The sequence below is a fragment of the Pinus tabuliformis genome, chromosome 4_2 (genome assembly GCF_031772625.1).
Source record: "Pinus tabuliformis cultivar Carrire ecotype Pingquan chromosome 4_2, CPIR1, whole genome shotgun sequence".
Classification (NCBI taxonomy): Eukaryota; Viridiplantae; Streptophyta; class Pinopsida; order Pinales; family Pinaceae; genus Pinus; species Pinus tabuliformis.
The window spans coordinates 634,029,031-634,317,388 of record NC_142304.1 but is presented as its reverse complement, the minus strand read 5'-3'; the positions used below and the strand labels follow the sequence as shown (position 1 = coordinate 634,317,388).

The window sequence follows — 288,358 nt, the reverse complement described above, 5'->3', positions numbered from 1 at the left end:
TTGGCAACATCTCAGTGACTCCACAATTAGCATATTAGTAGAGAACAAAACAAGGAAGCAGATAGACTATCCAAAAAGGGATTGCAGGGTTTGAATGGCAAATGGTACTTGGAGATTACATGGGAACATAATATTTTTGATATGGGGGATTTTCCATTTCCAGGATAATACTCTCTCTTCTCTGTTTTCTTTTTTGTAATTTTTGTGTTAATGCTTTTTTGCTTTAGCTCTTCAGATGGCCGACTATGTGATGGGAAGATACTGGTTAGATATTACTTGATATGAAAGTATGTTTTACATCCAAAACCATGTTTTGATATTTATCTTTGCATTTAGATATTTTGATCATTGGTTCTAGGCACTTGGCCTGTGCATTTTATATAGTTTTATATGACCTATTTTATGGGATTGGGATGCATTTATGCTCTCATATATTCCTGGAATGATGATATGATGTGAACAATTTCATGTATAAGATAATATCCTGCTTTTTTCTTCATGAAAAATAAAAACAATAGTTCAATGCTAGAGAGCTCTTTCAATTGAATAATTTTAAGAAATTATTTTAAGTAAAGGATTTAGTGATGAGTTTATACAATTATCTGCAACTGTAATTAGGGTAATATGGGAGAAACAACAGAACCAATGCATGAGAACATGGAATAGTTGAAGGTTGGAGCAGGAAAACTCTTTGATCTCGTGGCTCAAGAAAATCTCGTCGTCATCGTCGACATTGTACTCATGCAGGTTGATTCACAGCGGGGGCTTGATCAGCGTCGATGACTACGCCCTCGAGCTCCTTGAAGAGACATAGCATGCATGAGAGAACTAAGGGTAAGTAGTTGAGGGCAAAGAAGGGGATTTAGAGTGATAAATTTGTTTGAGTTGCACGGGTTTGTCCTATGGAGTCGTAGTCCTGTTATTGTCTAGAAATTACGAAGGTCGAAAATGGATCTATTAAAATGGGGTCAAGTATGATGGTTTTGTTGCTCATGTTCTCCAAGACGAAGTAAAATCGATGAATGGGCCTAGGTACAATGGTTTTGTCTCTTACGATGTCAACGATCAAGGGAAATCATCAAAGGTAAATGCATCATAGCATTCGTTAATCAAGCGCTTGGCTAATTACCCAAGCTTAGCAGTGTTGACAAAACCCCTTTCCACATGTTGATTTTTTACTTGACTGAAGGATGAAAATGATGCTTGGTATTGGTTGGGATGAACAGTGTTTGCCCAACCAACTCCATAAAGGGAACACCTTCGATGTAATTAGACCTAATATATGGTTTTTAATAATTTATTTTTCTTTGAATTCAATGTAATAAATAATGGAGTTGTATTTGAGTGACATTTTTTGGAGTTTTTTGTGGGTGAAAAAATTTGTGGTCAAATCTTGATTTATGTTATTTAAACTAGTTTTTTGACTAGATATATGTATTAGCACACTGAAAAGCCATTGAGGAATTTCGATTATGTAGAGTTCACCTATCAAACTTATGGTTCCAATGAATGTTTGTTAGATTCTAGACAAATTAGATTGGAAAATAAACCAAAAAACTTTTCAAAAAGTCTCACATATAAACAATAACATAAATAATTCACCTTTCATTTTCAAAGTTTCCATGGCTCATAAACCTCCGAAATCGTTGTAACATTTTAGGAAAAAGGATTGAATAATTTTTATCTAACCCTAAGAATATTCCCCACAACGTGAGCGGGGGAAGAAGGACGAACAACAAGGAAATATCCATCAACTTATCTTTGAAAACATATGTTTCGTCGATGGTTTTTTGTTCGTGTTGTCTAGAGGTTTTGTTTAGTTACACCTAGGGATTTTTGTTTCAAGGCATGTACGGTCTGAATCTCTAGAACTTTTTGATTTCAAGGATTTGAAGCCATTTTTAAAGGCCATTTGTTATATGAGTTGATGTGATAATTTTGGTTACATTTATATATGATTTAATAGTTTAAGAATTAGAAAATTTTGAGAAGGTGAAAGCATGTTTTTTTTTTTTGCTTATTATTAATTACATATGCTCTCCCATCGAGTATAGTAGGGATGTGGTAATGTAATGTAATGTCGTGTAAACATTTTTTACTAGATCAAAATAAAAATATAATATAATATAACATAATATATATTAATAATTATATTTTTAATTGTAATTCCAGCCTAAATCCATCTTAATTCGAATTGTATCTAAGTGTGACTTTTTGAAAAAAAGTATGGTTTATTTTCTGATTTATTTGTCCAGAATCCGAGAGTGATTCATTGAAATCACAAGTTTCACTAGTGAACTCTGCACAATCAAAGTTACCCAAGGGTTTTTCGGGGTGTTGAATTGATATATGCAGTCAAAAAATCAGTTTAAACAACACAAATCAAGATTTCACCACAATTGTTCTCATCGTATTCTAACCAAAAATTCATCAAAAACTCCCATCTTAATTCTTGATCTATCAAGCATCCAGAGGGATCAAATATCTTTTCACTTTAAAAGAAGTTTGTATCTCAAGGGATTTGATCCCTCTCAACCCATGGATCTAAGCTGCTAGATACTTGTATGTGGTTTGTTTTCCTTAAATAACATTGATGAGTTAGTCGCTAATATTAACATTCATGGATAACATTTGGTAATGTCTATCTCTATTTCTAATTTGATGATAAATTTTCTAACTATTTAAGGTATATATTAATTGGTATAACATTGAATATATTATTTAAATATATAATATATATCTTATCTTGTATAACATTGAATAAATTACTAAAATATATAATTTTTAGTATTTATTAAAGATATAATTGTTAGTATTTATTGCCAATTTACTATCTTATTTAAGGCTAGGACTACATTTCTCATCAATTATCTATTTTTTTACAACTTTTCTAGATAACAACTAGCAATTACTATCTCATAACTAAATTATAATAAAAAATTCCCACTATTTAATATATAAAATATATATGACAACTTATAGAACATTCAATACTTTATTAGTTTTTTTGTTAGCAAAAAACACTAAATACATTATTGAAATATACATATTATTACCAGTGTTCCACGGGTATGCGTCCCCCAGGGTGGGGTGCACACTCCTCACGCTTCCCACACACCCGGGACGCGGAGTCCTCGAAAACACTTCCCTTAATTCCCCCTTTTGGGGAGAGGTGGGGAGACACAGGGGGAAACATTTCTCCAGTGTGGGGGATGCCTCTTCCAAAAAGGGGCGCTTCTAGCTGAACACCCTCAAAAGGGGATGCCTAGAAGCAACCCATTTTAATGGGGGACACCTAGAAGCACCCCTTTTGAATTTCCAGAACTTTTATGTGGGGAAGCTTAATATTCAAGCCTGTGGCCGTAGTATTGTTATGCATTTGATGGTAATGTTAAATTCTTAAAGTAAAAATTACCTTATCCTTTATCTTTCATTTTTATCCTTTTACTTAAATTTTTAACATTACCATAACATGACTTAGATTTTCAAGAGTGGTTACAATATCATTGGATCTCATATGGATAAAGTAGAATTTTAGATCTCACTTAGAATCCAAGAGACTTAATAATTTTTCAATATTTCAGGATTGGGGGATTGCAAGATCTGCATCAAATTTTGTCATGTACTAGGGTATGGAACTAGTATTTAATCAAGAGAAACAAGCCCTCTATGTACCTCGATGTTAGTGGCATTGGTTGTCAAATTACTCTATCATAACTCTACTAAAAATGTACCCATCGCTCAAATAAAATCTTGACTTGACATGTTATGTTTTTTCTATCTTATTTTAACACTCGATCCTAATGTATGTAATGGTTTTGATGATATGTAGGTATTTGTTGTAGCATGATTTTTTTGGATGCTAGAGATCATCCAGAGCATATATTTTGATGTATTTCCAATTCAGAGATGGATAGCACTTGGTACTATTTTGGTTATGTGGATCCTACATGCTATATAAATGAGAAGATTTTCTTATTTGTATATAAATGGTTTGAATTCATATGGATGCACATGAATACATATGTTTTCCTTTGAGATTTGAATATTTTAGGCATTTTTGGTTTATTTGGATTTTTGTTTGTTTTTTTTCTATGGATTTCCAATAGTTCTTGGTTCAGAGTGTTTTTCGGTTCTATCACTAGTTCGATTATTTACTATACTCTATTCTTCTTAGTACTAATTAGATTCTAGAATGATAAATGCTAAATTTTAATTTTAAATCAATTTACATTCTATAATGATGAATGCTAAATTTCTTTTTAAATCAATGTATATTCTAGAATGATGGATCAATGTATTTTATTATTGAATCTCATGGTGTATGGACGAATCATGAGTACGAATCATGTATGTACCGGTATAAATGATGGATATGGACAAGTGCATTTCATTATTTAATTCAATTATGTATAGAGAAATATATTCATGCTTTCATTATTCAATTTTAATTTGATTTATATCTATATATATATATATATATATATATATATATATATATATATATATATATATATATATATATATATATATATATATATATATATAGATACCTACCCAAAGTCTCGCAATCCCCCCCTAAATTTCCTTAAAATTTGAGGATACACCCACACTTTTGTCCTTCTCCCAATACCTACTTCACGTACTAAAATCTTGGTGTAACATTGAGCATGATCAATTCTTTGGTGCCACCTTATTTAACATTAATACAAAAGCATTCTCTCATTGATTTACTAGTTGTTTCTTTGTATCAACGAAACCTGCTATCATATTGCGTCTCACTTTGTCTAGTAGGGACGGCTTCTATTACGGCACTGAGGGTGGTGTTCGTGGATGATTTATATTAGTTCGAAATATATGGTATCATTGACAACACAAGTTACCAGATTCCTCATACCTCACGTCCCATGGGAAGAGGGTAGGTTCGATTAGTATGGTGGTGCTCATCACTCACTGCCCATGGGAAGAGGGTGGGCGCGATTGGTATGGTGTTGCTCATGAATCATGGCTCATGGTCCATACTAATACATGCAGTGATTATGAACTGCCCAACAAATCCATTTGCTTCCCTCGATGTTTGACTCGACAATGTGATAGCAGTGGGATTGTCCTAGCTTGAGTTTGTGGGTCAAGACTCCTATTTCAGTGCAAGCCGCAGTGCTTCAATATGAGGCTAGGGTTGTGTATGCCTTCCATACTGTCCAAATATACCTTTCCCAGCTATCTTCATATGACTTCGTTCGTTGTTGATTGAATGATATAACTAACACACATAGCATAACACTTTATTAAAGATTTGAATTTATTAATACATAACGCAGATACTGATCTACATGCAGATTTGAAAAGATTCAGAAAAGGAGAGAATAACACAGATGTTCTGGAAAACAATACCATCATATTATTATGAGGAAGAGATAAGAATTCTATAAACAATGCAAACATTCTCCTTATGCATTTTTACTTACAAAATATATGAGATAAAAATCAATTACATTATTAGATAAAACAATATATAGATGTTTTCATCTTTACTAGTTTTTTGATGTTTCCTTCTTTTTGAGTTTTAGATGTTTCCAAGAAATAAATTTTCTTTTTCCTTGTTTTTCAATCAGTTAGATGTTTCTAATTGGTGAGCATTTCTTGGTTTCCCAATTCCTCCCTATTTAGAGGGAAGCATATCAACTTTCTCCACCAAAGGAGGGACACTATACTTCAATGTTTCTATTGTCAGACATTGGGTATGAACTGGTGTGTGTCCCCTCTGACCAACAATATATGATAAGTTAGGAGCCACATTGGCACCCCTAACCAGTGTCATTCTTCTTAGTGAGAGTTTCCCTTTTGAAACAACAAAACTTGTTGCAGGCTTGCCCATCATAAGCGGTGAGTTGTTGAAATTATTCCTGCATCGAAAGTAGCATGAATTCGAGAACAAGAAAAAAGTTTCTTATCTACCACGAAATCTTCCATAGCGTGGACCTTCAAAATTTTGACAGCAAGGACCTTCATTTCCTACCATTCTTTAGTTGTTTTCCTGTTGTTGAATACAATATCCACACTCTGCCCAAACGTTGTTGACAATGGCTTTGCCCCAACTTGTGTGGTACTCTTGCGACTAGAATTTGAACTTGAGCTTTCATCCATTGCTACCATTGATGGATTTCTTTGAACCCCATTATTACCACCATTGGATGTTTCATATCTCTTTACAACCTGCATATTTTTGTGTCTAATCTAACCTTTGACAACAACATGTTTCTTTGATGAATCATGTCCAATATATGGTTTTCCAACAAGGAAAAAGGATGGGGCATTGGATAAAGAAGCACCAAGAATAATATTGATTTGGTGTTCAATAGAGAATTGGGGATGTGTTGAAGCCTCGAAAATAATTGTGACAACATGGGGGGAAACCACTAGATCCAGACGTTGAAAGCAACTCCTTTTCCTTTTGGTATAGTGTCTCTGACTGGGGATAATGGAACCAATTTCCTAGAAAATATTTGATAGTGATGGTGGGATGATATATGATGTAACAAGAAATGATTAAGCTAAGTGTAATCTAATCTAACTTCTAAACACATGCATATATTCTATTTTAACACTATTTAACTATAAGTATACCTTGGAATCAAATATGATATGTGATAGACAATGATGTTTTACAACAATTGGTAATAAAGATCATTCAACTGCAACAAGAAATTAAATTGTTTTGGATAAATAGTTATACAAAATGATTGAGAAAAATATATTGCATATAAAATTGTTCATGTATTCACAACAGAATCAGAGCTAACATTATACAAAAGTGAAATAATGCTAGAATTATAATTCAAACTTTCATACATAAAGCAATTGAAAAAATAAGTATTGCCGGATACATAAATAAAACATGATCATGAGATAAAAGTACCATATATGATAAGTCCCGCTCATGTGCTTCAGCAATATTGACCTAATTTCAATCAATCCAACACATTCTAAGAGTACAAAAGTGCATTTCAGTAGAGCATGCTAGATATTTTAAAGAAAATCAATCATATTCCATTCATTTCATCAAAACCTCCTAAAAAGTATAGAAGTGGAATGTTTTGAAAAGTGTTTTTGATAATATTTCTGGACACCTCTCTAAATTAATGAGAGGGGTTTAAATACTAAACTATATGTCTTAAAATAGATTATTACAAAAAATAGCTAAGGAGGTTCAAACAACTTTCCATAGAATATGAAAAAATAAAACTAAAAGAAATATAAATAAATTACTAACTCCTTTGAAATTGATCTCTAAGATCGCAAATATCAGCCATTGGCTTAAGCTGAGGTGGTTGGACAATTGCAGATTTTAACTGCCTAGAAAATAAGCCATCTATTAGTGATCGCACCATCTTTTGTGTAGATGTTGTTTAACATCTCATAGTCATCCATTGGCTGTACGATTTCTCTAAAAACTGCAAGTATGCCTTCCAATTCAGCCTGTTTAATTGTTTAATTGCCTCCTCCTTTTGTTGCGTTGCCTATTTCCACTACTGCTCTAGTTTTCTGGCATTAGGAAGAAATCCTAGTACACATTCCTTGACCAAATTGGCCCCATGAAGATTTTCATTAATGGATTCTATTATACTCTTTCCTGTTGTAATTGATATCGTTGTTTCCCTTTCCGCCTGCTTCAACTAAGAATCTCAATATGCAGTATTGGTAATGTCAGTTTATTACTTTCCTATGATTATGGTAAGTTGGCTCTTGATGAGATCTCTTATCCTTTAAGTTTAAGTATATTTTAGAATTACACTCTAAAAAGAGAAAAATTTACCAGATGGGAAGAATCATTGACTCCTTAAGAGTTTCTGGATGAAAATTATAGAGCGAAGGATGTTTTTCTATAGAGAGTCTTTGCTTTGTCATAGATACTTTTCTTGACCGATGGTAGAACAAAGGTTTCTTTATAAAGTTGAGGGTTTGCAAAGAACAAGCAATTTTGGTGGAAAACAAGTAGATTTTAGAGTAATAGAATTTAGCTTATGTTTCAAATGTGAAAAGTATCTTCTCAATAGTCTCTATTTATACAAGCGATAAGTCAAAATATAAAATAGATTTTGTAAAGGCCAAAATTAAATGCTATTTAACTTTTATTTTCCTAAAAAATAAAGGCAATAATGTACAAGGGATAGAACAGGTTAGCTTCTATGAAAAATATTTCTTCAGAATATGCCCATAAATAGGTAGATAATCTCTCTTGCTTGATAAATCTTGTAGTAAAAAGGTGGATGGGTTGATTTGTTCCGCAATCTGAAATGGGCCAAGCCACATTCTTTGGAATTTGATAAGCTTACCTTTTTCCTCGTGTGCTTTACCCCACTTCAATGCAAGGTCTCTGAGCTGAAAGGATTTATGACTTCTAGAATTTGCATAAAATGAATATTTAACTAATTGTTGATGATGTGCATGTGTGATTTTGGATTTATCTGTTTCCTCTTCGAGCTTGAAGATTTGCAATTGCCTTAATTGCATGGAAGAGGAAGTATTTTCTTCAATAAATTGAACTAAGGCTAGAGAGGGAATAGCTATATTTGTAGTGAGAACAACTTCTTTCCCATAGACTAAATTAAAAGGAGAAGGGCCTATTGAGGCCTTCTTTGTTATTTGATCTACCCATAGAGAAAATTTCAAAGATTTATGCAAATTTCTTTTTCGACTTTGATCAATGGTTCGCTTGATGATTCTTATGAGGTTTTTGTTTGTAGATTCGGCTAAACCATTTCCCTGAGGATAATAGTTAGCAAAATATTTAAGTTTAAAACCTCTTTTAAGAGAAAACTTTGTCATAGCATTGCCTCTGAAATAAGATTCATTGTCAGACACGAGGGCAGCTAGTAGACCAAATTTGGTAATAATAAATTGATCAGTAAATTCAATGATGTTTTCATAATTGGATACCTTAAGTGGAATCACTTCCACCCATTGTATGAAGTAATCAGTTGTTGTGAGGATATATCTATGATGCTTTGAAGAGTGAGGAATGATTTCACCTATTATGGCCAGTCCCCATTGTTCAAATGGTTGTTCAATGTTGACTGGTTGCAATGGTAATGCGGGTTTCCTATGTCTTCCAGTAGCTGTTTGATAAATTCTACACTTCCTTACATATTCGTGTGCATATTTGAATAAGGTTGGCCAATAATAGCCAACATGTAGGATTTTATGTGCTGTTGTGTCTCCTCTAAAATGTCCAACAGCTGGTCCATCATGGAGTTCCTATAAAACCTTTTCTACCTCAGATTTTTCAAGGCATATAAGAAAAATAGAATCATAATTTTTCCTAAACAACACCTCATTGATGATTGCATATTGCTTATCTTTTATCCTGAAAGCCCTTTTTGTTTTATAACTAAGTTGCATAGGGGTATATCCATTTTTCAAGTAAAAGATAATATCAACATATTTAGATTCAGTATTGTTGAAGCTTACCTCAAATATTGGTATATCGTCACCTGAATCTTGTAGTGCTGGTAAACTAGATGTTCCTGCTAACATTCTGAAAAAACCTTGACCTTTAAAATTTTTAGCTAGTCTGATCTAAATTTTATATTCTTGCAGTGGTGTTACCCAATTTTCTCTTTTCTCACCCACCTCTCTTTGCATCAGTGAATTTCTCACTACTTGGAATGGGACTATTACCTTAGTGTGAGTCTTGAGAAGGAAGGGCCTGAAATACTTTATTGATTTTAAAACAACAAAAACTTGCTTTTCAACATTTGAATAGTTTAATTCAGCCTCCTACAAATTGGAGCTAAAAAAAGAAATTGGTGCTCCGATTTTGTCATCATTGACCTATGTCAGTATAACTGCATATGATGTCTTGGAAGCAAAAATATAAAAATGAAATGATTAGAAAAATTTGGGGTTGTTAAAGAGGGATCATTTATGATTGCTTTTTTAATCATATTAAAAGCTTCATGCTTGGCATGTCCCCATTTAAAAACTGAATTTTTCTTAATCATAGATTGGTGAGGCAAATCAATTCGTGAAAATTCAGGGACAAATCTTTTGAAAAAATTTATCTGACCTAAGAAAGATTGCATGAATTTTTTGTTATGAGGCCAAGGGATTTAAAAAATTTCTCTTATCCTATCAGGATCGATAAGAATTTCTTCTTTGAATATGATAAATCCAAGGAGCCTTCCTTCACTCAAAGAAAAGAAATATTTCTTAGGATTGAGAGAAATTCCATACCTCTGACAATGCTCAAATATTTGTTTTAAATCCTTTAAATGATTACTGCGCTTTTTGGAATACACAATTATGTGATCTAAATAAATTACCACTGATTTTTTCACCAAACCTTTGAAAGCTATATCCATTGCTCTCTGAGATGTTGCACCAGCATTGATTAATCCAAATGACATCTTTCGATAGGCACTGCTGCCCCATTTGGTTCGAAATGTAGTGTTTATCCGATCATTTGGATGTACTAAAAACTAATTATAACTTGAAAATCCATCCAGAAAAGACATTAATTTTGAGCCTGCAACTGATTGTAGTGTCTGTTCCATAGCGAGCAATGGAAAGTTGTCCTTCTGACAAGATTTGTTAAGATTGAGAAATTCTATACATATTCGAATATCACCATTCTTTTTGCTGATTGGGACAAGGTTAGAAACCCACCTTGAATGTCTTATAGGAAAAATTATTTTGGCTTTTACAAGCTTATTGAACTCAAATTGGATCTGATTTTCTAAATTCGGATGAATCTTTCTCAACTTCTGTTGCATAGGTTTTTCATCAGATATCATGGGAATGGTATGTTGAATGATGGAAGTATCATATGTCTTGAGATCTTCATAATTCCAAGCAAAAATATTTTTGTATTTCTTTAACAACTGAACAAAGGCTGACCTTTCATCTACCGTGTTAGCCTCCTATACCAATAGGTTTTCATTTCTCATGATTGATAGTGGAAGTGCCAAAAATGGTCATCCTCCGTGGCACTAAGATTCCATTTTTGTGAAAGAAACAGACAGTTAAAAAATGTAAAGAGGGTATGCCTTAAAAGAATAATCAAAAGGCAAGAAAATGAATTGGTCAAAGAAAAAATAAAGGAGATGAACCCCAAATAAGGACCATGAAAGTGGCTAATCGAAAATGCCACTGCTACTTTGATGGGTGGTCCAACAGCTCAAGCTGGGCCTCACCATGTTTTAAATTGCATGTTGCAGACTAGAAAGGAAGTACCTGCTCAAACAGTTCAAGCTTGACAGATGACTAGGTGGATAGAGAAAGGAAGGAGCCCAACTACTTAATCTGGGCCCTTGGAAGCTATAAGGGCAGACTTAGATAGGAGGACTGCAAAAAGAAAAGAGAATTATCAGGGTTTGCAAGGCTAAGTGCACCCATCCAAAGGAAGAAAGAATGTTAGGCATATTAGGCAGGGTAGGCAGTTGAAGGTTGCAGAATACAAGATCTAAGCATATGACATGAGAAAAATCACATATGATGTCACCAGCAGGAGAAAGGCAAGAGCAATGGCCTATTTGGCAAGCTACCATACCATCACTAACTTCCCTCATCCCCTTCAAAAAGTTTATTACTAACATCCCCTTGAGGACTGTAGGATCTGCCTAAACAGTCCTCCTTACATTTCTCATTTGTAAATTTCATGTCAAGTGGTGGCATCTCCCTCCGAAAAGAAGCCACATTTCCTGTGTAAAATCATTCTTCATTCCTATCTGATTTTGAAACTAAGTTTACTCATTAAACTTAGCTCTTTGCCCCTCTCTCACATCCCCAATTCATATTAATTTCTAATTTTACTATATAAATCCCTAAGTGCTACCCCTCCCCCTACTATTATAGCATTCTGTGCAAAAAACCCAAAAAATATATAAGTATCCCACCCCCTTAAGCATTATAGCTAATTAGCACTTATATGGGAGACATTAGTCCATCAGAGACTATAGTCAACCCTTACTTGGGAATTACTCTAACCCCTGGTTAGAATAATAGCCTACACTAAATCCTCTCCTACCCTTTTTTCCGAAAATACCTATGAAAACCCCTTCCCCCCCGCTCAAACCTAATGATAAATATTTGGTTGAACCCCGACATATTGACCCATATGTGTTCAAAACCCATTAAAACCCTCTAACCAAAGTTTTTGACACAACCATATTAAATATTATTTAATTGTCTGGCGGTCCCCACCCAAACTTGCACGTTGGGTCGGGGTGCCCGCCAGCCGCCGATCTGCTGCTGGCCCCGATCCAAAGGTGGGTGGTCATTCTACCCTGTGGACCTGCCGCGCTTTAGCGTCCAGGGAGCGGGTGGTTTTGCTCCCGTACGCTGGACGCGTGGCAGCCACCGGGGTTGTTCGGAGCCCCTCTCCCCATTACCGCCTTTCCCCAATAGTGGTGCGGGGAGACCAGAAACCGCTCTCCTGAAAACTGCCTCCCCTGTCGTGTCACTCCCGCGTCATGATGACGTCAGGCCCAAGGCCCCTGCCACCTCGCCACGTCACCCTCCACGCCATCTTGTTGCCCCCGCGCCCCTCCACCGTGTCCCGCCACGCTGGCCTCCGACTCAGCACCCACGTCATCATCCCTACCCGGGCCCCGCCAATGACGTCATGCTGACGTCATCGGCGGAAAAGCGCCAAAAGCCCAAATATGCCAAATTTGCCGTTATAAACGCAAAAAATCAATTGTTTTTGTCATTTTCGCTGGAAAGAAAGAGAGCCGTTTGACTCGTTCACTCCAAAAAATTGCCTCCACGCTGCGAATTTGAAGCTTGAGATGCCATCACTCACCAATTCAACTGCATTCTTCATCCATTGCTCAACCCGGCAGTTCTCGGCGTTAATTATCCAGGTATTTGCCGAAATTTATCCATTTGCCCGTGTTCTTGCCATTTTTCCTCAAAATTCTCCACTAAATACCTCGTAAATCCTAAATTAAACTCTGTCATTCAGTAAATCCTGGCCCAAAGCAATCCACATTGTCACCTTGTTCCAAAATTCACTGTTGAACAATCATTTTCGACCTTAATTTGCAATCTACTCTCCAACTGCCCGGCATTGTTCCCTTTTGCCGAATTCATAATTGAAAAACTGCATTTTACCAGCTTATAGTCCTGCCCTCCCTCTGCAGTTCATCCTCACTGTTCACAATCCTTGTGAATTTACCAGAGCAGAACAGAGGCAAGTCTGCTTAATCCACCTACTCCTCTTTGAAGATATATCTGGCACCACTTGCATTCAATCTGCCACCTGACCTCTAAAAAGATTTACAAGCTATTACACTCACATTGTTACATTTAGAAACTGTATTCTAAAGACAACACCCAAAAGATATACAATGGCTGCACCCACAGCTCTTAGTGTTGCCCCCATGAATCCACCCAACAAAGAGCTTGAGGCCCTGCCTCTTGCTGACAGAGATTACCTCATCCAAGACCTTGTGGGCGACAGGAACCATTTACAGATCTTCCGGGAATTGAGGGATAACTATTTGAGCAACAATGACACATATGGGATATGGGAATCCAATCTGCCTCATTACTTTCTCCCATGTGTTAACATTTTTCCAGAAATCATCTGCTTATGTGCTGAGAATTATGATCCAAATCACAGAGCTGTCAAGTCTCCATCTGGGAGCATACTCTTCCACATCAATGCTGAATCCATCAACCAGATTCTCAACTTCAAACAAACTCAGCTGCTGTATCCCTTCTCCATGAACTATCTACTGGATACAGGTGCCAAGCTTTCCACTGCTGACATTCAGAAGATCACCAAGACATTTATGAGAGCTGACCGCCAGCACACAGGGCCACCTCCTTATGTGCTGGGATATAAAACCAGTGAGCACGTTGATGAGACAGTGCTGGTGTTATTAGCTGCTTACAGCCCAGGCCAACCTCCTGCTTACAAGTATAACTTTGCTAAATTCATAGCCAACAAGATACATGACCAACTCTTCAAAGTGGACAGGGAGGGTATATTCAAATATTCATCATATATCTACCACTTGTTCATGTATTATCAGTCAGAGGCTTTTCAATGCCCTATCAAGAAGCTGGATTCTAAGGGGGAAAGAAGGTCTGTCATCTTCTGGTCATCAGTTTTCCACCAAGTCCAAGATTCACCATATTCATATTGTGAATTTATTGATCAATTTGTCTACCCGGTCTCTTGCCTATTGATGAGATCCCCTCCTCCTAGAGTGTCATTGGAAATCCAGAAAACTCTGCAGCTGTCCAAAAATTATAAAATAGGTGATTGGTACCTATACCAAAATCATACAGTCATCAGAATTTATGGCTGCGAGCTCTGTCCATACAGGCTCCCAAGATATGTACCAATGAGACTATTCGCCTTGGAGTACTATAGGGAGCTTATTAACTCTGACCTCACCCACTTTCATAGTGCCAAGAAGAAAGCTCACCTCAAATTCAAACACTACCTGGGCCCCTTTATCATGAACAAAAAAGAGGGATGGAAAGAGGCTGAGCAAATCCTCAGAGATAAATATAAGCTATCAAGAAGCTTCTAGTGGGTCCCTTATGACCCTGAAGGCTTCATCAGTGCTAGGAGAGTCAAGTATAGGCTACTAGGCTATGAGCACTGTAAAATTCCACAATTTGAGCAGTATGCTAATCAGCAAGAATGGCTGCAAGACACATTAGTTGAGGAACTAACTCAAGAAGAAATAATGCAAAGAAATGTCAAGGATTTGGAAAAAACTCTTGACTTAGATTCTGTGCAGCAGGTAATTTTCAAGCAGCAGCATCCAATTGGAGAAGCAACCTCAACTACTGCAACTTCACCAGCCACCCAGGCGCCATCTACAGCAGCATCGGGCATAGACAAGGGCAAGGGAATAATGGGTGCTGAAGAAGAGATAGTAAAAGAAAAGCCTGCCTCCTCAATTGGGCAACAACAAGAGCAAACCCCTCCACCACAAACAGAACCACCAACGGTGTCTGCATTGCAGACCCCTGCACATGAGGAAAGGGGCAAGAAACGAGACAGAGAAGAGTCCACTCCTGCTAGTGGATCCTCCCAGCTACCAGAAGCCAAGAGGCAAAAGGTTGACTCCCCAGTTATAGAAGAAATAAGCGAGGAAGTCCTTGAAAGTCCAAGGAAAGAAGGAGGAGACAGTCAGCAAACGGCTACAAGCTCTTTTCAACAAGAGCAGGGATTACAGCTTGGCATGGAGGTATCCTCCTCCACTCAGCAGAGCAAGAAGCCTTCAAGCACCAAGGCTTCCTTCAAAGAGATAAAGGCACAAAATGAGCTGTTGAGAATAGAGGTGTACAAGCAATTCCTCAAAGCAACACCAGCTAAGCAAGAGAGGTTGATGTCAGTGTATGATATACAAGAGGAAAAGATAATCCTCAGTCACTTCAAACCCAAGGTACCGCAGCCTCACTCAGCTACAGATTTTGTAAAAACAAAGCTGGAAGTCATGGCAAAGGACATTCACCCCATGGACCAGATAGAGCTGCACAAGCAAACGGGGGAAATGGTCTATGCCACCTTGGTAGACAGGGCCACAATGGCCCATGAATTGAAAGAATCACTGAAGAACACCAACATTCAGTTGGATTTTGAGAGAATGTCCTCCACGGCCAAGGACAACAGGATTAAGACACTGGAGGACATCATCGTGGACCTAGGACATGATCCTAAGGACCCAAAGGGTGTGAGGGCCCTCATGAAAAAGAAGGAAGATGATATTGCTGCATTGAAGAAAAGGCTGAAACTGCTTCCCACTGAGCACCCCCAAACAGCAGAATTGCAAAAGGAAAAAGAGTCTGAAGATCAGCTCGATCTAATAATGCAGCTGAATCAAAAGGTTATTGACCTAGAAAAGGAGCTAGAAGAGGCACTGCAAGACAAACAGGGAGAATCAACCTCCCAACCTCCTCAAACTACCTCAACCACTGCCACCACTACAGAGGCAACAATAGCCCCTACAACAACTACAACAACAACAGAAGCAGCAGCAACAACAACAGTTCCTGAATCCATATTAAACATGGATGAATTGACAAAGGCTATCAAAGAGCTGGAACTTCAGGCAACCGAGATCAAGCAGGCCAAGGAAAAATTGGCGGAGCTGGAGGCCAAATATGACAAATCAAAGATGACTGTAGCAGAGCAGACTAGAGAAATTAAGGCCCTCAAAGAAAAAATAAAGGCCTTAGAGAAAGAGCTCAAACTTGAAAATACTCTGGCAGAAATAAAGAGGATTTTGTGGGCCCGGATTGACCTCTCCCTTACTAGACAATGGAAGTCAATCAAGACAGTGCATGAACAAATGGAATTGATTGGCCAAGCACAAATTGAGATCCAGAAAGCCAGAACAGTACTAGGGAACAGACCTGAGTAGGCCAATAGAATGATAAATTTTCTCAACAATCAGACTAAGGAGGAGCTGGCAGCCCTGAACATCATTAACAGAACAGATGCTATCCTTACAGCTAAAAAAGTTCTCACCCTAAGAAATTTTTCACAAACGCTAGAAAGAAAATGTCATGAAATGCAGGCTGAGGTGGATGAGTACAAGCTCAAAATGGGAGCACTGCAAGAAAAGGGATTGCCCAGCCTATTAACCAGCACAGGAAGACTGCTCCCCCGTGAGCAATATGCTACCAGGATGACAAATTTTATTGAAAATGAAATCTCTCCATCTGCCAGTACTTCTGAGGAAACAGGGCCTCCAACAGGGCAGGGCCTCTATGACAAGCTTGAAAATCTATTTTTTATTGAACATGAGATCAATCACCTATTTGAGGTTCCTCCAAATTTTTATAGATATACAGAGGCAGATAAAACCTTGGTAAAAATTCGGAGACACCAACTGCCCAAAGAGGATTGGTGGCAGGCAATGCTGCAAATTTTGTCTCAGTAATCTCAATTGATCAATCCTAGTCAGCTTCCACTCAGCCAAAAGCAAAAAACAGAATCTGGACAGCATACAAGGCAGCCGAAAAGGGTGACTCAGCATGAAGACAACGACAACAGGCCAAAACATCGGAAATACGCAAATTTTGGGCAGCACGACTTCAGCCGACTCCATCTGTCACAAAGTCAACATTCTCTGACCATTTTTGGACAGCTAATAGACTAAGAAGTTACTACAGAATTTATTTTCTCATCTGCAATGCTCCAGGAGTTGGCACAATATTAATGAGCCATTAACTCACCAGCTAGATATTTTCTGATGTAAATTTTCTATATATACCTCCCCTGGTAGCGTATTTAGGGTTGGTGATTTTCACTCTAAGGCAAATGTATTGTATATTTTCAGATAATCTAATGCAAAAAGCTGGAAAAGCTCAGTGTTTCTTGGATGTTTGATGTCTCAATGATGCTCTGCTTGCTGTTGCAGAATTCCTGTGCTGTCTAATGGAACAATAAGTCTTCTTAGTCTATGTTTTATATTCCTATGTTTGTTTGAATCATATGCGTGTTTCACCAATCTAATAATAGAGAAAAAGAATAGTACAGGATATGTTTGTATACACCCTGTATTCAATCTCTGTTGTTGAAATATTTTCTTCAGAATTAATCATGAACATGAATTCTTAATTGCTCATGTTTGTATCAATTCTATATATATGAATGTTATGCAGGAATTCTTCAGTTCTCCTAAGTAATATTCCCACTGTTCTCCATATCAGCTTACTGAAATATCCTTAGCTGTCTTTCACACCCTGATTCCATCACATCCATTTACAGATTTAAAAAATTGTTCCTTGGACACTTATCTGGCTCTGTAGCATCACTGTTGTATCAACACAGACATATCAAGCAATTAAACATCACTGACTCCATGCCCAATGGCCTAGATCACCCTATAAACATACATCTGTTTTGATTGAAATCATCATCCAGTAAAATTCAAAACAAAACCTTGAGCATCATAACTAGCCTAAGATATTATACAAACAAAGTTAAATCATAAAGAGAGAGCCCTCTCTAGTCATAGGTAGGCTAGAACCTATGACCCAAAGATTTGTTGGTGGTTACCTCGGCTGTATTCCCTTGGGAGTCAAAGGGAACAACCTGATTGTTAACATAAATGGTGACTTGACTGGGGACCAGAGCGTATTTTGCAACAGCTGTGTGTCTTTAGACAGTGGTTGCAAAAACTTGAACGGTCCCTTAAAAAACAGTTCTGAAAATATTCTAAAAAATACCAAAAACAGGTTCAAAAGCTGGCTCCTAAAAAGAGAACTAGGCACACCAGGTCAAATCCTGACCCTAATCCCCCACCTGTTTTCGATAATCCAAATTTGATCCATAAAACTCTTAGGAACCAGAAGGAACCTGAACAATCTCCTGAATCTAGCCCTGAGGCAGTTCAGCAAAGTTTTATTCCAACCCCTGCTAAACCATCAGTCCACCTTCATACAACTCATTCTTTCCCCTCTTCATCATCCACTTCACAAAACATATTGTCTACACCCAACATAAAAACTGCTGTTGTTGTCCCTGTTGTTCCAGTTGTTCTCTTCTTGCTAGTTGCTCCCCTTCAGTTACCTGGTAATCCTGGGGCCATGCCTCAGGACTACCAAAGTAAGATTACTTACTTTGATGGAACCAATACATACACTGCCTTACAGCATACCAAGAAAATGCAAGATTACTTTGAAAATTATGAGATAGATGATGATGATGTTAGAATGAATATTTTCATGCAAAGTCTGACAGGTGAAGTAAGAACTTGGTTCAGGGCACTGGCTGCGAATTCTATAGCTGATTCGGGTGCCCTTTATCAATCCTTCCTGAACAGATGGGAAAAGAAAAAGGACCCTCTACACATTTTATCTGAGTATGACACCATAAGGAGAGGACCACAAGAAACTGTCTTGGACTATTGCACTAGGTTCAACACTATCTATAATGCCATTCCTCAAAATCTTAGGCCTCCACCTGATTTAGCATTGATTAAGTTCCCTGATGGGTTTGATGCTGATATGGCATATCAACTAAGAGAAAGAGCCCCTGTGACCCTAGCAGACATGCAAAACATAGCTGTAAGTGTAGAGGCAAATTTGATTGCTAAGAGAAACCGGGCAAGGACTGAAAGAAGAACTACTTTCAAAGAAGAACCCTCATCATTTGAGCAAAAGCTAGATGCAATCATCAAAGGGATGGACAGACTTGGAGACAGGGTGGAAACCATAGAAATAAAATCATCATGGGAAGGTCAAACAAGCAATATTAGAAACCCAAACTTTAGAAAGAATCAAAATCCCAATGTTGGAAGGACTGATCCTGACCAGCATGTTAGACCTCCTTTCCAAGAAAACTATGCTGAGGCTTCCACATCTAGTGAACCTAATGAGGATCCTCACATCAACCTAATGGGTTTGGACAGTGAACATCAAGTCTTCTTAACACAAGAAGATCAAGAAATTTACAATGACAATCAATGCCACCCTAAGTCAGGAGAATCATTTGATTTCAAAGAGGGTTATGATGCAGCTGTGTATGAGGTACACAAACAATACAAACTAAGGACTAGAATGATAGATGTACCTGCATCCCTCAAACCAAAGGACAATAAGCAGTCAAAAAAGATCAATGATAATACCACTTTCCCACAATCAGTGGGCAGCTTAAACCCACCTGCCACAGAAGTCACTGTGGAGGACATTTCGGAACAACAACCCTTTAAAAACCAGCCAGCTCCACTCCATCCATCAAAGACAAGGGCAGATCCCCCCCCAGGAAACAAACATGGTGTCAGTTTCACTCAAAATCAAGCCAACTATGAGCAAAAGACCACTGACAACCCAGCTGAAAGGGAAAAATCTGTTGCACTAAATGCCAAAATTCAAATGGAAAAACCTTTTAACTTGGAAACAGAAATAAGTAAGCTAAAGATATCAGTTCCTCTCTCGGAATTAGCCAAACATGAAATATACAGACAGCAGATCAACAAGTCACTCCAGGTTTCGGACAACAAAGATGCCGTGAATGTCCTAGATGACCAACCTGAGTTGCTATTCAGACCTGAGGTTAATGGAAAAACAGAAAATGGAGGGGTTCCACCCTTTTATGTCAGTCTAAACATTCATGAAAAGGTCCCACATAACGCAATGTTCGATTTTGGGGCCTCACACAACTTAATGCCCAAATCTGTAATGGAAAAACTCGACCTAGACATCACAAGACCTTATAAAGATCTATTCTCATTTGATTCAAGCCAGGTCAGGTGCTTAGGATTGATTAAAGACTTATGTGTTTCTCTGGTTCAATACCCAACCAAAACTATCTTGATGGATGTAGTAGTAGCTGACATACCCCCTAAGGATGGCATGCTCTTGTCCAGATCCTGGGGGGCCAAACTCCAAGGATCTTTGCAATTGGATATGTCCTATGCGACTATCTCAGTCTTTGGGCAGCCAAAGAGATTATACCGTGAAACTTTGATGAAATATGTGGTAAGCAGTCAAGAGAAGCCCCAAAACTTCCCAATCTATTCAATACACTCTGACATGGATTCATTTATTCTCTACAATGCCGACATCTGCAACAAGGCTTATTCTGAACTATTAATGACAGTAGAGACAGAGGAGTTAGATGAGCAATGCGCTTTCAAAGACCAAGGGATTGTGGCTATAGCTGATAAGACAAAGGAACATGATGCATCAAGTAACTTGCAAGAAACCAACCTACCCATGATCCAACTTTCCAGTGATCTCAATCCAAATCTTGATCATGAAACCCTATGGTATTTAGAATTTGATGGTTCTGTAAACAGGTTAGGAGCTGGGGCAGGAGTCTGGATACATAATATGCACAATGACCAAGCTGAGGGCCATGCATATAGACTAAACTTTCGATGCACAAACAACATGGCTGAATATGAAGCCCTTCTGTTAGGTTTGAAACTCATAAAAACTCTAGGTGCAACCAAAGTTTCGATCTTAGGAGATTCAGATCTGATCATACAACAGATGAAAGGAAACTTTACCACAAACGATCTGAGGTTGAGAGCATACAAGGGAGCAGCTATTCAAGTACTTGAGAGCTTCTCACAAACACAGTTGACTAAAATTTCCAGAGAACTCAATCTAGATGCTCACAGCTTGGCAAATTTTGCCAGCACTTGTAAATTGCGTTTCAAAACCAATCATACATTTACTGCTGAAATCAAACACAGACCTTCAGTTCCGGATAACATCAAGAATTGGCAAGTCTTCGAGAGTAACACTCAGATAAATAACTTCCTCACTTTAAAGGAAGAATTTTCCGGCATGAACATTGACACTAGCACTAAAGATGATCAACCACAGGCATGCACAATTACACAGGAAATATCAGCTGAAACAGCTGATCTAGTTTTACATCCTACCACTTTTGACAAGGAAACTATACGGGAGTTAAAACAACCAGATGGAGAGGAAATGGCTGAAACAGAAGCAGAGGTAATTGAGCTAAAGGATAATTTTCTGCCCACAGGTTTAACCCCTTTGGAGGATCTGTTTGATTCGAATGATATCTCAAGAAAACCAAAAATGCAACCACTGAATGCTGAAATAGAAGATTGTAACATTGGGACTCCTGAAAATCCCAAAATGGTTAAGTTGTCCAAGGCATTACCACCTGAGCAGAAACTGAAATACATTGAGTTATTCAAAGAGTTTCAAGATGTCTTTGCCTGGAGCTATGAGGACCTTAAATCTTATGATACATCAGTTATCCAGCACACTATACCCTTAAAAGAAAATCAAAAGCCTTTCAAACAAAAACTCAGAAGAGTGAACCCTGTGCTCCTCCCCCTCATTGAAAAAGAGGTTAAACGTATGTATGAAGCAGGGATCATTGCCCCAATCAGATTCTCAGAGTGGATTTCAAACCTAGTGCCTACTAGGAAAAAGACAGGGGAAATCAGATTGTGTGTTGACCTAAGAAATTTGAACAAAGTCTCTCTCAAGGACCATTACCCCTTACCAAAAATGGATCATATCTTGCAAAGGGTAGTGGGGGCCGCTAGGATCTCTTTACTAGATGGTTTCTCAGGATTCAATCAGATTCTAATGCACCCGGATGATCAAGACAAAACTGCCTTCACAACACCTTGGGGAACATTCAAGTATGTCAAAATGCCTTTTGGGCTTAAAAATGCAGGGGCTACTTTCCAAAGAGCAATGGATATTGCCTTCGCCAAAGAAATTCATGATTTCCTAGTTGTCTATCTTGATGATCTTACCGCCTTTTCAGAATCAGATCAAGAACACTTAGAACACTTGAGGCAGGTTTTCACAATTTGTAGAAAATATGGCATATCTTTGAACCCAAAGAAGTCACTGTTTGGGCTGGAAGAAGGTAAACTCCTGGGGCATATAATCTCAAAAGATGGTATTAGGATTGATCCTGATAGAATTCAAGCTATCCTACAAGTACCACATCCAAGAAACATCAAATAACTACAAAGCTTTCTAGGAAAAATTAACTTCTTGAGGAGGTTCATTCCCAATTTGGCTGAACTCGTAAGACTGTTAAACAATATGCTGAAAAAGGATTCCAAGGTCAAATGGACCATGGAAGCTAGACAAGCCTTTGAGGATATCAAAAGGGCATTGACAAACACACCAGTCCTAACAAGCCCTAGATTTGATCAAGATTTTATCATTTTTTCTTTTGCATCTAAACATACAATTGCTGCTGTTCTGCTACAAAAAGATGACCAGGGCTGTGAAAAACCCATTGCATTTTTTAGCCGAGCCCTTAGGGATGCTCCCTTGAAGTATCAGATCATGGAAAAACAAGCCTATGCATTGGTAAAAGCCATCAAGGACTTCAGAATCTATATCTTGTACTCTCATATAATTGCCTATGTTCCTAATGCAGTAGTCAAAGACATTCTAACCCAAGAAGGAATTGAAGGCAAGAGGGGCAAGTGGATTGCCAATATCTTAGAATATGACATTGAGATTAAACCTACCAAACTGATAAAAGGACAAGGCCTAGCCAAACTAATGACTGAAACCAATTTTCAAGCCCTTGACATTAATGAACTGGATGACGAACAGGAGATGGCGACTCCACAGATCAATCAAGCCTTTATGCAATCTCCATGGTATGCTGATATATGTTTTGTATTATTAAACCTGCAAGCTCCTCCAGGGTTGTCCAGAACCAAGAAAAGATGCTTGAAAATGAAAGCATCAAAGTTTTTTATTATTGACAGTGTTTTGTTTTGGAGAAATCATGAAGGGATCTTACTCAATTGCTTAACATTAGAAGAAACTGACAATGTCCTCAAAGAATTTCATGCAGGTGACTGTGGAGGACACTTATACTGGAAGTCCACAGCTGATAAAATCCTAAGGGTTGGATTTTATTGGCCCTCCTTGTTTGCTGATATAAAGAAATTTGTAATGTCTTGTCACAAATGCCAAATTTTTGAGGGCAAAAGAAAGCTACTGCCTTTACCACTCAAACTAATTTCAACTGAGAGACCATTCCAGCAATGGGGTTTAGACTTCATTGGTGAAATTCACCCTCCATCTTCTGGCCAGCATAGGTGGATTCTCACTGCCACAGACTATTTTACCAAATGGATAGAAGCCATCCCTTGTAGGCAAGCCAATGACTCCATTATTATACAATTCCTAGAAACCAACATCTTGTCCAGGTTTGGCTGTCCAGATAAAATTATTACAGACAATGCTGCTGCTTTCAAATCCAAAAAAATGATCAACTTTTGTCACAAGTATCACATGACCCTAGGTCATTCCACTACCTACTATCCTCAAGGTAATGGCCTAGCTGAGTCTTCCAATAAAAGTCTCATCAATATCATTAAGAAAGTTTTGGAAGAAAACAAAAAGAATTGGCATAAGAAGTTGGTCAATGCACTATGGGCAGACAGACTAACCACCAAGAGATCAATTGGCATAAGTCCATATGAACTGGTCTATGGGCTAGAAGCAAAGTTTCCTTCATCTTTAGGAATTCTTGTGATCAAGTTGCTGCAAGAAATACAAGCTGAGCCCAATGATATTCAAAGAAGAATCAATCAGACAATTCACCTGTAGCAAACGAGAGAGGAAGTCTATCAAAGAACCCAAGTACTGCAAGAAAAGCTCAAAAGAATATTTGACAAAAGAACCAAAGCTGAAGATTTCTTTATAGGAAACAAAGTGCTAAGATGGGATTCCAGGAGGGAGGACAAAGGCAAACATGGTAAGTTTGATTTCTTATGGAAGGGACCTTATGTCATTTATGCTATACAAGGTAACAACACCTATTTTCTAAGGAGTTTGGATGGCTCAAACACTGAGGAAGGCCCAGTCAATGGGAGAATGCTCAAGCATTATTTTGACCCCGTTTGATCAAACACTGAACAGTCATATATTGTACATAAATATTTGTATTTTCAAGTATTTTCATTTACAACAGATAAATAAAGCACCAAGTGGAGCATATTTTGAGAAAGACCAGGGTGCTGTACTATTTTCTTTTTTTTGGAATATGTTTTGATTCTAGCATTTGGAAAGCAAGGAAAAACACAGAGGAACTATCAAGGTGATGAGAAAAAATTTCAGAAACAGGTTAAAAACAGATCTGCAACTTCACAGCAAATCAGCTCAGTGGGTACTGCCTGTAAGTATCTAAGATCCTCGTCAGTAGTCTCCAACAACAGAAAAATTCAGACTGCAGCAGGAAGGGAGAAATTAGGCAATCTGACCTGCTGTTCTTGGCTTCTCATCTGGAAAAGCCATCCCCAAGTGGAGCCACTGTTAGCCTCCTATACCAATAGGTTTTCATTTCTCATGATTGATAGTGGAAGTGCCAAAAATGGTCATCCTCCGTGGCACTAAGATTCCATTTTTGTGAAAGAAACAGACAGTTAAAAAATGTAAAGAGGGTATGCCTTAAAAGAATAATCAAAAGGCAAGAAAATGAATTGGTCAAAGAAAAAATAAAGGAGATGAACCCCAAATAAAGAGAATGAAAGTGGCTAATCCAAAATGCCACTCCTACTTTGATGGGTGCTCCAACAGCTCAAGCTGGGCCTCACCATGTTTTAAATTGCATGTTGTAGACTAGAAAGGAAGTACCTGCTCAAACAGTTCAAGCTTGACAGATGACTAGGTGGATAGAGAAAGGAAGGAGCCCAACTGCTTAATCTGGGCCCTTGGAAGCTATAAGGGCAGACTTAGATAGGAGGACTGCAAAAAGAAAAGAGAATTATCAGGGTTTGCAAGGCTAAGTGCACCCATCCAAAGGAAGAAAGAATGTTAGGCATATTAGACAGGGTAGGCAGTTGAAGGTTGCAAAATACAAGATCTAAGCATATGACATGAGAAAAATCACATATGATGTCACCAGTAGGAGAAAGGCAAGAGCAATGGCCTATTTGGCAAGCTACCATACCATCACTAACTTCCCTCATCCCCTTCAAAATTTTCTTACTAACATCCCCTTGAGGACTGTAGGATCTGCCTAAACAGTCCTCCTTACATTTCTCATTTGTAAATTTCATGTCAAGTGGTGGCATCTCCCTCCGAAAAGAAGCCACATTTCCTGTGTAAAATCATTCTTCATTCCTATCTGCTTCTGAAACTAAGTTTACTCATTAAACTTAGCTCTTTACCCCTCTCTCACATCCCCAATTCATATTAATTTCTAATTTTACTATATAAATCCCTAAGTGCTACCCCTCCCCCTACTATTATAGCATTCTATGCAAAAAACCCAGAAAATATATAAGTATCCCACCCCCTTTAGCATTATAGCTAATTAGCACTTATATGGGAGACATTAGTCCATCAGGGACTATAGTCAACCCTTACTTGGGAATTACTCTAACCCCTGGTTAGAATAATAGCCTACACTAAACCCTCTCCTACCCTTTTTTCCGAAAATACCTATGAAAACCCCTTCCCCCCGCTCAAACCTAATGATAAATATTTGGTTGAACCCCAACATATTGACCCATATGTGTTCAAAACCCATTAAAACCCTCTAACCAAAGTTTTTGACCCCGCCATATTAAATATTATTTAATTGTCTGGCGGTCCCCACCCAAACTTGCACGTTGGGTCGGGGCGCCCGCCAGCCGCCGATCTGCTGCTGCCCCCGATCCAAAGGTGGGCGGTCATTCTACCCTGTGGACCTGCCGCGCTTTAGCGTCCGGGGAGCGGGTGGTTTTGCTCCCATACGCTGGACGCGTGGCGGCCACCGGGGTTGTTCGGAGCCCCTCTCCCCATTACCGCCTTTCCCCAATAGCGGTGCGGGGAGACCAGAAACCGCTCTCCTGAAAACCGCCTCCCCTGTCGTGTCACTCCCGCGTCATGATGACGTCAGGCCCAAGGCCCCCGCCACCTCGCCACGTCACCCTCCACGCCATCTTGTCGCCCCCGCGCCCCTCCACCGTGTCCCGCCACGCTGGCCTCCGACTCAGCACCCACGTCATCATCCGTACCCGGGCCCCGCCACGCTGGCCTCCGACTCAACACCCACGTCATCATCCGTACCCGGGCCCCGCCAATGACGTCATGCTGACGTCATCGGCGGAAAAGCGCCAAAAACCCATATTTGCCAAATTTGCCGTTATAAACGCAAAAATCAACTGTTTTTGTCATTTTCGCTGGAAAGAAAGAGAGCCGTTTGACTCGTTCGCTCCAAAAAATTGCCTCCACGCTGCGAATTCGAAGCTTGAGACGCCGCCACTCACCAATTCAGCTGCATTCTTCATCCATTGCTCAACCCGGCAGTTCTCGGCGTTAATTATCCAGGTATTTGCCGAAATTTATCCATTTGCCCGTGTTCTTGCCATTTTTCTTCAAAATTCTCCACTAAATACCTGGTAAATCCTAAATTAAACTCTATCATTCAGTAAATCCTGGCCCAAAGCAATCCACATTGTCACCTTGTTCCAAAATTCACTATTGAACAATCTTTTTCGACCTTAATTTGAAATCTACCCTCCAACTGCCCGGCATTGTTCCCTTTTGCCGAATCCATAATTGAAAAACTGCATTTTACCAGCTTATAGTCCTGCCCTCCCTCTGTAGTTCATCCTCACTGTTCACAATCCTTGTGAATTTACCAGAGCAGAACAGAGGCAAGTCTGCTTAATCCACCTACCCCTCTTTGAAGAGATATCTGGCACCACTTGCATTCAATCTGCCACCTGACCTCTAAAAAGATTTACAAGCTATTACACTCACATTGTTACATTCAGAAACTGTATTCTAAAGACAGCACCCAAAAGCTATACAATGGTTGCACCCACAGCTCTCAGTGTTGCCCCCATGAATCCACCCAACAAAGAGCTTGAGGCCCTCCCTCTTGCTGACAGAGATTACCTCATCCAAGACCTTGTGGGTGACAGGAACCATTTACAGACCTTCCGGGAATTAAGGGATAACTATTTGAGCAACAATGACACATATGGGATATGGGAATCCAATCTGCCTCATTACTTTCTCCCATGTGTTAACATTTTTCCAGAAATCATCCGCTTATGTGCTGAGAATTATGATCCAAATCACAGAGCTGTCAAGTCTCCATATGGGAGCATATTCTTCCACATCAATGCTGAATCCATCAACCAGATGCTCAACTTCAAACAAACTCAGCTGTTGTATCCCTTCTCCATGAACTATCTACTGGATACAGGTGCTAAGCTTTCCACTGCTGACATTTAAAAGATCACCAAGACATTTATGAGAGCTGACCGCCAACCCACAGGGCCACCTCCTTTCTTGCATGTCTATTTTACTGATGTGGGCCAACTTCTAGTTGACATGATTTCTTATGTGCTGGGCTATAAAACCAGTGAGCACGTTGATGAGACAGTGCTGGTGTTATTAGCTGCTTACAGCCTAGGCCAACCTCCTGCTTACAAGTATAACTTTGCTAAATTCATAGCCAACAAGATACATGACCAACTCTTCAAAGTGGACAGGGAGGGTATATTCAAATATTCATCATATATCTACCACTTGTTCATGTATTATCAGTCAGAGGCCTTTCAATGCCCTATCAAGAAGCTGGATTCTAGGGGAGAAAGAAGGTCTGTCATCTTCTGGTCATCAGTTTTCCACCAAGTCCAAGATTCACCATATTCATATTGTGAATTTATTGATCAATTTGTCTACCCGGTCTCTTGCCTATTGATGAGATCCCCTCCTCCTAGAGTGTCATTGGAAATCCAGAAAACTCTGCAGTTGTCCAAAAATTATAAAATAGGTGATTGGTACCTATACCAAAATCATACAGTCATCAGAATTTATGGCTGCGAGCTCTGTCCATACAGGCTCCCAAGATATGTACCAATGAGACTGTTCGCCTTGGAGTACTATAGGCAGCTTATTAACTCTGACCTCACCCACTTTCATAGTGCCAAGAAGAAAGCTCACCTCAAATTCAAACACCACCTGGGCCCCTTTATCATGAACAAAAAAGAGGGATGGCAAGAGGCTGAGCAAATCCTCAGAGATAAATATAAGCTATCAAGAAGCTTCTGGTGGGTCCCTTATGAGCCTGAAGGCTTCATCAGTGCTAGGAGAGTCAGGTACAGGCTACTAGTCTATGAGCACTGCAAAATTCCACAATTTGAGCAGTATGCTAATCAGCAAGAATGGCTGCAAGACACATTAGTTGAGGAACTAACTCAAGAAGAAATAATGCAAAGAAATGTCAAGGATTTGGAAAAAACTCTTGACTTAGATTTTGTGCAGCAGGTAATTTTCAAGCAGCCGCATCCAGTTGGAGAAGGAACCTCAACTACTGCAACTACACCAGCCACCCAGGCGCCATCTACAGCAGCATCAGGCACAGACAAGGGCAAGGGAATAATGGGTGCTGAAGAAGAGATAGTAAAAGAAAAGCCTGCCTCCTCAATTGGGCAGCAACAAGAGCAAACCCCTCCACCACAAACAGAACCACCAGCGGTGTCTACATTGCAGACCCTTGCACATGAGGAAAGGGGTAAGAAACGAGACAGAGAAGAGTCCACTCCTGCTAGTGGATCCTCCCAGCTACTAGAAGCCAAGAGGCAAAAGGTTGACTCCCTAGTTATAGAAGAAATAAGCGAGGAAGTCCTTGAAAGTCCAAGGAAAGAAGGAGGAGACAGTCAGCAAACGGCTACAAGCTCTTTTCAACAAGAGCAGGGATTACAGCTTGGCATGGAGGTATCCTCCTCCACTCAACAGAGCAAGAAGTCTTCAAGCACCAAGGCTTCCTTCAAAGAGATAAAGGCACAAAATGAGCTGTTGAGAATAGAGGTGTACAAGCAATTCCTCAAAGGAACACCAACTAAGCAATAGAGGTTGATGTCAGTGTATGATATACAAGAGGAAAAGATAATCCTCAGTCACTTCAAACCCAAGGTACCGCAGCCTCACTCAGCTGTAAATTTTGTAAAAACAAAGCTGGAAGTCATGGCAAATGACATTCACCCCATGGACCAGATAGAGCTGCACAAGCAAACGGGGGAAATTGTCTATGCCACCTTGGTAGACAGGGCCACAATGGCCCATGAATTGAAAGAATCGTTGAAGAACACCAACATTCAGTTGGATTTTGAGAGAATGTCCTCCACGGCCAAGGACAACAGGATTAAGACACTGGAGGACATCATCGTGGACCTAGGACATGATCCTAAGGACCCAAAGGGTGTGAGGGCCCTCATGAAAAAGAAGGAAGATGATATTGCTGCATTAAAGAAAAGGCTGAAACTGCTTCCCACTGAGCACACCCAAACAACAGAATTGCAAAAGGAAAAAGAGTCTGAAGATCATCTCGATCTAATAATGCAGCTGAATCAAAAGGTTATTGACCTAGAAAAGGAGCTAGAAGAGGCATTGCAAGACAAACATGGAAAATCAACCTCCCAACCTCCTCAAATTACCTCAACCATTGCCACCACTACAGAGGCAACAGTAGCCCCTGCAACAACTACAACAACAACAGAAGCAGGAGCAACAACAACAGTTCCTGAATCCAGCTTAAACATGGATGAATTGACAAAGGCTATCAAAGAGCTGGAACTTTAGGCAACCGAGATCAAGCAGGCCAAGGAAAAATTGGCGAAGCTCGAGGCCAAATATGACAAATCAAAGATGAATTTAGCAGAGAAGACTAGAGAAATTAAGGCCCTCAAAGACAAAATAAAGGCCTTAGAGAAAGAGCTAAAACTTGAAAATACTCTGGCAGAAATAAAGAGGATTTTGTGGGCCCGGATTGACCTCTCCCTTACTAGACAGTGCATGAACAAATGGAATTGATTGGCCAAGCACAAATTGAGATCCAGAAAGCCAGAACAGTACTAGGGAACAGACCTGAGCAGGCCAATAGAATGATAAATTTTCTCAACAATCAGACTAAGGAGGAGCTGGCAGCCCTGAACATCATTAACATAACATATGTTGTCCTTACAGCTAAAAAAGTGCTCACCCTCAGAAATTTTGCACAAACGGTAGAAAGAAAATGTCATGAAATGCAGGCTGAGGTGGATGAGTACAAGCTCAAAATGGGAGCACCGCAAGAAAAGGGATTGCCCAGCCTATTAACCAGCACAGGAAGACTGCTCCCTCCTGAGCAATATGCTACCAGGATGAAAATTTTTATTGAAAATGAAATCACTGCATACGCCAGTACTTCTGAGGAAACAGGGCCTCCAACAGGGCAGGGCCTCTATGACAAGCTTGAAAATCTATTTTTTATTGAACATGAGATCAATCACCTATTTGAGGTTCCTCCAAATTTTTATAGATATACAGAGGCAGATAAAACCATGGTAAAAATTCGGAGACACCAACTACCCAAAGAGGATTGGTGGCAGGCAATGCTGCAAATTTTGCCTCAGTAATCTCAGTTGATCAATCCTAGTCAGCTTCCACTCAGCCAAAAGCAAAAAACAGAATCTGGATAGCATACAAGGCAGCCGAAAAGGGTGACTCAGCATGAAGACAGCGACAACAGGCCAAAACATAGGAAATGCGCAAATTTTGGGCAGCACGGCTTCAGCCGACTCCATTGGTCACAAAGTCAACATTCTCTGACCATTTTGGACAGCTAATAGACTAAGAAGTTACTACAGCATTTATTTTCTCATCTGCAATGCTCCAGGAGTTGGCACAATATTAATGAGCCATTAACTCACCAGCTAGATATTTTCTGATGTAAATTTTGTATATATACCTCCCCTGGCAGCGTATTTGGGGTTGGTGATTTTCACTCTAAGGCAAATGTATTGTATATTTTCAGATAATCTAATGCAAAAAGCTGGAAAAGCTCAGTGTTTCTTGGATGTTTGATGTCTCAATGATGCTCTGCGTGCTGTTGCAGAATTCCTGTGCTGTCTAATGGAACAATAAGTCTTCTTAATCTATGTTTTATATTCCTATGTTTGTTTGAATCATATGCATGTTTCACCAATCTAATAATAGAGAAAAAGAATAGTACAGGATATGTTTGTATACACCCTGTATTCAATCTCTGTTGTTGAAATGTTTTCTTCAGAATTAATCATGAACATGAATTCTTAATTGCTCATGTTTGTATCAATTCTATATATATGAATGTTATGCAGGAATTCTTCAGTGCTCCTAAGTAATATTCCCACTGTTCTCCATATCAGCTTACTGAAAGATCCTTAGCTGCCTTTCACGCCCTGATTCCATCACATCCATTTACAGATTTAAAAAATTGTTCCTTGGACACTTATCTGGCTCTGTAGCATCACTGTTGTATCAACACAGACATATCAAGCAATTAAACATCACTGACTCCATGCCCAATGGCCTAGATCACCCTGTAAACATACATCTGTTTTGACTGAAATCATCATCCAGCAAAATTCAAAACAAAACCTTGAGCATCATAACTAGCCTAAGATATTATACAAACAAAGTTAAATCATAAAGAGAGAGCCCTCTCTGGTCATAGGTAGGCTAGAACCTGTGACCCAAAGATTGGTTGGTGGTTACCTCGGCCGTATTCCCTTGGGAGTCAAAGGGAACAACCTGAGTGTTAACATACCGCAAGACCAAGTCCTAGATTGATATTTTGAGGTTTAAGGTCAGTTCCAAGATTAACAGATTCAAATCTAAAAGTTGTACTTTGGATCTTTGAGTTAGTGGGTTTCTTGAACCTGTCCTTAAGATCATATAAGTCTTCCAGCTTAACCACAGATTTAGGCATGGAATTTGCAGTCATTTCTTACTTAAGCTGGCTGTCATGTTGATCTTCATCAATTATCTGGTTGCCATAAGAGTCTTCGGATTTTAGAAAACTTATGATATCTAGATCATTATTAAAGACTCGCCAATTGGTGATATTGTCGGGAATAGAAGGCCTAAAAATCAATTCAATAGAAAAGTGATCAGGGCTATAATATCCTGGTGGAATGAGCTTGGATGCAACATTAGCCATAAGATCGACACTTGCATTTTGGAGTCTTGGGATAGGGGAAATGTTAAATGTTGTAAAATGATAGGTGAGCTCTTGGACTAATGATTGATAATGTTGAAGATATTTGATATTAAGGTCGATATATTTATACAATCCTTGAACTAATGCTTGATATTCGGCAGTGTTATTTGTGCACTCAAATTCAAGTCTACATGCTAACATAGTTTTTTCCCCTTCTGGGCTAACTAATATGCATCCAGCTCCAGCTCCATCGCTAGATCTAGATCCATCAAAATATAATTTCAAAAATAGATTTCACTATAGGTTTATATACAAAATTTATACATTTAGAAGCATTTGTTTGAGAGCAATTTTCAACTTGTGATATAATATAATTTTCCAAGAAGGGTCAAATATTTGCATTAAAATTTCCTAGAAACGATTCAACTCAGTAATTTCCAATGATATTGCTGCTGTATGCAACTAGTTCATTTTCTCCCTCCAACTTTGTGATGATATAGTTTTGATGTTTCTCTTGGTCAACCCTTATTTGATTCGGCTTACCATTATAGGGAAGCCACCTGTGGGACCAGTCGGTCGTGAAATAGCCATTTTCTGTCCAGTCTCTGCTAAGGATTAAAATGTAGAATTCTGGGATATCAGCCACAAGGATGTCAATAACTTGACACACTTTTGAGTTTTCTGAGAGTTGAATAGTGACTTGATTGAGTTCCCCTATAACTTCGACTTGAGATCGATCTAACTGCATAATGCGAACAATAGAGTTTTGGAGCTCCACATTCAATTTCGCACAAATTGTTCTTGGTAGAATGTTGGATGAAGCTCCAGAATCAACTAAACAATTGTGTAGATTTCTATTGAAAACCTCAAAAGTCAAAAGACATGGAGGTGTATGTGATTTGGATCTTCCTCCTATTAGAGTGATATCAGTTGAACTGATTTTATCTAATGAGGTATTAGGAGGTCTTCCCATTTCTTGAGCAGCCTATGATATTACAGCAGCGGGCAAAGGAGAAGTAGGGACTACTTTTATTTCTTAGAGAAATATCTTCTGTTGATGTTTTAACTTGCTTAGCTCATGGAATGTAATATTTTCCTTGGTCTTTTTCATATATTCAACGATGTTGTATAACATTTCATCATAGACTAACAGGGTTTTAGCTGAAGGTGAAGAATTTGATTGAGGAGGAATGGTTTGAGTCAATTTGGGGGAAGATTTCTTACCTATTACTTTATCTTTAGGAGTCGAGTTGATGCTTTCTGTTTTGGATTTGTTTGTGGCAAATCAACAGTGCTTCTACTCCTGGTTGTGACATGTAATGCTTCTTATGCTTCTTCATTAGGAAGGATAAAATCCCACATTCCTTGTAATTCAACTACTTCTTCATTGTCATTTTGTTCTTCAACTGTTGAGATTTCCTCTTCCTCTACATTTGATTCAGCATTTGATATGGTACTTGGAGGCATGGGATCAAAGGAAGGGTTTCTTTTGTAAGCTCTATAAGCTTTCCTTGAGGAAGTCATTGCTACATGTTTTTTTATGTCAACCATTTTGTTGGACATGGTTTTTAGGACCTTTTGCAATCCTTCAAGATCAAAAGGATGGCTAGGTGAATTTTTCTTGGATTTGTCCCTAAAGGTTACCTTCCTTGATTTTCATTCGTATATTGCATTCTTTTTTTATAAAGCTAAAATGCGTTTTTATACAGTTATGGCTTCTTTCATGTTTTCTGCCAAGGTTGGTTTGGCAGTCCTATTGACAAAAATAGTTGCGTTTGAGGGAAGAGCAGAAATGTACCATTTATTTTAGACTTCATCACTGGGCTTGGATGCCGTTGGGATTTTATTGAATAAATTATGAAATCGTGAATTGAAGTCCTTAATTGGTTCTCTAGGTTCAAGTTTCAAGTTATAGAGATCATTGAGAAGAGCAGTTGTCGTTTGGTCATCTCCAAACTTGGTTAAGAACTGCTCCTGGAAGGCATCCTAACTATTAATGGAACCAGATGGTAATGAAAAATACCATGATCTTGATGATCCTTGTAAAGTATAAGGGAATAATCTTACAACTGCATCTTCTTCTACCACTGCATTCATATTTATGGACAACGTAAAATTGTTTATGTGTTCTTTAGCAGGCGGACCATCATCAGGGTTAAATTTTGGCAACCATTTCATTGGGTGCGACGGTAATGGATGTAATGGTCCTTCCATTCAAACAGCTCCAGCATTTGTCCATGGTCTTTAAGCCATAATGGGTATCTGTGCAAAGGAAGATGTTCTAGTAGTTGAAGGTGATGGGGTAGAGGAGGTTTGTGCTCCAGTACCAGTTTAAACCACGATCTGGAGTTTTGAGGTGGATGATTGATTTTGTGATGAAGTGGATGGAATGAACGAAGGTGTTTCGGGTGATGATGAGAGAACCTCACTATGAGCTTCAGATTGCATTTTCTTATTTTTCCTTTGGTTTGGTAGAGGGAATTCAAATGGGGGGATCCCAAAATTTTCGCTCTATGATTTAGTTAACCTTTGAGAGGAAGGAAATTGAGAAGTAACACTAGCTTGAGATAACTCATATTCTTCTTGAGATATTGAAATCCCCTACAGTTAATGGATTAAAGACTGTACTTCAGGAGTTTCAATAGAAGAATATTGATCTGACTTCTTTGGGACCTCAGTAGTGGATTCTAAGGATTTCTTTACAACTTCTCGCCTAGGATTTACAACTCTCTCCTGAACAACATGGTTTTCTCCAGGACAAGATTATTCATGAAGTTGTTGTTAATGCACAGGAGGGCATGCACACGATCCATACCAAGCATTTAAATACAACAAGTTTACAAGTTGACCTTTAGAAGGCATATGATTGTCTGGATTGGGGTTTCCTCAAACTTGTCCTCATCAAAATTGGATTACGGCGCAGATGTGTTGATTGGATCATGGCCTATGTTGACAATGTCAACTATTCAGTTATCATTAATGGATATCCATCAAAGTTCTTCCACGCTGGCTGGGGTCTTCATCAGGGATGCTCCGTCTCCCCACTACTTTTCATCTTGGGGATGGAAGGATTGAGCTTGCACCTAAAAAAGGGGGTTTAGTTGGATCAATTCCAGCCACTGAGGATGGGAAACAACATCAACGTTTCTAATAATTTGTTCGTCGATGATATTCTCATCATGGGTATGCTATGTCGATTTGCTTGGCTATGTCTTTTTCACATTTTCAGAAGATTTACAAATTCTATTGGCCTACATATGAATGTTAATAAATATGTTTTATATCATGGAAAATGTGACATGGATTCTATTGCATATATCAAAGGAATATTTGGCATTGAGGCAATGTTGATACAAAACGGTATGAAATACCTCGGCTACCATATCAAACCTTGTTGCTACAGAATTTCTGATTGGCAATGGCTTGCTGATTGTTTTTTCAAAAAAATATCTAGGTGGGAATTTAGGTGCCTGTCTCTAGGGGGTCGGGTCATACTCACCCAAGCGGTCCTATCTCAAATGGGGGTTTACTAGGCACATATTTTTTATATCCCTGCCTCTATTATAAACTGTCTAAATCGCTTAATGGCTAACTTCATCTCAGGGGAGCCATGATAAAAAATAAAATCACTTGGTCAAATTATCCAACATCACTTTTCCAAAGGGTATGGGGGAATTGGGCATCATGGACCTCCGTCAGTTTGGGGGGTCACTGCTGATCAAATCGCTTTGGAGGGCTATATTTGGATCTAGCACATGGAGTAAGATCATCCAGCACAAATATCTTAAGGATAAAGACTTATTATTTTGGTACCAATAAGGAACCATCGACATCAAACAGGGATCGGCTATCTGGATTAGTTTTCTGAAAATTGAAAAAAAAATATTCATCATCTTGCATGGAAGTTACAATGAGGTGACCACATCCTTATTGGTATAAACCCAATTCTCGGTGCTGGAATAAAATGTAATTTTTCTCAGAGGCTTATCCATTTCCTTAATGGTCGTGGCATTTATTTCTAGGGACAAGTCATTGAATGTTGGCAGGGACCGTCCCCATATGGAAAAATGCATAGCAGATTGGGTTGTATGGACAAAAGGAAATGGAATGGAACCGGATAATTTCTGGTATGGAACAACTCAACATCTTCTATTTGGAAACTTAGGATAAAATGATATGGACAGGAAATACAATAGCTGATAATATCATTATGGCTGACACATATTCAACCATCTACAACTTGGATGCTAGACCAGGGGAGCATCAAGTCTTATATGCATTCTGGAAAACAAAAATTCCATATAAAATTATCATCTTCACATGGCTGGTCTACCACAACAGAAATCTTATTTGGGAGAATTTAAAAAAAAAGGCAATGGCATGGTCCTAACATGTGCTCCATACACAAAAGTGATTCCAAAAATAATAATCATATTTTTCTTCATTGTCAGCATACTGTACAGGTATGGAAAAAACTATCTACTCTCATTTGTTTTCCTTATATACAACATGATTGCATTGTGGACTCTCTAAAATGGTGGAGTACTCAAAAGACTACTTGGAGAGCCATCCCACTTTTCCTATTCTAGGCGATCTGGAATTGGAGAAATAGGTATATTTTTCGAAATTATCCTAATGATTTCTATATGGTTGTTGATAGAATCATCACAAATATTTCCATTTACACCACACAAACCCCATGCTCTAATATCAGACTTCACAAGTAAATCAATATGCAGTTAATATATCTTATGGGATTTTTTGATGGGGCAGCATAAAGGAATACCTGTGGTTGTGGATTTTGGATTGCTATGTCTACTAAATTGTAATACATGGTCTATTGGAATGGCGGCTATGGCATCAACACCAGGGCAGAAGCTATGGCCATATGGAGACTCTTATGGTTCAACAATTTCCTTGATAATCCCCACATACATCTATATGGATATTCAAAGGTCATCATTGACCAGGTCATGGGGAAAGCATTCATAAACAACCCCATGTTACAGGGCTGGCTGTAGATGATTTATCTACTTTGGAAACATCTCAATGACTCCACCAATTAGCATATTAGCAGAGAAAAAAACAAGGAAGCAGATAGACTATCTAAAAAGGGATTTGAGGGTTTGAACGACAAATGGTACTTGGAGATTACATGGGAACATAATATTTTTGATATGGGGGATTCTCCATTTCCAGGATAATACTCTCTCTTCTCTATTTTCTTTTTTATAATTTTTGTGTTAATGCTTTTTTGCTTTAGCTCTTCAGATGGTCGACTATGTGATGGGAAGATATTGGTTAGATATTACCTGATATGAAAGTATGTTTTACATCCGGAACCATGTTTTGATATTTATCTTTGCATTCAGATATTTTGATCATCGATTCTAGGCACTTGGCTTGTGAATTTTATATAGTTTTATATGACCTATTTTATGGGATTGGGATGCATTTATGCTCTCATATATTCTTGGAATGATGATATGATATGAGCAATTTGATTTATATTTTATATGTGTTAAGATAATATCCTGCTTTTTTCTTCCTGAAAAATAAAAACAATAGTTCAATGCTAGAGAGCTCTTTCAATTGAATAATTTTAAGAAATTATTTTAAGTAAAGGATTTAGTGATGAGTTTATACAATTATCTGCAACTGTAATTAGGGTAAGATGGGAGAAACAACAGAAACAATGCATGAGAACATGGAATAGTTGAAGGTTGGAGAAGAAAACTCTTTGATCTCGTGGCTCAAGAAGTTCTCGTCATCATCGTCGGCATTGTAGTCGTGCAGGTTGATTCACAACGGGGGCTTGATCAATGTCGATGACTACGCCCTTGAGCTCTTTGAAGACACTTAGCATGCATGAGAGAACTGAGGGTAAGTAGTTGAGGGAAAAGAAGGGGATTTAGAGCGATAACTTCGTTTGAGTTGTAGGGGTTTGTCCTATGGAGCCGTAGCCCTGTTATTGTCTAGAAATTATGAAGGTCGAAAATGGATCTATTAAAATGGGGTCAACTATGATGGTTTTGTTGCTCATGTTGTCCAAGATGAAGTAAAATCGATGAATGGGTCTAGGTACAATGGTTTTGTCTCTTACGATGTCAACGGTGAAGGGAAATCATTAAAGGTAAATGCATCATAACATTCATTAATCAAGCACTTCGCTAATTACCCAAGCTTAGCAGCACTGACAAAACCCCTTTCCACATGTTGATTTTTTACTTGACCGAAGGACGAAAATGATGCTTGGAATTGGTTGGGATGAACAGTATTTGCCCAGCCAACTCCATAAATGGAACACCTTCGGTGTAACTAGACCTAGTATATGGTTTTTAATAATTTATTTTTCTTTGAATTCAATGTAATAAGTAATGGAGTTGTATTTCAGTGATATTTTTTGGAGTTTTTGTGGGTGAAAAAATTTGTGGTCAAATCTTGATTTGTGTTATTTAAACTGGTTTTTTGACTAGATATATGTATTAGCACACTAAAAGGCCATTGAGGCATTTCGATTATACAGAGTTCACCAATCAAACTTATGGTTTCAATGAATGTTTGTTATATTCTAGAAAAATTAGATTGGAAAATAAACCAAAAAACTTTTCAAAAAGTCTCACATATAAACAATAACATAAATAATTCACCTGTCATTTTCAAAGTTTGCATGGCTCATAAACCTCCGAAATCATTGTAACATTTTAGAAAAAAAGAGGATTGAATAATTTTTATCTAACCCTAAGAATATTCCCCACAACATGAGCGGGGAAACAAGGACAAACAACAAGGAAATATCCATCAACTTATCTTTGAAAACATATGTTTTGTCAATGGTTTTTTGTTCATGTTGTCTGGAGGTTTTATTTAGTTAGGCCCTAGGGATTTTTGTTTCGAGGCATCTACAGTCTGAATCTCTAGAACTTGTTGATTTCAAGGATTTGAAGCCATTTTTTAAGGCCATTTGATCTATGAGTTGATGCGATAATTTTGGTTAAAAATCCCTAATGAGAAGTAATTTCGGTTAAAATTTTCTAATAGTTGGACAATGTCTATATGATATTATTTCAATAAACAATGACATGTTTAGTAGTGCATTATATATATATATATATATATATATATATATATATATATATATATATATATCTATATATATATATCTATATATATATATATATATATATATATATATATATATATATATATATATATATGATTTAATAGTTTAAGAATTAGAAGAATTTGAGAAGGTGAAAGCATGTTTTTTATTTGCTTATTATTAATTACATGTGCTCTCCCATCGAGTATAGTAGGGATGTTGTAATGTAATGTAATGTCATGAAAACATTTTTTACTAGGTCAAAATAAAATAAAATATAATATAACATAATATATAATTAGTAATTATATTTTTAATTGTAATTGTAATTAATGATTAAACCAACCTAAATCTATCTTAATTCGAATTGTATCTAAGTGTGACTTTTTGAAAAAAAGTATGGTTTATTTTCTGATCTAATTTGTCTAGAATCCGAGAGTGATTCATTGAAATCACAAGTTTCACGAGTGAACTCTGCACAATCAAAGTTCCCCAAGGTTTTTTTGGGGTGTTGAATCGATATATGCAGTGAAAAAATCAGTTTAAACAACACAAATCAAGATGTCACCACAATTGTTCTCATCCGATTCTAATCAAAAATTCATCAAAAACTCCCATCTTAATTCTTGATCTATCATGCATCCAAAGGGATCAAATATCTTTTCACTTTAAAAGAAGTTTGTATCTCAAGGGATTTGATCCCTCTCAACCCGTGGATCTAAGCTGCTAGATAATTGTATGTGGTTTGCTTTCCTTAAATAACATTGATGAGTTAGTCGCTAATAATAAGATTCATGGATAACATTTAGTAATGTCTATCTCTATTACTAATTTGATGATAAATTTTCCAACTATTTAAGATATATATTAACTGGTATAACATTGAATATATTATTTAAATATATAATATATATCTTATCTTGTATAACTTTGAATAAATTACTAAAAAATATAATTGTTAGTATTTATTGCCAATTTACTATCTTATTTAAGGCTAGGACTACATTTATTATAAATTACTATCTCATAACTAAATTATAATAAAAAATCCCCACTATTTAATATATAACATATATATGACAGCTTATAGAACATTCAATACTTTATCAGTTTTTTTGTTAGCAAAAAACACTAAATACATTATTGAAATATACATATTATTACCAGTGTTCCACGGGTATGTGTCCCCCAAGGTGGGGTGCACACTCCTCACGCTTCCCACACACCCAGGACATGGAGTCCTCGAAAACATTTCCCCTCATTCCCCCTTTTGCGGAGAGGTGGGGAGACACAGGGGGAACATTTCACCAGTGTGGGGGATGCCTCTTCCAAAAAGGGGCGCTTCTAGGCGAACACCCTAAAAGGGGATGCCGAGAAGCAACCCATTTTGATGGGGGACACCCAAAAGCACCCCTTTTGAATTTCCAGAACTTTTATGTGGGGAAGCTTAATATTCAAGCCTGTGGCCCTAGTATTGTTATGCATTTGATGGTAATGTTAAATTCTTAAAGTAAAAATTACCTTATCCTTTATCTTTCATTTTTATCCTTTTACTTAAATTTTTAACATTACCATAAAATGACTCAGATGTTCAAGAGTGGTTACAATATCATTGGATCTCATATGGAGAAAGTAGAATTTTAGATCTCACTCAGAATCCAAGAGACTTAATAATTTTTCAATATGTTAGGATCGGGGGATTGCAAGATTTGCATCGAATTTTGTCATGTACTAGGGTATGGAACTATTATTTAATCAAGAGCGCCAAGCCCTCTATGTACCTCAATGTTAGTGGTATTGGTTTTCAAATTACTCTATCATAACTCTACTAAAAATGTACCCATCACTCGAATAAAATCTTGACTTAACATGTTATGTTTTTTCTATCTTATTTTAACGCTCGATCCTAATATATGTAATGGTTTTGATGATATGTAGGTATTTGTTGTAGCATGATTTTTTTGGATGCTAGAGATCATGTAGAGAATATGTTTTGATATATTTCCAATTCAAAGATGGATTGCACTTGGTACTATTTTGGTTATGTGGACCCTTACATGCTATATAAATGAGAAGTTTTGCTAATTTGTATATAAATTGCTTGAATTCATATGGATGCACATGAATACATATGTTTTTATTTGAGATTTTAATATTTTAGGCATTTTTTATTTATTGGGATTTTTGTCTGTTTTTTTTATGGATTTCCAATAGTTCTTGGTTCAAAGTGTTTTTCGGTTCTATCACTAGTTCAGTTATCTACTATACTCTATTTTGTTTAGTACTAATTAGATTCTAGAATGATAAATGCTAAATTTAAATTTTAAATCAATTTACATATTATAATAATGAATGATAAATTTATTTTTTAAATCAATGTAGATTCTAGAATGATGAATAATGAATATGGATCAATGTATTTTATTATTGAATCTCATGGTGTATGGACGAATGATGAGTATTAATGATGCATGTACCAATATAAATGATGAATATGGATAAGTGAATTTCATTATTTAATTCAATTATTTATGGAGAAATATATTCATGCTTTCATTATTCAATTTTAATTTAATTTATATCTATATATATACCTACCCAAAGTCTCCCAATCCCCCCCTAAATTTCCTTAAAATTTGAGGATACACCCACACTTTCGTCCTTCTCCCAATACCCACTTCACGTACTAAAATCTTGGTGTAGCATTGAGCATGATCAATTGTTCGGTGACACCTTATTTAACACTAATACAAAAACATTCTCTCCCTGATTTAGCAGTTGTTTCTCTGTACCAACGGAATTTGCTATCAGATTGCATCTCACTTTGTCTTGTAGGGTCTGCTTCTATTACGACACCGAGGGTGGTGTTCGTGGATGATTTATATGAGTTCGAAACATATGGTATCATTGCCAACACAAGTTACCAGATTCCTCATACCTCACGCCCCATGGGAAGAGGGTAGGATCGATTAGTATGGTGGTGCTCATCAGTCACTGCCCATGGGAAGAGGGTGGGCACGATTGGTATGGTGGTCCTCATGAATCACGACACATGGTCCAAACTAATACATGCAATGATTATGAACTTCCCAACAAATCCATTTTCTTCCCTCAGTGTTTGACTCGACAATGTGACAGCAATGGGATTGTCCCAACTTGAGTTTGTGGGTCAAGACTCTAGTTTAAGTGCAAGCTGCAGTGCTTCAATATTTGGCTAGGGTTGTGTATGCCTTCCATACTGTCCAAATATACCTTTCCCACCTACCTTCATATGAATTCATTCGTTGTTGATTCAATGATATAACTAACACACATAGCATAACACTTTATTAAAAATTTGAATTTATTAACACATAACGCAGATACTGATCTACATGCAGATCTGAAGAGATTTAGAAAAGGAGAGATTAATACAAATGTTCTGGTAAACAATACCATCATATTATTATGAGGGAGAGATGAGCATTTTATAAACAATGGAAACATTCTCCCTATGAATTTTTACTTACAAAATATATAAGATAAAAATCAATTACATTATTAGATAAAACAATATATAGATGTTTTCATCTTTACTAGTTTTTTGATGTTTCCTTCTTTTTGAGTTTTAAATGTTTCCAAGAAATAACTTTGCTTTTTCCTTGTTTTTCAATCAGTTAGATGTTTCTGATTGGTGTGCCTTTCTTGGTTTCCGAATTCCTCCCTATTTAGAGTGGGAAGCATTCCGACTTTCTCCACCAAAGGAGGGACACTGTGCTTCAATGTTTCTATTGTCAGACAATGGGTACGAACTAGTGTGTGTCCCCTCCGACCAACAAGGTATGATAAGTCAGGAGCCACATTGGCACCCCTAATTGGTGTCATTCTTCTCAGTGAGAGTTTCCCTTGTGGAACAACAAAAGTTGTTACAAGCTTGCCCATCATAAGCGGTGAGTGGTGAGTTGTTGAAATTATTCCTGCATAGAAAGTAGCATGAATTTGAGAACAAGAAAAAAGTGTCTTATCTACCACGAAATCTTCCACAACATGGATCTTCAAAATTTTGACAACAAGGACCTTCATTTCCTACCATTCTTCAGTTGTTTTCCTGTTGTTGAATACAATATCCACACTCTGCCGAAACGTTGTTGACAATGGCTTTGCCCCAACTTGTGTGGCACTCTTGTGACTAGAATTTGAACTTTAGATTTCATCCATTGCTACCATTGATGGATTTCTTTGAAACCCATTATTACCATCATTAGATGTTGCATATATCTTTACAACCTGCATATTTTTGTGTCTAATCTAACATTTGACAACAACATGTTTCTTTGATGAATCATGTCCAATATATGGTTTTCCAATAAGGAAAAAGGATGGGGCATTGGATAATGAAGCACCAGGAGTAATATTGATTTGGTGTTCAATAGAGAATTGGGGATGTGTTGAAGACTTGAAAATCATTGTGACAACATGGGGAAAAACCACCCAGTCCGGACCTTGAAAGCAACTCCTTTTCTGTTTGATATAGCGGCTCTGACTGTGGATAATGGGACTAGTTTCCTAGAAAATATTTGATAGTGATGGTGGGATGATATATGATGTAACAGGAAATGATTAAGCTAAGTGTAATCTAATATAACTTCTAAACACATGCATATATTCTAATTTAAAACTATTTAACTATAAGTATACTTAGGAATCAAATACGATATGTGATCTACAATGATGTTTTATAGCAATTGGTGATAAAGATCATTCAACTGCAACAAGAAATTAAATTGTTTTGGATAAATCATTATACAAAATGATTGACAAAAATATATTGCATATAAAATTTTTCATGTATTCACAACAGAATCAGAGCTAACATCATACAAAAGTGAAAGAATGCTAGAACTATAATTTAGAGTTTCATACATAAAGCAATCGAAAAAATAAGTATTGCTTGATACATAAATAAAACATGATCATAAGATAAAAGTACCATATATGATAAGTCCCGCTCATGTGATTCAGCAATATTGACCCAATTTCAATCAATCCAACACATTCTAAGAGTACAAAAGTGCATTTCAGTAGAGAATGCTAGATATTTTAAAGAAAATTGATCATGTTCCATTCATTTCATCAAAACCTCCTCAAAGGTACAAAAGTGGAATGTTTTGAAAAGTGTTTTTGATAATATTTCTGGACACCTCTCTAAATTAATGAGAGGGGTTTAAATACTAAACTATATGTCTTAAAATAGATTATTAAAAAAATTAGCTAAGGAGGTTCAAACGACCTTCCATAGAATATGCAAAAATAAAACTAAAAGAAAAATAAATAAATGACTAACTCCTTTGAACTTGATCTCTAAGATCACAAATATCAACCATTGGCTTAAGCTGAGGTGGTTGGGCGATTGTAGATTTTAACTGCCCAACAAATAAAGCATCTATTAGTGCTCGCACCATCTTTTGTGTAGATGTTGTTTAAAATCTTAGATTCATCCATTGGGTGTGTGGTTTCTCTAAAAACTTCTAGTATGCCTTCGAATTCAGCCTATTTAACTATTTGATTGCCTCCTCCTTTTGTTGTGCTTCCTATTTCAACTACTGCTCTAGCTATCTGGCATTAGGAAGAAATCCTGGTACACATTCCTTGACCAAATTGGCCCCATGAAGATTTTCGTTAATGGATTCTATTATACTCTTTCCTGTTTTCATTGATATCGTTGTTTCCATTTTCACCTACTTCAACCGAGAATCTCAATATGCAGTATTGGTAATGTCAGTTTACTACTTTCCTATGATTATGGTAAGTTGGATTTTGATGAGATCTCTTATCCTTTATGTTTAATTATATTTTAGAATTACACTCTAAAAAGAGAAAAAATTACTAGATGGGAAGAATCATTGACTACTTAAGAGTTTCTGGATGGAAATTATAGAGCTAAGGATGTTTTTCTGCAGAGAGTCTTTGCTTTGTTATAGATACTTTTCCTGACCGATGATAGAACAAAGGTTTCTTTATAAAGATGAGGGTTTGCAAATGACAAGCAATTTTGGTGGAAAACAAGCAGATTTTAGAGTAATAGAAGTTAGCTTATGTGAAAATGTGAAAATTATCTTCTCAACAGTCTCTATTTATACAAGTGAAAAGTCAAAATATAAAATAGATTTTGTAAAGGCCAAAATTAAATGCTATTTAAATTTTATTTTCCTAAAAAATAAAGGCAATAATGTACAAGGGATAGAAGAGGTTATCTTCTATGAAAAATATTTCTTCAAAATCTGCCCATTAACAGGTAGATAATCTCTCTTGCCTGATAAATACTGTAGTAAAAAGTTGGTGGGCCGAATTGTTCCACAATCTGAAATGGGCCAAGCCACATTCTTTGGAATTTGATAAGCTTACCTTTTTCCTTGTGTGCTTTACCCCACTTCAATACACGGTCTTCGAGCTGAAAGGATTTAGGACTTATAGAATTTGCATCAAATGAAGATTTAACTAATTGTTGATGATGTGCATGTGCGATTTTGGATTTATCTCTTTCTTCTTCGAGCTTGAAGATTTGCGATTGCCTTAATTGCATAGAAGAGGAAGTATTTTCTTCAATAAATTGAAGTAGGGCTAGAGAGGGAATAGCTATATTTGTAGGGAGAACAACTTCTTTCCCATAGACCAAATTAAAAGGAGAAGTGCCTATCAAGGCCTTCTTTGTTATTCGATCTGCCCATAGAGAAAATTTCAAAGATTTATGCAAATTTCTTTTTTGACTTTGATCAACAGTTCATTTGATGATTCTTATGAGGTTTTTGTTTGTAGATTCGGCTAAACCATTTCCCTCAGGATAATAGTTACCAAAATATTTAAGTTTAAAACCTCTTTTAAGAGAAAACTCTGTCATAGCATTGCCTGTGAAATAAGATTCATTGTCAGACATGAGGGCAACTGGTAGACCAAATTTGGTAATAATAAATTGATCAGTAAATTCAATGATGTTTTCAGAATTGGCTACCTTAAGTGGAATCACTTCCACCCATTTTATGAAGTAATGAGTTGTTGTGGGGATATATCTATGTTTCTTTGAAGAGTGAGGAATGATCTCACCTATTATGTACAGTCCCCATTGTTCAAATGGTTGTTCAATGTTGACTAGTTGCAATGGTAATGCAGGTTTTGCTATGTCTTCTAGTAGCTGTTTGATAAATTTTACACTTCCTTACATATTCGTGTGCACATTTGAATAATGTTAGCCAATAATAGCTAGCATGCATGATTTTATGTGTTGTTGTGTCTCCTCCAAAATTTCCAACAGCTGGTCCATCATGAGGTTCCTGCAAAACCTTTTCTACCTCAGATTTTTCAAGGCATATAAGAAAAATAGAATCATAATTTTTCCTAAACAACACCTCATTGATGATTTCATATTGCTTAGCTTTTATCCTCAAAGACCTTTTTCTTTTATAATTAAGTTGCATAGGGGCATATCCATTTTTCAAGTAAAAGATGATATCAACATATTTAGATTTAGTATCGTTGAGGCTTACCTCAAATATTTGTATATCGTCACCTGAATCTTGTAGTGCTGGTAAATTGGATGCTCCTGCTAACATTCTGCAAAAACCTTGACCTTTAACAATTTTAGCTGGTCTGATCTCAATGTCATATTCTTGCAGTGTTGTTACCCAATTTTCTCTTTTCTCACCCACCTCTCTTTGCATCAGTAAATTTCTCACTACTGGGAATGGGACTATTACCTTAGTGTGAGTCTTGAGAAGGAAGGGTCTGAAATGCTTTATTGATTTGAAAACAACAAAAGCTTGTTTTTCAACATCTGAGTAGTTTAATTCAGCCCCCTGCAAATTGGAGCTAAAAAAAGAAATTGGTGCTTTGATTTTGTTATCATTGACCTATGTCAGTATAACTGCATATGATGTCTCGAAAGCAAAAATATATAAAATGAAATGATTAGAAAAATTTGGGGTTGCTAAAGAGGGATCATTTATGATTGCTTGTTTAATCATATTAAAATATTTATGCTCGTTATGTCCCCATTTAAAAACTGAATTTTTCTTAATCATAGATTGGTGAGGCAAATCAATTCGTGAAAATCCAGGGACAAATATTTTGACAAAATTTATTTGACCTAAGAAAGATTGCATGAATTTTTTGTTATGAGGCAGAGGGATTTCAGAAATTTATATTATCCTATCAAGATCGATAAGGATTTCTTCTTTGAATATGATAAATCCAAGGAGCTTTCCTTCACTTAAAGAAAAGAAATATTTCTTACGATTGAGAGAAATTCCATACCTATGAAAACGCTCAAATATTTGTTTTAAATCCTTTAAATGATTACTGCAATTTTTGGAATACACAATTATGTCATCTAAATAAATTACCACTAATTTTTTCACCAAACCTTTGAAAGCTATATCTATGGCTCTCTGAAATGTTGCACCAGCATTGATTAATCCAAACGACATCTTTTGATAGGCATAGCTGCCCCATTTGGTTCGAAATGTAGTCTTTAGCCGATCATCTGGATGTACTAAAATCTAATTATAACTTGAAAATCCATCCAGAAAAGACATTAATTGTAAGCCTGCAACTGATTGCAGTGTCTGTTCCATAAGGGACAATGGAATGTTGTCCTTCTAACAAGCTTTGTTAAGACTGTGAAATTCTATACATATTCGAATATCACCATTCTTTTTCCCGATTGGGATAAGGTTAGAAACCCACCTTGAATGTCTTATAGGAAAAATTATTTTGGCTTTTATAAGCTTATTCAATTCAGATTTGATCTGGTTTTCTAAATTCGGATGAATCTTTCTAAACTTCTATTGCACAGGGTTTTCGTCAGGTATCATGGGAATGGTATGATGAATGATGGAAGTATCATATGTCTTGAGATCTTCATAATTCCAAGCAAAAACATTTTTGTATTTATTTAACAACTGAACAAAGGCTGACCTTTCATCTACCGTAAGACCAAGTCCTAGATTGATATTTTGAGGTTTAAGGTTAGTTCCAAGATTAACAAATTCAAATCTAAAAGTTGTACTTTGAAGATTTGAGTTAGTGGGTTTCTTGAACCTGTCCTTAAGATCATATAAGTCTTCCAGCTTAACCACAGACTTAGGCATGGAATTTGCAGTCATTTCTTACTTAAGCTAGCTGTCATGTTGATCTTCATCAATTATCTGGTCGTCGTAAGAGCTTTTAGATGTTAGAAAACATGATATCTGGATCTTTATTAAAGACTTGCCAATTGGTGATATTGTTGGGAATAGAAGGCCTAAAAAATAATTCAATAGAAAAGTGATCGAGGCTATAATCTCCTGGTGGAATGAGCTTGGATGCAAGATTAGCCAAAAGATCGGCACTTGCATTTTGGAGTCTTGGGATAGGGGAAATGTTAAATGTTGTAAAATGAGAGGTGAGCTCTTGGACTAATGATTGATAATGTTGAAGATATTTGATATTAAGGTCGATATCTTATACAATCCTTGAACTAATGTTTCATATTCAGCAGTGTTATTTGTGCACTCAAATTCAAGTCTACATGCTAACATAGTTTTTTCCCCTTCTGGGCTAACTAATATGCATCCCGCTCCAGCTCCATCACTAGATCTAGATCCATCAAAATATAATTTCCAAAATAAAGACTTAACTACAGGTTTATATACAAAATTTATACATTTAGAAGCATTTGTTTGAGAGTAATTTTCAACTTGTGATATAACAGAATTTTCCAAGAAGGGTCAAATGTTTGCATTAAAATTTCCTAGAAACGATTCAACTCAGTAATTTCCAATGATATTGTTGCGGTATGCGACTGGATCATTTTCTCCCTCCAACTTTGTGATGATATAGTTTTGATGTTTCTCTTGGTCAACCCTTATTTGATTCGGCTTACCATTATAGGGAAGCCACATGTGGGACCAGTTGGTCATGAAATAGCCATGAAGGTTTTCTGACCAGTCTCTGCTAAGGATTAAAACGTAGAATTCTGGGATATCAGCCACAAGGATGTCAATAACTTGACACACTTTCGATTTTTCTGAGAGTTGAATAGTGACTCGATTGAGTTCCCTTATAACTTCGACTTGAGATCGATCTAACTGCATAATGTGAACAATAGATTTTTGGAGCTCCACATTCAATTTCGCACAAATTGTTCTTGGTAGAATGTTGGATGAAGCTCGAGAATCAACTAAACAATTTTGTAGATTTTTATTGAAAACCTCAAAAGTCAAAAGACATGGAGGTGTATGTGATTTGGATCTTCTTCCTATTAGAGCGATATCAGTTGAACTGATTTTATCTATTGAGGTATTAGGAGGTCTTCCCATTTCTTGAGAAACTTGTGATATTACAACAACGGGAAGAGGAGAAGTAGGGACTACTTTTATTTCTTAGAGAAATATCTTCTGTTGATTTTTTAACTTGCTTAGCTCATGGAATGTAATATTTTCCCTGGTCTTTTTCATATATTCAATGATGTTGTATTCCATTTCATCAGAGACTAACAGGGTTTTAGCTGAAGGTGAAGAATTTGATTGAGGAGGAATGGTTTGAGTCAATTTGGGGGAAGATTTCTTACCTATTACTTTATCCTTAGGAGTCAATTTGATGCTTTCTGTTTTGGATTTGTTTGTGGAAAATCAACAGTGCTTCTACTCCTGGTTGTGACATGTAATGCTTCTTGTGCTTCTTCATTTGGAAAGATAAAATCCCACATTCCTTGTAATTCAACTACTTCTTCATCGTCGTTTTGTTCTTCAGCTGTTGAGATTTTATCTTCCTCTACATCTGACTCATCATTTGATATGGTACTTGGAGGCTTGGGATCAAAGGAAGGGTTTCTTTTGTAAGCTCTATAATCTTTCCTTGAGGAAGTTGCTGCCTTTTTTTTGATGTCAACTATTTTTTTGGACATGGTTTTAGTACCTTTTGCAATCTTTCAATATCAAAAGGATGTTTAGGTGTTTTTTTCTTGGATTCGTCCCTAAAAGTTACCTTCTTGGATTTTTGTTCTTATAATGCAATTTTTTTTATAAAGCTAAAATGTGTTTTTATATAGTTATGGCTTCTTTCATGTTTTCTGCCAAGGTTGGTTTGGCAGTCCTATTGACAAAAATAGTTGCGTTTGAGGGAAGAGTAAAAATGTACCATTCATTTTAGACTTCATTACTGGGTTTGGATGCCATTGGGATTTTATTCAATAACTTATGAAATCATGAATTGAAGTCCTTAATTGGTTCTCTAGGTTCAGGTTTCAAGTTATAGAGATCATTGAGAAGAGTAGTTGTCGATCGGTCATCTCCAAACTTGGTTAAGAACTACTCCTGGAAGACATCTTAACTATTAATGGAACCAGATGGTAATGAAAAATACCATGATCTTGATGGTCCTTGTAAAGTATAAGGGAATAATCTTACAACTGCATCTTCTTCTACCACCGCATTCATGTTTATGGACAACATAAAATTGTTTATGTGTTCTTCAGCAGGCGGACCATCATCAGGGTTAAATTTTGGCAACCATTTCATTGGGTGCGCCAGTAATAGATGTAATGGTCCTGCCATTCGAATAGCTCCTGGATTTGTCCATGGTCTTTGAGCCATAATGGGTATCTGTGCAGAGGAAGATGTTCCAGTAGTTGAAGGTGATGGGGTAGAGGAGGTTTCTGCTAAGTTGGCTTGATGTTGTATTCTCATCTGCTCGAATTCCTTTTGGAACTGGGCTACTTTCAATTATGCTCGCTGATTAGATTTTTCTTGGGGTAATTGTTGTTCTAGTACCAAAATTCTCTATTCTTTCTCCTTAAGAAGAATTTGGACCTCTGTCACCTTGTCAATAGTTGTTGTGGCATAGGCTCCTGCGAATTGCGATAGTTTTGTGAGATTCTCAGATGGGTCGATAGGCAAGTCCTTCCATACGATGTCCATTGGTTCATTTTCTGGAGTCGTAATAGCCACAATGTCCCTCTTTCTCTTCTTCCTTTGCCTCTTGACTATAGATTTGTGGGTAGGGCTATAAAATACATCTAGAGGAGGTATTTCTTGAATTCTTAAAACAATTTCTGAAGTATGAGTAGCAAGAATTATCTCAACATCCTCAGTGCCTGTATTTCTTTCCTCTATTATTTCTGGATTAGGCTTATGCTGGGTTTTCCTAGGAGTTTGCATTCCAGATGTTTTCTTAGGGTTTGTATCCATTTGGAGCTTTTTTTTGAACTGTTCCCATTCTTTTTTGAGGTCAATGACTAGGGATTTACTTCACTGGGTTGAAGTAGAAACGACTTCGGCTTGTTTCTTTGTTTTGGCCTGCTTGGCCATCTCCTCTGTACTTTGAGCTGTGTCCTTTTCAGATTCTTTATTGGTGTTTCCTCCCCAATTTTGAGACTGATGCTCTAAGTTCTCTGACTCATGGATAGATCTCTCTTGGGTTTCTTCTTCAGAGTTTTCTTTGGATCTTCCCTCCAAGATTACACTGGGAGTTGGATCCTTTATTGGTTTAATCTATAGTAGGTCTAATGGGACCTTTAATAATCTCTTTTTCCTATACACATGGAAAGCCTCAACATCCTCCGAGGTCAAAAGTAGAGATGCCATATACAAAACTTGTGAAAATGTTCTTGCCTGTAGGAAGAGGTCATCGAAGGTGTCCTCTTCATGGGTGGACTATTTTACTTTTACCATCGAAGTAAAATCCTTAACAGTGCCATTTGGGTCATACTGCCTTCCCAGAAACGTAGCTAATTTCGGAGACTTAATAATCTCTACTTCTTTTGTGCATGTCCATAATCGTGTAGTGAAAAAGCACCACATTGTAATGGGAATGTAGGCCAAATGACCTTCTTATGTTCTTTCATCCCTCTACTTAATCTGCCTTTCCCTATTGTTTGGTATGCTAATACTCTGGCCATTAGTTTGTCGAGGACATAATATGGGTGGACATGCAGTGAAGGAATGCTTCCAAAGAATCTAATGTAGGTGAATGTTACTTCCCCAAACCATCTGCCTACTCGAAAGATATCTACATCAGCCTCTTTGAAAAACCTAGGGACAATTATGTCATAAACTTCATTATAAATGGGTAGTATAACCCCTTGACAGTTCTTATAAAAATGGGGGTGGAATTGAGATTCCCACAATATCTTATGGTATACATGGATGGGAAGTGGGTTCTGTGCAATCCACTTCCATCCCATATTGGGAAATTGAGAACAAAAACAGATTGCATCCATAAAAGGGCACTCATGAAAACTAGGGGATAAACCCTTAAAGAGGAACTTACTTTTCTTCTATATTCTATAATGGCCGTCGCCAAATTATCTGATAAAATTTGAGCCTAGTTCATTATTGTTGCATTCAGTACTGCATCTATCAATGGGAGCTAATCCATGGAAAACTTGGTGCTATCAGGTCTATTGAATAACCTACATATCATTTCTACTGCAAAAATATGTGGGGGAGAAATGGATGTCATGAAGTACATAGCAGTTTTATCTCGTTTGAGCTTGCCCTCGCTTGATTTCCAGGTATGCGTGACGTCTGACGGGTCAGATTATGGCATTATTTTTTGTCGTGCAGCTATGCGGTGTAGGAAAAAACATGTTGTTTCGAAATAGGAGGCATCAGATGACTCCTGAGCATCTGTTGTGGCCTTTGTTACCAGTGGCTTGGGCTGCTCTTCTTCTAACAAGCTGTACCTGGCCTCCCATGTCGTAGTTCCTCCGTCTCTGTTGCATGTAGTATTAGAGAAAAGCAACACCATTTCTGATTTCTCAAAAGCAGTTCCCTTCCATTTCTTCCCCTTTGTTTCTAATGGTGTTCTCTGCAAATTTTTCCTGAAATGGAGCAAAGCAGAAGTTATCAGATAAACACGAGTGAGAATGATAGTGAGAATAAATGATACAGTTAATCCTAAAAAGGTGACAAGATAGCAGCTATTATTCAGAACGTAGAAGAAAAGATATTATATCACGTCCAACCACTCCTTAACATAAATGTCATTAAACTCATTAAATAACCACTAAGGCTCCTTATCATTGATTTTATTACTTATTACATTATCGCATCTCAAACGGGAAGGAGAAACCTTTAAGGTGGCGGGTTTTAACTACGAGAATGCCGATTTTGCGATTGCGATGCAATATCGCAAATCACATATTTGATTGTGCACTTTCTCAAAGTTCTTTAGAATTATGCGGGATGTAAGATAAGTGGGGTATCCTTTACCGTTTAGAGCGTATTTTGCTTGAAGGAGTAATTACTTCTTAAAGTGGCTTTTCACTATGTAGCGGACTTAACTCTCAATTTATAACATTTACTTTTATTTGATTCGGGCTTTATCAAATTTCGGAAGCTCGAACATTTCATAAGATTGGCCTTTTTAAATAAATTGACACGATGCGATGAGGTTGAGTCGTTCTATCGCAATATCACATCTCGCATGTTACAACATGCTTTGTGAGTTGCGTCCTTTGTGTATCCCAATATGCGATTGCGATAAGAGCTTTAGCTATAGGAAATTCCTTAACTCTTATATTTTTAGTTAAAAGTTTAATGAAGTTTAAGTCTGATCCGATGATTCATTTTATTGCAATTCGCAGATTCCGTTTGTTAACTAACTCTTCAATGCACTTGGTCCAGAATTATGTGAATAGGCAGGAATTGCTAGTTTGAGGGTTTTGACTCGATATCCTGATTTATTCCTAAAAGTTCAAAGGAAAGCGCCTAAATGCTAATTTTTTCTTGGAGAGTTTCTATAAAGGGCCCCCATATAATAATTAACAAATTAACCATTAGACTAATAAATGGGGGTGTCGTTGAGCAGCACAACAGGATGCAACATCCTGTGTTTGGTGAAGATATTTGCAAATCCTGGATGTAGTGGAGCCATGGTAGGGGGTATTGGGTTGGTGTGGTTTTATGGCTTGATAGAGTGAACCAAACACAAAGGAATGTATTGGTTTATATTGACTTTCTTAATGAGAGTTTTTCCAGTAAGAAGTTGGGTTGATGTGAGGGATGAGGATGTGGGCACATAGGTGTGGCCCTCATGTTGCAAGTGGCATTTGTGATCTTTAGCATGATAAACAACATGTAGGGCTTGTTGGTATGGAATGCCTAGTAACGAATCGACGCAATTGAGAGGAGAAACATCACATACCACACTATCTCGAAAAGGACCAATAACAAAGGTGACGACACAACGTTTTGAGACAGTAAGACGAGGGCCTTCGTTTTGAACCCAACCTAGCTGATATGGGTTGGGGTGTGGAGTGGTGGGAAGGCTAAGGCGGTGAACGAAATCATGTTCCACAATATTCTTTTGACTCCCATTGTCAAGGATAAGAGTCACCAACTCATGTTTGATTTGAAAATTATGGGTAAATAAAGGTGCAGCATAGGTTCCAACTTCATTAGCAGTCATGAGGATGAGAGTGGGGCCTACTTCAGTAGGATTGTCAAGAGAAAAAACTATAAGTGAGGTAGAGGAATTTTATTTCTCTACCTTTGTAAAAAGTGTCTTTTTGGGGTGCATATTTTGAATTGCATGACAATCTGTTGAAGCATGTGAGTTGGTTTTATGAAATGTACACTAGGGGGATGAGGCATGGGCCACATTAGATGGACTAGCAGAAGATGGACCATTTTTGGTTTGAGGAGCCACTTTACGCTCTATAGCCAACGACCGAATAAAGTCCTTGTCTAAGGAAGTACTATCAAACAACTCAGCTTCTCGACAAAAAACCATTAGTAGACCAAAATTAAATATAATAATTAACATCTCTGTTAGATCTAAGACTTTTGTGATCTAGAATGTAGATAGAGGTCTTTCGGATTAATCACATAGTTAGGATTTCGTCGATGTTTCGAACCAACTAATTGAGGGTGAACCACATTAGTTGGTTCGAAATGTCGACCAACTCCTAACTATGTGATTAATCCGAAAGACTTCTATCTAAATTAATACCTCTTTTGGATTAGTGATATGGAGTTGAATGCACAATTTGCAAAAGACATTGATGTATGCTTGCACTGATTGATTCGGTAATTGTGGGAGTTGCAACCATTTGGCAAGGAGATTTTGGAGATATCCCGGGGGGTAAAAACATAATCTTAAAGCTTGGCATAGGTCATCCCAAGATGTGATATCTCTGGATCTGGTCTCGGCTTGGTCCCTAAGCTCAACAACCAAGGATATATTCTTGAGTTGATTATCCCACCATGTTTCCGCAAAGACCTCCAACTGTAGACTGACGATTTGAAGCTTCATGTCCTCTTCCATCATGGGACATGTTTTGAAATAGGTGGAGAGACTACAAAGCCAATAATTGACGACCTCTCCATTCATTTGGCCTGAGAATTTGGGCAATTGAAAGCATGTATCCAATTGCGTTTGTCCATGAGGGTGTCTCTATTGTTGCAACATAATTAGCTCTTAAATAGCCATGGCTAAATCATGGACTGGTGAGTCCTTAGTTGAGGGTTCTCGATGGGGCGACATGATTTTCATCCACTAAAGGAATTGAAACGTATGACCCCAAGCAATAATCTGTGATGCGAATTTGAAGCAAGGAGGGCGCACTAAGAAGGTTTTTGAATTGTTAAGCCAAAAATCCCAAAAACCAATTGATCTAGTCTGAAAAAGATTCAGAAAAGAAGAGAATAACACGGATGTTCTAGAAAACAATACCATCATCTTATTATGAGGTAGAGATGAGAACTTTATAAACAATGCAAATATTCTCCTTATGCATTTTTAATTACAAAATATATGAGATAAAAATCAATTATATTATTAAATAAAACAACTATATAAACGTTTCCATCTTTACTAATTTTTTTAAGTTTCTTTTTTTTTTAATTTTATTTGTTGTCAAAAATAAAGGGTGTTTTTTCATTGTTGTGCGATCACTTAAATGTTGATTGGTGAACCTTTCTTAGTTACCTGATACATAGAAAATAAAATCGAAATCGAAATCAACAAGTAAGTTGAAATAGAAACGTACATTAGATATAGAATGAAAAGGATTTTTTATTTTTTATTTAGTCGTTTGGATTCTTTTTGAAGGAAAAATAAAAACTGAACAAAATTCTATGACCAAAATTTCCACGTAATACTTTGTCCTTCATCAAATTTGAAGAATAATTATAACTTAAACCAATTTTCCATTTATCTGATATCAACAATTTGAAACCCTAGAATTTCACGTTCCGCATAATGTATTTCTGTTTTTAAAACTGCGAATAATAATTATCCAATAAGCGTATATATTTCAATCTTAGCAAATTTTGATCGCGGAAAACAACTCAAAACATGACAAAGTTCTTCGTTTATTAATTAAATTTTTTTATTTCCAAATCTTAATTATATTTATTTTTTTCATATTTTTCATTTTCAATAAAATTTCCCAAAATCTTATACTTAGAAAATATTAAATTAAATTGAAAATGTGTAATAAATCGCAACAAAATAGACTTCTTTCACTTAACCTTTTTTTGATCAAGTGACAGTAGGTCCTTCTATTAATCTATAAAAAAGTACATAATATACAAAAGGCAGCACAAGCTACAAAGGAGCTGTGGCCCACACTACCACTTATCCAAGCGAGCGGAGAAACAAAGGGACAAGCTGCCCTTAAGGCGCCAAGCGGGACAAGCGGTGAAATAGAAACTGCCTGTCGACACTATTGAGCCACAAAAAGCCTTTGATGATTGGGCCCACCATGCCAAAGGCCCACAAAACAATGCCAAGTAACCACTCTAAATCTCCGAAGAAAATGAAATACCGAAGACTGTGTGATCAGCCTTCAAAGATCCAACAACCAAGAGGCGATATCGGGTTGCCAACAAGCTAAACCTTTATCCATTCAAACGGACTCGAAAAGAAGAATTCGCCAACTCAGTGATCTATTTTAGGTCTGGATGGAGAGATAAACCATGAGCAATTTATCCGCCCGAAATCCACCGGATGCAAGAGATCCCAAAAGGACTTTGCAAATAGCCCGAACCTTAACTGCCCATACGGACCCGAAGCAAAAATAAGTCACCACCTAAATGAATTTCGAGTCCGATTGGAAAATTAACTATCTTGCAAGTTAACGCCCGAAATCCATGGGATGACTGTGATCCCGTCAACATGCCCACACATTAACTAAGCTAACGCCCAAAGAATTAATAGGCCACATTCAATGTAATTCGGGTCCAAATCTAGACTTAACTTGTATGTAGTTTCCCACCCGAAAACCCTAGGATTATAGAGATCCCACCGAAAACCCTAAGATTATGAAGATTCCCGCCCGAAAACCAAAGGCAAACTTTAGTCGGGCACCTGACATCCTGCTTGCACTTAACCATATGCTACTTCCCCGTGTAGACCGAAACTCCTCTATTCCTATCAGTCTTCACTCTGCTTATTTCTCATGCTCTGAAAGTACTCCATGTCTAATGTCACCTGTCTGTGACAATCTTCCCGCAATCATCCTTGGGGAGTCCCCATCCAGTCATATCTTTTATTGCTTTTGGAGCAGAGTACTCCTTCATTTGCTAAAATATCTGCTAACCTGTTGGCTGTTTGGCGCACATGAACAAAACTGAGGGTTCTCATGGTTCGTAGGTGGGATTGAATACGTTGATAGACCTGCAATAACCTCCAGTGTTTCGACACTTTCTTTGGTGCAAGCCATTGCATATTTTCTTGACCAAATTAATTATCAATTCAGAATCAGCATCTATGATGGTATTATGTAAATTTGATTCCATCAAGATTTCTAGGCATTGCTCAAGGTCCATGAGCTCTGCCATATTATTAGTGGCCCTCCCCAAATGACTAAGAAAGATGGCTTTTATGAAACTCGTTTTCATCTCTTATTACTCTGCCATATCCAACCATACGAGGGTTGCCTTTAGAGGCACCATCTATATTGAATTTCATGAAACCAAGAAGGGGAGCTTTCCAGAAGTCCTTTTCAATTGTTATATAACTTACAGTCTTGTTTTTTCCCTAGGGGAAAAGCCCCTGTATGCCCACATGAAGAAGAAACTTCTCATCCTGGTGTTGAGGTTGGTTCTCAGGGGGTTTCTTTAGACAGGTTCCTAAAGACTCTTTGAGCTGTCTTAGGATCTGAGCCATGATGATTTGGGATGAACCCATTCTGTTCTTGAAGATCATGTTGTTGTGTTCTTTCCAGACATTCCAGATTAGAAAGTCTAGAACCATAGCCCAAGCTTTGTTGATTATTTCATTTTTAGAGAAATTTCTCCTCCAATTCCTCAAAGTGTTGGTGATGCTGCAAATGTCCCTGTCTGTTTGTTTGAATATTGAAGCCACCCAATTCCACAAGGTGGAGGTGAATGGGCAGAGGTTGAGTAGGTGTTCCATTGTTTCTTCTTGTAATTCACATAGCTGGCATCTAGATGGACCGGCTACACCTCTTTTCTGAAGGTTTTCCCAAGTCAGATTTTTTTTATGTTGTACCAACCACATGAACAGTTTGATTTTCATCTAGTTTTGGTTCTATGATAGGTCCTTCCATACCTTATCAGGGTTTGGAAAGTCAAGCCCTAGGGCCATTCTTTTGGCTTCTCTGAGGTTAAAGTTGCCTTCATTGTTTTTTCCCCATCTCAGTTGGTCTGAAGATGTTGATGTCGAAATCTTTCTCTATTCCAAGACAACTGCTAGAGCTGCTGCATGGGGCTTCAAAGGGGAGTCATCACTGTACACCAGGTTCTTTCATATTCTCCATTTTCCATCGCTTCTATCCTGATCCCAGAAGTCCTTTACCCTGAGTAAGCCTTTATTGTCAGTATCATTCTTGAGATTGGAAAATTATTCTCTTAACAGGTTAGGTTCCTATTGCCAATTGTCCTCCCAGAACCAAGAAAGGTTTCCATCTCTAATTTCTCAAAAACCGTGTTTCTAAACAATGGCTTTATTCTCCCAAGCTTTGTTCCAAATGTGGGAACCTTTGATAAGCCTAGACATTCGAATGTGCTCCCTTTCTTGCCAATTATTTACATATTTCTGTTTCCATACCTTGGCCCAAGGGGTAGCCAATTCCTTTAGCCATCTCCACCATAGTTTTGCCCCTAAAACCTTGCTTAGGGTTTCAGGGTCATCAAGGTCCAAACCTCCATGTGTCTTAGGTTTACAGATATTTTCCCAAGCAACCAAAGCCCATTTATTTTTCTCATTCCCTTTGCCCCAAAGAAAATATCTTTGGATATTCTTGATGTGTTGCACAACTCCTTTAGGAGCTGGAAGGGATGAAAACATGAAGATGGGGACAGTTTATAGGACAACTTTTGTAAGCACTAGTCATTCTGCTAAATTCAAAGCCCTGTTTGTCCATTTCCGGATTTTGTAATGGAGTTTATTAATCACAGGCTCCCAAACTTCCTTACTTAGAGGTTTATCTGTTAGAGGTATTCCAAAATATTTGGAGGGTAGTTGATCTCTTTGAAAACCTAGAATTCTGGTGAGGTTTCTTTGAATAACAGTGTCAGTATTAAAAGAGAAAATCTTTGACTTGGAAAGGCTTACCTCTGTACCGGCAGCCATAGCAAATTCATTTAGGATTTGCTTGAAGGCAAGAGCTTCCTTGACTGTAGGTGTACCCTGCAGCATGGTGTTGTCGGCAAATTGTTGATGAGTCAAGGCATTCCCATTTAGGGTGAGTTTAAGACCCTGGATTTTTCCTTCTGCTTTGGCAGAATTGATCGCCTTGCCTAAACCTTCCATCATGAGAATAAAGAGGAAGGGTGAGAGTGGATCTCCTTGTTTGAGTCATCTCAAAGGCTTAAAGGTTTTGGTTGGTGAGCCATTTAGGAGGATTGAAAAACTTGAGGTGGTAACAAGGGCCCTTACCCATCTTATCCAGTTATGGGCAAAGCCATATGCTATTAGTACTTCCCTGATGTATGCCCAAATTATCTTATCATAAGCCTTCTCTAGGTAAAGTTGTATGATCATACCTACTTGCTTATTGCTCTTGAGTGAGTGAACCACTTCGTGAGATTGAATGATGTTATTTAGAATTTGTCTTCCTTCCACATATCTAGTTTGCTCCTCAGACACAAGAGTTGGAAGAAGGGGCTTGAGCCTGTTTGCAATTATTTTGGAAATAATTTTGTACACCACATTGCATAATGCTATGGGTCTAAATATATTTGGTGTCATAGCATTTTCCTACTTTGGAATCAAAGATATGAAATAGGTATTAAGCGCCTTCAAAACAATTTTGTTTTTCCTCGAGTCCTCCACCACATCGAGGATATCTTGCTTGACTATTTCTCAACATGCTTTGAAGAAGTCGATATTGAAACCATCCAGACCTGGAGCTTTCCCATTTTTCATCTCTTTGATGACTTCGCTGACCTCCTCTTTTGTCACTGGTCTGTTAAGATTATAATTGTCTTCTCTTGTCATAAGCTTAGGAATGTGCTTTGTGAAGTCATTGATGAATTGTGATCTGTCTCCTAGAGGCTCCTCTGCTATTCTTTCGAAATGTTGAACCAGAGCAGATTCTATTTCTTTGTGGGTGTTGAGCTAATTTCCTTGAGTATCTTTGAGTTTTGAAATCTTGTTATGAGACCTATGATCCATGGTAGACTTATGAAAAAACCTTGTATTTCTTTCTCCTTCTTTTATCCATTGTACCCTCGATTTCTGTCTCTAGAATATCTCCTCTTGCTTTCATAAGACTTCTGATCCCTATTGAAGAGATTCAGCTTGTATTTTACTTTCCTCAGTGAAGCCATCTGTGATGTGGACCTGGTTAATTCCCTGTAGTTTCCGTTCAACTACTTTTTTGGCTTCGAAGATATTGCCAAACTCATTTTTATTCCAATCTTTCAGCCTGAGTTTGATGTGTTTCAATCTCTAATGCAGAAGGAACATTTCAGTCCCTTGAACGTCCATATCTCCTATCCACCATTTTTCAATATTGTTGATGAAGTCATGATGAGTAAGCCAAATGTTTTCAAACTTGAACGGTATGTTTCTTGGAGTGCCTATAAAGGAAGCTTCTAGTTGAATAGGCCAGTGATCCGAGCCTCCAAAAGGGAGGATTATAGCTCACATGTCAAGGCCTGTGAGGATGAGGTCCTCAGAGATAATGAATCTATCTAGTTTAGAGGCAACTTGAGAAGCCCCTCCCCTCTTATTATTCCAGGTGAAGGTTCCATTTCTAGTCTCTGTATCCACTAGCCTCATGTTGTTTATGAAGTCCTGAAATGCTATGGAATCTCTGCCTAGTGATCTGGTCCCACATTTTTTTCTGATAGAGATCTGATCATATTAAAGTCCCCTCCCAAAATCCAAGGGATAACCGGATATCTTTCTCATAGCTCCTCCAATGAGGTCAGAAGCTTGAGTTTGTCTTCAAGATTTTGTGGACCATAGACATTTGTGATCAAATAAACTTCCTTATCACCCAAAGGTTGGATAACCACTGATAGGTAGTTCATGGATGCTGCAACATCTAGGATTCCAAGTTTCTTGGGGTTCCAAAGTGTGAGAATTCCTCCTGCTGTGTTATCTGCTTTCACTTTTAGATATTCATACTTAATAAGCCATTTGCTATGTATCTCTCTTATTTTATCTATTGGAAATTTTGTTTCCTGGATAAACACCATATCTAATTTTTCTTCTTTCATTCTATTGCTGAGATTTCTTTGTTTCCTTTTACTTCCTAGACCCTTAATAATCCATGTTGTAAGCTTCATTAAGAAATATTTGTAAATGAGTACCTGGTAAGGTCTTTCATCTTACCTGAGTTGATCATAATTTTTCCACACTCTATCAGCAGCTCATTCTGTCTTTTTCTTCCTCTTTTTCTACTTGGGTTCTTGGGACCTTGTCCCCTTGTTGCCTCCATCGTTTTTACCCCTCCGTTGTCCTAACTATCATGGCTTCTTTTGACCCCAGAACCCTTAGCCTGAGATATCTAGAGGAAGAGCTATTGTACTCTGTTAAACTCCTCTTGAGGTAGCAAATCCACCCCTTTCGTAGTTCCTTGCTCCAGGGACTTTTCTAGATCGAGATGCTCCCTTTCAAGAATTTCTTGCGGCTCATGATCCTCCATTCCCACTCTGCTTGGGGTCATCTCATGGTCCCTGTCAAGTTCCATAGTGCTTGGAAGATTCTCCTTTTGTTGGTTGTTTTCCAGTCTATCCTCCGTGCTGCCATCCTTTTCCTTCTCTGTAGGATTGTCCTCCAGTATTTGGTTCACTCCCTTGTTCCCCTCTTCCTCTTCTAATATCTTGGATATATTCTGACTAGGCAGCTTTTCCTTGTTGCTTTTCTTCTGGTAATTTCTCCATCCTTTCCCTCTGTCTCCCACTTTGGTAAAACCCTCAGTATCTTTCCCTGAGGTGGCTTTATTACTGCTCTCCATTTTGTTTAAAGGGTAGTCTCTGAAGAGGTGCCCGTATTCATGGCATTTGCGACATCTGAAAGGGACATGCTCGTAATCCACCGTCTGCACCCATTCTTCATCATAAAATTCTAGAATGATTTCATCTGGCAGAGCTCTAGAAAGGTCCATTTCTACGCATATTCGGGAAAAGGAGGTGTATTTTCCACGTAGTGTGGCATCTAATATTTTTAAGAAATGCCCTAGTTTATTGCCTATGGCTTTTAAGGATTTTTGCAGCCAATAATCTAAAGGTAGGGAGTAGAGTCTTATCCATAACGACACTGATGTGAATGTCTCTTTCTTTGGGACAAAATTCATCACCCAAGGCCTCATATAGAGGCCTGTCGCAGCATAGAAATAAGGTCCTCCTTCGAACACTCTGTCTTTATCTTCTAAGTTTGTGAACACTACAGTGAAGAAACCCTTGGATCCAAGGTGTAGAGTTATTTCTCCCTTAGGTTTCCAATGGTTCTTTATCCATGCATGCAAGGCCTTCTCTGTTGGCCATAACCCCATAAATTTACATATTACAGCATAAGCCGCCATGTGATCCCTATGTGCCTGTAGCGTTGGATCACTTAACACCACTCGAGGTGTGATGGCTGACCTAGGTTTACATGGTCCTGTCAGATTCCTTTTGTCAGTGTTCTGACTGCCTCCTCCTATGCTCTTCTCTCTTCTGTCTTCCCCCTGCTTTTCTGCCTGCCCCTGTGATCTACTGTTTCCCTGTTTTTCTCTATCTATACTCCTGATTTTTGCTTCCATTGGCTTCTTGAAGCAGTTTGAGACTGCATGACTATAGGAGGGAGTGGAACTCCCCCCCTCTCGCCCCTCCATGGTGCCCAACACTGATACCCTGCTTCAAACCCTAGTCTTGCGCATTTCATAGTCTTCGACGCCTCCAACTTTTTGACATTTTAACTTAAGTTAGATTTTCAATTTATGCAAAGAAGCAACTTCTTTCACTTAATCACTAATATGTTAAGAAGTATAAAAAAATTAACATTTTTTAATTTACATAACACTTAAAATGGTAAATATTAAAAACAAATAATCATTATCCAATTCTGACTGTCATAGTCAGAACAAATTGAAATTCAATATAAGATGCCATGTGCATTTCTGACGGTCTTGATAATTACACGCATGTTCCGGCTTGCCAATTAAATTAGGGCGACCCCACAAAAGTGTTAGGGTGGCATATTTCTTGTCATAATATGGTAAAAAAAATAAAAAATTAAAGATTCAACCTTATCAAAAATATTAAAGATTCAACTTTATAAAAAATTTCTGGCATCAGAAATTTGAAGTTTGACAGCCATATTTTGAAAAGAAATTGTGTTAGGGTGGTATATTTCTTGTCATAATCTGGTAAAAAAAAATAAAAATGAAAGATGCTAAGTGAACTATTCAAATCATGAGAAATTAGTCACTTACGACTACCTCTCATGGAAATGGTCATACGTGAATGACTTACTTAACCCAGTTGAATCCCAAAAATGATATCTAATATAATGCACTGCGTAAACCCCCTATACTTAAATTCAAAAAGAGTGAAGGGATCTCTACTTGAATGGTTCATGAGGCACAATACTTGCTAAGGTTTTGCAAATGGGGTAGCAAGCTAAGTGGGCTGGATTGTGGGGAAAGCTCCACAGTTAAGCGCGCTTGAGCCAGAGGAGATCTGGGATGGGTGACCTCCCAGGAAGTCCTGGTTACCGGGTGCAAGCCCCGGAAGTGATGATTGACGCTATGTGATTTATTTCACCAGTTTCAATCCCACTTATTCACCCCTGTGAATGAGTGCTAAGTGAACTATTCAAATTTGAAGTTTAACAGTTATATTTTGAAAAAATATTACTAGATTTTATTATAATCTCATCTAAATTTCAATTATTTCCATAATTTTCCAGACTAATTTATAAGTTTTTTAGAATACGCTTTAAATAAGGGTAAAATAACGGTCATAAAACTAGCACTGCACTGCCGACTACCGAAATGATGTAGAAATTAAATTGTTCCCTCTCCGGAAACGGATTAGTGGGAAAATTGATACCTTTGCCATGAAGAAAAGCTTTATGTGATAATTAAGGGGAAAGAGATGGCAGACAGGAGCCATGTCTGCAGTCTGCAATCTTCAACACTATAATTCAAACTCCCTTTCAATGCCAGCCTGTTCCTTCTGCTTCCAAATCTCCCATTATTTATATATAAGACTTAAGGGGTCTGACTTTTGAATCGTAATTTTATTAGAATAACAATATTAGGTATACTGGGGGCGGGCAATGGTACTAACATACATCAAAGTGGACGTCATGACTTTGTGGAGCTCTTTTGGTTAGCATCTTTTTTGTGCATTCCTGCCATCCACATATATGAGGATTTACAGTCTATTATCGATCATGTTCCAGACATTATCTGTACCACATATTCAAGGTTGGCTCAAACAAATCATGCTTTCTGGCTGTCTTTTAAGCATATATTCATTCAGCACATTGAAAGAGAATTCAACCAAAACACTGATAAAATTTCTAAAATAAACATACATGCTCAACAAGATGAGATGCATATTGAGAAATTGGAGAGAAGCACCACACTGAACGTTGGCTTTCTTCTTTTCTAAGATATATTTAATCGGATGAATAACTCTTTAGTATTATATTTTTCCCTGTTTTTACATTAGTTATTGTCTTTTTGCATATTCTGTAAACAATTTTGTTTTGCTCAAGATGTGTAGATAATCGAGGGTTTTTATATCTTAAATTTATTTCATGCTTCTGATTTTTTTGGGATTATATATGGTAATTAACTGGACTATAATATGTCTGATGAATACAGCATGCATCGGATGTGATGGTATATATAATGTAATACAAATCTCATGAATACAGCATGCATCGGATGTGATGGTATATATAATGTAATACAAATCTCAGTATCTTTTTCTTACTGAAAAAAGACTTCATATGCCTTGCGTTAATATATGTAGCCAATCCCGCTGACCGCAGCTTTCGTAATAGCTTTGTTAACCATTTCGACAGTAGCTGAACTATCATCGTCTTCCAATCTCATTCACAACCGTTGTGTTTTGTGTTGGACGCTATATCATGTCTGAAATGCTCAGAAAACACGGTCGTGAGGCGGAGGCTTTGCTGGACTCCGCTGAGGCGGGGGAGCCGAAACGCTTCCACGTTGATGAAACAGAAACAGACCCGTCTCTTCAGTTGTTGCAATTACATAAATCCTTATCAGACGATGGCGATGAAGAATACTCTCCCAATGAGGACATCGTAAACCGAGCCATGAGATTGCGACAAGATGATCCTCTTCTTCTCATCCCTTCAACATGGCCGACGATTCCGAATTAAAAGGATTATTTAAATATGTTTTTCTCTTAAAAACATTAAAAAATATAAAAAATATTCTATAATAATTTAAAGGAAAATTATAATATAAAAAATATTTTGAAACTTAAATTAAATATAAGAAATAAAATAAACGCTTTAAAAAGTTTTTTTCATTCTTATATATATAATTTTTAATATTTATTAAAATATTTTTGTGTAGAAAATAAATTATTTAATTGTATATTAGTTATATATTTATAAAAATTAATATTTTTTTATTAAGTTTGGTAGGACTTTTATTTATTTATTTATAAAACACAAGTTTACACCACATACATGAGATAGGTGGCCTCAACTTGCCCAGTGGGAAACCAAGTCTGTTGGCCACCTATCCTAGTTCTAAGCCATCCAAAAACAATATAGTATCAGTTGATGTAACTAAGCTATATACGTATCAGTGTCATGATAAGAGTCTATGTGTCTATCTATCATAAGCGTGCAACAATAAAACTAAATGCTACCCACAAGAAACAAAAAAACATCCAAGACACTCACTAATCATGTTGTTTTTCTGAGGCAGACTCCACTAGAGCCGGGTCTTTGGCTGAGTCGCAAGGCATATTAGAAAGCTCAATAATGCAAGGGATGTGCCTTTGGATTCGGTCAAGGCGAATGTCCTGCTTACACAGCTGAAATTGGATTGTCTACAAGTCTTTTTTGTAATTGGGCATGTCATGGAGGGTCATAGCCATCCCCACTGACATTTGCTCCATTGCCTTCCCCATAAGGCTCTTCATGAGCCAGTACAAATAGAGCATCTGTTTAAACTAGGTGAGTCTTCCCCTGGTATTCCCGGGATCCGAGATTACAACCCGCCAATTCTCCATCTCCTCTTCGAACTCATCCTCCTATTTTATCTTCTCCTCCCATTCGTCCAAAATCTTATGGATGCCTGCATCCGTTCCTTCCCTGTATGTTGCCACCACTTCACTAATGAGGCATTCTACAGGCTTCCTCCCATGCCTAGGTTCCGAAGTGGTTGGGTCTATGGCTTGAGTCTAATACCTCCCCCTTCTGCTACGTCCTCTTTCACGTGCACGTCGAGCCATCTCTTCTCTATTTCATGCATGTTCACACACGAAATGAATTAGCTCTCAAGACATGGTCTCATGCCTCTTTGGATTGATGCTGGTTCCCCTCCCATCATGCTTCCCATCGCAATTGCCTCTTCCCAAGTACCCCTCTGCCCCAAGATGCATTGCCTCTCTTTTTCCTGGTGTAGCTGCGTTGCTCTTCTGCCACTAACTTTTCTTTCTCACCTGCCTTGGGATAGCCTCATCACCCCCATGGTTTTGCCAATGCTCTCACTTGTTCACAAGGGTGGTGTCATGGTGCCAGACCTAATTTACGCTACCGGCTCTCATAGCAAGCCCATTGAGCGGGTTACCGTCACTCCCAATTACATTGCCTTCCCTTGCCCCTCTACCCAGTGCTGCTACCTCATACCTCTGCCCAAAAGAGCTGCCTCACTTCTCTGCTCCTCCCGTGGTGATTGCTCATGCTTAGCCTCAGTCTCCCCACTCTCATTGGTATACCAGCTATCTCACTCGCTCACAGGGGGTTCTCTAGATCCCAGCCCTAGTTTTCCCTCATGGCTCTCGCCTCAAGCCCAAATGTAATTACCATTCCCCCCAACTTACGTTGGTCTCCCCGACTATCCCCCCAGTTTCCCTCCCTTGTCATCTCCCGCACCCCTCAGCCATGAATTAACATAGTTACCATAGTAATGGGCTTGAAAGGCCAAGATACATACCCAAAGGCCAGGATACATACCCAAAAATGCTTCGCTGAGACCGTTGCTGGTAGCTTCGCAGACTTGTGCCCTCGCTCCTTCATCCTCCCGTAATCTCAACTATACTCCTCTCTCTTTCCTGAATTCTTTCATAATCCCATTCAACCTTGCTCTATCGCATCACCCATCCTGCCTTAGCCGCCTCACCTCCTTCTCCGTCCTGGCCATGCCTGCCACTTCTCCCATCTCTTTTGTCAGGTAGCATGCAGGAGGCCACCGCACCCATTGCCATGAGTGTGTGGGGGGTGGTGGGTGGTACCCTTCCCTTAAACGTCATAACTACCATGTCTGACCAGTGTCCTCTCCTACCTCGAGCATGCACCCTGATCGGGGGTATTGTTGTTTGGATTCTTAGTTTCTTGGCCGTTTTGGGAATCTTGCTGAAGGATGTCCTCCAGGGCTTTAAGTCTATCATCCCTGGGCTGAATTGGCCATAATATTTCCATTGGGCCATGTTGCTGATTACAGCCCCACTTTTCCAAGAAATCTACTGCTTTGCTCCCTTCCCTTCTTACATGTCTAATTATTAGATAATTGAACTTGTGTATGAGCTCCCCTATTTCCTGGATAAGGCAAGCTGTCTTCCAACTTTGCCTCAGTTTGTCCCATGACATGCCATTGTTAAGTTTCCTCACGGTGTTTATGACCAAGATGGAGTCTCCTTCAACCTCCATATTTATGTATCCCATTCTTACAGCTATTCGAAGCCCCTGTCCAGTTGCTGCGAATTTTGCTTCATTGTTACTTGTGATTTCACATGAGTCTGCATATATGAGCTACGTGTTTGCTTGGTTATCTCTGAATATTCCACCTAATCCTACTACTCTCAGGTTCCATTTTGAGGCCCCGTCAAAATTCATCTTGATGAGTCCTCCTGGTAAAGTGAAATGCATCGAGGAATCAATATTTATCCTTCTCACTTTCCAGGCATTAGGGGCTATCATTTCCATGGTTAAGTTAAGAGGGCGAAGTATTCTTGCTTCATGAAGAGGAACATGCCTGTATTCTGGACTCCATTGTTCTGTTAGAATCGTTTCCCTGATATTTTTTACTAATCCTTCCCACACCTGATCTTGTGTTGAGGTTTTGTTTTTGAAGATTCTGCGATTATGTTCTTTCCAGATGGCCCAAAGGTTGAATCCCAGGGCTGGTCCCCATGCTCAATTCAGGACAGGGCTTGAGAAGATGTTGTTGTGCCATGTCAGGATTATTTCCTTTATCCTTTGACAGTTCCTATCCATCCTTCCGAAGACTCCTTGTATTTGGCCCCACTTCTGGTTCGCAAACGGGCATGAGTTCATCATGTGCTCAATGTCCTCTTTGTCTTGCCGGCACATCCAACAGAAGGACGGGCCTTGCATTCCTTTCTTCTGTAACTGGTCCCATGTAAGGATTCTCCCTTTACAAACTAGCCAGAGGAAATGTGATACCTTAGGCCACCATCCTCCCTTCCAGATTTTTTTTCCAGATTAGTGCTTGGCCATCTTTTTCTTGTTCTGCTTTTAGCTTGTAAGATTCTTTGATGGTGAAGGTTCCTTTTGTTGAGTGTCCCCCTCTCAGGATATCCGGGCCTATTCTAATCATTATTTGTCTTGTTCTCATTTCTTTGTCGAACTCGTCCCTTTCACTATCTCTATACCTTGATCCCATTCTTCTATCTTTTTCCATTTTCTCTAGTTTCCTGTCCCTTGCCCCTTAGTCCAAAATTGTTCTACATATCGAATGTTTCTGTCATTGGTGAATCGATAAATATCTCTTAGATCTTGCGTGTCTATCAGTCTTCCTCTTTGTTGCCATGAATCCTGCCAGAATCTAGTAGCTTTGCCATTTCGAATTTCCCAAAAAGCATGTTGGGCAATGAGATAAGGGTTTTGTCTTGCTAAGTTCCATATATGCTGAGCCCTTGGGTGGATATCTGTACCAGAGGATTTCCTCCATTCTCTCTGGCATATTATACTTTCTTGTCCAAATTTGTTTCCATAAATCCCCTCCTCCCCCTAGCCATCTCCACCAAGTTTTTCTTCCATTACTTGATTTAAGGTATAGGGTTCTCGTAGGTTGAGCCCTACTTCCATCTTTTTCTTTGTCAATCCCTGCCAGGACATAAGAGCCCATTTTTTCTTCTGTTGTGCCCCTCCCCATAGAATTTTTTTAAATATATCCACCATTTTGGTACAAGCCCCCTTGGGGGTAGCTATACTTGATAGCTGGTAGCTAGGGATTGAAAACAATATTTCTTTTAGGAGGACTGTTATGCCTGCAAGATTTAGGGATCGAAAGGCCCAATTTCCAAACCTTCCCTAAATCTTTTGGATAGTTTGTTTCCATCCTGCCAATTTTAGGGGTTTTTTTGATAGGGGCATTCCCAAGTACTTCGTGGGGAGGTTACCTGTGCTGAATCCCATAATCTTGGACAAATAGGATTTTACGTTGCCTTGGGTATTGAAGAAGAAGGTACAAGATTTTTCCTTGTTGATTTGGGTTCCAGATGTTTGCATAAAGGTGATAAGGATTTCTTTCATTCTTCAGGCTTCTCTGAGAGAAACTTGGTAGAGGAGCATGATATCATCAATGAATTACTGGTGTGTTATTGCCAGGTCATTCCCCCATATCCTTAAGCCTTTTATTTTGGACTCCTGGACTTCCTCGAGCTTTGTTGCTCTCATCAAGGCTAGATTTTGCTCTTGAGTGACCTTCTAGGGAATGTTCTGGGAGATTCTTTGTGTTTCTTCCATTCTATATTCTTGAGGTTCTGTTAGGACATCTCTGAAGTGGTTTACGAGGATTCCCTCCATCTCCTCATGTTGTGTACTACAATTCCCCTCATCATCTTTGAGTGAGAATATTCTGTTGCTCTGACGATGTTGGATCATGGCCTTGTGGAAGAACTGGGTGTTCCTCTCCCCTTCTCTTAACCAATTCACTCTCGACTTTTGTTTCCAAAGAATCTCCTCTTGCTTGTGCCTTTCCTCCAGCTAGCTGATGGTTGGTCACTCTTCTACTATTGTCTCATCCAATATCCCTTATTGTATTTTTTTTGTTGCACCTCCATCATCTTTTGATTTAAATGTTGTTGATCCTTCATAATGTGTCCAAAGTCTTCTTTGTTCCATTTCCTTATTTTTTTTTTATTTCTTTGAGTTTTAGTTGGAACGTATGCATACAATTCCTCCCCTATTGTTCGCTTTTCATCCACCATAGCTCATTTCTTTTTATGAGGCCAGGGTCTCTAAGCTAAAAGTCTTCAAACTTGAAGGGATAGTTTTTCAGGCTAGCTTTCAATTCCACTTCCAGTAGGATCGGCTAGTGGTCTGAGCCCATTCCAAGAAGAATCAATGCTTTGACGAATATATCTTTGCTCATTACTTGTTCCGAGATCAGGAATCTATCTAATCTAGATGTAATTTGGTTGTTCCCTCCTCTTCTACTGTTCCAGGTGTGCACCCCATTTATAGTTTGGATGTCAACTAGTCTTTGATCTGATATAGTGTCCCCAAAGAGTTCTATATCCATGTTCATTCTCCTCATGCCAACTCTTTTTTCCGCCAGTGAGGTGATCATGTTAAAATCCCCTCCCACCACTGATAAGTCCTCTGGGTACAAGGTTCTTATTTTTACTAGGTTATGTAGAAAAGCCCTCCTTTCTCCTAGTATATGGGGACTGTATACTCCTCTGAATAACACCCAGACATTCAATCCAATGACACTAAATCTCCCATAGAGGATTCATGGATTGCTAACCCAGTCTTTGAACCATATTTCTCCTGGGTTCCAAATAATGGCCAATCCTCCCGTGCTTTCATTTGTGTCCTGTCCAATGATTTAGTACTGTGGTTTATGGTTTTTCATAATCTTTTTCAGCTTTTTTGCTAATTTTCATTTCCTATAGGATCATAAAACTAGGTTGATCCTTTTTTAATCTCTCTTTGAGGTATCTCTATTTTCCTCTACTATTGAGGCCTCTTATATTCCCAGTTCTAATAATCATTTCAACAATTTTGGGGTTGTTGGAATACCTCTGATAATGGCACCACTCTCCCCGATTTTACTAATAGTTCCCCCACCATCTATATGGACTCATTCATAGGTCTTCTTCCCCTTTTCCTTCCCCACTTTCCTAGTCCTCCTGGATCTTGCCCTTGTCCACCTTGGGATCCTAAGTGTTTTGGTTGGACTATTATACTCGATCCCTGTTTTATCTTGCATTACTGAAAGGTTTCCTTATAGAGTCTCTTTTGGTCCTCTGGGATGTAGCGTTTGTGCATGTGTCTCCATTCTTGTAGAAGTCGTTTCATCACTTTCTCCTCCACACTAAAGTCTTCTTTCTGGGAGTCAATTTCCATTGGATTTTTCTCCACCATTTGCATGCTATTCTTCTCTCTTTATTTTTCATTTACTTCTTGTCTCTTTGCTTTACTACCCTCATTTTATTTCTGCTGAGTATTTGTCGTCTCCTTAGTGGCTTCGTTGCTCATCTCCCCCATCTCATCCATTTTAAGGGTAGCAAATCTATTGAGGTTTCATTGCTCTACCTTGTTTTGGTGCGCCTTTTGTGTCCTTGCCGGTTTCTGATTTCTTCTCCTTCTGTGCAGTTCCTAGAAGCCATCTCCATCCTCTTTTCCTGTTGCCTCTCTTGTATTTTTTCCTTGCGTCTAGTTGTCCGGGTTGTTTAGTGGGCAAGCTCGGCATAGGTTCCTATATTCATGATGCCTCCTACATCTGAAGGGGATATGCTCGTAATCCAGGGTTTGCTGCCATACCTCATCATGGTATTCAAGTTCTATGCAATCTGGTAACGGCTCCGTGATATTCATGTAAATACAGATTCTTACATAGGAAGTATACCTATCTTTTCTCATCGTCTTTGCCACTTTGGCAAAAGTGCCGTTGGAGTTGCTTATTCCTTCTAGTATTTCTAGGTCGCAGAAGTCCATTGCGAGGCCAAAGAGTCAAACCCAGATGGGTGCTACCAACATCTTCTCCTGAATCGAGTTATAGCACTCCTCTCAGTGTCGCATGAACAGGCCTGCATTGTTGAAGAAATATGGTCCATCTTCAAATATCCTCTTCTTGTCTTCTAGTATAGAAAAAAATCGAGAAGAACCCTTTTGCCCCCAACTTGAGGTCGATATAGCCTTTTGGATTCCATCATTGCTAAATCCATTTTATCAGTTCCTTCTCAGTTGGCCATGCCCCTATAAATTTACAAATCAAGGCGTGGTCCTTCATATATCCTCTGTACTCCTCCACCTTGTTATAAGGTATTAAAAATCTAGGTTTCTTGGATGCTTTGGGGAAGCATTTTCCTCCCATCCCTGGCTTCCATTTCTCTCCCAGTACAGGTAGACCCTTTCCGCGATTCCTGTTTCCACCGGTTGATCCTTGGAGGCTTATCTGACTTGCGACGACACTTTGGTAGGAGGGGATCTCTACCCCCCTACCATCCCACTCATTCCTTTGTCAATCTGTTACTTTGTCATTTGCCTCTTTCCTTTTGCAGCCCGTGGAGGTGCAGAACTCTCAGTTGATACCTGCGAGCCTGAGCCCCGACCGTTCCTACTTCCAGGGTTCACAGGTCTGTTAGGTGCTGCCCGTGAGTGCAAACCCTAGATGTTCTCCATCCTTATGCTCTCTGCCATCCTCTAATATTTCCATCTAAGGAATTATTTTAGTTCTTTATAAAAAATAATATTAAATGTATCCATGTTTCTTTATAGCTGTAAGGTATATTTTTAGTGATCAAGGTATATGCATGATAAATATCTTTTTAGTCAAGAAAATTAGAGGTAATAATTTATAAAAATATTCAGCTCATTGGGTTAGGTTGAAAAGTAGACATTTTATATTGAAATGGATTTTTCAATCATATAGGGTCTTCATTCATTCAAAACTTGGTCCAGGTCTGCGTGTGTAACAAATCTTGTTAAATGTTACTCTAGACTCATGAATTTAGTGACAATCCCTAATTCAAAGTATTCTTAGTTTCCACTATAATCCTTTAGTTAGAAGTGCATATGGACGATAAATACTCTTTCAATTGAGAGTAGAGTAAGATAATAACTTACAAAATGATTTGTTGAAAATATTAGAATTTTTTTAAAAGTAAATTTATGTGTAAAGTTATGTTTTAATTTAAATAATTATAAATTCTATAAGTGTATTTTAGTAAATCAAATTTATAATGTAAATGTACATTTTTGTTATTCAACTACGAAGATGTTGAGCTTATCATTAACTTTGTTACATATATTAGTTATATAAACTCTTAATTATTTTATTCTTGATATTTGATATTCCTCACCATATATAATGTCTATGTGATTTGTTTATATTATTTAGGAGATGCCGGTGTCTAGTATGGAAGTGATAAGAGTTCAAGCCTTCATTTTCCTCGACATGTGCCTTCTCTTTTAGTTCTGGCATTTTATCATGGTGCACCACTAGCTCCTCTGAGTCTGACGATATAACCGAATAACCCATCTTAAGATTCAACCTGTCCACAACTACTTGCAATCTCTCCATCTTAGTTTCTAGGAAATTGAGCTTCTAAGAGATAAAACTTGGTTCCTTGAGATATCATACCAACCCATCGTCCTTTTATAACTCCACTAAGTTGCTTGCCTTGAATTGACATTCTCCAAAGTGCTCTCAATGTAGCATTTGCATTCATGCATACAATGGACATCAAGATCCTTTGCCCTCAAATTGGTTCTATAAGATAAGACCTATTCAATTATAACAATGGATTGCAAGCATGTTTGAAGGAATGTTAATTTTCAGCATCCTTCCAAATTTAATAACTAGAAAGATCGCCCTCCCCCTCTTCACGAACAACTCTGCCACTCTTGCAGAGCATGATTTAGCTAGGTGTGATTGCAATCACCAACCTCAACATATGTCAGAGGGTTCCATAACATATTGGATGATACGAGATTTTACGAATTCTCGTGATGGTTTTTGTCAGAGGGGCTCCAAACGTCCCATCTTTTTAATCCACTTATAATTCTTTTTTCATAATTTCGGAGTATGAGATACAATATAGTCTATCAGGAAGATGGTTTATTAAAAGGCCTACCATTGTCTACCGTCGTCATCCCTAGTTCCATACATACACCCTTTAAGGATTCCACCACCATGTTAAGATGACTTGTAACATGGCAAAAGTCATTTTTTTATTTTTTCCAGTTGAAAGCTTATTCCATAAGAGCTTGAATTGGATTAGAGGCTTCTTTGAGCTTACACAACTTTTGGATTACAACCATCGAATAGTGTAGATTGTGCCTTTCTAGTGTTGCTCACCTTGACCGTGATCTTGTGTTGTAAAAGGAAAAACCCTAGGACATGGCGCTAGATACATCATTAGAAATAATGGAGCCTCAAAGTTTGTTGCCTTCCTTCCCACCAAAGTAGGGTAGAATAGATTCAACCCAAAATCTATAAAATCCTAGATAGATACAAGTCTCATTCAATATTCTCTTTAAAAATTTATTGAGCATTTCCAATTGAGCCGTGATAGAGATGATAAGGGCGTAACCTACATCAGGAAATTCCCTTCTACTATGCCTTCTTTCAATGAAGGGGACGTATGATTACTGTTGGTCTAGTCATTCCCTGTGGAGGAAGAGGATGATGCTATGCTATTCTTGGAAAACCCATGCCTCGAGGAACAAAACTCACTAACCAAAATGTCTATCTTCACCCTTGATTGAACCAAAATCAACAGTTCAAAACCCATAAGATATATCTGAAAATCGAAATCAAATGTAAACAATGGAATCAGTCAATCATAAACAACATGAATTCGAATAACGCACTATCGTGGCATGATCATCATTTATGAAGGACTCAAGACAAATGTCACAAGAATCATCACAAGGGTCTTACACACCTCGTTCCACAAATGTTGTCATTGATGTCAAATGGGTATTTGTAACTTTGTCATTCTCCTACATTCCCAGAACCAAAACCCACACGAGAGGAAACCCAAAATACAGTCATAAGGGCCTTGTGCACCTCATTTCACAGAAGTTGCCGCCGATCACAAATGGGTCTCTATAATTTTTTCATTCTCCCCCATTCCCAACACCATAACCCAGACAAGAACAAACCCAAAGTCCAATCACAAGCATCCTACACACATCCTTCCACAAAATCTTATGCTAATGTTAAATAAATCTCTGTAACTTTGTCATTCTCGTCCACTCCCAATACCAAAACCCATAGAAGAACAGACCCAAAATATAGCGAGGGTTTGCAGAATACAACTAGGGTTTGCAATGATGTCGAAGGAATTGATGAGAGGTTTACCCAAAATATAGCCAAGGTTTGCATGGGTGTTGAAGAAGTTGATGAGGGTGATGGTTGTTCAATGTGCACCTCTAGGATGGGTTGTAAATTTCATATAACCTAAACCCTTTGTTTGATTAGAAAATGTTGCCCCGATTCTTATTTTATCTTAACTTAAGACATTAAGATGGTTGATTCTAATTTTGTCTTAACTTAAGGCATAGAAATAGTTTTAATTTTTAATTTAACATAATTAAAATAACAACTTAAATATTTAACACTAAACATTACTTCCCTCTTTAAAAAAAGTTTCCTCTTTAAAAAAAATGTGTTAAACTACCCAATTCTATAGTAGTGATTTTTTACCTCACTAAGACATGGGGTCATGGACCCCATAGTTCAGTGTAGAGCACCTATAGACTCTATTAAAAACTATATTAATTTTCAAATATTTTGATATGGAGTTTTATTTTCAACCATGGCTTAGCATTTTAGTTAAGTGGAAGAGATGATCTATATTGGAATTGGACTTGACCAATTTCAAAATATTAAATTATAAATGAACTAGATTTGATAATATGAAAATATTTTTCTTCTAAGAAATACATATAAATGTTATTCATATATTACTAACCTGTTAATAATAAATGATATAAAATTATGTTAATTAGCTTTATTTATAAAAGTTGATTAAATATAAATAATATAAAATAATACTTTTTATTTATATCAACCATATAATAATAAAAAATCTACCTCATATTAATTATTTTCTTCTCTACCTAATATCAATTATTTTACTAATGAAACTTGGGCTTATAAGATTTGTATTAAAAAAAAAAATTTAACGGTATAAGGCTGGTATGCAGATGATAAAAGAAAAAACTAAAGGCCCAGATGATTTGATCTTAACAATAAAATTAAATATTTTATTAATGAAACTTGGCTTATAAGATTCGTATTAAAACTATAAAAGGAAAAATTAAGGGTATAAGACTAGTATGCAGAAGATAAAAGAAAAAACTAAGGGCCCACATGATTTGATCTTAACAATAAAATTAAGTGTATAAGACTTGTATGTACATGATAAAAGAAAAACTAAGGGCCCAGATGATTTGATCTTTAACAATAAGCCAAAGCCAGTACATTAAAGCTATCGGTAGGTTGAGCCAAACAACGTCTATGCAATAATCATGGAGACGAACAAGAAAACCAGACCACGAAGATAAACTGCCTCTGGATAAAAAAAATACAATGTTGCGAGACTATATCTTTAAGTTCTTTCCACAATTTTTCCGAGGAAAATTTTACTCTGGTTAACTCTCTCGATATATATATATATATATGAATGTGGGGTTGATTAGGTTATAAACTGACAAAATCGAAAGTCCGTGGTTGCAGGAATCCCGTGAGTTGACAAACTGAAAATCTTTTAATTATCATATATAATTCAATATAAGTAAATCACTAACAACCAATCTTAATATTTATTTTAAATCGAGGGGATAAAATTGGAAAACATTTTAAATCTACAAAGGTGATGACTTGCTGAAACTTTCACTTTAAAAATTATAATGTTTCATTTAATTCGGTTATGGAAAAAGATTTATAAATGCAAAACAAAACATCGCATATTAATATATGTGAAACGTGGTTTTTTGTTATTAGAAAATGTCACAGAAATTTGGGTTCCCTATCAGTACAGTTCTACGAAATCATAAAATCAAAGTTTTATAATATTGTTAGTCAATGGCATAGGTGTTTGTGGATATGATTCTCATAAAATTGAAGTTTTGAAAGAAAGGTGCATGTCACCAAATTGAAAATTAATAGATAATATGAAATTGTGATTTGTTCCGTATGGGTAACTAATTAGATAATATGAACTTGTGATTTGTTCCGTATGGGTAACTAATTGAAATGGCATGTTAAAAATAAGTTGATTTAAATTATTCTGGAAACGGTCATATCAATGACCATGACTGCGATCATGGTTTGAAATTTCAAGCCATCAAGATGCCGTGCCGCTGGGATCCAAATTTGATTTGACATTATTTTGGTATTTGTCATTAGCTTGAAATTTAAATTTATGTGATTTGGTACTTAGTATTATCTTTAAATAATACATAACTTTTTTTAATTGCCCAATCATATCTTATACTTTTGAGGTGGGCTTCAATCAACATTTTATTAAGCTGTGATGATACATGGTATTTTCAATAGATTGTGTTTTTGTCTGAGTATTACCAATCATTTTCTTGAGAGTATTGAGTAAGAAATAAGGAAAACTAATCTCATTACCCTCAAGGAAATGCATTTTCAAAAGTATATGATAGAAAAACATACTACCGAATCTATCTTCACAAGTAATAATTTTTTGGATAATCAACAATAAATTTCTCCATTTTCTTTTAAGATTTGTGCTTGGGATGCCTTTCATAAACACTGAAGTATCCATACTTGGGTTTTTGAAAAATGTTCTCCATTCATTTCCTTAAATTCCTCTATTTTTGAACCATCTTTCAGCAACCCTAGGTAGCCTGGTTACTTCTGCTACGAAGGATTTTGTCACTACTATTTTCACAGCTCCAATTTCTGCCTCAACTCCATTAAATTCTTAGGTGAAGGACTTTGTCACTTCTCTATCATAGCCATTAATTTTTTCTACAAATTCCGACCATTGTGCTTGTTGTAGAACCTGTTTGACTTGTGAATATCCTTCCATGAATTAATTCCCATCCGGCTTTGTGCTCACAATAACCCCCATGTTGGCGAAGTCTCAACCTGCAATTGCTTCTTTTGAAAAGGCTATGGAACAAAAATGGCTTTGGAAATTTGAGAATGGATGAGAGTGAAATCGTTAATGGAAATGAGTGAAAAGGATTTCGGAAAAATAGTGGATGAATGAGGGCATAATTATCAATGAAATAGGGTTTATGGATTGGAGTATTTGTGCAATGATGAATGATGAATGGGCTTACAACCAACTTCGTTGACAGGACACAGTATTTATAGTTAAGTCTGAAGTTGGAATAGTAATGATTATTTTGAATGGCAATAGCAACATCTATTTTATTTCATAATCTAATGTTTCTTACCTTTATTATTTAAGCTAATATTTACATACCTTTTGATTTATGATTCTAATTTTTTGATTGACCTTTATAGATTGTCCTTATATGCCTTCAAATGCAAGCTTGATCATTTTCTTATGCCAAGATATTCAGTTGTGCCTGTTGATCCATGTCAATATCAGTTGCAAAATTTTGTTAAAGTTGCAGATTCTCAACAATTTTGTAACTGCTTATTTTGAAAAGAAAAAGAGAGTTTCAAAGAAAATAGGATTAGAACAAGGTTTAAAAAAGAAAATATAGGGTGCCAATAGTACTTGCTTTTCATCTTAATTTTTTTGTATAAACATGCGAATAGTGTTGGTTTTCATGTTTATACAATTTTATTTTTTCTATTATATATATATATATATATATATATATATATATATATATATATAGAAAACAATAGGCTTTTGCGAGTCAATGTGGAGAAGAAGGAGAATCCTTCCTAACCACCTTTAAATCAATATTGTCTTGCACACATTTAACATATTCCTCCTTTGTCAATGGTTTGTGATAAATTCTCAATCGATGACCATTTACAAGGAAGGTCACTTTTTCTTCATCAATGGTTTTGATCCTAATTGCACCATTATAAAAGATAGTTTCAATCTCATAAGGCCCAAGCCAATGAGTTTGAAATTTTCCTTGAAAATCTTTAAACTTTGAGTCAAAAAGTAATGCCCAATCTTCTGGTTGAAATTTTATTTCTTTTATGAATTTGTCATGCCATCTGGATCATTGTTGTTGAACTATGTTTGTCCTTTGAATAACACCCTCTATCATCTCATATAGTTCATTCAATTTCTCTATTCTTTGTTTTTGTGCTTTAGATAGATTAAGACCCAATTTGACTATTGCCTTGAAGGTCTTTATCTAGAACTCAATAAGAAATAATACTTTCGTCCCATAAACAACTTCATCGGGAGTATGTCCTGTAGTGTTTCTCCATGAGGTACGTTATGCCCATAAATCTTCTGGAAGATTTTCTGCCTATTCTCTTCTATGAAGATGCACAATATTGGTAAGAATTGCTTCAATTACTTTATTGGTGGATTCCATCTATCCATTTTCTTATGGATGATATCGAGTGCACTTTGGATGTTTCATTTTGTATTCCTCCATTTTCTTCTGTACCATCTTCAATGTAAATTGAGTACCTTGATCTGTCACAATTTCCCTTGGGACACCAAAATGGGTAAAAAAATTCTCAAAAAGAAATGAAACTACAACATCTTCAGTAGTAGAAGGAAGTGCTTTAGCTTCTACCCATTTTGTAACATAATCAGTGCAAACAAGAATGTACCTTCTTTTTCTTTATGGTGGATTAATTGGACCGACAAAATCTAGAGCCCATTTCTCAAAAGGTTCAATGAGTACCTGAGGTTGTACAGGCATTTCATCTGAAGGAACAAGTTTCCCCATTCTTTGAAAACTATCACATCCCTTAACATATTCTTTGGCATCCTTAGAAAGAGAAGGTCAATAATATCCTAAGAGAAGGACTATGCAAGCAATACTTTTATCAATGAAGTGTTCACCATATGGTTTATCTTAATAGCCTTTAGTATCTCAAGTACTTCATCTTCTTCGACACATCTCTAAATGATAAAGTCTGGCCCTGCCTTGTGTAATTATCCATTATCCACGAGTAAGATGCACTAATTTCAATTACCTTTATTTTCCCTCGAGGATACAAATATAGTGGTAACTTCTCAGTAGCTAAATAATAAGTAATATCTGCAAGCCAAGGAGATTTAATAGATACCGCAAAAACATATTCATCAGGAAACTTATCTTCTACGGGTACATCGTTATTGTAATTTTGAATCCTATATAGAAATTCAACAACTATATTTTGTTTTCCAGGTTGATCCAAAATAGTAATATTGAATTCTTGTAATGACAATAGCCATCTTGTAACTTTTCCATTAATGATTGGTTTATTCATCAAGTACCTAATTGCAAAATAATCTGTATGTACAAATGTTTCATAATTAGCGATGTAATGTTTGAATTTATTAATGGCATGGATAATAGCTAAAATGTCATTTTTTATTACAGTATAATTTAACTTTGCAGGAGTCAAACTTTTACTCGTGTAGTAAATGGCCTAAGGCGTTAAATCTTTTTGTCCTAATATATCTCCTAAAGATGTATATGAAGCATCAGTTGAAATGTGAAAAGGTAGTTTCCAATTTGGTCCTCTTAGAATGGGTGCTTCATAAATATTTTCTTTCAATGTTTCAAAAAACTTTTGGCAATCAGAATTCCAAATGAATTCACATTCTTTTGTAAGAAATTTGAAAAGTGGAGAAACAATTTTTGTAAAGTTTTCTATGAATCTTCTATAGTAACCAGTAAAGCCAACAAAACTTTTAACATCTCTTTGACAAGTTGGAATTGATAATTTAGAAATAACTTCTAGTTTAGATGTATCCACTCTAATTCCATTCCCAGAAATATGGTGTCCTAAAACAATCCCCACTGTAAACATCATAAAACATTTTTCATGGTTTAATGAAAGATTTTCTTATTTACATCTAATGAGAACTTTTTCCAAATTTTTAAGAGCTTTTTCAAAGTAATTTCCATAGACAGTGAAATCATCCATATAGACTTTAGCACAATCATGAATTAGATTAGAGAAAATGCCTAAAACTGCCCTTTGAAATGTTGCAGGTGCATTACATAACCCACAAGGAAGTACTCGGCAGGCATAGGTTCCCCACCGACAAGTAAAAGTGGTTTTATATTAATCTTCTATAGCTACTTGGATCTGGTTATATCCACTAAAACCATCCAAGAATGAGAAATATTTCTTTCCTACCAATGTATATAAAACTTGATCTATAAAAGGAAGTGGAAAATGATCTTTTAAAGTGGCTTTATTTAATTCCTTATAGTCAATGCATACTCTCTATTTTCCATTCTTTTTATGAACAATTACGAATGGCAAAACCCACTAGCTAACTGATATTGGATAAATGAAATTCACATCTAACAATTTTTGTAGTTCCTCTTTAACAATTTCCATTAAATTTGGATCCATTCTTCTTTTGGGTTGTCGGATTGGTTTGGAATTTTCTTTAATGTAGATATGATGTATACAAGTATTGATATCAATTCCTTTCAATTCAGTGTATTGCCATGCATAAGAAGACGAATGTTCTTGTAACATCTTTATTAAGTCTTTCTCTTGAAATTCTTCGAGATTATTACTGATTTTAAAGGTTTTTTCTTGAAGGATTTCTATTGAAGAATTGCTAAAAAAATTCATAGAATGTAAATATAATTGATGAGATGATAAATATTCAATATTGCGTTGTTCTTGAAAACTTTGAATAGATTCAAAATATGAGGAACACTCATTGTTTTCCACTAAATTCAAAATCTCATCTTCTTCATCTATTTGTGAAGTAACAAAGATTGGTCGTATATCAATATCATCATGTATTCATTGTGTTAAACACATACATGGTGGAGGAAATATGAAAGATAAACATTAGATTGCTTTTCTTATTCACAATGATACATATTTATAATATAGAGGAGTGACCCTTGGTTTCATATTCCAAGTGGTCCCTTGGACTCCTTTTGGTTGTTCAGCTTCCACACCAACCCTTAGAGGATTAGGTGTCCAACATTCCCCCCGTTAATCTAAAGGGTTACGTATGAGTCCAAGAAGAGAGCTGTAATACAAAATGGGCAAAAAATGCATGGCAGCATTAGGCTGAATGTGCTATATGAAATGTTGGTATAAGGGAGGTGGTTTAAGGATGACCATCAACACTGGAATGCTTAGTGCAGTTCCAAGAACTCTTCCAAGTCTGGCATGAATCTCAAGTCTTCTACTAGAGGAAGTTTTCCTCATGTTTTGAAGAGGGAAACCTTCAACCACGAAAGGGAGGTCCCACCCCACATAAAAGAGAGAACCTCAACCTGAAAAGGGAGGCCTTAATCTATGATGGTTTAGGGATTACCACCAACTCTGGAATGCTTAATGCAATTTCTGGAACTCTTCCAAAATTGGCAAGAATATGAAGTCTTCTGCTAGAGGAAGTGTCCCTGATTCTTTCAAGAGGCATCACCAACTGAAGGCATGCTCAGGGGCATCTTTGTCTCTGGTTACAACTTTGTTGTGGCCACAACCACCAGCTATCAAAATTTTCCTTGCAAACAATTTTGAATGGGTCCCCTAAAAGTTGGTCTTCTACCTCTCCAAATGATCTGTTTAGTCCCGGAGACTTTAACTTGCTGTCGAGACAAACTTTCAGTTCTTAATGGTTAATATCCCCTATTTAATCCCTACTACACGGTCTATTCATCACCCAGCCTAGCCCTAAAAGCCTTCTATCACATCATTATTCCCATCATAATTCCTTATAGCGGAAATACTTCACAAAACATGCATAAATCCCCTTTTTTTTGGGCCTATTGCAATTAACACAACGCATTCATGGCTTCCGAACCCAACATGTTTTATTAACCCAAATGCATATATTTCGGGTTTGGAGCCCCATCTCAAATCACTATTGGCCAAGCTCCAAAGCTACATATATAAAGGGCGTGTATGTCTTCCGGACTCGACGGTTATATTAACCACGATATACATTCTATCGGGTCCACCCTCCCAATCGCATATCGCAATCGGCAAGGTTCAGGGCCTATATAAAAGGCACATCGTTATACCCCTGACGTGCCGATGATTATAAACCAGAGCATATAACATTTCAAATCTGGCCTTATGGCCAGACACGGGGTTTTCCCATAACTTCTTGTGTTTTCGAAAAAAATGTTGAAGTCGATTTTCACAAAGGGAAATCATACACTGTGCACTCGCGAGGGCTATTAAATATAATATATATATATATCGGGTCTGGCATAATCGCACATTGCAATCGGTCGAGCCCTAGGCCTGCACATATTGCGATATGCGATATGATGGACCCGCTGATCCGATTAAACATAATAGATATGTTATCAGGTCCACCCCTCCCCATCAAAAAATCATTATAGGCAGGGTCTAGCGCTCATGCATAAGGCACAACACCATATGCCAGGCCCATCGATAATTTTAGACTCGGGCATACAAAATTTGAAGTTCGAGTATACGAATTGGACACAGGTTTTTCGCGTGTTTCTTATGTATTCGGTAAAGTGCTATGGTCGCAGTTTTTTTTATGGGAAATGCCATATGGCGGACCCGATAGGGTATAGGCTCCCGCCCATAGTATTTCAAGTCCGGGTTTTGGGTTCCGCTCTGTGTTTTGCAAGGATTTGCAATGTAAATTGGATTTACATTCACGAGACTTAATCAGTGCATAAATTAAAAAGAAAGGGGAATTCTTTCACATTTGATGTTATAAATGCAAGATTCATGTTTTGTAGGCCTGTTTGCCATATGTCTCACCATCATAGCTGATATGGATTATTTTGCAGGCAAATTCGAGCAGACCCGGTAACGGATGAAGGTGAGTTGTATCAGGATGACACCTCTGCCCTACCGGTGTCAGCATTGCGAAACACACTCTGTGAAAGGGAACACAGACCACCAAACTGCATAATGGAGGCACTCCTTCAGTTCAGTGGAAGCATTCATGACAACGCTAATCCATCAAGATGTCATCATTGCCAGATACATCACAAAGCATGCCAGATGTGGGGATGATGAGCGCAGCATCTTCAGTTTCCTTCAGGAAATGATAGAGAATGATAGCCACTCCACACAGGTGCTAAGAAATGATACGCAGTCCTCCTCTATTCCAAAGGCATCCATTCATTTCCCTAAGAAGGAGAACGCTCCACCAAGGGTGACCTCGGTGTGTTAGCAGTTTCATCGACTGTTCTCATCTACATATGCTGACCTGTGTAATGAAAGGGGCAGAATGAAAGGTCATGGAAGAGGGAGGGTCATGGAGGGGTTGCATAAGTATTACATCCTAATAAGGAAGGGGGGTTTTTTGTTTGTAAAAAATAGCTATGATTTATTGTGAATAAAGAGAGATTGCTTGGTTCAATGAGGAGCCTGTGTTTCAGATTGATTTTCCTCTTCTCTTATGTGTTTTGATCAGAATGTTGTCACTGGCATAAATGCAAATGTATATTTGTTTTTCTTGTGCATATTGATAACTTGCAGTTCATGGTTATGCCTGGTTATTTGAATATGATTCAACATCATGGTTAAATCATGAAAGGTTGCTGATTCAAAACTATGTTAGACATCAGTTGCAAGCTTTTCTTCCATAAAATGGAATGTGTATTCCTATATGAATGATTGGATTGCAATTAGGATTTAATACAACCTTGTTCTTAAGTGGACCGGTAATTGATTCATTTGGACTTAGGATTTATATATGATGCCTAACCTCCTTTGTTTTGCTCCTGTAGGATAGGTTAGGATAGTTAGGATATAAACTATAGTATTTAGAAATAACTTAGATAGGAGTTGATACATATAGGTTAGGTGTTTTAATTTTGTTGATTTAATTGAAGCCTAGAAGCAATCTTTCAACTCATTTAACAGTTTATGGGATCTCTTAAAACGCGTTCGAACTAGCCATTCCAAATGAAAGCAGGTCTAATTGGGGCTTGCGATTGGGTTAGTTCCCCTTGTTGGTATAGTGAAAATTCACCATGTCAACAAATTGGCGCTAGAAGGAGGACAGAAACCTCCATCCACAGCTTTTCAAGATTTCATCTGTAAGTGTCACACATGGATTCAAAAAGATCAACACACGGATTGTGAAGGTCAAAAAGACCCTTCCTCTCATTCGGAAAAGACTCATTTTGAAGAAGAGACACTATGGGAGTATCTTGTCACTCAGGAACAACCAGTCTAAAGACTTACTCGGGCTTATGCTCATTTCCTATGACAGCTCCCTATATTTCAATCTTTACCTCTGAAAACAAAAATAAAACCAAGGGTCTATCACATAATGAAGAGGCATTTGCAGCTCCTTCTCTTGAACATATTGTGCTTGATTCTTTACAGAGTATCAATTCTCCTTGGGAAGAAATGCTTGAGGATTCCCCGTCTGAAGGCAATCCCTGGCCTGATTCGGAAAATCCTAACGAATAAACCCTCAACCAGAACATCCCTATCCTCGATATGGCTAATATTCCTCAACCGGGTGGAAAGCAACTCCCACCTCCTCCGAGAGCATTGCCTCCCTGGCTCGCTCAGGATGCCATGTTGAAACTTGGGTAGCAAAATCCCTTAGCCAAGAGTGTAGAAAAGGTACTTCCTAAATTCGATCCTGAGTGGGGAGACACTTCTAAAAACCATATCAATTCATTCTTCCTGGTTGTGCGCATGTTGGGGGTAGCTAATGAAGATATAGTTTGTTGCCTATTCCCTTTTACCCTGATTGGTGCAGCTTCCACTTTAGCTTGAGAATAGGATCAATCAATTTGTGGGCTACCTTTCAATAGGCCTTTTTAGACAAGTATGGCGATGACAAAACCCCTATGGCCTTAGTTCTAGAACTATCCCATTTGAAAATGGAAACCAAAGAAAAGGTCAAGGATTTTAACATCTGGTTCAACGCCTTGTTCAACAGAATCCCAGCCACTACTAGACCTACTGAGGAGGCACTCATGGAATTCTACATCAGTTCTTTACCTATCCCTACTACGATGTGGGTCAAGAGGAGTAACACACAAACCTTACAAGGTGCTATCAATGAAACTGTTAGCATCGTATCTTCATCCCTCCATCAGTGATCAAATTCTCTCATTGCATTGCAAGTTAGGTGTCCCATCCGATCAGTTGCATTCCATTAGGGTCATGAATCATCTAATGGTAGTGGTATATTATACATTTTCCCTCATGATCTTTACCTCCTGGCCCATTTTCATACATTTAGGTTATTTGCAGTCATTTTTTCTTTTACATCTGCAAAAGTCATTTTTAGGGTTTTAGCTCTCATTAGGTCTAGGGTTTTGTCAATAAGGTCTTGAAAATGCTCAATAATGGTTAGCAGGCACATGAGGAGGTCAAATAAAGTCTCAACAACAAAAATTTCAATAATCACATGCTCAATGATTGATTTTTCCTCAAAACAGGGTTTTGAGGAAAAATAGAGTTTTTTTAATGTTTTATGTACAAAATCTGATGTAATTTCATTTTTCTATATGTAATAATTCTAATATGCAGCCCTGGTCACCTTGCCAAGCCTCTGCTCTCCAGTCCCTGCAAAAGAAACAAAATTTCAAAGCATTTAGTCCATCAAAGGAAAAAAGTAAGACAAACTGCCCAAAACAGAGTTCTAAAAAAGCAAGTGAAAGACAAACATTAGGAAAGTGGGTTTTCATAAGTGAAAAATAAAAATCATTGGTATATAAAGTGTTTTCATGTCAAAGGAAGCTCATTTGTATGCCAAAGGAGAAGAGAGCAAGTGCAAATCGTGTTTTCGAGCCAAAGGAGTGATTTTGCATTCAAACAGTGAAAATTTGCAGGCGCGGTGCACCTGGCCTACACGGTGCACACAGAGCGCAGTTTACATTGATATTTATAACTGGCATGATGCACCAGAGAGGCACGACGCACCTGTGAGTGGGTGCAACGCACCAGTCTTCAGGGCCCGAAAATCATCTAGATCTTCCTCCAAAGCTTCAAAATCGTAAATTCCTCATTTCGCAAGTAAGTTGATACCCCCATATGTCCAATGTATGAGTTTTCATCAGTTTCTATGGTGATTCAATAGGGAAAAAATTAAACCCTAGTTCCTTGCACAATTTTTTGAAAAAAGCTGCCTAGGGTTTGCAAATAACTGTTTTTCCTGTCTAAATCCCACCCTTACCATTTTCACTACCTCACTACATTTCATTCACCTTTTTTATCCTTCCATTTTCCACTTACACTTACCTATTCCTCCTATCCCTAAAAATAGTAACCCTAATACCCAATCCCACTACTCCCAAACCCTAATAGGCATCCCCAAACCCTACAAGCCCTACTCACATCACCAAACCCTACACACTTATCTTACTCACTCCCTAAACCCTACACACTTATCCTAATCATTCCCTAAACCCTACTCATATCCCTAAACCCTGTTCGTACATACATTTCCACACTCCCTTCCCCATACACTCTGCCCATTCCATTCCTCCATCCTATTCCACGCTATTATCCACAAACCATTCATATATAATCACATTTTTCAAAACCAAGGGAAAACAATGGAAAGAGACAGTGAATATGACTATGATAAGAAAAGCAAAGGAAAAGAGAAGATGCAAGAGGATGATATAGATGACAAACAAGAAAGAAAACAAACAGTTGGAGGATAAGCAAAGCATAATGGAGCTAGAAATGTTGAAACTGAAGAAGCAAAATGACAAAGAGGACCATGTCACTTTGACTTCCATTGAACAAGAGATAGAGAATGACAAGGAGTCTTGGTTGGAGAAGATGAACACGCACTTGGAGAGGTTGTTGGAGAACTCCAACAAAGAGAAAAAGATGTTGAGGCACATGGCCTATCACTATTTGGCAAGAAACAAAGTTTGCAAAACGAGAATTAGGACTTTGAAGGCCAAGTTGAGGGAAGCTTTGAGGAAGAGGAAAGAGCAAGACAAGCTCAAGATTTTGTTTGAGGCTTCCTTAGCCCAACATAGCACTTGATGTAGGACACTCAGCCAAAATTTGAAGAAATTTGGGATACTTTTGTCAATTTTGAATTTTTGGAGCAAAACACAGGTTTTTCTGCCTGGTGCGCCACGCCACCTGGCGTGTGCTTTTGCTAGGGACCTCCTTTGGAGGAAAACTCAGCATTTTTGAATTCCTCATGCAAAAATATGAATGCCCACAAATGTCCAAGAAATTTTGTCAAGTTTTGAGCTTCCAAAAGGGTCAAAAACACCTTAAAAATGCCCTTTCTGCCCCTTTTTGGACAGACAGGAAGTAGTGTTGGTAGAACTCACTTTTGGAGGGTAAAATGGACACCAAATTCAAAAATTCCACTTGTTATGGATAGTAGATAGATAGACCTTTCCAACAAGCCCACTTAGAGCAAATTTGGTACACGGGAAGGCCTCCAAAATCAGCTGAAACAAAGGCGTGATGCACAGGGATAGAGGTGCAGTGCACAGGATGGAAAATTGACATTTTTTGCCAAAAAACTCTGTTTTATCGCCTAATTTTTTCTCAGTTTGACTTTTCTCTCTCTCATAGTCAAACTCATGATGTAATTTGATGTAACTTGATGGATTTTGATGTAAATATGCTAACATTTCACTCATGGAGGTAGATACATCATGAAAAGGTAGTTTGCAACTAAATGAATAAGTGTCTTAGGTTTTAGAGGCAATTTGTTCCACTGCCTATTTTCAGCTCTTAGTTTAGATCTTATTGAAACAGCTCCTAAACTCATGAATTCGACCCCTAAAGCCTATCATGAGTTGTTTTTTGCCTATATCTAGTAGTTTTCAGCCATTGGTAAAGGTTGGACTCTTGTGAACGCTTTGAGAAATATTGTACATTCATCTCTGCAGTTTGGCAAAGGAATAGACTAGGATTTGCAACACTTTGTGGGATTCTTGTGGCAACTTCATTTGGTATTGTTTTTCCTTCGGTAATTGCAAGTTTACATGTTTTTATGTATGCCATCATCTCTTTCTATTCATCTTAACTAAATGAAACAAGGATAAAGGTATAATTGATTGATGTTGCAGTGCTCTACCTAGCGTTTGTTTAGTTATTTATGTTTTCAGCTATTTGAAGAGGATCCGTAAGACTTTCATGCCCTCTCCAACTCCTCACCGATATTAAAGCTCTCCATCTCACTTAATTTTAAGTACTAAACCATTTGCCTACCTCACCCCATAGAGATCTCTGCAAGACTGCGTCCATTCCTCGGACCCAAATATGCCTTTCACATTTGAGCTAGCAAACCAAAATTAAATTCGATCAAACTCCTCTGAGCATATACCTAACCTAAAATTAGTCTTTACATTAGTCATCTCAAACTTTATTGGCCATATTTTACTGATATTGACAAGGAGAGAGCCCTGTGCCGACCTGGTAGGGCTAGCTACCAAGTTAAGCATGGTTTGATGTTACCCTAGATCCTACCTTTCTCAGCCTGAGGTAGATTTAGGCCCTAAAAGAAGCACTAAAGGTCGAGAATGAAATGCTTAGTCTCACAGCATGCCACCTACAACCAAAGAAAATAAAGCCTCTTAGGCGTCCAAGAAGAATAATGGGAGTGATAACAAGGGGGATGAAACCAATGAAAAGGATACCACAGATGTAGAAGGTCTACATCGGATCATTAAGAAGTTGACAAATACATTCATCGATATGAAAAGGAATTCTGGAGAGAGTACAAGCGGGAGTGTAGGAGAGTATAACAACATAAAACATTTCAAACCTTTTTATCGTAAGAAGGCAGAAGGTGGTCATGGTCCACTTACATTTCTTTCTCCACCCAATGAAGGGAATTCAAATACAGAAGAGCTGGCTCTTATCGGATTGCTCCTTAACCAGCGTGAACCTATAGTAGAGCTAGAGCCAAAACAAGAAGATGAGGAAGAATACCAAGTAGAGGATCCCTTGGAGGAAGAATCTCAAATCAACGTACTGTGGGATTTCTATACAAACGTGAACGATGATGACCAAGGAGACACTATGGAAGAGATCCACACTAATGAAATCTACACACGAAGCAAGGGACCACTTATGGGTGTGATGAAGCCTGTAGATCAGACCAAGAAAGATGTCCACCCTGTGAAGGCACCCACTCCCAAAGTCCCTGTTGAGAAGGGTAAATCTAGTGGTCAGTCCAAGAATACCCCAGTAGCAAACCATCTAGAGAAAGAAAATGCATCTCCCACTGCAATAAAGGCGACTCAAAATGGTAAGCTCCCTCCTAAGAATGGAAAAACTGGTATGTTCACTCTACCCTATCCTATTTATAACATTGATTACAATATTGTGGATGATCTTAAGAAATCTAGGGCTAATATCACATACTTTGATTTGTTGAAATTAATGCAGCAAAGAGATTTTCTCTTGAAAGCTATGAATGAGCGGAACTGCAAAACTCCCACCACCCCGAGCAACCAAACCCAAAAGTCAGTCTCTAGACCTGTTAGTACTCCCAGCACAGCCCAAAAGCCAACAGCCATGGAAGCCACCTTATCAAAATTGAATTGAAACCCCCAAGATGTCAGTGTAGCCATGATAGGGAGGAAATCTAAATCCATGACTCCACCTTTCCTTATCACATTTGAAATCCTCAACATGAACGTACACAATTGCTTAGTAGATTTCGGTGCCTTGTCCACTCTGATGCCTTATGCTGTTGCCAAAAGACTGCATGCAATACGTGAGAAAAATGGGACTCGAATTATGCAATTAGATAGGACAAATGTGAAAGTAGTTGGAGAATTGAAAGATTTGTTGATTCGGATGGCTGCTAATCCAGAGTACACACAAGTCATTGATATAGTGGTAGTAGATATACCCGAGGCCTATGGAATGCTGCTTAGTAGGGATTGGTCAGCAAAACTCAATGGATATTTCTCAATTGATTTGTCCCATCTCTTACTGCCTGAGAAGGGAAAAGGTGATATGCTGAGAGTTGATCGAGAAAGATACATGAAGTATGTGGTAACAAAACTAAATGGTCCCAATGAACCTGTAATGTTTACCAACTCGATCCTTGGGAACTATAGTTTCAATTTTTATGCTACAGAAACTTGTTTTGGAGAATTCCATGCAGAAACAATTAAAGAAACTTTGACATACACACAGTTGGAATCTTCCTCCCATAATCCAACTGATGAACTATCCTGTATTATAGTAGATGATAAGACTAATTTCGTAGATAGCAGTTCAATTGATGTAACATTAGATTCTTTATTTTGGACACTCTATTTTGATGGCTCTAACTACCTTGAAGGTGCAGGTGCTGGGAGCATTCTTATTGACCCGCAAGGGAACCAACATTTGATGGCCAGCTGGTTGGAGTTTGCATGCACCAAAAACACAACAGAATATGAAGGCTTGTTGCAGGGCCTGAAGAAAGCCATTGATATGAAGGTGAAAAATCTTAAAGTCTTCGGTGACTCACAGATAATCGTGGATCAGGTAAGGAAGAGGATACACTACAATTCGCCACACCTAGTAAGGTACCAACATGAGGTATGGGGCTTAATTGACAATTTTGATTCTTTTACTATCACACACATACCTCGAGGGAAAAACCAAGATGCCAATATGATGGCTAGTATGGCTCCTAAAATTTTGCCTGATTTTAGATTAAAGAAAAATAAATGTTATGTTGAATTGATTTTGAGACCATCTATGACTGATAACATCTCAAACTGGCAGGTGTTCGAAGATGATGAGCAAATCCTTGAGTTCTTGCATTGCGAGAAGACTTTCAAGAATGTAGTCATCCACGAAGAAGAACATGACAGGCTTATGAATGAGAGGGAAGGTGAGGAAAAGGATCATTTCAATACAATATCCAAGTCAATTTTCAAGATGGAGGACTTGTATGACCTATATGATAAATTCAAGAAGCCAACTAATTACAAAATGCATAGCTCATCCATGAAGTACGAATCGATCAACCTTGGGATGAAATAAGACCAAAAAACTATTAATATGGGCTTGGGGTGCTCTCCACAAGAAAAGGTTGCATTTGTCAAGCTATTTAAAGAATACAATGACGTCTTTGCGTGGACATATGAAGACCTAAAGACATTTGATACCAGTGTTATGCAGCATGTAATCCCTTTGTAAAAGGAGGCCAGGCCCTGCCAACAAAAGTTGCGTAAGATGCATCCTAGCCTAGAACCATTGGTGAAGAAAGAATTAAACAAGATGTTGGATGCTAAAATCATCTTTCCTATTAGACACGCACGCTGGGTAGCTCATATCGTCCCAATGAGGAAGAAAAATGGAGATATCAGGCTCTGTATTGATTTTAGAAACCTAAACAACGCATCACAAAAGGATAACTATCCTATCCCCTCTATGGAACACATCCTTCAGTGCGTTTCTGGGCATGAAATGTTGTTGCTATTAGATGGGTTTTCAGGATATAATCAAGTATTGGTATCTCATGGGGATCAGCTGAAGACAAACTTCAACACTAAATGGGGCACCTACACATATCGGAAAATGCCTTTTGGACTTATTAACATGGACGCCACATTCCAGAGAGCTATGGACATAGCTTTCCCAGGGTTGATTAACAGATCAATAGTGGTTTACATGGATGACATCATTGTATTCATATAACAGAAGGGATAATATTTATCACTTGGGACATATTTTTGAATGATGCAGAAGGTATGGAATATCATTGAATCCCAAGAAGAGCGTCTTTGCAGTCACAGAAGGGAAATTACTGGGTCATATCCTCTCTAAAGAAGGGATTATTATTGATCTTGAAAGAATAGAGACCATCATAAGAATACAATCGCCTGTAAATAAGAAGGCATTGCAAACCTTCTTCGGGAAGATCAATTTCATTATAAAATTTGTCTCAGGTTTCACGGAAATAGTGCGCCCCATGCAGCTGATGACGAAGAAAGACGTTGTGTACAAATGGAGCGATGAAACTAAGAAAGTGTTTCGCTGAATCAATGATTTGGAATTTATCTAGGACAAAGAATTAAAGGTATTACAGACTCATGTGCATGGATGTGCCTATGTTACTTATGCAATGGATCGATAAGATTTCTAGAATACATAGACACTGAGGCAATCAGAGAAAACATAACAGTAAAACATGTAAACAAAACAATTTAATAAGGAGTTCACCCAATGCTCCTCGGCTACGTCTCCTACTCCAGCCTTTTAGTGGTGGCCTCTCTATTATGTTTTCAAGCAGAGTTTTTACAACAGTGAGTTTGATGCGAGACTCACTAAACAGAATGAAGTCAGTAGGAATGGAGTGCATAGACTCTCCTTACTGAAACTCGACCTCTGAGGGTCACATTAGTATGACAAGCCTATGCCGAGGAGTTTGCTTGAACCTCTCAAGCCTTCAATGGAGTACACAAACTCTCTGACTCTCTCTGGCTCTGCTTGGCTTGATGTTGCCTTCAGGTCAGCTCGACTTCTACTCTCTATTCTCTGCTACTAGCTTCTTGCATCTCTGCATGTGCCCGTTCTTTTCTTTTGTCAGTTCATGGCTTTAAGGCTAGTCTATTCTTTGACTACTCGTTTCTGCTTCCTGACCTTCTGGTTTCCTTTCCTCTGTCCGTTCGGATTCCTCTGCTTTGCATCATCATCACTGGGTAACACCTCGCAGGGAGGTGGCCACCTGTTTACTAATGAACTGGGTGTCAGATTCCCTGAATCATATTCGAATGGCCATTAAATCTATTTGCTTCAAGATCACCCATGAACACGAATGATTTGCCAACTCATCATCCACGTTGGACTTCAAATCCCCTGTCATCTTGCTTTTTGACCTGTCAAATCTAGTCAATCATTGGAATGTATCTCTACTATCGATCTGGGCCCCCCAGATCCTACGGTTGTCCTTCATATCATGTGGATAAGTTGCACGATGTTTACCCATCTGATGCGGGCGGTTTTCTCTCTCTTCCGCCAGACTCGTGTCGCTCGATGTGTGGCATTGGGCGGAACTTAGTCAAAACTACTTGTCGCCTTGAAGCCTTCTGATATCCTACCGGTTTTGGCGAATCACCCACTACGGAACCAAAACAATTACTTTTCCAAATTTTATAGCATTTTCGGGTCCGGGTGCTTTGGGCTTTTCCTCAATGAGGGGAATGCCCTGTGATATGCGATTAGCACTTAGCGCTAATTGCATATTAGAAACCACTTCTGTTTTTTTGAATTAGCCTCCAGTTTTGCTAGTTTTGTGCCTTGCGCTTTACGATGACCCAATGGTCTGCGTGCTCAATCGAGGGTCCTTGTTGCTCCACTGTGGCCACAACTGCAATTTTTATGTGGATTCCTTCTGATAGTTTCGATCTTTTCTAGGACTTTAATCTTTTAGCATAATTTGAAACAATCATGAAAACTTAGAGAGTTTTTAGGATCCAATTTGGATCACAGCCTTCCCACTGAAAAAGCTTTTGGACCACCATAAGTTGGTTTTCTTTCAAGCATCAATCAAGTGAGGGTATTACTTCCTCGCTTGCTCAATTTCTATCCATTTCGGACTGCTTGGATTTGAACCTTTGAGTCCGATCCTAAGGTACTCAACATCCCCTTTGCGTGTAGTTCTTACCTTCTTGCCCAAAACTGTATGTTCCTACAACTCATTAAGATATTTAGGTAATAGATCATCAATAGAAGTCAATTGACTATGCACTTTAGGATCTTCAATTAATGAAGGTTCAAATAGTCTCAAGTTGTCTACATTAACAACTGAGTAGATGTGCATGTAAGCTGGTAGATCAAGGCGAAAATCATTCTCACAAATTTTCTCAAGTATCTTGAAAGGTCCATACCTTATTGGCTTTAGCTTATTTCTTTCACCTTACATTCTGTCTTTGCTGATATACAACCAGACTTGGTCACCAACTTGGAAACTATGATCCATCTGATGCTTGTCATGCCTTGCCTTGTACTTGGCTTGGCTCTTTTCCAGTTGTTCCTGTACTGCCTGGTGAATCTCTTGGATTTGTTCAATGAACTTGGTTGCCTTGTCCACATCGCTGTGTCCATCAACTACTATGTGTTTAGCAAAGACAAAATCCAAGGGAGACCTTGTTGTGAAACCAAAATAGGTCTCAAAAGGAGATCTCTGTGTAGAAGAATGTTTAGCTCGGTTGTAAGCATGCTGCACATAACATAAATGTTCACCCAAAAGTTTGGGATGCTTGCTACAATAGCCTCTGCGCAACTGGGTCACTGTCCTATTGACCACTTCTATTTCACCATCTCTTTGCAAGTGAAAATTTGTGCTTTTCTTTAGCCTGGTGTCCATTAATTCCCATAAACTTGACCAAAATTTCCCAACAAATCAGGTATCTGGATTAGATATTATGGAAGTGGGTAATCCAAAATGAACCCACACATGATGAAAGAACAACTTTGCAGTTTTTTTAGCTGTAATTTGTTTGTTACAAGGTATTAAAATACACATTTTGCTGAACTTATCCACAACAACATATAAATAGTGATGACCTTTCCTAGATTTAGGCAGTCCTCCAACAAAGTCCATGGAAACACTTTCCCAATGATGAGACAAAATTGGTAGTGGAGTGTACAAGCCTAGTTTTCTATTGTTGGGCTTGCTTTTAGCACACATGGTACACCCTCTTACATATCTAGAAACCGTCTCATTCATTTTTGGCCAATAACAAAATCTTTGCAGCTGTGCAACCGTTTTACTTACACCAAAGTGACCTGATATTAGAGAAGTGTGTGCTTCTCGAATTATCTTTACTCTTTCAATTTGTGGAATGCATAGCTTCCCACAATGATACAAGAGTTGGTCCTTAATATGATAATCCAATTCTTCTACTTGTTTTCCTTGACCTAAAGTTACATATACATCTTTAAAATTTATATCTTGAGCATACTGTTCAATGTAGCTCTCATGCAATACTAAATTATGCTTAAGTATAGTAGATGGATTTATGATTGGTCTAGATAACATATATGTAACTGAAATGTGTATGCCCTTTTTATATCTGATGACTAAATGAAATTGTTGTAGAAAACCCATCCATCTATAGTGTCTTGATTGCTGCAACTTAGTTTGGGAGTGTAGATATTGAAGTGGTTGATGATCAGTATGTATAACTGTCTCTTTGGCCATTAAGCAATGTTTCCAATTCTTCACACTCTGTACTAATGCATACAATTTTTTATCATATGTGGGATAGTTAACTACTGCAGAATTAAATGTCTCAGAATGATAACATATGGGTTTACCACGCTACATCAACACTGCTCCCATGGCATAGTCACTGGCATCTGTTTCAATCTCAAATGGTCTTTGAATATCGGGCAATGCTAGTACTGGTGTTGTACTAATCTTTCCTTTCAAGATGTTGAAGGCTTTCTGCTATTTGCCTCCCCACTGAAACACCTTGTTCAATCTTGTTAAAGCATGTAAGGGAGTTGCAATTAAGGAAAAGTTAGAAATAAACTTTCTCCAATATTGTGCTGCTCCTAAGAAGCTTCTAACCTCTGTAGCAGATTTGTGTTTAGGCCAGTTTACAATGACTGCAACCTTACAGGGATCTATCTTCAATTCACCACCCCTACTATATGTCCCAAATAATTCAAAGATGTTTTGCCAAATTCACATTTTGAGAGTTTAACATAAAGTTTTTCTCTTTTCAAAACATCTAGTGTCTGCTTAACATGCTTTAAATGTTCTTCCCATGTTTTTCTAAATATAAGAATGTCATCTAGATATACAATAACAAATCATCAAGAAAAGGTCTGAGTACATCATTCAATACTCTCATGAAAGTAGCAGGAGCATTAGTTAAGCCAAAAGGCATAACCAGCCACTCATACAATCCCTCCTTTCTTTTGAAAGCAGTCTTCCATGCATCTTGCTCTGCAAATCTGACCTGATGATAGCCATTATGCAAGTCTAACTTGGAAAAATAAACAACTTCTTTCAACTAATCTAATAGATCATCTATGCAAGGAAGGGGATAACATTTTTGATCGTTATCTTATTCAGTGATCGGTAATCAATGCACATTCTCCACTAGCCATCTTTCTTTTTCACCAAAATAATTGGAGACCCACATTGTGATGTGCTAGGTCTGATGAACCCTTCTCAAGCAACTCCTATACCTGCTTCTTGATTTTTTCATTCTGTAAAGCGGACAACCTGTACATTCCGATGCTAGGCAATGGAGCATCTTGCTGCAAATTAATATCATGCACTATTTCCTTTTTGGGTGGTAGACCTTTAGGTTCTTGAAACAATACATCATATTCAGAAACAACTTTTTCTAAATCAACTTGCTGTTTAACATCATAGCCCTCAAATACATTGGTTTTATGAGGTTTCTCTTCCTTTACAACCATCAGTAAAAATTGTTTACATGAATTTACAATTCTTTTCATTTGCCCTGAGTTTATGAGAGTATAATTATTCTTGAGCTTATGAGCTCTTACAATATATTTGATTCCATCTTTAACGAGTAGATACTTGTTCTCAGCTCTATAGAAAATATCTTTTCTATCATACAAGTAAGGACTTTCTAAAACAATTCGACATATATCCAAAGGAACTATATCTAACTCAACCTCATCTACAAATGTTGACCCAAAAAAAAACTTAAGTTTACATTGTCTAGTCACTTTTAGCTTTGCTTTATCACATAGCCAACCTAATGGATATGGTTTCTTGTGAGGTGTGGTTAGTAATACGAACTTATTTATAATTGCTTCAGAAATTAAATTTCCTTGTGAGCCACTATCAAACAAAGTATCAACCTTTTGATGATTAAAAATAACTCGAATATGAAAAATCTCGCGTCTTTTTCTCTCATTTTCTCCATTATCAGTAGATTGTATAGAATTACTAGTAGATTCTTTAGAATTTTTACGTTTTATACCTATGGCTGCAATTGTTGCTTCATCTCCTAAGTCTGACCCCGAATCCTTTTGAATAGTTGCAGCAGTCTTCTTCTTCTTGCCCTCGAACTTCTTAGGTTTTAGCTCCGGATGCAGAATCCAACAATGTTCATCGTCATGCCCATCCTTCTTACAGTGAGTGCATGAGGACTTTCTCTTCTGTACAGTGTTTGTCTTCCTCTCTTTCCATTTCTGTTTTCTTTTCTCCTTATTTTTTCTTGCAGTGGGTTGGGATGATCCCCCAACTTCTGGGTTCCCATTCTTACCTCTAGCTTCTAGATGCGGAGCCTGAACGGATACCTTATCTATGCTAGTGGGATTAAACATTAGGATAGTGTGCCTCATGTAGTTGTGTAGACCACCTATATACTTCAACAGAGTCTCAGGTGAGTCTAAAGAAATTCCTAGAATGAAATCTCTTTTCCTAAATTCTTGAGTGTAACCTTGTACGCTTTTCCGTTTTAGTTGTCGAAGAGTTTGCCAGCTCATCATGGCTTGCTGCATGTAGGCTAGTGGATAGAATTTATTTTTAATTGCATAAACAAATTCACTCCAGACAAAAATAATCTTACCATGTTTCTTCGTAAGCTTGGGTCCTGCCTTCCCACCATACCAAGGCAGTGCCTCCAAGGCATAGGCTGGCCAGCTGAATCTTACTCTTGTCCGAGTCAATGCTCTGCACTCTGCAATAAACATCAATCTGTCTGATCCAATTATCCAACTTCTTTGCATTCAACTCTCCATCATATATTGGTAAATCAAATTTAACATCTAATTTAATTAAAGATGTCTTCTTTTTATTTTTAGGGCTATTAGGAGGTGTGAGGAATTTTTCTTCTTTCCCTTTGCATTTGGAGTGGTCATGGAGGAGAGATTCTTCTACTCCTTTGTCTTGTTTGGAGGTTGATCAATCTTCATCTCTATATTTCTTATAATCCCTATACATTTCCTCCACCATGGATTTCAAGGTCATAAAACTATCCATGAACTGGGGGTCTAATTCCAAGGGATTTTCTTCTGACATTTTCCTCTTAGAATAGAGTCTTCCAATTTTCGGGTTAGTTTCAACCAATTCTCCTTCTCCTAATTTAAGCTTTGATCTAGTTAGCATTCAACAAAAAAATCTAGCACAAGCTTGTCTAACCCTAGTAACCTAAAGCTTTGATACCAATTGATCTGGAAGTTATCAAGGACAAAGAATTAAAGGTATTACAGACTCATGTGGATGGATGTGCCTATACTACTTATGCAACGGATCGATAAGATTGTTAGAATACATAGACGCTAAGGAAATCAGAGAAAACATAACAGTCAAACATGTAAACAAAACAAGTTTAATAAGGAGGTCACTGAATGCTCCTGGGCTATGTCTCTTGGTCCAACCTTTCATTGGTGGCCTCTCTATTATTTTCTCAAGAAAAGTTTTTACAATAGTGAGCTCGTTTCAAGACTCATTAAACAGAATGAAGTCGGTAGGAATGGAGTGCATAGACTCTCGTTACTAAAGCTCGACCTCTGAGGGTCACAGTAGTACGACAGGCCTATGCTGAGGAGTTTGTTTGAACCTCTCAAGCCTTCAATGGAGTACACAAACTCTCTAACTCTCTTTGGTTCTTTTTGGCTCGATGATGCCTTCAGGTCAGCTCGACTTCTACTCTCTGTTCTCTGCTATTAGCTTCTTGCATCTCTATATGTGCCCATTCTCTCCTTCTGTCAGTTCATGGCCTTAAAGCCAATATGTTCTTTGACTACTCATTTCTGCTTCCCGGCCTTCTAGTTTCCTTTCCTCTATCTGTTAGGATTCCTCTGCTCTTTGTCATCATCACTGGGTAACGCTTCGCAGGGAGGTGACCACCTGTTTGGTAACAAACTGGGTGTCAGATTCCCTGAATCATATTCTAAAGATCGTTAAATCTGTTTGCTTCGAGATCGCTCGCGAACACGAATCATTTGCCAACTCATCATCCATGTCAGACTTCAAATCCCCTGTCATCTTGCTTTTTGACCTGTCAAATCCGGTCGATCATTAGGACGTATCTCTATCGTCGATCTGGGCCCCTTAGATCCTATGGTCATCCTTCATATCAGGTAGACAAGTGGCATGACGTTTATCCAACCGATGCGGGCGGTTTTCTCTCTCTTCTGCCGGACGCATGTCGCTCAATGTGTGTCATCAGGCAGGACTCAGTCGAAACTGGTTACCACCTCAAAGCCTTCTGATATCCTATTGGTTTTGGCGAATCCCTTGATACGGAACCGAACAGTTACTTTTCAGAATTTTATAGCATTTTTAGGTCCAGGTGCTTCAGGGATTTCCTTCACTGAGGGGGACACCCTGCGATACGTGATTAGTGCTAATCACGTATCAGGAACCACCTCTGTTTCCTAAATTAGCCTCCGGTTTTGCCAGTTTTGTACCTTTGCGCTTTACCATGGGCCAACAGTCTGCGCGCATGACCGAGGGTCCTTGTTGCTCCACTCTAGCCACAGCTACAATTGTTATGAGGATTCCTTTTGATAGCTTTGATCTTTTCTAGAACTTGAATCTCTTAGCATAATTTGAAATAGTCATGAAAACTTAGAGAGTTTTTAGGATCAAATTTGGATCAATCAAGGAAGCCATCACTGAAGCTCCTGCGTTGGTCAACCCCAGTTTTGGCAAGGAATTATTCTTGTACACTTTTTTTTCTGATGTTTGATATGCCGCAATACTCACTGAGAAAAATAACGAAGGCAACTAGGTCCTATTTCTTATATGAGCTCTAATCTCCAAGGGGCAAAACTCAACTACCCAGACGTGGAGAAATAGGGCTTTGCAATTTTCAAGGTCGTAAAACATTTCCGCCCTTATTTACTAAAGGCCAGGACCAAAGTAGTCATTCTTCATCCTGCTGTAAGAGCCCTCTTCGTGTAGAAGGAAATGGGTGAATGGAGAGGGAATTGGATAACCACCCTTCAAGAGTTGGACCTCGAGATTAAGCCAGCACAGGTAGCTCGAGGGCAAGGACTTTATAGGCTAGCAGCAAAAGCCTTGGTCGATAAAGAAGGAGCATCCAAAGAACTACAAATGCAGAGCATGCAATATGCACAAATGGAATTCAGGGAGGAGCTCCTGTGGATTAACGAAGCCCTGAAGTATGAGCGAGAAACTTTGTAAGCCCTTTTGGACCTTGAGTCATGGTACTACAGCATACGCTTCTATCTAATATAGGGATCATGTCCTAAACACATGGATGCATGATAAAGGAGAGCACTCAGATTGAAATCCAATCAATATCATTTGGCCAATAACATATTATACAGAAAAAATTATGACGGAATCTGGCTGAGATGTTTGGAAAAAGATGATGTCGACCATGTCTTGAAAGAAATGCATGATGGCCCAACAGGTGGTCACTATGGTGGAGAGACCACTGCTCACAAAATACTAAGAGCTGGATATTATTGGCCCACAGTGTCAGAGACTCACATGCCTATGCTCGCAAATCCAAGGTGTGTTAAACTGCCGCAGGACGAGAAAGAAAGCTTGTTGTTCCCCTTAGACCCATTATGATTTGTCACCCATTCCAACAATGGGGCATAGATGTCATAGGTGAAATCACTCCAAACTCTTCGTAGCAGCATAAGTACATACTCACAGTGATTGATTACTTCACCAGATGGACCGAAGCCATCCCGCTTCAGAAGGTTGGTGAATCTCTATTTTGGATTTCATATCTGAGTACCTCAGGAATTTTATGTTTGCTTGTAAATGATGGAATACGAGTTTGCGTAGGTGGTGTGGCACTACGAGGTCGTGGTGGTGTGAGTGATGATGTTGGAATTAAGATTTTATCTCTACCTAAAAATCTACCTCTAGAATCCCTTTCCATATGCATATCATTTTTGTGTTTTTTTAAGTAAAAAGAAAAGACTCCTATATAAACTTCCCCAACAACGACACCAAAATGTTTGACAATTTAAATGACCTTCAATTTTTTACATAAATTATCAACTAGGGCTAGTAAGATGATGAATTGTAAGTGCACTGTATGTCCTAGAAGCCTTTTATTCTAAATTAAATTGAGTTATTGAAATGAACATGTCTTCTATGGTTGAATTAGTTATTCCTGGAATATAATATTAACTCTAAAATGGTGATCACATGCTCCTGCTTTAAAACTACTTTTTCTTATAGAAATATCGCACTCTACTTTGAAATAAAAATCTCACACTTGATATAAATGAAAAATAATTCCACACTTTTCATAAGTAAAAATTATAAATACACACTCAATTGTAGAAGAAAAAACTACTATTTAATCTCATCACACATCTATCCAAACAACAATCATACTTGTAAGAAAACAAAAGGAAATAAACTCCTACTTAAAATATATTCACACTTGCTGGAATTATAAATCACTCGTGCTTAAAATTTAACATCGAATTATGAAAATAAATCCTCTGTCTATAAGAAAAATAAATCTTTGTCTAATTGATTAAATTATAAAATCATGTCACTATTGCTAATCTCTATCCATGTGCATGCAAAATCTATGAACAAAAGAAATGATTAGTAGAGTGAACTTAATTTAAATCTAGAAGAAACTAGAATGTAATTACTTAATCAAACAAACATAAAGCTTATGAGAATATAAATAAATCCTATCTACTGAAAATGAAACATGAATTATTACCTCTCGAGGGGGCCATCCATGATAAGTGGGAAATCATGTTATTGATCAAACACTTAACCACGCATGGAAATTAAATGATTATTTCATAAACAAGGTATTCAAAATCGAGCTCAAATCTTCATTCTCGCATCCTTACTTTATACGATTTTCATTTATGCTAGGAGGTCTATTTATAAATCTCATAGAAACTAACTATTGAGGGCTCTACACTATTCCCTATCAAGAGAAACTCTATCTAACTTGAAAATATAATGTAATATAATTTAATCATGACTTGCTATTATCAAAGAAAATCACGAGGCATAAATTTGGTTCTTGTTCGCTTGTTTACGACTACAGATGTTGACTTTATCTTTGACCACATTACCGAGACCTGCTTCCATCGGTCTGGTTCATGAAATTAGGAGGAAAGCGTTGAGTGCATCAATTTTCACCTAACCATATATTTCTCTTCCGAGTAGGCACCTTGGAACCTGTCAACCCATAGACTTGGCCGCAGAATCTTTGCAATTCAGTAGCTAATGAAAACATTAAAATAAATATAAATAACAGTATTATTTTATGAAATATAATACAATTGTATACCTTCCATGTCATAATTCCTATGATTTGATGCCCAATGTGTGATTATGAAGGTAAAGAAGAAATAGATAGATTGAAAAAGGGTGTCAAAAGGAAGCAATTGTGAGGCTCAACACTTATTAAGCTCAAGTCTTGATGTCTCTTCTTTGCAAATAAATAGAGATAAGAGGTTACCTAGCTCCCTTTCCATGACTATGAGGTGGTGTTATTTTTCAAGAAAATGGTTGAATAAAAAGATATTCTCTTTTACTTTCAACCATATGTAGTAATTCCTGAAAAGTTCATGATTTTCCCTCTCAAGTATTTGCCACACTATAAAATTCAGTAATGATTTTCATGTCAAGTTTAATGACACAAACAAAACATTTAGTTTTTTTAGAAGACTATCGATTTTATAGAAAATTCCGTAAATGATTTGATCTACCTTATGACTCATACTATTCATCCACATTAAATACTTTTTCACCAAGTTATTCAATAATAAGCATATCACTTCCTTAGCTTATTTCATGCTGGTTAAATTCTTCGCATTCATTACCTATTCTAGTAGCCTTCCAATTTGTGTTTTTTTTTTGCCAATATCGCACCTTTTACAAGTTAGGTTCTTGTGATGCCCAACCTCGTATGAGGTTATGGAAAAAGGAATGTCATATGTGAAAAATGAAAAGGGAGTAGAGCTAGAATAGTTAAATGGCTATTAGCTAAACCAAAATAAATATGATAGAGTTCGATTTGTAGAAAATTAATTGCACACAGTAATAGTGTCTTTATACAAAACTTGCAAAGCATATTATGTATGAGTGAAAGTGTGTAAGCCTAAGAATTAAAAAAGTTATTTAATAGAAAAAACTGATATGCTTGACAGTTATTAGACATACTTCTTGACTGTGATTGACAACTCCAATATAATCCATGAATAGGGGGATTAGAATTCCTAAAAGGAAATTAGCTGCATCAGTTCCGCAGTCCATAATACACAACTAGAAAAACACATTAAAATCACATTACTTTCATAAATCCATACAAAATCATTACAATACTATAACATCTTCAACTAGATTTTGTAGAAATTTTACCTTTGTAAACACACCTATAGTTTTGTGCTCCGCATGGAGGATTTAAGTTAAAAAATTAGAATATCCCAATTTACTAAAAATATAATAATGGATAGTTTTTCCAAGAAACATATAAAACAAGATGTCAAAATCGAAAAAACTAAACTCATATCCCATTTTCCATCTCAAACACCCTATAAATGTACCTACCATTAGGATCAACAATTCTTGTCATATGAAGGGCATCATAATTTGACAAATCTACATTTTCAAGTGAAACTGCTAGAATTATGCATGTTTCATGGTTGAAGTATGACAAATTCATTGCTCTAATCTGGGTTTCAATATCAGAAGGTTGATCACTCAATGGACCCTTTGTTATACCAGGAAAGTCCACGAGAGCTATATTAAGAACATTTAAGAAGGACGTGTCATGAAACTCCACAAATATGAAGGACATGTCATTCAACTCCACGAATCTGATGGAAATCTAGCTATAAAAAGGAAACATATTTTTTTCCCAATCTTTAATTGGTTGGCGTATTACTTCAGCCCCCATATGATGATCCTTGGCTTCATGTAACTTAATCATAAGTGAAATGAGATTCAGGTCAAGCCTATGCAAGCATCCAAGCATATCTTTTGTAGAAAATTTGATTTCAATCATTCCCTCTGGTTCTAGTACACCAACTTTTGTTGTTGTTTTTGCATAAATTTCAACTTCATCTAAATTAATCTAGCTATCAACTACCACCCATGCTCCTCCCCATAGTTCCCCTGATTTTGATATGTAAACAAACACAAGTTTCTTGTATGTGCAGAGATTATCCATAATGGTTCTTTTGTACATAATTTGATTTCAATCATTCCATCTCGTTCTAGTACACCACCTTTTTTTGTTGTCTTTTCATACATTTCAACTTCATCTGAATTAATCTTGCTATCAAATACCACCCATGCTCCTCCCCATAGTTCCCTTGTTTTTGGTATGTAAACAAGAACATGTTGCTTTTATGTGTAAAGATTCTACACTATGGTAGATCCAACATGAAGAATTCCTTCAAAAATATTCCTTTGACCAATAGAGAACCCTCTCCAGTTTTCCAAGATAAACATAGGAAGCTCTTCCTTGTTAAAATCTAGCAGGGTTTGTGTTGTTTTACATGCTAAATCTAAAAACCGGACCTGGCCTACTTGAGTCACTAATTTCTCAGCCGAATAGTGTTCAGTAAGGTATGTAGGAATCATCTACAAAACTATTTGGGTATCAGCAACAATAACACTCATAAGGAAATCCCCAAGCATCACTCACCTAGTAATCGTTGTTTTTACCCATGATTCTAATGTATTTTTGAAGTACTCTTTGTCAAAGAGGCCAGCGAGCCACCTACCATTATCTTCTACACCACGAAAAAATTGTGCAAGGATCAGAAGAATTCTCTAGAGCATATTCAAATAATTCTATATGGGGGACCTAGAGGATTCACAGTAGGAAGAGGTCTTCCTATATATGGAGGAATATAGCTAAGCCACTTCAAGATGGTCGAGACACCTTGTAAATCATCAGATACACTTAGATGAACAACACCATTTGTTACCATAATTTTTAGGCCTCCTAATTTAATATGGGAGCTATTCACTTCAAGATTAGATCAGTTGAAGGGTGAGCACTGATGCTAATTGATGCCTAGGGAAAATTTGGGCAGGCCAACACACCCTCAAATCACTAATTCAATCAAAATGGGATGGTCTAAACCCTCATATAAATGCTAAAACAATATGAAATGAAGGGCCTGAACAAAACCACACCCATATCAAATAATAAAGAGCTCAGTTAATAATATTACCATTACCTAAAAATAAAAATGTTTCACAACTTTTCAACCAAATTGAAGCTCTAGACAACCATGTTTGGCAACACCCATTTTCAAGAGCATATGCCTTAAAAAATTTGCAACATATAACTTCACAAAACTACATTTCTAATTAAGTAAAGGTATTGAGATGCTTTATGCCTCAACAAAAAACACAGACATTGAAACAATTATTATGAAAGGAAAAACTTAAAAATTCCAATCAAAATTTGGCAAATACCTTTGCTTGAATCTGTACCAAATAGTGCATGTCCATGATAGATCCTTCAAGGCTTCAAAACCATAGATAACCCCACCTTAGCATGGTTGTGAAGGGCATTGGTTTCCACCTCACCAAAAAGAGTAAAAAAACTTTTAGGTCTCCACTCATGCTTATGTAGTGCATCTACCCTTCCATAATTATTGAGGCACCCCTTAATTGTTGTTAGTGGGTCCAAAGCATGTTGAGTGCCTATGGTGAACATATTCCCGTTCCTTGAAAATCTATGTGATATCTCTGCTCCAAAAACAGTATTTGTTAGAGAACTTACAATGTGCAAGTAACATGCCTTCAAGGTATCACCCTTACCAGTTCTGCAAAGCATGGGTAACTTTAAGTATGACACTAGAAAACTTTCTATGCAATGCTTCATAAAAAAGTTTTCAATTGCCCCTATATTGTACCATAAAGCCCACTAGAATTCACGATTTCCATTTACAAGAATGGAAAGAACCAAGTCTTACAAGGACAAAGAAGAAACAATGTCAAGCTTTGAAATACTCGACCCTGCATCATATTTCAAGAAGTTTCCTGAAGAAATGTAAAAAGCAACTTCAACCCCTACAGAAAGATTCTCGTTTCCAATTACTCAGGAGAAATTTGTTATTGGAGATGGTGTCAGTCAAATGCTTGTACTAACCCCTGCATAATCATGCATATATTGAAGTTAAACCTATCAAATTTGCTATATATAATGTAATAAAAGTTAAAGTGTAATCTGTGTCACAAAAAATTTAAAAAATAACTTTTATCACTATAAAGCATGAAGAATGTTGTTAGGCATTGTGTTTATCACAACATACCAACATGAAATTTTACCATGTAGATAAGCCTGTTACTATTGATGATCAAAATTAGGGGGCATGCTGAAGCCTAACTAATGTGGATGTCTCAGTAAATGTCTATAATATTACAAAGAAAAGGCTCCTCATAGAAACAAGAACAATATGTTTTTGTTGCAATGGTCGTCACATATAAAAACCAATTATTATTTTGCATATCCTTCCAAATGGCCTATTTTAGACTACAGAACTGGCAATTTTATCTCTTCTCTGGTGAGACAGAGTGGAAGAGCACACTATAGATGAAAACTACAACATATTGTAAATATATGCATTAAGGAAAATGACACAATTGACACAAATGTCTAATCACCTTAAATTTCATGTCTTTCTAAATGGTTAAAAAGAATGTCACCAGAAATCAAAGAGTGTTTTAACTTATAGAATGTAGCATTGTCCCAATTAATACAAAATACCGCAGGTTGGTACTTTACGAAAAACAACCTACATTAAGCATGCAAATTGTTCAAAGCTAAATATCACGTCAAAGATAAATTTGATTGTTTAAATCTTCAATTGATAGAGAATACATGTTGCACAATTAGGTTTTCTCTCTCAAGTTCTCTATTCTTAGGGGAAACCATGACTTCCATAAGGAGGGGTGGCTCCCTCTCCTCCTCTGATTCAGTCTTTGTGGCAATGACAAAAGATTTCAAATATCTTGGGGCAGCTTCTTTCTCAAACGAAAAGGAGCCATAACATTAGCCAAATGATGGTTTGTTAAGAAATGGAATGAGTGCTTAATCTCATTCCATCATCCCAGTTGAAAATCACATCATTTCTACCTCTAAAATATATGGTTCAAAATATCGATTCAATTATCACCTACAAACCACAAAGTTACTTGAGGACATCACTTGTTGTCAACTTGGTGATCATCCTTCTCACATAAGGCTAGTTCCCCTCCAACATAAGGGAGGAATCCATGATGAGCGTACAAATATCTCCTTCAAATGATACAAAAGTATATTTGCAAAATGATATTATTTTTGTCTTTTAAGATTTAAAATGGAAAGCTAGGCAAGACCTAGTGCCTACTCCCTGGGCTATAGACTCTAGGAAACAAACATAACTTTAAAATTGATGAATAATATGTGAGTCATGACAAAAAACCAAACATCAAGTATTATCATTCAATAATATATCCAATAAATATGTAACAGTTTTATCTCCTAATAGATGGAACATTTGAAGACAATTTTCTCCCCCAACTTGATCTATAAGTCACGTAGCTGAAGATTCCCTTTGAGGTGTGTGATGAGGTGAGTTACCTCAAACCAAATCTAGTGGGAGCCCACTCTAAATGAACCAACGGGAATCTTAAGGTTATGCATCCAATGTCTATAAGTATATATATGCCTAACAATAAGCGTCGCTTAGTTGCATAAAAGAATCAAAATAATAAAATGACATATTCAAGCTAACACCCTCAACAAGGGAAATCCAAGTGATTTGAATGTATCTTGTAGATATCCTCTCTAATATCCTAGGTTAAGTCTCATTTAGATAGTAGGAGTTTACCTATAGTATCTAAATATTACCTAAAAAGGGAAATTTGATTGATAGAAATGCCCACTAACTGAAGCAATTAATAAGAACCCACAACAATTACACCAAGGAGGGCTCTATTGAAGCAATACCCTGAATTCGACCTAGATGATAGATTGAGTACTTGCATGTTTATAGTAGCTAAAGCATCATAATATAAGGGTTCAAAATCTCTCTATCCTATCCCAATCAACCAAAAGAAATCTAGGTCCCAAGACCTTGAAGCCTTAAATGGTCATGACTCTAATGATCATGTCCAAAGAGGTGCATCTTGAAAGAGATGTCCTATAGCAATATCTCTTTAGCCAAGAAAACCATATTCTTTATTAAGTTGGGGCTAGAAAGCATTCCTCAAGCTAACCTAGACTCCTAATATCTGACCTTAAAGTATGTGTAGGTTGTAGTAATCTCAATTCCATCCCCACCAATGTAAAAATGGTAATCAAAGAGAGCATGCTGAGACATGCTATATATCATAACCTTAGTCTTTCTAAGTTAAAATGTAAACTATCAAAGGTCACAAGAGTTGGCCAAGGAATTAATTTGTCTCTACAACACCTTAGATGATGTTCCAAAAGGATCATGTCGTTGAAAACTAAAAGCAAGGAGATCAAGACATTTTTGGGTTGTGTTATATTCTTTTCATGACTAGCCCACGTAGTTAACTGGGGGGTAAGAGGGGGGGAGGAGCCCCCCCCTTCATTGCGCTAATTGCGTAGCAGGGGGTCACAGGGGACTTGAGGGGTGCAGGTAACTCCCCTCTATGGGGTCGGAGGCAGCACCCCGGAAAATTTTGTCTTTTGGACCCTATATTACGTTGGGCGGACCGACCTATGGTTTTGTGCATATTTTTTGGTCCATGGTTTTGGACGCGATGGTTTTCAGTCCATGGTATTGGATGCTTCGGCATGTATAAATATGTATTGTAACATTGAAAGGAACATAATGAAAAATCAAGCTGGTATTCCCGGTTTTGGGATCTAGGGGAAAATCTCTGTGTATATGTGTTTTATGTGTTATTCTCTCGCATTGTTTATTTTCTGTGTTTTAAAATTCGTATGTAGGCAATTTCTGTATAGGGTTAAAACCTACATTTGGTATAAGAGCTGTTTTTGGCTTCAAGGGGACATATTTATTGTTGAGGGGTTTTGGTCGGGCCTATGGTAGAGCCTATTTAGTGGGAGATCTACGAGATTGATTCTGGTGGTGAAAGAAGATGGCGAGCAGTGGAAGGATAGAGATCGAGAAATTTAATGGTCATAGTTTTTAGTTGTGGAAACTGAAGATGGAGGATCTGTTGGTGGATAAGATAAGTGGATCGCGGTAGATCTGGGTACTAAACCAATGGGAGTGTTCGATGAAGAATGGAAGAAGTTGGATTGGAAGGCAAAGAGCATAATACGATTGTGTGTCTCAGATTTAGTATTGCTGAATGTATCAAGGAAAGCTACGACAAAGGCTTTGTGGGACAAGTTAGGGACTTTGTACCAATCTAAGTCTCTGGTGAGTAAACTCTTCATGCGGAAAAATTTGTATAACCTGAGGATGAAACTTGGAGACTTGGTGATAGAGAATCTGAACGCATTTAACACTGTGGTAAGTCAGCTATTATTTGTTGATATTAAAATTTCAGATGAAGATAAGTGCATTAGTTTGTTGTGTTCTATACCAGATTCATGGGACAGTCTAGTTATTGCAATAAGTAGCAATACAACTACCTTGTAGTTCGATTAAATAGTCTCATCCTTGCTGACAAAGGAGATGAGACGGAGGAGATGAGATGGAAAAATATGGAGAGCCAGAATGGTGATGCCTTGTTTATATGAGGACAGTCCCAGAACAGAAACAAAAATAAGTCATCGAGTGGGAGATCTATATCTAGAGGGAGATCTAAATCTCCAGGAAAACTTGTAAAGGTGGTGTGCTGGAAATGCGGAAAGGAAGGGCACTACAAAAGGGATTGTAAATCTAAAGATCCTGATAAATGAAAGGGATTTGATGATTCTCCTTCTACAGAGGTGAAAACCACCTCAGATGAAGGTGGGGATGTGTACATGGCTTCTTCAAGTACACATGTAGATCATGAGGCATAGTTTATTGACTCAGGTGCATCCTTTCACTTCACTCCCCATAGAGAGTGGTTTTGCGAGTATGAGAAATACGATGGTGGTGATGTCTTCTTAGGGGATGATAGGAAAGCTAGAATCGATGGTCACGGAAAAGTAAAGTTGAAGTTGCAAGGTGGAAGGGTTATAACACTTCTGGGTGTTCGGCATATTCCTACATTGGCCAGAAATCTGATTTCTGTAAGCAAGCTGATTGATGCAAGTGTAAAAACAATGCTCGAGAAGGATACCTGCAATATGGCTTAGGTAGCACTAGTGTCGATGTGGGGAGTTCAAATTAGAACTCTGTACAAGCTGCAAGGTAGCATTGTTGTTGATAGGTGTAATAGCTCTATGGTTCCTGAAAGTGGAGCAGAAAATCTAGTGGTCTTTGGAGAGAAGACCATGCCATGGCATCAAAGGCTTGGACATATTGGAGAGAAGGGCCTTCGAATACTTCATGGTAAATGTATGGTAGAAGGTATGAGTAATAGCTCTCTGGATTTTGATTTCTGTGAAAATTATGTATATGGGAAGAAGAATTAGGTGAGTTTCCCCTCTGGTGGTAAGAGGGGAAAACATATATTAGAACTTGTGCACAGTGATGTGTTTGGACTTGTGAAGGTTCTATCAATGGGTAAGTTTGTGTACTATGTATCATTTATAAATGACTTCTCAAGGAATACATGGATATAATTCCTTAAGAAGAAATCTGAAGTCTTTGATAGGTTTAAAGAATTTAAGGCTCTGGTGGAAAACCAGACAGAGAAGAAGATAAATGTGTTGAGGATAGATAACGGTGGAGAGTTTTGCAGTAAGGAATTTCAAGAATTTTGTAAGAAGTGTGGTATAGCATGGCAGAAGACTACTCCATACACACCTGAGAAAAATGGAGTTGCATAAAGAATGAACAAGACGTTGATGGAAATGGCAGGAAGCATGCTCAGGGGTGCCAGGTTAGGAAACGAATTCTGGGCAGAGGTGGTGGAGACAACATGTTACCTGGTCAACTGATCACCTTCATCAGTGTTGGAGGATAAGACTCCACAAGAGGTATCAACTGGTAAGAAATCCTCTCTTTCACATCTGAGGGTATTTGGATGTGATGTAGATGTACATGTTCCAAAGGAGAAACGAACCAAGTTGGATAGTAAATCTGAAAAGTGCATCTTTATTGGGTATGAGGATGGTTTAAAGTGTTATAAGCTTTGGAACCCAGTAACAAGGAACGTTGTGTACAACCGATATGTGGTGTTCAGAGAGATAAAAGATGTTATTAAACATGAAGTCCAACCAAAGGAACCTAAGAAGATAGATTTTGAGCTTAATGAGAATGAATCAGACTCTACAACATAGGAGGAATAAGAAGATGAAGAGCCACAAACTCCAGGTGGGAGAAGATCAGTTCAAGAAAGAAGGCAGCCATAAAGGTATAGCCCATCTGATTTCTGTTCAAATTTTTCTTTATTTATTACTGACAATGATCCTAGAGCTGTGAAGGAAGCAATAGATTCAGAGGATGGAAAACTTTGGAAAGAGGCCATGGTTGATGAAATGGAATCTTTGCACAAAAATGAGGCTTGGGATCTGCTGGAGTTGCCAACTAGAGGGAAAACCATTGGTATCAAATGCGTGTTCAAGAAGCATACAAATGCAGAAGGAAAGGTGGAAAAGTACAATGCTAAGTTGGTAGCAAAAGGTTATTACTAGGTGTCGGGAATTGATTTTGGTGATACTTTTTCTCCTGTTGTCAAGGTAACTTCTATTAGATTACTTTTATCTGTTGCTACTGCTTTTTGATTTTGAGGTAGAATAGATGGATGTGAAGACAACATTTCTTCATGGGGATCTAGAAGAGGAAACCCACATGAAGCAACCTGAAGGCTTTGTGGTGAAGGGTAAGAAAGAACTGGTATGCAAGTTAAATAATTCTCTACATGGGTTAAAACAATCACCAAGGATGTGGTATCAGAAATTTGATACATTTATACGGGGATTTGGCTTCACCAGAAGAAAAGCAGATCATTATGTGTATTTTAAATTAATTGGTGACCGTGTTATTTATCTGGTCTTGTATGTGGATGATATGTTTTTGGTTGGAAATGACAAAGAAATTATCCAAGATTTGAAGACCCAATTGTCCTCCAAATTTGACATGAAAGATCTTGGTGCTGCAAACTATATTTTGGGCACAGAAATTAAAAGAGATTGGGCAAAGAGGAAGCTCTGGTTAAACAAGAGGAAGTATGTTGAGACAATACTATAGAGGTTTAATATGCAGTATAGTAAACCAATTAAGGTTCCTACTCCTGTAGGTGTGAAGTTATCTGCTGAAAAGTGTCCCACGACATAAGAAGAGAAAGAGGACATGTCCCTTGTTCCATATGCAAGTGCAATCGGTAGCCTGATGTATGCAGTGGTCTGTACTAGACTAGACATTGCACATGCAGTGGGAGTATTGAGCAAGTTTATGTTAAAACCAGGGAAGGAGTAGTGGACAACAGTGAAGTGAGTTTTCAGGTATTTGCATGGCACTAGCAATTATGGTTTGTGCAATTTTCTTGGCAAAGAACCCTGCATATCATTCAAAGACAAAGCACATTGATGTTTAGTATCACTTTGTGAGGGATATGATAGAAGACAAAAAGGTGTTGCTGGTAAAGGTGGACACATTGAAGAATACTGCAGATGCATTGAAAAAATCTGTGAGCTCTGAGAAATTCTCTTGGTGTAGAGAAACAATGGGCATTACAGGGCTGGATAAATGACTAAGCTCACTTGTGCCCCCCTATGGAAAGAAAACAACAAGTGGGAGAATGTTGGGTTGTGTTATATTCTTTCCATGACTAGCCCATGTAGTTAACCAGGGGGTTAGAGGGGGGGTAGAGCCCCCCCTTTGTTGCACCGATTGCGTAGTGAGGGCGGTAACAGGGGGTTTGAGGGGTGCAAGTAACCCCCCTCTATGGGGTTCAGGGCAACGCCCTATAAAATTTTGTTTTTTGGACCCTATATTAGGTTGGGCAGACCTACCTATGGTTTTGTGCATATCTTTCGGTCCATGGTTTTGGATGCAATGGTTTTCGGTCCATGGTATTGGATGCTTCGGCATGTATAAGTATGTATTGTAACATTGAAAGGAACATAATGAAAAATAAAGTTGGTAGTCTCGGTTTTGGGATCCAAGGGAAAATCTCTGTGTATATGTGTTTTATGTGTTATGCTCTCGTATTGTTTATTTTCTATGTTTTAGAATTCGTATGCAGGTAATTTCTGTATAGGTTAAAACCTACAGACATTAGGTAGAAGACAATCAACACCATCCTATATGTGCTCCTAAGAAAGGAGTCTATCTCATCGATATAGAACCCAAAGAGAGTTGGTGAGGGAAATAATTCCTATTTGACCTCTAAGGTAGTCTGAGAAGATATGGGTAGTGCATAAATGACCAAGAAATGACTCATACAGTATCGTGATACAAGCCAATGCCATATCACCTCTAAAACAAGGCCTCTCATGACAGAATCAAATTCCTTACAAAAGTCAACAAATCAACAAAAAAATTTCAAATAGAAATGATGGGCCTCTTCGATAATGGCACAAATAGTGAAATATGTGTTCAGTAGTTTGGTTCCTCTTATAGAACCCTAGCTACATTATATCTCTAGGTTTCATCCACTCTAGCACATTTAATAATCACGTGGGGTATTCTACCATAGAGCATGGCAACTGTGTGTGAAATCATGATGGTCCGATAATTATTTTGGTCTTAAGCAACCCCCCAACTTAAAATTGGAGTGGATGATATGGTGGGGCCATTATTGGTGTTCAAATATGAATTACAGAATTCACCCTTCCCACATTAATTGTCAATCTGGGGCTCATCTAGTTATTTCGAGGCTACTGTGCAAAGTCTATGCAGGCCATAGTTTCCCTACCTAGCATTGAGCATTCAATCGATAATATAACAATGTGTAATAGCAAGCAATAATAGAAACAACAATCATAGTGACAAAAAAATTAGGATTCACAACAACACAAACTTTATGAGCCATTACAATGATAAAGAAATAATCACAACATAAATAAATCTACACACACCACTAATCGAAAAACACCTGATCAGAGGAGTGGGCCCAACTCTCCGATCAGGGCTATGGTGAAAGATCGAAGACTAGTTAACACTCAGAAGATCAAGATTGCATTAATCAAAAGGAAAATATAGAAGTCTGTTGTTACATTCTCAAAACCCTAATGTCTCTAGCTGCCCCTTTTTTGCCTCTATAACCTTACTTATACATTTTAAGATTATAAGAATGATATCGATGATTTCTAGATATTACAAAAATTGTTTGCCTACAAATACACAATAATCATTTGATACATAAACATAATATGAAGATAGAAAATGCATTGGTCCAGTAGACTCTCATTGGTTGAACATCATTACAGCCAACATCCTGACATTAGCACTGCCAACTCATAAATAACCATGCGCTAAATTATAGCTTGTTGATCATCATCCTTTTGAATTTGCAAGGAAACCTGGGTTAGAAAGTCGCATAAGGAATGTTCCCCTAGGACTACACCTCATTGATTAATATTTCATAAAGATATGACAAATAGATAGACCTTTATTTCTCAAGATATAGATTAAACTTTCAAAGACATGAAATAGGTGAAGGGAAGGGATAAAAAGGCGGGTAGAAAGTGGGAAAATTTAGCAACCAACATCTCCCCCCAATTGTGTTTTATGCATGTCCTTGTGCACCTCTCTTTCTGCACAGGTTTGGGTTGGAGCCACTGTGATTGTAATGAAGTTGTGCAAGGTCATAGCTCATGGCCATATCTATCCCTGGGAGTTCAAAACCATCCGAGCGAAGGGTATCCTTCCACCAATCCTCTTCTACCACAAAAACCAGTTTGTATTGCTCAGAAGGTAGCCAAATGATGGGGAATTGAAATGTCATCCTCATACAATGGACCATATAGTGTCATATGCATGCGATATAATGTGGAATTCTCTTGAAAGCCTTGGAAAAATTTGGGGGCCCCAAAAGGTTCCCTCATATGAACTACTGATGATGACGACATCCAGGACTTCTGACAAGCATCATGGGCTTCCTCCTAACAAGTGAATATTTTCTTCATACACATGTCAACACACCACTTCAATGTTTTCAACATCTGGTCCTTTCGTCCTTCAAGTTGCATAAATGTTTGATATCTATTATAAATACACATTTATTGAGAATCTTCCATTCTAATCACAAGTGGTCGATTTTCTTGATTTTCATCGAACGTATTGAAGGGTTTTTTCCACTTGACTTTATTAATCACAAAGGATGTGAATTCTCTCATATGAATGTATCCCACATACGGTACTGGATTGAACGACTGATCATTCTTTAGGATGTAATTATGCATATAAAGTTTACACATCAAGTGCGTGTTCAGTAGATTGTTAGCTCTTGGGATCCATAGGAACTGCATAGGGTCTACTATGTCATGGCTAATTTCCTAGTGGATACTTTCAAGACACAGAAACATATATTTCTCATGAAGAAACAAAGCATAGTAGTTAGCATGAGGTTGGCATGCCATTACCTGCTACATTAGGGTGAGCATTTAATCCTTGTCAGCCTTTAGTAATTGGACTTCCCCTTGTAATTCTTCAACTATTTTCTATTGTTTTTCCAATTTCTGCTTAGATTTTTCTATTTGGTGACATGATCAGCCACCACCTTTTCTTCCTGTTCCTAAATTACTTTCACTTCTTTTCGGTGATCTTCCAAAGAAATAGATCTCTCTTGAAGATGAGAGGCAATGTTTTTCCATTTAAGAATTTCTGCGGTCAGCAGAAACTCCCGAGACTCAATTAAATGTAGAAATTACTCATTCTATGTAGTTGCCAAGGTCGTTGACCTATATTTAGTCTGTACTACCATCGAAGTTGTTTACATTCTGGGAATCATGGTAGCTTGATCAACATCCCTATTTTTCCTTCTCATCCGTGTTTGCAAGCGTAATACTTGTCTCCTCAACTTAGTAGTTTCCATTTTTAATTGCATATTCTCCCTAAACAATGATCGATACCAGTCTTGGATGGGGGCCTGCATTTTTCACATTGTTCACGAATTCCTGTTTTATAAAGACCTCCTCCATTGGTCTCACGTCCAGTGTTGGGTTTGGCGGATTAACGCCTGCAAAGTAGTCAAAGATTTCTTGTTTTACTCTTATTTCCTGCACTAGCTCAACAGCTCGGGGGATGGCTTCAATGCCTTCTTCTATAGGTTTCGGTACCTCCAAATTCCCTTGAAATGTCTCAGGAGCCAATGTAGCTTCCTAAAAAGTAGTATCATCAAAATTTTCTTCATGTAGCCATTTTGTTTCCTTGTTTTCTCCTTCCACTTTTTCATGAATTGATTATGGACCTTGTAGGTCAATACCAACAACCATGTCGCTTTCCAACTACTCAAGGGTTGACACTAGTTCTTGTGGGGTAGTGTCAACAATACCCCTTTCTTCAATTCACTCACCGATCGATGCCAAATCGTGTGTAACAATTTCAAAAAAAAATATTGAATTTGATCACTAGTCGATACTGGTTCTTGTGTAACAGTGTTGACAATAATTCCTTCAATTTTCTCACTAGTCGACACTAGTTCTTGTGTAACAGTGTCCATAATAATTTCTTCAATTTTCTCACCAATCAACATTAGTTCTTGTGTAACAGTGTTGACAATAATTTCTTCCTCCATTTGCCCAATAGTTGACACAAGTGCTTTTGTAATGGTGTCAAGAGTAGCTTCCTCTCCCATTGGCTCAATTGTTGACATTGGTTCTTGTGTAGCAGTGTCAAGGGTAGTTTCGTCTCCAATTGTCATAGCGGTTGACAGTAGTTTTTGTGGCACAGTGTCAACAATGGTGCTTTCTCCTGTAATTACTCCTACAAAGTTTAATACTAGAGGAGAGATTCTTTCTCTTGCTATGCAGGTAGGAGAGTGGAATTTCCTTGCCCATTTTGGCAGGGAAGAGGGGAGGAAAAAATGAGGAGTAACCTCCTCAATGTCCATTGTTCTAACACCTTCTCCCTCAGTTTCTCCAATTCTATCTCTATCCCTTGTATCAGCTGGTTGTTCCAGTTAGTGTTTCTGGGTTGCAAAAACATCCAAACCTACTTCAAGAGCTATCTTGAGCATCTTAATTTTGAATTCCATCGAAAATAAAGGAGATTTTCCATACACAAGCTCATATGGTGAAAATCCTATTGTATTCCACCATGTCATTCTATACGCCCCTCATATAGTTGTTCCAGTTAGTGTTTCTAAGCTGTAGAAACATCCAAACCTACTTCAAGAGCTGTCCTGAGTGTCTTAATTTCTGATTCCACTGAAAATAAATGAGATTTTCCATACACAATCTCATATGGTGAAAATCCTATTGTATTCCACCATGTCGTTCTATATGCCCAAAGTGATTCAGGAAGTTTTTTTGCCTAGTTTCGGCGGTGTTTAGCTATAGCCTTTGTGAGAATGTTTTCCAGTACCTTGTTTGTGTTATTGACTTGATCATTCGCCTCAGGATGATAGGTAGAAGTCACCCTATGTTTGATTCCATACTTTTTCATGATTGTTGCTATGATATGTGATGTAAACTATGCCCCTCCATCTGAAACTCTCTCTAGGAGCTCCATACCATTAGAAGATTTCTTCAAATAAAAAGTTTGATATAGCCTGTCCAGTGGCCTTCGCAAAGGGCTCAAGAACTAAATGAGGTTGTAGCAGCATTTAATTTGACCGACTAGGCTGACCCATCCATTAACAACTATCACACCCTCGAACATATTTCCTAGCATCATGAAAAAAAGAGGGCCAATAGTATCCCGATTGTAGTACCTTATGACCTGTCTGCTTTTCCGCAAAATTCCCTCCATAAGGGTCATCATGAGAAGCTTTTAGAATGTCATAGATGTCATCCTCACCTATAGAGAGCCGTATTTTCTGATCAGGTCCTATATAAAAGAGGTATCCCTCTATCCATGAGTAATGGGAACTATGATGGATGATTTTTCATTGTTCCCTGTATGGAAAATCATGAGGTACTTTTCTTGTAGCAAGATAGTTAGCAATATCTGCATACCACGGGGTGTGAGTATAAATTGAAAAAAGATGTTCATCCAGAAAACTATCCTCTATGGGTGTATCTTCATCATTAGTATTCAATCCAGATAGGAAATCTGCTACCACATTATCTTTTCCTGGTTTGTCTACAATGGTAATATCAAATTCCTGTATAAACAATAAATATCTTGTCACTTGTCTAGGATTTATGGGTTTGTTCATCATATACCTGATGGATGAATGATTGGTGTGCATGAATGATCGATATTAGATAATGCCGAAATTAATTTATAGCATAAATAACAGCCAAAATCTCTTTTTCAGTTACTGTATAATTAAGTTTAGCAGTAGTTAAGTTCTTGTTGACATGGTAAATCACATACGGCTTCTTATCCTCTTGTTGTCCCAAGACTACCCCTACTGTTGTATGAGAAGCATCTGTGGAGATAGGAAATGGTAATTTCCAGTCAGGATTTTGGGTAGCAGAGGCCCCGCGTAACGGTTTTGGGGCTTAAAGCCCATAATTTAGGGTAATGATATTGTAAAAGTTCTGCGAAGTGCACGGAGCACAAACTATAATAGGTCAAGTCAAAGGGTTGTCCACCCAAAAATAATGTAAAATAATAGAAAGTGAGTAGGCCTTCCCATGGTCTGCAGACCATGGGAATGTATAAATAGAGTGAGGCTCTAAGGGTAGAAAGCAGCTTTTTGGAGGAATATCTTATGTATTATGGGTTTGTGAAGGAAATATTCACTCTGAGTTTGTAAGTATGAGTCTTGGGTTGTAGTAGGAGATAGAGGCTTCGCAGCTGTGTTCGTGGAGCCCTGATAGAGTCCGCAGATGGGTGCGCGGACCCCTGCAGCTAAGTGCGCAGGTTGGAATTGATTGTACTGAACAAAATATTAATAAACGTAAGTGTTTCTGAAATATTTTGCATGTGGTCGATGATCTATATGTTTATGCTTATGTTCTGAGTTAATGCATATCTATAAGATATATGGTTGTGCGCACTGGTTATATCTATTGAATGCTTGAGTAAAAGACCTTACAAACTAGATCAAAACTATAATAAACACATTAATAATAAGAATCTAACAAGTTCCTGGTCATGGATCTACGCTAAGGCCGGACAACAGAATAGAGTAGCCCGAGGGCGCAGATTGGTTCATGACCCTTCCAGACTTCATCAAGACATCCCAAGGGTGTGGAAACCTGGTTCTAGATTTCTATGTATTTCTATCTTGTTATTCTTGGGTATATTTGTTATTTCTCATATATTTTGGATCAGAGCTACAAGAATTGGTATCAGAGCTACAAGAATTGGTATCAGAGCTACAACAATTGGTATCGAAGTATTTCTGGGTTAGATCTACAACACCCTCCCATACTACCTTGGGTGAGATTTCAGTCCGCGCTTCACGGACTGTTGCCGAAAGGGCTGCTAGTGTGGGTTTTTATTTGGCTAAAACACTTCTGAATCTGGGTTAGGCCCCAACAAGCCAACAAATGGTCCGTTTCCAAGACTGGGATCTGGCTAAGGGATGTCTGATGTCGGAACGCTGGAACCCTACAAAGAAAGAGATTGAAGATTGGTTGGATCAGAAGCTGCACGAGTTTGTGGTTAGCCTTAGCACACACACGCACACCACCTCTGCCAAACTAGATGTTTAACATGGCGAGCGCGATCAAGTTGCTTGTATTCAGAGGAGTAGTAAGCGAAGATCCAGAATGGTTTTGGTTCATAGAGAGGGCAGTGTGGGAAGCGCACGTAGTTACGGATGATAATATTAAAAAGGATACCTTGGTGAGTGTGCTGCAGGATTGCGCGCTGACTTGGTATATCAAGCACTCTAGCGATCATCCAAATGCTTGAATAGTGGAGATCCAGGATGCATTGAACAAAGAGTTTAGTCAGCTGAAATTAGAGGCGCAGTCGATCATCGGGTTCAAGGAGATCGCGATGCTACCAGGTGAAACCCCTTGGGATCTGGTTCAGAGACTGAAGAGTACGATCCATGAGGCTAACATGGCACTAACGAATGTGCAGCACTATGCGTGGTTTGTGGCATCTTTGACACCACATCTGAGGATGGTGTTGTCACAGCAGAAGATCTCAACCCAAGCTGAAGCATTAGAGATACCGATGAGGTTGCATGAGACTCCAATATAGGATCCTTGGTTGGGAGTTCAACAAATCCATGCGCAACTACAAAACCTATGCTTGGAGATGTAGAGATTGAAACAGGAGAAGGCGCCGCGGCCAGAAGAGTGAGGAAGTGTGGTGCATAAAATGTAGAAGCGAGGGCCACGATAAGGATCACTGTCCAGTATTTGCGAACTATTTGGCAAGTGGGGGCTAATCCTGCTAAGGCCAGAGTTGCAAGCGGCACCAAGTGCGGTGCCCTCACTCGGGTGCGCGATCTGTTAGGTGGAAGGAAAGCACACCATGGTCAATTGTCACCTATTGCAGAAGTTTTCCGAGACCCCCCAATAGCTATTTTGCAATTTTTGTAGATTGGTGGGCCATGATGAATGAGACTGTTCGAGTTATGAATTGTTGATGGATCGAACACCTGCCTACAGGATGTAGAATGAGGGGTGAGATTAGGATCTAGCCACAGTGATAGCACGTGGTGGTTTCCAAGGGCAAGGATGAGGACAAGGAGGAATGGGGTCAGGAAGGGGCCGTGGGCAGCTAATTTGCTATAATTGTGGAGGACCAAGGCACTACGCTCGTGATTGTACCAACTCGACCAGAATATCGTGCTGCTACTGTGAACAGTTTGATCATAAAATGATAGATTTCCCCACACTGATAGCACACATACGTGAGAAAAGGGCAGCACAACCAACGCCAACACAAAACGTCCAAATGATGAGGTCCGAACCGCGCGAGGAAGACCCCAACGTGAACATGATGCTCAGAAGTGGCATGGCCATAGGGGAAGATAAGGGGAAACTAACCGATGAAGACAGTAGGGTTTGCAAGGCCCCTATAAAGCATCCTGAGTTTGACTTGGAACATGCAAGGGAGACATTTTTGGAAGCTAAGAAGAGCTTCGCGGAGGTCTCTACTTCAGGTAGTAAGGATCAACCCGAGCTAGAAATGGATCCCTCTATGCTAACTACCTTTTTAGAGACATGCATGAAGTTGCTACACAACAATAAGGTAGTTAAAGGATTACAAGAGCTGATAACCAGGTGTGCAGGGTCAGGTGAACCTCGCGTGGTCTGAAAACTGGGAAAACATGCTTTGCGCACTGGATGGGAAATGCGATTAACGGCGCAAATTGGCAACTATGAGATGGATCAGAACATTTTGGACTTAGGTTTGGATGCAAACGTGCTACATAAAAAGACATGGGAATGCATGGGCAGGCCCACATTACAGTGGTCTCCTATTCAATTACGGATGGCAAACCAACAAACGATCTTGCCCATGGGGAGATTTCAAGGAGTCACAATGGATATAGAAGGCGCGAGCACACAAACAGACTTTGAGGTAATAGAAATTGTGGATGACAATAACCCTTACCCCACATTGTTAGGGATAGACTGGTCCACAAATATTAATGGAGTCATTAATTTAAAGAGACAGAAGATGATATTTGAGAAAAAGTCCCTATGCATAGTCATTCAGCTAGACCTGGCTGAAGGAGCGTGCTACACTGAAGCCATGCACGACAAAGGAAGTGATGATGAATTGAATTGTATCTACAAGATAGCTGCGAGAAATCTGGATTGGGTAAATCTGACTATAGAGGGAAGAGTATTGTGGGAATGCACAGATTCCTGCCCCTCAGATTCATAAGAAGAAAATGAGCGCTGGCATAATCAGTAGAATGGAGTAACATCGTTAAACTGCAACATGATGACTCGGTCGCTGCATTGCGTAACCGCTCAGGATCAAGATCTATCGACATATGATGGATTGACAGTGGTGGATGAATTCTTGAACAAGTTTGAAAGTGTAGTACCAGAGCACCACAGGTTCGATGCATTAAAATGGGCACTGCGCACGACGCCTACGTGTTGGTGGGGAATGCATGAAGGAACCTTTGAAGACTGGCGCGATTGCAGGAGGATGATGCAGATAAGGTTTGGAAAGTTGGAGCTACGAATAACCGAGAAATACGATGGATGTGATGAACCCTGCATGCACCTCACAAAATGGACCAAAGCCTATGGGGAAGAACCCTAGCCGGAGTGGGTACACTTATTTTATCATTCCCTAGATGTCATCGAAAGAAACTGGTATACTGAGATAGAACATCGACATGGTACAGGCGAATGGGATATCTTGTGCAAAGGATTTCTATTAACGTTCTTATTTGAGGACCAATGGATGGATACTATTGATGATGCGATGCAAGTCATGAAGGCCGCAATTTTCAAAATACCACTGGAACCAGAAGAAATAGTGCAACCAGTTTGGTCTCATTAGTTGAGCCTGACCCTAGAATGTTACAACGTGCAGGTAGAAGATGAGGATGATGACCCCAGGAACATCAATATTCTGGAAATAGAGGGGAGTCACGAGGTTCACAGACCACCGATCGAGGACCCTCACATCACCATGCCACTGAAAATGAAACAAGTAAACATTGGTATGAAGGAGGAGCTGAAGTATGCAACCCTTGGGGATTATTGGAATGATGCCACAATGAATAAGGTCATTGAAATCCTTTGTGAATATCAAGACTTATTCCCGACAAAAATAACCAAGTTAAAAGGGATCCTTGGTGATCGAGGGATGAAGAAGATAACTATGAAACCAGATGCAAAGCGTGTTAAGCAGCATCCTTACCATTTGAATCCAAAGTACAAGGAAAAGGTCCACGAAGAATTGGACAAAATGCTTGCAGCGGGAATTATTGAGCCTGTGGAAGAATTTGACTGGGTGAGTCCTATGATAGTGCAAGAGAAAAAACAAAAGGGTCAAATTCGAATCTATTTGGACCTTCGCAAACTGAATGATTCCTGTGTTCATGACCCATTCCCGATGCCATTTACAGATGAAGTTCTGGAGAATGTTGGTGGATAGGAAGCGTACTCATTCACGGATGGGTCTCAGGCTACCATCAGATCAAGATCGCACCGGAAGATAGAAGAAAGACCACCTTCATGACCGAATGGGGATGTTTTCAGTACATTGTCATGCCCTTTGGGTTAAAGAACGCTCCAACGATATTTTCACACCTAGTAGTGGGTGCATTCAAGGAATTCATCCATAACTTTTTAGAATTTTACTTTGACGATTGGATTGTATTTGGGCTAGTCACGAAACATATAGTGAGCTTATGGTTGATGCTAGATACCTACTGACAACACCAGATTGTGTTGAATCTTAATAAGTGTACCTTCCACATCCCCTTCGGCAATTTGCTCGGCCATGTGGTCTGCAGACAAGTCCTAATGGTGGATTCTGCAAATATTGTTTTCATACTCAATCTGCAAGTGCCGCGAAGTGTCAAACAACTCTGCACCATGTTGGGGCACACTGGCTACTATCGCAAGTTTATTAAGGGCTATGCACGAATCACGGCACAAATCATGACACCAATGGAATATCTGTTGAAAAAAGACACTACGTATTGTTGGAATGATGATTGTAAGAAGAGTTTGGAGATTCTCAAGGAAAAAATGGCATCTTCCCCCTTTTTTGTTTTCCCAAAATGGGGCATTTAATTTCATGTCCATGTTGAGGCATTGTGTATCACGCTGGGCAGTGTACTCAAGCAGGAAGGAGTAGAAGGAATTGATTACCTGAACACTTTCGCGAGTCGACGATTGTCCAAAGTTGAAAAGAACTACTCCACTACTAAGTGTGAGGGGTTGGCGATGGTATACGCGCTCTAGAAATAACATCACTGTCTACTCGGTGGGCACTTTAAGATTTATATTGGTCATTCTGCATTGAAATACTTAGTGAAAAAGCCTATGTTGGGGGGGCACATTTGTCGATGGTTGTTACTGTTTCAAGAATATGATTTCGAAGTGATTGTGAAGGTGGGACGCTTAAATGTAGGCCCAGATCACCTTCCAGAATTGAGAATGGTGAAGAGACAACAAATTTAGAGGAAGGACTACCGGGTGCACAACTCTATGTAGTGCGCATCATGGATGGCCACTTCGAGGATATCATCTACTTATTAACCACAGGGACCCTGCTGTAGGGATATTCCATCCAGCAGAAGAAAGAATTGGTGATACGTGCGGCGGACTTTACTGTTATTGCGGGGAACTTCTACAAAATGAGAAACAACGAAATATTATGAAGATATGTACTTGAATTTGAATGAGGACAGGTCCTCGTAGAAGCACATGGAGGGTTTGCAGGAGGACATTATGCGGGAAGGGCAACAACAAAAAATATCCTTCACGCTGAACTATGGTGGCCAACCCTACATCAAGACTCAAAAGCATATTGTTGGGCCTGCAATGTATGTCAACGGATTGGGAAACCATCGCGGAGGGATGAAATGCCGCTCAATCCACAGATGATGCTACAACTGTTCGAAAAGTGGGTGATTGAATTTATGGGGCCTATCACACCTCAAGGAAAGATGGGTGCACGCTATATCATCACCGCAATAGAATACTTGACTCATTGGTGGAAGCACAACCGATTAAGGACTGCACGACTGCTACAGCTACAAATTTTTGTTCGAGAATGTGTTGACATGGTTTGGATGTCCGAAAATTCTAATGAGCGACCGTGGAACGCACTTCCTAAATGAAAATATCAACGCACTCACTGAGGAATTCCAGGTATATCATTAGCAAAGTATATCGTATCATCTAGAAGCGAATGGGATAGTCAAAGCATTCAACAAGATTTTAGAGACTGCATTGACTAAGGTTTGTAACGCATAGCTAAACGATTGGGATTTTCACATACCTGTCGTGCTATGGGCATAACAAACCACTAGCAAGAAATTGATGGGTCAGACACCTTTTCGGTTAGTCCAAGGCACTGAAGCCATCATGCCAATGGAATACATTGTACCCAATTTGTGAATAGTAGCGATGACAAGCATGGTAGACTGTGGAGATTTGGAAGAAAGGCTCGTGCAACTGAAAGAACTAGAGGAGGAACGGTTTCTGGCGGGATTCCATCAGTAGGTACAAAAGCAGCGCGAAAAGACTTGACATGATCACCATATCAAGTTGCACACATTCAAAGAAAATGATTTAGTATTTTTGTATGACACTAAGTTTGAGAAATTCCCTGGAAAACTCCGGATGCATTGGTTGGGCCCATATGTAGTCAAGGAAGTCATAGATGGAGGTGCAGTCCATCTCGGCAAGCTTAATGGAGAGCCCTTCCCAGGAAGAGTAAATGGCAGTCACCTAAAGCTCTACATGGGTGGGCTGACTGCTTGACTAACCAACCGAAGCACAGGACGACAAAGCAGTCTGTGGGGGAGCTGCACGAAAACAAGGGTGCGCGTAGAATTGGTATGTCACAAGGGTCATGATTGCGCTGAAGGGGCTACGCCACTGTGTGGACAAGCAGGGAGGTGACCATTGTTGTCACTGTTCATGACAAGATGTATGAGTTACGACGAAAAATAGTGGGTGGCGGGCAATTAAATGACGAAGTACGAGCCAGATTTGGAATGATCTACCGTAGACTCAACGTTAATGCACCAGAAAAGGAGGGAACAATTGTATTTGAATTTCAACATGATTATAAATCACAAGGAGGCATCCACCGAATGATCTATGGTATCGGGAGAAGTAAGCTATTGTGCCTTCCAATTGGTATGGAACTGTTGATCATCGACGCTCAAGGAGTAAGCCCGAGGGCTTTAATATGGCCAATGGAGATGCAAGACCTTCTGGATAGTGTGATGTCGACAGCCGCGGACGCCACTCCTAGTTTAGCATTGATGGTAGGGGATGTACCGGAACTTCTCAAACACAAAGCAGAGCTTGTCTAGATGCCACTGCCTAAACCACGGGCTGGCAAACGACCCATGAAAGATAAGGGAAAGAGGGTGAATCATGAGACAAATGATGGAATTGTAGTTAACAGTTCATCTCTGATGCACCATGAAGATTGGGATCTCGCGGATAGCAACATCTTTCTTACGAAAATGCAACACAAGCTGCAGTAGACAGTGCGTATAGTGGACCAGAAATTCGAGACTTGCTGTGTTGGCATGAAGATTTCCCACATGCAGCACCCCAGATTGAGCTAAAATACCATGAGGGGGTGCTCTGTGTTAACCGAGCAGAGCAGAATGAGCATCATCGGTTGCATGACTTATTAGAGGCAATGGAGTAGGAGCTTGAAGAAGAATTGTAGGAGACAAGGAGGGAGCAGTAGAATGTAGTATGTCACTTACAGGGATGGTGGACTACGAAGCGTGGGAAGCGAGTATTTCTGCACCAACGAGTGACTCGGGATGAGTCACGATGATTGTGTTGGCGGCCTGTTGGGTAGCGGAGGCCCGCGTAATGGTTTTGGGGCTTAAAGCCCATAATTTAGGGTAATGATATTGTAAAAGTTCTATGAAGTGCATGGATCGCGAACTATAATAGGTCGAGTCAAAGGGTTGTCCACCCAAAAATAATGTAAAATAATAGAAAGTGAGTCGACCTACTCATGGTTCGTGGACCATGGGAATGTATAAATAGATCAAGGCTTTAAAGGTAGAAAGTAGCTTTTTGGAGGAAGATCTGATGTATTATGGGTTCGTGAAGGCAATATTCGCTCTGAGTCTGTAAGTCCGAGTCTTGGGTTGTAGTAGGAGATAGAGGATTCACAGCTGTGTGTGTGAAGGCCTGATAGAGTCTGAAGCTGGGTGCGCGGACCCCTGTAGCTGAGTACATAGGTTGGAATTGATTGTACTCAACAGAATATTAATAAAGATAGGTGTTTTGAAATATTGTGCATTTGGTCACTGATCTCTATCTTTATGCTTATGTTCTGAGTTAATGCATATCTGTAAGATGTATGGTTGTGTGCACTAGTTATATCTATTGAATTCTTGAGTAAAATACCTTACTAGTTATATCTGTTGAATTCTTGAGTAAAATACCTTACGAACTAGATTAGAACTATAATAAACACATTAATAATGAGAATCTAAGAAGTGCCTGGTCACATATCTACGCAATGGTCGGATAGCAGAACATAGTAGCGCGAGGGCATAGATTGGTTCATGACCCTTCCATACTTCATCAAGACATCCCAAGGGTGTGGAAACCTGGTTCCAGCACCCTCCCATACTACCTCAGGTGAGACTTTAGTCCGCGCTCCGCGGACTGTTGCCGAAAGCGCCGTTAGTGCGGGATTTGTTTTGCTAAAAGACTTCTGAACTTGGGTCAAGCCCCAACAAGCAAACACAGGGCCCCGTAATATCGAAGATTTACAAACTAGTTCCTTGATTTATGAAAATGGCTAACTCACACACATAAGTCCACATGAATTCCACATCTTTAGGCAATAATTGGAAAAGTGGAAATGCTATTTTAGATTTTTTTTCTATAAAGCGTTTATAATAGCCAGCATAAACAATAAATCTACATACCACCGTTGGTGTCTTTGGTGTAGGAAAATTTAGGATTACCTCAACCTTACTAGGGTCAACCCGTATTCCTACAACTGAAAGTAAGTGCCCCATAACTATTCCTTCTTTCATCATCATATGGCATTTTATTGTAACAAGAGAAAAATGTGTCTATTTGCATCGTTTGAGTACTCTCACTAAATTCTCTAGACCTTCTTCGAAAGAATCCCCATATGGGGTAAATTTGTCCATGTAAATTTCAACACTATAGTAGGTGCATTACAGAGGCCAAATATAAGGACTTGGTATGCGAAAGTTCCCCAAGGGAAAGTAAAAGTAGTTTTATCATGATCCTTAGGAGATATCTGAATTTGGTTATATTCACTAAATCTGTCCAGAAAGGAGAATAACTTCTTCCCGACTAATGTGTCGAGGACCTTGTCAATAAAAGGCAAGGCGAATTGGTCTCTTTGAGTTGCTTTATTTAATTCCCTGTAATAAAAATAGATCCACCACTTGCCATTTTTCCTCAGAACAATGACTAGTGGGGATACCCATTGACTATCCAAGATTGGATAAATGAACCCAACATCTAGTAGCTTCTGCAGTTCTTCTTTGACAATGTTCTTCAAGGCAGGATCGATCGTTCTTTGTGGTTGTATAACAGGTTAGTATTCATATTTTATGTATATATGATGGGTACATAGATCAACAAAGATCTCTTTGATATCTGTATATTCCCAAGCGAAGGATTCCTTCTGTTCCCAAATGAATTTCAACAATTGTTCAATCTAGGAAGGTGAAATATTAGGATTAACATTCAATGTTTTCCTTGGATTGATTTCTATAGGAATATTGTTATGGGGTACAATGACATGAATGTTTTCAATTTATGTTTCTAGTTCAATAGTTTCTTGAGTAGTGTAGCTCATGACAGATTCTAATAGTTGTTGGGTTGAATGTGAAACAGAGTTGGGACTACTATTAAATGTGATAATATCATCATCTTCCATTTCAACCTTAAAACAATGAGCTTCATTAATGGTAAGAATCAGTCTAATATATTCATTTACAAGTTTAGGCTCATCTGAGGGTGGAAATTTTTGTGCTAAGCTATACCCTAGTTTTATTAATAGGCTTGGTTCTACCAGTGGGTAGCGAACACGTTTATTTGTGTTTTCCCCATTAGATATCACCATATTTCGTGATTGACACCTCAGAATGTAAGCATCTATAGTAGCAAGCCAAGGCCTACCCAGAATCAAAGGATGCCCCATGACTAGAGATTAAGCATGCAGCACTAGAATATCGACAGGGTATTGCCACAAGTCTACATCAATAGTCAGATATTCCAACTTCCTTACTGGTCTTGTTATCACTTGATATGCCAGGCTGTGTTGTGCCAACCTCCAACCAAGAGTAACTCTTTCAAACCAGTTATAACTAGAAGTTAGCCCTTCCAGCATGAGAGGGCTCTCTCAAGGAAAACTATATAATGTTCCAGATAAAACTCAATTACACATAGCTAACTTTGGATTTTTGTGTGATTCTTGTGGGTGAAAGAAAGTGTGATATTCACCACCATTGTGCATGGAGTCAAAATAAAACTCAATTTACATTTGAACATTGTTTTATGGAAGCTAAGGAATTTTTGGCTTAACTAATGTAAAATAAACATTTACAGTTAATCACGACAAATTCCAAGGGAGTTAGAGCAATATTACATTGAATTCCAAGTAATCAAATAAGTATGAAAGATGATAATAACATAAAAACATTACGGGATGGAATGAAACCAAAATGAATCTCAGGTTAAAAACAAATTATGTTGCAAATGTATATTAACTGGATAAATTTACAAAAGTGGTCTTTCTCACATTGTCTCTCCTCTTGCAAAGTAGAAAAACTAAAAATATATAGAAAGACATCTCCATCTATCATTAATTATAAACCCTGCCACCTGGGGCTTGATTCGATCATCATGCTAAGAGACCTAATCCTATTTGACTTACAAAACATATTGAGTTTTCTTAGGGATTTTCTGTTTTAATACAATTTGAATTCAAATAGGATTCTATCAATTTATGAGCCCACAAATATTCTGTTGCTGAACCTTATCGAATTCAACTAAATGTTGAGTGTGCTGGACTATTGATGTGCTCCTACCACATGGATGTGCTGACCTGGTTGACTTTGTTGACTTGTCTTCCTAAAAAATAGGAGTTCTGATCTGATGATGTAGACACCTTTGGGATTTGTAACCCATGTGATTTCACTATTGTTTGATGCCCAATGAAAATTTATAATGCAGAAAAAAGCAATTTGACAATTTCGTAGAAAAATTTGGTAGCAAGCTACAAAAAACATTATTTTGGTCTTTTTCTGATCTCTCTGCAAACTTTGAAGTGTAATCTCATGTATTTTAGTTGAATTCATGCCATTAGAACTCCTTTATCTAAAATTTTCTCTTGCATTTTCCTCAATGATAAGCTATAGCAGTTTCGTAGCAAATTTTCGGCTTAACTATGGGGAGTTGCTACACAATTTTAAATTTCCTGATTTCTAGATTTCTTATGACTTCTTATGCCTTTTTATCACTCCTTATAGCTTTCCTAACCATGTATATTGTTGAAATTATTAGTTTAGCATATAATAGGAAAAAAATAAAGATGAAAAAAAATGATGAATTTACCATACTCAAGGGGTGCTTGTTACTTCAACTATGAGCTTGAGATTTTTTTTTGAGAGTTCAATTCTGATCATCTCTATTTGAGTTTCCAATCCTTTGACTTTCCACGAGTCATGTCAATTCCTTTGTATTCATCCTTGAGAAAATCATCACAATTGAGTAGTTGGAACTTTTGAACCTTGAACCACATCTCACCACACCTGGGAATCTCTGTAGCACATGAAATTGTATCACGGGAGACTACAAAATTCAAAATACCCACTTTCATTTCTATTTCTTTGAAATTCATGGAAAAATCCTTAGCAATATGTCCATGGAAACCCTGCAACTTCTGGAAAACATGAAGGCATCCTACGCTGGAAAACGGATGTCTAAAAACAAGGTCTTCTTCCAAAAGCTTCATGTTAGTGGGTTCATATCACAACACAAATCCTCCTTTGTGTTTTTTCTTCTACACCATGGCTGCAACAAGTGATTATCTCCTTCTTTCCACCTGCATTTTCTCCTTAGGACAGCTATATTTTCCTATGACAGCGAAACCCACTCAAAATGAAAGGAAAATGATGGAGAATGCTTTGCAGTGTGAATGTTTTGGGGATAACAATAAAAAAGGTGAACTCTAACACATAATGGTACTCCATCATGACTCATACCCATGATTTTTTTTAACCGTTACTAATAAGCAAGGTTTCAGGTTTCGTAGCAAAAGAGGTGGCAGATGTTAAAAATTTTCTACAGAAGTTCAGGCACTTTCGTAGAAAATACTTTGTTTTCATAACTAGATTTTCTATGAATTTGGACAAAAGTTACTTATTGGCTAAATGATGATTATGAACAAGTGAGACCGACACAAATTATGATTTCGAACTTGACTCATACTGTGGACCCCACTTAGGCTTATGTTGACTCTACACACTAACTAGGTGACCAAATTGACACTTTGTACATCTATTTTTTATTTTTTGGAAATTCTAATAACATTGCTAATTTGAAAAATTAACTCCAAACTATGTCTAAGTGTTATTGAAGATAACAACTCTTACAGTGTATTGGTCTGCAAGTTCTAGGACTGTAGGAGTTGGTTTAAGATGACGCAGGCCCAAGGTATGTACAATTGAGGAAGTTATAACGTTAATTGCAGCTCATAGGTCTACCAACACGTTTGAGATGTCAACTCCATTAATTTGTATTGTAAGAATTGGGTTTCATGGATCACCATATTTGATGGGGTGTAGTTTTTCCCAACATTATTTCTAATAATTTTCCCATGACATGAATAGTTGGTGGGCCTTTCGTTTTTCTTCCAGGATTTTTGGATCAAAATTCCTTATTTGTTTTAGCATATATTGGTACATCCTTCATAACTTGTAGTGATGGGATTTTTACAAATAAGTTCTAGAATTCCCTCAAGAGATCAAATTTAGGTTGGGAAATTTGATTTCTCAAGGATAGCCTCTCGGGGTACGGTGGGATAGTCTGGCATCCTTGAGTGGTAATTGTTTGAGTAGGGGGTTGTTGTTCGATGGTAATCCATGTCAAATCACCCCCGATCCTTTTAGAGGAGCTCCTAGGTTTTAGTTGTGAGGCTTCATCGTCTGTATGTTCAAAAATTATTAGTGAAGTCTTAGTATTTACTACATGACCTAACTGAAGTTTCAATTAATTACATTCCACGGTGGAAATATTGTATGAAGGAAAGTTTAGTGTCTCAACCTCTTAGGCTCCCCTATTATTAAGGTTCGAGATGGATTGAACAACGTGTTGTGGACGAAGAGGACAATTGTTGGTGGAGGCGTTAGAGCGAATATGTAACTTTTGTTGCAGCATAGGCTAGGCGAATTTGCCTATAGGAAGAGGAGTTCCACGCCAGCTCTAGCACCATGAAGGTGTTAGACCAGGTTGGGGGGACCATGATTGCTAGGGTATTGGATATTGATAATATTGCGGCAATGAAGGTGAAAATGGTACAAATCAGGCTCAAAATTCAAATTATGAAAACACTGAGAAGGGTCTTGAGACATACCTTGATTCATGTTCTGTGGTGGTCGTTTCCATGGTTTCTTTGATTCCATGAAGTAAATTTGATCTATTTCTTCATTTTCTCCTTGAAAAACTGCCTTCAACCCCGGAAGAGAAGGACACATGCTAGTATAATGACTCCACTCATATATTACACAGGTTTCAATAGTATTGAATGGGCATTCCTTCAACGGGTGCTTCTTCCTTCATTGAGGGAAAAAAATAGCAATTGCCTTCTCGACTTCCATCTATTTTTGTTTTGCCTGTAGAACATCCAGCTGTGAGCACAATGTGCTTAGAATATCAGTCCTCCAATGATCTAGAAAGTTTCCAATTTCTAATTTTGTAACCTCACTATTGGATGTCTTGAGAGCTCATACTCCTCTATTATGCCTCATAGCTCCCCATGAACACTTTATGCACAAATCATAAATGGTGTCAAATTCTTCCTTTTAGATATCCCCTTTTCCTTCCATGTTCAAGAGTTCCAAATATTCCTCCGTTAGTGCTCAGAGAAACATTATCTTCAAGATATCCTTATCTAGATCACTATGGCCTGATCTTTTCAGACTCTATTTAAAGCATTCCACAAAGTCCTTGATGTTTTCATCCTCTTTCTGCACAATCTTCAAGATCTCTTCTTTAATATCTCAATATTTGCAGTAGTCTTCATAGTTTTCAAGGAAAATTATCTTCATGTCATCCCATGCTGTAATAGATTCCCCCCCTAAACCCATAAACCATCTTAGAGTTGTTCCTTTTATAGTAGCACAGAATATCTTCAATTTATGAGCATCATAAATATAATCATATCCCTAGCACACAACGTCAAATTAAAAGAGAAATGTGTCTTGATCTTTAGAAGACAGACCATGGAAATTAGGTAATGTTATCAAAGGAATAAGCTTCATAGGTGCATCACGTCTAATATCTCAAGTTGGGAAATTGATCGTGGATTTTTTATGGGCCATGAATATCTTCTAATATTCACTTGGAATCTCAACTAGTTCTGGTTGTTCTACAACGTGGGGTTGAGTTTGTTTAACACCACTTCCTCGATCAAATGGTGGACTTAATCCCCTCATGTATTCCTATTCTTCCTCTAAACTTGTAATGCTCAATTCCTCTGACGCTCTGCTTCTTATTTCATCTCCCCTGAATTCTTATTCTATTATTGGGGGAGGTTCTCGTTGCGAAACTACTATTCTCTAGATCTTGTATAAGATCTAACCCTAATAACAACTCATCATGATTCTCTTGACTCAGCTCTTGCAATGATTTCTTGGATGTAGGTAACTCTTCCTATATCTTTCCTTCCTCTTTTTCAGGGTCTTCCTCTGCTCCTTTTATTTGGATCTCTATTCATAAAATCATAAAGAAAAAGAAAACACTCAAACAAATCTAAACGTCAGGACCTAGAACAAGGTGGAAACTCCCCTTCCTAGGATGAGAGAGTGTCCCCTAAAATTAAGAAGAAAAAATAAAGAGAAACAACCCAACCATAAAATCTAAGCTCAGGACCTGAAACAGGGTAAAAACTTCCCTTTCCAGGATGAGAGAGTGGTTCCTATAAAAAGGTATGAAATTGAAAACAACAAAGGACAATCACAATAAATCTGATGCTAAGTACCTAGAAGAAGGTGGTGTAGAACCACACTTAACGAGCATGAGAGAGCGGTCCTATTGTCAATACTGGTCGTACTTTTGCACCTTGATAGCTTCCCCAATAACAACGCCAAAATGTTGGTGTTGAGATATGAATTATAAAATTCACCCTTCCTCACATTAATTGTCAATCTAGGGCTCATCTAGTTATTTCAAGGCTACCGTGCAAAGTCTATGCATGCCATAATTTCCCTACCTAACATTGAGCATTCAATCAATAATATAAAAATGTGTAACAACAAGAAATAATAGTAACAACAACCAGAGTAACAAAAAATTAGGATTCACAACAACATAAATTTAATGAACCATGGCAACGATAAAGAAATAATCATAACAAAAATAAATCTACACACAACACTAATCCAACAACACCTGATTAGGAGAGTTGGCCCAACTCTCTGGTCAAGGATGTGGTGAAATATCGAAGACTACTTAATAATGGGGAGATCAAGATTAAATTAATCAAAAGGAAAATATGGAAGTCTGTTGTTACATTCTCAGAACTCTAATATCTCTAGTTTCCCCTTCTTTGCCTCTGTAACCTTACTTATACATTTCAATATTAACATAATGGTATCAACGATTTCGAGAGATTACAATAGTTGTGTGCCTACAAATACAGAACAATCATTTGATACAGAAATAGAATACGAAGATAGAAAATGAATTGGTCCAACAGAATCTCATTGTTTGAACATCATTACAGCCAGCATCTCGAGATTAGCATTGCCAACTCATCGATAACCATGCGCTGAATTGTAGCTTGTTGATCATCATCCTTTTTAATCTGCAAAGAAACTTGGGTTATCAAGTCATATAAGCAATTTTACCTTAGCACTACGCTTCATAGATTAATATTTCACAAATACATGACAAATAGATATACCTCCGTTGCTCGAGATACAAATTAACCTCACAAAGACATGAAATAGGTGAAGGAAACAAATAAAAAGAAGGGTAAACAGTAGGCAAATATAGCAACCAACAACCATCACAAAGAGAAACCTAAAAAAACAACATGCTTAAACAAATAAACAATTTTGGAGTCAAGGCGATGAATACCATGCTTGAGGAACTCAACCTAAGAGGTTTCCCCATCAACGATGTTACTAGTGCTCATGATCCTGATGACCCTCCCAAGGTTGAATTAAAAAATATATAGCAATAAAAGGGAAGTGAAGCGATGCACACTAGAGGTTTTCCACATACATCATAGAGGGTGGTAGTATGAAAGAACATGTAATGACTCATGAGAATGGCCTAGATAGGAAAAATATCAGTTAGTGGGTGGTGGAGGCCTTCAAGATGTGAGGAATGGACTGATCATGAAAAATAGAAAAATGGAGATTTCTATGGAGTTTTCCCTCTTTGTTAGATACACAACTCATGGGGAAGAGTTCAAGGATAGCGACATGGTGTAGTATCAAATGGTTTTGGGGACCAGGGTAAGAGTTAAGGGAAGCCTCTTGTTACTCCTCAAAATGCATCTGCATTTTGGGGCATTCATTCCAGCAGTGCAGTGATTAGGATGTGAACCTTGGAGGTGGAGATGAGGCTGAGATTTTTCATAGTATTTAATGGCATGAAATATGGAAGATGAACATGCTAAAATGGCTTGCTATAGGGCTTGACATAGTGCATTTACTAGAGTATCCAAGCATGCACTCTGAGACTTGTTCCTAACATGTTAGCTAATTGTATCTACAAGTCTGAATGACTCTTGAAATGGGTCCAAAATAAAGTTTTTTTGGCCATGTCATAGTAGTTGATCAGTTTAAGTTGAGTATTTTATGGGGTTGTATCACTAGTTGTGCGTCGTAGTATTACATTTTCTAATATATTGTTAAACCACCTTATGAGAGCAACTGTGGTAGATTTTGGAATATCCAAAGAACAAACATTTTATGGTTCAAATTCAACCCTCATGGAAACATATGATGATAGTGGCCCTGACTATCTATCGAAAAACACCTTTTACAAAAAAGCATGATATATACAATTTTACAGCAAAACATGATATATGCAAAAAATGATATATACTCCTATGAATATAAAACAACAGATACTTCCTCATGGTGTGAATTATTCATGAAAGGAAATTTTTTCCTCTAGATCTATTATGTTATATGATGGGAAATCTTAGTTGTGATATGATGTAAGGTTTTGAGGCCTATTTGGCATAAAAATGTTGCTATTCTAGAACATAAAATGGAAGCCATTTTCATTAGTTAGTATATCCCCTTCTCCAATGTGATACTCATCAAATTAAGAAAGAGTTAAGTGTAGATTTAAAAAGAAACAACCCACATGTAGCATATTATTCCTTGTGTTCAACTTCATCTAATTTGTTCGTACAAGGAGGTATATTTTCTAGAGAAGAATTTTATGGCCTAAAATACATTGGGACTCATTGTGTAGGGTGAAGTTCCTTGCCATGGTCAGGAGGTATGTTTTAAAGGGAATTCTTCTTGACACGCAATCCTAGGTTGCTCCATTTCCTAACAAATGTAATTTTTTTATTTTTGATTTTGTGGTTGATGCATTTGTGGGGGGGGGCTAGTTATAGTAATGTTTTATTTATTGCACCCTTAACCATTGTTCCCTATTCTTGGAGAGACATATGCATCATTGGAGAAAGAGCCTTAGCTATGTTTTCTATTTTGATCTTGTAATTGGTTTGCATTTAGGATGAGTGATGAATCACCTAGATCGAAGGAGTGCTCCCCTAGTTGGCACCTTAGCACATTATTTAAGGCCACTTCATTTGCTAGAGCTTTTTATAGCTCATAAAGGCCAAGTTGACCATCGTGCACACATTTTTAGGGTGTATTCTTAAGCAGTGAATTGGTTGCTTCCTTGGAGAGTATGTGCTAGCTCACCCTGATCTATTGGGCGTATGTTTACTTACTAATAGTGATATGGGTGAGAGTCTGGAGAGATATTTGGGTCATTGGAGAAAGAGATTTAGCCTCCTTTGTTGTTTTTAGCTTGTAATGAGTTTGTGATGATGAGTGATGAATCACCTAGATCAAAGGAGTGATCCCCTAGTTGGCACCTTAGCACATTATTTAAGGTCACTCCATTTTCTAGATCTTGTTGTGTCTTACAATGGCCAAGTTGACCATCCTACGCACATTTTTAAGGTGTATTATTAAGGGATGAATTGGCTACTTCTGGTCTCAATGTCTTGTATGTCTCTATTACATTATGCATTTTATCCTTTACTGCAGTAAGTAACCTAGAATAATCTATTATCTCTTTGATTGTAATTTATTTGTCTTTCTACTCTGCTCTCATTCATTGCTATATTAATATTTGCATAGTAAAAAATTCACTTGTAATGGTGCAGTGAAGTTGGTTTCAAAGGATTCATCACCATATAATGTCATAGCAATGGGAAGCTAGGACTGTAGCATCAATATGTGGACCACAACCAGTCCATGCCCTATTTTTATTTTTGATAAGTTTTAGATCCATTAGCTGAACATGATAATTTGTTTGATGCCCCAATCTAACTCTAGAGTTACTGCTATGAGATTTAGAATATAAAACACTTCTCCCTACTCCATAAATATAAAGGTAATCATCAATATATGCCCATGCACCATCCTTACCCACTTCTCCAACTACCTGCCTAGGAGGCTTAAGTATGGTCATCCGAGGAAAACTCTTTTAAAGAATTGAGGCCACATCAAATAGGAAAAGCACATTAAATAGGAAGAATTTTCCTATATTTAAATAAGTTGATATTCTTAGCTTGCTAAATACCCAAGCTAGGATCCAAGGAAGTGCTTTGTAATCCTTTACTCAAGAGTTATGACACCAACCTCTTATACCATTTTCAACTGTGCCACCATTTCAGACATTTTTAAACCTAGTCAAATATTTAATCTCCATATAAACTTGCATAGTGTATTTTCAGTCTATGACAAGATGTTTATTGGTATTTTCACATAAAATGCATAAAATGCACCTATCGATTCCTCCTTTATTTCTTCTCAGAAGATTATACCAAGTCAATTATTTTTGTTTAGCGCAAACCACATAAAATTAAATCCTTTGAGGTATATTTAAATATCCAAACTCTCCTACTCCACCACACATGATTCCTCTTCTCCCCATCTAAACTAATAGAAACATATCTAGCTTTTGGTGTATAAACCCCAAAGGTGTTCTTTGACCATATAAGATTTTCTATCTTCTTAGTCAATTTGACATTGGTAGACTTGAGTATTGCCATAAAAACACCATAGGAATGAGCATAGTCACCTATAAAATCTAATGAAAGCCACCTTTGACCTCCAAATAGAAGTAAGATTAGGAACTACAATCTGAGAAAGATTAAAGTATCTTGTCCCTCAACAAAGGAATCATACGGAGTCATGGGTATACATGGGCAATTAATCCAAGGGGGGAAACCTTGCTTCATTCATATTGGAATCTGGATGGTGGTTGAAGAGTTTTTTCATAATACCATGTGGTTGATACACTTGTTGCAGCACCCTTCATAGTTTATCCAATAGTTACCAGTTATCCTCATCTTCTAGAAGTCTAATCTCTTGACCCTGAGATCAGTGGTCTTGGAGAGGGATAAAGTTAATAACAATTTCTCATGACAAGAGGCATCAAAGGAGAAAAAGTGACATATGATATGTTGGAAAAATAGTGATGCCTAAATTGGAATGAGAAGTAGGGATAAGAAGATCGATAAACAAAGCTCCATGTGTTTCTCTCTAGAAAACATATTAACCTGATCTAATAGTTATCAGCTATGTCCATCTTCTAAAAGTCCAATCTGTTGACCCTGAGATCACTTCTCTTGGAGAGAGATAAATTTAATAAAAATTTCTCGTGACAAGAGGAATTTAGGAGAAAAAGTGGGACCTGATATGTTGGAAACCAATAATTCTGCCTAAATTAGAATCAGAAGTAGGGGTAAGAAGACCGGTAAACAAATCTCCATGTTCAAGAGTATATTGGTGCGTTATCTTTGACAAAAGAAGGTCTATGTGTCAAAATTTTAAGGAGAAAAGATACATGGGGAATAGGGAACCTATCCACCTTGTGGGATTCATGACATGATGATGTACCTAAAGGATCAAGCATAAGGAATAATATGATAAAAAAAAGTTTAATATATAGTTGGATTTCTGAAGATGTCGAACATGGAGAAAAGGCAAACTTTTGGGAGTGTGCATGGGTTGGGCAGCAGCCTCTCGGAAGCACCCAAGATCTGGACAAAATAAAAAATGTTATGATTAATATGGGTTGAACCAAAAAAAAGTGTTATTGGATCAGTCCCAACAAACTATTTAGGGTCTATCACTAAAATCAAATGGAAATATCCTTTAACATGGCCAAAAAATGTCTCGACTCTCAACTAATGAGGCAAAAGAAATCAAGGAGGCTCTATGATTTAGATTCACTAAATTCCAAAGAGAATAATATGTCTTGTGTTGAAATCCCACATCAAGAGGATCCTACTCACTTAAAGAAGGATATGACATGGTTCTATTAGAAGAGAAATAAATTATTAGATTAAAGCCTATACGAAAATATGGAACCCAGGAATATGGCCCAAAGTTGCAACATTTCAGTGGATAACAATCAAAGGGAAAAATAATTACACAAGAAAATTTGAAGGAAAGAAGTGTACAGTTCCCAACTAGGTCTAGATGTTAAATGGATGAAGAAAACTATGATTACATCCTCACACGTTCAAAAGAGGTATGGGAATCATGGACTGAAATGTTTATAACTACTACCCCATTGAAATAATGAGTTCAAGAGCTAATTTGAAAATGACCAACCCCATATGTAAATCAAAAGTTATTAGGAAACTATAGAAAATTATTACAAACTTCATATTATAGGAAGTCAAATTTCAATTGGGTTTATTTCGAGTGGTTAAGTGGAATGATTTTTATCCTCCCTGCCTAGCTTCAATTCCCACAAGTGATATCATGAGCTCATATCAATTGTATTTTTGTAATGGATTCAAGCCTTCTTATTGAGCAGTCTTGAGCCCTGATGAATATCTTACCCTTTAAAGGGTGAGATGTTTTATTATAGGGAAACAAATTATGGGAAGTAAAAGAAAGAAATAAGGAGCCTTAGCAAAGGTAGAAGCCTCCTCAGTTGAGAGGATAACCGTAATAAAATATTAAGGATTCCAAAGGATTGAAAAATAAGGCAGACTCCAAATTTGTAATTAACATCTTGAACATGACGGCCATAGTAAATAACTAGTTCATTGATGGAAACATATGTTGGATTTTGAGGGCTTTACAATGAATTATGGTTTCCTTCTAAATTCCAAGTTCTCACACACAAGGAAGTCACAAAATCAGTTGGTGGATTGGTTAGCCAACCAAGCCATTGTTAAAGAATTAGGCCTTGAGCTTATTAATATTAGCAATGTGATTAAGGAAGTGAATGATCTTAACTTCGCCCTCACCTCCTTAATTATGGAATTTATGGGATTGTGAAATAACTCTTTTACAAAGATGAGGTTAATAATAAGGGAGATCAACCCACTACAAAGCGAGGATTTCTCATGTAGCGAGAAAGTCGGGAGTGGTGATAAACAATAAATGGGAATTCATTAATGGAAGGAGAACCCAGATAGATATTATAGCTATAATCCTTTGGATAACTTTCATTCGATATTAGTTGGAAGTGGTATGAAAAGCGGAGGAGTGATGGAGTCCCCACCATAATGCCTTGGACATCCAATGAAGCTAAAAGGAAACCGTTGTAACTTCCCAGCATTAAATCATTTTCAGGTTGGGAATCTACAAGCATGTTTGAAACTAGTATGCACAGTAATAATAAAGCTCAGTTAGAGCTGAGTTTTGTACATTTCGAAATAGGAAACAATGCCATAATGCAAAATTTTGAGAAAAAAAATGGATAAACAGGGGTAGGAAAAATAACCTTAGAAAGGAAAATAGACTATCACATATTTTGATTCAACTATGCTAACTTTGTGGTGATATAAATATTCCTTCTCCAAAAAAAAAATTTAGAACTGTTGAGTATAAATATATTATGAATTGTCCTCGATTCCAATATATGGTAAGGTTAATTGGAGCTTTCGCATCAAAACCATTCAAGCTTTTGGATTCAAAGAGTTGGTGGTGAAATGGACTTTTGAACACATCTCAATTGCTTCCTATGTACATCTAGTTAATTAGGCACATTACAATTTTGACAGAGTGTTAAAAGGATTAACACATGATTTCCTTTCGTCCCAACTTTCTTATCATTATAATAGATAATTTGAGAAAGATGATCAAATAAGCGAGAGAATGAAGTCTCACTTGAGCCATTGTAATATTTTATCTCTTCAGATTTTGATTCCCTCACTCAGCTACAGTTTGGGGATGCCATATTCCCATTAGGAGAATATAGTGTGATATAAGATAAACAATTTACCAATACCATCTAGATTCAAGGATAGTTTCGGTCGGTCTATCAACAAGGGAAAATGTAGTCCTCTTTTATCCTTTAATATAATTTTGAGACTAAAAATAAGAATCTTGAATATTCTAGCATTCAAGGAAGATGTGTTCCCTTTCCTTCCAGTTATCAAAGAAGGAAAAAATTAAAATTACCTAGAATTGCATCAAGAACATCATGCATGATAGCTGCTCTAAGCTTAACATTTTGATAGTTTGAAATGTGCCTTGGGTGATAATACTCTGGTATCTAGTTTTTTTGGGTCAATTTCCCCCTCCTCCTTTCACTTCTAGGCTTCTGATTTTGTCCATACATTGGTCATATGTTTGTCTAAATTCATCAAATCGATCTAATGTGTTACGGAAAAATCACACTTCTTTGGAATCGCCTCCTTACTCGTTATTTCGAATTCACATGACTTCCCACTACTATTAGCACCACCCTTCTCACCATCCTTTTTCTCATGAGGTTTCAAACCTTGTCCATTGTTCATAGCACCACCCTTATCACCTTCCTTTTTCTCATGAGGTTTCAAACCCCTATCCATTGTTCATATCATCGTCCTTCTCACCTTTCTTTTTCTCCTAAGATTTTGAACCTTATCCGTCATGAACAATAAATCTAATGGAATCCAATGTAGAAAGAGCATTAACTTCCTCATGAAATTTGTAGCAGAATCCAAAGTAGAAAGAGCATCGAACTACTCTTGAATTGAGGAGAGAAATCCAATCTAGAAAAAGAATTGAAATCCTCTTGAATTTTGCAGTGGAATCCAATGTAGAAAGAGCATCAAACTCTCTCCCAATGTGAGAAGGAAAGTAAAAAGAGTAGCGAGAAAGTTTACATCGAACTCCTCCTGAATTTTGCAGTGGAATCCAATGTAGAAAGAGCATCGAACTCTCTCCCAACATAAGGAAAGTAAAAAGAGTAGCGTGAAAGTAAATTTTAATAGGTTAATTTTTTATTATCCCAAAATTTCAATTTTCATGGTAGCTTATGTTGCTACAATTGAGGTTAAATTCTTTTTATTTGAGTATGTTGTCAATATTGGGGTTAAATTTTCTTTTTTAATTTTAATTTTAATTTTTGAGAAAAATATGTCACTTTAAGTAGAGGCTATATATAATTATTTTGAAAACCTAGACAGTGATCATTTTGGCATGAGGGCATCAATAAAAAATATTGAAGAACTCCTTAATATAAGCAAGTATGCTCATCTAAAAATGGACACGAGAAATGAGGTTTACACATAAGGGTAATATATACTAATCCTTGAAGAGGTGAAAAATATCTTCAAATATATGAATAACGTTATCAATAAACTCAATTAATTTTAGGTAGCCCATTGATTTCGGGGAACTTCACTTAGAACTCATTAACACACTATTAGAAGCTAGCCATAGTTTAGTTTAAATTAGTCACTCACACTAGTCATTTTTAGTTGTATTAATTATTAGCTAGTCGTATATTTTAGCCAAAGACTAAATTAGTAATTTATGTTAGATGTTTTTAGTTGAGTCACTTAAGAGTGCTAATTTTTGGTAGCATTTCACTTAGAAAATTTGTGGTGATTAACTTTTTTAGTCACCTAATCACTAATTTCTAATTTTCTACTAGTGATGGTTTCTCCAAAAACTTAATTAGATCAAACAAGGGAACAAAATTCAAGGCCCTAAGTAAGAAAAACAGAGGTAAAAAATAGACAACCTCACATATTGAACATGGTAGGGATCAGATAGGGATGAGATCTTAGTTAGGGATTTCCAAGGTTTTTTCATCCCACTTTGAAAAAGTTTTCATTCCTAAGGGTAAATATCTAAAAGTGGAAGCGTCATCCAAATGTATAGAGATATTTCCCTAAAAGCTAAAGAGACATCCAAATATATAGAGATAATAAATATGACTTGCACCTTGCTATTAACTCCTTGTGAAATAAAAAAACCTTAAAAATAATGACAAATGATAATGCATTAGAGTTTATGGATTTCCATGTAAATTCAATACAGTCACCTTGGAGCTTACAAGGTGTAACCTTACGAGGCTTATGAGGAAGAAATTCGAAAATAATATTGAAAAATATTATCCATAATAGCTACATCAAGCCCATTCTAAAATTAGGTAATCCCCACTCCAATGTCCAATGTGTATAATTGGTTAGTTGAATGGTTCTCATAACAGGAGATGAAACTTGAACTCCAAGTTTTCAAACTCATTGGTCAGACTGAAAAAGAAAAGTTGGAAGCTCTCAACACTAGTTGAGCTTAATAAAAGAAAAACTTCTTGGTCTCTACCTCATCAAAATTTGTCTCTAGGTCCCCAACTCACAAGATAAGCATCATTTCACCCACCCATTCTTTTCTAAAGACAAAGCTTGTATGCATATGTTTTAGTCTTAGACACAGGCTAGATACCTTTGGAGACAATTTTAAAATTATTCGTACGAAATAGTTAACACTTACAAACATAAATAACTCACTACTAAGGGGCCTATTTCAGTTAAGTCTATATTTTTAATTGTGCGTGGAAAATGATTAGAATTGAAAATCTTCTTTTCTTGTTAATAGGGTGTAAACATGTTGTGCAGAATTAATATTTTGTATGGAACTTTTTGGTTTTCTTGATTATTTCTCAATTGTGTCCAACTATCCATTTTGAGTCCATAAAAAAGCTAAAAAATTGGCCATGCAACTCAACCTCTTGTGCAACTTTGACAGGACATTAGGAGAATGTTTTTTCAATTTTCAATAGTGAGGGAAACATCATGAACAGGGAAATAAATAATCATTTGATTTCTCGATATAAGGCCACCTCATTGAACCAGAATACCAAATCAATCAACCCTTAGATGTGATTGAATAAAAATGATTCCAAGAGTATCTCACTGGTTCATTGGTAGGAGGTTGCTAGGCCTTGAAACGCTCTACGACATAAGCATAAGTTTTATTTTCCATAAAAGGAGAAAGTGTTCACGTCAATCCAATTTTGGGTATGGAGTTAGGGCTCCCAAATTGGAGGTGGCCGTAAAAGTCAAAGTGGAAAATCCACCATTCTTTCAGGGGTCGAGGAAATTCAACAAGGACACATAAATCACCAATCCATATTGTGCACACACGCAAAACAGGAAAACTGTAGCCATCAATGGACTATACAAATAACATTTGTAAGCATAACTCCGATCTCAAGATAACTTCTTTGGGTCACCCTTATATCTTTCTCTAATGAAATAAAGAAAAAATATGAGCAAAAAAATTAAATTTACAAGAGAGAAGATTAAAATATATGTTGTGTACACTTATACATTGACCTCCCTTATAAACTATAAGACAATTTCCCTGTAAATAATCGAAGATGTAATTGGAGATGGTACAAGTTTAGAGGAATTGACTATCGAGCATGAATCGTCTAGATTTTGTCCTCAAAATAGATCCTATCAGTATATGTGTGACAATCATTGCAAACTGTAGGCCTTGAGGTCAATATTGTGTTAAAATATATGGCTAATAATTTTTATAATTTCACCTCTATAGTTAGTAGGCTTGTTTTATGATAGAAATTGCAACCCTATCATAATGCTTCGATCTGGATCAATGAAAACATAAATTAATAACTTACTACGATGGTAAGAGAAATTAATATCCAACTACTTTGCATTACTAGGCTTGGTCTATGATATAAAATGGAAACCCTACCCTAATGCTTCAATATAGACCAATCAAGACATAAATTAATAACCAACTACAAAAATTAATAACCAACTACTTTGCCTTCACTAAGATAAATTTGACTCAACTTAAATATACTCACAGGATCTCATATAGCTTCCAAATGTGAACAAACAAAATATATAAGGAAATAAAGAAAAATGAAGGAACAAACTCACATTGGAAAGTTGTAGGCCACTAAAATAAGTCTGCCTTGAGGAAAAGTCATGAATGGGAGAGCTGGAATAGCATAGATCCTGCCTTGCTAGTGTTGTTCACCTTGACCGTGATCTTGTGTTGTAAGAGGAAAAACCCCAGGACATGGCGCTAGATACATCATTGGAAATAATGGAGCCCCAGAGTTGGTTACCTTCCTTCCCACAAAATTAGGGTAGAATGGATTCAACCCAAAATTTATAAAATCCTGGATAGATACAAATACCATCCAATATTCCCTTTAAAAATTTAATGGAAATTTCCAATTGAGGCGCAATAGAGATGAGAAGGATGTAACCTACCTCAGGAAATTCCCTTCTAATGTGCCTTCTTTCAATGAATGGGATGTATGATTATTGTCGGTCTAGTCATTTCCTCTGGAGTAAGAGGATGATGCTACGTTATTCTCGGAAAACCCATGTTTCCAGGAACAAAATTCACCAACCAAAATACCTATATTCACCCTTGATTGAACCAAAATAAATGGTTCAAAACCCATAAGATATATTTGAAACTCAAAATCAAATGTAAACAATGGAATCAATGAATCATAAACAACATGAATTGTAATAAAGCGTTATTGTGGCGGGATCATCATTTGTGAAGGAATGAAGACAAATGTTACAAGCATCATGACAAGGGTCTTGCACACCTCGTTCCACAAATATCGTCGTCAATGTCAAATGGGTATTTGTAACTTTGTCATTCTCCTACATTCCCAGTACCAAAATCCACACAAGAGCAAACCCAAAATACAGTCACAAGGGCCTTGCGCAACTCCTTTCACAAAAGCTGTTGCCGATCTCAAATCGGTCTCTATAATTTTTTTGTTCTCGTCAATTCCCAGTACCATAACCCACAAAAGAACAAACCCAAAACACAATCACAAACATCCTACACACTTCCTTCCACAAAATCTTATGCTAATGTTAAATGAGTATTTGTAACTTTATCATTCCCGTCTACTCCCAATACCAAAACCCACAGAAGAACAAACCCAAAATATAGCGAGGGTTTGCAGAATACAACTAGTGTTTGCAGTGATGTCGAAGGAATTGATGAGGGGTTTACCCAAACTATTGCAAAAGTTTGCATGGATGTCAAAGAAGTTGATGCGGTTGATGGTTGTTCAATGTGCGCCTCTAGGATGGGTTGTAAAATTCATATAACCTGAACCCTTTGTTCGATTAGAAAATGTTACCCAATTCTTATCTTGTCTTAACTTAAGACATTAAAATAGTTGATTCTACTTTTGTCTTAACTTAAGGCATATAAATAGTTTTAATTTTTAATTTCACATAATTAAAATAATAACTTAAATATCTAATACTAAATATTACTTCCCTTTTTAAAAAAATGTCTCCTCTTTAAAAAATGTCTTAAACTACATCACTGAGACATAGGGTCATAGACCCCATAGTTGAGTGTAGAGCACCTATAGACTATTAAAAAATCTATTAATTTTCAAACATTTTAATATGGAGTTTTATTTTCAACCATGATTTAATATTTTAATTAAGTGAAAAAGGTGATCCATATTGGAATTAGAATTAGACGTGAGGAATTTCAAATTTTTAAATTATGAATAAACTCTATTTGATAATATGAAAATGTTCTTCCTCAACTATTATATAAAGTATATAAATGTTTTTTCAGTTTCTTTATATAAAGTATATAAATGTTTTTTCAGTTTCTTTATTGTGTTACTATCTTTAATTTAGTAAAATAGAATTCAGCTATAATTTATTAAAAAATGCTATAATTTATTAAAAAATAAAACTTGGAATGTGTTGTTGTTTATTTCAACTTTATTTCAAATGATAAATTATTAAAAAATGCAATAATTTATTAAAAAAATCAGACCTAGAATGTGTCGTTGTTTAATTCCACTTCATTTCAACCTCTTCAGCAGTGCCAATTTCGATTTGAGATGTGCATTACGCTAAATTATTAAACAATGCAATAATTTATGGGAAAACCAAACCTGGAATATGCTGTTGTTTATTTCAGCTTCATTTCAACATCTTCAGCAGTGTCAATTTAGATTTGAAATGTGCATTACGCTAAATTATTAAAAAATGCAATAATTTATTAGAAAATCAAACCTGGAATGTGCTATTGTTTATTTCAACTTCTTCAGCTGTGTCAATTTCGATTTGAAATGTGTATTACGTTTTAAATGCGCGCTTGTATAAATCGTATGTGCGCGTTACATTTTGAAATGTTTGTGTTTCAAAAATTCTAATGGCCCATATATCCGTCCAATTCATTATCAGTTCCATTCATTACCTTCAGTCCGTCCATCTCATCTCCCCTTCAATGTGGATTTAGTGTCTATCCCACGACTGCCCTGACCTTGAATTCTCCTCATGATTTCTAATTTATTTTTGTGTTTGAGTATTCAGATATTTATAGTTGCTCCTACTATGTTGTAGTTCCTACTATTTTATGTAGATAATTTTTATTTACTTTCACGTGTTTAACTGAGTCACTGAGTGTTTGAGTGTTGAGTCAAGTTGAGTTAAGTGATAGGCGAGTTTGAGTGTGTAATTGCATGTGGTTGCATGTCAAGATATTTTAGGCAAGTCATTAGTTGAAAAAGTATAAATACCCTTCACTGAGTTCATTTTAAGCATCATGTTTTGTGTGATCAATACAAGAGCCACAACTCGTGTTTTGTGTATGAATTCATGCTTTGTCTCCTTCGCCTTTCCAACAAGTTAGTATCGGTGTGAGGTTATAAAGAGCTAGAGAAAACAGATGAGTAGTAGTCCGTGAGAAAAAAGAGAGAAATAGGTTTTCCTGTTTAGAGTAATATTCAAGGCATTAAAACCCTCTTGGGCTTAGCATAGAGCCACCTCGGTTAGCATAGAGCTGCATTAGCAATGAAAAGCTTACTGTGTTTTGCAAGCACACTGTTTTTCTCTGAATACAGAGCCTTAGAAGACTAACACGGTCTTTCTATATCGTGGATAGCATTCGCACGTAGCGCATCATCAGACAAGGTCAGGTTAATAGAGCGAAGAAGATTTTTCGATAAAAAATTCAAGTCAAGATTCGTTGGTTTAAATGCATGACATTTTTTTTGGTGAAGATTGTGCTTCGCGGGGGAGCATATTGAAAATCATATTTTTTTTTTCGGGTGGAAGATAGCCGCATGTAATCAGCGAAGCAGCTATAAGAAAAGGAGTGACATCAGTCATGGGTCGCAAAGCATGATTAAAGAAGACTAATAAAATGAATCAAAAAGAAGAGGTAAAGATCATTGCCATGGTTAGAGAGGTTCAGGCCGAAGTCGAGGAACTGAGAAGTCTAGCATAGGACAAAGAAAAAATCGAGGGTGATTTGTGTAGCTTTGATTTGCTACCACCTCCTATGTTTACAGGTGAATATTTTGATCATTGAGTTATCAAGATGCCAACTTTTCTAAGAGCTAAAGAGTTAATTTAGTATGAACCTAATAACCCATATGATGCAGTATGTGATGTTTTAGCATTGAATTTTATAAAACAAGCATTGGATGAGAAGTGTTTGTGCAGGGTAGCAAACGCTACAACTTTCAAGGAAGCATGGAAATTTCTGGAAGCAGAGTTTGGTGCAAGGGGGAGTGGCATGCAACATTAGATTATGTCACAAGTAAAGAAGTCAGCCATAGATCTGAGAATATATGAGCAAGACTCTGAGTGGAAAACAGAGCTTGGAGAACCCCACTCAAAAGTGGATCATGGTTCACAAGGCCATAAAATTAAAACACATTATGCAAGCATGCATATGGATAAAGAAGATGCAACAAAGATTGCATAGAGAGAAATTGAAGCCTCTGTGTAAAACAGAGCAAGATCAAATAAATTCTCAAGGACTACACTGTAATGTGGATGGCGCAAATGATTGTGAATCCCACTGTGCTGAGACACATGTGGATAATGACTGCAAAGTTATGTGTCAATTGGTGAATCTAGCCGCAATTGATGGATTTGGTGAAGTTGAAATTGTCAAATGAAATTGACAATGAGCACATGCATACTCAGATATCCCACCATAGTGTGGATGAACATTATGCTAATGATATATGTGGTTTTTTTTTTCAAACAAAGATTGATTGTGGCAATATGGTAAGTGCAATGTTTGATGAAACATTGAAGATTGAAGTTGCCATTTAGCAGCGAGATATGAAGGAGTTGGAACTGCTCATGAAGCAATATGTCATCTAACAACAGTTGATGATCAAGAACAAGATAAAGTGATTGAAGAGTTTTTGATGAGAATATCCACTAACAGTATAACAGTGTAAGACAACCTCCATACAATTGAAAAGAAGGCAGATGTAGAGAAGGAATTTCTCACTCAAGAGAGTAATATTAAAAATGTTTTTAACATTGTTTTTTAATATGCAGGGGTTCAGAATAGCGTGAGAGCAGAATTTGAAAGAAAGGTTGTTAATAAATTTGATGAAAATTACAGGAAAAAAACAACAGTGCCTGATGATGAAAGTGAAAAGAATGATATGGATGTTTATGAAAACAAAGATGAATGCATTGAAACCATTTTTCAGCAATGGATTCAAGAAGAGATAAGATTCTCCTATCCAGAAATATGGTGGAAAGAAAGTCAGGAATTTTAAACAGAAGAAACAAAGCAAAGAAAATAGTTTGAAGATGCAATGTTTTGGCAGCAGTCCATGGTTGAATGAATATTTGAAGAGGAAGGTGTAGAGAACATGATACAATTGTTTTTCAAAAAAATATCAAGACAAGTCAAAGAAAAATTGCAGCAACAACAAGTCAATAAACTCAACAGCAAGAAAGTTCAACAGAGAATGAAGCAATTTCAAGGATATAAAATTTGGAAAAAGAGGAAAAGAAAATGCAAAATTGTGAAAGCCTTGAGTCATTGTAACCCTACCTGAGACGTAGACTAGCAGGCATGTTTGAGTGATAATCGAGTCAGGTGATGTTGAATAATATTGTCGTAATTAAGGGGGAGTGTTAGAAATTTTAAATATTCCCGCATGTGGAGTTAGCTAAACATAGAGAGTCAGTTAACTCAGTAATTGAGTTGAGTGATTGAGTGTTTGCTTGTTGAGTCAAGTCGAGTTAAGTGATAGATGAGTTTGAGTGTGTGATTGCATGTCAACATATTTTAGGCAAGTTGCTACTTGGAAAAGGATAAATAACCTTCAGCGGGTTCATTGTAAACATCACGTTTTGTGTGATCAATACTATGAATTCATGCTTTGTCTTCTCCACCTTTCCAACAGCTCTCATAATAAAAAAGAAATGAAATGGATAGGAGCACAGTTCAATTCAACTAATGAACATTTCCCAGCAAGGGTTCATTGTAAGCATCATGTTTTGTATGATCAATACAAGAACCACAACTCATATTTTGTGTGTATGAATTCATGCTAATGAAATGGATAGGAGCACAATTCAATTCAACTAATGAACATTTCCGAGCAAGAATTCATTGTAAGCATCATGTTTTGTATGATCAATACAAGAGCCACAACTCATATTTTGTGTGTATGAATTCATGCTTTGTCTCCTCCGCCTTTCCAACAGCTATCATAATAAAAAAAAAATGAAATAGTTATGAGCACGATTAAACTATTGAACATTTCCCAACATGAAATGGAAAACTGGGAGGCTGGAAACCTGAAAGAAAGGTCCCTGTCCCTGTCATATAAAAAATTTAAACACAACCCAAACGGCTGCTTTGATTTTGTTCCCCCCATCAAAAGGTATTTACGGTTCAATGTGCTATTCCATCTTATTACCAATTGTACATGGTAGAAACTACTCAACAATAGCCAACATTTTCTTATTGGTTTGATTATGTTTTAAAGCTCGTTATATATCATGTGTGCCTGTTCTGCAGTAAATTTAGTTTTTGTAACAGCCCGCGTTTCATGAGCAACAAGAATAGTGTATCTGTTATGCAAAGCGGGCAACGCTTGCGCTGACCACTCAATAAAGTGGAGTCCGCCAACTCTTTCCACCCTAGATAATGATCCATAACGCTCTATAGATATAGAGTTTGGAGAGTCCAATGATCATGAAAATTTTCTGTGTGATGGTCTCCTTTTTCTTCATTGATTTTCAATGTTCCGGAGCCAACGATTTTAAAACACTTCTGGTCGGTGTAAAAGTAATGACATAAAAAAATTATATACATGTTTTTAGCTTTTATCAGCAGTGGAGTCAAAATTTTGTAGAAGGTTGAATGGTTGGAATGAAACACATTGAATGATATATAATTTGATATTTTAAAGCGTGGTAACTTAATCATTTTTAAGGAATAATTAATATTCATTTGATTTTTCTTTTTACAATAAAATTATGGTTTAACCATTACACTAACTTTATTATGAGCTTTTTCTGTTATTAATGATAATAAATTTAAATAATAATGACTTTTCCATTATCTTTTTAATAAATAAATATTTAAATCAAAACATAAAGATAAAAAAAAATAAAAATTATTATCTATCCACTTAAAACAAGCTAATAGAATAATAAAACAATATTCAGATGAAAAGTCACACGTTAACTGAAAACATTACTAACTTAAAACACACTCAACTATAAAATGATAATGCAGCACCATCAATATATGAAAAAGAAAACATTAGAATATATAATATGGACTCTCCGGTCACAAACAAGCCAAACAAACATTGCATGGATCCGAGGAAGTATTCAGTCGAAGGAAAATTTGATATGGTCAAAAGGAATTATAGTAATAAACAAAAGAAATTTACAACAAGGGCAGCTGCAAGGCAGCGAGTCCTTGCATGAAGTTAACATTTAAGATCCAGGGCTAAAGAACAGGGCATTACGCCTGTATGGTTGATCTGGTTGTTTGGATGAGGCATATGATTTTATAAAAAATATGCCATTTAAACCTAATGTTACTGTTTGGGGAGCCTTACTTGGTGCCTGCCAAGCCCATGGCAATATGGAGATAGGAAAAGTTGCAGCAGAACACTGCAGTTGGATTGAGGTAAAGAGCAGGGTACAACAGTAAGCATATTGATAAGCAGAAGAAGGCATTCATGTGATTGAAGGACAACGAAAATGTGCATTAATCTGAATTTAGGCTTGAGATACTTTACCATCAAATTAGTCAAAACGTCTTTATAAACCAACTACTAGGATCAATAAAGAACACCAGAGCGAGCAGGACCGTGTATTGGTGAGGATCAGCAGTCACTCATAGCATCTATTATAAAGAAGAAAACAATGAACGAGCACAACACATTTGGTATATTTTTGGAAAATTAGTTTAAAACAATTCAAAAAGAAAATACAGTGGTACAAGCACTTGGAAAGAAAATATCATTAATCTTCAGCAGCAGCGACCAAAAAGGATCAATAGGACTAGGAAGTTAGAGTGTGTACTATATAGCAAGTGAACTCTTGATGCATCTGCAATCTAGATTCTAATATAAGCATGTCACTTGACTCTAATAACCCACGCCCTAACTCAATGGGGTGGGGCATGCTGAGGACTACTTCCCTTGATTCCAGCCATACGCAGTAAACGATATATACCTGGTATGACGTATTGACATATATAACCTACACACTAATGCATTGAATGAAAGGATTGACTTGAACCCGCCAGTGATACGGGACATACATTGATAGCAGTGGATAGTGCGGTCTAGAGAGCTGGGCAGATAACACAGTGGAGCTTCTCCTGATTTTTTGTCGAATGAATTACTTAACTACTAAGTCTCAAGGAACAGATGCAAGTGTAAGGCTGAAGTACCAGTTTCGGTAGACTGCGTCAACTTCTTCTGAAACTCAGACAACAGGCAATGATAAATGTCAATATTACACCCGCAATATTTCAAAAGAATGCACCAGTTTATGTTGCTAGCCCAAAATCACATAACTGCAATAGCAATAGTCACATGAGCACTATATACCAAAGATCTGAACATTATTGAATAACTAACTTGCAGAGAATCGTCATCAATTCAAGACACGAGTAACATGAAAACCGCCGTGGAGCTTACATTTGACCTTGAAAATAGGCATTTCTTATGACGGACTGTAACATGTGAAGAATACAAGACAAGCACGAATGCTAACAATTAGGACATTAGACCGGCATCCGAGCAGAGACGATAGAAGCATAAAAAATGTGAGTTGCACCACCATGGCAGACCAAAATGCATATTTGAAGCATCCGTCGTACACCTGTAACAGAGAAGGAAGCGGGGAAATGAGACAATGCGTAAAATACTGCAAAAATAGGCTTGAGATTCAGAATTATTGTTTTCTTGGTTTCTTTTTTCTTTGTCTTTCGACTTTTACGATGTCAATAATCAGAAGAGCCATGAGAACAAGTGCTAAGAGAAACAATGCCGCGAGTTGAGTAAGTTGGCTTATGCTAATGGATTCCATGTTATGTGAAGCGGGGAGATGTATGTGAATATCCAGGTGCAGAAGAGGACAATTTATAAAAAAGTTCAACGTGTTTGTAAGCTGGTTTGAAGTGTGAATGGAGCTAAAATACTTGAAGCTCGGATGGAGCAGGCAGTATTTAATGGTCGGCATAAAACGAAAAGCTTACGTTATGTGAGCAATTGGTGCAATTAAGTGATCGATATGACATGGGGAGCAAATGGCATATGGAATGATGTATGTGGCCGCAGAAGTAAATGCGAAATTAGGTGATGTATCTGACATCGGGCAATCTTGGTGGTAGATTGGGTCGCGCTAGACAGGAGATTTATGTCAACATCTAGGTGCAGAAATAAGTACATATACGGATTGACTTGGAATGGAGCTAATGGGCATAAAACGAAAACCTTACGTTAAGTGAGCGATCGGTGCAATTAGGTGATCAATCTGACATGGGGAGCAAATAGCATATGGAATGATGGATGTGGCGGCAGTAGTAAATGCGAAATCAGGTGGCTGTGGCTAGTAGTGATTTACGTATGAGAGTTGTGATCGAATACAGGAAATGGAATAGCACTAATCTAATGCTTATCTGACTAATCAAGTATGGATATCACATTACTCACCACTCTTTATCCCGAAACAATTGAACGGGCATGCCTAGTTCTCTGACATCAGCAGCACCTGGCTGGCTTTGGCGAGCTCCTATAGTAACGTCTTGAGCAGACTGGGGCTGCTAGGTCAACAACGTATCCATGAAAGTAGAGCAAGTAGAGTATGACAAGTAGAGAGGTTGTAGTAGGTCCAGTTCACTGATGGCAATGACAACTTCTATATGTCGATATTCTCTATGTATGATTTATATGGTTCAAATGGATTAGCATTGCCCAGCTCTAGCATTGGCACTTGGCTCTATAGTGGATGGAGACTTCAGATTTCATAGGCCTTGTCAGCTATGGAAGTGGGCCTTGATGAGTTTAGAGAGAAAGTTTCTATGCCTGTATAGTATTTTAAAACGTCTTTATGCCAGCTCATATAGTAACACTTCGATATGCAACATCTAGGGCCTGGAATCTAATGGCCAGGGCAAAACTTAGATATGGCAACATCATATTATGTTCAAACGTATATATATATGAATCCAATGGTTACAATGGACTTTGTCAATGTTTCTATGGTGACATCATATATTGATGGCTTTACTGTCTCTGGCATCAAATCTAGATCTAGGTCTAGGGAGGAGCGAGCCTCCATAGTTCCAGGTCCAATAGGCCCCATAGTAGCAAGTCGAAATAGGCTTTCACCACAGGTTTAGCTGTAACTCCAAGTTGTACTAATTAGTTAGGACCAACTGTGTTACAAGGCGGCACACGACAAAGGCAGAGTGAGTGCATGCATGGGCTTTAGACTCTACGGCTTTAGCAGAAAGGTAGGGCACCTTATATTAGCATAGTTTCATGTGCCAATCAATGGACCACTGGAAATAGACAAGGTCAAATTTTATAGTACGACATCATATAGTGACACATAGAGTGGATATGGCACATCATATATGAACCAAGTAGAGATGCAAGTTCAAGTGTCACAGAGAGCTCTCTCTGGAGACCCAGTTTCAGTAGAGCCAGTTAGAGATAGCGACATCATATATGAACACAAGTTCTTTCTCAAGATTGTGAATACAAGCATGCAAGTATTAAAGCAGGAAGATCTGTAAGTATTTAAGCAGGAATATTTGTAGGTTAAGATGTTGAAAGTGTTAGCAATTATATTTTTGTCATATCACCTTCAATGTGAACAAAGTCCTTGCAGTTAGAAACTTGACTTTCTCCTGTGTTCCACCTGTGCTTCTGAAATTCTGTATATTCTTCTGTAAAATGGCTTTGCTAGCCCTCTTCCATGCCTCGTCTTTTATTGCATATGTCAGTTGTCAAAAGCCTAAAAGAAAATAGTCGATACAAATTTGCTATACTGCAAATAAAATTGGTTTCAAATACGTAGCGTGTATTGTAATTTACCACAGCAGGGCATGGCCTATCCTGGTAACCAAGTTGTAGATGAACTGTCAGACATCCGTCCTCAGAGGATTTTGTAAAACAACCATGACTAGAGATTCTGCTCGTTGACCCAAGAAACTGATCAAATATTTCTAATTTTTCGTACACTAATTTTCCAAGGAATAATGTAATGTCCTGAATTTAGCAAAGGAGACTCGAGTGGACTACAAGCATTACCTCCCACACTTCTAATATCTTCGATTGACAAGAAGCATTGGTGGAATACGAATAGCTACCATTGCAAGTCTCCTTTACTGCTTGTAGCAACAAGTATGGAGAAGTTCTATATTCAACACCTACTGAAATGCCAACTGATTTAAATTCTCTAAACATAACAGTAAACAACTCGTAAAATAATACCATATTAGACTAGTAGTCAAATGGCATCCTTAGAACTACCATCCTTGTATGAAGAATACAAAAATTGTGCCTATGATTCTATGGTATCTTATTTTGCTGTTGCAGGGTACACACCTGGTATAATTCATCTGAAATAAGTCCCTTTCCATGTGCAAAAGGCACCTTTGTGCTGTCAAATGCTTCATCTGTAATTCCATTTCCAACCAGATAACCCTGAAAAACTAGCCATGCAAGAAGCCAGACAATGAGAAAATGTAACGTAGTTTCTAGTCATCAACATATTTTGAAGAGGCATGAATGAAGGCTATGAATTTCAATTAGATTAGCAAAGAGTTTTGACCTTAAGGTTCAAGGTTGGCTACTTAATACCAGCTACATTTTCTATCATAGACAATATACAACACAGCTGAAGGAAACCCTCCTATGAAAATTTCAACACCTTCAAAAAGCTGTAAAAACTCAAAGCAAAATTGAGCAGACAATGACGTTCTGCTAGTGAAAAATATCTCGAGTGGAGAAGGCAGGGCCACACTCACAAATTTATAGATATGTACGTAGCCATATCTTTTGAAATAGCATAAATCTGACCAGTAGCATGTCTGAAGTATCTATTACCCTCTTCACCAAACTTCCAATATTCTGGCTCATGATACTTGACACCTCTGAAAGAACACAAATTATTCTTATTAGCACATTTTCCTAAATGTAAGACAGTAAATATTAGAAAACTACGAGAACCAAGGTTTTGTATTGCAGCAGGCACACGAAAATCCTCAACAGGCAGCCTTAAAAGAACACCTCAGTTTAAACTTCAAACTCCACAGCAGTCTACACATGATTTACTGCCATTCAAGTATTATAATACCATGGCTTTTGATTTAAACAAAGAACCTCAATTCTGTGGAAGACATCTATGTCCCTTCTAAATATAAAACGACTTCGGAAACTGTTTACAAGCCACTAATTTGAATTTTGTACAGAGTGACAGAACACAGCACAAGGATATGATTTGCTTATGAAATCCAAAAGACTATAATCATTTAGCTCTATACATCTTCAATCACAATTTTCACAAAATTATAAACAAATTCAATTCGGAAAGGTCCAGTATTTTAGGATATTCTCTGGAAACCCAAATTTCTTTATGCTATTTGGTCATAGCTACTTACTTCTGTGCAAGAACAGGTCCAGACTTCATGCAACCAAGGTAAATTCTTGGTTTAGATCGGTATCGTGCAAGAGTGGTGGCCAACATCCCTGAGAAGAGCATCCGTATGTTCTTAGTGATAACAGAATAGGGCAAAGATATCCTTCCATTGATAGTAGTTATCAACTTATCTTGGTTCTAAAAGAATGAGGGATTGGTACCTAAATTAACATGCACATCATCATCGACCTCAACATAGAAATCTGCATCCCATTTTGCTACTGCTATAGAAAAATAGGTCTTGGTCTTTGCTGAGAGCTCGTGGTAGCCTTCAACATGTTCCAATCTAAGGAAATCATGATGCTGTGCGTCTTCTGAATCAATGGCACGATCCAAAATACCACCAGGTGTAACACTGTGTCCAATAACGAATCTAATAACAATGCCTTTCTTCTCCTCCAACTGCTTCAGTTTGGATCCTGTGAGGAACAAAAGGTCCAATTATCAAAATCAACGGATATCTAAAAAAGCTACAGACAGCAGAATATCCCTGCCCTAGGTTCATACACGCTCATGAGAACTATTTTTGCAATTAAAAGCATTTATTATTTATTAACCAGATTTCAAAACCTAAAAATTTATTAGCAATAACTGATATGGACCTTGTGGCATCCAGGTTTCTCGAACAGAGTCCTGCCACTTTCTACTGCTAACCTTCTAGCGTACCTCAGGGCCTTGTCCATCAGGCTTCTCAAGAACAGGTGACCCATTGAGGTTGGCTGATTTTTCAGTCCGAGCAACTGCTAATTCCATTTCAAGAGAAGAAATTGTTTTGTCTAACGATCTGGAGACAAGAATTTGCAAGCTCAAATGAAGGGTTTCAATTTTGTTGTCAAAAAAGTGCACACAAACAAAGACCAAATCCAAATTTTATACAATAACAAGAAATCCTGTGCCATCGATGCCTAAACCATAGAAAGATAAAGCCACCTCAGTGTCAAGGGATTTTGGTAACTACAACTGACTACCCTATGAACTGCTAAATACGTATGATGAATTAGCAAAATACTAGACAATGTAGCTGAAATAGGCAATATTTAGGGTAGTGATCATGAATGACAACCGACATAAGTTAAGCCATAAATCGAAAGAGAACATGAAAGCCGCTGCCTGTTACCTCGAAACAACACAATCATCATAGGCATCCATGAATGACTTCGTTCAAATTAAGGGTGCTAGAATAGTCACATAAACAGGTAGAACAAGGTCTTTAAAACTGCTCACTCAATGGCATAGATAAGATAGGGAGCAAACACGGCACTTGCGATGACAGCCATTGGAAGAACTGTGGATCCTAACATGGAAGAGGGCCAGCAAAGCCATTTTACAGAAGAATATACAGAATGTCAGAAGCACAGGTGGAACACAGGAGAAAGTCAAGTTTCTAACTGCAAGGACTTTGTTCAGATTGAAGGTGATATGACAAAAATATAATTGCTAACACTTTCAACATCATAACCTACAAATATTCTTGCTTAAATACTTACAAATCTTCCTGCTTTAATACTTGCATGCTTGTCTTCAAAATCTTGAGAAAGAACTTGCAAATCCCGTTTGTGCGTGGGATCAACGTCATCGTACGTCTCAGGATTACTCCACATTCTGTTAGTAAAGAGCATACCGATGCAGAAACTCGCAACGTAGAGGAGCACTCCAAACTTTCCCCTGCCAACGCAGAGGAGCATTCCAAACTTTCCCCTGCCAACGAGCCTAAGCCTAAACCTAAGCCCGTTTTCTTGTCGGTTTGCATTTCAACTCTGTAAACAAAAAAGGCATTAGGAGCCAGCAATGGTTTGAGCTCCACAAAACAGAAAAATGGTAAAACTTGAATTGGCATCTAAAGAAACGGGAAAGGAGGCCGGAGTTCGCACCATTCTGCTGTCAAAAGGCAGTCTTCATACAATTGCCGCCAAAGTCAGACTTTTAGCACAGGAGTCCTAGATCAGATGATGTCAAAGATTCACGATTCAATACAAATTATAGCCAGTTCAACCCAGTCTTCATACAATTGCCGCCAAAGTCAGACTTTTAGCATAGGAGTCCTGGATCAGATGATGTCAAAGATTCACGATTCAATACAAATTATAGCCAGTTCAACCATAAATACGAAAGAAATCGTCGAAGCGCATTAAGAATTTAATGTCATTTTAGCTTCCAACGGCCTTACAAATTTGCTATACTACAAATAAAACTAGTTTCAAATACGTAGGGTGTATTGCAATTTACCACAGCAGGGCAAGGCACCTGTGTGCTGTCAAATGCTTCATCTGTAATTCCATTTCCAACCAGATAACCCTGAAAAACTAGCCATGCAAGAAGTCAGTAGGCCTGAATGAAGCCTATGAATTTCAATTAGATTAGCAAAGAGACTGGACGTAGTAATAAACAGGCTAGTAATAAAAAGAAAAAACGAATAATTAAAAGTTATATAAAAAATTATTAAATAAAATAATATGACAATTAGAATATATAAATATATAAAAGTCGCCACAGCTGGACCGCTGGACTTCATGCTACCGCATGGATACCAAGTGTCGCGTTAAGTCCCGACGGAAAATCCCAATGGCACAATTCATGCAGTGAATGAATGGCTTCTGTGCGCAGCGGGTGAACCACTTTCTGTGTGCAGTGGGTGAACCACTTGAGTTAATGGCTTATTTGAATGGCTTCGTGCAGTTAATGACTTGGGAGAGAGACAGGGGCAAACCGACAAGAAAACGGGCTTAGGCTTAGGCTTAGGCTCGTTGGCAGGGGAAAGTTTGGAGTGGCCTTCTGAAGAAAACGAAAAAAAAATGCGGGGCAGATCTTCCGGGGGTTCGTTTTCCCCCAAATTGATTGTGCTCCACTGCGTTCCTCAATGGGTCACCTGTTCTTGAGAAGCCTGATGGACAAGGCCCTGAGATACGCCAGAAGGCATTTGTTGTGATTGGAATCAATACAGCTTTTAGCAGTAGAAAGCGGCGGGACTCTGTTCGAGAAACCTGGATGCCACAAGGTCCATATTAGTTATTGCTTTTAAATTTTTAGGTTTTGAAATCTGGTTAATAAATAATAAATGCTTTTAATTGCAAAAATAGTTCTCATGAGCGTGTATGAACCTAGGGCAGGGATATTCTGCTGTCTGTAGCTTTTCTAGATATCCGCTGATTTTGATAATTGGACCTTTTGTTCCTCACAGGATCCAAACTGAAGCAGTTGGAGGAGAAGAAAGGCATTGTTATTAGATTCGTTATTGGACACAGTGTTACACCTGGTGGTATTTTGGATCGTGCCATTGATTCAGAAGACGCACAACATCATGATTTCCTTAGATTGGAACATGTTGAAGGCTACCACGAGCTCTCAGCAAAGACCAAGACGTATTTTTCTACAGCAGGGATTTCTTAACTACATGAAGATCTTGCCGTCAAAGAGGAGGGATTTCTTAACTACATGAAGATCTTGCAATCCTAACAATCCTCCATGATATCAGTGTCGTCATCAAGCCTTCTAGGTAAGTTTTTCATATGCCCTTTATTCCTAGCAAGATCTATTTCAAAAGCAGCAAGCAGCTCCACTAATGTGAAATCCTGTCTGAAAGAAGGTGAAGATACAGGGCTCCGCTACCAGATCTAGTTCTTCTAGCAGGTGAAAAAGTAACTAAAGTAAAGGGGTAGTTCATAGAGGCCGCCATACCTGAAAGCAACTCTCGTGAGCTAGACAGAAAGCTACTACCAGAGCTAGCCCAACCACTAGTTCAAATACAACTGATTCCGAATCAATAGGCTTTCGAACTAAAGGATCCATCTCCGGGCGAGGTGATAGCAAAGAGAGCATTGGTTTTCATTCCATCTCCAGCGCAGCGACAGGACCAGGTTCAGGTTATACGGATCCAGAGCTACCAGCATCATATTGAGATCGAGCAGTTCCACCGCCTTACCCCGAACCACCTTATACTAACAGCTGTTGAACCATCGCATGCACCAGCTGCCAATGCACAACCTTGTAACAGGGAACATGAAACCTTACGAAACCTTCGCATACCCCTGCAGATAATAGGAATCGAAGTAATGTTAACATTAAAACCAGACTGGTGACGGTTAGCGAAAATGCACCGGGCTTATTGCTTTTAAGCTATGCTCGAGCCTCTTCCGCCTCGGGAAGAGGCCAAATAAGATGGCGAAGCTGAGGTGCGAATGAAACTTAGCTTAGGTCGGCATATCCCCGCACACATCATTTCTAAACTTTAGGATAACAACCGAATAACACCTAAGAACTAATGCTATCTCCGTCCGGAACGATTACTATAGTCCCTGCCGGATGCCAGATGGCAGGGACTAATAAGAATTGTGATAATGATTCTAAAGTTTACAGAGCTCTTTATCAATTTACATTAAAGCTTTTAGAGTTCTATTTGAATAGAGAGGTTTGTACCTTTTTGAATTTGCGATATTAAATACATATAAATGTTATTCACGTATTACTAATATGTTAATAATAAATAATATAAAATTATGTTCATTACCTTTATTTATAAAATTAGGTTGATTCTCTTTAAATATTGGTGAATGGTCTGCTTCAAGACAGAGACATGGATTTTTCAATCAACTGGATCACGAAAAGACCGTCCAACAATTTTCACACGAGGAGGGAGGTGAGATATCTACTGAACCCAAACTTAACATTCCAGCAGAACCAGGATTATATTTAGTGTTTAGCAGCCTTCGTGTACTCTACATTCCTATCGGCGCTCATTTTAACAACTCAACAAACTAATAGTTATGCCCGGTTTGTAGTACATGACTCACTGGTTAGTTATTTAGTTATTTATTTTAAGCAATAAATTAAGCATATTCCATGTCTTTGGTCCACTCTCTCTGTTGATTATGAAATGCTAAAATCCAAAATCTGTGCTCACAAGAATCTCATGAGTTGACAATGATTGAAAAACTGATATATAGTTTGGGAGGTTTCTCTTCAAATTTTTTGAGCATAGGAATAAAATCTTAAATCAAAATAAATAATTTGTTTATTTAAATTCGAAAATAAATAATTTATTTATTTAAATCCAATAGATCATTGTTTGGTCTCAAGAACTTTAACTAGCCATCCATCTTAATATTTATTTTAAATCTACGCAATAAAATTGGAAAGCGTTTTAAATCGACAAAGGTGATGACTCGCTGAAACTTTCCCTTTAAAATTTATAATATTTACTTTATTCTGTTATGGAAACGATTTATAAATGCAAAACAAAACATCGCATATTAATATATGTGAAACGTGGTTTTTTGTTATTAGAAAATGTCACAGAAATTTGGGTTCCCTGTTACTAGAGTTCTAGGAAATCATGAAATCAAAGTTTTATAATATTGTTAGTCAATGACATAGGGATTTCTGGATATGATTCTCATAAAATTGAAGTTGTGAAAGAAAGGCGCATTTCCACCAAACTTAAAATGAATGGAGAATATGAACTTGTGATTTGTTCCGTATAGGCAACTAATTCAAATGGCATATTAAAAATAAGCTTATTTAAATGCTTCTGGAAACGGTCATATCAATGACAATGACTGCGATCATGGTTTGAAATTTCAAGCCATCAAGATACCGTGCCGCTGTGTCCAAATTTGATTTAACATTATTTTGGTATTATCATTAGTTTTAAATTCAAATTTATGTGATTGGGTACTTAGTATTATCTTTAAATAATACATAACTTCTTTTAATTGTTCTTTTCGTTAATTGGTATTGAGTATTTCTGTTTTTCGTTTTTTTAATTTATTATAACTAGCATTTTCATCAAATGTTGCAAAGGAAATGCCGTAAGGCATAAATTGAAGAATGTAAATATTTTATTTTCTAAATAAATGAGAATCTAAATACAACCTAGATGTATTTTCCATTGGGATGGAAGAAAAGCATAGATTAAATATATATGTGATATGGTATTGTGATCTAAATATACCCCATATGTATTTTCCATTGGGAATTTTTCATGTTGGTGTTGATAGTTACATTCATTTTCTTAAATGACTGATATAAATTATAATTAAGAGACATCTATACACATTGTATATATTATTTGTCCAATATTTCTCCCAAAGCTATCTAATTATAAAGACAAAAACAAATCCCTACACAATCAAGCCTTAACAAATGAAATTGGAATTGAAATTGGAAAACCTAACGTGAGAATATTAAGAAAACCTAATGTGAGAATATGAGGTGCAGAGCACAATAATTCAATTCCAAAACCAGGCCATCTATCTGACTCATAAAATGAAGATAAAACTTGACCTTTTATTGCTAATACTGAATATCCAAGTAAGAAAAGGAATTGCAGCTCTACTACTCACGGAACCAAGTAAACACCTAAGTCCTTCCAAATAGCGGAAATTATATTCTGAAACTGCCACTGGTAATCTGCCTCCGAACAGGGTTGATGGGACATGCTATCAATTTATTTTAAATACAATGTTTTCATGGCTTCAAATTCAAATTTTGGTTTAAAGGAAGCACTACAATTTTTAATTTATTTGATACTGATTTTATTGTGCATAAGATAGAGATTTTGATATTATATACTGAAAATGATATGTGTGGGAATATGCCTCATAAAATGAATATAAAGCTTGACCTTTTATTGCTAATACTGAATATCCAAGTAAGACAAGGAATTGCGGCTCTACTACTCACAGAACCATGTAAACACCTAAGTCCTTCCAAATAGCGAAAATTATATTCTGAAACTGCTACTGATATACTTGGGCAGCCAGTCCAACCAGAAGAAGAGCCAACAGATGTAATATCTCAAAAATAGTCTGCAAAGATACTACTCTCTTTTTACTGCTGGCAGAAGAAGTGTTAGCGTTAGGAGCTGAAGTAGATCCTGCATGCCCACAACCACAAATCACATTATATAACAGATTCAGATCCAAGTGTCTTTGCACCTAACTCTCACATTTGATTCATTCAAGCCCCTAACAACAAAATCGGAAATAAAAAATATCTATGTTTATGCCAAGAGAACAAACAAAAACTTTATTAATAAAGAGAAGGAAAAAACTAAACCTGAAGAGGTGTTGTTTTCACCAACTGTCAAAACAACAAAGAAAGAAACCATAAGGTCTCACAAAAAGTAAAAAAATGGTAATTTTTGAAGAGAAAATGGGGTTTGATGCAGAATCGTACGTTTAGAGCAACCGCTGACAGAAGCATTGAGGCCGACCTCCTAGCCCACATGTATGCATCCAACTTCTCCCAAATCTCTATTGCTGCAGCTTTATCTTGATGCCGCTTATGTTTACTAATCTGCAGGTAAATTACACGAGCTAAACAATAAGCAGACAAAATTAATGGCAAAATAAATGAGTGTACATGATACAATAAGCTCTAATAGAATGAAATTTATCCCATCATGTGGAACAAGACAAATCCATAAGCAGCGTGTTATAGAAGCAGAGCTTGGAAGCTTGACAATACTCGAAACAATAACAGAAAAGTCTAAATCTCATACTGAAACTATCTTCACATTCCACTGCCTCACAGATTTAGCAGACTCCACACTGTCATCTTCAAAGCGAATGTAAAACCCCAAGACTGTAAACATCCATCCGCATGACATTACAATTGAAAAGAAAATCTGATAAATCTTGATCACCTTACAGCTTCTAAAAGAATCCCCACTTTATCAATGCTACAACATGCTTATGCTAATCTTAATTAAGTGATAACAGGATAGGAAGTTCACATAATTTGTGCATTATATAGCAGACTAAACTCTGTAAAATCAAGTAGTAAAAGATGTCTTCGGTGAGAATATTTATGCTTGTCAGATGGAAGCTGACACACCCTACAAAAGCAAAAGGAATTTGGACAAGACGTAGTCAGGCACTTTTGAATAGTATTTTTTGGAATGTACTGGATACAAGCCAAAGCAATCAAGTATAAGATAACCCTGGAAAATAGGGCATATAAAGATTTCAGCCAACATAACCATCTTATCAGAAACTCTAAATTTATAGCGAGTTCGTATGTAAATTTTTCAGCCAACAGAACCATCTTACCAAAAAAACTCTCAATTTACAACGAATTCGCATGTAAAAGTTTCAGCCAATAGAACCATCTTACCAAAAACTTTCTCACAATTTATAGCGAGATAGAGACTTAACCATCTCACCAAAAAACTCTCAATTTATAGCGATGAAGCCTCTAACTTGCCTATGACAATTGTTTCAGGACTTTAGTGCATAGAACTTCAAATTTTACATCATTCTAAACAACATTATGAGGTAAGTAAGCCCTCAAAAGCCTTTACCTGACATTTACATGCACCAAATGTAGGCCCCACCTAACAAGGGCCTTTTAGTGGATACAATTCAACAAGCAGGATGTATAGAGCAAATTCCAAATAGTGTCTAATACTATACCGTATTTTGTTGCCAGGAAAAAAGGGTATATTCTACCTTTACCTAGTGATGTAAACAACGTTCAGTTGCATATGACCATTCCAATCTGCTTTGAGCTGAGCAGCTCAAGAGTATCTGTGAATTGGAATTTGCAACATTATAATAATAGGATAGAAAACTACCTAATCCATGTGCTTCAAAGCTAGCTCTTTGATACATAATACTAATTAATTAGATCGAGATTGACATAGAACCAGGTCTACAAGGCATTTCAAAGCTAGCTCTTTGATACATAATACTAATTAATTAGATCGCAATCCTTTTGTAGTCTCCATCTGCCAAAGTAGTTGCTTATGCTATTGTCTTACTGGGATCTCGTAAGAGAATTTTTTGTTTCCCTCACCGAACACTCACATACCAGTTGAAGCGGGGCACTCAAAGCTAGTTTATTGAGTCACAAGGTCAAAGGCAGGAGGAGGATAAGAGGTTCTTTCTTTCTTCCTTATTTTCCTCACACAAGGCGACATCTATTGTCTTACTAGGATCTGGTAAGTGTTTTCCACATCGAACACTGAGGTAGCAATTGAAGGAGGGCACTTAGAGCTAGTTGCTTTAGTTACAAAATCAAAGCCAGGAGCAGGGTAGGAGGTTTTTTCTTTCTTCCTTCATTCCCTCACACAAGGCCACATCCCCATTCTTCGTTCTTCTACTGTTACATTCATTTTCTTAAATGACTGATATAAATTATAATTAAGAGACACCTATACACACATCATAAATATTATTTGTCCAATATTTCTCCCAAAGCTATCTAATTATAAAGACCAAAACAGATCCCTACACAATCAAACCTAAACAAATGAAATCCTAAAAGATTCTTTTCTGATAGGACCAAGACAGGTCCCTACAAAATCAAACCTAAACAAATGAAATCCTAGGCGATTCTTTTATATTTTATTGAAATTGGAAAACATAATGTGAGAATGTTATGAAAACCATGCCATCTATAGGACAATATGAGGTGTAGAGCACAATAATTCAATTCCAAAACCAGGCCATCTATCTGACTTATAAAGTGAAGATAAAACTTGACCTTTTATTGCTAACACTTATATAACAGATTCCGATCCAAGTGTCTTTGTAGCTAACTCTCACATCTGATTCATTCAAGCCCCTAACAACAAAATCGGAAATAAAAAATATCTATGTTTATGCCAAGAGAACAAACAAAAACTTTATTAGTAAAGAGGATAAGAAAAAAACTAAACCTGAAGAGGTGCTGTTTTCACTAAGTGTCAAAACAACAAAGAAGGAAACCATAAGGTCTCACAAAAAATAAAAAAATGGTAATTTTTGAAGAGAAAATGGGGTTTGATGCGGAACCGTACGTTTAGAGCAACCGCTGGCAGAAGCATTGAGGCCGACCTCCTAGCCCACATGTATGCATCTAGCTTCTCCCAAATCTCTATTGATGCATCTTTATCTTGATGCCGCTTATGTTTGCTAATCTGCGGGTAAATTACACGAGCTAAACAATAAGCAAACAAAATTAATGGAAAAAGAAATGAGCGTACATGATACAATAAACTCTAATAGACTGAAATTTATCCCATCATGTGGAACAAGACAAATCCATAAGCAGCGTGTTATAGAAGCAGAGCTCGGAAACTTGACAATACTCGAAACAGTAACAGAAAAGTCTAAATCTCTTACCGAAACTATCTTCACATTCTACTGCCTCGCAGATTTAGCAGACTCCACACTGTCATCTTCAAAGCGAATGTAAAACCCCAGGACTGTAAACATCCATCCGCATGACATTACAATTGAAAAAAAATTCCGATAAATCTTGATCACCTTACCTCCTGCAACAAAGCATTAAGTTTGAGAATTCCACCCATAGTGTTTGTGGGGTCAGATGGACGCAGGAAAATTAAATAGGAAAAGGAAAACTTACTTTTATTGAATATCTCTGCATGGTCCTTGCTCTTCCTCTCGATAGTAATACACTCTGGCTTCTTGAGCATCTCCTTCACCTTGGCATCAGGGGTATGGTAAACCACATAAATTTTGATCAGACCTTGGCTTCTTACGGCGTAATTATTGAATGATTTCTGTTTTTTTTAACAGCAAAAGGGTATACGAATAAAAAGAAGAATCAGTAACCAGCATATCTCAACGAATGAATGAGCCGCAAGAACGTACGAAACCAACCATCAAATTGCACATTCAAATTCTTCCTATCTCGCACGTGTCATCTAATTTCCAAATTCACTGAACCATTTAAACATAGCTAAAAAAATTGAAAAAGAACATGGTGTCCTTTCATTGGTCTAAGAATCAAAATGCATGCAAAGAGAATTCAATATATGAATATCTTTGTTCAATCCCTATGTAAAGACTTGCAAACTCTATCGAATGCCATGGTGCGTGACCAACATACCTTATAGCTGGGCCTCGTGCAGGTATCAGTGTTTAGACTTAAACCTAGTTAATGATATCAATTACTGTGGAAAATTCAATTTTCGAATCGTCTGGAATTTATCACTTTACTGCTGAAACATACTTTCATGTGACTACGTACCAATGATGTTCTCCCTTGGGCGGATTCTTTTTCAACGGTCTTACCAATTTATCATCAACTAATTGCAAGTGGGTTGCGCATAATTATTTTCGGGTATAAAATAAAACAATTTTGTTTCTCTTTTGATAAATCCTCACAAAAAAATATCTAGACGTATAGAAATTAATCATAATATTAACAAAAGTTTTGAGTAAAACATCAAAAATCTCTATCATAATATAACATTCATAATTTTCTCAAATATTGGCTTTAAACACCAATTTCCCATTCATAAAAGAAGGAAGATTAGCTAACCATTTATACTCATTACATTAAATTCATATTTGTTTCTAATCCAACCAACTTCCTGAAATAATTACACGAGATAGATAAAACCAAAAGTCTGCAATAGATCTTAACAATGAAAGCAGCTTTGAAAGCAATCAATTTACCTGCAGAGCTCCATTCTAGAAGTAAATTAATTGTCATGGTCACTAAAAAAGAAGTCAACCAGTTTGTCAAAGTTGCAATACTACCACCAACGCCCTTTACATTAACAGGAAGGATCAGCAGTGAAGGAGCCAAAGAATTAGCTGCAAGTCGTAATAGACATTCCTAGTGCTGAGAGAGTTTCGTAACACACCACAACCTGATATTTGTGCATACACATTTAGCTTGAACTTACAGAGGAAAAATTACCTCTGACATTATAATCCATGGAATAGCTCCTATACCAAGAGAGAAGGAAATTATGTAAACCTGCAATAAACCAAGGCCTTCAGCTCTGAAGGAATTTGGACAAAGGAAATATGCCACTGGTTGCTAACATAAAACTAATTTTGACTCTTACCAAAACACCAGTTAAGGCCAAAACATTGTAGCATGTTTCATCAGAAGCTCCTGACACATGAGTCTGAAAGGTACATTGATACAATAGAAGTCATATTAAGCTTCCAATTTCCAATGTTACTTTCACATGGTTCAGAACGATTAAATTTCAATCTTAAGCTTCCTTCTCCTCTTTGATCTCAATATTCAAAACACGCCTTTAAATTTGTCTCCCCTGAACAAAACTCAAGGACTAGTGCATGACAAATAACTGGGACATATTACCTCCAAGAAGAATGCAAGACCGACAAGAAAAAGGCATACAGCCATTCCCCCAGATGAGATCTGTTGAATTTAAACCATCTCACTGTAAGTTTCTCCAAATGAATTCATGTTACTCATACACAAAATTTCTTGGTGGCCATAAAAGTACACATCCTTTGCAGCAGCAGGCAACTTACCATGAGGAGGAGACGTCTTCCAGCTTTGTCCATCACCCATGCAGTGAAAGCAGTCATGACAACCTGTATAACAGCCATTAGGATAGAACCTAAAGGATTATCATTAAAAACTTTGATGAGAAACAGAAAAATTAATATTTGAAACCATACAAGCAACAAATTACTAAACAAGTCAAACACCTGAATAGCACTGAGTCCTAGAGTTGCAACTTTGCTTGATGAAACTCATGTGAGATAGACAAATGTTGAAATCAATACCCATTGTAAGAGGGTATTTATGTTCCATATTTCTTGTGTATAAATACAGACATCACAAAGCTACAGTCCCTACTATTATCAAGACCATCATTTTGAAAAATTCATCTCAACTTCCATACATTGGCAACGACAATTTAAAGGTACTATATCTATGTGCAGAAATCTCAACGAATCTGTTATCTTAAAGTTCAGAGCACTGAAATTTGCTAAGATTGTTAAGAAAATTTCGAATTTTGGTATCATTATATGTTTTATGAAAAAAATTGTTTACTCCAATATATTAACTTTATATTCTATAGATTGGAGCACATCTTTTGTTTGCATTGGCAACCCCTTTAGAATTTTTTTAATTTTTTTTAGTTATATCCAACTTGCAAATATTAGGCCCTAAAAAATTCCCTGATAATCGGACTAGAAAAGGTAAAATAAGGGTCATCTAACTGATTGGTCTATAAAAGGTTATAGGGGCATTCATCTAACTGATTGGTCAATAAAGCTCATACAGGTATCAATGAGCACTCACCAGCAGACTTGAAAATGTATGTGCTATAGAACATAATTCCATTAATTCCACTCAACTGCTGCAATAGAAGCAAACCAATGCCAATCTGCAGAAATTATTGTCTGAAATGGTCAAAAGCAATCCCAAATTGTCGATTCACATTGTTCTTAGTAATAGACTATCAAGGTACTTATGTAGTTAAACAAAGAAAAAAGCATGTAGCATGCTTTGCTTTTATACTACCAGGGGGGAACCCAAAACTTACAGTCAAAGGGAGTGCATATCTTTTCTGAAGAAGGTCAGAGGCTTTGACACCTCTTTGCTTATAGTTTGTCTTCACTGCAATCTGTATTAAAGCATTATTTTTTTTAGTTGCAACATAGCCCCCTTATAGAGATGAATTGCCAATCCCCTATTGCAATGTAAGCTTGATATGCAGTGGTAAGTTTAAAAGAGGTAAAATGACAAACTAAAGGTATAAACTGAAAGGCTTCTCTAGGATTGCACTGAAAAGACAAGTGTAAAATTTTTATTAGTAATATTAAAGATTGACCAAGGGCACAAAAACCCAGAAAAGTTGCTGACCAGACGAAACAAATGGCCATGGCATTAGAATATTCCCAAATGAGCATTAATACAGAATCAAATTATTATTACAAGAAAGAAACAAAAGGATGTCAAAGCATAAGAACCAAAGGCTCTCTACCTTAATTTCATATTCTTCAACTGAAACATCAGCATCGGGGCCACGCAGAGCACGTCATGAAGATTCAAAATCTGATTCCTTGCCTATTTTAGCCTGCTCCCAGCATGAAAATATGTTAGATAAGAATTTGCAACATTATAATAATAGGATAGAAAACTACCTAATCCATGTGCTTCAAAGCTAGCTCTTTGATACATAATACTAATTAATTAGATCGAGATTGACATAGAACCAGGTCTACAAGGCATTTCAAAGCTAGCTCTTTGATACATAATACTAATTAATTAGATCGCAATCCTTTTGTAGTCTCCATCTGCCAAAGTAGTTGCTTATGCTATTGTCTTACTGGGATCTCGTAAGAGAATTTTTTGTTTCCCTCACCGAACACTCACATACCAGTTGAAGCAGGGCACTCAGAGCTAGTTTATTGAGTTACAAGGTCAAAGGCAGGAGGAGGATAAGAGGTTCTTTCTTTCTTCCTTGTTTTCCTCACACAAGGCGACATCTATTGTCTTACTAGGATCTGGTAAGTGTTTTCCACATCGAACACTGAGGTAGCAATTGAAGGAGGGCACTTAGAGCTAGTTGCTTTAGTTACAAAATCAAAGCCAGGAGCAGGGTAGGAGGTTTTTTCTTTCTTCCTTCATTCCCTCACACAAGGCCACATCCCCATTCTTCATTCTTCTACTGTTACATTCATTTTCTTAAATGACTGATATAAATTATAATTAAGAGACATCTATACACACATCATAAATATTATTTGTCCAATATTTCTCCCAAAGCTATCTAATTATAAAGACCAAAACAGATCCCTACACAATCAAACCTAAACAAATGAAATCCTAAAAGATTCTTTTCTGATAGGACCAAGACAGGTCCCTACAAAATCAAACCTAAACAAATGAAATCCTAGGCGATTCTTTTATATTTTATTGAAATTGGAAAACATAACGTGAGAATGTTAGGAAAACCACGCCATCTATAGGACAATATGAGGTGTAGAGAACAATAATTCAATTCCAAAACCAGGCCATCTATCTGACTTATAAAATAAAGATAAAACTTGACCTTTTATTGCTAACACTGAATATCCAAGTAAGACAAGGAATTGCAGCTCTACTACTCACTGAACCAAGTAAACACCTAAGTCCTTCAAAATAGCAGAAATTATATTCTGAAACTGCTACTGGTATACTTGGGCAGCCAGTCCAAGCAGAAGGAGAGCCAGCAGATGCAATATCTCATAAATAGTCTGCAAAGATACTGCTCTCTTTTTACTGCTGGCAGAAGAAGTGTTAGCGTTAGGAGCTGAAGCAGATCCTGCATGCCCACAACCACAAATCACATTATATAACAGATTCCGATCCAAGTGTCTTTGTAGCTAACTCTCACATCTGATTCATTCAAGCCCCTAACAACAAAATCGGAAATAAAAAATATCTATGTTTATGCCAAGAGAACAAACAAAAACTTTATTAGTAAAGAGGAGAAGAAAAAAACTAAACCTGAAGAGGTGCTGTTTTCACTAACTGTCAAAACAACAAAGAAGGAAACCATAAGGTCTCACAAAAAGTAAAAAAATGGTAATTTTTGAAGAGAAAATGGGGTTTGATGCAGAACCGTACGTTTAGAGCAACCGCTGGCAGAAGCATTGAGGCCGACCTCCTAGCCCGCATGTATGCATCTAGCTTCTCCCAAATCTCTATTGCTGCATCTTTATCTTGATGCCGCTTATGTTTGCTAATCTGCGGGTAAATTACATGAGCTAAACAATAAGAAAACAAAATTAATGGCAAAAGAAATGAGCGTACATGATACAATAAACTCTAATAGACTGAAATTTATCCCATCATGTGGAACAAGACAAATCCATAAGCAACGTGTTATAGAAGCAGAGCTCGGAAACTTGACAATACTCGAAACAGTAACAGAAAAGTCTAAATCTCTTACCGAAACTATCTTCACATTCTACTGCCTCGCAGATTTAGCAGACTCCACACTGTCATCTTCAAAGCAAATGTAAAACCCCAGGACTGTAAACATCCATCCGCATGACATTACAATTGAAAAAAAATTGCGATAAATCTTGATCACCTTACCTCCTGCAACAAAGCATTAAGTTTGAGAATTCCACCCATAGTGTTTGTGGGGTCAGATGGACGCAGGAAAATTAAATAGGAAAAGGAAAACTTACTTTTATTGAATATCTCTGCATGGTCCTTGCTCTTCCTCTCGATAGTAATACACTCTGGCTTCTTGAGCATCTCCTTCACCTTGGCATCAGGGGTATGGTAAACCACAGAAATTTTGATCAGACCTTGGCTTCTTACGGCGTAATTATTGAATGATTTCTGTTTTTTTTAACGGCAAAAGGGTATACCAATAAAAAGAAGAATCAGTAACCAGGATACGTCAACGAATGAATGAGCCGCAAGAACGTACGAAACCAACCATCAAATTGCACTTTCGAATTGTTCCTATCTCATCGCACGTGTCATCTAATTTCCAAATTCACTGAACCATTTAAACATAGCTAAAAAAAAATTGAAAAAGAACTTGGTGTCCTATTGATTCACATGGACATATGGGAAGGTAAATCACATGGACATATACGAAGGTAAATCAGACAGAGAAAAAAAAACAAAGAAACCAAAGCTTCTCGTCTCATCTTTCTCATTGCCGAGCCGTACTCGTCACCTGTTTCAAAATCAACCAACAAGAACTGCCCAAGAAAATAAAAGCATCATCTCTAAAGGTAAAGTTGTTGCGATTTCGAACAGCTGCACTGAAGAAAAGGGGTTTTGATGAAAATTCACTGTACAAATTTATTACAATAACATATCTGAATATATTATAAATTGAAAAACAAATTCATATCTTCACCTCCATTCACAATGGGCTACACAGAATTTATCTCTAACGACTCTTCTGCCCTCCATACAGCCACAAAATACAAAATAAAATCGCAAGGGCAAAACAAGCATGCCTTCAGAATATGTAACTGCAGAGACTGAGAAATCGAATTAGAATGTTTTCTCCTTTCGAGGCTGTCGAAGAGCGCGCAGAACCAGTAAGTAGCATACCTTAAAAAAAATGAATATACCATTCACCAATCAGTACATTGCACGTCCTTATTCTTCGTCCTCGTCACGTGTATCATGTAACCTTTTACTAAATTCCGTGCAAAGGCTTTGACAGAGAAGCACAGTGTCTGCAGCACATTGATACGGATAAAAATCGCACTTGACAATACTCGAAACAGTAACAGAAAAGTCTAAATCTCTTACCGATACCATCTTCACATTCTACTGCCTCGCAGATTTAGCAGACTCCACACTGTCATCTTCAAAGCGAATGTAAAACCCCATGACTGTAAACATCCATCCGCATGACATTACAATTGAAAAGAAAATCCGAGGTAGTAGAACAATTTACCCAGACCATTGGCAACCCCTGGTACAGGAGTTGAATGGATGTCTTCCTATAATTTTCCTTGCATATTCCGATACAGAGTGAGCCAGAGAGACGAAACATCGTGGAATGTTGAACGACCCAGTAACAAGCGTCACGGCTGGCATGGTTCAATTCAGATCAACGGTTAACGATTACCTAATCGTCTAACAACAAAATCGAATGGCACATATTTTTACACGTAAGCAGTTTGGGTAGTTCATTTCATAAGGGAACGCCTTACGGCGTAATTAAACATAAGAAATTTATTAAATTTAATATAAAATAAATATAAATTAATACATTATTATTAGTCTTTGTTAAGTTAAGATTTTACTAATTGATTTGCTTGTTGATTACTATTAGTTTAGTATTGATCAATTCAAGTTATAATGTTTAACTTTACAAAATCAATATTTATTTATCAACATTATTGAAAACATTATTTTTCAAATACTTGATTGGACCATAATTTTGAATGGCTTATTGCAGCCTTTGTGCTATGTCATAAGTGCCTCAATCCACCATTTTTACCATCAGAGTTTGCCCATCATCATTTAAGCAAGTATTTGCATATTACCATAAGTTACTTACTACCTAAAATTAAAATCATTAAAAATAGTGATCATAGTCACGTAAACAACCTATTTACCATAATTTAAGCAAGTATTTGGATAGAAAATGAATACAAACAATATAAGTACTTAGAGTTATTTGCTACGATTATTTATGTTTTTTTCAACAATTTAACATGTAGGAGTAAAAGCGTAGATGTGAAAACTTAGTAGTGGTTACTACCAACAAAAAATTATGCTAAGTCCTTATCCCTTAGTAGGCAATTAATGATTATGAAGACTTTTCATGTTTGAAAATAAACATTTTTATTTATTTTATATAATATTTTTAGGGATATAAAAATAATAAAAATTTATTCATATATTTAAAACAACATGACAAATAAAATAAGTTTGCCCCAAAGAAATAAATTCAACACATGCATTACATGGTTCATTTAGGCACTTACGTTTCACCTTAAATTTTAGAATCTAAATGGCTTCCTTAACATTTTTTATGAAGATTTTCCACTTCATATATCAATTTGCATTTTTTCTATAAACATAAAATCCACTTAAGTGGTAGACATGGTTCATTGAGGCAGTTATGTCTAACAACCCTCACCTTAAATTTTAGAATCTAAATGGTTTCCTTAACTTTTTGGATGAAGATTTTCCACTTCATATATCAATTTGCATTTTTTCTATAAACATAAAATCCACTTAAGTTGCAGAGACTACACTGCCCTACAACACTTGTTATTTATGGAAAATGATAACAGTTGAGAGACTATGTTGCCGTGCAACACTTGTTATTTAAGGAAAATGATAACAGTTGAGATGATATATTGGGTTTTAGCTTATTAATCAGTATTCTTACATCTAAAGAAGACTATATATTTATAATATTTGTAAGAAGGTGAGTATCCATTATCATCATCATCCCTAAGACTCTGTGTAATGATATTTCCTTAGGAATAATCAAGAAAAATAAATAAATTGATATTTAAGAATAAAAGGTAGTTAAAATTAGTTAAGAGTTATTAATTTTAGGACTTGATTGATTCTTGGGTTTTCTTATAAATTGTAACTCAATTTTGAGGAATGTGGTCTATTAGTATTTTCTTTTCGTGAGACTAATTAGTCTCTACCTATTTATGCTTTGAATTGGTATTAGAGCTAGAGAGAGAGGGTGTAAGGTCATGCATGATTTGTTGAGGAATCACATATGTGTGAGAGAACATGGAGGGGTTGTGTGTGCTATAGTAGACCATTGGCATTGTAAGGTGAGTGAGTGGAGCAACAAGGAATTCATTTGCCATAAACAACCTGGTTATGCATTGAGTTGTCTACATATTAGAGTACCCCTAAGTTGGAGGTGCATTAAGTCTTCTGAGTGGAATATAAGGTTCCACGAGATAACTTTAGAGTGTGTTCGTAGTGGATAAGTTATGTGAAATCATTTTGAAATTACGGTTATGAGACCACTATGAAGTAGAGCCATGTGAATGTTGTAAATTTTGAGTGGAGTTATATGTATTTTGGGTGGTGTGTGGAGTTTGGAATACACTATTACATGGAGCTATGAGGAGGTTGAAGATGGGGGAACCCATAGACTTTATATTTCTAGAGAATTGGATTGTAGAGGCTTGGCATTATGGACATAAGGATGCATCTACACAGATAGAACTTTGCGTGAAACAAGATGATCACAATATTGAATAGAGGAATGTGGATTGTGTAGAGTAAGTCTAGTAACGTGAGCTTGCCTCAAGGAAAATTGAATTTGTAACATGTTGTTGTAATTTACACAGTGCATCAAAGACCACTTGAAGGTAATTCTTCCATTGAATTTTTTTGGGAATATTTTTACTTTGGCTCTAAATGGTAAATCCATTGGTTGAACCTTATATAAATGAGTTAACAAAGTAAGATTGTAAAAAATATTAAACTAGAAATTTAAGATGCAGACATTAATGGAAGGCTATAATATCTAGTCAATTGCATTTAGAGATAAAGTTAAGCTAGAAACTCTAGTATTTACAATATTGTCAATTAACATTAGGAGTGATGATATATGGAAGGAAAAAGTTCTACTAAGGATGTTCATAAAGAACAACATCAAAAAGTGTGTTGAAACACACCTTTTTTTTTCTTTTTTCTTTTTTCTGATGTGTGACTTCTCAAAACCATGTAGAGTGAGTATTGAAACACATTTTTTTAATGTATATTCAATTTTTTTTGTTAGATTCAGGTCTTCCCAAAAGCATGTAGAGTGGATTCTCATTGGATGTGGAATTTAATTCTACATCTAATATGTGTCTAGACTTGACATTTGAGAAAATCTATAATGAGGTAAGTAAAAAGTACAATAAAAAAGTAGTTTCCTTTCCTTTTCTTTAAAAAATCATAACTATTGTTTTATTATTTTAACTATTTTTTGCTATTTCTCTTAGGAGGCCCATATTAGACATCATAATAGTTTTGTACAATTGAAAGAAAACACAGATTTATGGAGAAAAAAGGACCTAGGGTCATTTAGAAGAGGAGAAATAAATAGAGAGAAGACCACCAACCCATTATTTTTCAATATGCTTAAGATGAAGGAACATGCTAGAAAACAATGTCACCTTGTTGTTATCTTAAAGGGCTATGATGTGAGTTGAGAAACAATCAACCACACTAAAAACCATTCCATCGCAGGGTTCACACCAATGACTAGGATAATTAACCAATACTATAACTTGAAACCAAACTATTTTATTATCCATCTTGAGCCATTTGAGACTAACTTCAGAACCGCGTACATGCAAGGGTTTATAAGACAAAATAATGAAACTATTGACCAATGATTACCCTAGGTTGAATGGGAAGGCCTACTACTTATTTAAAAAATATCTAGTAAGTTTCTGAAACCTCGTTCCAATTGTAATATCTCCCTTCAATTTATAATTAAGCAAGAAACATGACTATGGAAGCTTCTACTTCAACCATAAATAAATACCACATCCTCTCCGATGAAGAAGGCTAACTCTATTCAACATTTCCATTGCTTATATCCTTAGTACCACATGGTGGCTAAAGGAACTGGATTGGTTATTCTATACTTTCATATACAATCCTCTTGATTGAGATGGATTTTTGAGTTAAATTATATGTGCATCAACACCTTGCATGACCAAGATCATTTTTGATTGCAACAATGCTCCTAAATCCCCCAATTTTACAACCTTTTTTAATACTATAATCTATACATCTTTTTGTATTTGTTAACCATCGTTAGGGAAGAATCAATGGCTTAAGTTATCCATTAATATATAACTCTCTTACCTTAAATTTACAACCCTCATTGGCAAGATTTTCATCTTGTTCATTGTGGTCTTGTAGAACATGGAAGAAGTTGTTGATTGGATAGTTTTTTCCATTTCCCAAAGTATTTTCATAATACTTTCTATATATTTTTCATTAGATAGTATATCTCTTACTAGATGTAAAACAAGGAGTTAATATCCCAAGATAGTTAGCTCTTACTCCTATTTTTCTTTGACCATTAAAATACCTTGATAAATTCCATGAATGTCTTCCTAGTTGTTTGTCATATGCCCATGCACATCTAAATACTTTTTCATCCTCGAAGCTATAAAGATCCCCTCCCTCTCATGCTAAACCTTTATGATGAAAGTTAAGGAAATGGCTTTGAGCTAAAAATATAATTCGAAAATAATTGTCATAGTCACCTATCATTATACATAGTGACCATTTTTACAATGCAAATAAACACAAAAATGTTTCTGCGATACAATTTCCTCTTTGTGGGTTTCTTCTCTAAATTCTTTTTGTTACTTTCTTTCTATTAGGTTATTCCAACCAGCAATGCGATGAAAGTTAAAGAAATGTCTTTGAACTAAAAATATAATTTGAAATAATTGTCATAGTCACCTATCATTATACATAGTGACCATTTTTACAATACAAATAAACCCAAAAATGTTTCCATGATATAATTTCCTCTTTGCGGGTTTCTTCTCTAATTTATTTTTGTTCCTTTATTTGTATTTCGCTATTGCAACCAACAATCTAGTACCCCATTTTCTGTTAAATTCCATCTATGATTATTTTGGGGTCCTGGTTATTCGAGTCTTGACAATCTATATATCCCTAGTATTTTGACTGGAAAGATCCCTTTAAAATCATCTACAATTCTCTAAAATATATTGATCTTGAAAAACTTTGGATCCCTAGTCCTGTCACTTCACAGATCCCAATAATTCCATATAAAATTCATGACAGAATCCAAATCTTAACAATCTTTTAATCCTAGTCCCATCATTTGACAATTCTAAGACATTTCATGTATGTTATTTAAGAGTTCTATCGTTTTGGGTTCTACTAACCAAGACATATACCACAAATAATCCTAAACAACAAAGCTAAAATATAAAGATCAATTTAGTTAACTAATTTGCACTGATGAAAATTATGAGATGGGGCTAGTCAACTAACAATTATGTTAACAGATCCATTGTCCACGAGGAGAACATAGGAATTGGCTCCAACTGCTTGAGGCTAGTGATGCAGGAGCATTCAACCCAAGAGAAAATCATTGTAAATAAGTAGACGTAGGGGGTCATGTATCTTTAGAGAAGTAGTTTCCTAAAGTCTTAAGTTAATGTAATATTTAGGCTTAAAGTGATTTAATTAGATAATTAGAGGAGGTTGTAAATGCTCTCAAATAAATGAGAACATGGGTTGTTAATAAAGATAAAGAGTTAAAAGTAAAATATAACTTTTTAAGCAGTTTCATGATTCTAGGAGTGAGAGAGAGTTTTTAGGCATTAAATGAAGAATAGAAGTGGACATAAAGGATAGAGGATTTAGGAGCCAGTACAGGAGATTTAGGAGTCGAACCAGTAGTAGTTCAATGAACCTTCCTGGTATAAATGTAATACTACGGGCAGAGTGCAGGGGAGGCCACTAAAAGCAGAAGAACAGGCCTGTGCGAGACAGAGAAGTATCGAATGTAATCATTTTCTCATATATATATATATATATATATATATACATATACAATGGTTTATTCTTGACTGTGTCAGAGTGTATGAATTGAGTGTTATGATTAATTATGTTATGAACTCGTAGGTTCTGTAATAGTTTGTAGACATAGTTCTATAGAACATGTACCGAGAGCAGAGGGATTCAGAGGAATCGTAAAAGGATCTTAGAATCTAATTGAGGAAGCAGAGTGAAGCTCTAGAGAGAAGGGCATACGGAGTTAAGCCCTAGCCGGAATGAATTGAGTAGTAGAAGGGTATAAGGTGAAACCTTTAGGAAAACCCGAGCCATAGAGAAACACTGAGGAAATAGCGTAAACTCTTAGTAAAAAGGAAGAATGGTGAAGTGAGGCTTCAACACACAGGAGCCATTGGATCAATATTATCAACGAACAGGATCATATTGCAGAGACAATCAAAAATTAATATCACATCGGCAGGTTTGCATATAGGAGTGGTATTTTAGGCGAGTGAGGAGTGGTAAGTGGTATTGAGGGCCAAGCACTCATTTCCAATCACCATTCAACACGTAGCAGTAAGCGGATTGGAAAAATCACTTAATCGAGCAATCAAATGCCGTGGGTATTATCAACCTAAAATCAAGTGTGAACCATCGGATCTAAAAAGTAAAGATCAACGACAAAAGTCCATCAAATGACATTTTAAAAAGGGAAGGATCTCAACCGTTGGATCGATCACCAAATCTATTGTCTCGCTGTAATCGGAGATCGGCAGAAAGAAGGAGGAGAGCTTTGGCAATGGTTGAATGCACGGACCCGATGATAAATATAGTCGGGGCTTATAAACTTTGAAGTTTGGCTTTATGGTTTGGAGCAGGTAATCCTTTGTATTTTGATAAGTGTTTTGGTTCCTAATTATAAGGAAGTGCGATAAGGTGGACCTGATGGAGTTATATGGCACAGTTAAATGGGTTTGATGTCCGATATGTTGTTATCACATATAGGATGCAATGAGGCACATATGTAATGTGACCGCGGGAGGAGCCGATAGCTGATTGCAATAAATTCAATCCTTGGGAAGTGTGCAGAGCCTGTAACAAAGCGGAAAAGGTGTGTTCACGTATGTATCTCCTTTGTAAATGGTTTTATAAGGAAATAGTGCCAAATAGAAGCTTTTATGCAATAAATGTATATTAACCCAATGATTAAAGGAGGAAGGTTATATATGTGGGCTAATAGTTTAAAGTAAGGTTTATGGGAGTGAATGAGTCCTGATAAGGGTTTAAAGTCTCGATAAGGATCATTTAATGAATGACTTGAATAAAGTCATAAGCGAAGGCTTGAGGGTTGTTTTAAAGTCCTAATAGGAGGTTTTGGGGGGGTGATTGAGTTCTGATACAAAGCAACTATGGATAAAATCATCTTTACCATGTATGGTTGGAGATTTGACTCCTTTGAGAGTCAAAATACCCGGGACAGAAGTATTTATGCATATTCATGCATACTGTGGGTATGTATGGGGGTAACCTTGTGTCAGCTAGTCCCATCAATGAACTATAAATATAATCCATGTTAGGTATAACTCCCAAGAAAAACCCCCAAATTAGCCCATATGATAAGGGGTCATGCTAAAAGCCCCTAGCTCTCAAGTTTTCAAATTAATCTAAACCAAGGGAACACATTTCTCAAATTAAAAAAATTCCACTAACTTATCCAAGTAGACTCAAAGGATTGAAACTGGATCTAACAGGGTAAAATACTCACCGAATCCATATAAAGGCTTAGTAGCCTTCGATATACCATGAAGGAAATTCGAATAGTTCCCACTCCTAGCTACTTCTTCAACAAAGCACAAAGAGATGGATCCTAGCCAAACTCAAACTTCACCCAATCGAGTGAGCCTTTAATCACTTCATCAGGACTATATCCTCACACTATTACTTCAATTTTCACAATAGAAAGAACAACATTTAGGATTATCTATAAAGGAAACAAATTCCCCAATTTAAGTCTTCTCATCATCAAAGAAGGATACAACTATATCAACTATTCCATTCGATGGATGGAAAATAATTTGAAAAACCTTGGAGCTCAATTTAACTTATACCTTATACTTCAAAACATTAGACCTCTCACATTCATCATAGGAAATATATTTCATAGAATACTTATGTATACAAAGTTCATGCATAAAGAAAATAATAGCAAGTAACCAACAATATTTACACATTGTTTAACTCATCATCGATATATTTATCAGTAAAACAACATAGTAATTTCTAGAAAACTATAAATAATATTGTAAGTTAAAATAACTTTGATGGATACTAAATAAGGGAGATCCACTCTCCACCCAACGACATGCTTAGTTGTACTATATTTTTGGCTACTCTTAAGCTAGTTTCAATGTCTTTATAGGAAGACTCATTGAGGTAGTATTAGAGATTCAAACAAGGTAGATAATACGAGTGATACTCTCCTTAATACGTAGGAATTTAGTATGCTTCTTTTTAGTAACTAAGCTAGGACGTGTTATATCTCAGAGTGTTGTCACACTAGGCATTCATAATATAAAGGGAGCCTTCCCCGATCCAACAATCCCCTGTTACCTCACCTTTATTAGTGCTTTTCATGCTTAGTTTCAATAAAATTTCTCAGCTTTTTTTTCTCTCGCTCTCTTAGACCTAAGGCTTCAAAACTAAATTCCCTAGTGAATTAAGTAATCAAGAACTCCACGTGGGTTGTTACATCTCAAAAGGATTTTTCTCTCACCTTTTATTTGAAATCATTTTATTAAAACACATTTTTGGTTCTCGTTCATTCCATGGGCTACATAGGTTCACATGCACACCTCTCTTTGAGTAACATACAACAATATCTAATTATTTTCCCTTTAATCCACCACCATACTCTACATACAACTTCATGGTATCCTCTTAGCTATGTGGTAAATTCTTAGGGCCCTAGATGGGTACATAACCATATGATTAGAGGAATCACATACTTCTCCCATTTTTTCTCATAATTTTTCATAGTTGGATACTTCAACTTCTACCAAATCGAAAATCTAGACACTAAATTTATGGTGAATAGGAAACTCCCCTTTCTTCCTCACACCCTCCCTCATGAATTAAGATTGGTGTTGCTTTCTCTATTCTTCAATTTTTGGGAATACTTTAAATAAAATATATATTACATCAATTAAATTTTGTTAACATATTGATGTTTGGCATTTCCAACAACATATGTGTTAGTTACAATTACAAAACTAGAGGTTTAAAGTGGGTTGTTACATAGTGAATCTACTCAACATTACATATATAGAGGTTTTATTCTAAGATTTTACCCATAGGTGACAAGATACAAATAGTGTGTTCGGAATCAAATGTAGTGGGAAGGAGAAACTTCCCATTGATCATCATGTCATTGATCATATAAAGGGAAATACATGATGGGTTCATGAATGTCACATAATAGTTGTAAAGGATTCTTATAGGTGATTGTACTTGGTCCAATGTAAAACCCCTATGACTTTGTTTTTTTCACAGTTATTATTTTGAGACATTGAACTATATGGGATTTAATGGCAAGGGAGACCATGATGAGACTTATGTTGTGATAAAATTGTATTATTATTATTAATGAGCTAATAAATAAATTAATTCTGAATATTCAGGAAGAACAATAGAGTGTAGAAGACTTCTTGAGAGCTTAGAAAAAGTTGTGGTGGTCAAGTCCATATGATGGACCTTCCCTAAAAAATCTCCTAAAAATCCCTAGGAGAAGCATAAAATAAAATCAACATAATGGGAGAGAAAAATTATGTTGAAAACTTAGTTGGAAAGAAATACTAAGTGGGTTGGAATAAAGCGCCGTGGGAGAGAAAAACATGCTTTCGAGAGAAAGAAAAATATTTTTTTTTGAAAAACTAAAACAAAAAGGCCTGTGTAAAAAGGTTGGTAGACCTTAAAGTAGGACGCTTCTAAAATCTATTGGGAAGGAAAATATTTAAAATAAACCATCCACGAATCAATGGGGGGTTGATCCCTGGTGACAAGAAGTTCTTAGGCTGGGGGGAACCGTTGGAGCCATTTCATGATTGGGTGGAATGTATTCTATTCCTAAATATTCCCCAAGCAATAACAGGTAGATGAAATTTAATTTAATTCCTTTCTTGATGTTTAATGGTTTAATTATAGGTGTTGACATAAGAGTTGAAATGATGCATTCTTGTGTTTAGAATTTATATATAAGATCCACGTGTGTGACTATTTATTATTGTTCCCTATTTACTAGTTTTATATGCATGCACGTACGAGGAATAACTCGAAAGGAATTGTTATAAATGAACCAAATCCGAAGTTAATATTTGATCTGAGTATAAAGGAAACATGCAACACTTAACAAAATATATAGAGCTATTGTAGAAAGCTTGTGATGATTTTGATTATATATACATATGGAAAAGTAAGGATGGTTAGTCAGATAAAAAAAGGATCTATTCCCTCTGGAAAGAACTCCCTAGGTTGCCACCCCGTACCAATATACACCGTTAGATGAAATGTTAGACGATTGAAAATTTTTACACGATGAGATCAAACAACTAAAACAACTATTTCTGGCTAAACCATTTTGCTGAACCATTTCTTGATACCTCACATTGATTTTGTGACATCTCCACAGTTCTCCTACAGATTGATTTTGTGACATCTCCACAGTTTTTCGGCAGATGTCAACTAGAACAACGGTAAAAATATGAGTTGTGACAACTACGCACCATGGATGATAAGCCTCGAGTCATCGAGCAAGCCCTCATAATGCCTATAATGATGCTGGCTGGGAGTAAAAGCTTAGAGCCAAAGGGCCTCTCAGCCTCTCGAATTTCAGGGTGATCCACAAGCTAGGCAACAAGGACATTGACAATGTTTATTTGGCAGAGCTCAATGGAATGAAATTCTATTTCGTGCTCAAGGCAATGGACAAGAAGGCGTTGTTGGGCCAGAATAAGATGATCAGGGTCGAAACAGAGAGGGTGATTTTGGAAACGTTGGATTATACATTCCTGCAAATTCCTTACACGCATTTGGACGAGGCTCACTTGTAGTGTCTAGCCATGGAGTTTTGCCCATGTGAGGACCTCCATGTTCTCAAGCGACAGCTTAAGAGGTCTGCACTAGAAACTCATGGATTTTATTGTGAATAACAAAAGCAGATGAAAAGTGAGTTAAGAGGTAACCTTAAAAAAATAATAGTGGTGACATTTGATGGTGGTCTGGACCCAACTTTTGCATCAGAAGCCTTTCAGATGCTGGTTGATACAATATAGCGAGAAGCTAAAGGTGAGTTCCCTGTGTTGACACTAGATCTTTGAGTTCTTAGATTGCCATGGGCCCCTAAAGTTCAAGGGCCTTGTCGTACACTCATTGAGCCCCTCTCGGCTTCAAAAAATGCAAGAGAGTCGCAACAAGAAGAACATCCCCTTCATTCGCCATTTCATCCTTGAGAGAACCTCCAGCAGAATGCCAGATACCCATTTCATCTCCCAACTCCTTGGCAGCCCCTATGGTAAGAGAGAGAATGCATCCCACAGGGGTAGCCCATCTGTAGAGCAGCCTGGACGGGGAGAGAAAAAGCCTTATTGTGTAGGTAGACAAAATCACTATGAAGAAGCACATGGCCAAGTGTTGGAGCTTGTCCACTGCAATCCAATCGTCTGCCATGTTTCTTCCTTTGCCTTCATGCACACTTGCTTCTTACCACCATGGGAGGTCTCAGGGTGTTGATTATAATAAGGCTGCAACTTCCATGGATTTCAACTAATTCTTGGTAAAAATGGATCGCTACCTTTTCCGAAAGTAGATTGATTTATTTTCTGTCACATAAATGTTTTACGAAGTCGCAAGCTATCAGACCCTACCTGTAAGACCTTCGAGCCTTGGTTGCGATGGGCATCGGATGAGGTCGTGCACTAGGGCGCGCGGATAGGCACGCCAACGCACGATGCGACGGTGGAAATATGACAAAGTGCGACAAAAAGCGACGATAAGAAGAAACACTTAATTTGACTAAGTGTTGGAGCGAGCTTTATATGCGATGATGAAAAGATGTAAAGCCGACTTGATTAGCAAGCTATGGGCGTGCGTGGAGACTTTTGGGGGTCGGCCTAAAGGCTGCACACCCCTTTGCAAACCAACGCATGAGATGGTATATATAAGGGAGCTCCAAGTTCATTTAGAGACAGGCAATTCGACTTGCATTCGCTCTTGGCATCTACACAAGGGAAGTGCGCAGTTTGGGTTGAGACATGCGCATAACTCATGCGCATTAACTTGAGAAGTGCGTAGGTGAAGTCTTGGTTGATGGTTGGAAGAGTGTGCCGTGTGTTGGTTGATGAGTGTGCGGTTTTGTGCAAAACTTAAGGTGGAGTTCTAGGTGTCTCAGGTGAGCACCCTCCTACCGTGTGAGGTTGGCACAAGTATTGTAAAGGCTGTTCTATGCCTTGATTGTAAAATATTCTAAGTATAGACTTGGAGTTTTGCCAAGTATACTTGATGATTGTATTATTGAAGAAATACTGATTATAATATATTGTTGGGCAGTCTTGTTCGGGAGTTGCCCCTCCCCTTTATACTTGGTTGCAATTGTTGATGTTCTTGGTTAATTGCATGATGATAATGAATGAGTATGGGATTCATTAAGTATAAAGGATAATTGCATTTTACTTGGTTGCAAAAAACAAACTAAGTAAGGACAAGTGAATTAGGCGTAGTCCACGAAGGTGAGTATTGGTGAAACGAAAGCGTTCGATGGTGCCGCACCTCGCTATAAGCAGTTGAAAGACTACCGCAGGTGTAGGGGCGTGACAGGTGGTATCAGAGTAGGCTGATGACCGGGTTGATGAAGTTTGTGAACAGGTTCAGGTGTTGAAGCGTTGAAGCTGATACACACATGCACTTCGTGACAGGTGGTATCAAAGAAGCTGATTCAGGGTATCGAAGGTTTGAAGCTGTTGAGCAGGGTTGCTCATGACAGTGAAAGGGTACTTGCAGGCGAAGGAAACCGTTTCACACGAAGTGGAATAAGGGTTGGTTTAGGTTGCAGGTGACTTGGTGAATATGGAGAATGCTGAAAAAGCAGTGATGGTGGATGAAGGTGAATCTAGCCATAATGCGGTTGAAGCTCTCCGGTACGAAGTGTTGGAACATATGAGTCGATGGAGTTCTAACTGGGTTGCGATGAGGGCTGAGAACATAAAGATTCAAGAAAGCTGTTCGGAACTAAAGAGGGAACTTGAAGAACTCAAGAACCAATGCGGAAGTATGACAGATGTTGAACTCAAGGAACTTGATGAGGAGATCCAACGAAGTGGTCTTGATCTTCAAGAGCTCTTTGATGAAAGGGCCGGATTGAGGAAGGAAAGTGCCAGGGTGGAAGCCGAAATCAAGCAAATTGAGGAAGAGATAAAGAAGAAGCTTCTTGGCAAGAAGGTTGTCGTGATTGAGCAGGAAGAACTCGACTACATTGACAGGTTGGGAACTCACTACCGAGAGCATCCAGAGGACATTCGGAAGTTTAGTTCTATGAACTTGGTTAGTGGACACTTGGTTGGTGCACTTGAGAAAGATGCGATGAAGGGCAAGTTTGAAGGGAGTCAGGCTGAACCAGGATCGGGTTGCTTAGAAGAGCCAAGCAAGGAGGTGAAGTACCTTAGGAGGAATGTCAAGGTGGAGCATGAGCCAATTGACACTTCTGAGGCCGAATTATTGAAGAATGTTGCTGATGTAAGGCGCAAGACAAAGCCAACAAAGGGAGATGGTTCCTTGAAGCTAAGTTTTGTGTAGGTGACCGTGAAGGGCAAGAGATTTGTAGCTTTGGTAGATACAGGGGCTACTCATAGCTTCGTAAGCAGGAAAGCAGCAAAGTCTTTTGGGAAGAAAGCAAAGATGGAGAGGGAATGGAGTTCTTTCAAAGTAGTCAAATCTACCATTAGAGCTGTTGATGGTGTGTTGAAGGAAACTCAGGTGAAAGTAAGATCGTGGTTTGGAAAGTTGGACTTGAGAGTTGTGGACATGGATGATCATTCTATGGTGTTGGGGCTGGACTTTATGGAGCTTGCACAAGCCATACCAATGGTGGACCGAGACATTCTCTTGATCACAGCTGGGAGGAAGACTATGATGGTACCGATGAATAGAAGGAGTTGCTTGGGGTATAGACCAAGGATGGCTTCTATGACTTTGTATCCCAAAGATCCGAATGTGAAGCATGAGGATGTGGAGCAAAGAGGACTTGGGAGTGTGACTCAAACAATGAAGGAAAGGAAGCTTGTTGACTTCGTTGCAAGAGCTGGAAAGAAGAATGAAGGAAGTGAGAAGAAGACCTCACGAACATGGAGACACTTGTTGGGAGCATCTTCTACTGATGATCTTCACAATGGAGTTGCAAGTGAAGGGAGCCCGAGTGCTACTTCAGAAGCAGTGGTTGATGAGGATTATGGAGGTAGAGATCCTGCTGGGATAGCGGACTTTTGTAGATATGCTATGGGCATATATGACTTTCAGTTAACAAAGAATAAGCTGGGTGAGCTTGGATGTACACGTGAGGAGATTGAAGCTGTGCATAGATACTTGAGGACACAACATCAATCTGATACATGGGTGGATGAGAGTCAGGGAGGAAACTTCCTGACCCTCCTTTCTCTTTAGATAACCTTGGAGGAAGGTTGGTGTGGAGGCCTTGGTAAGGAGGAACCACACCAAATTTACAAGGGGCCTTAGAGGAGGCTTCTTTATGACAGGTGCAGACTTGGATACAGATGACCAAGGTTGAGATGGAGTCTACATGGGTTAGACATCATGGGCAGCTAAAGTCATGGACATCAGGTTGGCTATATAGAGCATGTTGCAGAAGAGATGAGGACTACTTCATGGACTTGAACATGGTTTACTCATATGAATGGATTCCTGATCGAGTTCAGGATGTGACAAGATGTTTTGAGAAACGACTGATGATGGCATGAGGATGTTCACTCTCATGGATTGAGCGTGATGGTTGGATTAGCTACCCAACTAGTTCAGACATGGGGACTAGTAGTGTACAGAGATATGTTGGCATTGTGTTGGAGTATCATGGCAGCAGTTCACATGGGGACAACACATGATGAGGTCGACACGAGATGTTGCAGTAAGCATGTAGCTTGAGATGGAGGGACCATCCTTTCACAATGGAGCAGCATGTGGAGATTGTGACATGGTGGATGATGATCATGGATTGAGATGACTTCCGATATATGACATATTGTTGAGATGAGATGTTGACGCATGGTTGAGGTGTGTGAACACTTGTTGACATATCATGGGCAGTTTTGCACATGGTGATGATGACATAGATTGGTATGGAGTATCTTGGTGACAGTTGGTTGCTAAGGTGAGACATGATGGAGATGGAGTTCTATATATGTTGCAGGGATGTTTGCCTTATGTGGAGGAGTCAACATCATGGATGATGATGATCTTGGTGGAAGGCTACCGAGATGATATGTTGTCGAGGACGACAACGATTTCAGGTGGAGGAAGATGTAAGACCTTCGAGCCTCGGTTGCGACGGGCATCGGATGAGGTCGTGCACGAGGGCGCGCGGGTAGGCACGCGAACGCACGATGCGACGAAGTGACGGTGAAAATATGACAAAGTGTGACAAAAAGCGACGATAAGAAGAAACACTTAATTTGACTAAGTGTTGGAGCGAGCTTTATATGCGATGATGAAAAGATGTAAAGCTGACTTGATTAGTAAGCTATGGGCGTGCGTGGAGAATTTTGGGGGTCGGCCTAAAGGCTGCACACCCCTTTGCAAACCAACGCATGAGATGGTATATATAAGGGAGCTCCAAGTTCATTTGGAGACAGGCAATTCGACTTGCATTTGGTCTTGGCATCTACACAAGGGAAGTGCGCAGTTTGGGTTGAGACATGCGCATAACTCATGCGCATTAACTTGAGAAGTGCACAGGTGAAGTCTTGGTTGATGGTTGGAAGAGTGTGCCGTGTGTTGGTCGATGAGTGTGCGGTTTTGTGCAGAACTTAAGGTGGAGTTCTAGGTGTCTCGGGTGAGCACCCTCCTACCGTGTGAGGTTGGCACAAGTATTGTAAAGGCTGTTCTATGCCTTGATTCTAAAATATTCGAAGTATAGACTTGGAGTTTTGCCAAGTATACTTGATGATTGTATTATTGAAGAAATAATGATTATAATATATTGTTGGGCAGACTTGTTCGGGAGTTGCCCCTCCCCTTTATACTTGGTTGCAATTGTTGATGTTCTTGGTTAATTGTATGATGATAATGAATGAGTATGGGCTTCATTAAGTATAAAAGATAATTGCATTTTACTTGGTTGCGAAAAACAAACTAAGTAAGGACAAGTGAATTAGGCGTAGTCCACGAAGGTGAGTATTGGTGAAAAGAAAGCGTTCGGTGGTGCCGCACCTCGCTATAAGCGGTTGAAAGACTACCGCAGGTGTAGGGGCGTGACACTACCGCTTAAATAAGAGCCTTGACCATTTCCAATGGTTTTCGTTTTTTCTTTGGAAACTGGTCACAACGCCAGGTTAGTTTTCATATGTATCTTCCTTTTGGTGAGAATGATAAAAAGGGTTTTTCAAAATAATTAATATATTTTAAAAAGGTTGTTCATATTTATTTTTTTAAAATTTAATATTTTTTTAAAGGTTAAATTTTATTTGATTAAGAAAAGAAATAAAAAAATGTTTTTGTTTGGTTAAGAATTCATTTTTTTGGACATAAATATGTTAATGGTCTATACTCAAAGACATATAGTAGTAGTGAAAGTCTATTAATAAATATTCTCATTGTGTAAAATTAAAATGAAAAAGCTAAATACAAAAGAAAGAAATACTAATAACAATCAAATAAATAAGAATTAATAATAGAAAAGAAAGAATATTAACAATGGAAATAATTAGTGCATGAAGATTTAAAATAATTTAAGGTAACCCATAAATTAATTTAATTAAAGCGTTATCAAGAGAATTGATCTACCAAGGGGTGAGAGAATCAAATCTCATCTCTTGAGATCTGAGTTAAGATGAATTTAAACTAGTTTAATTTCCTCTTTAAATAAGCTATATTCCACATGAATACCATGGGATCTCAATACTATAAGTCATTTTCATTTTTATTATTATATTATTTTTATAGGTTTATTTTTATTTTGCTCTTTTTACTTTCATTTTTATTTTTTATTTTGACTCAGTTAAAATGTGTACATTACATTAATATCTAGCTAGTCATATAGTCATTAAAAGGTGTGTGATATTTCCACCTCCTGTCATGATCAACTTCTAGACCTTTCTCAAATAAATATTGCTCAATAGGCAATTCAAATCTTATAGTTTTGCTTTGACATAAACTAATAATTTGAGATGTGAAATTTTTTGATGGGTAATAACAAATAAGTCTACACCATTATAGTTTGATTCCTACATGAGTGTGTGAGGAAAATATAATAATGGAGGGAAGTAACTCTTGGTAAGAATATTTATTTACATATTTATTTTGTGAAAATAATTGCTTAGATTATGGTGGGAATTAAATGATGGTGAATATGTTATTTAATAGTGTATGAAATGTTTTTATTTTTATTTATTTTTTATTATAATAATATTGAAAAATAAATATTTATTTTCCAAAGTTAAACATGACAAGTAATATTAGTTAAAGTTAAATTAGTAGTCTTACCTTGTCACGGTTTAATAAACTTTATAAGTAAACCAAGAGTGGCTTAAAATATTTCTATTTTTTTTCAAGATTACTCTTAATTAATTTTTAACGAATCAGTATACTAAAATACTTTTTTATATTACAACAATTTTGTTTTTTAATCCAAAATTTCAAGACCTGGTTGAAAATGATACAACAGGTTTGATTTCTTCACGTTGATGTGCATTCCTCCATGCAACAGTCACTCTTGCACTTACATTCTAACTCAATAATTTGTGAGCAATGTTTACTCGGACTTCACCTTCAATAGTTCAAATTACTTCTCCTCGTTCAATTATTTGAGAAATCAGAGCCTAATTTATGTTTTTTTCGGTCCCAAACTGTATTTTAAATTTCTAACTTAATCAACTTATAATAACAACTTTTCTTATTATTATTTTAAAATTTTAACCTAATCAAATTATATTAACAACTTTTCTTACTAGTTTAAAATAATATAACAAAAGAAACTTTGAAATCTTAAGGCCCATTTGCTACCCAATTTGCATCATCAAATGAATAAAGTTACATCAAATAGTTAAGTGATAAGATTTCATAAGGGAAATCTATATCCTATTAATCAAATATGATATTACATATATACAAGAGTATTGTCTCAAGATAGGAAAACTATCTTGGACACACAATTGGTTGGTTAAGAGAATATCTCAACCACACGCCAAACTAGGGAAACCACTCCTATAGAATAGGAACAGAGTCTTTACATAGAAAGTCACCACTGAGACAAGGAGGAATTAATATTTCAACACACCGCCTTAATGAGTACTTGTCTCAATATTAATCTGCAAAGTCTAGTTGTGTTCAAACATAAAATAATATGTTGATGTCCATATAAAGGAGAAAACATCCACCAGAATGCATGGGTGCTAACTTCTACAACTGCTAATCTTGTAGGATGTCCTTTCCATACATGGTTTTGTTAACCATTATAACTGCATACATGCACCTATACCTATAAATCCCCCTCCAATATCATCATAATTGGTTTTATCAGATTACCTGTAACCATGCTCTAGGTTTTATCGGATCACCATCAACCATGCCACCAAGGGCACTCAGCCACCATGTCTCAACATAGCCACGAAGGTCCAACTCAGCCACGAAGGCTCTCCAGCCGCTCTGGGCCACAAAACTGCCACTAAGGCACTCTAGCCACTCTGGGCCACAAACTTGCCACTAGGGCACTCCAGCCACTTTGGGCTACAAACCTGCCACTAAGGCACTCCAAAGAACCTATTCAACTAGGCCAAGGGTTTTTTCAACTACCCTAAACCATGCCAACAAGAATCTCTGTCTCACTTCACTCTTACACGTGGTTTCTGGCTTACCATAAACCGACACTGCAAATACAAAGTGGTTTCTAGATTACCACGAATTGTATGGGGATACACATCCCTTACAAGGCTTACATTTCACACTCCATCTCTTGGAGTTATCAAGTACATACTTTACAATGACCACTACAAACATTCTAGACTTGGTTACTAATGTATGTGACATACACTATGAGTCTTATTTATTTCAACACGCAATATTTTACCTTGTTTGTCCATCTAATGCTGCTTCAACCAACTAATATCCACTGCCACAATCAACTTCTTCTAAAATCATATTCAACCTTAGTGTATTCATCTTGAATCTTTCCAACTTCAATTCATCATTGTTAAAGTAATCAATTCTAACAAATAGCATTTACATGTTGAATTGATCAGAATCAACATGTTTCACTTACAAACCTCAAAATTCAACAACACATAATCTAGAATGCAACATTGTTGTGGAAAAGTTGGTTTCATCTTCACCCATGTGAAATGATTGTTGATAGCTTTTCTTTACCTTTCATAAAAAAAAATGGCTAATATTGCAGCTTATCTTATGGTCTTGGATGTGGCACATTGATGCTTATCAATGCAGTTCCTTAATAGGTCCGCAAGCTGCTCCTCAATGTAACTGCTTAATTTTGATCCTTCTTTGATCAGCTCTTCAACGCACTGGCTATGCACACTGTGAGACCTGATGATTCAAATTGGCCTGGTGATTCAAATAATTGATACCGACTTCAATGGGTTTTCCACCAATCACACCGTTTTGAATCAATCAACTTATCTATTCCATCTCACGGAGTCTAGTAGGCAGTCTCCTCGAGAAGTACGCTAAGCTCGACCTCCTTATGCGCACTTCTTGAATGGCATCAATAGCCTAGGCTCCTTAATATTGGTGCCCACCTCAGCTCCAACAGTGTCGATAACTACAAGTACAATTACTGCAAGGGCTTAACAACAACCATGCCAAAAAACCGTCCTGTAAAGCTTCCATGAACTCCTTCATCCCCAACCTCACAATGGTTGCCAAATTGTTCACCAAATCGGCTTTAGTCACGCCTATTCAGATGATTATCCTTGCATAGCCAACGATGGTAGCTGTGATGCTTACAGAAAAATTCCCAATGTGGTGACGATCAAAGGCTACGAAGATGTGCCTGAGAACAATGAGAATTCATTGAAGAAGGCCGCAACTCATCAATTGATTCATGGAGTGAATCTGCAACGATCTCCATCCACGTCATCGTGAATATGTCTGCATAAAATTTCATGAGCTCTACGGGGTTGGTTTCCACGATGCGGGAAGGGGGGCTCACATCGGTGCAAGTGTGAACCACGCAATCAAAAACCAAGGGAATCGATTCCTTACACCTGTCGATCGCTCTTCCAAGGAGGTAACGAAGCGCGAGTACATTTCCACACTCAGATTTTAGCCACCACAATCACGATATAGAAATTCCAAAATTCAAACTTCAGATGTCACTTGCAGAGACCTTTAAATAAACAACAAAACAAATTAAATCCTGTGAAAACTCCAATTTTAGGACATCTAATGGAAAGCCGCAAGTTTTAGTGTTGGCTGAACTGATTTTTGACTGGTTCACCGAAATCTGCAACTTCCTCCTACAAAAACCTTTCCTGTACTGATGGAGATTCAGTGTTTGAGAGTCTGAATGGTTAAATTTCCACAACATCCAACATATATGCCGACACGTGATTGATTCAGTGCAGCTTCATAGTCTCCACCTCCGCTGCTCCACCGCTTGGCCTCCAGCAACCTTCACAGCACAGATCCACCACACCGCCACTGTGCCACCAAGAGAGTTGGTTACCAACTCCACCTCCGTATTGTAAGATGTATTGATCGAGATGGACAAACTCAAAAATTAAAACAATACAAATACACTCTTTTATTCGCTTTAGCCCATGAGGGGCCAAGCTTTCTCAGCCAAGGACGGACAAGGCCCTAAGGGGCTCTAATACGATGTTAAGATTTCATAAGGGAAATCTATATCTTATTAATTAAATATGATATTACATATATACAAGAGTATTGTTTCAAGATAGTAAACTATCTTAGACACACAAGGTTGAGAGAATACCTCAACCACACACAAAATTAGGAAAACCACTCCTATAGAATAGAAATAGACTCTTTATATAAAAAATCACAACTGAAACAAGTAAAAATTAGTATTCCAAAATTAAAAACAAATCTTCAAATTATTAATTTGATTCAATTTCTAACTAAAGTCTATCAGAACCTCACTTTATGTTCAATGAAACTTAACGGGGAACGCTTATTTTCCCTCCTCTCGATCCAATTTAGAGATCGAAAGGATCAAAATTACAATTATTTACTTATTTATCTCTTATGTTTTCATATTACCTATCATTTTATTATTGGTGCTTCCTAAGAGAGATCCTACACATTTTTCCAGATCTTTATATACTTGTTTGTATAATTTAATCTTGATTTGTTTCATGACTAGTTGCCCATGTCTCCATTTTTTTCACAACTACTTGTCATCGTTTCCATTTTTTAATTTTTTTTATAATTATCTATAGTTGTCAAATTTTAAACCACTTTGTAACTTCTTCTTTAAAACCATTAAATGACTTCTGATAGTTTGCGCAAATTTCCATGTATGAAGTTTCTATTGCATTTTTAGTTTCACCTAATGTTTCCTGGTCAAATTTCTCTTTCTGTTTGAACAGGTGTATCTGTCATCTATTATTAGCCTAACTGTCTCATGAGTTTTTCCTCTAATCATTCCAACCCTTTTTATCAGGCACAAATCATCTCATAGAATATATTAGCGTTGCTTTTAAATGAGGAAACTACGTGTTAAATGCAAAACACACAGGCATAGGGCTTTCTAGTTCCAAACGAATGGAAATACACTATCGACGCTTTTATTTCAAGAAATGTGTTTAACACAATTAACACTATCGACAATTTATTATCAGCCCTTCCAAGCTTCTTTCCCCAATGCAATAATACATAGGATTATCAGAGGTCGCGATCAATGACTCCAATAATCTAAAGGCTTTCTCCTTCTGCTTCGATCTGGCGATGTGATAACAATCGCGGACCCAAAAACCTTTCCACTCTTCTCTATAGTGTAGGTGTCCTTTAGCTGTGTGCTGGCCATTTTACAATAACCGCGCTTTTAATCTCTTATCTGCGCTTCTTAGTCGGTTTTGCTGCTCTTGGTGGGTTTTAATGTGCATTAAACTTATCTGATGTAGCTTTAAAGTATTCACTGATACTCTTTGACCTGCGGGGATCCTCTTTAATGCTCTGCTTTGGCTTTTACGCCCACTGATACACTTTCCGCTTTATCGGGACTCTTTTGCCCCACTGATACTCTTTTCCGCTACTCGGATACTCTTTAACAGCAAAATCACACTTGTTTGCCACTTTATGGCGAGATTTGACTGCTGCTATGCTTTCCATGGCCTTCTGCGGGCTTTGGAGGTGTTTCGGCGCTTGGCCGATCAAATATCATCAAAAAAGGAGAAAAATTGCGTAATAGAGGAGGACTGCTCACTGATGGCTTGTAGGGGCCAAAATCCTGCTGTTTGGAGCTAATTTGGGCTGGAGCGATCAAAGAATGGCTGAGAAATGACCATAATCCTTTGGAGCTGAAACGCGTGCTGGCACCGCATAGAAAACATGAAGAAATAGCCTCTTTTCCCTTTATAAGGCAAAAATGCTTTATAAAGGAATTTTGATGAAAAAATAGGCGGAAGCGACTACTATAGTGGAGAACAAATTAGGGCCATTGGATCCAGCGCGGACAGATCCAACGGCTGCGATCAATTTCGCAATCAGCGGGGTCGATGGGGCGGAGGCAGACAGCGGTAAGCAGTTTCATCAGACCGCTTATTGTACGGGGGTGGTAAATGGAAGAGGAGGCCCGATGCAATAAAAACAGGGCACACGTCCCTGCGTACGGGAGAGAAACCTGCCCTCTATCGGACGCTAACGCACTGCCAGCTCACTACCTCCGTCCACAATCGGATTGGGGAGAGCGGATCGGACAGCTGAGGATAATTCGGCATATCAAATCGGGGGGCGATCAGAGCGGAGGCTTTTATAGATGCGATGGCGATATGGGAGTGATGCGATAAGATCTGGGCTGTTGATCTGAGGGCAGATCGGACAGCTGCCGCACGATCGCAATATCGCGTCGACGGAGGTCAAGGGGTGCGGGCTTTATATATCTATATCTATATCTATATCTATATCTATATCTATATCTATATCTATATCTATATCTATATATATATATATATATATATATATATATATATATATATATATATATATATGCGATGCGATATTGTGATAAATAGGGAAAGGGGCGATTAACGATAAATATATGGATTAACGGTAAAACATATGTTCTACGATAAAGCATGCATTTGCGGAAAAATGATGAATTGCGATAAAAGCAAGGTTTGTGGTAAAACGGAGAAAAGGGAGATATGCAGTGAAAAAGGGGTATTGCGATAGAAATGATTTGCGATGCGATATCGCTTTGGATGCGATAGCGATATCGCATCGGAGGAAGGGGTCGGAGAACATGCATATGGGCACAGACACTTCGTGACTTGCGATTTGCAAAATCGCATCGGGGGAATGATATCGGGGAACCATAGAAGGGGGCCAACTCTTGACTGCTTCCTCCGACAGCGACATCGCGTCGGAGGGGATCCAATCGGATCGGAGGAAGGGTAACTTGAATGGAGAATGGTTATTGCAATCGGAGGGTGGTTTTATAGATCGGAGGAAGGTTTTATGGAATCGGAGGGGGTCAAACAAGGTAAAAAGAGGGTTCCTAATGCATCGGAAGGGGTCCGATCGCATTAGAAGATGGTTAATGAAGTGATAGGGGCCTATTTATGGTTATATTTCAACCAAAAGGAGGGGATATGTATATAAGGGGAGTTTCTACTATATTTTTAATAGGGGAAGGGGAAATAAGAAGGGATCTATATAATAAAGTTAGAAATTAGTATGAATTTGTGAAGAAAGCGCTAAGTATGAGAAACTTAGGCTTTTAAAAGGAAGGAGTTTAATGGACAGATCTAGGATTATTGAGCAGATCTCAATATCCTTTGGGAAAATTAGTGAATGATTTGGGGAAAAAGAAGAAGGGGAAGTTAATCATGCCTCGCTTGAGCTGCTCCAAGGAAAAACTGCTTTATACTTGTGATCTGAAGTAAATAAACATTTTGAAATACAAAAATTGATCACAAATCCTCATTCTGCAACCACAAAACTGCCTACCCAGCCTACTTACCTAACATTTTTTCTTCTTTTTGTTTGGGTGCACTTGAACTAGCAAACCCAACTTTTCTTCTTTTCTTTTAGCTATTTTCCTATCTAATTCTAGCCTTATATCTTCCAGGGGCTCAGATTAAATAGTTGAGCACCCTTGCTTCTCTACCTATATAATGATCTACCAAGATTAAACAGTTTGGACAGATTTTTATTCTCTATCTCTAAAACAAGCAATTTAAACCTAGGGAAGCCAAGATTAAGCTGTTTGGCCTTCCCTTAACTGAGAAATTCTTCAAAAATGGAACTTTTGCAGCATGAAAAAGATGAACATTTTTGGCACTTCCACTGTCAATCATGAAAAACGACACCTATTGGAATAGGAGGCTAACATCCCCAACCTGCGCAAGGCTAGGAAGAAAGAGTGAATATGGTTATCAGCGGTATCTCCCCACTTAGGGTCGAAATTAGGTAACACTCTTTCTACATTTTTGGGTAAGGGATGCTGCTGCACAGGTACCGCTACAGCATCCTGTGCAAGCCAAGGAGGGAGTGCTCCCGGAGGAGGTGGGGGTTGATTCCCACCCGGAGGAGGAGGTGGAGGTTGATTCCCACTTGGAGGAGGAGGTGGAGGCTGATTCCCACTTGGAGGAGGAACGTTGGCCATATTATGGACATGGAAGTTCTGGTTGGAGGCTTCTTCGTTAGGATTCTCAAAATCATGCAAGGAGTTACCTTTAGAAGGGGAATCCTCAGGAATATCTTCCCAAGGGGTGTCGATACTTTGCGAGGATTCTAGCACAATATCTTCAAGAGAAGTGGTTGCAGATGTATCTTCGCTTAGGGTAAAGATCCTTGGCTTTCTCTCAGTTGTAGGAGGTAAAGAGTGAAAGATGGGAAGCTGAGAGTGGGAATGACCATAAGCCCGAGTAAGCATTCTGAATGGTTTTTCCTGAGTGACAGGATACTCCAACAACCTCTCTTCCTTGGGTGACCCGAAACAAGACTTAGAGGGGACTCTGTTCTTCAAAATGAGGCTATTTTAAATGGGTGGAGTGGTCTTTCCGGCCTCTATGATCCATACATTAATCCTTTTGAATCCATGTGTGGCACTTATAGATGAAATTTTGAAAAGTTGTGGACGGCAGTTCAGGCCCTCCTTCTAACGCCAATTTGTTGACATGGCGAATGTTCAGTATGCCAACAAGGGGAACTAACCCAACCGTAGGCCCCAATTAGACCTGCTTTCATTTTGAATGGCTAGCTCCGACAAGTTTTAAGGGACCCTGTAAACTATTTAAACATGTTGAAAGATTACTTCCGGGAGGAAGACTTCGATTATATCAACAAAATAAAAAAGCTAACCTTTATGTGTTAAATCCTATCTATACTACTTCTAACTACTCTAATCTAGTCCTAGCTATCCTAATCTATCCTGCAGGAGCATAATAAAGAGGTTTAAACATCATATATATGTTTGGTAGGACCGTGATAAAGAATATTAAACATCATGCATAGATTCAAGTCCAGATGAACTGATCACTGAATTCACAACTAGACAAGATTGTGTTAAAGCTAAATTTCAATCCAATCACTCATATAGGAATCCACATTCTTTTATGGAATTAAAACTTGCAACTGATGTTTAACTTAGTTTCAAATCAGAGACCATTCACAATTTCACCATGAAACTGAATCACATTCAATTTAAAAAGACTAATAGTGAACTGTAAGTCATCAATATGCATAAATAAAAATCACATTTACATTCATGCCAGCAAAAACACTCTGATCCAAAACATATAAAAGAACAATCAAATAAGTCTGAAACTAAAGGCTCCTTCTTCCCCCAAAACAATCTTCCTTATTCACAATAAAGCCAAACTTTTCTTCTCGAAAATCAAAAGACCTTTCTCCTCTTCGGAGGTAGTACTTATGAAAACGCCCCTGAATTTAGGTCTACCCTGCATATTCATCTTCCCACTGTATCCAACATGCAAATCGAGTACACAGAGATAGGATCGTCAGCATTATCGCTGACACGTAGAAAACATAGCGTCTGGATCGATTCATTTCCTGAGGAAGTGAATAGATGTCAGTAAAAAGGGTGACTGTGTGTTGCATTCCCATAATGAAGACCGGGACAACCTTGCTTTTGGAATTTATAGGCCACGAGTGGGATCCCAACCTGGAACGCTTGAGGATGGATCTTCAAACACAATGCTTCTATACATATGGCTTTTTGGATCCACTCATGTGCCCTTTACTTCTCACCTACAAGGATAGCTATCATTAGCTTCAGGATTACGAACAATGTAACAAAAATATTCACACAAAACATAACGTTGCCTTCATTAACTTTATGAACAGTAGAACAAGTGTGAAAAGGATTTATGCCTAAAACACAGTCAACACACAATTTCCCGCTCAACCCATAGGTTTAGCATAGTTTTCGTGGGTTTCTTTTAATCGCAATCGGGTATCGGCCACTCTGTGGGTCACAATACCCATGCCTTCCACTTCCCTGATGTGCAATTACACTATCGGGACTCCATAGGCCCGCCTTCTACACTGGAAACCCGATCCCTTTATTATTTCAGAAAATTTGGAAAACACATGAAAACACAGAAAATCACGCTCCAATTTCTCAAGCCAGACCTCAAATGTTATATATTGGAGTCTATAAATATCGTCGGGTCCGGCCTATCACATATCGTAATACGCACAAGCCTTGGGCTCCACCGATCGCGATATGTGATAGGGCTTCGGACCTGAAAATATATATATCGTATTTGATAGCTCGGCGGGTCCGCCATATCGTTGCACGTATTGTGTATAAGGCCCGGGCTCCGCCGATATGCGATATGCGATTGGGGGCCAGACCCGATAATGTATACAATGTGGTTCATAGTGTCGTCGGGTCCGGAGGCCAGGGGCATGCCATATATATATATATATATATATATATATATATATATATATAAACCTTGGATTTAGGTTGATTGCGATATGCGATAGGCTTTTGGACCTGATATATATATATATATTGTGGTTCATAATGCCATTGGGTCCGGTGCCTTATGGCATGCATTATGTGCCCAGATTGAATGCGATAAGCGAAAGAGGGAGGATATATGCATTTTGGGCATTTCCACTATGAAAGGCCACAACAGGAATAATAATGCGATGAGGGTTTTGAGGGGTTAAACAAATCCCGTTAAACATAAGAATGAAGGGCTTAAGAGTGGGATTGGTTAAAGAGCTTTACCCATTTGTGAATGGAAGATTTGGCTCTCCATAGAGTTAAAATCACTGGGATGAAACAAATCGTTCAGAGGGATGAAAGACCGGACTTCTAGGGGACCCATTGAAAATTTTCTATCAGAGCATATTTTAATAGGGTGGTAGTTGTAGCCACAATAGGGGTTTATTATGTCTATGATGTCAAGGAAATTCCCAAGAAGCCTGTGCAGTACTATATAGAGGAAAAATTATCATGATAGGGAAATGTTTATCTTTTAAGTGAGGTATAATACATTTGTGCTATTTCCTAATGACTGGAGTCATGCTGTGTTGGTGTTCAACTTCGGAAGGAATGACATTTAAAGGACTGACATCTCAAGGGCCATGCTGAAATATTCAATAAAAGTAAGTTTTTCTTTTCCCATTTGCATTTTATGCGCATCTCTTCAACCCCACAATCTCCATCAGTTGAATCCTGAAACTTAATGTTTTGGTTCAAGAATGAAGACATGATTCACCAAACACTCACAATTTCTTGTTGTTGTTTTTCTGTTGAATAACTTAGATCACAAATTCACAGAAAATAATTTTCACAATTGTTGATCACTCTTCTTCAACAAAGTAAGACCTTAGTCCTTAGCTTTTGTGAGAAAAAACATTTGTATTAGAAATTGATAGCTTAACCTACTATTATCTTTTAATAATTAGAATGGGAAAAAGGTAGGGCCTTCCCTTTATTCAGGGTACGCATAAGAAGAATAATGAGATTTTATGGTTCTTAAAACGTTATTGTGTGTGTTAAATTATAGCAAGAAAATGATTCATTTGATTTGTGCTTTAGTCAAATGGAGAAATTTGAATTTCCACATCAGTGGGATGACTTGAGTCATAGTTAGCAGGAGTGACATGGCCAAGTCACTCAGTTAAGTCAGTCAATTTGAGTTTCTGGGTAAGAAGTAGAGTTGTGCATGAGAAGATTGCTAAGATCTAACAATATAGTGGAGTTATAGTTAGTGAAACTTACTTATCTGAGCTCTAGTCATGAATATAGTCAGTATGAGTTCAGTTAAGTAGTTGAAACTATTGTTAACTCACTAATCTCTTAGTTAACTAGTCAATTTACTAAAAATAACCCTAGTCATGCATGTAATTCAAATTGCCTAGTTGAGTGGATGGAAAAGGCATAATTGTATTTATTGTTGTATATTGTTGAGTGTACAGAGTTTGCATGTAGATAGGTGAGAAATTCTCTTGGGAATTTCTCAAGAAAATATGAGCTTTCCCTATCCTTTAGGAGCTAATTTCCTCACAGATTGTGTAAGGAAATAGTAGGAGTAGGAGCCCTAGATTTGGCTAAGTATTTGCTAGAGAAAATTTAGGAGCAAGAGATTAATATTTTAGTGTAGGTTCAGCTACACAGATTGAAGTTGTCATTGTAATATATCAATATTCACATATGATATAATAAAAAAAGAGGAGGAGTTTTTACCAGTTGCGTTCCACAGTAAAAATTGTGTTAATTCTGATTGAATGCTTGCGTGTGTTTTTGTAAAAACCCCAGTTTAAAATTTCTTGTAATATAGTTAATAAAGGAAAAATAATACCAAGGTTAAGGGACACTTATGCCAAGCTGAATGTTGGGCAAAATATCCTAGTGGGCATCATTAGATGTCTTTATGGCAAAGGGGAAATTACCAAAGGCATACTAAATGTTGGGTAAAATATCCTAGTGGGCATCACTTGATGTGTTACTAAAAAGAATCATACTAGATTCATATGTATTAAGGAGAGTATTGATCATATTCTCTACCTATTTTGAATCCCTAATATTACCTGAATGATTCTTCCTCTCAAGGTAATGAATTTAGCATAAGAGAAGTCAAATACAAGAAATATATAGTACACCTAAGCATGTGGTTGGGTGGAGCATGGATCTCCTTTATTTAGTTTCCAACAAAGCTATTTTAAATTATAATATTATTTATAGTTTTGCTACAAATTACTATGTTGGTTTACTGATAAATATATCGGTGATGAGTCAAAAAATGTGTGAATATTCTTGGATACCTGCTATTATTTTCTTTATCAGTGAAATTTGTATACATAAGTATTCTTTGAAATATATTTCCTGTAATGAATGTGAGAGGTCTAATGTTTTGAAGTATAAGGTATAATTTAAATTGGGCTCCAAGGTTCTTCAAATTATTTTCCATATGTGGAATCGAATAGTTCATACGCTCGTATCTTTCTTTGATGATGATAAGACATAAAAGTTCTTATTTGTTGAGGGGAATTTGTTTCATCTAGAGATAATCCTAAATGTTGTCCTCTCTATTGTGAAAATTGAAGTAGTAATGTAAGGATACAATCCCGACGAAGTGAGTAAAGACTTACTCCATTGGGTGAAGTTTGACTTTGGCGAGCGGCCATCTCTTTGTGCTTTGTTGAAGAAGTAGCTAGGAGTGGGAATTGTTTGAATTTCCTTCTTGGCATATCGAAGGTTACTAAGCCTTTAGATGAATTCGGTGAATATTTTACCCTGTTAGACTCATTTTCAATCCTTTGAGTCTAGCTGGATAGTTTAGTTGAACTTTTTAAATTGGGGAAATGTGTTCCCTTGGTTTAGATTAATTTTGAAATTTAAGGACTAGGGGCTTTTAGCATGACCCCTTATCATATGCGATAATTTTGGGGTTGTGATAGGGATCTATACCTAACATGGATGATATGTATAGTTCATTAATGGGACTGGCCTCAAGCAATAGGATCCAATTCTTAAGTTATTATGGTGGACAATGGCTCGATTAACAGAATTGTTAGTTGAATAGCCCCCTCTCATAATTTCCATCAGTGGAAATTATTTAACTACTTTGATCTTGATATTTTAGCTTTGTTGTTTAGGATTCTTGGTGGTATATGTCCTAGTTAGTAGAACACCAGGTGATAAAAATCTCAAATAACATACATGAAATGTCTGAGAATTGTGAAATGATGGGACCTGAGATTCAAAGTTTGTCAAGGTCTAAATTCTTTCATGATTTTTATATGGAATTAGTGGTATATGTGAAGTGACAGGACTAGGGATCCAAATTTTGTCAAGATATATTCTTTTAAAGAGTTGTAAATGATATTAAAGGGATCTTTCAAGTCAAAAGACTAGTGATATATAGTTTTTCAAGATTCGAATAACTAGGAACCGTAAAATAATGGTAAATGGAATTTAACAAAAACTTGGATACTATATTGTTGGTTGTAATAGCCAAATACAAAGCAAGGAACACAAAGAATTTAGAGGAGAAAACCACAAATAGGAAAGTATATCAAAGAAATATTTTTGTGTGCATTTCCATTGTAAAAACGATCAACATGTATAATGATAGGTGATCATAGCTATTATTTTAGAATTATATTTTTAATTCAAAGCAATTTTCTTAACCATCATCACAAAGGGTTAGAAAGAGGGGGAGGGGCTCTTTATAGCTTCGACGATGAAAAAGTATTCAGATGTGCATGGGCACATGGGCACATGGTCACATGACAAACAACTAGGAAGAAATTCATGGCCTTTATCAAGATATTTTGATAGTCAAAGAAAAGCAAGAGTAAGAGCTAACTATACTGGGAGATTCACTCCTTGTTTTATATCTAGTTAGAGATACACTATCTAAAGAAAAAAATGTACAAAATATTATGAAAAGACTTTGGGGAATGACAAAAACCATCCTATCAAAAGCTTCTTCCATATCCTGCAAGACCAGAATGAACAAGCTTACAATCTTTCCAATGAGGGTTGTAAATTGAAGGTAGGAGAATTATATATTAATGGATAACATAAGCCATTGATTCTTCCCTAACGATGGTTAACAGATACAATTTTTCTATAGATTATAGTATTAAAAGAATGTTGTAAAATGGGGGGATTTAAGAGCATATTGGAAATTAACAATGGCACTCATCATGCAAGGTGTTAATCAACATTTACTTTAACTCAACATTCCATCTCATTCAAGAGCATGGTAAATGCAAGTATAGAACAATCAATCGAGCGCATTTAGGAACCATATGTGGTACTAAGGATACAAGCAATGGAAATAATGAATAGTGTTAGCCTTCTTCATCGAAGAGGATGTGGGATTTATTTATGGTGGAAGTAAAAGCTTCCATCCTCATGTATCTTGCTTAATTATAAATTGAAGGGATTCTACTACAGTTGGAACGATGTTTGGGAAACTTACTAGATATTTTTTGAATAAGAGGTAGGCCTTCCCATTCAAACTAGGTCAAACATTGGCCAATAATTTCATTCTTTTGTCTTCTCAACCCTTGCATGTATGTGGTTTCCAAGTTAGTCTCAAATGGCTCAATATGGATAATCAAATAGTTTGGTTACAAGTTATAGTGTTGGTTAATTATCCTAGTCATTTTTGTCAGCCCTGTGATGGAATGGTTTTAAGTGTGATTCATTGTAAGTCTACTGATACCATAGCCCTTTTATATAACCACAAGGTGAGAGTGTTTTCTAACATGTTCCTGCATCTTAAGCATATTGAAAAATAGTGGGTTGGTGATCTTCTCTCAGTTTGTTTCTCCTCTTCTAAATGCCCCTACGTCCTTTTTTTTCCTCTGAAAATTTGTGTTGTATTTTAATTCTACAAAAAATTATGGGAATTCTGATGTCTAATATGGCCTCCTCAGAGAAATAATAAAATAATAGTTAATCTTTTTTAAAGAAAAATAAAAGAAACTACTTTTTTTATTATACTTTTTAGTTATCTGATTATAGATTTTCTAAAATGTCAAGTCTAGACACCCATTGGACGTAGAATTAAATTCCACATCTAATGAGTATCCACTCTATATGATTTTGGGAAGACTTGCATCGAAAAAAATGAATATAAATTAAAAAAATGTGTTTCAATACTCACTCTACATGGTTTTGAGAAGTCCCACATTAAAAAAAAATTAATATACATTATAAAAGTGTGTTTCAACACTCTTTTTGATGTTGTTCATTATGGACATCCTTAGTAGCTTTTTTTCCTTCATCTCTCGTCACTCCTAACGTTAATTGACATTGAAGTAAATGCTAGGATTTCTAGCATAAATTTATCTCAAGATGCAATTGTGTAGACATTATAGCCTTCCATTAAAGTTTGCATCTTAAATTTCTAGTTTGCATATTTTTTACCATCTTACTTTGTTAACTCATTTTATAAGGTCCAACCAATGGATTTACCATTTAGAGACAAAGTAAAAATATTCCCAAATAGATTTCAATTGTAGAATTACCCTCAAGTGGTTTTTTTACCTTACTTTGTTAACTCATTTATATAAGGTTCAACCAATGGATTTACCATTTAGAGCAAAAGTAAAAATATTCCCAAATAAATTTCAATGGGAGAATTACCTTCAAGTGGTCATTGATGCACTGTGTAGATTACAACAACTGGTTAAAAATTCACTTTTCCTTCATACAAGCTCACATTGCTAGACTTACACTACAGAATCCACATTCCTCTCTTCAATATTGTGATCATCTTAGTTCACACAAATTTCTATCTGTGTACATCCATCCTCACATTCATATTGTCAGGCCTCTACAATCCAATTCTCTAGAAATATAAAGTCTATGGGCTCCTCCTTCTGTAACATTTTCATAGCTCCTCGTAATAGTGTACTCGCAACTCCACACACCACACAAAATCATACAACTCCACTCAAAATTTACAACATTCATATGGCTCTACTTCATAGTGGTCTCATAGCCCTGATTTCAGAATGATTTCACAGCACTTATCCACTACGAACACCCTCTAAAGTGATCTCATGGAACCTTATATTCTGCTTAATATACTTAATGCAACTCCAACTTAGGGGTACTCTAATATGTAGATATATCAATGCAGAACCAAGTTGTTTATGGAAAATGAATTCCTTGTTGCTCCACTCACTCAACGTACAGTGGAAATATCTACTATAGCACACACAACCCCTCCATGTTCTCTCACACATCTGTGATTCCTCAACTAATCATTCATGACCTTACACCTCCTCTCTCTCTAGCTCTCATAACAATTCAAAGAATAAATAGGTAAATGTAAAGACTAGTCACTCTCACAAACAAAAAAATACTCATAAATCATATTACTCAAAATTGAGTTACAATTTATAAGAAAACTCAAACATCAACCAAGTCCTAAAGAGTGATGGTTTGATCTTTTTAAATTAGCCTTGTAACTCAGTTTTCTGTCTTTTAGTTTTGCACTGGTCGGAAACGTTGTCAAAGCACCCTTCCTCGTCCTCCCATATTTCTCTGAATCGATGTTTTCTTCTCCATGTTGAGCTGTCAGGGTCTCTTCCTGATCCTCAACACTTGGGTTTGGATGTCATTGATTTTGTCGATTAGACAGACTTCTAAGAATTTTCTCCTGTTCTTCGCGTAATCTTTCTTTATCTGTTCTTAAATTTGTCATTTTAGCACGTAATTGCTAGATAGTCTCAAGTAACATTGCATTAGCTTCTCGTGACTCTTCTCCCAGCTATATCCAAATCTTAGGATTGGCATTTACATAAGTGGTTCCAGGTGGGTTGGTTGGTCCTACTCTCTCCTGGATTTTTCCTTATCTCTTTTGTTGGTGCAATCTCTGTGTTCACACATAAGTTTATTTAGTTAAAAAAATGCATTGGTTTCGAGTATATATCTTATTCCCAAAGAGTCTCAGTATATGAACCTAAGCTCTGATACCATTTGTAACATACATTTACATAAAAAAAAAACTTTTAAAACATTTCAACTTACTCCATTCAATATCAGATTAATTAACAGGATTTCAATAGAATCCCGGGGTGATTAAAGATTAATCCATGGATATGGATGGCACATGGTTCAGAACCTTATCAATTAATTTGTAGTATAAAACAAGTTGGCGGTCACCATATACAAACCATAGAGTATAATTTAATTCATTTGGCGCCCTTCCCAAGCCTCGGTTGGATCACTATTGGATTTGTAGGTTAGGCCACACGTTAAGCGTAGGGATGACCTTCTAGCACCATGGATTAATGTGGCAGGGATAGTAACACATGGGATCCCCCTTTTTGTCGATCTGGTGATGATATGATGGTGGAAGAAAACTTAGGGCTTTATCTAACTAATTGATGCATCCTCTGGCCGATGGTTAGTCATTTTAGTGATTGGGGTTTGGGGTTGTTTTTGCACCACAAAATTTTACCTCCTTGGATGGATGAGGAGGTTTGAACCCTTATCACCATAAACTATGGTGTCCTCCACCTCTCGACAACTACAGGTAATATCTCCCTCAGATTTAATTGTCATTTCCAGTGTTTAGCTTTTCAGGAGAGGGTTAATGGTCAATGTCTAACTTCACTTTATTTATTCCTCTCAAAACTTAGGCCTTTATGCTCAGAAAAGGCTCGGCTGTTAGGTCTTCAAGGACGACGACCTAGTCGAATTCATTGTTAACCAAGGTAAGTAAAGGTCCTTGACTGTCGAACGATTGATTTCAGTTTTTTGTACAAAGGGTATATTCAATTTGAATGAACTGAGTCAGGATTTCAATATTTCCATGATATGATGGCGACTATGACTTCAAGAAGGTTCTTCACATACAAGTGCATGCTTATTACTCATTTCTTGTTAAAGGTTCATGATTTACTGCCATAATTTCTGACCAGGGGTCATGTTTCTGCAGGTATTCTTACACACACTTTGGTTCATTCGAAACGGTAGCTGAATAAGGTCGCACCCTCACTAGATGCTTCTTTGTCTTATAAAGGTTGGATATTGTAATTCCTACCATGAAAATGGATGTAGGTTTTAAAGTGGTTGGCGTCGAGACTCGACCACTGTTCTCTAGTCCTTACCTTGCTGAGACTAGCTCTAAGAGTTTATTTGAATTAATGTCAAGGTTTTTATCAATACCCATTTAATCTTAAATGTTCTAGCATTTTGAATAGAGATACTAGCTTGAACCGCTAGGGCCGGTAGGAATTACTTCTATATTTTTTTTATCTGCCCTACGCAGCCCGAATACTATACTGTTATGCACCTATTCGACATTTATTATATACCGTGTATAGCTTTTGTTTTCTTAATGAATTTTCCAGTTTTCTAGCCTGCAATTTACATTAATGAATGCGTGCTTGTTATAGTTTGCAGCTTATGACTGGAGTGTTTCTTTCTAGTTTATACTATGTCTTAGCTTTCATATGCTTATTTACTTATGACAACCAATAAATATTGTTGTAACAATACATTTTGAACTGTACTCTACTTACATAAATTTATTATATCTTACTTAATTGTCTCGTCTGCCTTTCTATTCATGAACATATAGTTTCTTACAAGCCTTCTAATTTGTCTATAATTATATATATATATGTTGCTAGATTATCTCAGTTTATAGCTTTTCATATATGCAAGAATTGATAATGGATCTAATAGTTATTAGAAGGTTTACTGTTAGTTTTTCCGATTTCCGATCTGGAATTTATAAATATATGCACTCATGAGAGAGCTTAATGTTTACTTATCTATCTGAAAGGATTAGAGCTCTTAAAAAAAAAATATGTTTTACTTATCCGTCTGAAACACTCTCCTCCCAACCACGAGTCTGGAAATTACGTGCAGACTCTCCTCCGAGCACTTTTTGTGTTCCACATTGGATTGTCCAGTTACAGTCAGTACCTTGGGCCTCAGGACTTCCACCCAGCCTCAAGCTCTGTACTTTCTTCTTGACTATGTTAAGCAAATTGTCCCACTAGTTTGTTCACCCAGATCTAGGATCCCCCTTTTTTCTTTCTTTCCACCGTCTATATTCTCCTTTCCATGCAGAGGGTGAGTGTTTTCTTGGCAATCATTTCTTTTAACTATATTAAATAGTTGCTATTTTGTTAAAATATCATTACCAATAATTTAGGTAAACACAACATATGTTTCTTGGCCTTCTAGCCTCAATGAGTTAATATTCAATCATCAACATGTAATAAAATCTAAATTAATATTTAACACAAATCAACTTAGTAACTTCAGTAATTTTATGTGACTTGGGGGTGTTACATATCCCCCCCCATATGAGGAACATCGTCCCTAGTGTTCTCTTCATTTTCAGAAAACAATGTTGGATAAGCTTTCCACATAAACTCCTCCTCTTCGCAACTGGCCTCATGTGGGCCAAAGTGCTTCCATTGCACTTTAACTTGGGTGATGGCTTGCTTCCGCAAGTTGGTTTCTCTCTGATCAAGAGTATGAAGAGGCTCTGCCAGGAATTCTCCTTTTGGTTCGACCTAAAACAACAACAAAAAATTCAACTTTCAGTTGCCTAAAAAAAACAGTATATCAACACATATAACCACATAACTGTTTACCTGAATATTTTCCGAGACAATAATGCACTGAGGGTTATATACATATTTTTTTAGTAAGGACACATGAAACAGACTGTGGACCCGAATGTTTCTCGGTAACGCCAGCTTATAAGCCACTGGTCCAACTCGTTCCAAGACTTTAAAGGGTCCACAGTATCGGGGTGCTAATTTATCACAACCCCACCATTGTAAGGGACTCTTTTGGGGCTTCACTCTTAGATAAACATGATCTCGTGGTTGAAACTCCCTGTATGTTCTCTTTTTATATGCATACACTTTCTATCTATCTTGGGTCGCCCTTAGATTTTGTCTAATCCTCTTAACAGTTTTGTCCATTTCCGCTAGCATGTCAGGGCCCAATGCTAACTTGTTAACTAGATTATTCGAGTCTATGGACACCCAACGCTTCCTCTCATATAACACCTCAAAGGGGCTCATACCTAGAGATTCGTGATGTCCATTGTTATATGAAAATTCTACTAAATAGAGGTAATCCTCCCACTTGTGTGGCTGCTATATCACAAACATGCATAGCATGTCCTCGAATACCCGATTCACTCATTTAGTCTTTCCATCCTTTTGGGGGTGGTAGGCAGTAATAAATTGGATCTGGGTACCCAATCCCGAAAAGGGAGTCTTCCAAAATGTGGATGTAAATTTTACATCTCTGTCAGAGATCACCACCTTGGGTATTCCGTGTAATCGAAAAATCTCCTTCATAAAAATATCTGCGATTTCCACAGTTTTGTACGTGGATTTCATAGGTATGAAATGAGCTGTTTTACTCAATTTGTCTACTACCACCATAATAGAGTCATGTTTCTTCCTTGTTCGGGTAATCCGGTGATAACATCTGGCGATATGGTCTCCCATTTCCATTCTGGAATGGGAAATGGTTGTAACAACCCAGCGGGATGTTGGTGTTATGCCTTCACTAACTGACACTCCAAGCATTTGGATAAATACTCTGTGACATCCTTCTTTAGTCCGGGCCAAAACCACCCTTTCTTAATGGCTGAAAACATTTTCTGATAACCTGGGTGGCTAGCATAAGGTTTCCTATGAAACTCGTCTAATATCAGTTGTTTAACTGAGTTTTGATTAGGAATGTAAATTATGTTCTGAAAAGTAAGAAGGTTATCGAAATTTATTTCAAATTCTGATTTTTCTTTTTTTAGCAAGTTTTATTTTGCTTGTTGCCAAAGGAAAGTATATTCCAGATCTTTATTAGTTGCTTCTTTTATGATGTTAGGAATATTTGAACTTACTTGGCTCATTTGGATCTCATAGACACAATGCACCTTTCTTCTTAGGGCATCGGCCACACGGTTTTCCTTCCCTTTTAAGTGTTTCATTTCGAAATCAAATTCACTTAAAAAGGTTGTCTATCTGGCCTGTCAATCGTTTAAGCTAGACTGATTGACAAAAATTATGAGGATGCTATGATCTGTCAACAATAGAAATTTATTCCCCAGCAGGCAGTGTCGCCACATTTTCAGTGCATGCACTATTACTGTCAGTTCAAGATAATAATAGGAATACCACTATTCATATACTTTTAACTTTCGAGACTCACTAGCAATCACCTTTCCTTGTTGTGTTAACACCCCACCAAAACCTTATTTGCTTGCATCTATGAAAACTACGAAAGACTTTTTAGGATCCGCTACTTTTAACAACAGTGCAGTAGCGAGTAGATGTTATAATTTTTCAAAATTTTGCTGACATGTTGCTGTCCATTGGAAAGAGCACCCCTTTTTCTGTAAGGAGGTCATTGGAAATGCGACTTTTGAAAATCCCTCAATGAATCTATTGTAGTATCCATCTAATCCCAAGAATGATCTAATATCAATGACATTCTTTGGGGTTGTCCATTCCATGATTGTTTTGATCCTTTTCGGGTCTACTGCGCTCTTGTCTGCTGATATAACATGACCCAAGTATTGAATTTGATTTTTAAAAAAATCACACTTGCTGAATTTGGCATACAACTAATTCTCCCTTAGTGTTTACAATACTATTTTCAGATGTTCTTTATGCTCCTCCTGATTCTTAGAGTATAATAAAATATCATCAACGAATATCAACACAAATTTATCCAGGTATGGCTGGAAAATACCATTTATGAGGCTCATAAAAGTGGCTGGGGCATTCGTGATACCAAAGAGAAATACCACAAACTCTTAATGTCCATATCGAGTACAAAATGTTGTCTTGTAGATGTCTTCTTCTTTCATTCTTATTTGATGGTAGCCAAATCTTAAACCAATTTTCGAGAATACCTTAGCTTCCTACACTTGATCAAATAGATCATCTATACATGGAAAGGGATACTTATTCTTGATTGTGAGCTTGCTTAATTGTTTATAATAAATGCATAATCTTAAGGTCCCATCCTTTTTCTGTACAAATGAGAAAGGGGCTCCCCAAGAAGACACACTGGGATGGATATACTTTTTATCTAAAAGCTCCTGTAGCTGCATTTTGAATTATGTTAACTCAGGTATGCTCATACGATACGGGGCTTTGGATATGCTGGATGGACCCAGGATTAACTCAATGGTGAATTCAATATGATGCTTTGGTGGTAAACTTGGTATAGATTCTAGAAATACATCAACAAATTCCTGAATAATAGGAATATCTTCCAAGGAGGTCATTTTATTTTTAGTGTTCGTGAATCCTACTTGAACAACATATATTTGACAACCCTTTCTAATACATTTTCCTAGCTGACTAGCAGTAATGGGACGTAACTTGGTATTGGTTTTAATTCCTTGGAGCTCTTTTCTTTGGCCTAATTCAGCAATAAAACTAACAGTTTTCTGTTTGCAATCTACTAAGGACCAACACCTTTCTAGCCAGTCCATTCCAATTAATATGTCATATGAACCCAAAGGAAGTATATTAAGGTCTACGTGAATAGGCTGTCCTAAAATCGTTATGGGGCAACGTTCTGTTTTTGCAGTTACTCTTCTTTTTGTCCCCGTAGCTAGTTGCACTAGCCATGGTTTTGAGAACTTACTACTCTACAATTGACATTTATCTACCACCTTAGGACTAACATAGCTTAAGCTAGTGCTAGGGTCAAATAAAATAGAGACAGGTTGCTTAGCAATCATACCGTCACATTCGATCATAGTAGGCTGGAATTTTGCCTGATGATCATCCAAGGAAAGATTAATTTTGGGCATAGTCCTTGCCACATACCCAACTGTGGATGCATCTTTCATATTTGATAGTTGTTCTCTTCTTGCCTTATGTAGACAATTCTTGTAATAGTGAGGTTCTTCGCATCCCCAACATTGTAGTGACAGTTTTGATTGTTGGTCATTCACTAATTTAGTAACTCCTTCTAACTACTTGTTTTCTGAATAAGCAGTCTTGGGTTGATTTCTAACTGGAAATCTGTTGAGGGGCTTTTGCTGTACGTTTTTGCCACTAGAAAATCTTGAGTGTTTATTTGGAGTCAAACTTCTACCTTTCCTGTTTAGACTCCCTTTTGGTCCTTCATTCTTTTGTTTCATCTGCTGGTAGCAGATGTGAGCTTTCCACACAGCATCATCCATTGTCTTGGGGTAGTCAAATTCTAATTTCTCCTTCATGAAGTTGGGTAAGTTGCTGATGAAGCGCTGAATTTTGGCCTTCTCTTCTTGCATGTAAGGCACATAATGTAGCAAGGAAGTGAATCGTGTCACATATTCATCCATGGTTAAGGTTCCCAACCTTAACTCATGAAATTCCTTTGCCTTTTCATCGTAATACCGTTCAGTTAAATATTTATCCTTGAAATGTTTTTGGAACTCTTGCCAGGTGACTTCCTCTTCATTGATCTTCCTTACTGTTTTGATTTCTTCCCACCATAAGGTGGCCTTACCTCTTAATTGATAAACTGCTAATTGTTCCTTTAGTTTATCTGTGTACTCATAAATCTGGAAGTATTTTCCCATATCAATTAGCCAAGTCTCTGCTGCCTCTTTCGATTCCCCTTCAAAGAGTGATGGCTTGATATTTTTAAATTCACCTTGTAACTCAGTTTTTTGTCTTTTAGTTTTGCACTGGTCGGAAACGTTATCAGAGCGCCCTTCCTCGTCCTCCCCATGTTTCTCTGACTCAACGTTTTCTTCTCCATGTTGAGCTGTCAGGGTCTTCTCCTAATCCTCAACATTGGGGTCTGGATGCCATTGATTCTATCAGTTAGATAGACTTCTGAGAATTTTCTCTTGTTCTTCGCGTAATCTTTCATATTTGTTCTTAAATTTGTCATTTTAGCACGCAACTTCTAAACAATATCGAGTAACACTTCATTAGCTTGTCGTGACTCTTCACCCAGCTCTATCCAAATATCAGGATTGGAATTTACATGAGTGGTTCCGTGTAGGTCGGTTGGTCCTAGGCTCTCCTGCATTTTTCCTTATCTCTTTTTTTGGTGCAATCTCTGTGTTCACACATAAGTTTATTTAGTAAAAAAAACACATTGGTTTGTAGTATATATCTTATCCCCAAAGAGTCTCCGTGTACGAACCTGAGCTCTGATACAATTTGTAACATACATTTACATTAAAAGAAATATTTTAAAACATTTCAACGTACTCCATTTAATATCAAATTAATTGACAGGATTTCAATAGAATCCCGAGGTGATTAAAGGATTAATCGTGGATAGGGATGGCACATGCTTCATAACCTTATCATTTAATGTTGTTATGAAACCAGCTCAAGAAAAGATAGAAAAGATAGATCAACGCCTTAGAATTCAGCCTCTTCGAGGGGGCAACCTCCTTTACATTACATAAATGAACAATTCTTCGATGATACAAATGACACAACCTCCTTTCTATATATAGGAGTCTAAGGAGCCACAATATAATCCAGCCGACCTAACAATAATAATATAAAGCCACAAAAATAACAATAGAGGGATTCTATGGGGCACAGAAATAATAATATGGGGGTAATAGGGGCACAACAATATAAATAAGGGGTATAACTACAATAGTAATGGGGTAATCACTAGTATTATAGGGACCCAACATGCCCCTCTCCTTCAAAAAAGTGTTGTCCTCAACGCTTGAGTAGTTCTGGATACTTCTGCATAAAATTCTCATCCTCCCATGTGGAATCTTCAGCGGATAAGTTCTTCCACTTGATAAGATACTCTGAAATTGATCGATTTCGTAGCTGTCGAGTTCTTGTTTCTGTGACTGCTTCCGGTTCCAATATAATTTTTCCTTCCTCATCAAGTTCTGGCAATATTGTTTGAATTGGGAGCTTGTCACCTATAACCTTCTTTAAACATGAAACATGGAAGACTGGGTGCAATCGAGAAGCTGCAGGAAGCTCCAATTTGTATGCCATAGTACCAATCTTTTGCAACACCTTGTATGGACCATAATACTTTGGTGATAATTTATTATCCTTCTTAGCTTGCTTTAGGGACATTTGCTTATATGGTTGTAGCCGTAGGAATACCCAATCACCTACATCAAAACTTCTTTCACTGCGATGTTGATCTGCCTGTTGTTTCATTCTATTTTGTGCCAACACGAGGTTATCCTTTAAGAGTTGGAGGACTTGTTGTTGATGTTCGATGTGATGTTCCACTGCCTGAACCTTAAAATTTTCTCTTAAATATGATGTGATGGATGGTGGTTGATACCCATAAAGTGCCATAAATGGGGTCATTTTTGTTGCTGTATGGAAGGAAGTGTTATACCACCATTCAGCCAGAGGCAACCATTTGACCCATTGTGTCTGTTTATCAGATACAAAGCAACGAAGATATCCTTCCAAACATTTGTTTACTATCTCAGTTTGCCCATCAGATTGAGGATGATAAGATGAGCTATGAGCTAACTGAGTACCAAGACAAGAAAATAATTCTGTCCAAAAATTTCCAGTGAAAATGGGATCTCTGTCACTTACAATAATCTTTGGGTTTCCATGTAGCTTTTGAACTGTTTCCATAAATGCAGTAGAAACTGTACTGGCTTTAAATGGATGTGATAATGCACAAAAGTGTGCATACTTGGTAAGTCTGTCAACTACCACCATGATGACACTCTTTCCCTCAGACTTGGGTAAACCTGTGATAAAATCCATTGAAACCTCCTCCCAACGTTGGCTTGGAATGGATAAAGGTTGTAATAGACCTGGTGTCTTAATTGTTTCAACTTTATTTTGCTGGCAAACCAAACATTCCGCCACAAACTTTTGAATATCTGATTTAAGGCCATCCCAAAAAAATTCCTTCTTAACCCTGTGGTAAGTTTTTAAAAATCCTGAGTGCCCTCCTAAGGGAGAAGTGTGCAATTCCATAAGAATCTTTTGTTTTAGCTGGGAATTCTTACAGAGGTATAAGCGATCTTTGTACCATAACGAATCATTTTGCCAGCTAAATGTATCAGAAGTACTGGAATCTTGTTGTAGCTTTCGAATAAGTGCCCACACTTCTTCGTCATTCTTCCATTCCTCCCTTGCTTCGTTTATCCAATCTGGTTGGATAATAGAAATGGCACACAACAATGCTTCCACATCCTCATCCTTTCTTGAGAGTGCATCTGCCACCACATTTTGCTTCCCTTTTTTGTAGATGATTTCAAAGTCATAACCCAACATCTTTGTGACCCACTTTTGTTGCTCTTCAGAGGATAATCTTTGTTCTAAAAAGTATTTAAGGCTATCATGATCCGTTTTTACCTTGAAGTGTCTTCCCATTAGGTAGGGTCGCCATTTCTTAAGTGCATGGAGTATTGCCAACATTTCCTTCTCATAAATAGCTTTGCTTAAAAACTTTCCCTTGATTGGACGACTTTCAAAAGCAATGGGTCTTTCATCTTGCATTAGAACAACACCAATTCCATTTCCTGAAGCATCACATTCCACAATAAAGGTTTTTGTGAAGTCCGGTGTAGCTAAGACCGGTGCTTGGCACATTGCCTCTTTAAGATGTTCAAAGGCCTTTGTTGCTTCCGAAGTCCATGAAAATGAATCTTTCTTCAATAATGTTGTTAGAGGTGCTGCTATTCTCCCATAATTCTTAACAAACTTGCGATAATACCCTGTCAACCCAAGAAATCCTCGCAGATGCTTTATGGATGTGGGGATTTTCCATTCCTTAATGGCTTTAATTTTGCTAGGGTCTACCTTAACTCCTTCATGAGATACAATATGACCCAAATATTCCACCTCCTGGACTCCAAAGAAACATTTGGATCTTTTTGCATATAATTGTTTCTCCTCCAATAGTTGTAGCACCCTGTCAACATGTTCAACATGATCCTTCCAAGACTTGCTGTAGATTAGTATATCATCAAAAAATACTAACACAAATTTTCTAAGGAATGGTTTGAAAATTGAATTCATCAAACCTTGAAATGTTGAAGGTGCATTGGTAAGGCCAAAAGGCATGACCAAAAATTCATAATGACCCTCATGAGTTCTAAATGCCGTTTTCGGAATGTCTTCAATCTTCATTCTGATTTGATGATATCCCGAACGAAGATCCAACTTGGTGAAGTAAATTGATCCATGCAATTCATCCAGTAATTCATCAATAACAGGAATGGGGAACTTATCTTTAATAGTGAGCTTGTTGAGCTCCCTATAATCTGGACACATGCGCCATGATCCATCCTTCTTGTGCACCAATACTACTGGAGCTGAGAAAGAACTTTGACTCGGTTGAATTATACCAGCCTCTAGCATTTCTGCAACCATACGTTCAATTTCACTTTTTTGGACATAGGGATATCTGTACGGCCTGATGTTTGGAGGAACACTTCCTGGAATCAGATGAATAGCATGATCATGATCACGCATAGGTGGGAGACCTTTGGGAGTCTCAAATACCTTGGAATGATTGTCCAAGGCTTTTTGGAGATCTGGAGAAATAGATGATTCCAATGTGGAAACATCTAGCGAACATAATTGTGCAATTACACCTCTTTGCTCCTTTTTTAGAAGCTTTGTCATACCATTAGAGCTGATTATCTTTCCTGGTTTCCCTGCAATACCCCTTAATTCAACTTCCTTTCCTTCCGTAGAAAATTTGATGAAAAGTTCTTGAAAATTAAAAGCTATTGTACCCAAGGATTGTAGCCATTGGACTCCTAGTACAACATCAGCACCTCCCATTGGAATGGAAAGCATTGGGCTAGTCAATACATATTCTCCCATGGATAGCTTGATATTATGGCACTTTCCAGAGCAATTTATTGTTCCTCCATTTGCAATCATCACTTGACACTCTGGTGCTGGATATAGGAAGCAATTCAATTCTTTTGCTACCCTACAATGAATAAAATTGTGGGTGCTTCCTGAATCAATCAACACTATTACCTTTTTCTTCTTGATTTGTCCTTCTATCTTGATGGTTTGAGGAGTGGTAATTCCCGCCAATGCATTACAAGATATGGTCGGATTTATTTGTTCTTCATCTAGGCTTTGTTCCTGGAATATATCCTCTTCTTTTGACCTTTCTTGCTCCTTTTCTTCTTCCTCTTCACAATCTATGTAGAATAATTTCTTCTCAGCACACTTATGACCTTTTGTGTATTTGCTATCACAATTGTAACAAAGCCCTTTTGCTCTTTTTTCTTCCAATTGTTGTGGTGTCAACCTTGTAGGTTGTGGAAGACTATGGGCAACAACACTTCCATCTTTATAGTTGTGAATGGTATGCTTCCTAGTTGCCATAATTTTGCTTTCCATTTTTCTTGCTAACCTGAATGCCTTCTCTAATGAATCAGGTTCCCAAAGGCGCACATCATGTTGGATATTATCCTTTAAAGACCCTATGAACACATCAATCCTATGCTCCTCTGGAATATCTTTTACCCTTATGTTCAATTTTTGGAACTCCTCAATGTGCTCCATTATTGAACCCTTTTGTTTGAGACTTATCAATTGGCTAAAAAAAGTGTTGCTTTTTGTATCCTCATAATGTGCTATCAATTCTTCCGTAAAAATTGCCCAAGTGATAAATTGTTTACGAGAACAAAGCCATTGATACCATACAAACTGATTTGGTTCCAAATATAAAGTTGCCATACGTACCTTTTGTGTGTTTTGCACATTATTGAGATCGAAGAATTGCTCCATCTGTAATATCCATGTGGCGGGATCCTTGCCATCAAACTTCCTCATATCGATTTTTGGAACATGGTGAGTCTTCGATCCAACATTAGAGTCTATGGAATCATGATTAACATTTCTTTTGTTCTCATCATGAGTTTCCTTTACTACCTTTTCACCATTAGTGATCCTTTCTTGTAGCAAGTTCTTCAATTCTTCCATGTCTGTCTTCAAATCTATCTTCAAATTTACCATCGAATCCTCCATCTTAGCTTCCATGCCCTTTATCTTAGATTCCACGCCATTTATCTTAGATTCCACGCCATTTATCTTAGATTCCACGCCACTTATCTTAGCTTCTGTTAGCTTTTGTGAGCGTGACATTTGTTGCACTTGTTCTTGTAATTTTGATATATCATGTAGCATTTCTTCCTCTTCTTCATGAGTCATGCTAGAGCTTTCAGGTTCCTTACTAGGTGTTTGCATTTTCTTTCCTCGGGGCATCAGTTACCGATAATAATGCTTTACTATGCCCTTTGAATTCCGTTAAACCAAGCTTAGATAAAAAATTAAAAAAAAACTACACACCTTTTTTCACTTTATAGAAGCCTGATATTGAATCTGATGTATCTCTGTAATTTCGGATCATCCAGTTCTGAATATGCTACCTGTAGTAGCCTTCTGCGTCCTCTTTCCAATGCCACAAGTCTGAGCCAAATTGGATTCTCCAAGTAAGAGTTATGTGAAATCTCCCACAGTGACTTGCTTTTAGACTGGTTCAGTAGAGCGAACTTGTACGACGTGCCACGAGTCACTGTTTTAACCTTTGAATCTGAAACACACATACAAGAAACTACAGTCCGTCCTCTTTCTGTACCTTTCTACGAAATTTCAATCCGATCCTCAGAGAGAGAGTTATGACGATTTTCCCCAGGTCACCTGTTTTGAATGTAATTCAGGAGTCTGCAAAAAGGCTAACTTCCTCAGATCATATCTCCGAAAATATCGCGTGAAAAGCTCTGAAATTGGGACCCAAGGTTCAGCGCGATTTCTTCTCAAATGGGTTTGTTTTGCGACTTCTGAAACGTTACAGAAAAAAAGTTATAGCGAAAATGCCACGATGACCTGTTTGGAGCAGCGAAACCCTAGAATCCAAAGCTCTGATACCAAATGTTATGAAACCAGCTCAAGAAAAAATAGAAAAGATAGATCAACGCCTTAGAATTCAGCCTCTTCGAGGGGGCAACCTCCTTTACATTACACAAATGAACAATTCTTCGATGATACAAATGACACAACCTCCTTTCTATATATAGGAGTCTAAGGAGCCACAATATAATCCAGTTGACCTAACAATAATAATATAAAGCCACAAAAATAACAATAGAGGGATTCTATGGGGCACAGAAATAACAATATGGGGGTAATAGGGGCACAACAATATAAATAAGGGGTATAACTACAATAGTAATGGGGTAATCACTAGTATTATAGGGACCCAACAAATGTGTTGTATAAAAAAAGTTGGCGGTCACCATATAAAAACCATAGAGTGGAATTTAATTCATTTGGCATCCTTCCCAACCCTCAGTTGGCTCACCATTGGATACGTAGGTTAGGCCATGTGTTAAGTGTAGGGCCAACCTCCTAGCACCGCAGATTAATGTGACAGTGACAATAATAGATGGGATCCCTTTGATCATCGATCTGGTGATGATCTGACGGTGCAAGAAAACTTAGTGTTTTACCTGAGTGATTGATGCACCCTCTAGGTTAGTCATTTTTGTAATTGGAGTTTTGGGTTCTTGCTGCTCCATAGAATTTTACCTCTGTGGATGGCTTAGGAGGTTCAAACCCTTGTCGCCATAAACTATGGAGTCCTCCACCTCTCGACAACTACATGTAATATCGCCCTTATATTTATTTGTCATTTCCAGCATTTAGCTTTTCAGGAGAGGGTTTAATGGTCACTGTCTAACTGAACTTTATTTATTCTTCTCAAACATTTGGTCTTTTCTCTCAGAAACGGCTCAACTACTAGGTCTGAAGGGAGGATGACCTGGTCAAAGTCACTGTTAACCAAGGTGAGCAAAGGTCCTCGACTATCGAATGATTGATTTAAATTTTTTGTACAAAGGGTATATTCAATCTGGATGAACTGAGTAAGGATTTCATGGTTTCCATTACAAAATGGTGACTATGACTTCAAGAAGGTTCTTCACATACAGGTGCATGCTTATTACTCGTTTCTTGTTTAATATTCATGATTTACTGCCATAATTTCTGACCAGGGGTTATGTTTTTGTAGGTATTCTTACCCACACTTTGGTTCATTCGAAACGACAGCTGAATAAGGCCATGCCCTCACCAGATGCTTCTTCATCTTATACAGGTTGGATATTACTCCTACCATGAAAATGCATGTAGGTTTTTTTGTGGTCGGGGCCGAGACTCGACCACTGTTATCCGGTTCTTAGCTTGCTGAGACTAGCTCTAAGAGTTGATTTGAATGACTATCAAGGATTTTATCAATACTCTTTTAATCTTAAATGTTCTGGCATTTTGAATAGAGATACTAGCTCGAACCGCTAGGGCCAGTAGAAATTACTTCTATATTTTTTATATCTACCCTACGCGGCCCGAATATTATACTATTATGCACCTACTCGACTTTTATCATATATCGTGTATAGATTTTGTTTTCCTAATGAATTTTCCAGTTTTCTAGCCTGTAATTTACATTAATGAATGAGGGTTGTAATGCTCCTATGTTCCTGTTATTGTGGTATTCAATTTATGAGCATTCATGTCGGCCGACTGGAATTCGTATGGATTATTGATTATGAAGAAAAGGGTCAGAAACTCTATGAGATAGAATGTAACTTCTTCTAGAATTCTGTAGAAATTAACAATGACAGTACATGTTATAAGGTTCGAGATTTCTGTAAGATTTTTATAGTTTTCATGATTAACACATGTATAGATGAGATAACCTCGACAAGGGTTGCATTCGCATGCGTTGTTTGTTATAGTTTGTGGCTTATGATTGGACTGTTTCGTCCTAGCTTATACTCTATCTTAGCATTCAAATGTTTATTTACTTATGACAGTCAATAAATCTTGTTGTAACAATACTTTCTGAACTGTACTCTACTTACAGAAATTTATTATATCTTACTTAATTGTCTCGTCTGCCTTTCTATTCATGAATATCTAATTTCTTACAGGTTTTCTAATTTGCTTATATATATATATATATATTGCTAGATTATCTCAGTTTATAGCCTTTGATCTATTCAAGAATTCAATATAGATCTAATAGTTATTAGAAGGTTCACTTTTAGCTTCTCTGATTTCTGATTTGGAATAAATATATGCATTCATAAGAGAGCTTAATGTTTACTTATCTATCTGAAAGGATAAGTGTTCTTCATAAAATTTTCTATTTTACTTATCTGTCTGAAAATCTTTCCTCCCAACCACGAGTCTGGCAATTATGTCCAGACTCTCCCCTGAGCACTTTCTGTGTTCCACACTGGATTGTCCCCTGAGCACTTTCTGTGTTCCACACTAGATTGTCCAGTCATAGTCAGTAACTTGGGCCTCAGGACTTCCACCCAACCTCAAGCTCTATAATATCCTCTTAACTATGTTAAGGAAATTGTCCCACTGGTTTGTTCATCTAGTTCTAGGATCCCCTTTTTTGTTTTCTTTCCCCTCTCTATATTCTCCTTTCCAGGCAGAGGGTAATTGTTTTCTTGGCAACTATTTCTTTTAACTATATTAAACAGTTGCTATTTTGTTAAAATATCATTACCAATAATTTAGGTAAACAAAACATATGTTTTTTAGCCTTCTAGCCTCACTTAGCTAATATTCAATCATCAACATGTAATAAAATCTAAATTAATATTTAACACAAATCAAGTTAGTAACTTCAATAATTTTATGTGACATGGGGGTGTTATAGTAACTGCCTCAACATAGGTGTTGAATTTATTTGTTTTGGGAAGCCTATTTTGTTTGTCATGTTCTTTTAAATATATGAATAAAATATTATTATTTTTTATATCCTTAAAAACATTATATAAAATAAACAAAATTGTTTATGTTCAAACATGAAAAACCTTCATTCTTTAATTTCCTCCTAAGGAATAAGGACTTGTATAATTTTTTGTTGGTAGTAACCACTACTAAGTTTGCACATTTGCACTTTTACTCTTACATGTATTGTTTTCTTGGCAACTATTTCTTTTAACTATATTAAACAGTTGCTATTTTGTTAAAATATCATTACCAATAATTTAGGTAAACAAAACATATGTTTTTTAGCCTTCTAGCCTCACTTAGTTAATATTCAATCATCGACATGTAATAAAATCTAAATTAATATTTAACACAAATCAAGTTAGTAACTTCAATAATTTTATGTGACTTGGGGGTGTTACAGTAACTGCCTCAACATAGGTGTTGAACTTATTTGCTTTGGGAAGCCTATTTTGTTTGTCATGTTCTTTAAAATATAAATATTTGAAAAATAATTTTTTCAATAATATTAATAAATAAATATTTATTTTTCAAAATTAAATATTATAACTTGCATTGATGAATACTAGACTAATAATAATAAAAATAAATAAATTAACTACTAAAATATCCGACCTGTTAATAATAATATAATAATATATATTTATTTAATATTAAATAATAATAATTTTCCTATATTCCATTATAATAGATTTTCCAAAAAAAACAAAATTACTCCATACCAATTGACCAAAAAACAATTAAAAAAAATCATGTATTATTTAACGATAATACTAAGTACCAAATCGTATTAATTTAAAACTAATGATAAATACCAAAACAATGTTAAATCAAATTTGGACCCAGCGGCACGGCATCTCGATGGCTTGAAATTTCAAACCATGATCACAGTCACTGTCATTGATATGACCGTTCGAGAAGAATTTAATAAACTTATTTTTAATATGCTTCTTCACAGAAAGAATTTAAATAAATTTATTTTTAATACGCCTATACGGACCGAATAACAAGTTCATATTCTCTACTGATTTTGAATTTGGTGGGCATGAACCTTTCTTTCAAAACTTCAATTTTATGAGAATCATATCCAGAAACCCCTATGCCATTGACTAACCATATTTTAAAGCTTTGATTTCAAGGTTTCGTAGAACTAGTGACAGGGTACCCAAATTTCTGTGACATCGTATAATAACAAAAAGCCAAGTTTCAATGTTTTGTTTTGCATTTATAAAGTCGGAGTTTAATTAGCTGGAGGAATTGTTCGGAAAGTTATGGAAATTCTGGTCATATTTGGAGAAAATCCTGCAAAGATTTTTGTAAATCCAAGTTATAGTTGTTAAAATTCAAAATTTTAGATGTCCTAGACATTTTTGATAGATGTTGAATCCATTTTCACCATTAAAAACATGATTCAAACACTGTGATATTTTGAAATCTTTTTACTAAAATTCCGACTACTTTTAACTGTATGAGCAACTACTTTTAACTGTAGAGGCAATTCCTCCGCCTCGTTAAACAACTGCATTTATAAATCGCTTTCCATAACAGAATAAATTAATCATTATAATTTTTAAAGTGAAAATTTCAGCAAGTCATCACCTTTGTAGATTTAAAATATTAAGATCGGCGGTTAGTGATTTACTTACATGGAATTATATGTCATAATTAAAAGTTTTTCAGTCATTTTCAACTCACGGGATTCCTGTGAGCAAGGACTTCCGATTTTATCATATTATATTATATTATATTATATTATATTATATATATATATATATATATATATATATATATATATATATATATATATCGAGAGTGGACAAAAGACATGGAATATGCTTAATTTATTGATTAAAATAAATAACTAGATAAAATAATCAGTGAGTTATAATACCATAATACCACAAACCGGCCATAACTATTAGTTAAGTTGAGATATCAAAATGGGCGACGATAGGAATGTAGAGTACACGCACGCTGAGTTTGGTGGAATGTGAAAATTGTTGGGCTGTCTTTTCGTGATCCAATTGATTGAAAAATCGACGTCTCTGTGTTGAAGCAGGCCATTTACCAATATTTAAAGAGAAGAAGATGGCAGGCCAGAGCCGTGCTTGCCTGCAGTACCCTTCCCATTCATGCCCTTCCAATTTCATCTATTTTTATACATAATTTCTGCTGTGTCCTGCCTTGCTTGTATAAGAAAAAGCTAACATGCTGTCCATCATACCCACTCCGGCCAATTGCAGCGATCATATCGACTCTGAAACCCTTTTCGACAATAATAACAGAAAAAGCAGTTGTCGGTGCAGCTGAACTATTGTTCCCGTCTTGTCTCCACCATTGTTGTGTTCCGAGTTCGAATCTCTTGGCCACCTCTCAATCATGTCTCAAATACTCAGAAAACGCTGCTGTGAGGCCGAGGGTCCGCCGGATTACATTGACGTGCAGGAGCGGAAACGTTTTCACGGCGAAGAAAGAGAGCAGTTTCTTCAACTAGTGCAATTAGACCAGACCTTAGCAGACGATGAAGTAGAATGCGCTCATAGCGAGGAGCTCTTAAATGGAGTGATGAGAAGCCTAGAGGAAGAGATTGCAGCGACACGTTGCACTTCTAATCCTGTGTTCAACTCCACGGAGAATTCGGTGGCGTTTGATATTTCTAGCGGCAACGAAGACCAAATCCGAGACAATGATGATCTGTGTTATCTCCTGGAGGCTTCAGACGACGAGCTTGGAATTCCCCCGAGCCCTGCTCTGAGTTTGAAGGACGAAGTATGTATATCTCCGAAGGAAACATCAGATGGTTTGTCGGAGAACTGCAATCTTAAATCCCTTGGTGGAAACTGGTACTTCGAGGACGACTTTGAAAACTATCAACAATTTGTACTGTACGAAAAATTATCTGATACACTGCAGCTTGAGGATTACATGAACAGAGACTTTTTAGGGCAGCCCATGTTATTTGACGGAGATTTTCCTACGACATGGGAACTCGAAACTTGGAGTAGCATGTAATGAAAGCAACATCAAACGAGTTTATTTCGTACAGACGAAATATGGCTGTAGCGATAATATCTTTAGGACCTAAAATTTTCCAACTTAAAATATAATCTTGCGACGTTGTATTTTCTTTTTAATCCAGAGGCAGTTTGTCTTGGTGATCTGGTTTTCTTGTTCGTCTCCACGACTATTCCATAGTTGTTTGGCTCAACCTACCGATAGCTTTAATGTACTGGCTTATTGTTAAGATCAAATCAGCTCGGCCTTTAATATTTTCTTTTATCATCTACATACAAATCTTATATCCCTCAATTTTTCCTTTTATATCTACAAATCTTATACGCCAATTTCTGTTAATAAAATAACTAATGTTAATGTTATGTAGTTAGAAAGGCAGAAGGCATTATTTTCTATTATATATTTATTTAATTTTTATAAACTAGTACCATCATATTAATGTAGTTTGTTGACATATCTTAGTAACAGACACATTTATCATTAGTCATGTATAAAAAGTTATGGGATAACTTTAAGTTTAAAAAAAATCTATAAATAAATGCTATAAATAATAATGAGGAAATTTATCATCCATGAATTTATTAGAATTGGAATAATCTCAATACCTTAGGAAATTAGTGGGCTGGGAGCTTCAGATGAATCTAATTTTTTCTAATGTATAAGTCAATGCAACCTATCAAACTCTTTAATATTGGTGGGAGGCTCTTTTTTAATTTATTAAAATTCAATGCAACCTAACATACTCTTTAATAATGATGGGTGAGCAGCCACGAATCTAATTTTTTAAATTTATTAACAGTAATGGACCATTTTGCTAAATAAAATTTTCATATATAAATGAATGATATAAATAATAATGAGGAACTTATTAGAATTGGAATAATGTCAAATTTTTAGGAAATTGGTGGGGGACCACAAATCTAATTCTCTTAATTTATTAAAAATCAATGTAATTTAATAAACTTTGTAATACACTACAACCATTGCTAAACATTAAAACTAAACATATTCCTCTGAGAATCAATCTAAATTTCCAATTAAAAAAATTAAATAAAAAACCAACACATCTTCATCCACTTTAAATTGAAATAAAAACTATTCCACAATAAATTCAATTAACATAATTTTATATTACTTATTATTAACCTATTAATAATATATTAATTACATGAGTATGCGTTTACTATCACAAATTCAAATTCAAAAAGATAAAAACCTCCCTATTCGAATAGACCTCTATAAACTTTATTGTAAATTGATAAATACCTTGTAAAGTTTAGAATCATTATCACAATTCTTAACGTAAATTGCTTTTGTTTAATATTATAATTCCTTTTCACCGTAACAAATTTTCCTACCACTGAATACTTCCTCGGATCCATGCAATGTTTGTTTGTTTTTTTTGTGAATGTGGAGTCCATATTATATGCTAAATGTGTTTTTATTCCATATATTGATGGTGTTGCATTCTGATATTCCACTATTTTATCATTTCATAGTTGAGCGTGTTTTAGTTACTAATGTGTTTTTGGTTAACTTGTAACTTTTAATTCAAATATTGTTTTATTATTCTATTAGTTTGTTTTAAGTGGATAGGTCATAATTTTTATTTAGGTGTGTGTTTTGATTTATATATTTATGTATTAAAAAATAATGAAAAATAATTATTATTTAATTTTATTATCATTAATAAGAAGAAAAATAGTTCATAATCAGTTTGTTTATTGCAAAAAGAAATGAATAATAATATTCCTTAAAAATGATTAAGTTACAACGTCAGAAATATCAAATTATATATCATTGAATGTGTTTCATATCAAATTATATACCATTGAATCTGTTTCATTCCAACCATTCAACCTTCTGCAAAATGTTGAGACACTACTGCTAATAAAAGCTAAAAATAATATGTATATAATTTTTTTAAGTTTTATATAGTTTTCCACCGACCATAAGTTTTTTAAAATCGTTGACCAGGGAACATGGAAAATCAATGAAGAAAAAGGAGACTATCAAACAGGAAATTTTCAAATTGAACCGTAAATACCATTGGAAGGAGGGAACAAAATCAATGCAATCGTTTGGGCAGTGTTTAATTTTTTTACATGACAGGGACAGGGACAGGGACCCTTCTTTCAGGTTTCTAGCCTCCCAGTCTTCCATTTCATGTCGGTAAATGTTCATTAGTTGAATGGAAACAGTAGGGGCGACTATGAATATCTGAATCAGACTCAAACATAAAAATAAATTAGGTATCATGAGGAGAATTCAGGATCAGAGAAGCTGTGGGATCGATACTAAATCCACATTGAAGGGAAGATGAAATGGACGGACTGAAGGTAATGAGTAGAACCGATAATGAATTGGACGGATATATGGGCCATTAGAAATTTTGAAACACACAAACAATTCAAAGTGTAAAGCGCACATACGACTTATACGAGCACATTCAAAAAGTAACGCACACGATATTGAAATTGAAATTGACATTGCTGAAGTAGTTGAAATGAAGTTGAAATAAACAACACATTCAAAGTTTCACTTTTTAATAAATTATAGATCACTTTTCATGAATTATTTTTAATCCATTAAAATAAGAAAATAATAAAGAATTTCCAAAAACATTTAGATAGTTTATATATTAGTTGAATAATATATTAGACTAAGAATATTCTCATATTATCAAATGGCTTATTCATAATTTAAAAATTTGGAATTCCTCAAGCCTAATTCCAATATAGACTAGGCTTTCTGCATAATTAAAATGTTAGTGATGTAAAAAATCACTATTATAGAATTGGGTAGCTTAAGACATTTTCTTAAAGAAGAAAGTAATATTTCGTCTTAAATATTAAGTTATTATTTTAATTATGTTAAATAAAAAAATAAAACTATTTCTATGTCTTAAGTTAAGGCAATAAATCATTTTAATGTCTTAAGACAAAACAAGAATGAGGGCAATATTTTCTAATCTGGCGAAGGGCTTGGGTATGTAAAATTTGCAACCCAACCTCGAGTCACCCATTGAACAAATAGCACGTGCACATTGAACAACCAACAACCTCATCAACTTCTTTGACATCCCTACAAAACTTGGTTATATTTTGTGTAAACAACAGTGTCATTAATTCCTTTGACATCACTACAAACCCTGGCTGTATTCTGGAAACCTTGGCTATATTTTGGCTTTGTTCTTCTGTGGTTTTTGGTATTGGGAATGGATGAGAATGACAAAGTTACAAAGACAGATTTAACATTAGCAGATGCTTTTGTGGAGGGAATTGTGTAGGACGCTTGTGATTGTATTTAGGGTTTGTTCTTGTGTGGGTTATGGTACTGGGAATGGAGGAGAACAAAAAAGTTACAGAGACCCATTTGAGATCGGGGGAAACTTTTGTGGAAGGAGGTGTGCAAGGCCCTTGTGACTGTACTTTGGGTTTTCTCTCATATGGGTTTTGGTACTGGGAATGGAGGAGAATGAGAAAGTTAAAAGACCCATTTGACATTGTTGACGAATTTTGTGGAAGGAGGTGTGTGAGACCCTTATGATGATGCTTGTAACATTTTTCTCGAGTCCTTCGCGAATGACGATCCTGCCATGGTAGTGCTTTTTTCCAATATACATGGTTTATGGTTGACTGATTCCATTGTTTACATTTGATTTTGAGTTTCAGATATATCTTATGGGTTTTGAACCATTGTATTTTGGTTCAATCAAGGGTGAAGATATGTATTTTGATTGGTGAAGTTTGTTCTTGGAAACATGGTTTTTCCAAGAATAACATTGCATCATCCTCTTCCTCCACTAGAAATGACTAGACCCACAGTAATCATACATCCCCATCACTGTAAGAAGGTACAATAGAAAGGCATTTCTCGAGGTAGGTTACGTCGTTCTCATCTCTATTGCGACTTAATTGGAAATGATCATTAAATTTTTAAAAGGAATATTTAATAGGATTTGTTTCTATCCCGGATTTTATAAATTTTGGGCTTCCATTCTACCCTAATTTGGTGGGAACGAAGGAAACTAACTTTGGGCCTCCATTATTTTCAATGATGTATGTAGCTTCATTCCTTGGGGCTTTTCCTTCTACAACACAAGAATCTATGTTATTCTAGTTCTCCCATTCACGAATTTTCCTCACGATGGACTTATTATATTGTCCTACAACTTGCCAACGTGATTTTATTCCTTCATTTTTATTTATTTCCTTATATGTTTTGTTTTTTCAAATTTGGCAGCTACATGGGATCTTGCGAGTATATTTAAGTTGAGTCAAATTTAGCTTAGTTAAGGAAAAGTAGTTGGTTATTAATTTTTGTAGTTCATTATTAATTTGTGTCTTAATGAGTCTATATTGAAGCATTAGGGTAGGGTTTCCATTTTCTATCATAGACCAAGTCTAGTAATGCAAAGTAGTTGGTTATTAATTTCCGTTCTCATCGTATTTAGTTATTAATTTATGATTTCATCGGTTCAGGTTGAAGGATTAGGATAGGGTTGTCATTTCTATCATAGACCATTTGGAATATATGTCATGTGAAGCCTTAAGCTTAAATTACGCTGGTGATATAGTTATTTTCCATCCTAGCTTCTTCAGGTGGCTTTCCCACGACTCTACACATTTGTATCATCAATGGCTCTGATTAGAAGTCTAGATCTAATGGTGGAAATTAATTAGGTTTGTTTAAGAGACATAACCCTCATTTGAAGACTCGGTTCAATTTTTCATTTGTTTCATGCGTCATGACTGTCACACTGCAAGTGTGGGTCTCTGGCTTACACTCAGAGATTTTGGCCGTGAATATGCTTATGAACTAGATTCTTCGTCCGTCAATCACTAAGGATAGGTATTTATACTCGCAATATGTTAATTTTGGGTCCATTGATGGCCAATTCTCTAGTTGCTTATCTCGACATTACATTTGTTGTTTTTCATGCCCAATTTATATTGCTCATTTCGTGCAGGTATTTCATTTAAATCCTTGTTTGAGTTGATGTATATGCTCTATCTCAACTGGAGACCCAGATTTTTGTACTAAGGCTATCATCATGAGGGTAACACCAATTCTTCGGCAAAAGTGTTATTTAATTTATTTATTTACAATTTGTTTATTATCTTATTCTCACTGACTCTTGTTATTGTTTACAACAGAACAGGAGATGCTAAAGGAGCCCATTTAAGATAAAAATAATTAAACTTGAATTAATCAGAAGGAGTTGTAGCTCACAGGTGAGTACACCACCTGGAGACTGCACTCAACAAACAAGGAGGAGACTCTCGCTCACATTCACTCTACATTACATGAATGAATATTACATATTAAATACATCACTGAAAAATAGGCAGTTGTAAACAACCTCCTAAATTCTAGGAACAACTCCTAAACTAAGAAGATGCGTTACAACCACATAACCATTTCTCCATTATTTCTAACTCCCCCCCTTAATGGAGAAAGGGTTGTTTTGCACACCTAACATCCCTCTAAATAACTCAAACTTTACTCACCCTAGAGGCTTAGTAAAAATATCAGCTATATTATCACAAGTATTACAATAATCCACACAAATTTCCTTAGACTGTATCTTTTCTCGTACAAAGTGAAACTGAGTATCAATGTGTTTAGTATTCTTATGGAAAACTGGATTGTATGCAAGCTTTATTGTGCTTTGATTGTCAGTTTTGATGTTGGTTGCTGCTTTTTGTCCTTCGCCTGCATCACTAAGCAATCTCCTCAACCAAATGGCTTCGAATGTAGCTGCACACAATGCCTGGTACTCTGCTTCACATGACGATAATGCTACAGTGCTTTGCCTTTTGCTACTCCATGAAATAACCCCGGATCCAATGCTAAATGCATAACCTGTGATAGATCTACGATCATCCAGGTTGCCTGCCCAATCAGAATCTGAATAACCTGCTAAAGTAACATCAGAAATGTCAGTGTATAAAATATCGTAATTACAGGTACCACTAAGGTACCTCAACACACATTTTGCTGCATTCCAGTGACTGTCGAGTGGTCTGGACATAAACTGGCTCAGCACACTAACAGAGTATGCCAAATCAGGCCTAGTTGTCGTCAGATATATCAGACTTCCCACTAGCTGTCTATACAAAGTGGCATCCACCTGTTTCATGCCATCGTCACTGCTTAACTTGAGATTCTGTTGCAATGGTGTTGCTGCTGTTTTACACTGTTCCATTCTGAATCGTTCCAACAGGTTTCTGGCATACTTTCCTTGAGTTAGAAAAGTTTGACCAGAATCTTTCCACACTTCTAGTCCTAGGCAATAATGAAGATCACCAAGGTCTTTCATTTCAAATTCCTGTGACATTTGCTGCTTGATTTCTTTGATTAAACTATTTGCATTCCCTGTTATTATCATGTCATCCACATACAAAGAAATCAAAATTATTTGCCTCTGTTTATTTATCTTGGTGTACATATTTGGATCGTTGAGGCTCCTATGGAAACTATGCTGAACAAAAAATGAATCAATTTTGTCATACCATGACCTGGGTGCTTGTTTCAATCCATAAAGTGTCTTATGCAGTTTACACACTAAATGTTCCTTCCCCTTTTTCACAAAACCAGGAGGCTGTACTAAGTATATTTCTTCTTTTAATTCTCCATTCAGAAATGCAGATTTAACATCTAACTGGTGTAGCTTCCATTTATGTTTTGTTGCTAAACAGATTAGCATTCTAATTGTATTAAGTTTAGCTACGGGGGCAAAGGTGTCATCAAAATCAATTCCTTCATGTTGTGAATAACCCTTTGCTACCAGTCTTGCTTTGAATTTTTCTACAGTACCCTCTGCATTTATCTTAGGTTTATACAGCCACTTACAACCTATAGGGGTTTTTCCTTCTGGCAGCTCAACTAAGTCCCAAGTATGGTTTCTATATATGGATTCCATTTCTTCATGCATTGCAGCCCTCCATTCATCTGATCTACTTGCTTCTTCATAATTTGAGGGTTCTACAATATTTAAAATTTTGGACATTAAAGCATAGTCTCTGAATTTTGCAGGTAGTCTAGTTTTTCTACCTGATCTTCTTGGTAAAGGACTCACCTCAACTCTTCCTATTTCAACACTGTCTGGGCCTGCATCCTCACTTATTGAGCTATCTGCTGCTACTTCTTCCTGTTTCTGCTCCTGCTCCTTTTCTTCTTCTTCTTCTTCACTGTTCAGTTCTATCAGAAATGGAATGTGGCTGTCATTGTTAGAGTCTTCCTTTCCATCTCCTATCTGTTCATGAAAAATGACATCTCTGCTTGCAAACACTTTATGAGTCACAGGATTATATAATTTGTATGCTTTATATTCTGTGCCATATCCTACAAATATGCATTTCAAGGCTTTGGGATCTAGCTTTTTCCTATCTGCTTTCGGTACATGAGCAAAAGCTTTAGATCCAAATATTCTTAGATGACCAACTGCTGGTTTGAGTCCAAACAATGCTTCAAAGGGGGTTTTGAAGCCTAGACATTAGGTGGGACTCCTATTCTTTAAATAAACAGCAGTATTAATGGCTTCTGCCCAAAGACCATTAGAAATGCCCTTACCTTGAAGCATACTTCTCGCGCACTCCACAAGGGTCCTGTTCTTGCGTTCTGCTACTCCATTCTGCTATGGAGTGTGTGGCACTGTGAACTGCTGTATAATCCCATGCTTCTTGCAGAAGTTCATGAACTCATTTAACCTGTATTCCCCCCCTTGATCCGAGCGGAGAATCTTTATCTTCTTTCCTCTTTGGTTCTCTATCATAGATTTGAATTCTTTAAAATATTGGAAAGCTTGACTTTTTTTGCTTAAAATATACACCCAAGAGAACCTAGTGCAATCATCTATAAACAGTAGAAAGTAGTATGCACCTCCTAAAGACCTAGTCTGCATAGGTCCACAAATATCTGTATGCACTAGTTCTAGGATGTCTCTTTGTTTTCTGTTGACATGCACAGGGAATTCATCTCTATGCATCTTCCCTAATGCACATCCATCACATTCCAGTTTGATATTATGTAAAGCAGGAATTCCATCGACCATACCTTTATTTTTAAGCAAGATGAGATCTTGTAGATTGATATGTCCAAATCTCTGGTGCCAGAGATTCTCAGCTATTGATGTTGCTGCAACCATCGCCTGTCGTGGCATGCTCCTTGCATCCAGTTTATACAAGTTCCCCACGCGTACTCCTGTTGCAACTGTCTCCAATTTGCTATCCTGAATGACACATCCATTCTTGAAGAATTGTACCTGCATGTCCTGGTCTGTTATCATAGAGACAGAGATCAAATTCTTTTTAATTCCTGGAACATATAGAACATTTTTGAGATGTTTGATATCGCCACTAGGTAGCTTCACAGGAATATCCACATAACCTTTGATCTCATACCCACTGTCATCACCCAAATAAATTTTGGATCCACATGTAGAATCTTCAAGAAACTCAAAATATTCTCTCTTACCAGTCATGTGCGAGGATGCGCCTGAATCGACATACCATGTATTGTCCTCATCTCCTCTTGATGCTGAAAGTGCACAGTCGACTGTAAATAGCCGAAGATCATAGCTGTGGTCTTCCTCTTCTTCAGCAAAACAGCCCTGATGCTTCTTCTGTTTACCTCTCCTTTCATCTGTTTGCCTCTTATAACACTCTCTGATCTGGTGACCAGGCTTTCCACAGTAAAAACATCTCTTAGCATAGTTATCATTCATACCTTTAGATGGTCTCCTTTGAAAGGAGTTAGCCCCTTTCTGTTGCTGCTGTGGTTGCTGGTGCTGATGTTGGTGCTGCCGCTGCTTTCCTCTGTGCTGTCTTTTCTTTGCCATCAGAGCAAGGTCATTGCTCTGGGTCTTCAAATTTTGTCTTCGTTCCTCCTCCTGGAGCAGAATTGCTGTCAGCTCATCAAAAGAGGGGGCTTTCTCCCTCGCTGACAACCCTGAGATGAATGTTTGATATTCATTGGTCATCCTGTTCAGTGTGAGGGTAACCAGATCTGAGTCTGATACCTTTTCTCCAATGGATCCCAATTTGTCTTTCAGATCCTTGATTCTGGCTGTGAATCCATCAACAGATTCATTCTCGTCTATCTTTAGTGCATAAAATTTTCCTTTGAGTGCGAGAACACGATTTGTGTTCTGTGTCTCATACAGACCCTTGATCGTGCTCCAAATATCTGCGGCCGACTTGCAATCTCGAATATGAGGGATAATGTTGTCTTTGACAGACATCTTCAGTATGACTTTTGCCTTTGTTTCTCTTTTATCCCAATCCTGTTCTTGGGTTGTATTTCCGGATCTCTGTTCATTTCCCAAGACGATCGCCCATGCGTTCGCACTCTCCAGCAAGGTTTGCATTTTGAACTTCCAGTTGGAAAAATTCATTCCATCGAGCTTGCCGGACTCGTGGAGGTATGATTCCAGACTGTTGTTCATTTTCGCACTACTGAACACTCGAATCGGCCACCACCGGGCAAGTCCGATCTACTTCCACCGAACAGATCAGGAACTTCTCTGTGCCACCACCGGGCAAGTCCAATCTGCTGTCTCCAAACAGATCAGGGACTTCACTATGCCACCACCGGGCAAAACCGATCTGTCACCACTGAACAGATCACAGAGCTCTGATTCGCCACCACCGGGCAGGTCCGATCTGCTACCACCGAGCGGATCACGGAACCTCACTTCGCCACCACCGGGCAGATCCGATCTGCTACCTCCGAGCTGATCAAGGATCCTCAATTCGCCACCAACGGGCAAATCAAATCTGCTGCCACCGAGCAGAAACCTTCACGTGCCTCCACCGGGCAACTCCGATCTGCAACAAAGATTGCAGATTTACAGAAAGAAAGGGCTGGCGCTCTAGTCAACGCCGAATCCGCGCTAATTGCAGGAATTTTGGCGCGCTTCACAGCCACGGATCAGCGCCAATTTTGTCGTTGTTTTCTCTGGCGCGTTTATCAGCTCCAAAACCGCGCCAATGGCGCGACTGTTCCTCCAAAAAACGCGCTAATTGCTGCAATCTTTCAAAAAAAAAAAAAAATTCCGCTCCGAATCTCCGCTCCAACCCTTCCTTCGGCTCAGTGATGATCAGTCATCTGATGCCTTTTCGCTTCAGGTGTTACTGCAGCTCCACCTGATCACACAGCTATCTTTACATGTACTCCTACCACTACAGATGTGTAACTAATAATACATCCCAGAAAAAAAAAATTTAAGGCTACCTCTACCCTAAGCTCTGATACCAAGATAAAAATAATTAAACTTGAATTAATCAGAAGGAGTTGCAGCTCACAGGTGAGTACACCACCTGGAGACTGCACTCAACAAACAAGGAGGAGACTCTCGCTCACATTCACTCTACATTACATGAATGAATATTACATATTAAATACATCACTGAAAAATAGGTAGTTGTAAACAACCTCCTAAATTCTAGGAACAACTCCTAAACTAAGAAGATGTGTTACAACCACATAGCCATTTCTCCATTATTTCTAACTATTTACGCCCTCACGGTGGTTGGAGAGAATACCAGCATAATATTCTTTTTCTGTCGAGGTTACTCAGACAAGACCCTTTATCTAGTTCTTCCAAACATTCATTGTGTTTTCCAATCAGGTCTCTTTTTTGCGAGATAAAATTAGTGAATCTCTCTTATAATTATAAGAGAATTGACAACGTTAATTTCTTTTGATTTTTTTTTCTATTTTTATTTTTTCCTGTCTTTGTATTCTCCCCTACCAAATTATTTTTATGTCCCTTGGTGCATGCAAATTTAGAGGAAATACTTTAGTACATTCATAAGAAGGTATGGTTAGCTACTCATTTAATTCCCATTTATCATAAATTCCTGGTCTTGCAATTGGCCTACTAACAAAATTTCAAGTATTAATCTTATCCTGGACACTTTTGGTTGTAGGTAGTTGTATTTCATCTGAACGGACTCGTTATTTTTGTTAAATCACCCTACAATTCTTTATACATTGTGACACAGAGTCTCGGTCCCCTGCTCCTATAGGTCAGCAACTCAACCACTCGTCTACTCTTGAAGTTTTCATGACACTTTGTCATGAATTAAACCTTACATTGGATTCTCTCTATTTCTTATTTTCCAATCTTATGGGGTTATACACTGTAACATGCGATCATAGAACTTAACGATCCATAATTCTTCATCATCATATATATATATATATATATATATATATATATATATATATATATATATATATATATATATATATATATATATATATATATATACTATTCACTTGTACAATCATCATTGTATTTTGTTAGGTTTCATAATCTTACGACTTTGTTTTTAAATATATACTTCTATCATATGCTCGCTACAACACCGAATGGTTTCTTTTTAATTTAACTCGAAGAACACCGTACTTCATTCCTTGCCAAGTTTATTAATGTAATAGTTAATATTCTATAGTTATTTCTATGTGGTCCCCTTTTTTTCTAAGATCAAAAGGTATTTTCTCTTTGATGCGAGTGTCATTTTGTCATGATAATAGAGATTCCATCAGTTATTTACGACGTGAATGATTTCCCTTTTAGTGTAAGCACTAGTGGAAACACTTCAAGTTAATTTCCAATACAATTTTTCTCAAATACTTTATATAAACCCTAGGATTTCTAAAATATCTATTGTAGGTAATGAGTAAAATTTTAAACAAATATGACTATAATTATATGTACATGTACATCGGAAATACTTTGTCTGTCCTTTCCCTTTCTTTCAATAGATTTCCGACTAGAAAATATAACGTACATTTAGAATTAGGAATTGTTCCATTATGTGTATTCAAAATATATTCCTTTATTTTATGTATAAACCTATCATAATCTAATTGATGCAAATAATATCGTTCTTACAATATCTATTTTCCTTTTGTTTGGATCTACATATCATTTACCATAAAAATCACATCCATAATTTTATTAGATGTAAGTTCAGTAAAACTTATAACATCTAATTAAAATCCCTTGGATAGACTCTGAGAAGCTTTTAGATCTCCTATTGTTATGATCCTTTTATGATCTAACTAACCGTCCTTACTTCTCCATATGTATATATCATCAAAATTGTAACAAGGTTTCTAGAGTAACTCTATATATTTTTTGAAGTGTTGCATGTTTCCTTTATACTCAGATCAAATATTAATTTCAGATTTAGTTCATTTATAACAATTCCTTTCAAGTTTTTCCTCGTACATGCATGCATATAAAACTGGCAAGCAAAGGACAATAATAAATAATCTTGCACGTAGATCTTATAATATGAAGTCTAAACACAAGCATGCATCATTTGAGCTCTTATGTCAACACCTACAATTAAGCAATTAAACATTAGGAAATGAATTAAATAGAATTTCATAGACCTTCTACTACTTGGGGAATATCTAGGAACAGAGAATGTTCCACCCAACCATGAACTACCTCTAATAGTTCCCCCTCAGGTAAGAGCTTCTTGTCGTGAGGAATCAACCCCCCCCCCATTGATTCTGGGGTGGTTTATTTTACGTATTTTTCTTCCCAACAGATTTTAGCAGTGTCATTGTTTAAGGTCTTCCAACCTTTTTACGTAGGCTTTTTTGTCTTAGCCTTTCCAAAAAAGATACTTTTATTTTTCTCCAAAGCCTTCTTTTCTCTCCCATGGTGCTTTATTCCACCTCACTTAGTATTTCTCTCCAACTAAGTGATCAACATAATTTTTCTCTCTCATTATGTTAATTTTATTTAATTTTTCTCCTATATATTTTTAAGAGGGTTTTTAGGGAATGTCCATCATGTGGACTTGACCACCACATCTTTTTCTAGGCTCACAAGAAGTCTTCTACACTCTAGTGCTCTTTCTGAATATTCCCAATCAATTTATTTACTAAGTCAATAATAATAATAATGAAATTTCATCATGACATAAGTCTCATCATGGCCTCCATTGCCATTAAATCCCATAGTAGTTCAACATCTAAAAATAGTTATTGTTTAAAAATAAAAGTCATAGGGGTGTTACATATTCCCCACCTTTTATAAAACACTTTCCTTGCTGTTCTCTTAATTCCATATTGTCTTAAGACGGAAATAAAATTCCTCTTGTCTTTCATTCCTACATTCGTCTCTTCAGTGCCAAGTGTTTCCACTTCACTTTATTCTAAACGATGGCTCAACTCGAGAGCACACATACCATTATATTCATTTTGTGCTCCTACTCTAGCATGTTTCCATACATGCTAAACATGTATTTCCTATTTCATATTCCACGTACACCTAACAGAACTATCCACATGCATCCAAAGAAGATTAGTAACATTGATATAGCATCATGTTGAAGGCTCAAAATGTCTACCTCAACATTGGGGGAAAACCACCCGGCCAAAACCTTAGAGAAGATCCTTTTCCTTTTGGAATTGTGGCTCAGACTGGAGATTATGGAACGAGTTTCCCTTAAAACAAATTATAGGAAATGGATGGAGAATAAGTATAATGCTCTAGTATAGTTAAAACTGAAGATACAAAATAATAGAACTTAATATCTATCCCGGGAAATCTATCTATATATGTGATTAAAAAATATCTTATAAGAAACTTCACAATATATACTATCTTGTGATCATGAGGTTACAATAGACAATGATAACTAATTTAGTTAAATAGTTAATTAAATTAGCTGATAAATTCGTCGAATATATGATTTTTCATTGTTTATGCATATAATATATAATTCCAATCACACATATGAGTAGTGAAAAATGTATGATTGTTACAATACATATATGATAAACATAATCAAATTACCATTCAACTCTTAAAAAAAGAAATAATAAACAGATAATAGTACCTGATAAACCGTAACTATGCTCATGAGAAAATGGTGGTAGTTCAACTTTCTATTAAGAGAAACTTGAGTCACAATAGTGCAAACAAAAGCCTTATTTCCAAAATTTAGAACCCATTCTCCTTACTAATGGAGGGGATTTATAGTCTCGAAATGAAATAAAAATATAGAAAATAGAGAAAAAAATGAAGTAGTTTTAATGAACAATGCTTAAAATAAACGAAAGGGACATATTTAGAATTTGTTATAACAAATCGTTTAGGCCTATGAAGAGGAATTCTCTCCCATTTGTTGTTGTAGCTCATATATATTTGTCATATTCTTCAATTCAGGTGGAGTCCTCAGATAAATTACCATCTGGCTAATAAATATGACATCCCTTAATGCTAGAAACATGTGATTAGTGGTATTGGATAGGCACCTAAGCATCAACCACTCGCTGTGTGGTTTGAATAGAAATTGTCAATGGATTTCCAAGTCAATTTTAGATAGCTCCTCAATTATCTCAGCCCACTTCTTGGATGATTCCTGCCATGTTTTAGTGAGCAGATTGATATCTGCAAGTGCTCCCTTGGGGCAACTTGATATGAGATTTGCATGGAACAATTTATCACTGATTGTCTCTATGAGATCATTAGAGATATATCTCGAATTGAACATTGTTTCCTCTGACTGTTTAAGGTGAATCTGCTATTCTCTGAAGACGATTTTCTTGTGTGACTCTTCAATTCTAGGAATATTAGCTAATCTCCCATTAGCGCTATCATGCCGTGTAAGGAAACTTGCAATTTCTTCTTCAATATCATCAAAATAAGTTCTGGGGTATGATAATTCTTCAAACAAGGAACTGGATGTATGACATAAATCATGAATAATGTCCAACCTCTGACAAAACACAACTTGTTGTTGAGAAAGGAGAGTGTTTAACTCTCTTCATTCCTTCTTTAACTTTGCCAATTTAGTATTAACCTTTAGTTGTTCTATCTTGTTCTATAATTCTTGTATTTGAGTGTCTCGGGCCTGCTTATCAGTGTCATATTGAACTTTAAGGGCATTAAAAGAGTTATGGAGTTCAATAAGTTTCCCTTGCCATTGATTGCAATCTTTTGTTTCTCGGTCTCAAAAATATCTTCTAACTATTCAATTTTGTCTTCCTTTTCTTTTAATAACTCTTGTACTTTAGTGTCATTATTCATGGTTGAGGAAGCATAGGGTCTCGTGAACTGAGTGAGTCTTCCCAGTTCCTCTGAAGGAGTGGACAAGGAACCCTTCCATACTACTTTGAAAGAAGCATTTCTAGGAACTAAAGACTGGGACTGCTCGAGTTTTCTTTTCTTTTTGTCTTTTAACAACAATATTATGCTCAGGACTATAAAATGCATCAAGTAGACAAATTTCCTCAACCCTTAATACAACCTCAGAGGTTGGGAAGGCTGGTATAACTTCAATGTCTTCAGTTTCTAAAGGCTTGTCAGAGGCCTTTACTGTGATCAGAGTCTGTTCCAAACTTTTAGAAGTATCTGGGACCTTCTCTTGTAAGGGAGTCTTCAAAACTTGCGGTTCACTCTCCTTCAATGCTTGGTTATATCATTCCCATATTTTCTCAATATTGGAACTGGGTAAAAGACTTTTAGCCTGAGAAGAGGAGAAATCTCATGTCTGTTTTGTTTGAGGCATATTGATAGCCTGTGTGGAACCAATAATTATAACATCATCCTAAACCGTGCTTTCTTCAGGAAGATTTAATGAATCCATAAGTAAATGGGATAGCCTTGTAGCCCTATATTAGGTGAATTGAGTCATTTCCTTTGGATTTAATTGCTATGCTGTCTATCTTGTAACCATTGAATAGGTAAAATCCTTTTCAAATTGTTCATCAAACTTATTTGGTTCATGAGAAAATTGCCTTATGCTTAATTGCATCATAACATTTTTTATAGTTTTATGGGGATCATAATGTATGTTAGGGATGGTAGGGAAATTGAATTCCAAGACAAAATTAATCTCAAGGGTTGCATGCCTAAAATTCTCCAAAGTCTACATACTGCAATGAAGAGGAAAAACAAACCACACTTTCTTATTAGACTCCTTTAAGATTTTTGAAATACCATTCCCTATGGTTCGGTATGCTATTCCTTGAGCGAGATGTTTGTCAGGGACATACAAAGGCAAGACATGGGGCTTAGAAAGACTACCAAAGAATAATACGTAGGTAAACAAATCCTCACCAAACAAGTTTCCAACCCGGAGTAAGTCGATTCTGGCTTCTAGGGAAATCCTAGGAGTTCTCTTGTCAAAGATGATTTGATAAATAGGGAGCATTACTCCATGGCAGATTTTATAAAAATGAGGCTGATACTTTGAGTCCCAAAGGATATCATGATATATATGGATAAGAGTCGGGTCCGTTAAGGTCCACTTCCATCCCATAGAGGTGAAATCCATAGTGAAACATAGGGAATCCATTACATAGGCACTCATGTAGAAGAGAGGAATTATATTTTCTGAAACCTTACGCTTATTTCTAAAATTCAGGATATGAGTAGCTAAGTTATGAGACAATATATTTCCCCAATCTAATATATATCCTTCTGAGGCAGCATCAATCAGTGGTGTCCATTAATTGGAAAATTTATGAGTATTAGAATAAGCAAAGAACCTATATATCATGGCAGCTATTTGACAATAGGGACCAACAAGAGAGTCAACTGCATACATACCCTTTTCCTCTCGCTTATGCTTGTTCAGATCTCTTCTCCATTCCCTAATAGGCTCTGAAACGTGATCATTTTTCTCATGAATTTCTCCACAAAATGTTTCTTATAGTTGCACTGAGGCAGTGGAAAATAGTACATTGCACTCAAATCACTGTCACTGAATGATCTGATAATTGTTTGCTTCTATGTCATGAAATTGCTTTCTGCAATGCTTAATTTGTCCATGACCCATCGAACCATATCCGTATAAGGAATGATTTTGATTCGAGCTGCAACTTTATGCAAGAATGAATTGGCCAATCACTGTAAGTAGTATTGGAGATTGGTGTAGAATCCTCAACTATAATTGTTCTTTGTGTGACTCGGGTACTTGATACTCAACTAGTTTATAGATAGATTCCCAAGAGGCACTTCTAGCATATAAAGAACAAGTTGTATCTGGAAATAATCCTGGTGTATTTGTATTTTTAGTTAGAGGAACAGTCGATTGCTACTAAACAACAAGTTTCTTCTTTTCTTTGGTTTCTTTAGGCATTTCTTCAGAATTATCCTTGTCAGGACTAGCCTGTAATGAAAAACACAAGTTTCAGTGATAAATTCTTCACCTGAAAGACTTAGCACATATAACAAATATCACATACTTATTTATTTCTTTAAGGGTGAATTATGATAGAATTAAACTACAATGAATGAGGATGATTATAATGTCAAAAACCATAAATTCACCACTTTTAGATATTAAATGTCAAAACATGAATTCACATGGGTTTTCCCACATCATTGTATCATAATAAATATATCATCGAAATCAATTGGATGTGCATTATAAAGTTATGATATAGGTAACTCCTAACAAATCATATTTAAAAAAGTAACAACTATAGAACAGGTGGGAAGTTATATCGAGACTTCTATATCGACAATGGCATATTGAAGATTTAAAGAGAAAGTATCTAATAAGAAAGTCCCGATATTATATGTAAATAAGAATATTGGAGGTCTCATGGTAATGAAGGGGACAAGCATCAGAGATAATAAATATCAGATCTGGGAAATATCCGAAATATTGAGTATCAATGATGGTGGATATCGGAGGAGGCAAGTATCAGAGGTATTGAGATATTAGAAGTATTGAGTATGACATACGTAGAAAGTTATGATCTCGTGAAGAGAATATGTGGGGCCAACGACCCTTACAGTATTTAATTAAAAAGGGAGTGCATGAATTAAATTATCTTTTTAGCAAAAGCCCCTTTTAATAAATAAATTAACCATCAAGAATGTTTTATCAGAGAATGGATTTATCGTAACTTTCTTAAACAGAAAGTTACGATATTATAAGAATCTGATACAAATCTTCTGATAATGCATCAATTTTTTAATAAGAGGGCCTATCGAGATTTTAATTTATCATAACATTATAAAGGTTGGGCCTCTGATACTTGGGTTCTGATAAAGGAAATTTTCAAGCCTAAGATATTTTATAACAAATTAAAAAATGCCCTATCTTTATTGAAAACTAAAGAGTTTTATTAACATAAAATAAGGGTCCCCGTTATTTATTCTATAAACTAAAATAAAAATAAATGGGGGGGTTTCTGAATACTACAACATGTCACCACAATACCTTATATGCTTTTCGTATATTTATTCACAGCCATACCAAGTGATATGGGTGTCATTAGTGCAACATTCAGAATACAGAATTTCCATTATTCCTTTCATATTGCTCACAAAGGGGAAATAATAATTACTAGACTACTTGCATCCTCTTATTTTATGCTATTACTTTGATACCATTGTATCAAATATGCATCTATCATGCATACTTAAGTGTAAGAAAACCTATTATCGTAGCCACTTCCATGGTTGTTATATTTTTCTAGTTTTGTTTCAAAGTGGACCTAGTCAAGTCCATTGTGATCGTTTTGCTACTTATTTCCATACCCTTCCATAAATCGATGAAAGTATGAGGATAGAATTAAGGAATTAACAATACCAACATAAATAATTAAAAAATATTTTGATAAACTTAAGGTTCATAGTTTAAATGACAAGTGTAATTTCCAAAACTTTACAAGACTCCTTTACCTTTTTACACCTTATCTGTTATTTTCTTTTAACTCACTCCCTTGAGTTTTCTAGTTTGGCCCGCATTATAGGTTAATTATGAAAATTATGTGCATCTTACTCTTGTGTATAACCATGGAGCCTTTCCCCTTTCATTTCTATGTGCATAAACACACAATATGTTAGTAAAATTGTTTTCATTTGTTCTAAACATTTTTTTTTTTTCCTATATTAAGACTAAACTAAGTACCCACAAGGAATTGAATCGGTGACCTATCGCAAGGAGTGCCTTAATAGCGCACCCATTCACCATCAATCCAAAGCCCTGTGGGTGGTTCTAAACATCTTCACTCCTATGTGTATATATATATTTTTTAAACAAAACATTACTAGCAAAAGTTAATTTTAGGGATTGTCCTTCATGGTTTCACTGCACATTTCGCAATTTTCATCTTAAGGTTTAGCCACTCTCTTAGGCTACTCTGGGATTTCCTATCAACATTCCTGGTTTATCTAGTGACATCATTACAATCCTCCACTTTATAGTCATTGTTATATGATATTTACGATTGCCGACAAAAGTTCTCCCCTAGGTTTAGTGGCTAACCTAGACCAATAGAGAGACACGGAGTACAATGCTTTCCTTAAAGTAAATAGACAATGATATGAAGCCTTCCTAGAATCTGTCGCAATCTTCACTCCTTGTTTCCATGAATGTTCCAATTCCAGGTCTGATGCCAAAATTAGAACTTGCACAGTGAGATGACACAAGCCAAGAACTATAAGATCTATGCATTATCATCTAAATACTCTATTCAATCAATCAACATGGTATTGAAATATAAGAAATAACAACATCACATATAGGAAAACACATATTTCTTTGCATTAATATAAATGGAAGGAGTTTACAACCATAAATAGATGTTGATCATGTAGAAGAGCACCTCGAAGGCTGACTTGTCCTTTTCTTGTCACAATGTGCACCTCCAATCACCCTAAATGCATTAAATGAAACGTCTCACCATAACATCATAAGGGTAAAATCACTCTTCAAAAGAAACCCTTGCATATGGAAGGTTGTAAATATGTAGAGTAGTGGGGTAAGTTGGGAGTTCTTACCCAATTACTAATATAAGTTTTTATATCCACCTTTGATGGGAGGATGGGATAAAAGGATAAGGGACGGAAACTCCAAAGTAGGGTAGGATAGGATCGGGATGTTTTATCTTAGGTAAAAGGTCATAAATTTTTTTGGAAGCTTCTGGAATAAGAGGCTTCCGGAATTTATCACTTTTTCCTGAATTTATAGAACCAACACATGTGCAAAGGGAAAAATCCTGTAGGTGATCAACGTAGGCCATAGTGGAGCAACCTGTAGGTGAATGCTTTCCAACAAGAGGCCAAGGAGTGTTGGTCTTAAAATTGGCTTAGATGATGCAATTTGAAGCAAAAACTCTAGGGAATGAAAGCTACATGCTTAGGGATTTGCACAATAATGATGACAAGGGGGAATATGATATTGATTGATCCCATTAGGAGGCCTATTGATCGGATGTGACAAAATTTCCTATAATAGTTTTTTTTTCTTCAATAATAATTTAATTTGTAAAGTCTCTAATGAAACCACAATACTTCTCTTTAATCCCACAATTTTTTTGAGGCCATTTTATTTTAATATTTCTCCCCTTTCATGTTTCCTCTCTTGATTTTAGCTTTGGTACATTTTTCCTTATTCATTTTGTGTAAGGATGATGTTTTCTGCATCGTTTCTAGGCTATCCTTTAGTGCCTTCATGTTTTTCAATTTCCTTGGGAACATAAAATACCAATTTTAGATTTATTTTCATCTTGATAGTCTCAAATTTTTCTATATACTTTCTTATTTTTGTGATTGATATTTCCATTAAACACAATTTTTTATGACATTCTATCTTGTCTCTCGTATACCCCATATTTAGTTGACCCTTCACATATGTGTTCATCCACATTTCCCTAATATCTCTTCTTGTCAATAATTTTTCTTGGTTATAAATTCTTTATATTATATTCCATTTATAGATTTGAAGAAGACTCACAGTAATACTTTATTAGGAACATTTGAGTCCCCAACATTTATTTACGTTTTTTTCCATTTAAACATAATGGACTTATTCAATTAAAAAGTTCCTCATCCTTTTAGCAACGGAAATAGGATATATAGGATCATGATTTCCCTATTTGAATATTCATGTTTGTTTGTTTGATTTTTTTTTATTGTTTGCATAAACTTAAAGATTGTCCAATGAGTCTCTGAAATATGTGGGTGCACTCTATTTGGAGGAAATTGTTACATATATTACTTTTTATCCTCTATTTAATTCTTTCTCTCTTATATGTATTTTGGGTATGCTCATCCATATATTATTTGCATAGTATCGCAATTGCTAGTAGCAGCTGCTCAACATTTTTCCTCTAACCATACCATGTGTGGAACAATGTTTTTCGTATCGCTAGTTTCCTCAATGATTCATAATTATACTTTCCTGCTAGTTCATAGGGCATCAACACAATATTTTTTTCTTTTTCTCTCATACTCTTCTAAACTACTCATATGATATAACTTTCCAGGATTATCCCTTACGAGAGAAGTTTCAATAGAATACTTAAAGAATATCCTAACTAAAGTCTCTAATAATGAATTCCAAGAGTAGCGTTGTTGGGATGAGGCTTCCAATTCTTGTTAGATATTGAAAATTACTCTTCTATAATTTTATAGCATTCTATCGAAGTCAACTACTAAATTGGCACCTCCAATGTTTAAACTTTAGGAATTTTTTGTTCAAATATGCTTCTTCATGAGGTTTCTAAATAGTTCATCGTATATATATATATATTATCTCTCCTTTTTCAAATAACACCCAAACTCTCAAAACCTTATTTTTAGAACATGGACTATCTTTCGATGATGCAAATGTTGAAAATTGTTATGTAAATCCCATAAGGGACTCTATCCAATTCACGTTATCTACCTTGAATATAGTATCAAATTCCAATAGCTCCTTATGGTGAGGTAATCGAGCCCAAAATATCACGTGAAGTAAGAGAAACTGAAAAGCTAAGATAGGGAAAAAAATCACACATCATATCAAGCTATTATATTTAGCACAAAAACCCCCCATTTCTAGTTGTAATTAAACTTTAATCATAATCATAAACAAAAATGTACCCCGGTTATTTGGCTAAATTTTTTTTCTACCTTGCCATTATGTAGTCACCAGTGCAACTACAAGCATATGTTATGAATTCACTAACATGATTCAATATAATAATCATATGACCTTAGTATTTTGACCTCCTGAATTTCTATCTCCTTGATTACAATAGAATTTTCCTAAAGTTTAATACTGTAATTATTTTTTTGTATAATGCAGAGCAACAATGAAGGAAACATCTATGACACTTACCTCATAACCTTGAGGGACCTTTTTCATTCGAGTAATGATATCTCTACTAATGAATACCAAATCCCAAATATGGCCACAACTTTACCATAAATGGGTCTTTGTTTGATTTTTTTTATTTTCGGGTAAGCACTTGGGTACTCATAGGTGGTATTTGGGTTTCATTGTCAATAAGTAATAGAACGTTAGTATTTTACATTTTAATCCACTTAAGGAAATATGTACATTACTTATAGTACAATAGCCTTTCATATTTTACATCAGTTAAATATAACACCATTCATATTTACTTATCTTCGATCTCTAAAATTAAACCTCAATATTGCACCTATAGCTTTGATAGGCCTTGATGTTCTATAAATCATTATGACCAACAAATTTAGTTTTTTATAACCCATCATTATCTGTAAAGAAAATAAACTTTTAATTTTATTTTCCATTGTCACTTCTCCTTAAGGGGTCTTCCTTATTTCCTTATTTTTTGTATCAACAAATCTATGACCAAAATCTTCAGTCAAATCTCTTATCAACTATTTCTTTTTTTCTATCCAAGAATTAAGTTGTTGAAGGTGTACCTTCCCTCCCAACTCCACCTAAACCTCTCCTTGAAACATGAGATTGGTTTTAGGCTTCTGTCATTTTACACTTTGTTTGTTGCTTGTGTAAGTGCCTTATCACCAAAAATGTCACATATGTTTGCACACACATAATAGTTTCTACAATTGTCTTTTTTCTTTTGTTGTGGTTTTCCTTTCGGCCTAGTTTAGAACCTACAACTCATTCATATCTTACAATTGTGGACTGTCCCATAAACCTCAATATTTGAACCTACAATTATGATACCATATGCAACATACCTCCATTCCATATAATTTTTTTTTATCAACATTATAATTAACAAATGAGTAATAGCTCTTTGTTTTCATTAGACTTTTATTTACTATTTCTATTTAAAACCTCACACCTCTTTGTTTTCATTAGACTTTTATTTACTATTTCCATTTAAAACCTCACACCAAAATAATACCTTTTTTGGTAACTTTTTCCTATATTTTCAAAACGATGGATAAATAATTTTAAATATATCCCTTGTACTTACAGTGTTCCACTTTGGAGTTGAACACTTGAAAAGGTGGCTTCTTATATAGATAAAACAATTATCAACCATTCAACCCTTCTCCACATTCTTTGTTTTAATTGAGTACTTATCAACCATTCAGCCCTTCTCCACATTCTTTGTTTTAATTGAGTTAATGTTTATTATCGACCCCTCCATGCATTTTCCAACATATGTAACATACATTATTAATTCAATTAACTTTATAGGTAAAATACATTTTTACATATTTATATGGAAAATAGGTTATTGCTCAAATATCTTTAAAGTATGGAGTGGTCCATAATACACTTTGAATTTAAATGGCTTTCATCTTAATTCTCTTACCCCTTCAATACTCAATCTACTTTATAATACAATATTATTGTTTTGGGGTCATAAGAGAAAAAAAGGTTTTTTATTATAGTATTATCAGGTGTAATTTAGTAATTATGCCATAGACACATGGCTAATAGAGTTGATTCCAGTACGAATTCACTTTTGTCTTTGGAATATATGTCATATGAAGCCTTAAGCTTAAGTTACGCTAGTGATATGGTTATTTTCCACGGTAGCTTCTTCACGTGGCTTGCATATGACTAAAGACATGTGTATCATCGACAACTTTGATTAGAAGTGACCCAGTTCACCTTTTCTTTTGGTTCATGCGGCCTAAGCGTTGCACTGCAAGTCTGGGTGTCTGGATTCGAGTTACACTTGGAGATTTTGGTCGTGAATGTGCTTATGAACCTAATTCTTCATCATTCGGATAGTATGGATAGATATTTATACCCGAAATATGTATTTTTGGTTCCATTGATTGTCAATTCTCCCGTTCCTTATTTATGCATTACCTTTGTTGTTATTCATACCCAATTTCTATTGTTCATTTCGTGGAAGTATTTCATTTGAATCCTTATTTGAGTTTATGTATATTCTCTATCTCAACCGGAGACCTAGATTTTTGTACTAAGGCTATCATCATGAGGGTAACACCAATTCTTTAGTGAAAGTGTTCTTTAATTTATTTATTTACATTTTTATTTTTCTTTATCTTAATCTCACTGACTCTCGTTCTTGTTTACAGCAGAAGAGTATATGCTAAAGGAGTCCATTCCCACCCTCATAATGGCTAGAGAGAATTCCAACGTAATATTCTTTTTATGTCGAGGGTACCTGGACAAGACCCTTTATCTAATTCATTGTGTTCTCAAATCGAGTCTCTTTTTTGCGAGATAAATTTAGTGCATCTTTGTTATCATTATAAGGGAATTGACAGGGTTATTTTCCTTTGATGTTTTCTTTTTCTTTTTCGAGACCTCTTCCCTCTGTCGCGTATTAATTCTTAGACGAGGGTATCCAGAACGTATGGTCAAGATTGCATAATTTTGTTGATATGATTACTTCCACTTTGGTTTTATTTTCCTTAGGGTCTTGCCGAAAAACCCTAGATGTCAGTTACACCAATTTTATGGTTTAATAGCGTAGACGCGTTATTCGAATTTTTTTTTTTTCTTTTTTTGGGTATTCTCCCATACTATTTTTTTTAATTTTATGTCCCTTGGTGCATGCAAATTTTGAGGAAATACATTGGTATGTTCATAAGAAGGTACGATCACCTACTAATTTAATTCCCTTTTATCAAAAGTTTCTGGTCTTGAGTACTAATCCTATCTTGGACACTTTTGGTTGTAGATATTTGTATGGTCACTAACAGACTCATTAATTTTATTAAACCGCCCTACAATGCTTTATATGTTCTGATGCAGAGTCTCGGTCCCCTCCTCCTACAAGTCGGCAACTCAACCGCTAGTCTACTCCTGAAGTTCTCATCAGACTCTGTCAGGAATTAAAATCTACATTGGATTCTCTTTGTTTATTATTTTCCAATGTTATGGGGTTATACGCTGTAACATCCGGTCATAGATCTTTTATATATATATATATATATTCAACTATTCGCTTGCACAATCATCATTATATTTTTTTTGGTCTTTATAGTCTTTCGACTTTGTTTTTAAAGATATACTTGTATCATATGCTCATTACCGCAAGAAATGGTTTATTTTTAATTTAACTTGAAGAATATATTACTTTGTTGTTTATCAAGTTTAATAATGTAATAGTTATTAGCACAATCATATTTACCAATGTGATTGATAAACGCTAATAGGCATATATGAAAAACATACACAACCATATTTTTCAATGTGGTTGATATAAGTGGATAAGCTTATATCAACCACAAATAAATTATTATTATGGGTATTTAGGATTATTAATAACTATATAAATATTAACAACCAAATTATTTATATATATTATTGTATAAATATTATATTAATATATAATAATTATATAAACTCCTAATATATATTAATTAATAATAAGAATAGCTCATGATAATATTAGATTATCGTTATATTATTTAAATAATCTAATAATATAAAATTATAAAAAAATAACAATAACAATAATAATAATAATAATTTTTTTATTATAATATTATATTATTATAATAATATATCAATATAAATATTATTATAATATTATTAGGAGTTTATACTATTATTATAATATTTATATAATAATATATAGAAATAATATGGTTGTTGATATTTATATAGTTATTAATAATATTGGATTATAATACTATAATAATATTATATTATTAATATATTATTATATTAATATACAAATATAATTATTATTATTATAATAATATAATCAATATTATTATAATAATATTATAATAAGAACAATAAAGACCAATTATTTATTATTTATGATAATTAATAACTATACAAATAATAGCAACTATATTCTTATATAATTATATATTTATGATTATTATAATAATATAAACTCATAATAATATTAGTATTATTATTATTCTTAGGCTTTAGTATTTTTAATATTTATCTTAGGGTTTTTATACAAAGGTTAATTATTATCAGTATTTAAGATTATTAATAACTATATAAATATTATCAAACAAATTTAGAATTATTAATAACTATATAAATAACTATATAGGATTATTAATAAATATACAAACATTAACAACCAGATTATTTATATATATTACTATATAAATATTATATTAATATTATAATAATTATATGAACTCCTAATCTATATTAATTAATAATAAGAATAGCTCATAATAATATTAGAGAGGAATAGAAGAATACAGGGGAATGAGATGGATTGTCGAATCCATTTGAAGAACCAAGTAATGTGATGAAAAGAGATTTTTGGGGATTAGTCAAAATCCTCTTTCTTTAGAAATATTCGATCCTTGACCTGTGGATTATGGGCCTACAAGTCTATTGAAAGCTTTTAAATATGCGGTTAAGCCTTTACATCGGAACCACTTAACTATCGGGAGCATTAATCTTTCACTTTTCCTTTAGAAAAATGCCAGGACAATAAAATATTGAAATACATAGGAATCAACAGGAAAACCCCACCAGAACACATAGCCAGATCTCAAAAACATTATACCCGTGACTATAATTATCGTCGGGTTCGACTCTCCCTTCAAAGCCTTATCATTGCGCTCCTCCGATCTCTGCCCTCTCCTATCGAGTTCATCGGTGGTTGGCGTATCGGCCATCGCAACTTTGCAGTATCGCTATTTCATCCCATGGCTAGTTTTGATAATACCAAAGCTTCCCGTTGATGCAATAAAGCGATGTGATCGCAATCATAGGTCCTTAAACCCCGAGACTTGCCCCGTTGTAAAACAATCCACCAATGCGATATTGCCTTACAGACCCGATAAAGGTATAGGTTCCCATCGATAAAGTTTCAAGTCCGGATTTTGGATCCGACTGTGTTTTGCGCTAAATCTTAGTGTAACCTGGATTTATGCTCGGGGAACCAAAATATGCAAACAAAATTTGCCGATGCGATATTTCGATTTGCTCCTCAACGACATCATCTGGACTGTTGATCCATGTGATCAAACAACTCCTACGCATTCTCATCTAGTTCTCCCTTAACTTAATTTCACTTGGTTTTTTATGGATTTCTGTGTTAAACATAGTTCTTTGCCACAACTGCGTTCACACTATTATCATCCCATACACAATTAACTCGATTATCTTTGGATTGCCACCATCGACCCCACAGTGATCGATGGTCGATGAACATATTTACAAACAGGATTCAAGACATCAATACATATATTCACAGTATAACTGGAAAAGTCATAAAATACACAGATACATACAACTCGCATATTTCTATTAAGTATTGAAGATTTAACTCCTTAGAGAGTTAAAAAATTCCTGGGGATAATAGAATTTGTGCATGATCTGTGTACACTGTGTGTATTTTCCTGTTTCCTGCATCAAATAACTATATAAATATTATCAAACACATTTAAGATTATTAATAACTATATAAATAACCATATAGGATTATTACTAACTATATAAACCTAAATGAATAATAAGCCTAAGGGAGTAATACTAAAACCCCAAGGGAATATGAACGTGAGGGAACAATATTAAGCCCAAGGGACTAATATTATAAACCCCATATTCGTAAACCCAAATATAAATATTACGAACACTAAAATAAACATGTTTTATTTTCATGGTGAGACAATCTTTGTCAAAATGTGACATTCAGGCATGGGACTAATATTATAAAGCCAACATTGGTAAACCCAAATATAAATACTACAAACACTAAAATAAACATGGTTATTTTGACGGTGAGACAATTCTTGTCACAATTCGACATTCAACCATGATTGACCATGTTTGGCTATGATTAACAATGGTTTACAATGATTGATATTATAAACCAAAGGGAATAATAAACCCAAGGGATTGATATTATGAACCCAAATGAACAATAAACCTAAGGAATTAATACTAAAACCCCAAGGGATTATGAACCCAATGGAATAATATTGAACCCAAGGGCCTAATACTATACACCCAACAATCATAAACCCAAATGTAAATATTACAAAGACCAAAATAAACATGATTTATTTTTATGGTGAGACAATATTTGTCAAAATGGGACATTCAACCACGAGACTAATATGGTAAATGCAAATATAAATACTACAAACACTAAAATAAACATGATTTATGTTGACGGTGACACAATCCTTGTCACAATGTGAGAATCAACCATGGTTGACCATGTTTGATATTATAAACCTAAGGGAATAATAAACCCAAGGGATTGATATTATAAACCCAAAGGAATAATAAAACTAAGGGATTAATACTAAAACCCCAAGGGATTATGAACCGAAGGGAATAATATTAAACCCATGGGACTAATATTATAAAATCAATATTGATAAACCCAAATATAAATACTACAAACACTAAAATAAACATGGTTTATTTTGATGGTGAGACAATCCTTTTCACAATGCAACATTAAAACATCGTTGACCATGGTTGGCTATGATTGACAATGGTTGACCATAATTGATATTATAAACCTAAGGGAATAGTAAACCCAACTTATTTACATTATAAACCCAAATGAATAATAAACCCAAGGGATTAATACTAAAACCCCAAGGGATTATGAACGAAATGGAATAATATTAAAGCCAAGGGACTAATATTATAAACCCAACATTCGTAATCCCAAATATAAATATTACAAACACTAAAATAAACATCATTCATTTTCATGGTTAGAAAATCCTTGTGAGAATGTGACATTCAAGCATGGTTGACCATGGTTGGCTATGATTGACAATGGTTTACCATGATCAATATTATAAACCTAAGGAAATAATAAACCCAAGGCATTAACATGAGAAACCAAAAGGAATAATAAAACGAAGGGATTAGTACTAAGTGGTTATGAACCCAAGGGAATAATATTAAATCCAAGGGACTAATATTATAAACCAAACATATATAAACCCCAAGATATATATTATAAACATTAAAATAAACATGAACGACCATCATTGATTTTCATATTATAAACCTAACGGAATAGTAAACCCAACTTATTTACATTAATACTAAAACCACTAGGGATTATGAACCCAAGGGAATAATATTAAGTCCAAGGGATTAATACTAAAACCCCAAGGGATTATGAACCCAAGGGAATAATATTAAGCCCAAGGGACTAATATTATAAACCCAAATATAAATACTACAAACACAAAAATAAATATGGTTTATTTTGATTGTGAGACAATCCTTGTCACAATGCAACGTTCAAACATGGTTGACCATGGTTCGCTATGATTGACAACGGTTGACCATGATTGATATTATAAACCTAAGGGAATAGTAAACCCAAGGGATTAATACTAAAATCCTAAGGGATTATGAACCCAAGGGAATAATATTAAACCCAAGGGACTAATATTATAAACCCAATGTATATAAACCCTAAGACAAATATTATAAACATTGAAATAAACATGATCAACCATAATTGATGTTCATATTGAGACAATCCTTATCACAGTTCCATGTTGGAAAATGGTCGACATCATAATAAACCATGTTTGACTCAGGAAAATAAACCCAAGTGATTCATATTATAAACCCAAGGGATTAATACTAAAACCCCAAGGGCTTATGAACCAAAGGGAATACTATTAAACAAAAGGGAGTAATAATATAAACCCAAGGGGATAATAAACCCAAGGCATTGATATAATTAACCCAAAGGAACAATAAACCCAAGGGATTATTAATTATTTTCATGTTGAAACAATCCTTGTCACAATGTGACATTCAAGCATGGTTGGTTATGATTGACAATGGTTTACCATGATCGATATTATAAACCTAAGGGAACAATAAACCGAATGGATTAATATGTGAAACCCAAAGGAATAATAAAACAAAGGGATTAATGCTAAGACCTCAAGGGAATAATATTAAATCCAAGGGACTAATATTATAAACCCTACGTATATAAAACCTAAGAAAAATATTATAAACGCTAAAATAAACATGATCGACCATCATTGATTTACATATTGAGACAATTCCTATCACAATTCCATGTTGGACCATGGTCGACATTATAATAAACCATGTTTTACTCGGGAATAATAGACCCAAGCAATTGATATTATAAACCCAAGGGATTAATACTAAAACCCCAATGGATTATGAACCTAAGGAAATATTATTAAACAAAAGGTACTAATAATATAAACCCAAGGGAATAATGAACCCAAGGGATTGATATAATAAACCCAAAGGAATAATAAACCCAAGGCATTAACATTAAAACCTCAAGGGATTATCAACCCAAGGAATTATTAATATTAAAAAGTTGAAGAATGAAGAAAACCAATAATTTGATATTATAAACCATTGGGAATTAATAAATCCAAGGGAAGAATATTAGAAACCAAAGGGATAAAAAATGGCAAGGGCTTAATAGGAATTAATTTTTTTAACCCAACGGATTGGTCAACCCACGTGACTATGATTATTATAAACCTAATGGATCAATAAACCCTAGGGATTGTTAATATTATGATTTTCATATTGACACAATATTTGTCAATGCGATGTTGGACCATGATTGAACATGATTGATTTTCATATTGAGAAAATATTTGTTGCAATGTGATGTTGGGCCATGGATGACCATGGTTGATTTTCATATTGAGACAATCTTTGTCCCAATGTGACGTTGTACCATGTTTGACCATGGATGACCATGGTTTTCATAATGTGACATTGGACCAAGAGACCATCTTCGTCACAATGTGACCATGATTAAGAATGGTTGATTTTCACATTGAGACATCTTTGTGACAATGGGACGTTGGACCATGGTTGATTTTCATATTGATAATGGTTGACCACGATTGACCATGATTGATTTTCATTTGAGACAATATTTGTCACAATGCAGCATTTGACCATGGTAGACCATGATTGAAGATGGTTGACATGGTTGATTTTCATATTGAGACAATAATTCTTATAATGTGATGTTGGACCATGTTTGACCATGAATGGCCATGGTTGACGATGATTGAGCATGGTTGATTATCATATTGAGACAATCTTTATCACAATGTGACGTTGGACAAAGAGACAATCTTCGTCACAATGTGAACATGATTATTGACCATAATTGACCATAGTTGACAATGATTGACCATGGTTGATTTTCACATTGAGACAATCTTCGTCAAAATGCGACGTTGAAACATGGTTGACCATGGTCAATAATGGTCAACCATGGTTGATTTTCATGTTGAGACAGTTCTTTAACAATGTGATGTTGGACCATGGCTGATCATGATTGACGATGGTTGATTTTCATATTGACCATGGTTGACCATGATTGACCATGGTTGAGCGTAATTGACCATGATTTATTTTTATATACAATCTATGTGACAAAGCGATGTTTGAATAAATATTATAAACCGTAAAATAAACATGGTTGTCCATTGTTGACCAAGTTTGATTTTCATATTCCCATAATCTTTGACACAATGCGATGTTGGACCATGGTTGGCCATGATTGATTTTCATATTGAGACAATATTTGTCATAATGCGAAGTAGGACCATGGTTGACCATGAATGATATAGATTTGTATGCATTAATTATTAATGTGACAAATCCATATAAGTTTTTTGAAAATAAGTATTGATAAAATATCATTGAAATAATAAGCTTTATACCAATTGCAACAATAGCTATATATGAAGACATTCATGCATTAAGTAATGAAAAGATATATAATTGAAATGAAAATATTATGGAAAAAATGTAAATATTATTGTTAACTTTTTCCTAAATTAATGTGTGAAAATTTTAATATGTCATTTTTTCTTTTAAAAAATTTATTATCAACAAATATAAATTGAATCTAAATTAATTTTAAACATGGTATATATTATTAAATTTTTTTGCAGCTAGGCCATATATATATATATATATATATATATATATATAAAAAAGTTATTGATCAAGAAATACAAATTGGATCTGGTTAAAATTAGAAACCAAAGGTCATACATAAATGGATTAATACATCTATATATTGGTTATTTGTGTTCTTCACAATCTTGGAAATGATTCTACTAATCAAACTATATTTTTTAATGTGGAGACAAATATTTTTATCACTACAAAATTATAGTGTTTTCTTGGCATTCATGTTTGATTAGCAACTTTTATTAATTTAGCTTCTACATAAAGTTTAGGTCTTCTTGTATAGAGTATTTACAAGACTATGAATGCATGGTGGTGAGATATGATCTACCATAGACTTTTGATGACAAAAATCTCTAGCTTGCAAGTGATTTTACTATATTTTTTTCCTTAACAGATATTTGTGGGCACTTATTTCATGAATTTCATATTTATGAGATTAGATATTAATTTTTTAGGCTTTTAATTCTATTTTATGTCATGTTTATTTGAGTTGTGGGGTTTTTATATGCTTAATGAAATTCTATTTAAAGATTTTATGAAAGTATGTGAGCATTTTATATTTATAAGATTATATGTTGGATTTTTGGGCTTTTTGTTCTACTTATGTCATAAATATATGTTGGATTTTTGGGCCTTTTATTCTATTTATGTCATATTTATTTGAGTTGGGGGGATTTTATATGCTTAATGAAACTCTATTTAAGGATTTTATGAAAGTATGTGAGATTGTTGCATTGAAATAAGTTGTTAGTGAGCAACTTAATGATTCTTATGATTGTTACCAGCAATTAGTTGAATACCTCCAGTGAGATTTGGAATTGAATGAATATCCTGCATGCATGAATATAGTAGCTACAATTATATAGTTACACGTATGATCACAGATCAGCGAAGACATGGTATGCTCTGGAGTCAATAACCATGAGCTGAAATGCTTCCATAGTTGCTATCACGGATAACAAGGCGAAAAACATACGTTCGCCCAATGCCACATCTTCCCTAATAAACTCAAATCCTTTCCCTTCACTTTACTATACATATGGTTTAATAACACAAATGTTAATGGTATCACGCTCACTGTGCCAATAATATTTATAAAATCACCCACAAATGGAAGAAGAGCCCCAACAAATGTGGTCACTGTCAGTAATGTCCCTCAAGCCAGCACCCTCACTATCCAATTACGAACAAAATACACACTTTCATTTCCCCTTCCGAACATTGTATCTAGAAACTCGTACATGCGGCTTCCACATATCTACAACCATTTCATTAGGGTTTATAACGTGGAGTGGTATTTCGGGCGTCAAAGAAATGGTAAGTAGTATCGAGAGTTTTGGCTCTGATTCCACAAATCGGAGGACACGTAGCAGCGGGGGAGTGTGGGGAAACCACTTTATCAGGTGGTCAACCCCCGTCTTCCTTGTCAACCCGAAATCTACCATGAACCGTTGGATCTTTTGGGAGAAGATCAACGGCGGAGAAGTAATAAATTTTGGGAGAGCATTAAAAAAAAAACCAAAACCTTCCTTTTTCTACATGCTAGTCATATCATTAAACGAAACTTTTTCTATACCTGTATTTCTGGAAGCATGCCTAAATTAAATGCAAAAATGAGATTTGCTGCAGCACTAATTGTTCCAAACATTCTTCTTTTACTTGAACCTGAACTTGAAATCTCATAATCTCTAGCTGGGCTATTGAGACCTACATATCCAAAGTAAGCAGAAAATTAAGATTTTGCTCCAAGCGATTGTTTTAATACCCAACTTGAAAAGGACCATGAACCAGAAAATATGTAAGAATCATAAGTAAGATGTATCCTGGTTAAAAGAAAAGAGAGATACCATCGCGTATAGACAATCCGATAGAAGCAATTATATAGATGCAACTTAAGAATGTTGAAACACCGAGCCACAACCTCAGAGATGATAAGTGGGGAATGCCAAATGCGAAAATGCTACAAATGATTCCTGTAATTACAATGCAGTAAGGTAGCTTCAGCATGGTAGCCTCATTATTGTGTAAAGTATATATTGCCTGCACAACAGTCAATTAGAAGAGATGAAAAATATATAATTAATAAGGAATTGCTGCATGTCAAAGTAGGGGAGCATGGCTTGGGGATAGGAGGTAATTAAGTATAAGAGTAGGGAGCTACCTTCAAGGCTTGTCAAGCCTGAATGATAAATCCAGTGATCATGAATAGATTGATATATTGTAGAGTCCATGTCAAGTAATACATTTTCCTACCTAGGAAAATTCACAATCACAATCGATATGAAAGGAAGAAGTGATTATGTGCAAGTATGAAGATGTTGATTTGATGAAAGTAACAAGTGAGTATTACATTGAATGGGATGGGTGAGTGTAAAACAAATTTACCATAAATGTGACCAGCTAGGTCTCTATATTGACTATGTTGGATGCCTCAAGTTTCACGGAGACGCGCTAGGAGGGTGTTTGCATAGAGTGATATGAAGGCTGCTGCTATCAATCCCAAGGTGCCCCCTACCCATCCCAAGGGAACCATGATGATCCCTGAATACCCCAATGCATACGCACTGTTGAGTGATGTTATCAAAACGAGGCCAACTTGGTACCATGGATCCGCAATAATCTCAATATTTTATTTATCGAAGTTGGTATAGACATATATAGCGTATAGTGTAAAAATATTGAACGATATGACGTACCGTGAGTTGAGGCTTGAGGTGTTTCAATCTCGCAGGCTGCTCCTTCATGTCCATGCCATCCCTTTGCAAAATTTTCTCCTCCAAAAGAATAGTTCCTAACATACACTATCTTATATTTTTGGCACATACACTATGTTACATCCCTCGAGCGAAGCTTCATCTAATGTGTTGCTCCATCTAATGTGTGGTTATTTGCATGGAGGAGGCCAATTGAAACGGTAAGTGATGGCTATATGAAATTGAAACTCTTAGTGATTACCATGCTAAATCAATGTCTTACATCTCTCTAGCCACATTTCGTATAGGAGAATTGAAATGATGAGTGATGTCTAGGCCGAATTGAAACTGTTGGTGTTCCTAATGTAATTGAAATGGATGGTGATGGCGAATCGTACGTTTCACAACCATTTTTAATCTTTCCACTTTGTCTTAATCATAATAGGTGGCGATTAACAAATGGTATGGTAAATTTTTAATCATGCTTTGTAGAAAAATAATTTAAGTATGATTTAAACATGTGATTTAGACATGCAAGTAAGTTAGTGGTGTGAATTCTATCCATTAATATAGTGGCAACCATGAGAATATACTGACATCTTTCAATTTAGGCCATCCGATCAAAAGGATTAATTAGGAAAATTATTAAAGTGCCCAAATCCAATAGGAGGGACGCCTATTGGAATAATTAGTTATTTCTATATGGTCCCCTTTTTTTTGTTAAGATAAAATCTACTTTCTCTTTGATGGCAGTGTCATTTTGTCATGATAATAGAGATTTCATTATTTATTTATGATGTGAATGATTTCCCTTTTAGTGTAAGCACTAGTGGCCTATTTCCTATATAGTTCTTCTAGAATACTTTATATAAATCATTGGATTTCTAAAATATCTACTATAGCTAATTCATACAATTTTAAGCAAATATGACTATAACTATATGTACATGTACATGGCAAATACTTTGTCTTTCATTTCCCTTTTTTAGATATATTTTCAACTAAAAAATATAACGTACATTTAGAATTAGGAAATGTTCTGTTATGTGTATTCAAAGTATAATCCTTTATTTTATGTAAAAAGCTATCGTAATGTAGTAGATGTAAATAATCTCATTCTTATAGTATCTATTTTCCTTTTGTTTGGATTTGTATATCATTCACCATAAAAATCACATCCATAATTTTATTAGATGCAAGTTCAATAAAATTTATAACATCTTATTAAACTCCCTTAGATAGCTTAAAAGAAACTTTTAGACTTCATATTGTTATTTTTAGATCCTTTTTTTGATATAACTATCTATCCTTACTTTTCCATATGTATATATCATCAAAATTGTAACAACGTTTCTACTGTAACTCTATATATTTTTTAAGTGTTACTAGGATAAAATATTAACTTTAGATTTACTTCATTTATAATAATTTCTTTTGATTTATTCCTCGTGCATGCATGCATATAAAACTAGAAAACACAAAACAATATAAATAATGATCCATGCCGATCTCATAATGTGAACTCTAAAAATAAGCAAGCAAGATTTCGGCTCTTATGTCAACACCTATAATTAAACCATTAAACATCAAGAAAGGAATTAAATATAATTTCATCTACCTACTACTTCTTGGGGAATATTTAGGAGCAAAGCATGTTCCACCCAACCATGAACTGCCTCTAGTAGTTCCCCCTGAGCTAAGAACTTCTTTCTATCAAGAATTAACTCCCATTGGTTCCTGGTTGGTTTAGTTTATAGATTTGTCTTCCCAACATATTTTGGCAACATCGTTCTTTAAGCTCTATCAACCTTTTTACCTAGGAATTTTTGTTTTAGTTTTTCTGAAAATTGATACTTTTATGTTTCTCTAAATCTTGCTTTTCTCTCCCATGATGCTTTATTCCACCCTACTTAGTATTTCTCTCCAACTAAGTGATAAAAATAATTTTTCTTTCCCGTTTTGTTAACTTTATTTTATTTTTCTCTTAGGGATTTTTAGGAGACTTTTTATGAAAGTCTCATCATGTGGACTTGACCACCAAAACTTTTTCTAAGCTTGCAAAAATTATTCCACACTCTAGTGCTCTTCCTGAATATTCACAATCAATTTATTTATTAACTCAATAATAATAATAATAAAATTTCATCATGACATAAGTATCATCATGGCCTCCCTTGCCATTAAATCCCATAATAGTTCAACATCTAAAAATAGTAACTATCTAAAAAACAAAGTCATAGGGGTGTTACATTGGGCCAAGGACAATCACCTATAAGCATCCTTTAAAACTATTATGTGACATTCTTGAACCCAAATTTCTATTTCCCTTTAGTTGATTAATGACATGATGATCAGTGGGAAGGTTCTCATTCCCATTGCATTTGACTCCCAACACACTATTTTTATCTTGTCACCTATGTGTAAAATCTTAGAATAAAAACTCTATATATGTAATGTTGATTAGCTTCACTATGTAACAAGCCACTTGAAACGTCTAGTTTTGTAATTTTGTAATTGTAATTAAGACATATGATGTTGGAAATGCCAAACATCAATATCTTAAGAAAATTTAAGTGATGTAATATATAGTTTATTTAATGTATTTCCAAAAATTGAAGAATAGAGAAGGTAACATCAATCTCAATTCATAAGGGAAGGTGTGATGGAGAAAGGGGATTTTCCTATTCACTCTAACTTTATTGCTTATATTTTTGGTTTGGCAAAACTTGAAGTATCCAACTATGAACAATTAAGAGGAAAAATGAGAGAAGTATGAGAATCCTCTAATCATATGGTTATGTACCCATATAGAGCCCTAGGAATCAACCACATATCCGAGAGGATACCACGAAGTGGTAGGTAGCATATGGTGGTGGATTAAAGGGAAAATGATTATAGAGTATGTGGTATGTTACTCAGAGAGAGGTGTGCATGTGAACCTAGGTAACCCATGGAATAAAACAGAACCAAAAATGGGTTTTAAGAAAATGGATCCAAATAAAACGTGAGAAAAATCCTTTTAAGATGTAACACCACGTGTGGAGTTCTTGATTACTTAATTTTCTAGGGAAGTTATTTTTGAAGCCTAAGTCTAAGCTAGTGGGACAAAAAGAATTTTTGAGAAATTTTATTAAAACTGCGCATGGAAAACACTAAGAAGGGGAAGTAAAAAGGGACTAATGGATCGGTGAAGGCCCCCTTTATGTTATGCATGCCTAGTGTTACAAAACTATGAGAGATAACACGACCAAGCTTACTTACTAAAAAACACATATTAAATTCCTATGTGTTAATGAGAGTATCGTTCAAATTATGTAGCTTGTTTGAATACCTAATATTACCTGAATGAGTCTTCCTCTTAAGGCATTGAATCTAGCTTAAGAGTAAACAAATGCAATAAATCTATATTACAACTAATCATGTGGTTGGGTGGAGAGTGGATCTCCCTTATTTAGTTTCTAACAAAGCTATTTTAAATGAAAATATTATTTATAGTTTTCTTAGATATTACTATGTTGGTTAGATATATCAATGATCAGTTAAAAGATGTGTAAATATGCTTGGCTACTTGCTATTATTTTCTTTGTTCATGAACTTTTTATACATAAGTATTATCTAAAATATATTTCATGTGATGAATGTGAGAGGTCTAACATTTTGAAGTATAAGGTATAAGTGAAATTGAGCTCCAAGGTTCTTTAGATTATTTTCCATATGTGAAATGGAACGGTTGATATGGATGTATCCTTATTTGGTTATGATAAGACTTAAAGGTTCATTTTTCTTTAGGGGAATTTGTTTCCTCTAGAGATAATCCTAAATGTTGGCCTCTCTATTGTGAAAATTCAAGTAGTAGTGTGAGGATATAGTCTTGATGAAGTGAGTAAAGGGCCAAGGCTCACTCTATTGGGTGAAGTTTGACTTTGGCAAGGGGCCGTCTCTTTGTGCTTTGTTGAAGAATTACCTAAGAGTGGGAACTATTTAAATTATCTTCATGGTATATCGAAGGTTACTAAGATTTTAGATGAATTCGGTGAGTATTTTACCCTGTTAGAGTCAGTTTCAATCCTTTGAGCCTAGTTGGATAGCTTAGTGGAATTTTTTAAATTTGGGAAAATTTTTTCCTTGGTTTAGATAAACTTGAAGATTTGAGGAATAGTTGATCCAAATAGAAACTCACCCATGATATTATCCACCCATGGTATTTTCCCACCCATGGTATTTACCATTGGTAAAAAAAATTAAAAAAGGCTATAAATAACCAGCATCGTTTTGTAAGAGGGCATATTGGTCCTACACAATGTAGCAGCCATAAGCTCCTTTCATTTAATAAAAGATTATCTCCCTTATGTATTCAGTGTGTGGATCGTGAATATTATGCTGTTGCTTCCCTCTCTTATTGTAGTTTTCAGTGTTGAGGTATCTGAAATCTTGGCCCCTCCTAAGATCAGGTTCAGTGGTATCATAACGAGTTATGGGTCTGTTGCTTCCCTCTCTTATTGTAGTTTTCAGTGTTGAGGTATCTGAAATCTTGGCCCCTCCTAAGATCAGGTTCAGTGGTATCATAACGAGTTATGGGTTATGACTCCATGGAAATTAGGTTTTAAGGGTTTTTAGTTGGAGTTCTTAGATCTATTCATTATCCTTAATTCTCTCTTCCAGCCAAGGTGAGAGATAGGTTCTAAAAATAATTTAATTAGGGTTCAGCCAATTAACAGAACATCTTCCCAAAGAAAACGTTCCATGATATCACTCGCATGAGATTAAGGGCTCCCGGTTCCACCACCATTGTCAGCTTCATCTCTCAACCGCAATCACGAATAGAAAACAAACACCTGAAGCAGTGGTATTCATCGCATCTCAATTCCCTTCAGCCTTCATTTTAGGAAACAACATCATAGGAAAACTGAAGACAAGAATAACGTTCAACGATCTCAAGCTCTGATGATATTCAAAATGATGAAGTGGCGGCCCATAACAATTTGTTGAGGGTGGCTCTGGCCTTCAAGAAGCACCTTAAGGTAGACAATGATCCTGGACTTCATCTAGGAGTTCTCTGAGGCAACCTAGGGTGAGAAGTCGAATATTCAATCCTTGGCCGACTTGAATCCCCCGCACACCTGTCGACTTAGATGGGAGCATCATGGAGCACTAGATCAAGAATATGATCCTCCATGTCGCACGTTCGATTCTCGCTAGAAAGAGTTTTGAATATAGCATACTCCCCCACAATAATGCCAACCAACTTTATGTACTAGTGTTGGACCACGTTTTTCTCGCAGAGCTTATCTCAATTGTAAGTTCGTTATGTTTGTCGATGTGAAATGAAAGTGAAAAGAAAGTGAAATGGAAGTGAAAAGAAAGCGAAATGAAAGTGAAATGTTTGTAGAACAATGGGGCATGATTTAAATGAACTTTTTGTGTACACAGCAAGAATGTCCATTGCCACTACTCCTCTAAGAGTAATAGCCTGGGATAATTTCCACAACTAACAATTTTTTAAAGCTTTATATTGTAGGTATAAAAACATTTTTATAGTAAATTTCCTTGAGTTATTTTCTGTTTCTTGATCTTGGTCGAGCTCGTACAAATTATTTTGGAAACCATCAATTACATTAAAAAGTTATCAAACAAGAAATTATTGCAATGCAATTGGGAAACACAGCAAACAAAAAATGGATATTCAGGTTTGGAGTTTTGTGTAACAAATTCAAGAGGAAATTGAAAAATATATCATAGATGTGAGACCCCTCGCATATTTTGTTTCCTCGCAGTCAGCTTTAGAGGCTATGTTTTCCAACATCTTTCTCACATCGAAACCTTTTTAGAATGTGAAGTTAAATTAAATTATAAAATGCTGGTTTGTTGTGAGTAATGTCAGTAATTAGATCTATGGTATTATTGTTGGTAAATTATTTACATTTCTTATGTAGTTTTTAAATTGGTAAATTTTAAGTTTATTTCCACTAAGATGAATACGTTATTATATTTTTTCATATTTTATCAAGTATTTGTTTATGTTCTCTATAGATGAGTTATTTAAAGTAGAGAATTAGGACATATTTGTGAATTTCAATGTAAAATTTTAATTTTTTAATTTATTTTAAAATGATGGAGTGCTTTTATTATAATATTCAAAGAAAATAGAACAAAGAATAGATATGGTATAATTTGATTAAGGGAAGGCGGAGAGAAAATGTATTTATAAAAAAGAATAGATTTAAATTGCATATTTCATTTTCACTAGTTATTTAGATATGGTATAATTTGATTTTCCCTAATATGGTATGATTTGATTAAGGGAAAATGGAGAGAAAATGTATTTATAAAAAAGAATAGATTTAAATTGAATATTTTATTTCCACTTATTATATTACTTGAGTATTCCTTAAAATTGATTCACTTGAAAATACTCTTCCCATAATATTCAATTTGCACATTATTAATTATGATATGGTATAATTTGATTCAAGGAAAATGGAGAGAAAATTTATTTATAAAAAGGAATAGATTTAAATTTAATATCTCATTTCCACTAATTATACTACTTGGGTATTGCTTAAAAATTGAGTTTACTTGAAAATAATATTCCCATAATATTCAATTTGCACATTATTAATTATGATCAATACCAATTGTATATCTGATTATTATTTTATACTGTGTTTTTTAAAAAAAATTAATTAATTTCTTTTTTTTAGATCTCATACTTTTGTAATACATGATGTATAGAATAGTCTTTCGTATTAATCAAATTGTAGGGATTGGGTCGACATTTAGAACCAACTAGTGTGGTTCATTCTCGGGAAAAGGTTCATAAACAACACTTATATTTTAAATTAATCAAATATTTCTATTATTTCTCTCAACCCAATCCGTTTGTTGCAAATATTTTAATTATTAACTTAAATTACCAATATATCACCTCAAAATAAAAAACAAAAACAAAAAGAGTCATTCCTAATTTACATATTAACTATATTGTATATTTAAATTATTAACTTTGTTGCAAATATTTTAATTATTAACTTAAATTACCAATATATCACCTAAAAAACAAAAAGAGCAATTCCTAATTTACATATTAACTATATTGTATATTTAAATTATTTATTAATCAAATATTTCTATTATTTCTCTCAACCCAATCACTTTGTTGCAAATATTTTAATTATTAACTTAAATTACCAATATATCGCCTCAAAAACAAAAAGAGAAATTCTTAATTTACATATTAACTATACTGTATATTTAAATTATTAACTTTGTTGCCAATATATTAATTGTTAACTTAAATTACCAATATATCACCTCAAAACAAAAACAGAAAGATGAATTCCTAATTTACATATTAACTATATTTTATATTCAAATTATTTTTATAAATTCATATGATAATCAAAATGCCCCAATTACTGGAATTTTCAAGCACATGAGAGTACAATTAACATCATGAAATTATAACTAACATAAATTATTTCTAGTGTGTTTGTTCTCATTTCATATCTTTCTATTACAAAATTTTGAAATTTTGAATTTATTGTACTTAAATTCCAAAAAAAATTTCAAAATTTTAATTTATTGTGTTTTATGTTCCAAACCTGTAATGCACATTGGCGCCTCTCTAATGTCTGAGATATGTGTGAAATATAGTCAATTTAGTCAATCTCATCCACTTTTCAAGGAAGTTTATATATATATATCTAGAGAGAGTATAACATAATATTTTTATAAAAGGTTTTTTTTGCAATTATTTATATATTTTAAGCTTTTGGTATATATATATATATATATATATATATATATATATATATATATATTTCTACATTTACCTTGTTATTTATAAGTTTTTGTTTAAAGATATAAAAAAATTGGGATAAATTGTTTTAGGTGTGTTTATTTTTAATTGTTTTATCTACTAAAAATTTGAATCTATCACTTATGATACATAATACTTTAATAGTGCACCATTCATGGTCCATCTAAAGCCCCATGCACATGGGTGCATTTACCATGTTTTAATTAATTTATTTATTTTATAATTAATTTTTTAATGGTGTCCTTTGCTTGTTTTAAATAGATTTTATCCTTTACTTTATTTATCTAGTATTTTAATTTTTAATTTTAATTTAATGGCTATAATAACAATGTTATCTTGTACAATTGTTGTTTACGTTATCAAATCTTATATATATATATTTTTCCACGTAGAAAAAAGTCGTAATTTCCATTAGTCAATAGAAAGTTACATTATGTAGATGTTATAACATATGCCAAGTGAGGCCATCTCCCTCTCTGTTCAGAAACAAAGTTTATACATAGTGTAGCCACCATGTATATTCAGCCATGTATGTTCAGCACTAAAATGAAAAACCAAAAAAATACTTGTCTTTTTCCTCCACGCAGGGAGATCCAAGTTCTGTAAAAAACCATTTTTAGTTCCTGTCTTTTACTGTTTTAAACTCCGCGCATGTACAACAGAGCAAAAAATAACCAAAAATGCTAGTAACTGATTCGGTCTGCGTCGACCGTATGTTGCCAAAGTCTGTAAATATGCCATATTTAATATATGAACCGTATTGCAGCAGAAATAACTATGGTGGTCATGAATACCATATAAGAGAAAAAACAAAAACTGTAAATGTGGGATGGTGCCAATCTACTGTAGATTTTCTCTTTGAGCTCGTAGGTCTATAAAAGGCTTATGATAGTGGCGGTAGATGGTCCCATCCATTTCTTCTTCAACTAGCCGTTCTTCCTCTTGCCTTTGTGTTGCTTGCTTGGACAGTTGGTCTGCCCTTGAGTTGCGCTCCCTGTATATGTGTTTGCATTCAAATTTTTCAAAAACAGCTGTTAGCCTGTGAGTTTCCTCCAGAAGGTGACTCAAAGAAAAAACATTGCAATTAGATTTTCTGTTGAGCCAATTACAGACTATTTGAGAATCTCCAAATAATTGTAATTTTGTGCATTGTTTTTCTAGTGCAAAGTGTATCAGGTTCATGGTTGTGGAGAGCTCAGCGAAATTGTTTGTGCCTCTTCCCAAGAACATCTGTAGTTTGAAACAGTGGGTCTCCCGGAGGTAGAGAAGTGCGCCCCCTCCACAGCCTATGGCTTGAGCTGAGCCATCAAAATAGGCCCAGGGGTAGGATTTATCAATGAGCTCCGGGGTGATGGATCGGGGTGGGGCCGGCGGGGGATCATCGGGGAGGAGTGCATAATCTGCCATGATGTGTGCTCTGATGGTAGGCCAGGATGGGGGTTTTTGGTCAAATATGGAGCGATTTCTCGCCATCTAGATAGACCAGCACACGAGGAGGGGGATGTTCCTTGCCTTGCCCGAGTGGTGTTCGAACCAGTGCATCCAGGCTTCCATGATGGTTTTCCCTTGCCATCTGTGGGGGGAGGGGAGAAAAGAAGCGATAAGGGTCCATTGCTCCATAACCACAGGGCAATTTAAGAATAAATGTTCTGTATCTTCGTCACTGTTTCTACATAAGTGGCACCAAAAGGGTCCGTGGAAAGACCTTTTCTTCAGATTTTATCCAGTTGGAATTTTATTGAATAGGATGGCCCACATTAACATGCGAGTCCTGGGGGCTGCTTTGAGCTGCCAAATGGCCTTCCACCACTGCTGTGTATTTTCAGGCTGGTCATGTTGCATAAGCTGCAGGTACCCTTCCTTCGGGGTGTATGAACCATGTTTTGCGTGAGCCCATACCAACACATCATCCTCCTCTATGATTCTGATGTGTGCTTGGTTTAGAGCATCAATGTAGTTCTCCCATTCTGTCCTCCACTGTTCTGGGATGTGTAGGTCTAGAGCTGACTTCCAGGCTTGTTGGAAGAGGCTAGAATTTTCATTATCAGCAATATGTGCAATGTGAGTGATGCCCTGTTCCGTCAGATGTTCCCTTAACTGTTCTGTAAGCTGATGGGTATTGCCACATCCAATCCAAGGGTCGATCCCTAAGCGGACTGTGTTCCCTTGATGTATTCGCCAAGTTAGGCCTTCCCGAATGAGGGGGAGGGATGTGATGACCGCTTTCCAGATGTTAGAGTGTCTTCCCTGTTCCCTTTGTTCCCTACGGATCCAGCTGTGAATACTCTCCGGGGCTATATATTTTTCCTCTACAACCCTTTTCCAAAGACTGTTGGTTGTAAGCAGCTGCCAACCTAGCTTTGCTGCCAGAGCTTTTGAGAAGAGATCTAGTCTTTTAATGCCCCATCCTCCCCATTTTTTTGGCCTCGCTATAGAATCCCATTTGACCCATGCAAAAAGGTTCCCTTGTTTATTCCCCTTCCATAGAAAACTACAGCATATCCTTTGTAGTCGGTTTAAGATACCTCTGGGAATCCATGCCAGCGACATCCAATACACTGGTGTAGCCTCCAGGACAGCTTTTATGAGGGTGAGTCTCCCAGCCCTAGTAAGATATCTGTTGTACCATACATTTAATCTTTTCTCCACCTTAGCTATAAGCCAGGTCCAGTCCGCAATTTTATATCCCCCATGTTTTACCCGGAAGCCCAGGTATTTTAGTCCTGCCTCCATCTGGTGAATTTGGAAGGGGAAGCGATTTACCATGAAGCTGATCTCATTGGCAGAACAACCAGTAGCAGTGAGAGTAGATTTTTGGATGTTTATGATCATTCCTGTGGCCTTCTGGAAGAGGTCAAAAACATGTCGTAAGGCAGAGGAATTGACCAGACTACCATTTAGGAAGATGAGCACATCATCCACAAACAACAGATGTGTGAGGGAACAGTTCTCGGTGATTTTGATCCCTTTGATCCTTCCCCTTCTGTGTTCTGATGCAATCAATCTGCTAAGCCCTTCCATGATGAGAAGAAAAAGTAGGGGGGATAAGGGACATCCTTGGCGGAGGCCTCTTTCAGCAGTAAAGAAAGGGGTGGGGGACCCATTGAGGAGGACACTGTACGACACCTCTGAGATACAGCTCATTATCCATTTGATGAAGATGAATGGGAATCCCAGGTGGGTGAGAAGCATACGGATATAGAGCAGGTTTACCCTATCAAAGGCTTTGGATAGGTCAACTTTTAGGATCATGCCTTTCAAGCGCTTAACATGCATCGAATGAAGAAGTTCCTGAGCAGTGCCTATAGCTTCATGAATCTGGCGGCGGTGAAGAAAAGCGAATTGTTCCGGGGATATGTGGGCCGAGAGGATGGGCTTGAGTCTGTTGGCTAGAATTTTGGCCAAGATCTTATAGAGGCAGTTGCAGAGCGAGATAGGCCGAAAGTCATTAAAGGAGGTAGGCTTATCAGATTTTGGGATCAGGGCAATGAAAGTGGATTTGATGGCCGGGGTAATGCCAGAGTGGCTGCACTGTTTGATTACTTTGAGGAGGTCCGGACCGATTTGCTCAAAGAAAGCTAAGTAGAACTCAATGGGCCAGCCATCAGGACCCGGGCTTTTGTCCCTCTGAAATCCCCTCATTGTAGCTTCCAGCTCCTCCATAGTGATGTCTCTAGTGAGCTCAGCTGCATCCTCTTCATCCACAAATCTGGGGAAAAGCTCAGCTACTCTCATGATTTCTAGCAAGTTTGCTTCTCTTGGGGCTTTGTAAATATTCCTGAAGTGAGAGGAGGCTAGGAAAGCAAGTTCCCTAGTTTTATTGATCCTTTGGCCCTGTTCATCTTGCAGTTCCCAGATGGTATTGATCGCTTTCCGACCATTGGTGAAGCGATGAAAAAATTTGGTGTTCTCATCCCCTTCTTTTAGCCATATAGCTCTGCTCCTTAATCTCCAACTAGCTTCACGGTCTCTTAGGATTTGTGTTCTCTGGTGGATGAGGCCTTCATAAGTAGATTTTTGTTCCGGGGAGATGAAGGTACCCACTGATTGGGATTCTAGATCAGCAATCGCTTGTTCAGCTAGAGAGATTGTCTGGTCATCTTGTAGTCTCTTTTGGTGCGCCCATTTCCTGGAGAGAACCTTGATTTCAGTGAGGTTCCTTATAAAGCAGGGGATCGGGTCCGCATCCTCCGGCAAGGGATGTGTTTTCCAATAATCTGATATAAGGGTTATATATCCAGGATCCCGAAGCCAGGAGGAGTTGAACTTGTAAGGGGCCTTGTTGTTCTGAAGCCTTGCTCCAACTTCAAAGTATATCGGCCGGTGGTCCGATATCCCCCCGCTTCCCACCCATTGCCTGGATCGGGGATGATTGCAGTGGAAAGCCTCCTTTATAATAAATCGATCCAGTCTTCTGGCAAGGCTGTATTCCCCAACTCTATTATTCTTCCATGTGTACTGAATCTTTGCCGATGGGATGTCTATCCAGTGGTGGTCCTCCAGCAGGTGCTCAAAGAAGTCCGATAGCGGGTCAATCTGCCCCAGATGTCCCCAAGATTCTGCATGACCCTTAGAGAAATTCAAATCTCCCCCAAGGATTGTGTTCTCGGCTAGAAGGAGAGGGGAATTGAAAAGCTTGCTCCAAAATTGCTCCCTGTTTGTGCAGGGCCCATAAACATTAAGGATTCGAAGATCCTCCTCTAGTTCCATTGAATAGACATCTGCCCCCAGGTAACCCCAACCACCCCAGATGTTCTTCAGATTGATGGAAGAGTTTTTGAAACCGATAGCTAATCCCCCCGATCGCCCTGAGACATCTAAGGCGGAAAATGACCAGCCTGGCAGCCATGTGCCCAGAATGGATATAGACAAGTCTGCTTTGCATAAAGTTTCTTGTAGGAAAATGATATCTACCGGATCCGAAAATAAGAGTCGCTTCAGGGCCAGTTTTTTCTCAGGGCTGGCCAGCCCTCTGCAGTTGAAGGATATAATTTTCATGGAGGGGGGTGGGGGAGGGTAGCCGATGCTCTAAGTGCCCTGTCGATGGTTTGTTGTTTGCCCTGGATGACATCGACCCCAGCTTGATCCTTTGCCTTTTTTAATTTTGGGGGTCGGCCTCTGCCTTGCTTAGGTGAGAGGAGATAAGGCTCCACAGTCAGCCCAACAGCGTCCGCTTCCAGGCGCTTTGAGGACGAGCGGGTGGCGTACCTCGGTGAGGAGTTGACCGAGGGGGAGGGCGAGGAGGAAGGGAGGGAGGGAAAGGAAGGGAGGGAGCAGGGGGAAAGGAAACCCAAAGGTTGGGGTATAGGACAGGTAGGGTAGAACGATCGGGAGGGGGGATGTGACAGACTAGGGGCCTTGACCAGGTCAAGGGCAGAGGGGGAAGAAGGGAGGGGGATCCTGATAGGGTGTAATGAGGGGAGGGGGTGTGTAAAATTCAACAAATGTATATGCGAAGCAGAAACATTTGAGGGGAGAGACGTACCCGAAGAGAAAACAACTCCTTTTGCAGTCTTTGAACGCGTCATTGGGGGGGATGGAGGCCGAGCCGGGATCCCTCCTTGCTTCCTATGCCGCGGAGCCGATGGAGCTTCCACCGTGTCTGAAGTTATGTTGTGCTCTGCTCGGGGCGCCACCGCAGCCTGGGGGTCAGGCAAGACCATAGTTGCCGGGGCATCCTGCGGAGTGGGAGACTGCTGTGCCTTTTGAAGAAGTGGGCAGTCTTTGTAGAGATGTCCCACCTGGTGGCACCTTCTGCAACGATATGGGATGCCCTCGTAGTCCAATTTCTGCTTCCTAGTGGATGTCTTCCACTGAATGTTGATGTGTTCGTGCAGGCCTCCTCTGGTATCAAGATGGACCAGTATCCGGGCATATGCCATCATCCCCGTCTGAATGTATGTCTTATCCGACTCCATGAAGGTACCCAAAGTGTTCCCAATTCTTCTGAATATATCCTCGGACCAGTACTGTGGAGGCAGTCCTGGAAGTCTGACCCAAACCGGCCCGATTCCAATCTGTTCCGTCTCTGGATCAAAGAGAGGCGACCAACGTTTGAGGAGGACCGGAGCTTTTTCATAGTGCCAGAAAGAAGAAAGTACCCAACTGGTGTGATCTGCCCTTGCAAATCTCAGAGCAAACCATCCTCTGACGAAGGTCTGGACGGAGGGGATCTCCGCCAGATATTTACCCCAGATCTCCGATGCCCATGTCTTCAATTTGTCTGCGGAGATATGTCGACCCCTGATGCGGCCCACGAGTACTCTGTCTGCTAGATCCATGGCATCTCCCCACTGAATGTCTTCTTCAAGTCTAAGGAAGACGTCCTCAGACCTCGATTTGTAACAGCGCTGCTTCTTCAGGGGTCGGGAGGACATGCGTCTAGGGTTTTCCGTAGCCCTAGGAGTCGCCTGCGGGGGATCAGGGAGAGGGATAGGGTTTGTGCTGGGAGGGGGAATAACTTCCGGGAGAGGAGGGATGGGGTGGTAGCTCCCAGAAGAAACTGGGGGGGGAGGGGGAGGGTTTGTTGCAGAGGGGACGGAAACCTCCTGAGGCCGAGAGAGCGGAGGGAGGTTGTCGGGGAGACCCGACTGTAAGGGGGGTCCAGTGACCGGAGGCGAGGGGTGAAGACAGTCTGCAAGGAAACCGAGGGTGGCCGGTGAGGGCGCTGAGAAATTAGTCCAGGAGGAGGGTTCGCCAGGGTGCACAGATGACGGGATGGACAGCTCAGTCGAAAGGGATGGATCGTCAAAACTAGCCGTAGGATGCTCACTATATAAACTTCCGGAGGTCGAGAAGGTTGAGCGCCAGATGGAGCTTTCAGCCAGCGGGGACTCCGAAAAATCTACCTCATCGAGGTCCATATCGGCTGCCGCTTGTAACGTCCTCGGAAACTGATAACCGCCTAGGGTCGACTCTGGCCGTAGTGGAGGTCCGTTAGGAGAGGCGCAGAGAGTAGTGGGATCACCGCCAGGTCGCCGCAGCAGGAACTGTCGAGTGCTGTCGGCTAAGCAGGGAGCCCCAGATGCGGACGTGCAGGAGAACCCGTGAGCAGGTAAAACCCTAAGCAGGTAAAAACCCTAAGCTGCGAGGTAAAACGAGAGGGTAAAAACCAAAAGGGCGGATGCAGAAAATAGGTAATGCGCGGGTCAGCGGGATGGAGGGGTCGTTAAAGAGAAAGGAGGTAACGGGGCGCTACAGGGCCGTTTCCGGCCTGTTAGCCCCGTTCACTCATAGCCCCGTAACAGCATGTTGCAGAGCCGTACCAGTCCCCATATATATATATATATATATATATATCTATATATATATATATATATATATATCTATATATATATATATATATATATATATATATATATATATATATATATATATATATGATCTTAGATTTTTTTGGTACATTTACTTTGTTACCTTTTTAAATTTTCATTTATTTTTTAGTGTACTTTTGGATTAGTATTATAAGAGACTTAGAATATTTTCATGTGCTTTGTTACTTTCTTTTTTATTTATTAATTTTTTAGTATATTATTGGATAAGGGCCTCTATTCTTTTTAGGTATATTTTCTTTATGATGATGATGATGATGATGATTAACGTCCACTAAGACCAATGCGGTCTATGGGACTTCTTATTTCTATGCTCAAAAAGAAGGGAAATAAATGTACCAAGATCACTATAGTTGGGTTGACTTAATGATGCAGGAGCATGTGACTTGGAGGGAAAAATCTTCAAACTTATTCCAAAAATCCAAAAAAAATCTATAGGCAAAGGAGTGGGGTCCTTTAGCCATCAATTTCCATACTTTTCTAGTTTAAGATAAGGATAGAATTAAGAACAAAATCATGTTGTAATAATCACTTATGGATAAGCGATAATAAGCCTTACGGATAATTGCTTTAAATCGCTCTATGTAATTAGCATGCTTTTGGATGGGATAAGAACCGAGAGGGCTTTATCTATTATTTATAAAAGGAAATAATGGGACGCTCTGTGTAAGTCGATCCCAGAGACATTGTGATCTCCAAAAAACCTCTCTTTGTGTGTGTCTGAATTAATGGTTCTCTGTCAACTGGAATTTGTATGTATTTTGGTTGCGCTTATTTACTTCTGAACCTTTGCTAATGGTGATTCGGCTCAGTTCTTCCTATTAATATTTCCTTTAAGCTTGTTAACTTGTTTTCCTTTATATTGGCACACGAGGTTTCCATTATAAGAATTGTTGAGCTTCCAAGCGGAAACTCTGTTTTACACAAGAAAATCATGAAATACTTAGTCGGAACAAAGTTCTGAACTTGAAGTTTTATTGCAGATGGACCATAACCTCATCGGGTCCGAACCCTTTATCGCATTGCTGAGTGGGAGCGGGACAGAGTTAAACCACCGAAGTCTGAAACCCCGACATCCCGGAGCCGAAGGCCTCAATTTTGATGCAGCTGCCTCCAGCACAACATTAGATAGATATTTTTTGCATTTATTTCAGGATAAGTTAGGTTAATCATAGTTATTTCCCCAGATCTTCCCTGAGATCTGTTTTGTAGATATTTTTCCTATAAATACCACCCTGAGCGATGTATTAAGGGTTGGTTGGTTGGTAGATTTCCTGATTCTAGACTTGCGCTGTAAGCCTGAGAGTTTCTATAATCAAAGATTGCTGGAATATTTTCTTCTGAACTGGCTGGTTGTGGTTTTAATGGCTGAAGAGCTTAATATGGAATTCTCGTGCTTCCTCATGGTTCAATAAGTCTTTCCTACCTCTGTTTTTCAGTTTATATGTGTCTGTATCATCTATATATCACAATCTAAGCTGCAAAAAGAAAGAGTAGCTCAGAACTCTTTCTATATGCTCTGTGCTCAATTTCTATGGTTTTATATGTTCTCCTTTGAATTAGTGATGAAGATGCATACTTAATTGATCATGTTTAAGCTATTTCTCTCATTTTTGAATGATGTCTAGGAATCCTTCATTGCTCCTATTTAGACTTCATCCACTTTCCCTCTTTGGCTGGATGAGAGATCCTTAATTGCCTCTCATCCCATGACCTCCATTTCATCTTAATTCAAGCATTTAACGTTGTGCCATGTGTAGCTATCCTGCTCTGTATTCCTCTCTTCTACCAAGGAAAAGACACCTATCAGTTCACATTCATTGACTCCATGCCCAATGGTCTGAATTTCTCATCCTTTGCATGCCAACTCTGTCTGAAAACATCAACCATCCCACCAAACTTAAAACAAATCCCTGCACATCATAACTAGCCTAAACTCACCCCAAAACAAAGCTAAATCATAAAGAGAGAGCCCTCTCTGATTGTAGGTAGGCTAGGACCTGCAATCCAAACATTGGTTTGTGGTTACCTTAGTCATATTCCCTTAGGAGTCCAAGGGAACAACCTGAGTGATAACCAGGGGTCGCCAATGAAGATGTGGTGTGCCACCTATTCTCTTTTACTTTGGCTGGTGCAGCCTCCACATGGTATTTCAGCTTGAGAATAGGGTCGATCACGTCTTGGGATGCTTTTCAATAGGCCTTTTTTAATAAGTTTGGTGATGACAAAACACTTGCTACCTTAGTTTTAGAACTATCCCGTCTGAAAATGGAAACCAATGAGAAAGTCAAGGATTTTAACATCCGATTCAACATTCTATTCAACAGAATCCTAGCTAATGCTAGACCTACTGATGAAGTTCTATGTCTCTACTGTCTTTGTCCCTACAACGATGTGGATTAAAAGGAGTAATTTGCAAACCTTAAAAGGTGCTATCGATGAAGCAGTGAAAGTTGAAAATGAAATGATCAACCTCACATCATGTCATTATACAACTGAAGTGAAGAAAGTCTCTCAATCTTCCATGAAGAGCAATGGGAGTGGCAACAAAGTGGTTGAGACCAAACAATGTGGAAGGTTTGCATTGGATCATTAAGAAACTAACAAACATAGTCATTGATATGAAAAGAAATGCTGGAGAGAGTACAAGTGGGAATGGACGAGATTATAATAACAAAAAACCCTTCAAACCTTTCTATCGGAAGAAAATAGAAGGTGGTCATGGTCAACTTGCATTGCCTACTCCACCTAATGAAGGGGCTTTAAACACAAAAGAGTTGGCTCTTATTGGATCGCTCCTTAACAAAGAAGAACCTATACTAGAGCTCGAACCCAAACAAGGAGATGAGGAGGAATACCAAGTAGAACAACCCTCGGATGAGGAAACCCAAATTAATGTGTTGTGGAATTTCCATAATAATGAGAACGATGATGAAGGAGATAACACTGCAGAAATCAACGCTAATGAAATCCACATGCGAAGTAAAGGACCGCTCCCAGGTGTGACAAAGCCCGTAGACCGAACAAAGCAAAATGTTCACCCTATGAAAGCATCCACTCCTAGAGTTCCTATCGAGAAGAGTAGGCCTGTCGGTCAATCCAAGAATACCACTATTGTAAGTCACCTAGAGAAAGAAAATGCATCTCCCACTACAATGAAGGCTACTCAAGATGGTAAAATCTCACCTAAGAATGGAAAAATAGGTATGTTTACTCTTCCCTATCATGTTTATAACATTGATTACAATATTTTGGATGATCTCAAGAAGTCTAGGGATAATGTGTTATAGCTCCAAATCTCACTCTTATGGTTTGTGATGCTGCACTTATGGCCTAGGGCAACCCCTCCTTCCAGACCTGGTCCAAAAATTTAAAAAACATTGTTTTATTCCCTATACGCGACTTTGCCCTGTGTTAAACGCGTGTACACGCGGGTCTGTCATACCCAACCCGCGTGTATCTATTAAAACACTTAAAAAAATATAATTTCCTCTTTTTCGGGCGGTGATCGCGGGTTTACCTGCTGGATCACCTGTTAGTGCCCGTGGCCCAACTGTTCCCAACCAACTCCTAACTAAAAAACTACTTTGGAGAGGGTATAAAAAGACATCAAAGGGAAGGCCAAGGGGCGAGAGAAAGGAGAGCAAGATTATTATGCTGAGATTTTTCCCTTAGACCAGGTCTGAAGTCCTTGGTGCATCTTGCACTTCCCCCATTTTGCATAGGAAACCCTTGTTTCCATGTGTATTGGTGATCATTCATCCTTGACATCATCATTGAGTAAGACTTGGAAGGAGCTCTTGTTGAAGGCTGGAGGCTGAAACGAATCCGGGAGGAAGCTTGCTTGGAGCCTGCTGAAGGTGTTCAGGTGATATCTTTCCGATATATGTACTTTATTTGCCTTTATATATAAAGAAACACGTCTTTGTTCCTGAATAATCTTTCTTTATGCTTATGAGATTCTTGTGTTGAATTCTTATGAAAGTAGTTACTTAAAGATTATTTATAACTAACTTTATAGCATAAAGATGATTTATACATAAACTTCTATACATGTACTGTTGTGTTCTTTGATTTGTTTGTCTTGCAGGTCAGAGAAAGAAGAAGGGAACTCCAAGAAGGGTTTGCACCCTAACGGTCTTCTCGGACGTAGGACCTTAGGTATGTACCCTAAACATTAGAACTTGCTTAAAAGTAAAAAAGACGGCTGTGTGTGTGTGTTTCTTTGTATAAGCAATTTTCAGTCTGGTAGAGTCTCAGCCCAAAGGACTCTAGGGGTACTTTCCCTTCAACCAGAATTGGCGACTCCGCTGGGGACAACACTCTTGTTGTTCCTAGTTTGGGTAGTCCTCAAGCCAATCAAGGCTCAGTCCCTCTGTTTGTTGGTTCTGACTGTCTGATATTTTCTTGAACTCCAAGCTTTTCCAGTTTTTCAGTTTGTGTTTTTTATTTTTCTTGAAACATTTCATATACGCACTTTTTCTGGATTACAGAAGCGTATATACGCAAGTTGCACTAAGTAAACCCGCGTATACGCAGGTTTCCTTAGTTACAGTCGCGTGTACACGCATTCTGCAAATAATTACAGGCGCGTATATCACATAATTTTCAAGATTTATAATTTTTCTTTTGCTGAATGTCTGTCTGGTGGTTTGGGTCAGTTTAAAGCAGTCAAGTCCCAGTGACAGTTCTCTGTTTAACAGGGGGCATCTTGTTTCGAACTCTCTCTAGGAGTGCTAGTCTTGTTTTTCGTTGATTGCAAGCGTCATTGATTTTTGACACACAAGGTTTCTGTTTAAGAATCTTGATTGCTCTGTTTCGGCAGAGTGGGAAGATTGTCTTAAAATCTTTGTGTCCATTTTGTTTTCATGACATTTGTGTTTGCTTAACGAAATCATTTTTATGACCATTTGCTCCTTCGTTTAGGGAAAGTTGTTTGTTACCATTTCCTTGAAACTTGTCTTTTGATTTCTTGGACTTTCATTGCTGCTTTTGATTGTCAAAAGCGATTTCGAACACATTTTATTTTTGTTGAGTTCTCATCATTTGGAAGGTGTCAATTCACAAAAGTGTTTGGTGGCTTGTTTATCAATCATTAGTGTCAGTTTTTTTTTGAGAGTTTTCCTTTGAAAAAGACTTTTTGGTTTGATTGAAAGAAAATCTTTTGAAAGTTTTTGAGTTTCGCTTTCTTAAACTTGCTTCTTATCTGATTTCCTTTTTTGCGAAGTGAAAGTGCTTTGTTTTTTATCTTAAAACTTGTTTTTATTGTTTGGACGAAATGATTAGTAACAAATCATCTTCTATCTAAGCATTTCAGTGGCAAGACAAAATTTGGTAAAGCAGCAACTTTCCTTCTTTGTTTTTAGAGTAGTCTTTGAATCGTGCATCCACATTTAGTTCTTGCATTAGGGAAAGATTTGCATCTCTTTTTAGGCATATTTAGTTTTGTTAGTTTTTGTGAGTGTGGAGTCTGAAAAGAAAAAGAAAAATTTTTTTGTTTATATTACAAGTGCCTTCTGAACCTCATAGAAATTGCTATTCATCGAAAACAAAAGTGCATGTGCATGTAGCTAGGTTTTATTAATTTCTTTTGCGTCCATAAAACACCACAAGTTTCACCTCCATTACCTTTGACTTAAAGAACAGCCTAATAAAATCAAGCGCTTAATTAAAATCCACTAGAACTTTTTGTTTTAGTTATTACACCAACAAGTTTAGGATTTTAGGGCCTTGGATTAGGCGAGTGGAGAGTTAACTCTCCAAGGCCACACAAAACGTCAAACATAAGAGTCTGATTAAAGAGAGTAAATCCAATAGCGTTAGGGAGACCAGGAAAGCTCCGGATCTGGGAGTTAAGCACGAGGGTCTGTGAAGACAGGGAAGAGAGATACCCCCTCTCCTACTTGTCCGAACTTACCTCACGACTGTTCCGCCTGGCTTCTGCGACGAGTTGGTACCCATAGTTGCCTCTCATAGGGATCTGCATAGGTGGCTGCGGAGGGGAATCCCGTGGCACCTGAGGTCGACGTTGTATCACTCTCGACAGTACTTCCGGAGGGCACCCTCGCGAAGCTTGGGGGCTTGCACCGGCGCAGACTGTTGTTAGGAGGTCAGCGTAACTTCCTCTGATACCTTCGCTGATAGGACTGGGCCCTCATCATCCCAGACTATCCTCGGAAGGCCCTTTGATTCACTTTCTCGTATTTTGGTGTCCGGTCTCAATCACCCGGAGCGGAAATACTTGAAAGTTGTTTGACTGGCTGTATCTTTAGGAACTTTTTAGTGTGTGCTCTGTGCTCCTAGTTGGCCTAGCTTTTAATTTTTTGAGTCTTTAGATAAGATCATAACAAAAAATTCAAAGTGGCTGACCGGTCTCCAAGACGGTCTCGAAGACTTCGTGGTCTCTCGCCACCTAGTTTAGAGCCTTCTCCTAGAAGGCGCAGAGGGAATACTACCGGTGGGGTCCGTCCCACGCCGGCTGACGCATCGGGGATTGATCCTCCTCTCGGGGATATTAGCGGCCAAGCAAGGCCTGGTACTTTTGAACAAGAGAGGGACGCTCCAGTCTTTTCTCAAGTTCGCTTTCAAGCGGAGGATAACGTAGAGGTAGAAGAACTTTCAGAATCATTAGTGATTCCAAATTCTCCACTACCATCTAGTTACCCAGACGTATTGCAATACGTTGGGCCTCCATTATATAGACCAGCGAGTCCAGGTTACGCTACGCGCTTACCATTTATGATCACTACTGGAAGCATGGCTTCCACGAGTGCTGCGACTATGCAAACCCCAACATCGGTGCAAGGGGGAGGAACCATTTCCATCCCCTCTGCTTCCTTGTTCGGATCGTTTGCTAGCACATCTTTGGTTGGGTCTACCTCCATTCCGTCCACGAGTGGAAATGCCCAAACCAATGCTTTTAGTACTGGTTCCTTCCTTTTTGGCACCCAATCACAGGGTATTCCGTCAGTTCCGTTCAGTGCCGCTACGTCCATGATGGGCGGATCGGCTTCATTTCAGGGTTTTCCTTTTGGAAGTGGTCATATTCCACATTCCAACCCAACGGTAGGATCCATGCCTTTTTCTTCAATAGGACAAAGCAGCAATCCTTTCCAAGGTTGGAATAACCCTGGGGCTAGTAACGCAGGAACTGCGAATCCATTCATTGGCCAACAAGGAAGTAGGCCGTATTCCACGGTTAGCATGTTTCAAAGTATTCCTCCCCTCGCTTCGGCTTGGAACCCATATCAGGGGTTATCGACTCCTTACAATTCTATAGGAGGAAACTTTGCAAGCTATGGAGCTTATACGGCAGGAGTTGGTCAAACTCCGAATTTTGCTGGACCACAAGGCTTGCCCTTTGGTTCAGCTGGTTCTACTGGTCACTTGGGGCAGCCTGGTGCCTCTCAAATCCCAGGACAATCTTTTCAGAACTTGGGGAGTTCTTCCCAGTCTGGGTGGAATCCCCTAGGTCCTCCTAGGCTTCTATTTCTGGCAACGTTAAACTTGCCAGATCTCACTAAGCTAACGAACGACCCTATCAGATACAATCCAGCCTGGCCTCCGGTCCCAACCAAACTCCCTTCGGACATCCCAAAATTCGAAGGGAAGAGTGGTGAAGATCCGGGCGATCATGTAACCACATTCCATTTGTGGTGCTCATCTAACTCCCTCATCGAAGATTCGGTTAGGTTGAGACTTTTTCAGCGCACCTTGACTGGTAATGCGGCTAAATGGTACATAGAGTTGCCAGGGGGCAGCTTTACATCGTTCGCAGACTTAGCTAATATCTTCTTGAATCACTTTCAGTTGCCTGTCCGCTATGATGCCGGAACTGAACTTCTGGCTACCTTTCGTCAGGATAAGGCAACCCACATTTCTGATCACATACAGGAATGGAGACGGAGAAAAAGGCTCATTAAAGCCGAAATCCCTCCGGAGTACCGTCTAGAGTGGTTTTTGAAGTCTTTGCAACCTGAGATCTCCAAGGATGTCTCCATGTCTGGGTCTATTCTGAGGAGCAAGCCATTTTCAGGGCCCAGCAGTTAGAACTGATCTACTCTCAGTCTGGGATCCTCCAAAAGTACTTGCCAGATGCTCCTGGATCTAAGGTTGATTTAGCTAAGCCAAAGCCAGGTCCGCATGCGGATGGTATCGTGGGGTCTGTAGACTCGACTACAGTGAACTTGTTGAATCAATTGCAGCAGTTGTCATTACAAACTGCTCCTAACAACCAAGTCACAATGTCTAATCCTCCTGCTTCCCAAAATTCTTCCATTAACGCCGTCCAATCCGATAACCCCAAAGGAAATCAAAATTCCGATGGGAAAAAGAAAGGACGTGGTAAAAAGAAGAACTCGGATGGGAAGCCCGATGCAAATAAATCCGGCAACAACGCTGGTGGTGGTGGAAATGAGTCGAGAAAGAAAGTTAAGTTTCCTTGCAAGTTATGCAAAGGAGACCATCTAACTCATCTCTGCCCTAGAATTGAAGACGCTCAGCGCTTGTTAGGACAGCAAGGGACTTCTAGTTCGCAAGCTGTGTTAACTAACCCGTTTCCCCAAGGGCAGCAACTTCTTGCTGGCGCAAGTTCGAACCCTGGTACCTCCGCAGGGGGCAACCAGGAAGGGGATAAGTCATCAAATGTTTTCATGATGGGTGCTCACGCTAATGTGGCCACACGGTCACGCGATTATGGTGAAGGTGAAAATTCTAAGGGTAAATCAGTTCCCGAAACTAACAACCCACTTCATATTGAGCGACCTTCTGTTGAGACTATACCTCGGGTGCCGAAAGGTTCAGCTAAACGCGCGACTATCAACCCTAATATTAGGGCAGCCCAGAATTACTCCATTGTCGAGGATCTGGCTCAGAGTCCATGTGCTATGTCCGCGTTAGAGGTTCTCCAGACATGTCATACTCAACGAAGTGCCTTGCTATTGGCAATGGGGGCAGTAGATCCAAGTAATTCCTTAGCTCTCTCTTTTGATATGAGTAATGTCAAAAAGAGACTTCCTCATCACATGGCTT

The 288,358-nt window shown here is 37.0% G+C and overlaps 2 protein-coding genes and 1 long non-coding RNA gene across 3 annotated transcripts; 1 reads left to right on the top strand and 2 right to left on the bottom strand.

Annotated features, from left to right (window-relative positions):
- Positions 1-156,457: 156,457 nt before the first annotated feature.
- Positions 156,458-160,248, bottom strand: LOC149170959 (putative beta-1,3-galactosyltransferase 8). Its single transcript, XM_089425790.1, has 7 exons — positions 160,059-160,248; positions 159,618-159,875; positions 159,419-159,506; positions 158,786-158,911; positions 158,689-158,698; positions 158,364-158,462; positions 156,458-156,568 (listed from the first exon to the last, which is right to left on the bottom strand). The coding sequence occupies exons 1-7, from the start codon at positions 160,066-160,068 to the stop codon at positions 156,458-156,460; spliced, it is 702 nt and encodes a 233-aa protein (XP_089281916.1). The 5' UTR covers positions 160,069-160,248.
- A 934-nt stretch (positions 160,249-161,182) lies between these two features.
- On the bottom strand, positions 161,183-161,916 carry LOC149170958 (uncharacterized). The gene is made up of 3 exons (XR_016259520.1): positions 161,683-161,916; positions 161,328-161,393; positions 161,183-161,213 (listed from the first exon to the last, which is right to left on the bottom strand). It is a non-coding gene; the product is annotated as an uncharacterized LOC149170958 (long non-coding RNA).
- A 66,550-nt stretch (positions 161,917-228,466) lies between these two features.
- LOC149170957 (uncharacterized) lies at positions 228,467-229,552 on the top strand. Its single transcript, XM_089427391.1, has one exon. The coding sequence runs from the start codon at positions 228,724-228,726 to the stop codon at positions 229,354-229,356; it is 633 nt and encodes a 210-aa protein (XP_089283517.1). The 5' UTR covers positions 228,467-228,723; the 3' UTR covers positions 229,357-229,552.
- The last annotated feature ends 58,806 nt before the right edge of the window (positions 229,553-288,358 follow it).

Coding starts and splice junctions, on each gene's coding strand:
- LOC149170959 (XM_089425790.1), bottom strand. Junction 159,507..159,617: donor TGATGTGCATGTTAATTTAG/GTACCAATCCCT, acceptor TGCTCTTCTCAG/GGATGTTGGCCACCACTCTT. Junction 158,912..159,418: donor GGACCTGTTCTTGCACAGAA/GTAAGTAGCTAT, acceptor GTGTTCTTTCAG/AGGTGTCAAGTATCATGAGC.
- LOC149170957 (XM_089427391.1), top strand. CDS start 228,724: ATGTCTCAAATACTCAGAAAACGCTGCTGTGAGGCCGAGGGTCCGCCG.